Source organism: Rhinichthys klamathensis, unplaced genomic scaffold (assembly GCF_029890125.1).
Source record: "Rhinichthys klamathensis goyatoka isolate OS25496 unplaced genomic scaffold, OSU_Roscu_1.1 h1tg000280l_1, whole genome shotgun sequence".
Classification (NCBI taxonomy): Eukaryota; Metazoa; Chordata; class Actinopteri; order Cypriniformes; family Leuciscidae; genus Rhinichthys; species Rhinichthys klamathensis.
Window position 1 is genome coordinate 197,133 of NW_026606799.1, and position 203,281 is coordinate 400,413.

At 39.3% G+C, this 203,281-nt stretch overlaps 14 protein-coding genes across 20 annotated transcripts; 7 read left to right on the forward strand and 7 right to left on the reverse strand.

Moving 5' to 3' along the window:
- Nucleotides 1-6,149: 6,149 nt before the first annotated feature.
- On the reverse strand, nucleotides 6,150-26,802 carry lingo2b (leucine rich repeat and Ig domain containing 2b). 2 transcript variants are annotated; one of them, XM_056269037.1, is made up of 2 exons: nucleotides 26,609-26,802; nucleotides 6,150-8,679 (listed from the first exon to the last, which is right to left on the reverse strand). In XM_056269037.1, exon 2 carries the CDS (start codon nucleotides 8,671-8,673, stop codon nucleotides 6,850-6,852), a length of 1,824 nt encoding a protein of 607 aa, XP_056125012.1. In that variant the 5' UTR covers nucleotides 8,674-8,679; nucleotides 26,609-26,802; the 3' UTR covers nucleotides 6,150-6,849. The 2 variants fall into 2 exon arrangements, with proteins under 2 accessions (XP_056125012.1, XP_056125011.1); XM_056269036.1 differs by lacking the exon at nucleotides 26,609-26,802 and adding an exon at nucleotides 22,470-22,813.
- A 4,552-nt stretch (nucleotides 26,803-31,354) lies between these two features.
- eif4eb (eukaryotic translation initiation factor 4eb) lies at nucleotides 31,355-34,777 on the reverse strand. The gene is given in 8 exon segments (XM_056269040.1): nucleotides 31,355-31,546; nucleotides 31,798-31,853; nucleotides 31,855-31,938; nucleotides 32,050-32,163; nucleotides 33,152-33,215; nucleotides 33,337-33,432; nucleotides 33,635-33,738; nucleotides 34,530-34,777. Coding segments are annotated over 8 exon segments (651 nt in total). The 5' UTR covers nucleotides 34,548-34,777; the 3' UTR covers nucleotides 31,355-31,431.
- Nucleotides 34,778-35,604: 827 nt separating this feature from the next.
- Nucleotides 35,605-36,827, forward strand: fam241a (family with sequence similarity 241 member A). Its single transcript, XM_056269041.1, has 2 exons — nucleotides 35,605-35,880; nucleotides 36,400-36,827. The coding sequence occupies exons 1-2, from the start codon at nucleotides 35,644-35,646 to the stop codon at nucleotides 36,691-36,693; spliced, it is 531 nt and encodes a 176-aa protein (XP_056125016.1). The 5' UTR covers nucleotides 35,605-35,643; the 3' UTR covers nucleotides 36,694-36,827.
- A 2,243-nt stretch (nucleotides 36,828-39,070) lies between these two features.
- On the forward strand, nucleotides 39,071-46,008 carry LOC130102906 (alcohol dehydrogenase 1-like). The gene is made up of 9 exons (XM_056269039.1): nucleotides 39,071-39,175; nucleotides 40,018-40,119; nucleotides 40,209-40,350; nucleotides 42,346-42,433; nucleotides 42,513-42,732; nucleotides 44,834-45,094; nucleotides 45,213-45,345; nucleotides 45,440-45,578; nucleotides 45,680-46,008. The coding sequence occupies exons 1-9, from the start codon at nucleotides 39,158-39,160 to the stop codon at nucleotides 45,708-45,710; spliced, it is 1,134 nt and encodes a 377-aa protein (XP_056125014.1). The 5' UTR covers nucleotides 39,071-39,157; the 3' UTR covers nucleotides 45,711-46,008.
- Nucleotides 46,009-49,088: 3,080 nt separating this feature from the next.
- LOC130102918 (alcohol dehydrogenase 1-like) lies at nucleotides 49,089-67,670 on the forward strand. The gene is made up of 9 exons (XM_056269056.1): nucleotides 49,089-49,180; nucleotides 49,930-50,031; nucleotides 50,137-50,278; nucleotides 64,188-64,275; nucleotides 64,437-64,656; nucleotides 66,499-66,759; nucleotides 66,867-66,996; nucleotides 67,080-67,218; nucleotides 67,289-67,670. Exons 1-9 carry the CDS (start codon nucleotides 49,163-49,165, stop codon nucleotides 67,317-67,319), a joined length of 1,131 nt encoding a protein of 376 aa, XP_056125031.1. The 5' UTR covers nucleotides 49,089-49,162; the 3' UTR covers nucleotides 67,320-67,670.
- On the reverse strand, nucleotides 67,649-79,007 carry metap1 (methionyl aminopeptidase 1). 2 transcript variants are annotated; one of them, XM_056269054.1, is made up of 12 exons: nucleotides 78,852-79,007; nucleotides 76,999-77,050; nucleotides 76,756-76,865; nucleotides 76,547-76,607; nucleotides 73,473-73,496; nucleotides 72,247-72,338; nucleotides 71,091-71,174; nucleotides 70,321-70,459; nucleotides 69,760-69,891; nucleotides 69,414-69,557; nucleotides 69,217-69,282; nucleotides 67,649-68,705 (listed from the first exon to the last, which is right to left on the reverse strand). In XM_056269054.1, exons 1-12 carry the CDS (start codon nucleotides 78,963-78,965, stop codon nucleotides 68,539-68,541), a joined length of 1,185 nt encoding a protein of 394 aa, XP_056125029.1. In that variant the 5' UTR covers nucleotides 78,966-79,007; the 3' UTR covers nucleotides 67,649-68,538. The 2 variants fall into 2 exon arrangements, with proteins under 2 accessions (XP_056125029.1, XP_056125030.1); XM_056269055.1 differs by lacking the exon at nucleotides 73,473-73,496 and having other exon boundaries at nucleotides 78,852-79,005.
- Nucleotides 79,008-81,816: 2,809 nt separating this feature from the next.
- On the forward strand, nucleotides 81,817-89,460 carry lrit3b (leucine-rich repeat, immunoglobulin-like and transmembrane domains 3b). The gene is made up of 4 exons (XM_056269070.1): nucleotides 81,817-81,975; nucleotides 82,630-83,084; nucleotides 83,630-83,935; nucleotides 88,980-89,460. The coding sequence occupies exons 1-4, from the start codon at nucleotides 81,848-81,850 to the stop codon at nucleotides 89,426-89,428; spliced, it is 1,338 nt and encodes a 445-aa protein (XP_056125045.1). The 5' UTR covers nucleotides 81,817-81,847; the 3' UTR covers nucleotides 89,429-89,460.
- A 10,110-nt stretch (nucleotides 89,461-99,570) lies between these two features.
- On the forward strand, nucleotides 99,571-160,763 carry enpep (glutamyl aminopeptidase). 3 transcript variants are annotated; one of them, XM_056269045.1, is made up of 21 exons: nucleotides 99,571-100,525; nucleotides 102,982-103,123; nucleotides 104,356-104,487; nucleotides 104,617-104,737; nucleotides 105,640-105,794; nucleotides 106,770-106,883; nucleotides 107,004-107,138; nucleotides 107,224-107,289; nucleotides 107,373-107,438; nucleotides 107,624-107,784; nucleotides 109,069-109,142; nucleotides 109,241-109,377; nucleotides 110,105-110,160; nucleotides 110,390-110,540; nucleotides 110,739-110,812; nucleotides 112,186-112,290; nucleotides 112,385-112,558; nucleotides 113,619-113,759; nucleotides 113,853-113,934; nucleotides 114,056-114,213; nucleotides 160,753-160,763. In XM_056269045.1, exons 1-20 carry the CDS (start codon nucleotides 99,900-99,902, stop codon nucleotides 114,203-114,205), a joined length of 2,862 nt encoding a protein of 953 aa, XP_056125020.1. In that variant the 5' UTR covers nucleotides 99,571-99,899; the 3' UTR covers nucleotides 114,206-114,213; nucleotides 160,753-160,763. The 3 variants fall into 3 exon arrangements, with proteins under 3 accessions (XP_056125020.1, XP_056125021.1, XP_056125019.1); XM_056269046.1 differs by lacking the exon at nucleotides 160,753-160,763 and adding an exon at nucleotides 157,182-157,191; XM_056269044.1 differs by lacking the exon at nucleotides 160,753-160,763 and having other exon boundaries at nucleotides 114,056-114,536.
- Nucleotides 114,242-118,690, reverse strand: rrh (retinal pigment epithelium-derived rhodopsin homolog). Its single transcript, XM_056269057.1, has 7 exons — nucleotides 118,494-118,690; nucleotides 117,204-117,394; nucleotides 116,810-116,909; nucleotides 116,523-116,676; nucleotides 116,215-116,383; nucleotides 115,026-115,204; nucleotides 114,242-114,944 (listed from the first exon to the last, which is right to left on the reverse strand). The coding sequence occupies exons 1-7, from the start codon at nucleotides 118,618-118,620 to the stop codon at nucleotides 114,839-114,841; spliced, it is 1,026 nt and encodes a 341-aa protein (XP_056125032.1). The 5' UTR covers nucleotides 118,621-118,690; the 3' UTR covers nucleotides 114,242-114,838.
- lamtor3 (late endosomal/lysosomal adaptor, MAPK and MTOR activator 3) lies at nucleotides 121,994-123,510 on the forward strand. The gene is made up of 7 exons (XM_056269065.1): nucleotides 121,994-122,084; nucleotides 122,263-122,308; nucleotides 122,386-122,420; nucleotides 122,514-122,572; nucleotides 122,643-122,776; nucleotides 123,053-123,116; nucleotides 123,222-123,510. Exons 2-7 carry the CDS (start codon nucleotides 122,294-122,296, stop codon nucleotides 123,293-123,295), a joined length of 381 nt encoding a protein of 126 aa, XP_056125040.1. The 5' UTR covers nucleotides 121,994-122,084; nucleotides 122,263-122,293; the 3' UTR covers nucleotides 123,296-123,510.
- Nucleotides 124,495-131,757, reverse strand: dapp1 (dual adaptor of phosphotyrosine and 3-phosphoinositides). The gene is made up of 9 exons (XM_056269058.1): nucleotides 131,672-131,757; nucleotides 130,582-130,704; nucleotides 128,045-128,178; nucleotides 127,822-127,952; nucleotides 126,956-127,003; nucleotides 126,722-126,784; nucleotides 126,549-126,634; nucleotides 124,950-125,037; nucleotides 124,495-124,758 (listed from the first exon to the last, which is right to left on the reverse strand). The coding sequence occupies exons 1-9, from the start codon at nucleotides 131,728-131,730 to the stop codon at nucleotides 124,735-124,737; spliced, it is 756 nt and encodes a 251-aa protein (XP_056125033.1). The 5' UTR covers nucleotides 131,731-131,757; the 3' UTR covers nucleotides 124,495-124,734.
- Nucleotides 134,748-154,537, reverse strand: atp10d (ATPase phospholipid transporting 10D). Its single transcript, XM_056269042.1, is given in 22 exon segments — nucleotides 134,748-135,016; nucleotides 137,309-137,496; nucleotides 138,291-138,395; nucleotides 138,688-138,768; nucleotides 138,908-139,108; nucleotides 139,192-139,317; nucleotides 140,703-140,779; nucleotides 140,861-141,131; nucleotides 142,137-142,321; nucleotides 142,398-142,524; nucleotides 142,677-142,774; nucleotides 145,288-145,921; nucleotides 146,700-146,876; nucleotides 147,113-147,327; nucleotides 148,436-148,688; nucleotides 149,348-149,460; nucleotides 150,186-150,317; nucleotides 150,427-150,533; nucleotides 150,613-150,698; nucleotides 151,746-151,950; nucleotides 153,896-154,293; nucleotides 154,296-154,537. Coding segments are annotated over 22 exon segments (4,068 nt in total). The 5' UTR covers nucleotides 154,371-154,537; the 3' UTR covers nucleotides 134,748-134,802.
- Nucleotides 160,764-164,027: 3,264 nt separating the features above from the next.
- Nucleotides 164,028-181,071, forward strand: commd8 (COMM domain containing 8). The gene is made up of 6 exons (XM_056269062.1): nucleotides 164,028-164,168; nucleotides 164,500-164,655; nucleotides 164,797-164,949; nucleotides 165,062-165,217; nucleotides 166,029-166,107; nucleotides 181,061-181,071. The coding sequence occupies exons 1-5, from the start codon at nucleotides 164,124-164,126 to the stop codon at nucleotides 166,047-166,049; spliced, it is 531 nt and encodes a 176-aa protein (XP_056125037.1). The 5' UTR covers nucleotides 164,028-164,123; the 3' UTR covers nucleotides 166,050-166,107; nucleotides 181,061-181,071.
- On the reverse strand, nucleotides 168,447-192,833 carry gabrb1 (gamma-aminobutyric acid type A receptor subunit beta1). 3 transcript variants are annotated; one of them, XR_008809300.1, is made up of 10 exons: nucleotides 192,640-192,833; nucleotides 192,197-192,288; nucleotides 192,024-192,091; nucleotides 179,978-180,198; nucleotides 177,467-177,549; nucleotides 172,459-172,593; nucleotides 171,206-171,358; nucleotides 170,799-171,037; nucleotides 169,934-170,375; nucleotides 168,447-168,743 (listed from the first exon to the last, which is right to left on the reverse strand). XR_008809300.1 is itself a non-coding variant. In XM_056269049.1 (10 exons), the coding sequence occupies exons 1-10, from the start codon at nucleotides 192,729-192,731 to the stop codon at nucleotides 168,696-168,698; spliced, it is 1,365 nt and encodes a 454-aa protein (XP_056125024.1). In that variant the 5' UTR covers nucleotides 192,732-192,833; the 3' UTR covers nucleotides 168,447-168,695. The 3 variants fall into 3 exon arrangements, 2 of the variants coding, with proteins under 2 accessions (XP_056125024.1, XP_056125023.1); XM_056269049.1 differs by having other exon boundaries at nucleotides 170,142-170,375; XM_056269048.1 differs by lacking the exon at nucleotides 168,447-168,743 and having other exon boundaries at nucleotides 169,580-170,375.
- Between the last annotated feature and the right edge of the window lie 10,448 nt (nucleotides 192,834-203,281).

The following is a 203,281-nucleotide window of genomic DNA, read 5'->3' on the forward strand; positions in this document are numbered from 1 at the left end:
TTGGCTAAAAGCAACTTGCATTGACATATTTAAAATATGTCAATTGACATATTGACAAAACCCAATTGACATATTTAATATGTCATTGCCATTGTGTCAAGATTCACACCGGTAATGTTTTATTTTAAGGCACATTTATAAAAGTTACTTAAATGTCCAAATTAAACTAAGGCCTAGTCCTGGCTTAATCTAAGCCCTATGAAATCGGGCATATGAGTGGAAGAAAACTAAACTACATAAGCATTTTTTAAAGATATATCAAGTCACCTATCAAAGTTATATGATATAATTTACACTGGTAGGCTACTAGCACAGCAGGCTACGTTTTTAAAGGCATAGTTTGAGGCAAAATATTGCTAAAAACTAATATAGATATTATCCATTTATTTTTCATGGGTCAAATATAAGTTGATGTGAATGTTAGGTTGTAAAACAGTTATGCAGCTAAAAAATTGAATGGGAAAAAAATCATTTGTAGCCTAGCCCATATTTCAATTCTCAAAATTAGAGATGAAACATCCCTTGTGGTCACTCTACGCTGAATCACCCAAATCGCATACTGTGAGTAGGTACAATATTTGAATTTGAACTTACTTCACGACCGTTAAAAAAAAAAGTATGTTCTATAAAGTATGAATGAAATTCAATGGGTGCTTTCTCAATACTCAAATTGCTGTATCCTCACTTCTCCAGCATGTGACCCAGAGACTGATCGAATTCACCCATCTTGAAGGACATCTCAAATATCTAATTGCACCACGAGGAGTTAGGAAGCTTCCTGAGGAGTCATGAGCGAGGATACACAGTTGTATCCTTCCCTCGCATCCTAAGGGGTGGAGCTAAGACGTGAGGAAAAGAAACTAGGATGCAAATAAAAAAATTGAGAAGCACCCAATTCTGTGTCACATTTGTCAGCCGCATACGTCATCAAGGATGTCTTATTTCAGAAAAGTAACCATTATAAAATTGACCGTAAATTGTTGTAATTTCCTTCTGACTTTGGAATGATGGAATAATGGTTACTTAAATAAGGCAGCCTCTTATATGTATGCAGCCGACAAATGCGACCTCCACGCGACGCAAGGAGCTATGATACACATCTTCAGACGTACATCCGCCATGTACTGTCACCTGACCTACCAGCATCAGTTGCGTCGCTTCACTCCCATTCATAAATCCTCTCCAGTGGCCTCATAGGATAGTGAAGTGTCCAGCAAATGCGCACTTTAGAATCTCGCCGGAAGTATTAGGTCATCCGGACACTCTTCGCCTACTGTTTTTCGAATACTATGCATTCGGACGCACTCTGTTGACGTACTGTTTTTTGCATGCTATATAGTAGGGAAGTATTCGATTTCGGACACCGCTTTAGTCATCTGCAGTATTGTCCTTACTCTTAACCTTCTGATTGGCACCTCTTTCTTCTACCTCTTGGTATGTAATACACATTGACCACATCCAACCTTGCTGAACTGTTCCTCTGATCTCAATTTGGTGGTTAAATACACCACTTGACCCTCGCCACCTCAAAGCACGGTTGTTGGGTGATATATATTGTGCTCTCAGTTTTCCATTACAATGCCACAAACCTCATTGACTTATTGTGAGGGCAGAGAGAGAGAGAGAGAGGCATTTCAGGTTGCCATGGCAACAATAGTGCAAAGCAGCGTTAGCGACACTTTTAGGCGGCGCCTAGCAACCGTATCCATGCATCCAAAGGCCAGGTTACAAGACGGCATGGGAAGAAAATAATTTGTGCAGGCTTTTGTTAGAGCTGTTGCCTTCTGCTTGATTTGCTTGACTACAGAATGTGCTAGAAATATAGCAACAAATTATTTGCAGTTCAGTACGGATGCATGTGCGGCTTTGGTATTAGCATGATGAGAAACTGATTATGAGTGAGTCTTGATGAGTCTGTGTGTGTGTGTGTGTGTCTGTTTCTATATGAAACCTTAATGCTCACACGCTCTCTTCACTGATTAGGGCTCGCTGTGCTGATTAGCAGTTGTCATGTCTGCTCTTTACAGAGTCATTACATCTGCCAGAGTGATTTCCCTCCACCCCGTTCCTCCTCATCCCATCATTCTGTGGTGTGGAAGAGTGGAGATGCATGGCTCCTGCTCGCCCCAGCCCCTCGCGGACGGTAATGGGTTATTTTTTCTAGAACGGTCTTGCTAATGCCATGGGTATGAAAAAATCTCATATGCAACATATCGTGTCAGCATGCCAATGCTCAAATTGAGCATGCCTTCAGTGGCGGAAAAAATGTCAGAACGGAAACCTGGCAAACAAACACACAGGGATGGTTGTGTTGTGTGATGGTGCAACTGAAGCCACTTTAAAATATGAGCAAAGCTCAAAGATTTATGACTTGGGTTCAGCTGGTGACATGTTGTTCCCCTTTGTTTCTTATTTTGCTTATTTGGCAGGCAGATAGGCAGCACTGGCAAACCTTTAGTCTAATCTCATCCTCCTTCACCATCAGTCAGAGTGAAATATGTGGGGGAGATGAACCCCATCTTGGTAATCATTAGCCAACATCAATTTTCCACTGACGCGAATCCACAGGGTAAAGATTTGAAAGTGTTTTGGGCGGAGCTTTTTTCCCTCAAAATCAGGACCTTGTGGAAATATTGATTACCTGTCATTTAGCAGATGCTTTTTATCTGAAGTGATTTACTGTACACTAACAGCAGTGTACAGCCTCCCTGGAGCTTTGTCTAGGAACAGAGTGGGTAAAAGAAAATCTTTTTGAAATAACTGCTGATCTGGGACTGTTCACTCCACGGCAGGGGTTCCCAAACTTTTTCAAGCTAAGACCCACCTAGAGTGTTATAATTAATCTCAAGAACCACCAAAAAAGTTTTAGAATGAAATATGAGGGGGGAAACCCCATTTGTTCTTTCATTTTGTTGTATACTATTGAATTTGGAATTTGGAAATCTCATAAGGCGAATGGTAAACTATCAAAATGGGGATCGACAAAGACATGATTATGAGCTATACAGATAAAGAATATATTTTTTGCTTTTTTTGTGACACAGCATGCAAAAGCAGCCTAACAGCAAGTGATTCATTGAAAATTGTTGAGTAGGTGAGTCAATTGTTCATTCAGTAGCTGCTCTGACGGATTTGTTCATTCAATGAAGGATTTGTCAGACTAATTCAAACTTGTAACTCATGAGATTGTGAGTCATATGGAACGATTCATTAAAGTAAGAGTCATCCTTTTGTGAATTGGACTGTGTGGCACTGTGGCTGATTCCGAAATCACAGATATAACCTCAAATAGGGCACTATTTCAAGGGACAGCCATTTGTAGTGGTTTCCGAAACCATTGTGGATGTTATCGAGTGCACTCATTCTATCCCACATTGCACCGCAATAACGAGTGTACAACCGATGTACACTCAACGGCTGTCCGAATTCGCTCACTCGTTTACATTCACTCATTCAAGTGGACTGTATTAGTGGACTAACGTAGGGAATTAGTGATGGAGGGTTTAGGGGGCGATTTCGGATTCAGACTGTGTTTTTGTTATCCGCTTGTTAAGGCGTAGCCATATACACTTTTCATTCCACTGTTTGACTTCCATTCATTTGCATGCAAATGCGGGAGACAGGAAATGCAAGCTCATCCCAATTTTGCTGCTTTCCAAAGTTCAATTTTGGTGAACTCTGCCCTGCAAATTTGTGACCAACAGAGGAATGTCACATCACGTAGTGACCTCTTAGTTAAAATTAAAAGAACACAAACTTTAGATCTGAAGGATTGCAGTGTTGGAGTAAACTGGAGTAGATTGCATATTTTTACATTTTGGATGTACAGTATTAAATGTTGCATTTTTTTTTTTTAAAGACGTTGCCGTGTCCGTAGAAATTTGCATGCTTAAATTGCGACAAATGTGTCACAATTTCCTGGTCCAAACGCTCAAAAGTAGGACTACTTAATTCAAGAATAATTAGTGTTGGTAGTAATATTTGATTTCATAGGTAATTCTCCTCTTTACTGATGTCCTGAAGTCCTTCTAATATGATTGTCTATTGGGTCGCAGGCAGTACCCCATCTTAAAGCAAGACCTTTATACATCAGTTACTGATCCTTTAATGTGTCTCTAGGGAGACTCATTCACATTGAAAAGTGGTGCCCTGCTCATATTTTCACCTCAAACGCGTCCTGACAGAACACTGCAAGGTCAAGCACTCACCACAGAACACTAGTCATATGATGATGATGCACACGCTGAAACGCTCTTATAAAAATACACCTTTTGTTTCAATTGGTGAGTCATAGACGTGGACATGATTAGTTCAGGTATATTTAGATGCTTTTGATTGTGCAATAAAACAAGCTCACCTCATAAGGACAAGCATACCTTCAGGGTACTTTAAGGTACTGGTAGAGATTATTGGTTCACCCTGCAGTTTCTATACAGCTGGACCACTTTTGGCACCAAATACAAAAAGTAGTAACCTGAGGCACATTGCCTTGATGGAAAAACTCTGTGCACTTTTGTGTAATACAATCAATCTAAAGCAGTTTAAGTGGAGGAAAGACTTTAAAATAATAATCTGTTTGGATAGGCTAAATTTAATTCAGTGCAGTGCTTATATCAAATAAAATGTTTAGCCATCCGTCTTTCCTTTTTAAAATTGAGTTAAGATAGAGTCAGGAAGGAATATAGTTTAAATATAGCTTCAAGTTGCAATATACAAGGTCCAATGTGAACAGCAAGAAGTAGGTAATTAAATGCTTAGACGTAACAGAACTGACATCAAGATTTGGAATGAGAATGACACTACTAAAAACATTGTAGAACGTGGCACTGTAGAGAAAATCGAACAAATACAGCCTAGGAGTTTACGAATAAAAAAAACAAACACATAAAAACCCTTAGCAAGAAAAGAGAAAATGAGTCCTCAATATTCAGTATAACAAAAGAAAAATAATATTAATGCACTACAGAGAATTACAGACAGATGAGTGTCAGTTTCAACAACATTCCCATCAACCAATCAGATCTGAGGGACAAGTTTACAGTTTATGTCAAGTTTAGGCTTACAACCACCTTCTAATACATCAGTGTTATGCATCTATCATTTCCCTCTGATTTTAGGGATAACGTATGGGTAGAGTTAGGTTTAGGGGTAGAGATATGGTTAGGATTAAATTTTTGGACAGCAATGTTGTTCCAGGATGAACAAAATAGGTTGACCCAGGAACACGTCTAACTCAGCAAAAACAGGACGTGACGAAAATTCGAAATACTCCTGCCTGACCAATTTAGATTAACTCTATTAAGTAAAAATCAATAGAGCTTCAACAGGCTTTGCTGCTTGTATACTTGAATCAAAGCGGTCAATGACACCATTCAACAGAATTCCCATTCATTTCAATAGCAGTTGTTTGCCTGGAAATATTCAATTCGAAGACTGCCATCCTTACTCATGGGAGCAGTAGGAAAATGACATCACAACACTGATTGGTTGATCTCAGCACAAGTACATACATGCACAATCACAAACCCTTCACTTGTGACTATCCTGAGCTACGACGTTAAATGCAGCAGACAGGGGCAAATATAAGTCCATTTCATGCTTTTAAGAGCCCTAAAAAGGTCACTGCCAAGTTCCAACACATCTACCAAACTATAATTAGTAATGTTTACTTGAAGAATTGTTCACATTCTAAAGAGCATTCATACCAGATTTCACGAACATTGATTAAGCGGTTTATAAGAATTTTTTGTATGTTTAGAGAACACATACATTATAGAGACTAAATTTATGCTTCATGAGAAGCTGGATATGAATGTGAAATTTCAAGTTCATAGCTCATAGCTCAAATTGACCAACAGCATTGAGGTTTAATATTTTTATATAATACATTTTATATGCCTGTTGCTAAGCAACGACACTGTTAATCTATCCCATAATTCAGATGATTGGAAAATTTTGCAACAAAAATAGCCTGCATGCAAAATTGGGTGACTTTTCGCCAAAAAGGGGTGAAGTTAATGAAAAAGGGAATAAACACTAGAAGCACCAAAAGCAATAAGTCTAACAAGGTGTTTGATCATGTCTGTTTGGCAGGTTTTGTGCCATAGGGAACACTTGAGACAGAATAAGATCTGAAATGACAGTAACACTTATCAAGCTGTACGATTTATATTTATTTTCTTTGGAAAATATAACAAGATATTTAGAATGTAAAAACATTTCAGCAGCATTTGACAGAACATAAGAAAAGAAAAGAACATTTTCACACAGTTCCACAGACTTCCACTGAGTCACGAATACAGCCCCTGGAACCCACCATGTCAAGCGGCTTCTTGCATTTTAACATCTTTACAACAAAATGGCAGAAAACTCTCCGGTTCCCCCAGAGGTTCTGCTAAGAAGAGGATGTCCCAGGAGAACAGGAATTCTGAGCAAAACCAAACACTTCACAACACAGCACTGCCGAGGCTTTTTCCAGTAGATACTTTGCTTATTGGGGAAGACAACTTTGAGTTTTTGCAGCGTTTTGAAAGGTAATTTTAATGTATCTGTAAATAGATATATTCATATATAGAAATATACCATTCTTTCCCACAAATATGAAATATATACAACAACTTGAGCTTAATCACGTCTGCACTGTCCAAATAATGCTTTCCATATACAAAACATTGCAGAAGACGCGAATTATATGGTTTGGTGTTTTTCTTTTGCTTTCTTTTCATTGGGATACCACGTGTAAACTCTCATGATTTAATACATCCTTTGCAGCACATATACCCAAAGACTCACAAAGTCCAACAGATACGCACATATAACCATGCAACCCGTGAAGTTCTTGTAAAAAGTTCAGATCATCTTCATGTTGACTCGTCTGGGCCCGCTTGTTTCTGTAAGTTCTGAGTTTGCACCTTTCCTCTTTCGTGGGACATATTGAATGTCCACGCTTCCTCTGTGTTTCCCTTTGCCACGGCTCCATGCAAACAACAACAAGAAACAGAACAAAACGACGCCCAGGAAGCTGAGGCAGCCCATTGCTGTGGAGACCAGGATGGTGGTGATATCCAGCACTACTCTGATGGTGTACTCCTCTGTGCCATTAATCAAGGAGTTGTTGTAGTCGGGGTCAAAAAGAAAGCTTCGGTTGGCATAAAGGGCTCTGTCCCTGATTCCCGAGCTTTTAACTGCGTGCATTACAGACAGAGTAGCATTGCCCGCTGGGTTCGATGCCACACACACATACATGCCGCTATCCTGAGGCTCTGCCATGCGGAACTCTAGTGAGCCATTGGTGTGGACCACCACTCTTCCCGTACTCTTTGTGGTAATGTGCCGTCTATGCGGTGTCAGCCATGACACAGAGGGAGGTGGAGCCCCATCCGCACTGCAATATAGCCAAGCTCTCTGCCCTTCTTCTGCCTGTGACGGGTAGGTTGCCATGGAGATGACCCTGGGTTTGGTGCAGATAACATAGCGAGAGATTTGAGGTTCTATCAGGTCCCTAAGAGGCTTCCCAGCCAAGGGGGCAGGAGCACTGCATTCAGGTTGAACATCCCCGTACAGCAAAGGTGGAGTCTTCTCCAGGAGCCAGCGTAAACGACAGTCACACACTAATGGGTTCTGACCAATCAGAAGACTCTGCAGGGCTACGGAAGCAGGGAAAACGCTCCTCTCAAGTGTGGAGAGACGGTTGTAACAAAGGTCAAGAATACGCAGCGAGGAGGCTCCTTGAAAGGCTTGAGGTTCCACACTGAGCAGGTTAGCCTGTCGCACACGTACAACTTCCAGACGGTCCATTCCCCGCAACCACCCTGCTGGCAGGACCCGTATACGGCTGTAAGACAGGTTGAGATGTGTTAGATACAACAGATGCGTCACAACTGGCACAGACGTCAAGTTGGTGTGGGTAATGGACAGTGTGCTGAGGTTCAGCCCCTGCAAAGTGGAGGTTGGAAACCCCTCTAACAAAGGCCAGCGGTCCACTTCCAGGTGTTTTAGTCGCGGCAGACCCTTAAAGGCGTGTGCCTGAAGCTCTGCGATGCCCAAGTCCCGCAACCGCAGGGTGTTCAGGCCATGCAGATGTGCGAGAGCATGTGTGGGCACTGAGCTCAGGTTGCAGTGCTGCAGCGTCAGAGAGCGCAGGGACGCCAGGCCACTGAACGCCCGTGGGGCAATAAACACTAGCTCATTATCACTCAGCTCTAGTACCCGCAGCCTCCTCTGCTCTTCAAAGCCGTAGTCCAGCAGAATAACAAGACGGTTTTGACTGACATCCAGCAGAGTGAGCTCGCTGAGGCCAGCTAGCGCCCCGCGCGGCAGCAGGGTCAGCTGATTGCTGCGCAGCCGGAGAGAGCGTAGCCGCGGCTGAGTGCGAAAGCTGCCCGGTTCCACAGATGACAACAGGTTGTTGCTGAGATCCAGCTCCTCTAGCAGTAGCAGCGAGGAGAAGTTCTGTGGCGTCACAATGCGCAGCCGGTTTTTACTGAGGTCCAAGGACCTTGTTTCTATCGGGATGCCCTCAGGCACCTGCACTAACCGCCTGCGATGGCATGACACAGATCGCGTGGGCACAGAGCACTCACAGCGGGCAGGGCAGGCATGGACGGGGCACTGAAACAGGAGGAGTGGCAGGAGGGAGAGCCCCAGAGCACAAGAGAACGGAGAGAACAGCATGGCCACCTACAGAGAGAAAACAGAGATAGAAAAAATGATATCAATAAGAGATACGGCTGCATGATTAGTCACTACAGGTAATTTAAACATCCACAAATATATTCTCTGAGACTATGGGTCATTCTACGAATTGGGATATTCTACAAGAAAAATTTGAATTGTTTCACATTGTATGATGCAAATTACATTTTGGTATCTCAAGCTAAATTTCATATTTGTTGGAATATGTTGGGATATAAGGAATAGTTATGGGATAGTTTATTGCTTTAAAAAAGGATGGATAACAGCTGGCAGTGGTTCAGAACATTTTTGACATCCCCCAACTTGTAAAATAGGCTACTATGATATTACCTAAATTTCTGCATGATAAAGCTGATTGTTTTTACACTTTTTGTATTCCTGGTTGAAAACCTCTGACCTAGTGACACAGTCCTTTAATTATACATAAATGAAGAAGAAAAAAATGCATATTTAATAATATAGCAGGAAGAAAAACAAATAAACTACAAGTAACTAGATTTTTTGTTCATGTTTACCCAATTATGTCATAAGTTGGCATCAGCTATTTATTGTAACCTTTGTACATGCAGTATTTAAGAGGGACACAAATAAGCCTACATTTTGTAGAATGACTCTTATAATGCACATACATGCACGTCAGGTTCTTTGTTCCATCCCAATTTCCCAACACCTCTTCTGTGCAAGACCTCTCTTGATTCTAGCTGATAGGAGCCCATGGTGCATCGATCGCCTCTTTCTCTGTCTCATACGCACACACACAACCTGCTTTCAGAAAGACATCTCCAAACATGCCATAACCATGGAAACCCCATGCTCCCTTGGCACAAGACCTGCTTTGCCAATCGAAATCAATAATTGAGGAAAGGCAGGCATTCCACAGGTCTGTTAGATGTTGATCACAAATGTGTAATTTAAATCAGATACTAGACTGACTTTATCTGTTTAAAATGTTAAATTCACCAAATAATTAGGCCAGTTGATAGTAGAATAGCACTGTAAGACAAAGACCAATTCAGATAAAGGCAGACAAAAAAGGTATATTGTAATTGTATATTTTTATATAATTTAACCTGGGCATTTTTATACTAATCCATTGACTGACTTTCCTTACCAACACGAATTGGGTTGAATCGGTTCGCGTGGCTACGCAGACGCGTCAAAAAATTCCGTATTATACATTTTTAAGACCAGACAAGTAGTTTGTTGAGGGTTGATTTGTGAAGAAGGACTTCACGCCTGCACAGATATATATTCAAATGCGTATCCCTATGGACTGAACACGTGATGCGCATGTGCGCGCCGTCTGCGTTTTCGCGGGTTTGCGTTTTTGAGGTTTGCGCAAAGATAACGGATAATCGTTTACACCTTCGAACCTATTTCAGGGAGTGGGTTCTCGAGACACCAGGGCCAGGCACTGTTTTGTGCGGATGGGCGGCCGGAGCGCGTTAAGATTTTTCTGTTAGAACGGTGTGTTGTTAGCGGCCCTAAGTTAATAACTAATGATCTTTGCAATGGAAGTGAATCAATCAAAACTAACTTTAGCTGGACAATAACTTTATCCTAATGCTGTTGTAAAGACTAAACAATCTGTTACGGTAATTTCTATTATAATGATAAAGCTGCTTTGAAACAATCCATACTGTTTACAATCCATAGCGCTTTATAAATGGTGACTTGACTTGAAATACACCCCTTATTTCAAACAATATGAAAATCAAACAGACAGTTAAAACCTCTAGCATAAGGATCACCAGCAGGGGAACTTTTACATTTTATGAGCCATCTATCTTGCATGAGAACGCATCATTTAAACCTGCATTTAAACTGTAACCAATTAGTATTGTAATTAAAAGTTAATGTTGTCCATCGAAGATCTTACAACCTCCTTTGACCATTCCTGAAGCTCTGGTTATATATTTCAATATGCTTCTGGCTTTTAGGCTGTTTTTCAGTCTTTTAAATGTTCCCTCAGACATGATGCACACTGTTCCATAATACAAGATGATGATTCTCATTATGAGAGAGACATGAGAGTAGTAATGGCTTTGAAAATATAACTATCAAAGAGCATTGTTTGGGGGAAGGTTACGTGCACACACTCTCAATCAATTATTAATAGTAAAGTCATAAAGGAATCTGTTTCCCTTTATTGCTCTAAAATGGCCCTAAAGAGAAATGGTCATAATTTCGGGCAGAAAAATGGGGCAGACCATTTTCAGTGAATTGCAATCCACCGTGGAGCACTCTCATAACCGATATAGCTACAGATTGACCTGCATTCACTATATAAACCTGGTGCCTATTTCTCTCTAATGTATAATTTAGACATGTGGCTTCACTAAGTCAAATATAATCTGTTTTTACAGCATTTTTCTTTACTTGTTTGTACAAATCACATTTTAGAAATAAGCTATAGATAAATACAGGAATTCGTTGAAATCACCAAGACAGGGTTCAAGGTGCAAATTCTTTAAAAAATCTATTTCACCTCGCACTGGCCCAATTGACCCAAACGAGCACAGGTCGTCTCATTCGAGCACTCGTATGATTAGTACGAGCAAGGCTTTCCTTTCAAATCAATATCAATGCATGCCACGAAATCTGCTCCCACATTTCCGCTGCCTTAAAAGGCGTGTGACTGCAAATGCCCTTGCTTGCACAAGAGAAGCATTTCTCAACCTTGGCAGCGCTCAGTTTCATTCACAACTCCATCAGGTTTGTCGCGACACAACACGTCAAGCGTTCTCCTGCCAGCGTGAGTGTCAGAATGAAGACAGAGGACACGTCTGGGTGGAACATCAGGGGGCAGCGCTAAGCCTGTGGTTCGTAATGGGGAGCAGCTCACTGACAGGAGAAGTTTATTAAGTTTTAATGAGTTAATAATTCAATTCATCCCAGCAGATCTGGTGACAGTATCAGCAGCAGGGGAGAGCATGAGCGCGTTGATGTAATTCTTGCTAAAGGTGTCTGGATTAGATGCACATTTCCAAGGCGTTTATTACTCTAAAATGTATCCGTAAATCATTACAAAGTCCTCTTTTTGGGAATGGAGATAAGCCATTACACACAGCGGGAAGCTGCTTTTGGTTGAACAAATGTACTCTTCTCAGTCTTTTACAAAAAAAAATTCTCTCACAGCCACAATCTGTCGCGCTCTCTACCACACAGACACACGGCAGCACAGCTTTACCACTCAGAAATACACCGAATGATCATCTTTTGCACACAGGGCTTAAATCGAGATTTTAAAGATGGGGGAACCCTGGATTTTAAAACCACAAGATACGAAAAAAGAGCACCCTTTTGAACCATGCATTCAATAAAACAGAATCTTGAAGCAAGTTGGGAGTTTATAAAGAAAAGTAAAGAAGGAATAAATTAATAATAACCTATATAAATAAAATAATTAATTATTATATTGCTCAATAAAAATAAATAAATAAAATTACTGTTTCCTTCAGCTTTCTGAAAACTGGCTGGGCATTGTGATATTCACCACAGTTCTTTTATTGTATTGACAGCCATTCTCTTCAGGTTTATACATCTAACAGTACTCTAATGATGCATAGGAAAAAATATAATATTTTGTGCTAGAGAATATGTTTTGTCTGCCAGGGTCCACCAGGAATTAATAACTGTTAAAAGTTTGTTTTTGCTAGGAAACTTGCTCAATGCAATGCAGATGAAATATACCAGAACGTCCAATTTAACAGCTGCTTACCCTCCATACAGACAACAAACAGACATCACACTAGTAAAACTCCTTGATTTTTGCTGTGAGCATGCGAGTATCAAAAACCTTCTGTGTCCGCTTCTAGCGTATCAAAGTAAAGATCAGAGCGTTTCCTCAAACATTGCAGGTGAGCTGTGGAAAACAATCCGGCCGTGTCTCCACATTGCTACATAAGTGTCTCTCTTTCACAGACATAGATTGTGAAGCCTGCGGTTTCTCTTACTTTGAGGACATTCTGCAGATTAACTTGGTCTATTTTTAGTTTATCTAATTTTAGTCTCATCCATTTTTCATTGAGTGAAACCACCACAGCCACTGAGAGCGCAGTGTCCCATCTGCCACCGGGTGAATAGGCTGTGTCTGAGCTATTTGAGACTGAAGGGAAAAAGGCAAAGTTTGTTGGAGAGTTTGTGAAGCATTGGAAGCATGCATATTTAGATATATCAGCATGTATACGCGGTAGAGAACGTGTGCGTGCTGACCTTGATCCTTCAGGGTCTTTGGATCTCATGTTTAATTCAGCACTACAGCACGAGCTTGAACTACATGTGGTGATCATTTCATACAGAGGTGTCTAAATGTAGGTGCCACGGGCTGTGTGTGTTCCCTGCGTGTCGCTTTCAGGCAGTGTGCTGTAGTATCTCTATGATGCTCTGATCCAGCCCAGTGGAGCTCTATTGACTCCAGCTATTGATCTATGCGTTATTACACATTCGCTTCTTCACACGTCTCTCACATTGCACAAGACTGAAACCCCGTGTAGCTCTGCACCCATGGCAACCGAGCTGTCAATCAAGTCCTTATCTCTGAATGTTTCATATCCCTAGAGCTCAGGTGAGAATTCACTGAATACTTTAATAATACCCAAATGATTTTGCTGGAGTGCATAGCTTCACTCATTTGAGTTTCTGGATGACCGTTTCCCTACGAAATACTATTCGTGGGGGGAATATAGTATTTCCTGCATGTTTGCATGCTGTCAGCTATCCTCATTGGAATAAATGAGTATGTTTACGTGTATTTGTGTGCGTCTGAGGCTGTCTCACTGGCAGGGCTGATGCAATGTGTTTGTTTAACGGACATTCAGTGCACAATCAGTAGAGTGTCTGGGCTCAGCTGCTGATGCCTTAATTCAGGGGGCATTTGTCAAGCCTGTCAGCATTTGTTCTTCAAATGACAGGACTTTTAAGATGCTAAGAAGGTTAAATTACAAGCACACAAATCTTTAAACACATAAAACTCATTCATAGCTCAATATTTACTCTATTTGCAATTTTGAGATAAATGACCCTGGCCACATGGTCAATTAGCAGAAGTGTTAACTCCCCCTTATATATATGAAGACCTCAGATGCAAAAGCCTCTAAGTCCATCTAAAGTTTTAGTTTAATATTAACATTTTTATCAGGCTCCTATGTATAGGTTTCTGAGTACCGGCATTTCTGAATGGGCTGAGGCTGGGATTTAGTGAGTTTGAAGTGAAAGTATTTGATGAACGTATACTATGTGCGGAGAGCATTTCCTCAATATTATTATCTCATTTTTGACAGAGAGGCTTTTCCATTGGAGGTCGTCATATATATATATATATATATATATATATATATATATATATATACACACTCACCGGCCACTTTATTAGGTACCCCATGCTAGTAACGGGTTGGACCCCCTTTTGCCTTCAGAACTGCCTCAATTCTTCGTGGCATAGATTCAACAAGGTGCTGGAAGCATTCCTCAGGGAGTTTGGTCCATATTGACATGATGGCATCACACAGTTGCCGCAGATTTGTCGGCTGCACATCCATGATGCGAATCTCCCGTTCCACCACATCCCAAAGATGCTCTATTGGGTTGAGATCTGGTGACTGTGGAGGCCATTTTAGTACAGTGAACTCATTGTCATGTTCAAGAAACCAATTTGAAATGATTAGAGCTTTGTGACATGGTGGAAGTAGCCATCAGAGGATGGGTACATGGTGGCCATAAAGGGATGGACATGGTCAGAAACAATGCTCAGGTAGGCCGTGGCATTTAAACGATGCCCAATTGGCACTAAGGGGCCTAAAGTGTGCCAGGAAAACATCCCCCACACCATTACACCACCACCACCAGCCTGCACAGTGGTAACAAGGCATGATGGTTCCATGTTCTCATTCTGTTTACGCCAAATTCTGACTCTAACATCTGAATGTCTCAACAGAAATCGAGACTCATCAGACCAGGCAACATTTTTCCAGTCTTCAACTGTTCAATTTTGGTGAGCTCTTGCAAATTGTAGCCTCTTTTTCCTATTTGTAGTGGAGATGAGTGGTACCCGGTGGGGTCTTCTGCTGTTGTAGCCCATCCGCCTCAAGGTTGTGCGTGTTGTGGCTTCACAAATGCTTTGCTGCATACCTCGGTTGTAACGAGTGGTTATTTCAGTCACTGTTGCCCTTCTATCAGCTCGAACCAGTCTGGCCATTCTCCTCTGACCTCTGGCAAATACTCAGACCAGCCCTTCTGGCACCAACAATCATGCCACGTTCAAAGTCACTCAAATCAACTTTCTTCCCCATACTGATGCTCGGTTTGAACTGCAGGAGATTGTCTTGACCATGTCTACATGCCTAAATGCACTGAGTTGCCGCCATGTGATTGGCTGCTTAGAAATTAAGTGTTAACGAGCAGTTGGACAGGTGTACCTAATAAAGTGGCCGGTGAGTGTATATATGTGTGTGTGTGTGTGTGTGATAGCTCTCTATATCTCTCTATATATACTAAATGCCTCTACAGTGAAGCATTCACTGTAAAAAAATTGCTGTAGTTATGCAGCTGTTTGCCAGTAACTTACTGTAGATTTAAATTGATGTATATTTACTGGCATCAGTTTGTTCAAAGTTAAATGAACATTAAACATTAACAAGTCTTTGTCTTTACAGAATAAAACTATAAAATAACAATCTAATGCAAAGCATTCTGGGAACCAGAAATCTTCATCAACCTTTTTCTGTTTTTTTTCCTTCAGATTTTGGTTCCCATTAATGCTTTGCATGAGTCTGTTATTTTAGTTTTATTCTGTAAAGATAAAGACTTGTTAATGTTTAATGTTCATTTAACTTTGAACAAACTGTTGCCAAAAAATAACATCAATTTAAAACTACAGTAAGTTACTGGCAAGCAGCTGCCAGTAATACTGTAATTTCTACAGATTTTTTTTTACAGTGTTGAGTTTAAAGACCACTAAATGTTTTGCCTTTTTTTTTCAGGAGTGTGTGTATATATATATATATATATATATATATATATATATATATTAATATACACTATATAATAACAATTTAAAATTATATAATATAATTTAAATAATTATATGAAATTGTTACAACTAATTACATGATTAAAATATTTTTACAAGTATTACAATGAATATATTGTATTATTATATCCTGTATTAACGTATGCTCTCAAGATATTCATAAAACCCTGGTCAACAAATTCTTAAAAGTAAAAATAGCATGAAGTCTTGAAATTAATATCAAACAGAAATTAAAAATTATTTTTTAAAAGATGAACATCTTACATCATGTCAAACTCCCAAATACATCTGCATATACACATCATAAAGGCCTGTTCCCACCAAGACAAATCTTTTCACAAAAATTTTCAGATTTTCACATGCAATCATTTAACTGTTTGCAATCTCTAAACTATCAGAAAATAAAAATACAGTGTAAATCTTGAAGAGAGAATCTCAAAATCCCAAAAAGGGAACATGGATAATATGTAAGGGAAGATAAAATACTAGTTGAAGATACAATAGAAAAAAAAAAATCCAAAGATAAAAGAACAGGAGCTGGTGAAAAGATAAGAAGAGGTAGTTTGGAAAGAGGAACATGTTGCAACGCATAAGAGGAAAAACAACGAGACAAAGAAATCAGGCATACTGATTCATCTCTCCACCTGCGCGCCTGGGTAATAACATTAATGTGTGTGCAGTCACGTTTATTTGGCCAACAGGTTTCCTCCTCCCTTTGGCATTTGTCTGTGTGTGCGCGCTCATCACCGGCGTACTGTGTAGTAGGAGCATCATTTATGCTTTCTTGTTGATTTCTTCTCTGCATACACAATTTTCTGCATGTACACACACACACACACACGCAAAAGAAAGGGATGCGAGAGACGGAGAAAGGCGAGATTTGATGAGCCGACTGCCTCCAGACATTGCTTCTGCAATGCTAATTAACCCTGCAGGCAAAATCCACCACCAAGACTCTAACCCTTACCACCATTAACACACACCCTCCCACACACACACGACCTCAATGCTAATCGTGTATGAAAGTTTACTTAGCTGCTGCTGAGTTATTTCCTTTTGCATTTATTTTCTTTTAGAATTATTCTCTTTCATAATAAAGGTGAATCTAATCACTTAATAATGAAGCTTGATTAATTATTTTCAAACACAACAGAGAGCTAGAGTTTACATTTCATGCAGAAAATGTATTGTACTTGCCCATGCAAAAGTCACTACCATTATAGCAGGGTGTGTGTTTGCTTACTGCCCCTAGTCAAAAGAGCCCATCCCTAATGCCCGGACTATGTACAGATAGTACAATTTTGGGCTGTCCCCGACAAAAGATGACCAATCGTTGCGTATTCTGTGGCCGTGGCTCCTAAACGGTGGTCCTACGTCAGTGAGAGAGTTTCAAAGATAGCCTATGATAATTTTCTGACAGTGTCAAAAATTTAGCATGGTCATCTTACAGCGTGTTTGCTGCTACGACTTACGTCTACTGACTAGCCAATGAAAATGGGGACAAATTTCAAACAATGCTGTCAAGCCAAGTTTTGTATTGACATACTTTCCTTGTGTAAATCTTGAATAGAGAAACTCAAAACACCCTCAGAGGGAGCAAATAGTATGTAAGGGAGAGGAAAATAGCTAAAGAGAAAATTCTGTATTTCAAGAGTTGGTGAGAAGAATAAGAGGTCATTAGAAAGAGTGGTTATTCAAAATTGTGAATTTGAATTGATTTGGCCATGAAGATGAATTGGAATTTGAACTAGAAGTAGAAGTACAGAAAATTTACTGAATAACATTTCAGATAAATTCAAAGGTTTTTTTTACACCATGGTCCAAAAATTGGTCATGTGAATAAGTACATATAATTTAAGAAAATATTTATATAGGGGATTTTTTAAACTTTCAAACAATGCTGTTAAGTTTTGTCTTGACAAACTTTTTTTAATTACACTTATTGGGGGTATATTTTCTTTGTATTTCAGTTCTTTACAGTTCTACTTCCTTCAGTTCTAATGCAATGTTCTAATCCTATATGGGATTTCAATTTAAATCAGGAACTAAATGGCATTTTAAAAATCATTAGCAAATAATTTGCAGGAGTTGATAATATCTTTGGGTCATGGCAACCACAAAACATTTTCTTCATGAGGATTTTGGTGTTCACCCTCATCAGGAACCTTTCCTCTTGGTGGTGAGTCTATCCTTGCTTACCATTTCCAGGGAATTGAATTAGCTGCTCTAAGAAGCTCTTGAGAACAATCTGTTTCTGATTCCATAAACTGCATTACCATTATGAGTCCAAACCAGGCATGAAATCCTGGAACTCAGGTGGATAATGATACTGCAACAACCACTGCCACCAACAAAAATCTGATTTGCAGACTAGTGGATTAAACTGACACATCTTCCCCTAAAATATCATTACATCACCCTAGTCATTTTTCTAAATAATCATAGCATACCTAATAGTTGGCAGTGGTCAAGCATTTTAATTTAAAATAAGTGAAGTGAAACACTAAGTGAAATTACTTTGGCAATGGGAGCATAAGTTTCACAGCAACTTGATGGAAGTGCCAAAAGCACAAAATCTCACATACTCACATGACTGACACAGGCACACATCCATCCACATGCATATTTAGCTTGTTGCCTGATATATGCTAATTCATGCACATAATGCAGATTACTGAGATAGTTATCGGGCTTAAGCTCTATGAGAACTGTTTGTCCCCAAACAAGCTAACAAGTGAGCTGGAGCAACAAATATATGACTTCATTCTCCCGTTCAGCATTGCGCTAAGTAACAAAAGTCAGAGAAACAAATATATTAACAAAAACTGCAAGAACTACCCCAGTAATTGGTGGCACTGAGGGTGTGAACTGCATGCAGATGTAAGGTTGAACCACAGAGACCCTTGTTACAGTACATTCAGGCACAAATCCGATGGAACTGGCCACTCCTGAATATTAATAAAAAATCCTTTCCTTTAGAAATATTGAAGAATGGAGCTATTCAAAGAGTAGTTATTCAAAGATGACTCATAGCATTAACGGGGGGAATAAATTTAGTAATAAAAAAAAAAGTCTGCTAGTGTGCGGCCTCTCTAGAGGACGCTCAGGAAGCTCCTGGAGGCCATCAGGGCCAGTGGAGTTGAAGGAGAGCAATCGGCACTTTGAAAGGAAGACTAATTAAAAAGCAAAAACACTTGCTTAGTCAGACAGGACTTTTTTTCTTCATGTCATACTTCTGACTGTATAAAGAAACTGTTTAATTGTGAATATTAGTTGGCTTAGCACTTAAACATAAGGTTCTTTATTGGCATCGATGGTTCCTTTAACATACATGGAACCTTTCCATTCCACAAAAAGGTTCTTTATAGTGGATCAGGGTTCTTAAGATTTTAAGAATGTTCTTCACACTAAAGGGAAAAAAGTGTTCTTTTAAGAACTGTTTGGGAAAATGGTTCTTCTATGGCATTGATTCAAAACCTATATTTGTATATGCATGTGTGTATGTGAGCTGCGGTGGCTTCTGGAATATTTCATAAAACTATTGTCATAGGAAAAAAGGCATACAGTGATCATATCTCCTCATATCTTTAGGTCAGTGGGCCCTGTGCTGTAATATTTGACAGAAGAAACTTAAATCAGCCCAACATAAAATAAATCCTTTAGCTTAATATATAATCCCTTCCAGCTTCAAGAATTTTGTAATTTTTCCAATCCAAATACATTCCTGGTTTTTCACCATGTTCGAGAGAATCCCCAATAGTGGAAACCAGGGGGTATAAGGATGTACAATTAAATAAATATTATATTTTGGCCAAAGAAATCGGATAAACGAGAGAAACATTCACCACTTTTTGTTTTTCCATATTTGAAAATGTAGTCATGTTTTTCTTTTCATTTTCAAAATTGTATTTTTAATCATAGTTTTTCCAATGATATTTAACAACCTACAATGTTTTTTTTTTTTATGCTGACTGTTAATTGTATATGAACAACACTGTAAGTTATGAATTCTTGCTGACATGCAATTGCATTATGCTTGTACTGAACTGATCTTGGAGTGAGATAGAACACAGACTTTGTAGCTTAGAGGGGAAAAAAATGAATAAAAGTGCTCCAGGTAAAATCATATACTTCTCTGATCCCTTCTTCTTGTTCTAGGCATCTCCTGCATATGCCCCTAGTATACACTCCAGATTGTTAACACTAGCGTGTCTAATTTGTAACCCTGTTGGCATCCCTCAAAATTCCTTAATGAAGCCAGCTAAACTGTCAGACTTATTAGGCTTGGCTCTGGAGAAACAGACTTGTGATTTACAAATCCCCTGGGGAAGTATGGTTTACATCACTTGCCACTAGTTCTCAATTACTTCAGTATCATAGTACATTCCTGAGGCTGAGCTGTCTTTCACTACAGAGAGAAGTGCCCACCATTCTGCATCTAGAAACATCACTACTCTTAGTTGGCTGCTTGTTTTTACCATAGATGGCTATGTACTTATTTTAACCATTTCACAACAACATTCACAATCTTGTCCTGACTGAACCTGCCAAGACTACGGGGAAGTTAAGATTCAGTTAAAATGGTGAAAGACATATAAAACAAAACAGTAAATCGAGACCACGCCCCCTATTAGCCCATGCAAACATTAAGAAAAAAAGCAATGTAAAACAAGTCTAAGTATATATGTCCGTTTCATTGTAATAAATAACGAGCAAGGGAAAAGAAATACACTCATTATTTGCCACATCTACTAAGTAAATCTGGATCAAACTCTTTTCTTCAAACAGCACAATATTTTTAGTGGCACTTTCTTGTTACCACTTTCTAAATTGCCACTCTGTCTTTATTCCTGATTCATTCCTGCTGAAGAGTGGTTTTCACAATAGAATATTATGCACATTCCAATAAGTCACTTTGGCAGTAAGACAAGGTGTACAAAAAGTATACAAGAAAAATCTATTTATGTTAATGCCAATGCATTTCTGCATGCCTCTGAAAGCATTTTAAACAGTAGTTGAATGGTATGTCTTCAGTGTTTGCATTTACATTTAAAACAAGATGATTTAATTCACTGAGCAGTCATTTAAATACCATTCAGTTCTTGCAGCACTTGTGAAATTCTGTGAAAGTAGTCTGGAGGCTTTCCTGAAATATGGTAGGACTAATCTGGGTAAACCTTTTTGCTGTGCTAAAAAAAAAAAGACAAACAGTTTATTTTATGGTTCAGTTGGTACAAGGTGTCAGCAAAAAAAGCAGTACGCATATATTGTCAATACAGACCTGTTGGTGCAGCTTACAATGAGAGTAAAGCAGAGATTAAACCTATTAAACACTGTGAAATTTGTGCTGTGTTTGTTACATAATAATTACATGGTAATTACCATGTCAAATACCACATTACAGAGCATTCCCTTAGTGCCTAGTTATATACAGTATAGAGGTGGAAAAGAATTTCTGAATGTAAAGAATTGTAGGAAGGTGATACAGACGATGCTGTGATTTAATCAGGTCGAAGACAAAGGATTAAACATCAGAAGGTGTTAGGGAGTAGACAGCGACACTTTAGAAGGATTTTAGGGTTAATTACACTTGCCTTCCTGATATGAAATATATGAAGAAGTCTTGAGTCTTTAGGTTAAAGCCGTGTTACAAACTTTCTCTCGAAACACATCCATTCACACTCTCAAAACCAGTATGCACTCAGACATTCAGTCACACCTACACACTCATCTCATTTATAGATGACACCAAGTTCAAAAAGTCACATACACAAATGTTCATTTAAAAAGGAATCAGATTATCCGATGTCCTCTATATCTCTCCTAACAGAAGCTCACCTCGCAATACACCTAAATAGCCTTGTATCAACTTGCCAGGTCCATTTCCTCAATCTCTGTTTTTTCCTCCTTTTCAGCCCCTAATGGATGTGAAAACGCAACTGCATATCCTGGAGATATGCTGAGTTTATATTTTGTCTTAACGAGGTTTAAAGCAAATAATAGTGCTCTCGCCACATGTGACGACACACTTTGATAAAATGAAAATGCAAATGGGTGAATCACACCCTGACAAGTTACTTACTTATTCGGTCAGTCAAAGCTCTGCGTGTCTCTCTCGAAGGCAGGTCTTCTTTATTGTGTCTGACAGCCCCAAAACTGTCCTTCTCCACCCCCTAAAATCCACACTTTACCTAAAAACAGCATTCATCACTGTTCCAGAGTCCTTCTAGTCTATCAGCGCGTGAGATCGGAACCGTTGAAACCCATGGGAGGGAGAATCGCGGTGGCTGCCGTCTGCCAAAGGAGCTCCGCTAAGACCGTGCGCATTAAAGACACCTGACCGTCACAGACAAAGTGAACTAGTGACACACTTCCATGCACCGCGCTGATGAAATATCGCAGTGATGTCTCCCTCTCTCCCGTGTCTCTTTTTTTCCCACCTCTCTACTAAAGCGCAGCAGGAGCGGGCTGTGGAAATTCACACCAGCGCTTGCTGAAACCCCTGGCAGAATACATCACCACTTTCCCTTTATGAGTCACAATGCACACACACACACACACACACACCTCTGATCCGTTCCTACCTGCCACACGCAGAGTGTCTCAAACGAACACGCACTTTTAATCGGTTTCTTTTACCTTTACCTCCATGTACTGGCAGTTTAAATAGTCTTAACTCTATCACGAACACACACACCTCACGGCATAGGTACGGCTTACGTGCTCAACGCGTGCGGCTGGTTACCTGTGGCTGCTGTTCTTGATGCCATAAGGATCAATGTCCCTGTGATCAGCGTCTGAGTGATCAGCTAAGGGGAAGAGGGAACAGCCAGCACTCTGTCTCCACGACAACGCCCGGCAGATGCCACACCTCCAGTTCAGGCTCCTCAAGAACAATAAGCGTTTATCGCCATCCTCCCTCTCTCTCTTCTTCCTTTCCCATCCGCTGCTTCCCGCTGTAAAGCCGCGCTCAGTCAGAGAGAGTGACGCGCTTGTGTGTGACGTCTTTCCAAAAGCAAGGATTCTGTATGTGTGTCTGTTAGACTTGAGTTCCACAAGGGGATTAGGCACTTTTCATCTTCATGACGCACACTAGAAAGAGTGAAAGAGACCGGAGATGGAGAGACAGAGGATGGGGTCGTCATGGAGATATTCGCCCATGAAGGCAATGTAGGGTGAATGACATGAGATAGAAATAAAGCAGGGGCATTATTAAAGCCCTACGACACAACCGCATGGCACTTTTGATTCAGTTTCGCATAAGAGAAAAGAACTAACTAGCTGAAAAGGCACTGGTGCCGATTTGCATGCACATATTCTCGCTTTCTCCTCTTGAGCTTTACTCGTGTAACCAGCTAGCCCTCGGGGAGGCCCTTCTACCGCTCTATCGTGCGTCTGACTTAATGCTCCAGCCTTCAGATTAAAATAGCTGCAGCCAAATGCCTTAAACTCGCCGCCTTTTCTAAGATTACAAAGCACTCGCCTTGTCCAGCAACGTGAGCTTCAATACGAAACCCTGCCGAGTGGACAAAGTGAAGGCTGATTCCCTTATGGTACTTTAGGTAACACAAAAATGCCATGTCTAATTCCTATTAACATGGTGTAGATGGCAATCTGCCGTTGGGAGTATGACAGGCTCTTCATACATACTAAACAAAGGACGCTTCTGCCTGTAATTGTGCACAATGTAGTGGGTGTTATAATTAAGCCACTCCCCATCAGGTTTAAGCCTCGCTAACATGAAAATAATTGACTGAGAAGGGGTTGTCGGCCATACAGATGAAACCTTGATGTATATGATCTGATAGATCATATACATCTATCATGATGTATGTTATGAGTTAGTCAACGGTATCTGGGGCGTCAATGTATGCAGCATGTGCTCTGTCGAATGCCAAATGTGTTTTCAAAGGTGCAGCTGTAATTGTAGAGCTCTATCATCTGATTCTGTCATGCTGATCTGATATCAAAGAGATGAAAGGTTACTGTGATTGCACATTCCAGGAGCTGGAATCCCACAAATGCAAAGCCGGATACACCCGGAGACAATTACTGTGAAGATCGGGCAAGCTAGGCTTTTTACTAGTAATCGTAAGAGTCAAAGACAATTGTATTCTGTTTGGTGAGAGGAAAAGTAAGCTACGAACTATTACTTTTATGTGTCTGAAAGTATGTTCGCTTCCGACTTGTGTAATAATAAAGAAACGTTACATTCACACTGAAGATTAATACAGAGTCACTCCTCTTTTGACTGCTCAATCTTGTTCTGTACCCACTGAATTTGGTTATTTATAAGAGGGACAACTGCATTCTACACCTAAACTCACAGGTAATTACAGGTAGTTGTAACCAATTTTATATGAATCCTAAAAAGATGTGTACAGAACAGAACGAACTAGTTGTTAATGCAGTAATGCTTCTCTCTCTTTAGGAAACTGACAGCCTGTCGATGTGGGTCTTCTTTCACAGCGAGCAGTGCTGGCAAATTACAGAGACTGAGGTAGCCTACGTGTCTTGACTCATTCGCAAATTTTGACATCCACACCTGTCTCTCTTTGCCAGCTCTGTGGTCTGGGTGATCCATTACTGTCCAAAGAGAGCATGCTGTTTTTAAAAAAAGGAGCTGAATGAAATGAAAAACTTTTGAGATGATGAATTACCTCTGGTTGCTAATATTACTTTGGTCAAAAATAGCCAAACAGGCTAATCTGCTAGCATCCATGTTTATTGTTAACAGCCATGAGACAGTTCGGGATGTAGGGGATTTAGGCCTGTTCACACCAAGGAAGATAACTATAATGATAACTAAACAGTTTTAAACATTGTAATTCTATGAGAATAGGAACTCCAGACTACAACTACAACAGTAGCAACACGGATCAAAACTGTTTAAATCACTTGCAAAGCAGTTTTTCCAGCTGATGAACGATAAAAACACTGACAGCCAGTCGGATCCACACAACTTTAAATGGCTCAAGCATTTAAATCTGCAGACAACAACTGCAGCGCACGCTTATAATAAACAGAACATTAGCATATTGGTTAGATGCTAATATAGACTGTTAAGCTATTATTCTTGGTATGAACAGCCCTTTTCTCCTGAATTTTAACACTTGTAACTACTAAAAGTAAAACTTTTAAAAAAAATGCTCTTTTTCATTATGAAAAAGAAGAGCATTGGTGGGACTATCTGGTAGAGCATTTGCAGATTGTAAGGTAGTGTTAAGGAAACCTATTTGAAAACAATAACAACAGTTTTTACAATTCCAGTTTGTTTTAGTGGCATGCAGAAATGACATATAGGTTCTGATTCACCGTCACTTGCTAAAATAGACAACTGAATGACTGACTTTATGCACTGAACTGACAACATTTGAAGAGACAATTGCTTTACTACTTCTTTATGAATTAAAAATGAAAATTTCTAAAGTAAACAAATGTAAAAACAAGCTATTTAATTATGCAGGAGACGCTTTGATGTTTCTTTGCATGTTTGATCATTCCAGGGGTCTTTGTTTGAAAGCATCAATAGATACGCAGAGATGCGACGGCGCAATTTGACACGAAATAAAGGAGCCTGGAGTGAGATGCATTCATTACGTCTCTTCACGCGCCTGCCGTGCAAAAAAGAAGAACCTAGTGAGAATCGTGCAGCGCTGTGTGTCAGAGTTTAAGTGTGAACAGAAGAACACACTTCCTCAACTCTCTCACACACACACACACACACACACACACACACACACACACACACACACACACACACACCATATGTATAGCCGTTCACTGGCCAGTCGGTTGCTATGGGAAACCATCAGAGCACATCAGAACGAGCCCTCGAGGGACTACTGCCACGAGCAATCCTATCCATTGAAACACACTTAACAGCGTGTGTGACTGTGACAGAGTGCCGTTTCCAAGATGCGGACAATTCGGTTTCTCACCCGTTGCCTCATAAAAGAAATAGAACCTCATCTGTCAGAGGTCTAATAACAGCCAGGAAAACATTTAGGGGTCATGCTGCGCCCGGATATTGAGCGAGACATTTTAGAAAATGGAATAATTATTGGGCAGTACAAATATAAATCTAAAGAACAAGGCAAATAGATACAAATCTGTACATGAATCACCCTTCAGTAAGACCCCCGGACTGTGATGATTTATGTAGCATTTTGTAAATAGCGAGCATTCATACCTGAGCATGGCATAGTGAATTCAGGAATAGCCTACTGTTCAACATTCATTTTCCCCCAAGCAAATGTGCTATTATATTTCAACAGACATAGAACAGAAACATACGATTCCTCAAACAAACAGAAAAGTCATGTGAAGTTGAGAGCAGTGGCAGTGATGTACAGGCACAAGCTCTTCAGTCGGTGAGGGGGTGACTATAATTGGCAGTGACAAAGTGAAGGTTGAGTCTCCATCTTGTGGCCATTAATCATAATATTCACAGATCTGTATCCCACACTCTTCAAGTAGCTATATTACTTTCAAATTTAGGTTATTGGCAGATGAAAATACTGCACAGGAAAGTGCATATTGTGTAAGGGACAATTATCTAAGCATGTAAATGAGGATAGCCTACTAAAAACAAATGTTTTCTTTTCAGTATAACAGTCTGACTAAAAAAACGACTTGAATTTTAGAATTTCTCTAAACCTAGTGTGTGTGTGTGCTACAGTTAAACATTTTTTTTGAAGTCTCTTATGCTCATGCACCAAGGCTGCATGAATTTGGTCAAAAATACAGTAAACAGTAATATTTTTAAATATTACATTTTCTAATAACTGTTCACTATTTCAACATGTTTTAGAATGTTATTTATTGTGAAAATGTGTATGTGTATGTATATATATATATATAGACTAAAGAATTGGGACATACCTCTTAATTATTGAACATGAGTCACCAACGCTGTGCTGATTCCATGCTGAAAAGTTCCAAACTTCCACTGGCATTATATCGGCACAAAAACTGCGGCAGGATCTTCATGGAATGGGTTTCCATGGCCGAGCAGCTGCATACAAGCCTCACATCACTGAACTCTGGAGAAGTGGAAACATGTTCTGTGGAGTGACGAATCACTCTTCTCTGTTTGGCAGTCTGATGGGCGAGTCTGGGTTTGGCACAATGCAAGGTCCAAAAAAGATCTGGAACTGCGATTCCAAGCCAGACCTTCTCGTCCAACATCAGTGCCTGACCTCACAAATTCTCTACTGGATGAATGGGCCAAAATTCCCACAGAAACACTTCAAAATCTTGTGGAAAGCCTTCGCAGAAGAGTGGAAGCTATTATAGCTGCAAGGGGGGCGCACACACAGATTTCACAGGAAGTATACACTCACCGGCCACTTTATTAGGTACACCTGTCCAACTGCTCGTTAACACTTATTTCTAAGCAGCCAATCACATGGCGGCAACTCAGTGCATTTAGGCATGTAGACATGGTCAAGACAATCTCCTGCAGTTCAAACCGAGCATCAGTATGGGGAAGAAAGTTGATTTGAGTGACTTTGAACGTGGCATGATTGTTGGTGCCAGAAGGGCTGGTCTGAGTATTTCAGAAACTGCTAATCTACTGGGATTTTCACGCACAACCATCTCTAGGGTTTACAGAGAATGGTCCGAAAAAGAAAAAACATCCAGTGAGCGGCAGTTCTGTGGGCGGAAATGCCTTGTTGATGCCAGAGGTCAGAGGAGAATGGCCAGACTGGTTCGAGCTGATAGAAGGGCAACAGTGACTGAAATAACCACTCGTTACAACCGAGGTATGCAGCAAAGCATTTGTGAAGCCACAACACGCACAACCTTGAGGCGGATGGGCTACAACAGCAGAAGACTCCACCGGGTACCACTCATCTCCACTACAAATAGGAAAAAGAAGGCTACAATTTGCAAGAGCTCACCAAAATTGAACAGTTGAAGACTGGAAAAATGTTGCCTGGTCTGATGAGTCTCGATTTCTGTTGAGACATTCAGATGTTAGAGTCAGAATTTGGCGTAAACAGAATGAGAACATGGAACCATCATGCCTTGTTACCACTGTGCAGGCTGGTGGTGGTGGTGTAATGGTGTGGGGTATGTTTTCCTGGCACACTTTAGGCCCCTTAGTGCCAATTGGGCATCGTTTAAATGCCACGGCCTACCTGAGCATTGTTTCTGACCATGTCCATCCCTTTATGGCCACCATGTACCCATCCTCTGATGGCTACTTCCACCATGTCACAAAGCTCTAATCATTTCAAATTGGTTTCTTGAACATGACAATGAGTTCACTGTACTAAAATGGCCTCCACAGTCACCAGATCTCAACCCAATAGAGCATCTTTGGGATGTGGTGGAACGGGAGATTCGCATCATGGATGTGCAGCCGACAAATCTGCGGCAACTGTGTGATGCCATCATGTCAATATGGACCAAACTCCCTGAGGAATGCTTCCAGCACCTTGTTGAATCTATGCCACGAAGAATTGAGGCAGTTCTGAAGGCAAAAGGGGGTCCCACCCGTTACTAGCATGGGGTACCTAATAAAGTGGCCGGTGAGTGTATATATCAATCTAAAACTGTATTTTTAAAGGCCATTTTAAATGTACTAGTAAAGGCCACACCATATAATATGGCCTAATATTATATACTTTTTAACCAAAAATTTTGATGTTGAAAAAAAAAAAAAAAAAAAAGATTGATTATTATACATTGAAAATTAAATATTTAATGTTATATACATTTCTAAATAAAATCTCTCCCTACATACATATTGCATACTTACATCACAGCCATCCACTGTTAAAATACTGAAAATGTTTGGCAAAAACCCCAAGCCACATGCCAGAATTGCTGTAACAATGAAAATGCTTTCATGCTCTCTGATAGCTAGAGGCAAGAACAAACAAGTAATAAGACATAACTTGGCCTAAGAGCATCCTGCCTAGTGAATAACCATTTATACTATGGTATTCATAGGTTGGATATGGTTTAATGTCAAAGACATATGCCTGGTGGCTCTTTTCCTCTTTAGAGCGGTTGTATAATACTCTCACTGCGCATTTTAGTCTCATCGCAGTTCAGAGGTCTTACTGTTATTAGCTTTTCCTTCATACGAGTCCTCGATGCCCTCTACTCATCTCAGAGTATGTATCTATGCACACTTAAGTATTCAGACTACATGAAAAACAGACATCTAAATTAAGATTTCAACACTGCATAACTCCATCTGCTTGAGAGCGGTAATTGGTGAGCAAACTGCGTGCTCCTCATTAGAGTTTTGTGAGGGTCACTAAGACTGATTCAAGGGTCTCTCATTAGAGATGCTAGAGGTGTGAAGTGAGGAAGCTCAAACAGCACATCAGGATGTCATCTCATTATCCTGCTGGCCAGCACCACATAAACATCCAGAAGACATCAAAATGATACTAAAAACTATTGACATCTGCAGTTTTATTAGTGACCCTGGATCCCAGCCATTAAACCTTAATACTCTTTTAACGCTATCACAAAATGAGTTTTGTTGTTAAGTTTGATTTTGTCTGGGACCCCTCCCACGTTGTTTGTTCGACTATTAAAGCATCTCTCTATCTACTGATCAAAGTATGTTGAAACGGCATTACAATCATTATGTTACAGTTAAGTCACTAAACACAAAAAGATCACCCGCAACGCAACAGAACATGCCACCAAAGTAAATGGTAACACTATAAAATAAGGTTTCGTTTTCTCTAACCAAAACTACATACCATTTAAACGTTTGGGATCATTAAGATTAAAAAAATATATATATTTAAAAATAAAATAATAAATGCATTAACTTGATCAAAGACATGCATAGTATTACAAAAGATTTCGATTGCAAATAAATGCTGATCTTTTGTGTATCACGGTTTCCACAAAAATATTAAGCCGCACAACTGTTTTCAACTTTGATAAGAATGCTTCTTGAGTAGCAAATCAGCATATTAGACTGATTTCTGAAGAAGGATCATGGAGTAATGATGCTGAAAATGCAGTTTTGCCATCACATGAATAAATTACATTTTAAAATATATTAAAGTTAAAAAGTTATTTTAAATTGTAATAATACATGAATAAATGAACATAAGAGAATTCTTTCAAAAACATTCAAAAGATCTTAAGAAAAAAACAGAACCACAAAAATGCCTGTATTGATTAACTGTCCTTGAGATGAATAGAAAATCTCAGTTTGAACACCATTTTGATTCTGAACAAAGTCCTTGCTAACAAATAATTATTTATTCTCTTTCTATGTGCCTGCAGTAACCTTTTGTACTTGCTCTAGCAGCCAGTATCAGGTGACATACTGGTTCAATATCATTCAGCACTGTTCAAAGTCTACTGCATGATACCTTAAACTTATATATGAACTCTATGAATTCAGTTAAATAGACAGATACTAATTTTGGATTCAGAAAATATTGTGGCTGTGAGCACAATCAAGCTTTGCTCTGACACTAGACTGAGTGGTGATGGGTTGTGGAATACAGTGCACTGCAAACCTCCAGACAGAAAGACTGCAACCAATGTTTAGGTCTCGGGGGAAAAAAACCTCAATGGTGATTAGGTTATTGATTGTGAGATTTCAAATCTGAATGTTAAACATGTAGAGTTCACAAAAAAAGGAAATAAATGGCACTTAATGCTAAAGTGATCTACAAAAATCTGAGTTGTTAAATTGCATCACTGTGGTGATAAATACCAAGACGCCTGGAATAAATTGAATCGATATGAATCTATTTTATTTTCAGAGCCTATTTGATAATGCTGCTATCTTTTTGAAGAGTCAAATCAAGCCAATGACATCCAGACAAGCAAAATTCTATTACAGCATTGCAATAAAGTCCCACAGTTTACTGTTCTAATAAGGAATGTAAACTTATGATGCATTGAAAACTCACAATATAAAAAACACTTCTTGAATTGCAAACCCCCAAATTTAATCATGTTAATGCTTAAAGATGGCAGCTCTATGTAGATTAGCTTGATTACATGCACTCAATGGCCAAATACCCTCTCAATAAAATGTTGAGGATTAATCTGAATAAATTAAAAATGTTTATGTTCAAAAGGCACTGAAGCAGCAAGGCTGCTGGATAAAAGAAGACAGACATTTCCTTTCCTCTGCCATTAAATAAATTGACAATTTCTTACAAAAAAAAAAAAAAAACATTAAATACTTAAATAACTCTGAACAAGACTTGCCAGGGGTAAACAGTGAATGTGATTTTTGAATACTCATTTTTTTCTTAGGGAAACTGTGTAGTGATGTGTGAATGTTTGGTGGGAACATGTGTAGTGTAGCATGGTACATGGTAATACTTATAAAATGTGTTTGAATGTAATAAGCAACACTGTTATTTTCAAACTTTGTCTGTGCTGCAATCCTCATTTGTACAAGCAGAAGCCCAGGAGTGCGCTTGCGAAGGGCTTTTGCGGAAAAATGTTGCAGTTCAGAGTCCAGTCTGTTTTTTTTGCTTTGGTTTTAAGTGGCAGAGAGAGAGAGAGAGAGAGTGGCAGAGAGAGAGAGAGAGAGAGAGAGAGAGAGAGAGAGAGAGAGAGAGAGAGAGAGAGAGAGAGAGAGAGAGAGAGAGAGAGAGAGAGAGAGAGAGAGAGAGAGAGAGAGAGAGAGAGAGAGAGAGAGAGAGAGAGAGAGAGAGAGAGAGAGAGAGAGAGAGAATTCAGGCCCTTGAAGATATTCAGACCACAAACTTGTTCTTAGTAGTGGAGCCACTCTTAGTGGCCGTGTCAGCATGAGACTGGTAGCCAATGGTCATATTCATAGGGATGCCTAACCGTTCCTTGTACACCCTCCTGCCAAACAAACACAATTACACATTTTACCAGGTTGAGTATATTATCATTTATATCAGGGGTGCCCAATCCTGTTCCTGCAGATCTAACTTCCTGCAAAGTTCAGCACTAAACGTGATCAAACACAACTGAACCAGCTAAGTAAGATCTTCAGAAGAACTTGATCATTACAGACAGGCGTGTTGGATTTGAACTCTGCAGGCATTGGGCACCCCTGATTTATATGTAGCATGAATGCATTAGAGTCTCACCCTATGTGCGTTACAGCATCTCTGTTCTCGTAATCAGATGTCCAGACAGCGATTTTTATCGCCTTTCGTTCGGATATTGACTACAGCCCCGCACACTTCATCGCTGTAGTCGTCAAAGGTCTCACCGATGAGGCACAGCAGCTGTAGGAATGACACAGGTGAGTGTTTGAGAGTCAGGGCTGTAACAGAAGCACATGAATTACTTGCGTGCATGTTGAGGGAGGTGTTCAGTGACTAACTCAGAACTCTTACAGTTTCCAACCAAAAGCGGTCCAGGTCATACTTCCTCTGCTGCTTGTTGAGAGTGATGAGCCAGCGGCCTCCTTTTTTATTCCTCTCATCCTCCCACATGGGCTCAATACCATCCTGCAACCCAAGCACAAACCAAAGTCCACAGTTATCTGGAGTATCTCGTACACTACCGCTAGAAAGCAGCAAGCAACGCTAAAGCAAAAATCTACTTTCAAAAAAAGAATAAAAGTACAAAAACAATATTTTGCAAACGCTATGCTTTCGGCAACTGACCCTTAAACTCCACCCTCCACTGGAGATCTCCACAAATAGAACAACAATCTAAAAGTGCTCATAAAAAGGTCAAAGCTGACAGATTGTAATTATTTGTGACACTGCAAAGCATTTTATTTGTTTTTGTTTTCTTTAAAAAATTACAGAATAACAAATTATAAGAATCTATGTAAAGAAAAAAAGATAATTAAGTAACGTTAACTTGCACAGCATAAACTGCTCAACGTTTATTTTAAGATTTGGATTTCACTATATTTTTGGATTGCGTCTGTAAAGTCAATCCAAACACTTGACTTAATCAAGTCATTGACTTCAAGTTATAAAAGAACAGCTCATCAGATAATTTGACAGATGGCAACAGATACTCAGTACGATTGGTCAGTAATATTTTGCTGCGGCTTAGCAATGGGTCAATTAGTTCTTGAAGTCTTGATAATGTGTTTGTATATATTGGGTAACATTTCACAGAGCTTTAATTTAAAGCTGATGATAGGGACGTAAACGTAGGGACGCAACATGGGCTGCCAAATGATCGCATGGTGTCACCACCGTGCGACACACACCCGGGTCTGATCAACCCGTGGTGGGCGTCTTGTGATAAGTGGCCGAAACACCCAATTAGGTCGGGCACACAACTGAGGATGTGTCGCACTGGTGGCATCGTGAGTTCTGTGCCAAAGTTCACCCCACCCAAGATGACATCCCCATTCAATTGTTGTGCTGAAAGTTAGGGATATTTACCAACCAGTCCTAGTAAGAATCATTAATTTTTTTTTACTTTTGGGTGAATTATCCCATAAATTACATAGCAGTTATGAGGGAAGCCTACCTTGAAAAGAGAATAGTCACATCCTGACATCAAATAACTGGAGAGCTGAATGTGGTTATAAAGCCTATAAAGAAGAGATTCATAAAGTAAATTAAACTGGTCAAGTAATTGGGGGGGGGGGGGGGGGGGGGGGGGGACTGAAATGTAGGCTATGCTTATCTCTTGGTACAAAAACGAAGTCTTACGCCCAAAAATCCTCTACTGTGTCAAATTTGGAGATCAGTCTGAGATTGGCCTGCCATGTTTTGCTCTTGTCATTTTTGAAGAACCATAAAGACCATCTTTAGGGGAAAAACATAAATAACATCAACAACATTTTTACAGAATCTAGAAATCTAAACAATACTCTTAAAGTATAAAATTATACAGAGGAAATGTGTAATTTGTATATATTAAAAACTAAAAAATATACTTAGGAACTAGCGTTTTATTGGAAATAACATTATGTGTGTCCCTAAAAACAAGTGCATTCATTCACTCAACCTGTTCTGTAGAGGATGTTTGATGTAGCTCTCAGGGCTGACAATCTCCTGATTGGTCTCTTCGGAGTTCTCCTCTTCACTCTTGCAAGAATTTGAGTTTATTTCCTGGGCAGGAAAATTTTAAAGATTAGTTTTTTTTTTTACCTAATACATTCAAGTTCACATCAAAGCAGCCAGTGTGAACACACAACTGTTGGACTTACTGTAGACAACAATCATTTATTTTCCATTATTTAAATTAAATAAAGCATAGAGAACAAAATTGATTCAACACCTGAGACCAATGCAATACCTGGTACTTTAATGTAATTGTGTTGTATCTGCTGCAAGTCTGAGGACTGTAGTCACTGTTAGTTTTTCTTAAACTTAATTTAATCAAACCTGAGCTGTGTGAGAGAACTAGAAGTGTTCACAGTCATTCATTACTGTCATTCATTCAGATTTTAACAGCTGTGAATAAACTGTGGTTTGACACCGCTTTCATGGTTTGATCCAGCATGGTGTCGTTACAATACAATTCACTTCACTTCACTTTCCTCATTCGCTGTCTTAGTTTTTGACAGCTGTGCTGTGACGGGTTCGCTTTCTTCCAGAAAGAAAATTAAACAAGTTTCAAATTGTGGCTACATGCATAAAGGGTAGTAGTGACGAACAGACATCTGGAAAAGCAATTAAATCCCTTACGTGACTGGAACAAGCCTTGTCAACTTTCAGCCAAACTTTAAGCCATACATTCAAACAAGCCGAAAAACTTTTTAAAAGTTTACAGAGGATGAAATTTAAACGTCAGTTTAGCCTAAAACTAAGTAACTTATTGTTAAATGAAGGCCGTTTTGTAGTTTAGCGTGAAAAGATAGGAAAGTGTAAAATAATATTTGTGAAGTTTATTCACTTACCGGCTCCACCGTCGCCATTTTAAGTGAGTCGTTCACATCACAGGCCTCATAAGGGACGTTCACGCTTCACTTCAGTGCTTCGCTATGATTGGCTGTCACGGTACTAAGAGCGAATCACAGGCTGTGTCTCAAAAAAACGTAACGAGACGCCTACCAAAAACAATTCGAACACGATTTGGCTATGTGAATGAATCATTCTTTTGAATCGGTTCTTGAAAGTGAATTGATAGAGCCAGTTCACAAACGTTCACGAATCACAGTTCTCAAATAATCGCCTCATTTGTACGTATAAATAACATAAGACGTGCCTGAGATGTTGATTCCCCCCTCCCCCTCCATATTATATGAATAAATCACAGACTGTATCTGGAAAAGTATACGGTTTAACAGGAATAGTGTGTGTGTGTGTGTGTGTGTGTGTGTGTGTGTGTGTGTGTGTGTGTGTGTGTGTGTGTGTGTGTGTGTTTGTTTGTGTGTGTGTTTGTGTGTGTGTTTGTGCGTGTGTGTAAAATAAGCCAAGTGAAGGTAAAATGTAAATGCAAATTATATTTAGCTTTAGTTGACTTGTTTTTATGAGCTGAATCAGAGCTGCCATGAAGTAAACTGAAATTACAATAAACATAATTGTTCATAAAATTGAAACAGTACACAGACATATGAAACGATATATGAATTCACTGGAGAGGTTTGAGTGTGACAGACCAAAATGTGATTTTGATTTACGCGTGACGTAAAAGGGCAGCCGAATCGTTCTCAGTCGGTTTAAATGAGCTGTTCGAAAGAACCGACTGTCGGAAATGACGCCCCCAAATTTTGTCTACGTAGTTGGCTTGCTAGGTTTTGACCATGGTTTTGACACACAGCCTGCACTTCAATAACAGTATATATTTCTACTGCGGATTTATTAATGAATAATTATACTATGAAACAGGCTAGACCTTAAAAAAAAAAAAAAAAATGTAGGCTATTACACACATCTACATAATGGTCATTATGTCTAATCCATTGTTTTTGTCATTATAAAGGTTATAACAAACATAATACAACAATTCCCGCTATGTAGGATGATAAATCTTTTATTATGACTGCACCGTGATTGTCTAATGACGTCAGGATGTACTTTCTGTTGACAGCAAAGACCGGAAGTATCGCCAGCAGCCTTCTGGTTCTCAGCCCCTCGGCCCTATCTCAGGTCAGCATTAATCTTTCTGTTTTTAGGAATATGTCAAGTACTAATCGGATAGTAAATGATACGGAGGTACGTCATCGTGATGTCTTATGCGGGACGCGAGATCGAAGCGGGTGTCATTGCCAACGCGAGCGTGCTGTTAGACCCACACACAGCGAACAGGTACGTTAAGACTGTCAGATCTCTTACAGCTCTAACAATTTTGCATTTAAATATAATAATACATTTTTTAGACTTGCATGTGTGTATTTATCTTCCTTCCTTTCACTTTTTACTCGGAAATGGCGGAATATTCTGTTATCTGTAACTTAAGACATTGCCCTGCCTCTCCCTTTCTTTATCAGCAGCTTTCCCACATCATACCCCACAGCCTGCTCTATGAGTAGTTGGAATGTCACATTAATTAGGTATAACATAAGGCATTCAGTCTAATCTGTTAAGCATAAACTATATCTCTTTTTTAGCTTACTATAGCTAAATAATAAACCTAAGTAGACCAACTTGTTTTTTTGTTTTTTTGCCTGCCTATATATAGCTTGAGTACATACAAACATTTAAACACTCCACAGACACTCTCACGCATGGTTATGTGGTGTCATCTTACACAGTATTTTCCACTTTCTGCTTTGTGTTACTTAAAAAACATTGTATAATTTAGTCAAACTCTGTCTTTGCTCTCAGAATGACCTACGGGGAAGAGAAAGACCACGTGAAGCCTCTGCAGCAGAGCCACGGGCAGCAGAAGGACCTGCGCCAGAGGTTCCATTGGTGGACGACTGTGAAAAGATGGGCACTCTGTTCGGGGAGCTCAATAAGTGTCTGAGGGGTCTTGGTTTCACCCAGCTTTACTTTGGAGAGAAGATTGTGGAGCCTGTGGTCGTGCTGGTCTTTTGGTTGCTGCTCTGGTTTCTTGGTATCCAAGCCCTCGGCCTTGTGGGAACTCTATGCATCGTTATCATTTATATTCAGAAATAACAGATGTTAAGTGACTGACGGACGGACAGATGAAGGTGCATTTTCCACTCACAGCCTGTGCCAGTGAAAGAGAGGAGAGACTTCTTTCTACAAAAAATGAGCTTCGTGAATGTCATTTGAACGTATTACCCAAACCGTATACTTGGATCTGTGCCGTTTGCCTTCTTTTTATGTGGGTATGTTCAAGAGGGTAAGTTATTAAAGATAATCAGAGGATTTACTTAATCTACAGGAATGATTCCTCCAGTGTGAGCGCAGGTGTGAACTGTGTATTATCTATGATAGGTATTTGTGAAAAGCATGCTTCCCTTAAATATTTGCATAAACAAAATGGGTGCATATTGATATGCTGACTATCATTAGTTTTAAAGTAAAGTTCAGGAAAAAGAGCATAAATATAACCGGATTCTAATGACAGTTGTACATGCAAGTTATATGGTCATTAAAATGACCATGGTACTGTTGTGGAATGTATTACTCTTATTTGCCCAGGTGTCAGTCCTGCATTCTCTGCAATTGCACTAGAGGGCAACCTTCCTCATCTTCCCCTTAACATGTCTTGGGAAATATACCAGGGAATAATAATCCTTCTGTTAACTTGAATGTGTCATTACTACTGCATGTGAAATGTTCTGGGGCTGCTGGGACATTTTTGTGTTTCCTCTGACAGTATGATTTAAATCAAATGCTCCAAAAAGTCTTAGCAGAGGAAGACTCTGTATTAAAAGACCTACGTTATGCACTGTATAATCCTATTGGGTATTCTTATTAGTTGAATTTACTTTAATCTGCTCATGTTCATTAAAAAAAATCATGTTACAATATCTGTATCAATGAAATCAAAGGATAATTTCATAACTGTAAAATATTTAGTATGCAAGTTTTGCAACAATAGAATGTTTTGTATTACCCATATTCAGGAACAGAAGAATGACAATGCCAGTTTTTATTGCACTTATGTGTTTTCTTACATTTTAAGATTATTGAATGAACTCTAACTTTTTAAGCAAAGCTAAGCTGCTCTTTATGTAACTGTGAATATCTTTGCAAGATGACATCATTTCATATTCCTGAAAATCATGTTTGAATATGATTATTTTTGGTACTGATTAAAAAAAACTTTGGTTTGTATGTAATATTACAATTCATAATTGCTGATACAATGCCAACACTTTGCTTTTATGTATCTGATTCTTTTCAGTGTTAATCAGCATCTTCTGTGCCATAATTTAATTTCACCCACGTATCATTTACTGTATGCCACGATGCTGTATTTTTGGATGGTGGTGGGTTGTGATGAATACTTTGATTAATTAATTGGAAATAATTGGTTTTTATATTTCACATCTTTCTGCAATGTATGGGAGCTTTAAAACTGGGTTATCATAATAAAAATTATCACGGTTTAAAATAATTTGTTTTATTGCTTTTTCCCAATGCAATCTACAAAATCTATCTGGGCTGTGCATCCCAAAAGCACAAACAGTACATTGCTTTTGGGAAGACCTGAATTTGAAGCGAGAAGCTTAGAAATCTTTAGAACTTAAGCAAATATTAATTGAAAAGCATCAAAAACTTTTGAACAGGATGAAGATGTCCACATTTTTTTCATTTAGTACTGCCCTTTGGAAGCAACAGAGGTTTCCCGGATGACAAAATAAGTACAATTTACCATGATCTTCAAATTCACAAAGTTTTCACCCCCTGCTCTTAATGCATCGTGTTTCATACTGGAGCATCAGTAAATGTTTGAACTTTTTTTTAATAGTTGTGTTTGAGTCCCACAATTGTCCTCGGTGTGAAAAGATGGATCTCAAGATCATATTCACTACTGGAAAGGGTTCAAATATGCAAAAGATGCTGGAAAACTGAAGAATTTGCAGGACCTGAAGAATTGTATATTTCTGAAGGACATTGAGCAGTTTAACTTCTCAGGACAAACAAGGAACTCAAGAACAAAAACAGTTGTGGTGTGGATCATGCACGTAATGACACAGTTTTAAGAATCAAGGGTATTTAAACTTTTTAATGGGACTAAATGTAAACATCCTTTGTGTAAAATATCTCATTCAGGACAGTACTAAATAAAAAATAACATGCATTTTGAATATGATCCCTCTTATTTTGTTATTGATATTTCACTGGTTTTGGCCATACTTCTGTTAGACTGTTGTTAGTGTCCTGTACCCACTAGTAAAAAAATATCACAAATTATATCTGGTGTCTGAATAATTTTTGGTTTGACTGTATGTATATATAGTTAATAATATGTTAATTTTAGTTCAGTAAAAGAGAGAGAGAGAGAGAGAGAGAGAGAGAGAGAGAGAGAGAGAGAGAGAGAGAAAGAGGGAGAGCAAGGGAGAGAGAGAGAGAGAGAGAAATTGCTTCATCCAGAATATAAGAGCGAGGGCCAAAGATTCTCTGTCTCTCTTTGCATTCATCTCAGTAACGACTACATTGGGAAATGGCCACTGCAGGAAAGGTTCGTAAACATGTCTTTTAATTTCTTTTCATTTGTGCTGCAGAGAAGTTAATGCATTTTTTATATGACTTCAGTCCCTTTACCTTTACGCTCATTTCCATTGACCTATTGATGAGGAAAAATTTACAATGCAAATACATCTGCAAATAAGATTCTATTTGATCAATTTAATGCCAAAGTTTTGATAAGACTCTCATAAGACTGTTGTTGATGCTTTAAGCCAGGCTTAAGCCCAAAACTGGCTAAAATATGTAAGATCAATGCATACAATTCACATACAATATAAAACTTGTGTATATGATATGCTGCGATGCAATATTGATTTGCTGCATTGCTAATAATAATAATAATAATAATACTGAGTATATAAAGAATATATATATATATATATATAATATTATATATATATATATATATATATAAGAGATGTAGATGTCACATGTAAAAATAAGGTGACAAATGTACATATAACCAATGTACATATTTCCAAATACTTTTAAAAAAGAATGTTTTTTTTCTTCTTCTTCTGGATTTTATTGGTCCTTCTGCCAGTTTTCTGTCAAATGGAAACTATAGTAAACCATGATAAAACTACAAAATGTGCTCTGGCAATTTCATTGGGTTAATATTTATCTGCTATTGTGAAATCACAGATATTTGTGGCTCTAAAAACAGATGTTTCATGTTTCCATTGGCTTCAGCCAAACAGCTGGACAACCTCCAACTACGGTTAGAGAGTGTAGATCATGCAAGCGCTCAAGTTCAGCAGTTATATAAACATCAGTAGTCAACCATTAAATATCTATAAAACATGCTGAACCGATCTCTTCTTTCTGCCAAAGGTGATCAAATGTCGGGCTGCCGTTGCCTGGGAGCCCAATGCTCTCCTGATGATGGAGGAAATAGAAGTCGCCCCACCTCAAGAAGGAGAAATACGAATCAAGGTGGGAAATGCCCCATGCAAGTTGTAAAATCAGATAATACTGTGATATTGTTAACTTATTGATTAAAAAGTTTTTCTCCTGTCTTGAAGGTTGTAGCTACAGGTGTGTGTCACACTGACCTCTACCACCTGTTTGAAGGGAAGGACAAGCGAGGTTTTCCCACTGTCTTGGGACATGAGGGCGCTGGTGTGGTGGAGAGTGTTGGACCTGGAGTCACTGATTTCAAACCAGGTCATTAACTAAAACGACATTTTAACAATGCCTTTCCATGTATTTATTTCTCCTTTAAAGTCACCATGAAATCAAAATTGACAATGCTTATTTTTTTATAGAACGTTGCATTTATTATAAATGATTTATCCGTGCACACCATTATTATAATTTTTTTTAAATGCATAGGCCTATGCACTCTTCATGACGTCTGTCTCGGCGGAGGGTGGCACTAAATTATCCTCCACAACTGACTGCAAACATTCAGATCTGCCTTTATTTAGGTAGTAACATTTACTTCCTACAATCTAATCAGTTGGATCAGGACAAAATCCAGTCTCGCCCTATACATTTTTTCTCATTCCAGAAGCCGTTCACTTGGTTATAGGCTACGTCACATTAGGGAAGAAAAGACTATCGCAACTTCCGTTTTATGTTAGTGATAGTTTACTCAAAATGAAACATCTGTGCCATAATTTAATCACCCTCATTCTGATTTGAATCTTTTCAATGAATCGGTTCATCTGGTTCGCAAACCCATCGAGGGCCCTGTCCCAAATGGAACCCTAAGCACTCGCGGTCTTCCTCTGAGTCCGCAATTTCGCGACGTAACGCCGCTTTGAATGTCGGGAAGAAGTCTGCTGTGGAGTCCGCATCAGCGCGGGCTCGGCAAAAGTGCGCATCAAGGGCGCAAATCGACCGCAGAGGGGGCGCTCGCGAGCACCCTTCTGAGATCTAAAAATGACAAATGGGACACACTGCGGTCTCACGGACTTAACGGACACGCGCACACGGCAGCCATTGTAAGTCCACAAGACCGAAAGTGCACATGAAGTGTGCCATTTGGGATTGGGCCTAACTGATTTGTTCATGAATGAAATGGGTGCGTCTCAATCAGCTAGTGTAGTAGTCAGGGCACTGATCAGGGAATCGGACATTTTAAGGGCTGTCACAATCACAAAATCCTTCCAGTGCACTGAAACTCCCTAAAAAGTCCCACAATGCACCGTGAAAACCAGGGAGTATCGATGATCATTACCCTTGGCCCTGTCCCAAATGGCGCACTTCATGCGGACTTTCGGTCTCGTGGACTTAAATTGCGCGTGCTCGCCGAGTCTACGAGTCCGTAGGCCGTCCCATTTTGCATTTTAACGTTCTGAAGTGTGCTCAGCAGCGCCCCCTTTGTACCATTGAACCGCATAGATGCAGGCTCCACGCACTTTAACTACCCAGGAATCCTTGCGAAAGGCCAATCAGACAACGGATGGGAGGAGATTTCACTCACGGACAATTGTTAACATGGCTGAGAAGAAAATATTTAAGTGTAATTATCATTACGGTTTTTATGACAAGTTTATACAAACATTATGGTCATCGACCAGTGGTTGATGTCTCAAACATAGGGTAATAATAGCGAGCTGAATAATACGATCGCATTATGATTCATTAAATAAATAGAACAGAATGTCAGGGCTTTACTGAGTCATATGTAAACACAACAACAATAGGCAGCATATTACCCCGAACCTGTAGCTCCTGTCCATAACAACAATCAGACCGTCTTCCTGTTTCCGGCGTGACGATCGAGTCTGTCCCAAAAATACCTCTCAATGCGCCCTCGCGGACTCGCGCTAAGGGCCCTATAGGTCTGCACTACATGACGTCACCGAAGTGTGGACTCTGAGGAAGTCCACAAGTCCGGAGTGTGCCATTTGGGACAGGGCCCTTAAGTTCTGAAGCACGACACATAAATCACGTGAGCCAACTCAATACACCTAATGACGCGGTATGTCTTGAAAAAAAAAACCTTAGGCTTATTTAATTACATTTCAGCATAAACATACATAGGTCATTTGGGACAGACTCGATCGTCACGCCAGAAACAGGAAGACGGTCTGATTGTTGTTATGGACAGGAGCTACAGGTTCGGGGAAATACCTATAAGCTAGGGAGCTGATTGAGATGCATTCTTTATGCAAGTAAAATAAATTAATACATCTGTATTGTGTTGAACAGGTGATAAGGTCATTCCACTCTTCATCTCTCAGTGTGGAGAATGCAGATTCTGCAAGTGCCCAAAAACAAACCTGTGTGATCGCAGCTGGTGAGAAACAAACACAAAACAACGTTTTACATATACTCAATTTCTTGCTTTTTAGATTAGATTTTTTCTTCTCTGGCAGGACAAGTAATTATCATAACATCATGTCTGATCCCACAACACGTTTTACTTGCCGTGGTCAGCCCATCTTGCAGTTCATGGGCACCAGTACCTTCTCTGAGTACACCGTCATGAACCAGATAGCTGTGGCAAAGATTCATGATGATGCTCCACTCGACCGCGTGTGTCTGCTCGGCTGTGGCATCGCTACTGGTTATGGAGCTGCTGTCAACACAGCTGGGGTGAGTATAGATGTTGTGTGTATTCAAGAAGTGTTTGGATACTTAAGCCATATTTTACTGAATGTCTTTGCTTTACAAAATGTTGAATTCAAGGGTCATTCATTTTAAAGAAAAAGAGCACAAGCATACTTTAAGAAAAATGCTAAATGGACTGCATTTATATAGCGCTTTCACAGACCCAATGGCCACCAAAGCGCTTTACATTTTGCCTCACATTCACCCATTCATACACCGATGGCGGTGTCAGCCATGCAAGGCGCCATCCAGCTCGTCGGGAGCAGCTGGGGTTAGGTGTCTTGCGCATGGACACCTCGACACTTGGTCAGGTGGAACCGGGGAATGAACCACCAACCTTGCGGTTTGTAGACAACCTACATGAACCATTGAGCCACTGCCGCCCATAATTATAAAGACAAACATTAAAAGTTAATGTTAGCTGTGATGATAAGATCTTTATTTTATACAACTGCAGTTAATATTGAGTAATTTAGGACTGGTTTCACAGACAGGGATTAGATTAAGATTAGATTAATAAAAAAAAAAACATTACTGGTTTGCATCTTGAGAGAAAATAATGGCAGTGACATATTTTAAGATATGTCAGTGGAAGTTGCTTTCAGTTAAAACAGATCAAACATGCATTTTAGTCTGGGACTAGGCTGAACCATCATCTGTAAAACCAGGGGTTGTAGATTTTAAACACAAGATTAAAATATTTACTTTAGATTTTAAGTTAATATTTCAATAATTTAACAACATAAAGAGCAAGGTTCTCTGATGTCTGTTAATGATCACATGATATGCAGGTAAACCGATAAAATACTTAATTTTTTAGTGTTTTCAGTGAAGTGTTTTATTTTGAATGTTTTTATTTCAAAATTATTTATTGTAATTTTCATTTTAATTATTTAATAAATAATTAACAGTTCATTAACTCACAAACCCGCATGCGCTCGCTAATGTCAGTGTATTACAGAATGAATCAGTGTGTTGGTTAAGTGAATCATTCAATGGCTCATTCATAAATAGCTCATTGGATGCGCCCTCTTGTCGGCTGCATAAATGAACTCTTTATCTTCAACACTATAAATAAAATATAGGTAGATCTAAATCCAGATGATCACTTGAATCATCATATTGCCCAGCCCTAAAACTTTTTAAAGCAATAAGGCATTAAAGACATAACATTGTCTTTCTGTTAAGCTGCTTGGAAAAGATGAGTATTGTGAAGAGCTAATAAATTTGACTTGACGCTTGGTTTTACTTCAAGTCAAGTCAAGTCAAGTCATCTTCATTTATATAGCGCTTTTAACAATGAATTGTTTCAAAGCAGCTTTACAGAGATAAACATATAATTTAAGGTAACAGATTGTTTTGGCGTTATAGCGGTTCTTGAATAATGTTACTTCCAGCTAAAGTTAACTTTGATTGATTCACCTCCGTCGAAATGATCAGACTTTAAACGCGAACCTGTGATTAACGCTGACGGCGTTCACATGCTCATTCAGAATTCTATAGTTATGTGCTTTTTAAAATATGTGCGCAGGTTTGTAATTCATACAACCCAGCCTAAACAAACTACTTTTCTTGCCTATAAATTTTGATACAGAATTTTGTTTTATTTTATCACTTCGGGGTACGCGAGCCGGAATTCACAGCGCTTTATCTGTAGAGTGGGAAAGGGATCCTCCATAGGGAGAGGATATTGGATACTTCAGCACTGCATTGTCATCGGGTCCAGGCGAATATTCAAGAAGGGATAACACTGACGAGAGCATTCTGGTGTATATTCTGGTTGTTTCAATATATTTTGTAGAGACTTTTAAAGTCAGAGCTGTAAACTGAATCTATTTAATCTGTTAACTGAATTGATCTAAACTTGCTTTTCTTAAATTGTTAAATCCAAAAAGGATTTGGACATTTTCTGTATACATATTTGCACATAAAACAAGTTTGTTGATGCTAGTTTGTTTATCATCTAATGCAAATAAATTCATACATTTTAAGAGTGACTAAAGTGTCCAAATCAATTTTGTGGCTTGAATAGTAAGGTGAATGTTGAGGTGCATTACAATAGTGATTTGTTTGTGTTTGTGTGAAGGTTACACCAGGCTCTGTGTGTGCAGTGTTTGGACTGGGTGCAGTAGGTCTGGCTGCCGTCATGGGCTGTAAAAACGCCGGAGCCTCTCGCATCTTTGCTGTGGATATTAATGAACAGAAGTTTGAGAAGGCAAAGGTCTTTGGTGCCACCGATTTTCTGAATCCAAAAGCATATAATAAACCAATCTCTGAAGTACTGGCAGAAATGACCAATGGAGGAGTGGACTTCTCACTCGAGTGTGTGGGAAACACTGAAGTAATGGTAAGACCTCACTGACATGTACTCTACAATATGAAAAAAGCTGAATTTATTTACTTATTTAAAAGCTTTCAGAACTTGCAATCTTTCTGTGTGTGAATTAATGCGTCTTTGACCTCAGAGGAGCGCACTGGAGTCGTGTGTTAAAGGTTGGGGTGTGAGTGTTATGGTTGGATGGACTGATGTGAAGGACTTTTCTGCACGACCAATTCAGCTCATATCTGGAAAAACCTGGAAAGGATCTCTGTTTGGTGGTAAGCAGGCTGTCAATTAATGCTTTCTATGGCTTTCAGTGAAGGAAATTGACATGCCTGTGCATTCAGCACATTCATTTTTGTTTATGTAAAGGTTTTAAGAGCAAGGACTCTGTTCCAAAACTGGTTCAAGACTACATGTCCGGCAAAATAAAGCTTGACGAGTTTATAACAAACAAAATGAGTCTGGAGCAGGTCAACGATGCCATCAACCTCATGAAGACTGGAGAATGGTACATTATTTACTCTCATCTTTCTGTGTCTGAGCCTGAGGTTAATATTGGAAAAAACATTTGTATAAACATAGAACTAACATTTGTTTTCTATCTTACAGCATTCGGTCCATCTTGAATATATCCAAATGAGAAGCAAATTATCTTCACCCAATCATATTCTAGGCCATGGTTATATTCCCTTCATTCTCTTCTCACTCTTTGCAGTATTTGAGTAACAGCTGGGTAACCAGCTTCAAGAAAGAGCTTCAAGGATTCTCTTAAATAGCATTTTCCAGCCCTCAGCTTTATGAAGTGAGTCACAAGTGCATGTAAACGTTAATGTTTAGCATCATAAACTTCTATTCATCTGCAAGGCAAAATAGTTCTGAGAAGTTTTGCAAGAAAATGTTATCTGTGGCAAATAAACAAGAGAAAAGCATGTAAATCATTTCAAATGGTTTTGTATTACCAATTTATGATGCCGTCAAAATAGTTTATTTCTCTCCTCTAAGCCAGACTCTCCAGCATTTGTCTTGCTTACATAATAATCATGGGAATGTTGGGAAGCACCAAAACATTTGCAGCTGCACCCTGCAGCTTGAACTCATAACCTGCCAAACTGATCCAAACACTGATACACATGTTAAATACTTTACAACATGTCTTTCTCAAATGTTTTTTTCATATCTGTCTGTCTTGGGTGGTCAATTCAGTGTCAGCTTGTAGAAACCATTTTTCCAGACTCTTCTAAAAATGTTTAAGACAAATTGATGGAAATAGATTACTCAGATCTTATGCAGATATGCTCAATAATCATACTGAAACTATTTCTGAAAGGTTTAGATAAAACTAAAGGTATGAACCTAAAGTTAAATTATGTGAAAACCATCAGCAATAATTCAATACACGAACTGCTTGGACGACACTAGAAATGTTTTTCAGCTGCTTTTGACTATACTTAATCTGACATTTTATGACTTCAATCCTTTTTTATTTCTTTGTGATAATTGCCGGAGATTCACCCTTCATTTTAAATGGTTATATAAGTAAAATAAAGGAGAAAATATACTTTAATTCAGCTTGCAAACTGAAATGTATCTGCATCAAACCAGCAAGTTTGCAACTGCTTTTGAGGCTTTTACATTGCTTTGTAAGTGCCAATGATCAGAAAATAATTAAACCATTTGTACTCAGGCACATTCTCACTCAAAGATCAATTTAATTGAACCTTATGAACACTGGAAGAACTTCATGAAAAACATTTGTACAATGTTCAATAACGTTACAAGGCACTCTTTCAGCACTGAAGAGTTTTCATATATCAATCATAATTTGATAAGATTAAAGAATTAAAGAAAAAGAATTTGTACCAAACAAACACAGTATTGAGTCAGGCAGACAAACATACTGAAGCAAACTGAGACAGCAAACCTCACACAGCCGACACGTTTGATACTTTTAAGGTGATTCATTTGTGGACCCTCTGAGCAAATGCATCTGTTTTCACATACCGTATTAATAGACATTTAAAAATTCCACAAGAACTGTATCAAAGATACACAGCTGAAAGGTTTGTTCTCTATACTGTACAAACAGGAATTTGCATTTCCTCCATCCTGTGAATAATTTGATGTGTATTTACCAAAAATAGAACTAAACAATCAAACAAACAAATAAGGCCAGCCCAGGAGAGAAAAAAGTAGCGCATTGTAACAATGTTTCTAGTTACACAATAGGCTATTGTAACACATTGCTTTGAAAACTTTCCCCAACACTGCTTTTTCACCACATAAAGACGTTTGATAAAACAAGGACAGTGCAAGCATGATGAGTGTTTGCAATCTCTGCAGGTCTGATTACATCACATTGTGCAATGCTCGTATCATTCAGAATGTGTCTTTTTGACAGGATGTTACTCACAGTTTTTGAACGCATTGACCACAGTAGCTTCGTGCCACAGAGAAACCATTAGCCTGGGCAAGTTTCTGGATGATGTTCCCTAGGCTAATATACCAGATACCAGGCTTCGCTAGACACAAGACAGTCAGCAACAACAAACCACCTCAGATCACAACACAGACATCCCGCTGTGCAAGTCTGCCCTCTAAAGGTCATTAGTGTGTACATCACATCAGAATGTACTGTAGTATACTGTATTAGTGTACACCAGAAAGGTCTTCAACACTGCTGCTGGCTGGGGATCCAGGGTGTGACTCAATCAGCTCCCATAGCTTCCAAGGTTGTGAATCAGTTTATTAAAAAAGAAAATGCGGGCACTGGAAAGGTCATTAAAGACACTGGCTCACTACACATTGGGACATTGATGACTATTTCACTACTGCTATTTGTTATTTGTAAAGTACATTATGATAAATACTTTTACATATAGGCCTACATGAAACATTTCATCCGTAAATAAATTATAAATGTTAGTTATATTATGTTCATTACCTGTCCAGCGATGTATGTTTATGCTGAAGTATAATTAAAGAATGCTTTGTATTTTCTTTTTTAAAAACATCTATCGTGTGTCATTATGTTTATAGAGTTGGCTCACGTGATTTATGTTTCGTACTTCAGAACTTCCGTTAAGGGAACATAGCGAACATTGATACTTCCTGATTTTCACAGTGTTGTGGGACTTTTTAGGGAGCGAACATTTCAGTGCACTGGTAGAAATGTGTGATTGATTGTGATTTGTGACACACTTTTTATTTGTGTTTGTAGGTCTGAACCTAATCCTCCTCCAAAGCGCAATGGCCTGTGGGCAATATTAGCCTTTAAAGTGTACTCGGATCCACTTCGACAATCTACCAGAAATAGTAGACCATCCGGGGACTTTTGGCATACTCTTTTCAACATACTTTGCTTTGGCACATACTTATTCATACTATTTAGGATGGTATTATGCACATCATTGGTAGGGACACAAAAAAGGTTCAGTGGGTTTCAGCCTATAGAAGCCTAGGGTTCTTGACTCAATTTTAAAGAAGCCTTTAAAAAGTTTCTACAAGGAGAAATGTCTTAAATGATTGAACAATACATTCATGTTTAACGGATATTTAATTTTTTTTCTAGTAATAAAGTGTTTATGAGCTGTTATTAAATTGAAATGAATCTGTCCAGCATTCTCCGGACCCGCTGTGGAGGCACACCCCTCATTCTCCCCTTAAACATGTCTTGGGAAATATTCATGCTAAAAGCCAAAAAACTTTGATTTCATGGGGACTTTAAGCTGCTCATTATGAAACTGTGAATATCTCTTACAAAAAAAAACGAAAAAGAAACAGTTGAATTTCTCATAAGATTAAATTTACACTATAGCCTACACATCAGAAATCAACTATCTCAGGGAACGTCTATATATATATCTTTACTATAATCATAGCTTAATTTTAAATCGAGAGAGAGAGAGAGAGAGAGAGAGAGAGAGAGAGAGAGAGAGAGAGAGAGAGAGAGAGAGAGAGAGAGAGAGAGAGAGAGAGAGAGAGAGAGAGAGAGAGAGAGAGAGAGAGAGAGAGAGAGAGATTGCTTCATCCATTTAAAACCAGAGTATAAAAGCGAGTGCCAAAGATTCATCTCAGCAACGACTACATTGGGAAATGGCCACTGCAGGAAAGGTTCGTAAATTTGTCATTTGGTTTCTTTTCATTTGTGCTGCAGAGCAGTTAATGCATTTTTAATATGACTCCAGTCCCTTTATACCTTTACGCTCATTTCCATTGACCTATTGATCGCAGGGAAAAAAAGACATCTACAGTTAAGTTTAATTAGTATTCTCTCTGATCAATTTAATGCAATAATAATAATGAAGATGATATAAGACTCAGAAGACAGTTATGGATGCTTTGAGCTATCCAATATAACGCAAAGCTTATGTTTTTTGCTCTAACTAAACTAATAGCTTCTAGCTATGACAAAAAAAAAAATGTTAAAGTGATGAAAAAAGCAAGATGTGTTATTACAATGCACAAATGACTTGCTGCACTGCTTTACTAACTATAATGCAATATGAAGACTTACTGTTCATATTAAGACTAAATAATATCAAGGTTAAGCGTTTTAAATTCTACAAAAGTGCGAGGTGACAACATAATCATTCTAATTCTCTTAAAATATATATATATTTTTGCAATTCTCCCAGTTTTCAATCAAACGGATACTATTTAACCACACTAAAACTGTGTTCTTGCAGTTTCATTGAGTTAATATTTATCTTTAGTGATATGAGATAGTTGTTTTAATGCTTCCATTGGCTGGACAACCTCCAACCAGAGTTAGAGAGCAGAGATCATGCAACCGCTCAAGTTGTTAACTCAACTATTAAATACATAAAATATGATGAACCAATTCCATCTGTGTGCCAAAGGTGATCAAATGTCGGGCTGCCATTGCCTGGGAGCCCAATGCTCCCCTGGTAATAGAGGAAATAGAAGTCGCCCCACCTCAAGAAGGAGAAATACGAATCAAGGTGGGAAATGCCCCATGAAAGATGTCACAAAACCAAGCAACTAATTTTAAAACATGCAATACTGTTCATTTGTGTCAATAAACAAAGATTTTTCCCATCACGTAGATTGTAGCTTCAAGTCTGTGTCACACTGAGCTTTACCACCTGTTTGAGGCAAAGGACAAGCGAGGTTTTCCCACTGTCTTGGGACATGAGGGCGCTGGTGTGGTGGAGAGTGTTGGACCTGGAGTCACTGATTTCAAACCAGGTCACAAAATAAAACAATTTCTAGGCATAGCTCAACCATAAATGAAAGTTCGGTCATCATTTACTCACCCTCATGTCGTTCCAAACCTGTTTGACTTTCTTTAGTGGAGACAAAAGGAGAATTTTTTTATGTTCTACTTTTTCCATGCAATTACAGGGACTAAGGACCAAAAAAGTATAATAAAAGTAAAACACATGACTTCAAAGTATCTGAAGCCATTCAATAGCTTTGAGTTCTCTTACGAGAGTATCTCTCGTACTGCGTAATAGCTTACGCTAGGGGAAAAACTCTTTTCCGCGAGATATTGAAGCCAAAAATTATCCTTAATTTTTTATTAATGTAAAACGCTTTGCAGCAGCAAGCAGACATAGGCGAAACAGCTCGCGCGCCTATTGGTTGCTCTGCAGCAAATGCAGCAGCCTATCGAGAGAGACTCTGCGTGACGTAATGACCAATGGGGGCAGTTCGCGCCCATATCGTCACGTCCCGCCAGAAGGGGCGTGGTCTCACCCTATAAATATGCTCGTTAGGCTGATACAAGCTGATTTTTACCTCTTCAGCGAAGCACACGCATCGCTGGATCCGGAGTGAGAAGCCGCGCCGTCGTAGCAAGCCTTTCAGCGGGACGAGCTCTGGAGTCGCTGGCCTCGCCGCCTTCAACTGCCGTACCTGCTGCGCTTTCCGGCGTTCTATATCCTTTCATACTCTGTGTGTATTTACTCTGTTGAGAGTGTTTGCTCGCTTACTTGACGCGACTCACAATTCTCTCACAAAAAGAGCTGCGTCTTTTTAAAGATGCCTTCCTGTGGCTCGTGCCGCGCCCCGCTCAGCGATGGAGACCGGCACGTCATCTGTGTTTCCTGCCTGGGTGAGGATCACGCGGCTCTCGCGCTCGCTGACGGCGGATGCCCTCATTGCGAGCTTTTGCCCATGGTGACTCTGAGGACTCGCCTGGCATCATTCTCCGAGCCTTCACCGCAGCCCGCCGTGGTGCCGCGCCGCAAGAAGCGCCGCGCCCAGCGCGCTCCCGAGCTTTCTCCAGCCCGCCAAAGCTCGCCGGTTCGCCTGCCAGCTTCGCCGGCTTCGCTCGAGTCGCTCACTGACGGACAACGGCCGCCGCCTGCCGCCGCGTCCATCCACGAGTTTGACGAACCCACCGAGGCGTGTTCTCTTCTGGCATCCGATAGCGAGGATTGGGCGAGCTCCGTGAACCTCCCCTCCGCTAGCGTTTCCCGCCAGACCACTGGTAAGAGAGCCGGCATTGAGACTGAGCTGATGCGTCTGCTCTCTCAGGCCGTGGAAAGCATCGGCCTCGATTGGGAAGCGCCCGCGCAACCGCAGCGCAACAGGCGAGCTCTGTGGACCTCCGCCTTCTGTCCGCGAGTCGTCAAGGAAACGGGCCAGCATCAAGCACCTAAAACCGCGGCTAGCTTTCTTTACGTTATAAGAAATCTACCCCGCCCCCCATGGGCGTGCGTCACCGGCAAATGAGAAAAGAGTCTCATTTGAGAGGCCGGACTAATCTCCATTTCTTAAACATTTCTCGGCTCCTAGTTTGAGCGGCTGAGAATGTCATTATTGCAGCAATGAGCCTGTTGTATAACACGCACACCTGCATACAAACGCCGACACACACAAAACTGTGATGAAGCTCTCTTATCTGCTTGCGCTAGTGTAGTTCTCCCTGTGAACCAGTGGCGGAACCCGAAGCTTTCACGCGAGAGACCCATGTTTGATCCCGGCTCTCGCAGCAGATAAACATTTAGTCTCGCCGCGGCCAGACTTCCACCAAAAACTTTTGCTCGTTCAGTTCCAGAAAATGCGACTGTTCCAGTGTATTTTGCAGTAAACAAGCTGGTACCACGGCCCGCTTGCCTGCACATAAAGGCCGTTTCCACGGCGACCCAGAAAAATCATGTAATCATTGTATTTCTGGTTTTCCGGCCACAGCCGATGGTGTTATAAGTGTAATAAAATGCTCACAGCCCAGTGTTCATTTCTACACACAAACACAGCCCGCCACGGTACAGGGCTCGCACAAATGAAATCGACGCATGTCAATTGTGCATTAAATGTAGTAAATGTGCCCACAACCCAGTGCCCACAAACACTACCACGGTTTCTGTAAAACGAAACCAACACAAGTCTTCCTAGCCTCCTAGGAAATCGACGGTGTTTCAGTCTCGCCGTGGCCAGACTTCCACTGAAATTTTCGCTCGTTCAGTTCCAGAAAATGTGACTGTTCCAGTGTATTTTGCAGTAAGCAAGCCAGTACCATGCCCGCTTGCCTGCACACAAATGCTGTTCCCACGGCGACCCAGATAAATCACATAAATGGTGTATTTTCTGGTATTCCGGCCACAGCCGATGGTGTTATGAGTGTATTGAAAATGCCTACAACCCAGGGCTCATTTCTACACACACACACAGCCCGCAAAAATGCAGGGCTCGCACAAACAAAATCGCCTCATGTCGATTGTGCACTAAATGTAGTGAATGTGCCTACGTCTCAGTGCCCACAAACACTACACACCACATGTCCCACGGGTTCTGTGAAAACGAAACCAACACGCATTCAGTCAGCTCAGGCGCTGTCCTGCGCCCACATTCACTCACAGACATGTTAAGCCCCACGGGGCTCGCCCCGCTCTCTCTCCCTCAGCAAACTGCTATAAGGGTTTTGAGCGCGGCCAGGCTGCCCGCCGCGATCGGCGCGCCCCCCGCCTCACACACTGTAAACAAAGTGTCTGCGTTACAGCACGCCGGAGCTCTCTTGCCGTCACTATGTCTCGGCCAGAGCCCAGATCTCATTCTACCCCTAGCTATTCACGCGAAAGTGTGGGCACAGCTTCCTGGGGTATCAGAATGGGTGCTGAACACTATAAATAGAGGCTATTCGCTAAAGTTCGCTCGACGTCCCCGCCGTTATACGGCGCGCGTCGAGACGACGGTGGAAAACGAAGTATCTCATCTACTTCGAGCCGAGATAGCGAAACTACTGAGCAAAGGTGCTATAGAACCTTTATCTCAAGCTCAGAGCAAAGGGGGCCTACACAGCAGATATTTTCTGGTACCGAAAAAAGATGGAGGTCTCAGACCCATTTTAGATCTGCGACAGCTGAACAGAGCGCTTGTGAAGCGCCAGTTGAGAATGCTTACGACCAGGAAAATCCTCGCGCAAGTGCGCCACGGGGACTGGTTTATGCCAATAGATCTGAAAGACGCCTATTTCCAAATACAAATGGCGTCCCATCACAGGCGATTCTTGAGATTCGCTTTCGAGGGCCAGGCATATCAATACACAGTTCTGCCGTTCAGCCTGTCCCTAGCACCTCGTACATATACAAAGTGCATGGACGCGGCGCTCGCACCCCTGAGACTTCAGGGCATGCGAGTCCTGAACTACTTGGACGATTGGCTGATTCTAGCTCGATCACGATCGGAGCTCATAGAACACAGGGCCGCATTACTCGAGCACCTCGAGGAGCTGGGCCTCACAGTCAATTGGGCGAAGAGCTCACTGTCTCCCAGTCAGAAAATTTCCTTTCTGGGAACCGTGTTGGACTCGCTGTCCATGACAGCACGCCTGTCACCAGAGCGCGGGCTAAATATTCAGCGCGGCGCGAAATCCTTCCGCCACGGCGCGATAGTTCCGCTCAAAAGGTTTCAGAAAATGCTGGGGCTGATGGCCTCAGCGGCCTCTGTACTCCAGTTGGGCTTGCTGCGCATGCGCCCACTGCAGATGTGGCTGAAAGCGCGGGTTCCACCCAGGGCATGGACAGCGGGTCTGTTTCGCCTCAGGGTCGACCTTCAGTGTGTTTCAGCTCTGGAACCTTGGAAAATAACCGACTGGTATCAGTCAGGTGTGAGTCTGGGGACCGCTTCGAGTGTGAAGGTGGTGTCTACGGACGCCTCCACCTCGGGGTGGGGAGCGCTGCTCGAGGGCAGACCGCTAGCTGGCCTGTGGTCAGAACGGGAAAAGCTCCTTCACATAAACTGCTTGGAGATGATAGCAGTCGACAAAGCGCTACGGCGTTTTTGTCCCCAGGTAACAGGCCACCACGTCTTGGTCCGGTCGGACAACATGTCAGTGGTGGCATACATAAATCGCCAGGGCGGCGTCAGGTCACGAAACCTTCACAGGCTGACGGAACGCCTCCTGGTCTGGGCTCAGCACAACCTGCTCTCACTGAGAGCAGCGCACGTGCCTGGTCACCTGAATGTGGGACCAGACAGACTGTCCAGGAACAATGTTCCAGCAGGGGAATGGTTGCTGCACCCGCAGACTGTCCAGCTGCTGTGGAAAACGTTCGGCAGAGCACAGGTGGACCTATTCGCGTCCCACGAAAACGCTCATTGCCCGGAGTTTTTCTCGAAAAGCAAGGACGCGCTGGCTCATGTTTGGCCCCGCTGCCCCCTATATGCTTTTCCTCCTGTCTCGCTCCTGCCTCAGGAGTTGGAACGAATCAGGGAGAACGGATGCCCAGTGCTGCTTGTAGCTCCGCTCTGGACAAACCAGACGTGGTTCCCTGCCCTGATGCAGCTGACCAGCACTCCCCCATGGCCTGTACCATTGAGGAGAGATCTCCTCTCTCAGGCGGAGGGCTCGATTTGGCACTCTCGCCCGGAGTTGTGGTCCCTGCACGCCCCAGCTCCGTCTACCAGGCGGCTCTACTCCTCGAAATGGTCTGTTTTCTCTGCATGGTGTCAAGCCCAGAGCTTTTCACCTGTGGAATGCGGGGTTTCGGAAGTGCTTTCCTTCCTTCAAGAGCTACTGGATAAGGGCAGGACCCCATCCACGCTCAAAGTATATGTGGCGGCCATAGCAACGTTTGCAAAACCAGTGTCTGGCCAGTCGCTGGGGAAAAACGACTTAGTCGTGCGTTTCCTTAGGGGAGCTCGGAGGCTGAACCCTCCCAGGCCCCCTTCAGTCCCGACGTGGGACCTTTCCACGGTCCTGGAGGCCATGAAAGGCGCCCCGTTCGAGCCAATCCAGCTGGTGGACATGAAACACCTGTCGTTCAAAACAGTGTTTCTCATGGCTCTCGCTTCAGTGAAGCGCATAGGGGACTTACAGGCGCTTTCAGTAAGCGCGTCGTGTATGGAGTTTGGGCCTAATGACTCGAAGGTCATTCTCAAACCAAAGCACGGGTATGTCCCGAAATCCCTCAATACACTGTTCAGGGCCCAGGTAATTTCCCTGTCCGCCCTTCCGGTTCTCAGTGAGGAGGAGGATGCGAGTCTCCTTTGCCCCGTCAGGGCATTGAGAGCTTAAGTGTCACGCTCGTCTGTTTTCAGACAGACGGAGCAGCTTTTTGTTTTGTTTGGCGGGCGTTCCAAGGGACTCGCCGCCTCAAAACAGAGCCTATCCAGATGGATAGTGGATGCCATTGCGCTCGCTTACTCTGCGAAGGGCCTACAGTGCCCCTTGGGTGTCAGGGCGCACTCCACGAGAGGCGTGGCCTCTTTGTGGGCATGGTCGAGCGGGGTTTCCCTGCAAGATATCTGTACGGCCGCGGGCTGGGCCTCGCCGTCTACATTTATAAAATACTATAACCTGGAGGTACCCGCCTTACAAGCTAAGCTTTTGGCGGTCTAAAATTCAGTGCTATCTGCCCCGCTGTGCGGCCCAGATGCTGAGTTTACTGCAGCCCCATGAGTGTTGACACACGTATGGCCACCCAGATCAGGCTGAAAGCTTTCACCTTGGCTGCGCGTTTTATTGTCATATAATAGCCCCGCTGGGTGCTTTTTTATAGGGAATGACGCTTCCAGCCTCTCTTCCTCCACTCTATGTGAGTTTATGGTGATTATGCACTACATGAGCCCTGGGCTTCGGCCCCCGGGACTTTGGTGTTGGATCCCTGTACGCACGGCGTGTTGCATTGTGTTCCCCTAGCGTAAGCTATTACGCAGTACGAGAGATACTCTCGTAAGAGAACGTACTCGGTTACTAACGTAACCTCGGTTCTCTCTAGAGAGGGAACGAGTACTGCGTATCTTGCCGTGCTTGGAATATGCTCTGGTTCGCTTCAGTGATAAAAACCAGCTTGTATCAGCCTAACGAGCATATTTATAGGGTGAGACCACGCCCCTTCTGGCGGGACGTGACGATATGGGCGCGAACTGCCCCCATTGGTCATTACGTCACGCAGAGTCTCTCTCGATAGGCTGCTGCATTTGCTGCAGAGCAACCAATAGGCGCGCGAGCTGTTTCGCCTATGTCTGCTTGCTGCTGCAAAGCGTTTTACATTAATAAAAAATTAAGGATAATTTTTGGCTTCAATATCTCGCGGAAAAGAGTTTTTCCCCTAGCGTAAGCTATTACGCAGTACTCGTTCCCTCTCTAGAGAGAACCGAGGTTACGTTAGTAACCGAGTACGTTTTCACTGATTATTCACTATTCACTGATATTATATGCCTCCATGAGCCTGATCATTGAGTCAGTGAAAGTAACTCTGGACATCTTCCTTAGCTTTTCGCTGCTAGTTCATGAAAGAAAGTGGCTTAGTTTGTGAACAAATCCAAAAAAAATTCAAACGACTCAATCTGACCCAGCGCTTAAAGGCAGTTTGAGAAACTAGCAGAAAACTGCTGGATTTTGAAAGTATCCAACAGAGAAACTCCCACTCCCTCCCTTCTGGGCTCCTTCCAAAGCCATGCCCCCAAAACACATGAACGCGTGATGCCGCCCGCTCAGCTGGAGGACGCGTTTACCAGTGCCGAGCGGAGAGGAGCGCAGTGCATGGAGTGACATCACCTTTTTTTGCCTTGTTTGCCTGCGCTGACTGTAAATGCAGGTACAGGTGGCACTGGGAATTTTGACTGCTCTTTCTCTGCCTTAATTGTGAGACTTCCTAGCTTCCGGCCAGTACGTGCCTTTCCTCTTTCGAAATGAACGAGTCAACCGGGTGCGCGCATGTGGGCAGCTCCTGTAGCAGCAGGGGTGGTAGCCATGGTAGCGAGGGAGAGTGGCAGTCGCCCAGCCAATCATTGCATTCGTTCCGACTGGAAAGATAGCTGTGTTTATTGCAGCCCTGAGAGGACTACAGACACTCGATTTTTATTTTATCCTTTTTCAGAGTACTTACATTTTAGATATGTATTGGTATATAAAGACAGTTTAAACAAATTTGGGAAAAAGTGTTTTAGAAAAAACCCGCCTACCCTGCCTTTAAAGCCTTAACTTTCTGTCTTCTCTCACATAAAGCTTCAAATGATTAGAAATTGAATAGCCTTCATTTCTCAGCACAACAATAGACTGACAATAGACAATAGATAGAAAGTTCTGTTTCCATTTTGAGTCTGTAATCAAACCCATAACTCCTGTCCTGATGCAGCAGAGACATAATCTAAAGATGACCACTTTTATTTCTTCCTTAATCAGTGCAACAGTTTACAGTTTTTAAAAGTTTGCTTTTTCAGGCAGCCAAAAAGTTTTACGTTTTTAGTTGAAAACGGTGTCGTGTTACAAACAGCCCCTTAAACACAGAACTTCTGTGTAGATTTTTCTTTAAAAATCAGCTGTTCTCTTACGAGAGGTTCTCTCGTATTGCGTAAGCTAGCTTACGCTGCGGGAAAGATTCATCTTTGCTGAGAGTTTGAAGCCAAAAAATTATTTCATAATTTGTATCCATTGACAACGCAGTTCCTCTGCGGCAGACCTAGAGCAGGCTAGCTAGCAGCTCATTGGTTCGCTCAGAGAGAACTGCTTAAGCCTATGGGAGAGCGGGGCTGAACCCGCTTCCAATGAGAGGCGCCCGCGCGCTCATTGCATCATAGCCCGCCAGAATGGGCGTGGCTATGGTGTATATAACAGTCTCTCCCAGGCTTATATGTTGATTCATTTCATCTTCAGCAAGCTGCACGCTTCTGCTGTCCTGAGAAAATCCGTCGCCGTCGAGAAGGCATCACTCTAGCGAGCTCCCGGACCCTGAAGAAGCCGGCCGTCTTCGCCACCTTCAGCCGCCCTGCAAGCTAGCGCCATCCGACGACTGTATCCTTCTTCTTTTCTCTATATCTAAAAGAGCCGAGCGTCTTTTTAAAGATGTCTCGTTTTTCCTGCGGCTCTTGCCGCGCTCCTCTCGAGGACGGAGACCGCCATGTCATCTGCGCTCTCTGCCTGGGACTCGAGCACGCAGAACTCGCCCTCGCGGATGGAGGATGCGACTTCTGTGAGAGCCTGCCGTTGTCGTCCCTGCGGGCACGTCTTCTGGCAGCAAAATCCGCTCCCGCGCCGCCTCCCTCTTCGCCGCGTAAGAAGAAACGCCGCTCCCAGAGGCCGCCGGAGCCCCCTGCGGAACCATGCGGGCCGCCGCCGCCGCCGCCGCTTCCCGCTTCCCGCTCTCCCTCCCCGCCCCTGCCGGACATACAGTTGCCGCCGAGTGGCCGCTCTGTCGCTTCCGATGACGCCGCGGAGGAGAAGGATTCCTGTTCACTGCTCGCGTCAGACAGTGAGGAATGGTCATCTCTCGGATCCACGAGAGTCGGTGGGGATCCGCGCCGGGATAGAGGAGGAACTAATGCGCCTCCTCTCACAGGCCGTTGAACGCCTCGGTCTCGAGTGGTCTCCTCCACCCGAGCAGGCCCCGAACCGGATGGACGGCAGCTTTTTTCATCGGCGCTCGACCCCCGCGTGCAACCGGGCCGCCCCATTCCTGCCTGAACTTCACACAGAGCTGACGAAGTCCTGGAATGCCCCGCTCTCGGCTAGAAACCGCTCCGATATATCCGCCTCGCTGCGCTCGGTGGACGGAGGCGCCGAAAAAGGTCACTCAGCCATGCCGCCCGTTGAGGACTTGGTCGCCGCACACCTCTGCCCGCCCTCTGCTAGATGGCGCTCTTCCCCCACGCTTCCTTCGAAAGCTTGCAGAGCGACCTCGAGCTTTCATGCTCGCGCCTACGCCGCCGCCGGTCAGGCCGCCGCAGCGCTGCATTCTATGTCTGTCCTCCAAGTGCTACAGAGCGATATTCTCCGTGAGTGGGCCGAAAGCGGTAGAAACCCCTCCCCCGCTGTCACGGATCTGAGAAGTGCTACAGACCTCGCCCTTCGCGCCACTAAAGCCGCCGCACAAGCTCTGGGGAGATGCATGGCCAGCCTTTGTGTAGCCGAGAGACACTTATGGCTCGCGCTCGCCGACATGGGAGATTCTGAGCGCGCCGCGTTTCTTAACGCGCCCCTCTCCCCGACGGGCCTTTTTGGATCTGCTGTCACGGGAATCGTCGATCGCTTTTCCGAGGTCCAGAAAGCCACTCAGACCATGAATTTGTTTCTGCCCCGCCGCGCTAGCTCTTCCGCAGGCCGCTCTCGCGAGCCTCCTGCCAGAGCTCCACCATAGCGCCCCCCTCCGCAGACTCAAACAGCCCAGCGCAGACAGGGCGGCCGCCCTCGCTCTCGCTCTGACAGCCGCCGCAGACCACCGCCGCCCCCACGGGGCCCGCGACCCAAGATCACGCTGAAGCCTGATCATCAGAAGTCTGCCTAGCAAAGTTAAGAAAACGACGGTGCTCTCCCGCTGCGGCCGGACCGCCGTCAAAGCTTCGCCCTCTGCCAGTCCCCGTTGTTTCGCCGACTGCTGTAGTGTTGACCGCCACAAACAAGCCGGTGTCCCAGCCCGCTTGCGAGCAACAAAAAGCCGTTTTTACGGCTACCCAGAGAAATCTCAAAAAGAGAAAATTTGCCAGTTGTGTAGAAAATGTGCCCACAATCATGTGCTCACCCTTACACACAAGCATAATATATCCCGTGTCTCTCTCAGAGCCCCATCACATGAAACGGGCACAGCCCGCTCTAATATCAGAGAACATAAACACGCCCACGAGCTCGTGCGCGTGTCCCCTCTCTGCTCGCTCTGTTTCACGGCACATAGACTCCTCTCTTGAGTGCAAATCCCGTTGCCACACACATTCAAAGCGCGCCCACACACTGTGTCCAGCCCGCTATGTGCAGCAATCAGGGCGATATAGCCATTCGGCCACTAGCCGCATGCTCCAAAGCGTGGGAAGCCATTCCAGGCATTTCCCCGTGGGTGCTAAGCATTATAAAGAACGGCTATCTGCTACAGTTTCGCCGCCGCCCACCTCGTGCACGCGCGGCTTGAATCTACTGTCAGCCCGCTGGCCGCCGGCACGCTCCGCTCAGAAATTGCGACGCTGTTGCAAAAGGGCGCCATAGAGAGAGTCCCACCATCTATGACCGAGTCGGGGTTTTACGGCCGTTATTTTCTGGTTCCCAAGAAAGACGGCGACCTCAGACCGATTTTAGATCTCAGGTCTTTGAACAAAGTGCTCATGAAGAGACCGTTCAAGATGCTCACCACCAGGAAACTCCTCGCGCAGGTGCGCCAGGGGGACTGGTTCATCTCTCTAGACCTGAAAGACGCCTATTTTCAGATCCAGATAAATCCCCGTCACAGGCCATTCTTACGTTTCGCCTTCGAGGGTCATGTTTATCAATACGCCGTTCTCCCGTTCGGCTTATCCCTGGCGCCCCGTACATTCACGAAGTGCATGGATACGGCGCTCGCCCCCCTGCGGAGCCAGGGGCTGCGCATATTGAATTATCTGGACGACTGGCTGATTTTGGCCCAATCACAGACGGAGCTTCTGTCGCACCGCGCAGTTCTCCTCGACCATCTGAAAACGCTGGGCCTCTCTGTCAACTGGACAAAGAGCTCCCTTCAACCCAGTCAACCGATTTCCTTTCTAGGAATAGATTTGAACTCGGTCACGATGACGGCTCGCCTGTCTACACAGCGCGCGCGCAGTGTGCAGCGACTGGCCGCCTCGTTTCAGATGGGCACCCGCACACCTCTGAAAACCTTTCAGAGGATGCTGGGTTACATGGCCTCAGCCTCCGCTGTGCTTCAGCTGGGCCTTCTGCACATGCGCCCGCTTCAGCTTTGGTTAAACAGCCGTGTACCCCACCGTGCGTGGAACACGGGCCGCCAGCTGATCAGAGTTACGCAGACATGTCTCACGGTGCTGCAGCCATGAACAGTAGCAGAATGGTTTCGGCAGGGCGTCACGATGGGGACCTTTTCCCGCCGAAAAGTCATCACGACAGATGCATCCAACACGGGTTGGGGTGCAGTCTGCGAGGGCTCACCGGCCTTCGGCCATTGGTCGACACAGGAAAGCCCCTTACACATAAACTGTCTGGAAATGCTTGCGGTCGAGAACGCGCTCTCACGCTTCCTCCCGCTCATTCGGGGACACCACGTCCTGATCCGTTCGGACAACATGGCTGTGGTCTCCTATCTCAACCGTCAGGGCGGTGTCAGATCCAGGAATCTCTTCCTACTGACACACCGCATTTTAGTTTGGTCTCAGAGCCACCTGCTCTCGCTCAGAGCGACGCATGTGCCGGGCCATCTGAACGACGGTCCAGACATACTGTCCAGGAACCTCATCTCCTCAGGAGAATGGTCCCTGAACACACAAACGGTCCAAATACTGTGGCGGCTATTCGGCAGAGCAGAAGGGAGAACGCTCACTGCCCAATATTTTTCTCAAGGAGCGAGGACGCGCTAGCCCAGGAATGGCCTCGCCGCCCGCTCTATGCATTCCCTCCGATCGCTCTGCTACCACAGGTAATTCAGAGGATCAGGGACACACGCCACTCGGTGCTCCTCATAGCACATATTGGGAGAGTCAGAATTGGGTTCCGGAGCTCACTCAGCTGTCACAGACAGCCCCGTGGCCCATCCCAGTCAGAGCAGATCTCCTCTCTCAAGCTCGCGGCACGATCTGGCACCCCCATCCACGGCGCTGGGCGCTACATGCATGGGTGATCAACGACTATTCGTCGATTTGCCAGAGGGAGTAAGAAACACTATCATACAGGCTAGAGCACCTTCCACGAGAAGGCTCTATGCGTCTAAATGGTCTGTGTTCTCGAAATGGTGCACCGACAAACATCTGGACCCACGGTCATGCGAGGTGCCGTCTTTGCTTGTCTTCCTTCAAGAGATCCTGGACAAGGGCAGGTCCCCCTCCACTCTCAAGGTTTACGTGGCAGCCGTCGCGGCGTTCTCTGAACCCCGACGCGCTCAGTCCCTGGGCAAAGACGAGTTAGTCATCCGCTTCCTCAGGGGAGCTAAGAGGATGAACCCTCCGCGCCCCCCTTCGGTTCCTATCTGGGATCTTTCTATAGTTCTCGAAGCTATGAAAGCACCCCCGTTCGAACCGTTTGAGTCTGTGGACCTAAAATACCTCTCGCTCAAAACCGTTTTTCTGACGGCTCTGTCCTCTGTAAAACGCGTGGGGGATCTTCACGCGCTCTCATCCAGCGCCGCGTGTCTTGAGTTTGGACCGAATGATTCTGTTGTCATTCTCAAACCTAGACATGGCTATGTCCCGAAGGCGATTGGTACCCCGTTCAGGGCTCAGATTATTTCCCTATCGGCTCTGCCTTCATCCGATAGTGAGCGCGACGCCAATCTCCTCTGCCCGGTGCGGGCTCTGAGATTGTACACTACGCGCGCTGCCGCGTTCAGACGCGCTGAGCAGCTTTTCGTGTCGTTTGGGGGGCGCACCAAAGGTCTGGCCGCCTCTAAACAGACACTGTCTAGATGGATAGTAGACGCTATCGCCTCTGCTTACGCATCTAAATGCCTGCCCTGCCCTCTGGGCATCAGGGCGCACTCCACTAGAGGCATGGCCTCATCGTGGGCATGGTCCTGTGGAATTTCCATTCATGACATTTGTGTGGCCGCAGGATGGGCCTCCCCGTCCACTTTTGTCAGATTTTACAACTTGGAAGTTCCCGCCTTGCAGGCAAAATTACTAGCTGTCTAACGACCAGCTCCCTAAGAAGCTGCATTACTGGGAGTCCCTCACACAACCGGTTCGCCCCTTGTGCTCTCCTTAAATGCTTATGTATATACTTCATGTGCCCGCTCTGCCGGCCTCATACTACATTCACTCCACGTTAAAAATCCCCCGGTATCACCCTGGGATTCATGAGTGGATTCATAGCGCGCACGGCGTTGACCAGGTGTTCCCGCAGCGTAAGCTACCTTACGCAATACGAGAGAACCTCTCGTAAGAGAACGAATCGGTTACCTAACGTAACCTCGGTTCTCTCTAGAAGAGGGAACGAGTATTGCGTTCCCGGCCGTGCTTGCGCTACTAGCGTTTCGCTTCACGCTGAAATAAATCAACATATAAGCCTGGGAGAGACTGTTATATACACCATAGCCACGCCCATTCTGGCGGGCTATGATGCAATGAGCGCGCGGGCGCCTCTCATTGGAAGCGGGTTCAGCCCCGCTCTCCCATAGGCTTAAGCAGTTCTCTCTGAGCGAACCAATGAGCTGCTAGCTAGCCTGCTCTAGGTCTGCCGCAGAGGAACTGCGTTGTCAATGGATACAAATTATGAAATAATTTTTTGGCTTCAAACTCTCAGCAAAGATGAATCTTTCCCGCAGCGTAAGCTAGCTTACGCAATACTCGTTCCCTCTTCTAGAGAGAACCGAGGTTACGTTAGGTAACCGATTCGTTTCCATCTACAATTATCATTCACAATATTATCAATGTCTGAACTGTATTTGTGATTGATTAATTAGAAGTTTTTGTAATGGATCAATCTTTGTTTTTCTATGAAAAACAAGGAAAATTTTAAGTGATCCGAAACATTTGAACGGCAGTATATAGCCTATAGTCTACTTTTTTTAATTAAAAACTTTCTGAAATTAGAAATGTTTAAGTGCTAAAATTACTAAAACTGAAATAAATGAAAGATAAATACAAATAAATAAAAAATAAATTATATAATAGTATATAAATAATACTAAAATAACATTTTTAATCCTTTAACTTTTATGTAAATATGTATATGCTCATTATATGCTCAAGAATATGTATATTGCTGTAAACTAAAAATATATCTGTGTATTGTGTTGAACAGGTGATAAGGTCATTCCACTCTCGGTCTCTCAGTGTGGAGAATGCAGATTCTGCAAGTGTCCAAAAACAAACCAGTGCGACCGCAACTGGTGAGAAACAAACACAAAACAACGTTTCACATACTCAATTTCTTGCTTTTTAGAAAAATAAAATAAAAATTCTCTGGCAGGACAAGTAATTATCATGACAGCACAATTAACAAACTGTCACATTTCATCCTTTTTTTTTTTTTTTTTTTTTTTTTTGACAGGATAAATAAATATGTTGATTTTATGTCATATCCCACAACACGTTTTACTTGCCGTGGTCAGCCCATCTTGCAGTTCACAAGCACCGGTACTTTCTCTGAGTACACCGTCATGAACCAGATTTCTGTGGCAAAGATTCATGATGATGCTCCACTCGACCGTGTGTGTCTTCTCGGCTGTGGCGTAGCTACTGGCTACGGCGCTGCTGTCAACACAGCTGGGGTGAGTATAGAGACTCAAGAAGCATATATACACTTACCATTTTTGATCTGTCAAAGAAAACCATTCTAAACAAAGCAAAAGCAGAATCAACAGTTGTTAGTGTCTGAGAAACTCATTAATTAATCAATGTTTGAGTGAATCAGATATGTATGTGGATGATTCATGACTCATCCCCACCTCCGAATATGATTACTTCCCTAATATTATGCAAAAATCTGTAGGCTACATGAAATGAGTAGCATGTAATTTACAGTATTCATAAACAATAGGGGGAAAATACCTGCATGACCTAGACCTAGGCTACTACTTCCAACAGGATTCTAAAGTGCACATCCATTGTGATATTTCTTTACTGTAAAAAAAAGAAAAGAAAAAAGTTTAATAATCCTGAGAGAAAATTACCAGTAGCCTATATTTCCAGTTAAGTTTACGGACATTTCCTTCAACCCTAAAATACTACACACTGCAATGCGCAATTCAAAATATGAGTAAAATCTATGAAAAATCAATAGATCAACAGAAAATTCCTTTATATTAACTGGAACATATTTTTACAGACCTTTTTTAGAGTGTAGATTTCTAGTTGTATTAGAAGAATTTAAAATAATTAAAAGAAGAGAAATCAATAACTGCATGCATTTTGCGGGGGAAAAAACGTTGTGCTTCAGCTCTCTGGATGAATATGGTTCTTTCTCATAACTAAAAAAAAAAAAAGAGAGAGAGATTATCCTACTGCTCATAACACATTTACTATTAGGTTTAAGAGATATAACCAGTTAAGATGGAAAGGATCTCAGGCTGACTAGCAGAAGACGTTATTGTAGCTATAGCCTACCCATTAATAGACAAGGTATACTTCCTTGAAAATAAATTCCAGCACAGCGCAACAACCATAATGAAATGACCAATTCATAATAGATCATGCTTTACAATGAACTGTTAGATGTCAATTTATCGGTCCAATAAAATACCTTATCTGGTGAGTAATAAAAGCGCCATCTTCGCGTCGCTTTCACAACATTCCTAATTCCTCAGCTCACTTCATCTCCGAAAAGCCAAGCCAATGTTGATTCTCGTTTTGTTACGAGCTATGTCGCGTTCTTTTGCCAGCAGACTCTCCTCTGTTCAGCGTTTATTAAAACAGTAGATTCCCAGAGGATTGAGATTTAGCGTGCTCCATATTATAAAACGTCCTTGCTTGTTGCGACCATAAAAATGCCTCATTAGCAGCTGTTTCTATGGGCAGCTATACGTAAGCCATCCGCCATATTGGAACGGTCAAAGCCGGTCCATGAACATTCAAGAACAAGTTGACAGTATCTGCAACCGTAGTTAGACATGTATGAATGTATCAGCATAGTCTTCAGCAGATGATTTTGCTAAACTAACACAATACAAGACAAAGGTCTCAGCTAACACGACATTAAAAGGTTACCATAGTAAAAGTAAAAACATTAAAAAGCACCGTAGTAAAAACCTGTTAATAGATATAAAACAAACATTCTCACCTGTGAAAGGTTATTCCATTTCTTCAGGAATTTAAATCTCGGTGGTTTCACCATAGACATGTACACGTAGATTGCACATTCGACCACTCCAGACCATAGACTGTCGTGCATGTCGTCACTCATAGTTTCAATCAATGATGCCACAGCATTGCGCAGGTTCTGGTTGTGAAACCGCAGAGATTTAAATTCTTAAAGAAATGGGACAACCTTACATAGGTGAGAATGTGTTGGTTTGTCCTAATAGTTTTATTTATTATTATTATTTAGTTTTTTTGTGGCTTCTGTGGAGTGTTGAGGTGCATTACAATAGTGATTTGTTTGTGTTTGTGTGAAGGTTACACCAGGCTCTGTGTGTGCAGTGTTTGGACTGGGTGCAGTAGGTCTGGCTGCCGTCATGGGCTGTAAAAACGCCGGAGCCTCTCGCATCTTTGCTGTGGATATTAATGAACAGAAGTTTGAGAAGGCGAAGGTCTTTGGTGCCACTGATTTTCTGAATCCAAAAGCATATAGTAAACCAATCTCTGAAGTACTGGCAGAAATGACCAATGGAGGAGTGGACTTCTCACTCGAGTGTGTGGGAAACATGGAAGTAATGGTAAGACCTCACTGACACGTACTCTACACTACAGTATGTTAAAAGCTGTATTTATGTACTTATTTAAAAGCTTTCAGAACTTGCAATCTCTCTCTGTTTGACCTCAGAGGAACGCACTGGAGTCGTGTGTTAAAGGTTGGGGTGTGAGTGTTATGGTTGGCTATACTGATGCAGACTTTTCTGCAAAACCAATTCAGCTCATATCTGGGAAAACCTGGAAGGGAACTCTATTAGGAGGTAAACCATCTGTCAGTTAATGCTTTCTATGGCTTTCAAAGTATATGCATGTGCATGGATTCATTTCTAATTATGTGAATAAGGTTTTAAGGTCAAGGACTCTATTCCAAAACTGGTTCAAGACTACATGTCCGGCAAAATAAAGGTTGACGAGTTTATAACACACAAAATGGATCTGGAGGAGATCAATGATGCCATCAACCTCATGAAAACTGGACAATGGTATATTTCTCACCTTTTTTTGTTTCTCAAGTTAATCCTGTCGAAGTTAACAATTTTTTCTGTCTTACAGCATTCGATGCATACTGAAAATATCCAAATGAGAAGCAAATTATCTTCACCCAACTTCTACACCAGTTTAAGACAGATGGGAATGGATTGCACAGACTTAGCATACAACCTTAATACTACTTTAATATACTGTAACTATTTCTGAAAGATGTGGAACTAAAATGATGGATTGAATCTTGTACTCCAGTTCTGCATGGCAAGAAATTTAATTGTTTCACCAAAAGCAACAACAATTCAATACAGAGGAACTTCTTGAATTATCTTTTCACCTGCTTTCATAAGTCATTGTTGAAATTGCATTCTGTTGTGATTGCTTGAAGTTTGGCATTTGTTGTACATTAAAAAAACTAACAAGTCCAAATAAAGGAGAAAATATACTTTAATTCAGCTTGAATACTGAAACACTGTAATTGATTCCATGAGATGCATCAAACTGACAAAGAGGCCTGCAACTGTTTTTTTGACTTTCGCATTGCTCTTTAAGTGGCATTAAACAACCAAAGACAAACAAAAATCATCTCGTCATTGACTAAGGAGGACTGCAGTGAGAGGACATTCAGAAAGGCCATCCTCTCCCCATCACAAAACATAATTACACCATTGTACCTAACCTAATGTTTCCCTAGGTGACATTCTCACTCAAACTGGATTGATTTAACTGAACCTTATTAACGCTGGTAGAAGTTCATGAAAAACATTTGTACAATGTTCATTATCATTACGAGGCACTCTTTCAGCTGTAAAGAGTTTTCATATATCAATCTTGATTTGATAAGGTTTGGAGAGACTCCACAGGGTTTTATCACATACACTCGTTGCATCTCAAACCTCAACAATGGCTTACAAAACAGACCCGGTACACTGCAACGAGCCAAGGCATACAAACACACTGAAGCAGACTGAGACAGCAAACCTCACACAGCCGACACACTCTCATAAACACACAGGTGCGTACACGCAAAACCACTCACGCAGATACCTCTGCCTTGTAGACAGAGTATGGTGGCACTGAAACCAGGCTAAAGGCCAGTGCCTTTGAATTTTCTCAGATCCAAGCTGAATAATGTGACTGCCAGGTGACACATTCAAAAGTTACCAAATCTCCATCTCCTGCCCAAATCCACTGATATGGCCACTTGGCCAATCATCTCCTGCCCAACAGAGAACCACAATGTGATTGGCTGATTGGTGATATGGGGCAGAGCTGCTGTATCCTTCACTGCACAACAGGGCTGATATAACCCTACCATCCTACATTTGGGACAGGAAGTGGGCACGGCCATTATCCTCAAGGCGACGTGTGAGGATCTCACAGCCAGTCTCCGTCACGAGGAGCGTGTGCTCAAACTGGGCCGAGCGTTTGCCGTCACGAGTGACTGCAGTCCAACCATCTGGCCACGTCTCATCTTGCCAACCACCTGCACAGAGCAAAGACTCTTTACTAATCAATTGATTATAATATTTAGTCTACTTTTTTTTAATAGTTAACAGTATGTTGAAGGAAAGAAAACTTGTGCAGTTGATGGGTTCAGCAATTTGTTTGCATGATACACAAGAATATTGTAGGTATACAAAATGAAATAGTTAAGTTATACCCAACCATTCAAAAGTTTTTACTGACAAGATTTTTTTTTTTAAAAGTCCCTTATGCTCACCAAGGCCACATTTATTTGAACAAAATACATTAAAAACAGTAATATTGTGAAATATTATTATAATTTAAAATAACTATTTTCTATTTTTAATATATTTTATAATGAAATTCATTCCTGTGATGACAAAGCTGAATTATCAACAATATGTTCTGATTTGCTGCTCAAGAAACATTTCTTATTATTATCAATGTTGTAAATAGTTGTGCTGCTTATTATTTTTGTGAAAACCATGATGTTAACTTTGACAGCCTTACTTTTTAAACATTGTTCTTACCTTCGCAGATCATGGGCTCTATAGTAAACACATGTCCAGGCTTCATCACTCCAACTGCTTTATTCTCTGTAGAAATACATAAAACAAGGACAGTACAAGCTTTATGAGTGTTTGCAAACTCTGCAGATTTAATCACATCACAGTGTGCAATGTTTGTATCACTCAGACTGCGTCAAACTGGACGAGATGTTACTCACTGGCATAGTGCGGTACGTTTGGTGCCGTGTGGAATAGTTTGTGAATGCCGTGACCACAGTAGCTCCGTACCACAGAGAAACCATTGGCCTGGGCATGTTTCTGGATGATGTTCCCTAGCTCACGATACCGAATACCAGGCTTTACTAGACAAGACAGCAAAAAAACACCTCAGATCACAACAAAGACATCCCGCTGTGCAAGTCTGCCCTCTAAAGGTCATTAGTGTACATCCCATCAGACAAACACTGTACACTACATCACCTAGTCCAAATAAAATGTCGAATTCACATAGCATGGGGTCTGTTGAATTGTTTAGTGCTTGTTTGCAAGTAGTTTAATTCTCACCAGAGTCGATGGCTTGCATAAGACATTCATAAGTGGTCTGAACCAATCTCTTGGCTCCCTCATCTACTTCACCCACAAAAAAAGTTTCATTCAGATCTCCATGGTAACCATTGTGGTAAACCGTTATATCGACTGCAGGGGAAAAAATAACATATGATTGGTCAAGTGAGCATGTAATATGAAGTGCAATTCAACTTAAGTCTGAATGTTTTTCTGTTACACAGGACTGCAGAAAACTACACAGTGACGCATAACGATTTGATTATGCATTCAGCTAAGATCATGATCATAAACTGAGCAGGAGGAAAAAACATCAGTCTGGACACTGCCAATGCATTTACAGAAAAGTGAAAATGTGTTCACGCACAGATCTCTAATGCCTAGTAAATGTGTAGCTGACATCTGAACTAACTGAAATATGTCATATATTTTACATTTAGAGGGAGAGTGTGTATATTCTTTTAAAACGGCATTCTTGGAGGCAAAAATGAGATCTCCTGTGAAATCTTGCAAGTAAGATGCATGTATATACTATATGTGCACATGCATGCTGATACATACTGTTCAGTATGTCCCCGTCTTTAAGGAGACGGCGGTCAGGTATCCCATGACAGATGACTTCATTGACCGAGGTGCAGCAGGACTTGGGAAAGTTGTAGTAGTTCAGAGGAGAGGGGTAGCAGTTCCTCGCTGTACACGCCTTAACCAGTAAACATGGAGACACCACATTAGCATCAACACAACACAACACACAATATGGCCATATACAGGCAGCACTACTCAAACCATAACAAAAGTAGAGTTTACAAAAGCAATCTATGTATTCATTAAGAATATTTTCAAATAATTGTCAAAATTATGCTCTTTTTTTCTAGAAGGAAACTAGCAAAAAGTAGTACAGCACGAACCATGACATTTAGAGCAGTGGTTCTCAGTCAGGGGTCCGATGCCCACTAGGGGGCCTCAGCAAACTTCCAGGGGACCCCAAAATGTCTTTAAATGATTTAAATTTAGTTATATTAACACCAATTATAGTTATATTATACTAAAAGTTAATCGAAATGAATATGCTAAAAAAACAAATATGTGCAATAATAAACTGACATATTTTTTAGTTTATTCATTATTATTATAACAAAAGGACCAGGCGTACTTTTTTGAGTCAAAAAGGTAAAGAACCACTGGTTTAGAACAAATAAAAGAAAAATTTGAAATTTCCATATGACGGCATCAGCAATTTCACATTTCCCCTTAGCTAACCAGTATTTAAACTTAATGCATTGATCAGACTACTTTGTAATATTTAAAGAGAAAAGTTTGTGAAGTTTTACCAAATGCACCGCATGGTCGATCTCCTCTGTTGTCAATCCAGGTTTCACCATCATGGCAGCAATGTCAAGTACTTCTCGAGCCAGCTGAAGGAGGAAACTGGCATGTGTAAATTTCAGAACATCACCCCCATCTTGATTTCCTTGCAGTGGTTGCATTTTAACTTTGTTTTTTAAATCATTACATAATCTTGCACCAGTCTATCTTGCTGAGTTGTGCGTCCGCACAAATCATCGCAACCACTCAGATCGGGAAGTTTAAGAAGGTGATCAAGCATTTGCTATTGCTCATCCAACACTCAGGAACTTCTTTCAGTTTTTAAATCTATGCTAAAATCCTATTTATTTGAACAGATGATGTTAGTCTAAAATATAAGTTAAATAGGTCTATTATATTGCTTTGTAAATTTTTTATATTTAATTCATTTGTTTTTCTCTTATTCTATGTAAAGCACTTTGGTCAACCCATGGTTGTTTTTAAATGTGCTTAAGAAAGAAACAAAGAAAGAAAGAAAGAAAGAGTCTTTATAGTCAACAATTCAAATCTCTCCTGCTCATGATAGACATGATAGGCCGACACTAGCCAATTTTTCAGCTGATTTGCATAAAATGTGTGAATTTATCTTGTTTTTCTGAGGTTCTCCCACACATAAATGACTAATTAAATTTAAAAAAAAAACATTGAAGGCAGAACAAACAGCAGCAGAGCAATTAGAAGTTAAATAGAGGCAGAAAAATGTCTCACCCCATGCATCCTAATTAAATCTATTACATTTGTTTACACATCAGTAGTCCTGTTTTTATTTCGGTAACCTTTAAGCTGATTTGCTAAAACTGGTGCATTGCATTACATGACAGGCAATTGAAACATGAAAAAAAAATCATTTTTACGTTAGTTTATGGGACACCACTCAGAATAAAAATCCTAACATAGGACAATCTTTCTTGAATTGTATTCTGGATGTTACACACATTAACAACGTAATTCTATTCATTCAGGTACAACACAAAACTAAAGTTAGTTCATTAACTATACAGATTCCTGTTCTCTAATATTGTACTATCCCTGACTCTCACAACAACACCCAAAACTGTCACATTTCACAGTTATTATTCTGCATGCAAAGTTATTATTTGTGGAGTTATGATGTTGATTTACCTTGCAGACAACTCTCATGCCCTCAATCTCTTCAGCGTTGAGGATCTTAATCTGAGACGTCCCTTTCATGGTCTGCTCTGACTCTGACATTCCTGAAAGACGTGATGAATTTGTGAATTGGTGAGCAGTAAAATACACTGATACCCATCTACCCACAAAAGCATCTTACTATCACTCATATATATTGACTAGCTCTGCCTACTGACCTTCACCACAACAGAATCTCAACAGCACAGTCTCCAGTCAGCTAATGAAGATAACATAACCACTTCTTAGAGACAAACACACACACACACACACACACACACACATGGTCGCTGATCTAGTGAGGTCTAGGACATGACAGTTTGGCAATGATGTGATCACAGACAGTTCCTGCTGGGGCTGGGCGGTATGACTATATATTCTGTGGCGGTAGAGATAGAGATTTAGTATAGCGACAAAGACACTCTATAGGGCTTTTCACACTGCACTTAATCCCAGGTTATTATTGTTCTAAGCACTGTTTTTAACCCCGGGTAGAGAAACGTTTCACAAAACGTTTAGAAGAGGGGTTAGAGTTGCGTTTTACCCGGGCTTATGAAACCTTGCTCTAGAGCATTGCAGTGCCAAACGTGTACATAATGCTAGAATGTTACGGCTAGATGCTGCTTAGCAACAAACAGCCAATCGCATGCCTCATATTCACATGCTTTGGACAGTCACAGAAACACTAGCATATAGTATAAACAGTATGTTTCAGCGTTTGGGGGAAAAAATGTCAAATAGTGACAGAAAATGTGCCAACTAGATTGAAGAGAGCATTTCATTCTCACCTTTACAGTAGGTGAACACTTGATTTTATCGTCGGCAATATATTAGATGAGGATGCGAAATGCTAGAGCCTTTATGTAAACAGTAAAAAGCCCTAATGTAGTAGTAATGCAAAAAGAGAGCAGGATGTGTCTAAAAAACGTATTAACGCAAACAAGTTTAGATGTACCATATTTCATTGAATTCTCAGCTAAAGTAATACAAAGTTTGGTCATATCGCCCACCTCTAGTCCCAGCTGAGTGACGATATCAGCCATGCAGAAACAAACAGAGCCATGCTACTACACAGACACACTCTCGCTCACAAAAATACACTCACACGCCCACTGCGGAGCCAACCGCTCCCTGTAATACTATTAAAACAAGAGGACAGCACTGGCTAGACACACATGGGAAGCGGCGGGGCTTCGTACCTGCCAACAACCCAACCTCTGCAGCTGCAGAGAGCAAGAGAAGAGCTTCAGACACACACTGCAGCAGCCCACCCCCAAACACACACATACACGGAAATAAATGGTAACGTGTATAGAGTGACTTCAGGACCATCGCACACGCTCTCACAAAGAAGTGCAATTGAATGTACTGTTAAAAATGTGCACACATTCCTGACCTAACCAGGGGATGCTTTTGAAGACATTCAGGCTTTCAATACATCACTATTATGCTGTTTGAAAGCCGGGGGCAGGAGACTCAAGGATGAGCAAATAACAGAGGAATGAGAGGCTGTAACTATAGGAGCCTAAAACCAACTAATCACCAATATAATGGTTACTTACGGGAAGACTCTGCAGCATCCGTTAATGAGGGACAAATGAGCATTTATTCACAATACACAGAGATTCATGAGAGATTTGTGATTCGTTCTTAAAGACGTGTACCATCTATCATTGTTTGAAAAATTGTTTCATCATGAACATCATTTACAGGGACCCCAAAAAGTATTTGAACACTTAAGTCACACTTAAAGGTGCATTGTGTAATATTTAGGAGGATCTGTTGACAGAAATGCAATATCATGTACATAACTATGTTTTCAGTGGTGTACCTTACATAATGAACTGTTATTTTTTATTACCTTAGAATGATCCATTACTATGTACATACACCGCAGGTCCCCTTACATTGAAATAGCCATTTTGCGCTGATATGTTTCTACAGTTAACCTAAACGGACAAACTACTCAGTGTTTCCCCTAGGATTTTTTTTCAGAGGGGGGGGGGGGGGGGGGGGGGGGGTGTGAAACTGCTAGTGTTGCGGAGCGGGCGTGTTACGGATACGTGGTGTAAATTTTTTAGCAATCAAAAAGCATGTCCAATTAATTGAAATGTATTATGAATCATTAAACTTATACAACATTTAAAAAATATATATGAAAAAAAAATTCCTAATTTCACCCTAATTCTGTGTTGTGTTTTTTCTGGTAATAAAATGAAGACATAAAACACAATCATTTATCATTTATCATCAATTTAAATCATATGAAATTAAATAAACTTTTTGTCAAATAACGTGCTGCACAATGAGCTTTACTGTTAAAATTAAAACATGGATTATTCCTTAAACTGAATTTTGATGATAATTTATTTGGATCAGTGTTAGTATTATAACATTGGGACATATCTAAATTCTAATGTACAACAGTAATATATTTCTGTCAAGTTAAACCAAACTTTTATTTTGACGGGTTGCCGTGAAGACCTTTTGAGTTTCTGTGTTTATGTCATGATGATAGTTTTTCTCAAATGAAGCGGTGAAATGATCACGAAGTGACTTTCGGAGTGGATCTAGAGCCTGGAGAGGAAGTTCATGCATTTGTGTCTTCATATAGGCAAAAATTCAGCGCAAGCGTCACACGTGCTTCCGTGTGTGTGTGTGTTTGTGTGGTAAAATGAAACTGCGCGTCGGCGGCACCATTCATTCACACAGAACATGCAGGATTCGTATTTAAATAGTCTTTGTGTTTTAATATCCACACACACTAGTCTACATCGCGATTTGATTTCAAGTGTACTGAACTGCTTTCTATTTATTACTCAAATTTACAAATTCTGTGAAATTCCGCGTTATACAGTAAATTCCGTTTTTATGACTGGATTTCGTCAGCATGTTTGGGGGGGCGGGGTGTCGTTTTGGGGGGGCGGGCCGCCCCCCCAGAACAATGGTAGGGGAAACACTGCTATTACAGAGTGCATTTCGTCACTATGTTGTTCTTCGTGCAAAGAAACTAGCTAAAGTCAGCGAATAAAACACTGACACAATGATGAACAAGTAACAATAATATTCGCAATAACATATCATTTTACTGAACAATTAAGCAAACATAATTCCTTGATTGATCTTTGTAAAGAAACCTCATAGCGTAACTGGCTACTCTCTGCGACGACGGCATCTTTTCCTGTCGGCCACCGTAACTTCTGTTGGTTGCAATTCACAACCTCACCACTAGTTGGCGCTAAAAATGACACACTGCACCTTTAAACACGTCTACGTTTCATTGCATTACATAAAAATATCAGAGTGGCATATGCAAATAAATAAAACCACATCTTTTCAAAGAACTTCAAGTTTTCATGGTTCTCAGACACACTAGCATAGTAACTAGAAGGTTATAGATAATCTATGATTTTTAAGGACCCACTACCGTTTAAAAGTTTGGGGTCTGTAAGATTTTGCAAGAAAGAATTAAATTAATCAAAAGTAACAGCAATTTATAATGTTACAAAAGTTTTTTTTTTAATCTCAAATAAATGCTGTTCTTTTTAACTTTCTGTTCACCAAAGAATCCTGAAAAACATGGATCAGTATTCAACATTGATAATATGAACAAATGTTTTTTGAGCAACAAATCAGCATATTAGAATTATTTCTGAAGGATCACGTGACACCGAAGACTGGAGTAATGCTGAAAATTCAGCTTTGCATCACAGGAATAAATTACATGAAAATAGAAAACATTAAAATAGAAAAAAAGTTTATTTTTCACAATATAACTTTTTTTAACTATGCATTTGGCCTCATTTTCTCATTCCCTAATCGCAAACATAAGATTTCGAGTTCATTAAACTCCAAATCCTAATAATACAGATGATACACCAATGAAATACCAAACAAAAAACAGAGTTAGAGTTTTCAGTAAACAGAGGTTACTCTTGCACATCTACAGTAGATGTGTATATACAATAAACAGAGGTTTAATGTGGTCAGAAGAGGTGCACTATTGCAGCAAACATTTTAAAAATCAAACAGCACTTCTTCAAAGATGGAGAGTGAGACCATTATTTTAAAAGCTTGTATATCAGTGGCCCACTGCAAGGGTCAAAAGTTTAAACTTCATACAGGCGTATCAAACAGGGCAGCCGGTCGGAATAGTGCAATGACTCAAATGAAGGGCTTGGGGCAAGAAAGCTAGAGAAGTCAATTTGAGTGTTGTGGAGCATAATTTACAAAATGAGGTCAAATGTATGTGTGAAGGGTTTTGCAATCTTACCCAAAGGGTGATCTGCATAGTCTGGTCTCTGGATGTTGCTAGGAACAAGCCGCATGGGTGTCTGAAAACAACCCAAAAAAAAATGAAAACCCCAAAAGAGAGCCGTACCATGCAGTGGAAAAGCGCCATATGAGTACATGTGCTGCAATTTCGATGCAATTTTTATGATGTCTGTGCTCATGTCCATCTCTAGTCTGCTGCGTCCTTACCAGTGGATAGTGGGGTCGCAGTTTACCAGTGTATCTGTACCCAGGCCACGGGTCTGTGTTGATTTCTTTCTCCACACAGTTCTTTCCCTCATCGTTTACTTTGTCCTCCTCTACAAATAAAACGGCAGATATTAATGATGGCATTATGCAAGACATGATTTGTATGGACTATGGAGAATACAAAATGCAAATGCAGAATTAAACATCACTCATGAACAGCGAGAGTGAATAAAACACACATACTTGCTTTTTTGTGGAGCAGTTTGTGGGTGGCCCAGCTGCCTTTAAAACATTCCTGAAAACAGACAAGAACTTTATTAGAAGTTATTACTCAAACAATTTCACTTCTTAAAGGCCCTCAAAAATTAAGTTTCTATTAACGTTGATGTATTTGCTAGTGTCAAAATTACACTACCATTTTTAAGTAGTTTAGGTTCAGTAAGTTTGTTCTTTGAACAAATTTGTTTAATATATATATATATATATATATATATAGTTAAATTGATAAAAAGTGACAGTGATGACATTTACGTTGCAATTTTTTAAAAACTTTCCATTCATCAAAGAATCCTGAAAAAAAGTATCAAGCTTTTCACAAAAATATTAAGCAACAAAATGGTTTTCAACATCAATAATAAGAAATTTCTTGAGCACCAAATCAGTATAGATTTCTGAAGGATCATGTGACAATGAAGACTAGTATACATACTATACTAACGATAATATTAGAAAAGTTAATTTAAATTGTAATATTTTGCAACATTACTATATTTTTGATTAACTAAATGCAGGCTTGGTGAACATAAGAGACCTCTTTCAAAAAACAACAAAAAAGTTATCTTACAGACCCCAAACTTTTGAATGGTAGTATATATTATAGCATTTAAAATGTAACATTCTCTTCCAGTAAACAGGTCAAATATTATAATTATGAGTGATGATCTTGCAATGAATCACAATCCTCTTGTTTTAAAGTAAAGGCTTTTTATATGCCTAGCTTCCTGTTTGAATAGGAAGTACATAAACACAGTAAACAGTGTTTATCATGTAATTTCATGGGTCTTTAATCAAATCAAAAGAAAAAAACATAATAATGTTACTGAACTGTTACATTGCATACAGCTACTAACATACTAGTAGTTACAGGCGAGTTGAATCATGTACTTTAGAAAGAAAAGCTGATGAAAATATCCTATATGACAGAGCTCTGCACTTCTCCATATTAAAGTATTACAGTGAGAGCTCATTACACAAAATGAAAATTCTGTCATCACTAACTCGCCCTTATGTTGTTCCAAACCTGTATGACTTTCTTTCTTCAGTGTAACATAAAAGAGGATATTCTGAAGAACGTTTACATGAGGGTGAAATAACGTTATAGCGCTGCAAAGGTGAACGTTTGAATCAGATGGGATCGGTGGAAATGTCAAATCAGATATATTTGACTTGGCAACACCATGTCATTAAATCAGCCTCTCCAAAAGTGATAGTGAAAGAGTCCAAAGATTTGTCAAAATGTAATAAGCTGTGTACTTGTACAGCATTTTTTGAGCATAGGCTTTTTGCCTTAAAACCCAGTGAGCTGCCAATTTTTGTCCATCATGGCCATGTTGCCGCTCACTAGGATTTGAGACATAGGAGAGCCCAGCAAATCATACGAGGATGATGAGAGTCAGGGTTAAATCTACACTCCCTTATAGATTGCACAGATTTATGCATCATGTTGTCATTTACCTTTAGAGATTATAAATTCAGGGTTGGTATGATTTAGCAACTGAGCAGCAAGCGGGCCACGCTGAGCTGAAGTCATTTAAAGCACGTTGAGCAGAGAAACAGCTCGCTAATTTACATTTTCACTCCGTGTTAGGGTTTAACATCTCAGACTAATATGTCATCCTGAAAATCACCATGCACAAAACTTTAATGCAAACGTCAAAGCTCAAAGCAAGGGCTAAAGTGGCTGTTTGTGATGTACAGCAAGACAGCTAAGTTAGCTAGCTAATGCTGAGCTCAGTCCCGTAGGCCGGCAAGCGTGACATGCGCTACAAACCCCGAGAGCTTCGCTTGTTTCTTAAACCAAAGTGTCAGAGCTTCACCTGAGAGCAAAAGTATGAGCCTTGAATTCCGAGTTTGATGCAGGTGGGACACTGGAGCTTAGCTTCGCTGCAGCAGCCTTCCGTCTCGCACTCCCGTGTCTCCACCGTCGCCATGCTTCTGCTGCTGTCGGTCAGAGAGAGAGTGAGAGAGATAGAGCTGCTGCTGTCTCTACCGCTGCAGTCATCCGAGATCAGAGGGAGGGACTCCAACACCACCTTGTGCATCATTGCAAAATTGTGTGTTTATTTATTTCACCTTATTGCACGCAGCCACAATTATTAACCACACATCATTGTAAAGTTAGTTCGAATATTTCTTCTTCAACTACTAAAATAGTTTCACAAGAAGCAAAAGCATCACAGGCCTCACCAAGCAACGAACACCAGACTGGAGTTCAGTGTATGAGTGGAGCGGAGCAACAGAGACCTACCCAGCTCCGCTCAAAACGTTCTGTAATCATGCCTCCGTAGTTCCACTACAGGGTTATCTATTTCCCATTCCTCTCTTGAATAACAAGAGAAACACAGCTCTTAGCTGTTCTGTAAATAATTGTGTTCTTTTTTTTTAATGTGTAGAGCTTGTTTTGTGTTAGGCAAGGCTTTGGGGTATTTAGAAGCAATTAAAAACCCTTCTCCTTTAATACACTTGTCCATGTGTTCAACAAATCAACGCCTCCTATAGGTGAACCATTGGAATTTTTAAAGCAACACTAAGTAAGATTTTGTACCTTAAAATAATGTTTTCAAAATCGTTTCAGTGGTTCATCAAGTCGTGACATGGTGAAATGCACTTATGCCACCGCTTTGCGGTCCTTTATCTGATATATCCACGCTATGTAAGATTGCCAGATCGGGTCACGTTTCTGTAGTCTGAATGAAACATAAGAAAACTACAAATTTGACTTGCTGCAGAGACACGGCATTAACAGACTCTGCTCCTCCCAAATTGCAGACGTAACGTTACGTTAAAAATCCACTTTTTACGGCGTTGTTCTGTGAGCTTTTTACATTTCTCACCTTTCTGAATGACAATCTTTGATACTCTATAAAAACCCTTTCCCTTTTCTCGATTAGAACGATTGGAGCCGCCGTAAATACACAAAAAATTTATGCCAGATCCTCAGCTATTTCACTTCCTGCCCTCCATCTGAATTTTCGCGCTCTCGCGATGCAGCAGCGTGACGTCACGTGAAACCAACCTATTCCGCTTCCAACCTGTAGGGTGACCGCAGAGGAAAAGTTGCTTGGTGTTGCTTTAAATATGGCAATTTTCAATGACAACAAAGCCTTAGGTGTGTTCGACTTGAAGAGGCGCTGTGCAGACAGGCATCAAAGTACCGTGTGAGCGATTCGAAAGCATAGCCATCTGGGCTCTAATCGCTCTCGCTGTATTTTATGTCATACACTGATCGGTCTGCGCTTCAAGTAGAACACACCTCTTGTTTTCTAAAATCCTGTGACTAGCCGAGTTTGAAACAAGCTCCGAACCAATGATCCAAACAAATATTTTGCAAATGTTTTGAGGTTTTATGAACTATTATTTTTTAAAGGGGTCATGTAATGCCATTTTTGTACAAGCTAATATGATTCTTTAGGGTCTAAATTAAAAGTTTGTAACATACTTTAATTAAAAATTCTCATTAGTATTGTAAGAAAACACTTATTTTACCTGGTCAAAAACAGCTCTGTTTTCAGCACGCCGTTTCAGTGCATATGACTTTAAATGATAATGAGCTTTGCTCACCCCGCCTCTCTGTTCTGCGCATACACCGTTTGTAACACAATAACACAATACCATAACGCGTTGTTCATTATAAACGTGGGATTATGAATTATATTGAGAACGTTGTACATAGAAAACATGCTGTAATGTACCCTGAGTGTAAACCGAGTGTAAACCATCGTGAAGCGTGCAGCTGGCGATATAAATATTAATATAAAGATTAATAAAACGTTACACTCACTTTAGTACTTCTGAAGGTTCAGCAGGAAGACGAATAGCTGGTTCCGATCCTTTATTCAGGTGCAGCTTCTCAGCAAAACCAGCTTTACACTGATCCTCGTTTATAAACCAGTCCACTGAGAAATGATTCGGCAAACATGAAAGCATTGACGTTGCTCGTGGGGAATATTCCCTTCGAAAACAAACTCAGCCACTGCGTCTTCAGCGGTTCGGATTTAGGAACATTAAAATGACTGCTGTGTTCGTTATTGCACCCAAGAACAGAACACCACAATCGCTTAGACGCCATTCTGCTCATAGACAGTGCTCCAGCATATCAACAATGACCGCGCCGATCCGCGCGGACTATGATTGACAGGACGAGCGAGGGCGGGTCTGTGTTGAATCACTGCTGTCAATCAACAATCGTGGGAGGGGCGTCCGTTTTATTGATGTCACAAAAACGAACGGCTCAATTTGAGGCAGGGGAAAACATATAAGGAGATTAAAACAAAAACACTGGATGGATTTTTATCATTATATGATGGTTGTGCACAGGCACTGCCAACACACATTTCAGTACAATCAACTTGTAAAAGTGCATGTACCATTATATGACCCCTTTAAAAGTGGCCATCTCAGCTACAGGCCTAATTATACGATCCCATTCGCGAGAGAAAACACTATAACTCAAGATGGAACAGTAATTGCTTAGCAACACTATTTGGAATTTTGTGTAGGCTATATCCAATTTGCTAGCAAACATTATATCGGTCACCCTGCACTATAGATATCGGCATTATATTGTCCATTAGAAAACACATTATTTAAATTTAATTGAATGCATCTTCCATTTTATTTATTATTATTGTAAAGCATGTTTTTCTTTACTTCACTGACTATAGGTGTTGATCTGCTTCAGAGTAATCTGAACTAATCCTTTTAGACTTTGTCTTAATCCACGACAGCGTTTGGGAATGTCACACTCCTGCTCGGACTCCTGCCCTTTTCTGGGAAAGTAGTGTATGAGATCCTTTATGTGTCTCTTAGAGCAATGCATCCAGTTGTTCTATATGCAGACCTCACTCTGTGCTTGGCGTTGGTGGTCTGTGCACAGAGTCCATCATGCCCGTCTCTGTGCACCTGTGTGCTCCATGATCGCAGTAACTCCAAAGGACTCAGGTACAGTCAAATCGTTTTTTCTGTAATCTTTTTGCCTGGTAAAGTCTTTGATCCTGAATTCTTCCATCCACAAGCTCTCTCCTTCACTCTGTTGTTGTCTTGTTACAGGTTTCTTGCAATGTGCCACGTGCCAGTAATGTAATTTAGGGGAGACAGGTGTATTCATAATTTTAGAGGAAATACTGAATGTGTAGTAGGCTATACACTGTCAGAAAAAATACGTAGAAAAAACAGATAATGTCTTGACAGAAAATTACTAGTATTTCCTGTTAAGTTTTAAGAGATTTCCTTCAACACTAAAACAGAGCAAAATGCACAATACTATAAACACCCAAACATTTTTTACAGACTTATAAAGCCAATTTATCTTATCGTATCAATTTATCTTATTGCGGTATGATAAATCGGCCTGGCTAATGCTGTAACCATACTGTAGCATTATAAAATGCCAATTTTTAGTGTTGGGTTGCTGAGTATAAACAGGTTGTTGCTGCAGTCCACACAACAAAGGATATTCAGATTTTAATATTATAATTACGTGGGAAATATTTTGACCACACACACATAGACCTATATATACATATATTAACTTTAATGTATATTTATATTTATATTATTAATCTATTTATATATTATGTTTTGTGTTTTTCTTAGAACTGTGCTCTGTAAGAACCCAGCCTTGACTGCCATTCCAATTGATTTGCCATCTGATACTGTCAAATTTCGCCTAGAGCGCACCTCTGTTTCCAGGATCTTTAGAGGCGCTTTCTCTGCAATGCCAGAACTGCTTTATTTGTGGCTTACATACAACTCCATTACCGTTCTACATCCAAGGAGTTTTACAAACCTGTCTTCCCTTCATGAGTTACGATTGGACGGGAACCTTTTGTCCACCTTCCCCTGGGAGGGACTCAGAGATGTGCCCCGCCTCCGAACACTTGGACTTCACAATAACCGCCTGGCACGAATCCCACCCCTGGCTGCGCGTTACCTTGGCAATGTGACTTATCTGGACCTCTCGAGCAACAGGCTAAGCACCCTTCCCAATGATCTGATTGCTCTCTGGCCGCTCAGTGACGCCACTCAAAGCCAGCGCTCAGTGGTTCTAGGTGAAACATAAAGAGGAGACACCACACTATAGATCCTTTGTTAATCTGTAGGGTCATATCTTGAAGAATGCCATTGTACGTTACTAAAACTAAATCTACGTCAGTGATCTGCATATGGTACTAAGGACAATTTAGGGTACCAAGTTTCAAGTTTGTCTACTACTGTACCAGTATTCCAAAATAAATAGGATTTTTTTTAGCACATAATAATCCAGTAACACACCCTGATTGGCGCTCATACAACTACAAACTGTTCCACACACACATCGACACCGCCAAAGTCAGTGAAACCAAATTAAGTCATGAATGTCTTATGTTAATGAAATATTTACCCAACCTGAGTGGTGTAGCCTACACAGACACATATGTGATATCTAAGTGCGATCTGAGAGTTTGCAGCCTTTTGATGGCTCACGCTGTTCCTCCAGTGGAAACTAAAGCCCTTTCTGGAGAGAACAGTTTATGTAATCAGTGCATTCCTCTGAAGACTCAATGACAATGTGTCATCACGTCACCCTCTTTCATCCATTTCATTCCTCTCACAGGTCTTCAGGACAACCCCTGGGTGTGCGACTGTAGGCTTTCCACCTTGCTTGACATTAGTAAAGCCCCGGAATCCTCTCTGGTCCTGTTGGATCGGTTCCTGACCTGTAGTGGACCGCCAGATCTCGCTGGAGTTCCCTTTCAGAGTGTGGAGCTCACTCGCTGCCGCAGGCCCTACGCGGTGACCTCTGCCACAAAGATCACAGCTTTACTGGGTAGCAATGTTCTACTTCGCTGTGATGCAACAGGACACCCGACTCCAACAATTATGTGGATAAAATCTGCCAGACCCGACCTTTACAACCAAGGTATCTTCTTGTACACTCATGTGGCATATTTTCTATATACACAAGTGTTGTTATTGTTGAATTAATGTTTATTCAAATAAAGCTGAAATAAATTAAAATCTAAATATTAGATGAATGAACAAAAATGAGAAATGTTTCCATTGGCAACAACTGAAATAACATAAGATTAAGTTGAAGCTAATTAGAAATATTTTTAAAAAACTAATAAAAAGGACAAAAGCACATAAAATTACTAAAATTAAAATATAAAAAATAAAAGTTAATCTGAAATATAATAAGAACTATAGTATATAAATAATACTAAATAACAGTGGTGTCTCTTTCTCTAGTATACAGTATGTATCTTTCTTGTTTTATTTGTACTTTTCTGATTTAATTTTTTTAAGTTTTAGAATTAAACAATATAAAACAGAAAAGTTAGGACTTAAAATGAACAAATTTGTGAAAATAAAATTCAATACATTCTGAAATTTGGTAATTTTTCAGTTGAACTTTTCACTTAGATTGTTATGCTGATTAAATATGAATCTAATGGAAAATTTGGTAACACATTACAGTAAGTTTTGACTAGTCCACATGAAATAACAATACCTCGAGCCTACAGCATTTATTAATCTTAGTTAATCTCAGCATTTACTAATATTTCAGATCAAAAGTTGTATCTGTTAACATGAACCTTTTGAACTAAAATGAACTTTTAAGGTTAAAAGATGCTGTAAAATATATTGCTAGTTCATGTTAGTTAATGCATTACCTTATGTTAACAAATGAGACCTTATTGTGAAATTTAGAATGTTAAATTTGTGAATTACAGTAATTTAGTTGGTGATCTCAGAGTTTTAAACTATATTTTCCTTTATTTTAAGCTTGTTGTAAGCAGATGCAAAGCAGCATTGACTCCGAAAGATTGCCCAGAAAACTTTCTGGCTGTAAGTTATACCTTTAGAACTTTGTCACACTTAATGGTGCAGTAAGCGAATTCTGAGAAACGCTGTTGAAAGTGGATCAGACCGAGGGCCACAACACACTTGTCAATCACCAGTAGGGGGCGTGTCCACTCATGATGGGTACAGGAGAGAGAGTGAGCAAGAGGGAGATTTGAAGAAAGACCGTATAGGAGATGACTGAGAGACATTACAAAAGAGAAAAGGTCAGAGGAATATCACTGGAAAAGAAGGGTTATGATCAGGCAAGAGCTTTTGGACCCGCATTAATATTAGAAAAGCTTTGGTAACACTTTAGAATACGGTTCCTTCGTTAATGAATAACTACACAAGAACCAATGAGTAGGCTAACACAATATTAACAATCTAGCAACTATTATTAACTAACAAGAAACTCTGATTAACGAACCCGTAAGTAATAGCGCACAGATGAAAGTGGTACTTATTAACTAATCAATAACTACTATTTTTTTAATGCTTCCCAGAGAACTACTGAAAAAGTTTCATAATTCATGCAAAACTAATCAATAACCAATGCAGTTATACACTTTATTGGCTTTTCATTAGTAACTACTGTAAGAATCATGGTAACAAACTAGTAATGACTCAAGTGTTACTACATACTTCTATGGGAATTACTAATTATTTGGATCCGTATTCTAAAGTGAAGATCATGGTAACTAACTAGTAATGACTAAAGTGTTACATGATCTAGTCATGATTTGTGCAACCAAACACAAAAGTAATTTCAAGCGTTTGAGATTTTTGGTGAACTTTTAGAAAATTTCTTAGTAAAACTTTAGTCATTACTTTAGTCATTACTAGTTACCATGATCTTCACTTTAGAATATGGATCCAAATAATTAGTAATTCCCATAGAAGTATGTAGTAACACTTGAGTCATTACTAGTTTGTTACCATGATTCTTACAGTAGTTACTAATGAAAAGCCAAAAAAGTGTAGAATCTAATCACTCACAAGATATGCACACACACACACACACACACACACACACACACACACACACACACACACACACACACACACACACACACACACACACACACACACACACACACACACACACACACACACACACACACACTCACACACACATATATATATATATGAGCTAGGTGACATACATAAAAACTTTTTTTTTTTTGGGAGGTAGGTTAAATAATAAAATAACTGTAGGTATTTGGGTGGCTGATGACTCAATATGTTCCAGTACTCACCATGACTCTAGTGATTCAATGCCAGTCCAGAAGAATGCCGGAAAATTGGCCACAGGACAAGTAAGGTCCCGTCAACTGCATTTAAAAATCCATTTCTTTAAAATTATTCAGTTGATAAATAGACAGCATAGACCAATTATTAACAGCTTTCCCAAATCATAAGTCTGCTATGCTATTACATATTGATAATGTAAACAACCTTGTGTATTCGTTTACAGTAGCAGTTAAAATGTTAATGTAGTGCTAGTCATTTGTCCTGCATTGGTTATTGATTAGTTTTGCATGAATTATGAAAATTTTCAGTAGTTATCTGGAAGCTTAAAAAAAAAAAGTAGTTATTGATTAGTTAATAGTGAAGTACCGCTTTCATCTGTGCGCTATTACTTACTAATTCGTTAATCAGAGTTTCTTTTTAATTAATAGTAGTTACTAGATTGTTAATAAACTTTTTCAGTAGTTCTCTGGGAAGCATTAAAATAATTGTAGTTATTGATTAGTTAATAGTGAAGTACCACTTTCGTCTGTGCGCTATTACTTACTAGTTCATTAATCAGAGTTTCTTGTTAGTTAATAATAGTTTGTTAATATTAATACTCATTGGTTCTTGTGTAGTTATTTATTAACGAAGGAACCGTATTCTAAAGTGTTACCAAAGCTTTCTAGCGCCGGAGAGACCTAAGCGGGAAGGCCTGAAAATGGATGCCGAGGTTGCGTTGTTTCTGCTCCATACTTGAGTACCGGTAACTGGTTTTGCTATGTTTCTCAGAACCAAGATATGCTGTTGTTGTTATGTTATATCTATGGTAACAGAGATCTGTATCTGTATTTGTATTTGTTGAGGGGGGAAAAGTATTTGTATTTGTATTCGAGTAAAATTCAAAATAGGCCTAAAAATCTAGTTTGGAGTTGACTGGATTGTTGCGGGGTGACTAGCTTTCATAACGCACACACGGCAAGCTCTCTCGCTCTCTCCCTCTCTTCCGTGCGCGCGCTACACGGTTTGGAGCACAGTAGGCCTATGTTCTGTCTCGCATGCGCGTTAGATTCCGGGAGATTTGAACTAATTTCAGGGAGCCGCTATCAATAGAGACTTGGGATGTCTGCGTACCATATAACTCCCACAAGTGCATACAATTCGACACAACTACACAAGCATTTTTTAACCTTTTTAACCGAACGTTAACGTTACTCTGTCAACAGCCTATTGTCTAAATTACCGAGCTAACAGAGCTACGTAAACAGAGCGAACATGAGAGCACCCGACTGCAGACGTCAATAATGCAGCGTAATGGAATAATCTCCCGATCAAACTCCGCTTCCCGAAAGTTATAAACTGCCTCCGGAACCCAGTTAAAGGAACACTCCGAGTTTTTGGGTCTTTAGCCTATTCACCTTATCCCCCAGAGTTAGATAAGTCCATACATACCTTTTTCATCTCCGTGCGTGCTATAAGTCTGTTTGACGCACCCACCGCTAGCCTAGCTTAGCACAAAGACTGGATGTAAATGGTTCCAATAGCATACTAATCCAAATAAGTGACAAAATAACGCAAACATTTTCCTATTTACATGTTGTGATTTGTATAGTCACAGAGTGTACAAAAAACAAAGTCACATGAGACACAGACATATTTTAACCGTATAAATACTGGGAACTATATTCTCTGAAGGCGAAGCACTGCTACTTAGGCGGAGTGATAACCGCAGCACCTGAGACGAGCCGTGGTGAGGAGCAGAGAGCGCGTCTCAGGTGCTGCGGTTATCTTTCCGCCCAAGTAGCAGTGCTTCGCCTTCAGAGAATATAGTTCCCAGTATTTATACGGTTAAAATATGTCTGTGTCTCATGTGACTTTGTTTTTTGTACACTCTGTGACTATACAAATCACAACATGTAAATAGGAAAATGTTTGCGTTATTTTGTCACTTATTTGGATTAGTATGCTAGCTGCAACCATTTACATCCAGTCTTTGTGCTAAGCTAGGCTAGCGGTGGGTGCGTCAAACAGACTTATAGCACGCACTGAGATGAAAAAGGTATGTATGGACTTATCTAACTCTGGGGTATAAGGTGAATAGGCTAAAGTCCCAAAAACTCGGAGTGTTCCTTTAAGGTAAAAAAATCTATTCAACAAAAATAGTGATGCAGTTAAGTGTTTTTTCGCTCAGCCGAGCCCTATCTGTTGCTGTGTCTGTGGAGCAGCCTGTGTCAGTCACCTCTTCCTGAACGTCACTCACTCACTCACTCACTCACTCATCCGTGCATGCACTGCGGTCTCGTGAGGAAACGCAGCTTTTTGATATAAAGTTTTTCTTGTTCCCTAATACAAATATTTTTTTTAAGTATTTGTTCGAAATAACTATTCGTAAAAAACACGTTATTTGTATCTTTCCGAATACCGTATTCGGGTTCGGCTCCACCCCTAGCGACTAGCAACGAACTCTTGCTTGTATATACTTTTGTGTAGTATGTTCATTTTTTGTTCCTTGTCTTTTGTTTACCCTCTTCGCTTTATTTTGCTTCTCTTCTGCTATCATAAAGAGACAGACATCCACTTTTGCATTGCATGATAGTGCATTTTGGGGGCAGAGCAATGAAGGGAGGGCTGTGTTTGTTTGGGTTGATTTCAAATATCAACAGTGTGTCTCAGAAATCGCTTACTGGACCTTTAAAATTATTTACTGTTTAGCTGTGCACTTGGTTTTTAAACCTTTCTGTTTAAATATTTCCCTTCAAAGCACAATGGTGCAAATATTTAACAAATTTATCATCTAGTAAACTGTCATGTAAGTGAGTGTTATCTTAATTCACTTGATTTAATGTCTGATCACATGATCACTTCACTTTTATACCCATTGCCTGCAGATGTACATGAGTCTCCACGTGTGGGAATCCGTTGGTCGGCGGTCAGTCTTAATGGAATATCCTATAGAGATGCAGGGGAGTACCGATGCAGAGCACAAAACATGGCAGGGATATCCGAGGCCATTGTCAGTCTGAATGTGGTCGGGATAATGGGGGAATATGCAAACTCCAAAAACTCTGGTCGACAGCAAACAGTTGCGAAATCAGACTATTCACAGAAGAAACCCAAACAGAAATCCAAGGCGATACCTTCTTTGTTACCTCGAAACATGACTGGAAAGCCCTCCCTTCCAAAGAGAGTCATAAAAATCCCCAAAGCCAGCAGAGACAAAATGAAAAGGGACAGGACAGCTGTACAGAACCTGCCACAGAAACACTTTTTGATTCCTTCTGAAAATCCACTTCACAAAAAACAAACACCTCATGTCTCCATGTCAATTCTCACCTGACACATTTAAATGTGTACTTTCAGGAGGTTTCTGTTCTCTTTCATAGGTTCACTCAACGCTGCGGAAAGCGCAGTGGGATATCCTCTGGATGTGCCGATTGCCTGAAGCCCTATAGAATCACGCCAATTCATTGGCTGATGGCGCTCGCGCAAAGCTGGCTCCGCCCCGACGCTCTTACGTCGTAGCATGATGAACGCGCGCGCGCCATCTTCTCCTCAGATTTCTCTGCCTTCACGAAGCGGTCACATCTCGCCCTTCGTTCGGTTTTTCTGAGCCCGAATTCTTCAAATTCAACTTCAGCTTTCGTCTCGACACTTCAGCGACTGGTATAAGTGGAACTCTGTTCTCCTTACAGTGAAGTGTCATGGATTATCGACGCTGCTCTCCGCCATGCGTTCGTTTTATCTCGAACGACGACCCTCACAGTAAGTGTGTTAAATGTATGGGTTTTTCGCATGCGCGTGAGGCTGTATTGGGATTGTCGAAATGTAAATTTTGTGACAATCTCCTTCTCAAAACCCTCCGCTCTAGACTCGCGGTTTTTGAGAAGGAGTCATTCGTTCCCCCCCGTCGCGCTCCCGAGACTGCTGAGGCCTCTCGTGGATCCGCGGCCTGGGGCTCGGATGTTGAGCTCGAGGATATTGAGTATGAGCAGACGGGCCTCGCCCTTTCTCTCCCTCCCTCTCCCGAGCACGCACGCGGCGCGGTTGAATTCGCGCATGATTATTTATGTCCCAGCCCGGGAGCCCGCGAATCGGTTTCTTTCGGTCTGGATGACGTGATTTACACTGCAGCCTCCGACTCCGAGGATTTCGGGCCTGCTTTGGCTGATGACGTTATCCCGCCTAGCGGCCAGGACGCGCGGCATACTCCGGCCTACACTGAGCTTATTGACGTGCTGTCGCGCGCTACAGAGAAGCTCTCTATTGACTGGCCTGATGAGCCCCGCGAGTCTCAATCGTCCAAACTCGACGAGAGGTTCCTACGTGGCCCTAATTCTAGGCCAGAGCGAAGAAAGCTGCCCTTTTTCAGCGATCTGCATCACGAGATCTCCAGATCCTGGAAGCAGCCTTTCTCCGCACGCCTAACTAACGCGGCAGCCGCTGACTTCACCAACCTTGTGGGTTTTGTGGAGCAGGGTTATTCCGCTATTCCAGCGGTCGAGGACACGCTGGCTAACCACCTCGCCCCGTCGTCTGCACCGTCCTGGAAGGCGCGTCCCCTTCTTCCTTCCAAGGCTTGTAGGACTACTTCCTCCCTTATTGGGAAGTCTTACATGGCGGCTGGTCAAGCAGGCATGGCCCTGCATACCATGGCCATCCTTCAAGCCTACCATGCGGACGTCTTGAAGGACATGGATGAAGGAGAGGGACTGACGCCCGAAGCTGTCAAAGAGCTTCGCAAAGCCACAGATCTGGCCCTAAGAGCCACCAAACACACTGCTCGGGCTGTTGGTCGCTCTATGGCGGGCTCGGTTGCTGCAGAGCGCCACCTCTGGTTGAATTTCACGGAGATCCGAGACAAGGATAAGAGTTTCCTCCTGGATGCCCCTATCTCCCTCTCAGGTCTTTTCGGGGAGGCGGTCAACACGGTGGTTGAGAAGTTCCGTGCCGCTAAGTCTCAGTCGGCCGCGTTCAGGCAGTTTATGCCCAGGAGGGTCAGAGGGCCAAGATACTCCAACCCTTCCCCTTCTCAAACCCGAGAACGCTCTGCTCATAGGGCTGAATTCCCTACTAGCAGGAGTGACCCGGCTCACCACCCTCCAACTACGGTCTGGGGAGCCCGAGGTCGTCCATTTCCCCGCCAGCGCCCTCACAAGCGCCTTCAGCTGAAGCGGTCCAACAAATCGGCCGCTCCAGCCTCCTCGAGCCGTTCCTGACCCGCAGGTCAGAAGGAGGAGAGCCTCACCAGATCTACGAGGTTGGGACAGACCGCGCAAGCGTTTCTGCCCTACTCCACCCGGCTCTCCTCATCCAACCTTGTCACCTTCGCCACCCAGCGTGTTTCGAAGTGCAGGTCCTGTTTCACTCTCTTCACCCAGTCCGGCGTAGGAGGAAGGAGACGCGTCTTGCTTTCTCCCCTCGCTCCCGGTGCACGTTACACCCGCCAATCGCTTCCTCGGAGGCACAGTTCGTTTTCCTCTGGAGCAGGCGGACCCAGTTACTTCTATCCAGGTGGTGGTACCCCCCAGTACGTGTCAGGACGCCAAGCGCTCTCCTCCACGGTCATCCGCGCCTCCCCATGGGAACCAGCGCGACACCCTACCTCAGGTATGTCCCTTGCACTGCAACACTCCTCTCCCTCTATCACATTTTGTTCAAGAATGGGAGCGTTTACCAGGGGTATCGCCTTGGATCCTTCGCACAGTTCGGCTCGGCTACACGCTTCAGTTTTGTCGCAACCCCCCCTGCTTCAACGGGGTCTTTCCTACTGTAGTCGACAGCGCAGCTCAGGCTTCTGTACTACAGCAGGAGATTTCATCCCTTCTGCTGAAGGGGGCGATAGAAGAGATTCCTTCGGGGGAAGTCGAACAGGGCTTCTACAGCCGTTACTTCCTGGTCCCGAAGAAGGGGGCCGGCCTGCGGCCGATACTAGATCTTCGCCGGTTGAATTTCTCTCTTTACAAGGGAAAATTCAAAATGTTGACGCTGAAGGCCATCATATCTCATATCCGGCTGGGGGACTGGTTCGTGACGATAGACCTCAAGGATGCTTATTTCCACATCCAGGTCGTACGGCGACACAGGAAGTTCCTCAGGTTCGCCTTTGGAGAAAAAGCGTACCAGTACAGGGTCCTCCCCTTTGGCCTCGCTCTAGCGCCAAGGACGTTCACAAAGTGTATGGATGCTGCTCTGGCCCCGCTGCGGCTCCAGGGCATCCATATACTCAACTACCTGGACGATTGGCTCCTTTTAGCCCACTCCAGAGAGTTGGTGACTCACCACAGGGACATTGTCCTCCGTCATATTCAGTCTCTCGGTTTGAGGTTGAATACGGAGAAGAGCGTTCTTACTCCAGCTCAGAACACGGTTTTCTTGGGGGTACGCATGGACTCCGTTCTTATGCAGGCCCGTTTGGCTCCTGCACGGATTTCCAGTCTGGTGACATGTCTGTCCCGTTTTGCACTAGGCCAGCATGTTTCCGTGAGCACCTGCCGCAGACTTCTGGGCCTTATGGCCGCGGCCTCCCCTGTGCTACCTCTGGGGCTACTCCACATGAGACCTTTTCTGTGGTGGATGAAGCTCTCAGGGGCTCGGCCCACGGGGCCAGCCCTTCGCCTATTGAAGGTGTCGCGCAGTTGCTTTCGCGCCCTGTCAATCTGGCGGGACCCCCTCTTCCTTCAGAAAGGAGTCGGTATGGGTGCGGTATTCCGTCGCCAGATGGTTACGACGGATGCCTCTCTGACCGGATGGGGAGCGGTTTTCGAGGGCAGGCCAGCGTGTGGGGTTTGGACTGGCGAGACCCTCTCGTGGCACATAAACAGCTTGGAGCTGAGGGCTGTCTTCCTGGCTCTTTGCCACTTTCTCCCTTTCCTCGAAGGACACCATGTCATTGTCAGAACGGACAATATGGCAGTAGTGTCCCATGTAAACAGACAGGGGGGTTCACGATCGTGCACCCTAGACAGGCATGCGCGTCACCTTCTCCTGTGGTCCCAGGACAAGTTCCTCTCTCTGAGAGCAGTTCATGTCCCAGGGATTCTGAACCTCGCAGCAGATTTTCTGTCGAGGCAGAAGCTCAGGTCTGGGGAATGGATGTTGAACCGCCAGACGGTGGCCCTGATCTGGGAGGTGTTCGGAAAAGCGGAAGTGGACCTCTTTGCATCTCAGGAGTCGTCCCAATGCCCGCTTTGGTTCTCTCTGAGCCCTCCAGCTCCGTTGGGGATAGATGCGTTCGCCCACCCTTGGCCGATGCAGAAACTCTATGCCTTCCCGCCCATCAAGCTGATCCAGGCGGTTCTGTCCAGAGTGAGGGAGAGCGGAGTCCGCCTCCTTCTGGTAGCCCCATTCTGGCCGTCCCAGCCATGGTTTTCGGAGCTGATCCCTCTGTTGGAATCTTCCCCCTGGGAGATACCGGTCAGGGAGGACCTGCTTTCCCAGCTTCAGGGCAGGATATGGCATCCTCGCCCCGACATTTGGAAGCTGTACGTTTGGCCTATCAGAGGCCGTTACCTTTAAGCTTTGATCTCCCAACTGACGTTCAGGAGACCATTGCGAATGCTAGAGCCCCTTCGACGAGGAGGCTATATTCCTCCAAGTGGAGGGTGTTCGAGGCATGGTGCTTAGCACATGATAGGAACCCAGTTAACTGCCCAGTAGGCACAGTGCTGGAATTCCTGCAGGAAAAGTTTGCTTCCGGAGCGGCCGCTACCACTCTCAGAGTATATGTCGCAGCTATTGCCGCTCATAGAGAATCAGATGAGATTCCCTTGGGGAAACTGAGGTTAGTTTCGGCCTTCATGCGTGGGGTTAGGCGCCTAAAACCGGCTCGCCCCCCTAGTGTTCCCTCGTGGGACCTGTCAGTCGTCCTGGAGGGTTTGTCAGAGGCTCCCTTCGAGCCCTTGGAGTCAGCCCCTGAGCGGATTCTGACTCTTAAGGTTGCTCTTTTGTTAGCTTTATCTTCATTAAAGCGGATGGGGGATTTGCAGGCTCTCTCTATTAGTGAGTCATGCTTGGACTTCGCTCCTGGCCTGGTTAGGGTTACTTTGAGGCCGAGGTCGGGGTATGTACCCAAGGTTCTTTCCACGGCGTTCCGCTCTCAGGTTGTTAACCTTAACGCTTTCCAACCTCCTCCTTTTGCCTCTGAGGAAGAAAGGAAACTTAACTTGCTCTGCCCGGTCCGTTCTTTGAAGTTGTATGTAGATCGCTCAGGCGGTTGGAGGAAATCAAACCAGCTCTTTGTATGTTTTGGTGCTGGCCGCCGCGGGCTTGCAGCATCAAAGCAAAGGATTTCCCACTGGGTAACGGATGCTATTTCGCTGGCTTACGAGGTGCGTGGTTTGCCTTCACCTCTTAGCATCAGAGCACATTCCACCAGAAGTGTGGCTTCCTCTCAAGCTCTCTTTAGAGGGGCCCTCTTGGAAGACATTTGTGTGGCGGCAGGTTGGTCCTCTCCGCACACCTTTGTGAGGTTCTATAATTTAGATCTTGACATGACTCCAGGTTCCCAGGTTCTTTCTGCTTGAACCTGTCATGGTTGTTATTATTATTTGGTCTGGTACCAGTTATGGCAGCGCTTAGCTTGGCGAGTTTGGTATTTCGTTCCCACTGCGCTTTCCGCAGCGTTGAGTGAACCTATGAAAGAGAACGTCTCTGGTTACTTACGTAACCTATGTTCTCTGAATAGGGAACGAGACGCTGCGTTCGCTGCCAAGCTCCTCGCGCTGCCGACAGTTTTTCTTTTCGGCAGAGAAATCTGAGGAGAAGATGGCGCGCGCGCGTTCATCATGCTACGACGTAAGAGCGTCGGGGCGGAGCCAGCTTTGCGCGAGCGCCATCAGCCAATGAATTGGCGTGATTCTATAGGGCTTCAGGCAATCGGCACATCCAGAGGATATCCCACTGCGCTTTCCGCAGCGTCTCGTTCCCTATTCAGAGAACATAGGTTACGTAAGTAACCAGAGACGTTTTTTATATGAATGAGCATAACCTTGTATATTTCAATGGAAGGTTACTTTTTAAGTATTTCACAACCATGACCACCAGATGGCAGCTCTAAACTAAAGACACTTCACAACAAAAGCAGTTTGTTTATTTAAAGTAAATGTACACTTAAAAATGAATTGAAATTTTACTTTTAAAAAGCATGTTAATATGATGTTCCCTCACTTGAAACTCTAATCATATCAGTAGTCTAATAAAAGTCACATTCTAATTGAAGAATCTATCTGGTGAATAGTACTGTGTATTAGGCCTACATCAAGTATTGATACATACAATTAAGTACAGACAACGAAGGCTATATAAAATACCTCTTCTGTAATATATGGCTCGATAGATCTAAGCCCTTAACTTAAAAGTTGTTGATTAAAATTTTGAGCCAGTATCTGTGTCCAACAAAGGGTTCAGGTGAAAATTTTGCTGACCTAATTTCTTCTGAAATTACCTTTATATTGGGTCGAATAAAGATTGATGAAATTCTGTGAGATTATTCATCTTAATATCTGTAAAAGCTTCCTGTCTTTCTCAGATCATTGATACTCCCAGATAAAGATGTCACAGCACCATTGTTTCTAATCATGTTATATTATATCTCATAGACTGATAATAACAAATGATTTATGATTATATGATTATAATACGTTAATGAACAGTCTTTCATATCATTGCCCTCCTATAAATTATACAAGATCTGGTTTAATCAGATATACACCATAACAACCACTATATTTATGGTGAGAAAGATTGTTGTGTGCTTTATGATGTGTTCCTGTTTGCTTGCCTGTGTCTGCAGTTAATAATTGCTATAGGACAGTAAGAGCTGTGCGTGTTAACCCCCACTGAGGAGGTTATGGAGACGTTACATCAGTGACTGACGAATGGAGTTTCACTTAGAAAGCCTATCACCTTCGACGCATTCAACGCATACCTGATCCTATGGATAGAAGATCTGCTGGAGAGAATAGGAAAAGCCAAGTACATCACCACACTATATCTCTGCAAAGGATATTGGCAAGTACCCCTAGAGCCAACTTCCAGACACACCGCTTTCAGGACTCCGTTGGGTCTCTTCCATTTTACCGTCCTTCCTTTCGGACTGCATGGAGCTCCAACAACGTTTCAGAGATTAATGGACAGAGTCCTGCAAGGATGTGAGGAGGGGTCTGCAGCGTATCGGGATGACGTGGTCATACACAGCAACTCCTGGGAAAAGCACCTATAGCACATGAGACAGACCATGGAAAGGATAACAGAGGCAGGATTAACATTAAATGTGGCAAAATGTGAGTGGGCAAAGCAAAAGGCGAACTGGGTTTTATGGGCAATGGGCAACTACGTCCTCAAGTTGACAAGATGGAGGCCATCCATCAAAGTCCCAGACTAAAAACCAAGAAGGAAGTGAGATTGTTCCTAGGACTGGTGGGCTGGTACCAACGGTTCGTCCCAAACTTCGCCTCTGTAGCTGCACCCCTGACCAAAGGCATAGCAAACCATGTCCCTGACCAAAGACTGTGACAGCATTTCAAGCTCTGAAGGAGAAGATGTGCTCCAGTCCGGTCCAGCAAAGTCCTGACTTTACCCAAAGGTTCCTGGTCCAGGTAGATGCCTCCCCTACAGAACTTGGGGCAGTCCTGGTCCAGGGAACCCAGGGAAATGAGAGGCCAGTTGTATACCTCAGCCGTAAGCTTTTGCCAAGGGAGACTCGCTACTCAGCAGTTGAAAAGGAGTGCCTCGCTATTAAGTGGGCCCTGGAAAGCTTACGGTATTACCTCCTCGGAAGAGAGTTCGACCTGGAGACAGACCACCGAGCCCTGACCTGGATACCCTCTATGAAAGATAACAATGCCAGAGTCATGAGATGGTACCTTTCACTGCAGCCCTTTAACTTTAAGATCCGGCACAGATCTGGAAGGTAAAACGTTGTTGCCGACTACCTGTCCAGGTTTCCAGGCCAGTACTCGGCTTGAAGAGGAGGAAGGTAATGTGACAAATCTGTCTGACCGCCACCGCTGAGGGAGCAGCACTGGCACGCACACACAAACTCACTTGCATACATACCCCATTCACTCTTCATTCCCCATCCTCACCTGTTGTTTTCGCCATCTGCAACGCAGGTGCACACGCTTCCACATTTCCCTTCAGTCCAGTCGCATATATGATAAGTTCACACACATTGTCCGTGTCTTGTGTTTTTTTCGCGTGTCTTCGTTCGTTTGTTACTAATCAGAGATCAGGTAAAGCCTCAGACACTTGTTCAATGGTTCGCCGCTGGATTCAATGGTTCACAGAGATCATCACCCCCCAGCTGTAAGCCATTGAAATTTCAATAAGTTTCAAAACAGTTATGACGTGACAAAGCCTCGTTTACTGAAATCACCTGACTTTGGCAGTTTGATACACGTTCCAAACCACTGAATCGAAACAAAAGGTTTGTAAAGGTTTCAAAGCTTCATGAAGCAGTGTTTCGAAACCGCCCATTTCTATCAGCTGTGGTCTTTAGCTTCCTTGTTAGTGCACCCGCCTCCCACGCCGGAGACTCCGGTTCGAATCCCGCTCGGAGCGGGTCATGTAGGAACGGTTACATTTGGTGCCGTGACCCGGATTGGAGTGAGGTTTAGGGGGATAAGTGAACCAGACATAGGCCAGTAAGTGCTGTGTGTGTAAACCTCACTCCCCTGGCCTCAAGAGGCATGTTATAGGCTGCGGTCTTTAGCGTCCTTGTTAACGCGCCTGATACCACACTAAAGACCCCAGTTCGAATCCCGCTTTGAGCTGGTCGAGTAGGACTGGTTACACTTACCCTTGCTCTAGTGGTGTATTTTATCTTGTTTCTGGTTCTGGTGTATCCTTGTTGCTATTTTGTTTTTTCCCCCCTCTAGTCTTGTTCTAGTTAATAATCGCCCTTGTGATCCCAGTCTTGTTTTTTATCTTGTGATTTTTTTTTTCTATTCAAGTTTTTTATCTCCATCTTCCCTGCATTTATAAGTTTCAGTCATTTATTTCTAGTTTTCTTTTTTCTTTTGTTTCATAGCTGTTTTGCATCAGGTTTTATTTAGCCTCTTGTTACATTTATTATTTTGTCTTGTCTGTCTTTGTTATCTTGTTGTGTCTTGACTTGTTCATTGTGAGTCTTGTGTTCGTTCCTGCCCTGTATCCTGAGATTTCCTGGCCATTGACTCTCACTGTCTGGCAGCAAGACTGGTGCAGCTGTCTGGTTCTCAAGAGTCAAGCCTCTGGTTCTGTGAGCCTCTGTCTGTCAGCAAGACTGGTGCTACATCTGAGAGATCATCAAGCCTCTGGTTCCTTGTGTTCCTGCCTGGTCTTTCTCACCATCATCCCACCTGGTGCCGCCTCTTCCTCCGCAGTCCTCAAGCCCGCTGTCACCCAGGACTGGTCTCAGTGGTCATCCTCCCTGCCTGCCATCGTGTCATCTGTCTTACTCTAGTTGTCCCCGGTCTACAATCTTGTCAATAAAACCATCACTGCTCATTTTGCGTCTGGGTCCTCTCTCCATGCAGATCCATGACAGCAGATGCGTATTATGTGTTCAGTCTATAGGCACTTAGTTTTTCTTGATGACATCGCCAACTACTGATCTGGCATGCATAATACAGAATTTTTTTTTGTTTTTGTAGATCCGTGTGAACGGAGATCGTTTCGACAACAATGTCATCTATACGTGAAAAATTAAAATGAAAACCTTTCCGTTTTTAACATTGTTGTCATGTTAATGTACCCTTAGATGACAGTCACAGATTTTAGGTCAGATCATTCTAAGATCATTTTGCATTGAAATATAGAGAATATAAGTGAATTTGATTTTTTTTTATGTAAATTTTAATATATTGTTGGAAAACAAGTCTTATTTATTGGCCCTTCATTGTAAAAAGTTTGGGCTCAAGCACTTTCCTTGCTATATGTGTATAAATGTTCACCTGAGATTTTTATGTATATATAATCAATTGTGTTCAAATACCGGTATGAATAAATAAAACTACATTCAGGAAGAAAACATGCATGTGATCTAAACTTTATATATGGGGCTTTTGTGTACAGTCACTAACATTGTGATTGTGATTGTATTTAGATCCCCCATCTAAAGGTCTCTGATCACATTTGTCCCTTTTGATTTTATGATGGAGTGAATAAAGGACCACATCTATCTGCTGTAGACTTTAATGTCTGACAAATTTGTTCATAATTTACATTTTGAATCCTGTATATTATTTGTTCAGTCACTTAAAACCGTGTCAGCTTCGTAACATTCACCAGTTCTCTCCCTTAAGCCCCTTCCTCTCCTCATAATAACTCTTTCCATGTTACTTTGCTTTCCTATGCCTCCCTCCCCCAGTTTTCTCTCTCAGATGCTTGTTTGTGATCATTCCTTTTTGACTGCTGATTAACATATTTTGATTTATGTTTAACTGAAGGGCAGTACAAATTCAGCCCTTGTCCCCTATGTATTGCCATTATCAGCGTGAGATTTAGTGTGAGGACAATCACTTCCCTGTGTGAACGCATTGACAACCGCTTGGCTGTGACATTACAGGCATCAGAGCAATTTTTTGGAGGGCGGTGAAACTTAACTCCTGATTTAACCTCTGAGCCTCCCACAGGCTGCCCTGCATGATTGAGTGTTGGACTGCGTATGTCCACACATTTGGGAATCAGACACAGCTGCTTCCTCTCTTTGGAGGCAAAAGGAAGTGCAAGGATAGTGTGTGTGTTCACAGGGAGAGAGTGTTCTGACTTTGTGAACTTTGAGTGTTTGTACACATTCTGAGTCTTGTGTCCGTGTTTGACGGCTTGCCATGGAAAGTTTGGAGTTCGAAAAGAAGGAAAAACGGTACTTTATCCGTGGGAAGCATGCTGCTATCATCTGCGCCGCCGTCATTGTGACAGGTGTTGCCGTGGGGCTCGGAGTTGGTTTAAGCCAGAAGACCTCCTCATCTGAAGACGAAACCAAACCAACTCCAACACCATCACCCACAACACCGCCAGATAACCGTGGTCCCTGCAAACCATCCGACAACACAGATGGCGGATGGAACAATTTCCGCTTACCTGACTACATGGTACCGTCACATTACGATCTGCATCTGGAGCCCGACCTCAATACGGATACCTACACCGGAAGCGTGTCCATCCATCTGACCCTGACGCAGCCCAGTCAGCACCTGTGGCTCCACATCCGAGAGACTTTTGTCACCGCGGTGCCCACTTTACAGCGCAGTGGCCCGTCCGGCTTGACCTCTGTCAGGGTGAAGGAATGCTTTGAGTACACGCCGCAGGAGTACGTGGTGGTAGAGGTGGCCGAGCAGCTTAGTGTCACTGGTACAGGCGAGCACTACGTCCTCACTCTTCACTTCCAGGGCTGGCTCAATGGCTCTCTGGTTGGTTTCTACAGGACCACGTACCAGGAGAATGAAGTTACCAAGTAAGGATCAAAACATCTATTGTAGATTTTTTTTTTTTTTTTTTTTGGTGGTGTAATAAGTCATTATGCACAGGCCAGAGGTATTAAAAGTACTGAAAAATTATACTTGAAAGTATGTGTGCTGTTACAATTGAATGAATTATAAAATCAAACATTATTGAAAGTGAAAAAGTTTACACTTTTAATACGTTTACACTACTGTTCAAAAGTTTTTTTTTTTATTGTGTTTGAAATAAGCCTCTTATGCTCACCAAGGTTGCATTCAATAAAACAGTAATATTGTGAAATATTATTGGAATTTAAAACAAATCTTTCTATTTGAATGTAGTTTAAAATGTAATTTATTCATGTGATGGTAAAGCTGAATTTGAAGCATCATTAATCCAATCTATAGTGTCACATTATCCTTCATATATCATTCTAATATGCTAATATTTTGTAACAATATAAAGGTCTTTAAAGGGATGGTTCACCGAAAAATTTAAATTCTGTCATAATTTACAGCACTCTCAATTTGTTCCAAACCTGTATGATTTTTTTTTCTGCTGAACACAAAAAAAGATATTTTGAAGAATGTCAGTAACCAGACAGTTGATGTGCCCCATTGACTTTCGATAGTATTTTTTTCTCTCCATACTAATCTTAGTCAATAGGGCACATCAACTGTCTGGTTACTGACATTCTTCAAAATATCTTCTTTTGTGTTCAGCAGAAAAAAAATTCATACAGGTTTGAAACAACTTGATGGTGCGTACATTTTTGGGTGAAATCCCTTTAGCACTGTTAGTGAACATGGAGGAACATGGATAAAATTGATCAAAAGTGACAATTTATTTCCAAAAGAACACACACAAAAAAAAACGTTTGATAGTTATTTATAGACTGATCAGTGAGTCAAGTTCATCCACATTGCTTTAGGTATAATACTATGCTATAGTATAGAGATTTTTTCTTCTTGAGGCTGAATGACCAATGTTGTTTCCAAATACAGTTTACTGAAATGGATTTCATTAACTATATCAGTAAGCTCAGTGAAATGGACAAAATGAGGACAGATTTATGTTGTGAGGACCTGCAAAAATGTACTTCGCATTTTGGAGGTCTAAATGAAATTATAAAGAGTAAAAAGTATATATTCTTTTTCAATATAGTACAATTTAGTAGTACTCGAGTAAGGTACAAATTCCACAAAACAATACTTGCGTATAGTAAAATACATATACACTTTACAACTCTGCATAGAGTTTAACGTGATGAAATTTAACTATGGATCATTTTTTTTATATTGCTGTAATAGTTACTATAGTAACCAGGCGCTTCGATAAGGATGTTACAGTTCCTCAGCTTTCAATCATGACCATGTCAGGACCATCAGGCAACACCAAATAGTAAACTTTTTTCTAATCAGCACTGTTGTCACTCTTGTCCTACAAAACTTTATTACCCTAAACTTTAGATGACCTGGCTTGGTTAGTGGACCCTAGGTTATCTCTCTGAACTCTAAGTGACCTATTATTGTTGCACTATTTCAGATGTTAACCAGGTTATTTTAATGTATCAGTGAAAAAACATTCTGAGATTTACTGCAATTGCCTCCAACAGTGAGATACCAATCATGCAAATGACCTTTTACCATATTACAACATGTCCCAGAAATGACATGCAAACTTATTTATCTCAATTTCTCTCACAATTACTGTACATCTCAGCTTCTCTTTGTAAACAGGGAACAGATAACACTAGACAGGACTGAATGTCTGAATTTAGCCCACAGTTTGGATAAGAAGGTCTGAGACCTCTGCTTCAAAGATAATTGAATTATAGTCGCTAAGTGAGATATCAAAAATAATGGAAAATCCCAAAGAGATGCTACACGTGCATGAGTATTGCCAAGCTGTAAGTCACATTTTATCTGATTTGGGAATGGTGTGAAATTTGAACTGAACTGATCTGGACCCTCATTTCTTGGAACAAAAGCAGAAAGGTGCCAAGAATGAGATATCTACATCTGCTAAAGCTTATTTGATCATTAAGTAATATAGCTTTTAGCACTATTACTGCACTGTTCTGTTCAGTTTCAGATCTGAGAAATACTGTTAAAAAAGCTTAAAATAGGAATGCCATTCCTAATATATGTTATGAAATAGCAACTCATGCTATATGTATCATGGGTGATCACATGATCATCTATCATATCATAATCAACAAACAAGTCTTTATTATCTATGATGTTGAAGAACTAAAAATCACACTATACAGGAATTGAGTATGTGTCTCAATGTAAATTTTAATATTATTTTATAGCATTTGCATGGGCAAAACTCCAGAGGCCACCAAAAACTATTCAAACTTGATTAGATGTTAATGAAAATGTGGTTGGACTTTCCCCACGTGGTTAATGTGGTAAACGTAAACCCCTATTTGATTTTTATGAACCCCGCTCTGATCTTTTATAGGAAAATCGCTGCAACAGACCATGAACCCACAGATGCTCGTAAATCTTTTCCATGTTTTGATGAGCCCAACAAAAAGGCCACCTACACAATCTCCATCACCCATGACAGTGGATATGAAGCGCTGTCCAACATGCCTGTGGAGGTATATTCCCCTGATGCTTGAGTCTTAAAAACAGTTTGTAGAACTTGAACTTTTAAACCTAGAATTGTACCATCAGTCTCCTAGTGTGTTATGTGTGGTTGTCTTAATGGTTTTGGTAAATGAAGATCTGATCAGATGATTGTGGTCAGAATTATTAGCACCCATGGTAAATATGATCAAAGATGGTTGTAAAAATAAATCTGCATTGTTTATCCTTTTGATATTTCATTAATTTTTTAGCAAACATCTAACCTTTCATTGAAGTAAAAGAATTGAAACGGGGGTAAATCACATTATGAAATAAATACTTTTCTCCAATAATTATTGGCACCCTTTTATTAAATACTTTTTGCAACCTTCTTTTGCCAAAACAACAGCTCTGAGTTTTCTCCTATAATGCCTGATGAGTTTGGAGAACAACTGACAAGAGATCAGAGACCACTCCTCCATACAGAATCTCTCCAGATTCCCAGCTCCATGTTGGTGCTTCTCCTCTTCAGTTCACCCCACTCATTTTCTATGGTCATGGCAGAAGCCATGACCATTTTGTGCTCAGTGACACATTTTTGTGTTGATTTTGATATTTGTTTTGGATCGTTGTCCTGATGGAAGATCCAACCATGGCCCATTATAAGCCCATTAGGACGATATAGACACACATCCTCTTCCTGGCAGATTCGTAACATCTTCAGTTGATTGGAACTTCTTAATTATTGCCCTGATGGTCAAAATGGGGATTTTCAATTCTTTAGCTATTTTCTTACAGACACTTTCTATTTTGTGAAGCTCAACAATCTTTTGATGCACATCAGAACTATTCTTTGGTTTTACTCATTGTGATGGATGATTAAGGGAATTTGGCCTTTGTGTTTCCTCATATTTATATTCATGTGAAACAAGAAGTCATAGCTAGACAATTTCATATTCCTAGTCATCCTGCTGTGCTTACATATATATCTTTTTTTTATATTAATGGGAATACACTTCTGAGATAATTCTAGGGGTGCCAATAATTGTGGCCAATGTGTTTTGGAGAAAAACATTTATTTCACACACCCACACACTTTCATTTATTTTACTTTTTTTAATTAAAGATCAAAAGGATAAACAATGCAGATCTATTTCTACAGCCCTCTTTGGTCATATTTACCAGGGGTGCCAATAATTCTGACCACAACTGTATATTAGATGTTCATATTCCTTTAAACACCTCTTTTGGCTCTCTTTCACAGAACACAGAGAAAATGTCAGATGAAAAAACAAAAACCTCCTTTAAAAAATCTGTAAAGATGAGCACCTATCTGGTATGTTTTGCGGTGCACCAGTTCAGATATGTGGAGCGAACATCAAAAAGAGGAATACCAGTAAGAAATTTTCTTTCGCTGTTTGTTCTTCTAAACCAGTAACTGAATATTACTGAATATTTCCTAACAGTCGGAACACTGAAACCTCTGTGGATTTTCATTATTCATCTCTTTCTCTCCTCCTGACAGTTGAGGATCTATGCTCAGCCTTTGCAGATCTCAACCACTGAATATGCTGCAAATGTCACTAAGATCATATTTGATTACTTTGAGGAGTATTTTGACATGGACTATTCAATAGAGAAACTTGGTAAATCAGCAGATACATTTTCACAATTTTTAACTGTTTATCATATTAGAGGTATCATCATCATTATTAATTATTACTTATAATTTTTATTTTATGGGGCAATGATTCTGCTTTCTGGATCTATTAATTTATTTAAAAAATACATAAAACCAATTCATATAATAAATTGAATACAACTCTTTCATGATTAGCCCTATCTGAATTTAAATTTATTTTCATATTAATTTTAAACTGTCCCAATATCACAATGAAGGGGAAAAAAATGAAATTCTCAAAAGAAACCCTTGTTAAGTAATTGGTTGTTAAGTGGACATTATTTTTTTATGATTTTTTGTCTAAACAGAAATATTTTAACAGATTTATTACTTTACGACTTTTTTCAGGTTGTAAAATGTCATGTGGTGCAACTCCCCCAAAATGTTACATTTATGATATTTATAAATTAATCATTAATGATATTTGTTTGAAAAAAGTTTTTAACATTACATTTATAAATATTTTAAAATATTTCTGAAAGTATTAATAAGTGTATAAGTGTATCTTCTTACTTGCCAGGTGTAAGGAAAATATTATTACTTTTCATTGAATTTAAGCTTTTCTTGAAAAGGGAATAATTATTTTTTTCAAAATCATATGTAACCAAAATTAATACATATAGTACATTTTTAAATATATATATATATATATATATATATATATACATTTCTTATTTTTATTTTTATACTTTTTAAAATTAACATTTTATAAAAAAAAATATATTTGAACACTTTTTTATCATTTAACCTTATACGATTTAACAGCTCTACAAACTTATCTTATCAAAAGGCATTGATTCATGATCTATAGTATTTTATGCTATATTCGGACAAAGGAATATAGGATGTATTCTGTTTCTGCTCCAGATAAGATTGCAATCCCAGACTTTGGGACAGGAGCGATGGAGAACTGGGGGTTGATTACTTACAGAGAAACCAACCTGCTGTTCGATGAGAAGGAGTCCTCTTCAATCAACAAACAGCGAGTGGCCAGTGTCATTGCGCATGAGCTTGTTCACCAGGTTACTAACCCTATCTATCACATATGGTCTAATGGTAATCACTGAAAGATTACGAGTTGTGAAGCTAGTTAACCAGGCATCATGTATCATGTACAGACTGCAGCTTTAATATCAAAGCAAGCAGTGCTTTAAAGCACACTACAGGTGCTCTGTCCAGGACACTGAGCAGAGCGAGGACAATAGCATACATCATCAGTCACACTTCAGAACAGGCCTTGGCAGAACACCCTGTTCTGAGCCTGCATCTCATTTTACTGCTTCCTGTAACTGCTTTTTCCATCAAAGAGGCTGAATTTTATCAGGCCGATTTACAGTAACAAGACTGACAGAGAAAAATATGATTACCATAAAGATTACTATCACACAGTTACATATTACACCCTCTCAGAAACATCCAACGTAGTGATGTTTTTTAGGATCATGACTGCAGGCACATTGTACACTGATAAGATTATCTTTTTATGGCCAGGTCCAAGGTTGTTGGAAGCAGAAGTTACACAGGGCTAAAAATGTATTATAATAGAACTGCAGAAACCTTTTATAGATGGTCTAAAATCATGATGCAATTTAGATAATTTGTAACTTATTTCCTAGTAAAGACATTCACAAGTCTTTTTGTTGAGCTTTTATTATGCTGCTGCTGACTTTGGTTGCATTTGAGTATTGAATCCTTGAAATATGTTCAATTTCTTTTTAACTTTGAATAAACACATTTTATAAAAGGCATGGTTACAGGAACAATATAAGGCTGAATAGGCATGAGGTATTTAGGGTCTACAATTTAAGGAACTGTGGCCATAAACTTAGCCACTATGTTAATACTGTGTCTTAAGAGCAGTTAGACAAGAGGCAATCAGTCTTCATTTTCCAATTCAACTAATTAAAAAAAATAGGACCAGAAAAATAGATGAAAAACTGTTTAGACTAGTCTAAGCAGTTTTTACAACTGACCCTTGTTCTGTCTTTAATCTGCAGTGGTTTGGAAATATTGTGACTATGGACTGGTGGGACGACTTGTGGCTGAACGAGGGCTTTGCCAGCTTTTTTGAGTATGTGGGAGTGGAACAAGCCGAGACTGACTGGGGAATGGTGAGCACATGCCTGAATCATTCAAATGTATTCCTAAATAGGCAACATCTCTCTGAAACCATCCAATCACATTGAGGCTAGATACCATGTTTATGCCAAATTCATCCTCTGTGTTCCCAGCGCGACATCATGCTTATCAATGATGTATTTCCTGTCATGGTCGATGATGCTCTTCTCTCTTCCCATCCTATTATTGTGGATGTGTCCAGCCCTGCTGAGATCACATCTGTGTTCGATGCCATCTCATATAACAAGGTAAATTCAGTGATGCCTAACCTAGGGATGTTGCTCTATTAACTTTTTGCTATAAATTGGTCGCTCTAATCTCATTCTGCTTTAGGGAGCTTCTATTTTACGTATGCTGGAGGACTTGCTTGGCCGTGACAAATTTAGGGATGGATGTCGAGTAAGGCGCCTCACTTTTTACATTAATTTTCCAATGACTCCACACTTTTATCTTAAATAAACCCTCTTTCTTTTTTACCACAGCAATATCTGAAAAACTTCCTCTTCCAGAATGCTAAGACTGCAGACTTTTGGAAAGCCATGGAAGATGTAAATAGCTTTTACTGGTCATACCTTGTCGTTTTAATGCTTATATATAACTATAAGTAACTTTGCAACTACATGTCTACTAACTCTCATTAATTTGTTTTAATAAATTAATGTTTTTTAATACATTTTTGTCTGCACACTATTTAGATATATGCCTATTATATATATCTTGGGTCATACTTTAGGAGAGTGGCTTACCTGTGGCAGACATTATGGACACATGGACCAAGCAGATGGGTTATCCTGTTCTGAATCTGACCATCACAGACACTGAAGCGAAACTCATCCAGAACAGGTTCCTCCTGGACCCCAATGCTGACCCCAGCCAACCCACCACTCCCCTGGGGTGAGCCTGATGATATTCCCACATCCCTCTACACCAAAATATTTTCTGTGGAATAAAACTCTGTAAATCAATAATATTACCAAGAACCACATAGGCCCAACAATTTGCAAAAGTAACATGGCATGTGCAGATTAGGAAAATGCATACACTATAAAATATTGTGTTCACCATACTGCCAAGTGACAGATGAATCTGCACCAAAATACTGTTAAACAAATGCACAGCCTTTGACGTCAACAACAAAAAACGTGGAAAGCGTTTTTGTCCTACCTTTTAAAGGCTAATAAGGCCATGTATTTTGCCTTTCGAATTCTTAATGATATGATTGGTTTATTCTTACTGTCCACAATCAGAACAGACTTACAACTCATTTTACAGTCACTCACAACCATAGACTGTAAAAAAAATATGGATGTAGTATCCGTGACGTCACCCGTAGGTTTCTGAAGAGCGTTTTTGTAATAACATTCATCACATTCATCTAATTTTTCGTAACGATCCGCTAGCTGCCCGCCCCATAAGGAGGCTGTCAAAAAAACGCATCTCTGTAGGCAGCCTAGGCTCTGAGATCTGCACACAAAAACATTGGAGTACAATGTCGGTGATCGGTTGGAACACTGTTTATTTTGGTTTTGAGTGGTGGTTGTACCCCAATGTTTTTGTGTGCAGATCTCAGAGCCTAGGCTGCCTACAGAGATGCGGTTTTTTGACAGCCTGCTTATGGGGCGGGCAACTAGCGGATCGTTAGGAAAAATTAGATGAATGTGATCATTTATGTTTGGGCCTGAAATCGCTGATACAACCTTTAATATAATTTAAAGTTGTAAAAAAAATTCACCCCCCTCACAGTCGTCATGAAGGGCAAAATTAGCTATATAGGCCAAAACAACTATTTGCCACCAGGCTGTAAACATATTTTTTTTTTCTGCTGTGAAGTTGGGCATTTTAACATGGGGGAGATACAGATTTGACTCACTTTTGCTGTCAGCCTCAGTCGATGAATTGCAGTTTAATTCACTTCCGTGTTGGTTTCAAGAGAGAGACGGGGAGGTTGCCGCTTGCTCACAACCTGCTCACAACCCATGAATTGAAAAGCACTGCTCTATTCTTTATACGTCCTTATCTCATCTGTCAGCCAATAAACTACAACATGTTTACAAATAATAATTATCATTATTCTTCACAGGAACACAGATAATGAACTGAACTCACCTCTGATTCTTCTTCTCTCATTTGGCACCATGAAAAGTTCATTAGTTCACAATGATCTCTCTTGTCCCACAGATACAAATGGACCATTCCTGTGAAATGGAGCACACTCAACTCCAAAAACAACTCTTTCTTATTTGACAAAACAGGTTAACAAGATGTTTAGACTGTTTTTGACACTGAGAAATAAGTTATTTTAATTGAGGTATCCTGCTGTGTAATTAATTTCTGGCCTGTGTTTATTTAGAGGACGTCATTGCTGGATACTCCCCTGCAACCGATGGTCTTATCAAAGTCAACAAAGACCACATGGGCTTTTATCGAGTAAATCACCACGACAGTGTGTGGAGCACTATTGCTGAGCAACTTTTCACAGATTATAAGGTAGCCTATAATCATTCATATTTCGTTCTCATTAATATACACTTTTCACGTTTCCGAATTTCTCAGAAGCAGAAGTCGTGAGTAGCAAAAATATACCTTAAATAGCTAAAGAAAAACTCCACAGTTGTGTTTTCACAACTTTCAAAAAAAATTCAAAAATCGTTAACGGCAGTCAGAAGAGAGAAAGATGTTTATTTTCACTTCCAAACACCCTTACAGCAGCGTTAACTATCCTGTTTTTAATTTGATGAAAAGGTAATATAATACAAAGTATCTAGTGTTATGAATGTATAGGCCTACATTAAAAAAAAACAACGTCATCACAGTCTGTGAAAAGGGTCAATTTAGCTTACGCTAAGGAAAAAAAGAAGTCCCCTATAACGTACAAAACAATAAGCCTAGCAACAAGACAGACAATGTAACAATGTTACAGTAAAATAAATTCTGTACCTGAGGTAATTTATACTTACAGACAATACTTGAGACGCTAGATGGCGCCAATTGCGTTTGAATCTGAATGAGATTGTCCGCAGACCTCGGTGTGACCTTTAACTTTTTACTGTCTATGGGTGTGACTCGTGTGAGAGACCACGCCAGATGACAGCGTTACCACGGATGACGGAGTGATATTGCGATTGGCCAATCAGAGCAATGATGTTCTGCAGAGAGTCGTGTGATAAAATATATAAACTCACATGATGTTTATCTTTTCTTTTCTTTTTTTCAGGTGTATGATGCAACTGACCGAAGCAGCTACATTGATGATGTATTTGCATTTGGACGGTGAGTTCGTAAAAAAAAACACAGATATAATGACATGTCATTAGATCAGTGAAAAAAAAAACATTTTCCAACTGCAGAACTCTTGCTTTCAATCTCGACTTGCTGACAGTAAAAAAAACTGAATTTGAGATGATGTTACATAGCACAGCATTTTATGGTTATAGTGGAGGTCAGAAAGTAAGGATGATGAAGTCATGCTTGGGTGCTGCCTTTTGTCTTTCATTAACAGGGCAGATATTGTCAATTATGGAAATGCCTTCAACTTAACAAGATATCTGGCCAATGAAACTGAGTACATTGTGTGGGATCGAGTATCTACTTCTATCTCCTACGTCAGAGACATGCTGGCTGATGACCCAGTGCTTTACCCCAAATTCCAGGTTGGATCCCAAAGTCTTCACTACCTTCCAGAGCATGACAACAGTCCTTATGTAAAAAACAAAAACATGTAAAATGTTAAAATCTGGTCTTATTCCAAGCGGGAGATTTATAGCTGATATTCTTTATATAAATGTTTGCAAGAGGTTACTATTTTAAATCTTCTGTTTTTCATATGCTCTGTTTGAAATCGTGTTTAGAAACTCTTCCGTGACCATGTCCAGAAGATATCCAGAGAGCTTGGGTGGAATGATGAGGGGACTCAAACAGAGCGGTGAGAATTCTTTTTGGCAGAACTAAAAAAGCTCTCCTATAGCACAGGCCAAGCCAGGGACACATTCTTGGATTTATCAGTCTTGTAAACCTCAGAGTTAAATGCTGCATATATGCATGCATACTATTTAGCACGTGTGTGTGTGTGTGTGTGTACATGCGCTGAATAGTATGCATTTGTGTGTATGCACTGAATAGTATGCATGTGTGTTTATTATTGTACGCATGCACATATACATTGGAAATTCTTCTATTTTGCATTCTTTTCTAATTTAATACATTTTTCATAACAATTTGATGAAAAAGTTTAAAAAAATGTATTGCCTTAGACTTAAGTGTTTGTTTCATCCTCCTTTTGCTTTAATGACAGCAACATTGCTCCACAAGTTGTGTTCTAAAGAACATCTGATGATCTATACAAAAAGTTACATGACCAAATTTTCTATTTTGATTACTGAAATTCAGAATCTTAAAGTCACCCTGAATTCAAAATGGACATTTCTTATTTTCTTCATGGAATATTGCAGTATTCATTATACAAGATTTATCACAGTTGCAGATCATAATTTTAAATTCATGTGCCCTCATAATCATTAATCAAATTACTTCCCCTCCCTCTTGCAGCAACATCTTCTGATGATGTGTTTACTGGCATGAGGGTGGGACAACCTGTCACTCAAATAAGATAATAGGAATAGCAAACGATAACGAATCAATTCCTGATTGACAAAATTAAGTCCCGTCCTACATTTTGTCTTGTTAAAGGATCCGTTTTACTCAGAAATGTCACAATAGGGAAGAAAAGACTATCGCAACTTGTTTCATGCTGACTTTAAATATTTTTTATTCATTTAACCTTTTTGTTTTAATATTATTATAATCTTAAAATGGTTTATTTTAAGGTTTAAATATTAAAAAATTAAAAAATAAATTAAAATAAATTAAAATCTCAACAAACCTTGTGTACATTTACATGACAACGATGTACTAAAAGCATAAACGTTTTTCCTTCGCATTTGTGAAAACTTTTGCGGACGACAACGTTCTTAAAACGGTCCCTGTTCCCACAAATCCGCAACTAAAATGCTGTATTATGCATGCCAGGCCAGGAGTTGGCGATGTCACTTTGTTGTTTTGGTTGTCAAGTACTTGCGCATGCCTATTTAGACTGAACACAAAATAGACACAAATGTGTGTTTTTGTAGTTTACACAACACTTTGAAACCCATTTTCAAAGGTTTGCATTTTCGGGCCCCCGAAACACTGTTGTCTTGTAAATGAACGGCCAAAACACATAAAAAGTTTTCCATTTTTAGTTGAAAACGGTGTCGTGTAAACGCCCCCCTGAATTTCTTTTTTCCGTTTCCTGTACAGGCTGCTGAGGGAGACAATTTTAGGCCTTGCATGTCAGATGAGTGACCAGGAAGCTCTCAACCAAGCCTCTGAAATTTTCAATAAATGGATTGATGGAACAATTAGGTAATCACATTCATACATAAATACCTCACAGGATGTATAGTGGTCCACTCAGAGTCAGTGTATCAAAGAGGCTCTTTCTCTGATTGGGGAGCAGCAGTGTGGCTGTCAACTTACGGTTGTTGGTGTACCGATACGGAATGAGGAACTCAAAATCAGAACGGAGCTGGGAAATCATGTTCCAGAAGTATCTCTCTGCCTCTCTCGCCCAGGAGAAAGACAAGCTGCTCTACGGCCTGGCTTCAGTTGAAAATGTCACTCTCCTTCATAGGTAATCTCCCTCTTCCCAGTGCAGAATTAAAGTCGGCATTAAATGCATGATATAGATTTTACTGTGAGTGATTCTTACACATATTTATTTTTTGAAAATTGTTTTGGGTAACACTTTATTTTAAGGTGACGTGGTTACACTTTACTACAGGTATTTACTATAGTAATAACAGTAAATTATACATAATTACAAGTAATTACCCCTAAACCAAATCCTAACCTTAACCGTAACTCATCCTGTGAAAATGAAACACTTCTCTCTGGTGACGTATGATGAATTTTTCCAATCACTCACATTTATTTTTGAGTGCAACGCCCACATCTCAGAATCCAATCAATAACGACGCATAGAACCAAGTCCCTGCCCTGCATTTTTTACTTTTTTGATAATCCATTGTTCTCTGAAAAAATACTGATACTGCTTCAGATTCTTTCACCTACAGTTGACTAACTCATAGCCTAATTGCAAAAAAAAAAAAAATCTGTTTACACCTGGTTTTAAGATGCGTTTTGGTCAATCGGATCACAAGTGCACGACGCTAAATACAGGTGTAAACGGGGTCTAACATTTTGAGCTTGTCCACTTTCAGAGGTAGTCAAAAAAGCATTTGACCAGATTGCTTTCGTTGTGTAGAGGCTTATGTGGTCGAATGTGTTTGAACAACCACAAAAGACATTACTCTCCGCCTACTGAGCAAAAGTGTAAACAACATGGGTAGCGCGCTAGTCAGAAGGCTTTTAAACTTTGTATCCTGAAGACCCAAGTTTGGTTTGATGAAAAAACATACCAAGCACAACTCTCACCATTCACAGCGTTCGGCTTGGTCTTGTGGCTATCAGATCGAATGATCTGAAAAAGCCCATACATTTACCCACCCATAGACCCTCCACTTGAAAAAATCAGAACAGAAGTGGTTGAAATTGGACAAAAGAGACTGGAATAAACGGGAATGTCTACTTGTGATCAAAACACATCTTAATACCAGGTGTAAACAGGGCCTTTGTAATAGTAAACTAGCACTCAATAAATCATTTGTTCAAATGTCTTTCTTTTGTAACAGGTTGCTTGAAGCCGCTAAAAATGAAAGCATTGTGAGAAGTCAAGATGTTTTTAGTCTAGTGCAATACGTGTCACGCAACACATATGGCAAAACTATGGCCTGGGAATGGATGACGCTCAACTGGGATTACCTAGTGAACAGGTTAGTTCATCTAACAGTTGAAAGGAACAGGGAAAATCAGTTTTCTTCTTATTGAAAATAACAATGTTCTATATGATCTCATGTCTGTTTTAGATATTCTATCAATGACAGGAACTTGGGCCGTCTGCCCTCCAGAATTACTAGTGCATACAACACCGAGCTGCTGCTATGGAAGGTGAGACACAAAGGCTGTGTTTGGAATGGAATACTAGCTTACTACTTAGTAGATTTTGGATTTTAATGCACTTTTGTGCAAAATATCTCAGTTTGACTGTCACAAATTGGTTTCCTTTTAGATGGAGCACTTTTTTGCCCTGAACCCAAATGCAGGAGCAGGTGAGATGCCCAGGAAGCAGGCATTAGAGACCGTGAAGAACAATATTGAATGGATGCGACGGAATCAGGAGGAGATCCGGGTCTGGCTGGAGAACAATGTGTCTGACTAATGCTGGAAGGGTCCGGCGTCAGAACAGTTTTTCCCACCCCCCACTAAATGTGTCAGTGAATTGCTCAGGGCAGCTTTAAAATGAATCTTTAGCTAAGAGCCACTCTTCTGACAAAATAGTCTTGGATTCTGTTGCCATGACAGTTTTAAAAAAGTATTTTCTTAGGCATTACAAATCCTTAGGCACTGTACATTTTTTCTTTATTTAATGTGTTGCAGTATACACATCAAATTCATTATCTGTAAAATGTGAAATAAATGTCATAAAGGATGCTTCAATTTGACACATTTTATAAAGAAAATAGAAAAATTATAGAAATCTTTCAAACAAATCATTGTGTAATTGTTTTTATTCAAATGAAAACATTTTGAGCACATGCAGTATCAAGAACAGCAATTTCACAAGATTTGCAGCAGACATAATGTAACAAGCATCAGATTAGATACTGAATAATAGCAAGGTTAAAAGAAGGCAATGCCAGTTGCAGGAACCATATTCATGGTAAAAGAACACGTTACATTCGTCTGAGACTGCAAAGTAATCGTGCCCTAGTGGTGTTAAAACAGTGGAGTAGACAGAAAGCGTCCAGCGCTGATGTTTTATGAATGTTTAAATATCAGATTTTCTCTTCATTTAAGGGTTGAGTGGCACAGAAGACACTGTCATTGGAAGCTGGTTGGTAATGTTCATTCGCTGTCGTGTCTGACATCGTAACATTCCAATGATGGCTCTCCTGAACCTGCAGTCAACAAATGCAACTTATTAGTAAGGAAAGAAAAGGAAAGAAAGTGACAACAAAGATGGGACGAGGAGGCCTTACTTTTTGTTGGTGATGACATAGATGCAAGGATTGTAAAAGGTGGAGGACTTGGCGAAGAGTGGGGCAATTATGGCCATTGCAGCTGGAATCTTTTTAGGGTCACCAAATGATGCCCACAAACACACAATCGAATATGGAGACCAGGCAGCCAGGAACATCACTATCATTATAACGGACATCTATAAAAAATAATTAAGCATTCAAGTTAACGAAAACCAGAGGGCACTCAAAACCAGTCAAGCAGTATTTACTATTAGCCTATTGTATATATTTATATTTTGATTAGGGGGCCGTTTACACAACACCATTTTCAACTAAAAATGGAAAATAATTGTATGTGTTTTGGGGTCCTGAAAACGCAAACTTTCGAAAACGGGTTTCAAAGTGCAAGTTTTTGAAACTCGTACCTTTATCATCTCTGTAAACTAAAAAAAACACGAATTTGTGAAAACGGTGACGTCATGTTCATTTACGCCTTCACTCTTTAGGCGCGTAGTTTTTCTTTACAAATTGACATCACCAACTACTGGTCTGGCAGCATAATATAGCGTTTCTAGTCATTTTTGCGAATTGTGTAAATGGGGATCATTTTGACAACGTTGATGGTTTTCTTTTAGTTTTTTTTTTACATTTTTAGGGAATGTTACACGACAATGATGTACTGCATGCCAGGCCAGTAGTTGGTGATGTCACTGCATGCACATGACGTCACAGCTTTCACAAATTAACATTTTTGTAGTTTACACAGAGACGATAACGGTATCGTTTTCAAAAACTTGCCTTTTATTACTAATTTTCAAAGGTTTGCCGTTTTTAGGCCCCCAAAATGCCGTTTTGTAAACGAACAGCCAAAACGCATAAAAAGTTTTTCATTTTTTGTTGAAAATAATCTGTAAACATCCCCTCAGTTTTCATTTTGATTTCAGTTTGCATTTAGTAATTTTGTTGTTTTTATAAAATATTTCTATTTAACTTTAACTTATAATTATTTCCGTTTTAGTCATTTTAGTACTTAAACCATTTTTATTTTAAGGTGCTAAGACAAAATTTCACTTTTTGTATTTAATATCATTCATTTTATTTTATTTCAGCTTTATTTCAATTACTTAAACTGATTTTTGATAGTTTTAGTTAATGGTTCCATTTACCCTCAGTTTATGGCAAAAATAAATAAAATACTTTTGCTTGCCTTGGTCACGTCCATCTGGTCAGACCAATCCATGTCAATGCTGTCTAGGCAGTTACTAACTTTGAACCTCTTCACAGTAACCGAGACGTTGTAGTAGCAGTAGAACATGACCGACAGTGGAATGATGAAATTGACAATGATCACAGTCATTGTGTAGGACACAAAAGATCTAAAAGCAAACAGGATTAGTCCCACTTGTAATCCCCTCTCCACTTTAAAGCTTTACAGAGTGGTAAAACTGATAAAAGATTAGTAAAGGAATAAAATGGGTATCTATGGCCTGGCCTGTAATATCAATCTTCACTCACGCGTCATTGTTTCTCCAGTTGATGGTGCAGGTGGCTCCAGTGGGGTCAGGGGCATATCCTGCCCAACCAACGATGGGCATGGCTGACCAAAACACAGCATTCAGCCAAGCAGCCACAATTAGAAGTGTGTATGACAATGTTGACAGCTTCTGTCCTGTAACAAACCCACATTAATAGATATCCTGACCAACAGCATTTGGCACGAGTGACATTGACCCTCCACTGAGTCAATGACGGTCCTTAGTGGTTCATATTTCATTCAGGCAGTTGTATGGACAGATTCATACCTACATCAGATCGACATATGGTAAGGTATCGGTCAATGGCAACCACAGTGAGCAGCCCGATACTGGCCATTCCGAAGAATATATTCAGGGCAGCATAGATCTGTAACAGAGGCAACAAGTTCTGTTATTGTTATGGCAAGAAAGTATATTCTAGTGGAATTAAGCCAAAAAGAATGAGATTTTATGTTTTAATGAAAATGTGTGTCCCAAATATTCTAAATAAAATGCAAGGTTAGTTCAGGTTGCAAAACTACCAAGAACATGCATGCTTTATAGGACACTCTTACTCATCATTGTCCCCTAACAATGCTACTTAGCTATGACTATATTCACAATTTTGCTTAATTATACAATCAAAATGACTGTGTTTGTTGAAAAAGTAGGAGGTGCACACCTGGCAGCCCATGTAGCCAAATTTCCAGCTCCCGTGCAAGTCTGAGGCTGCTGACATGGGGTAACCAATCCCGGCTACACCAATGTCAGTGAAAGCCAGATTAATGATGATAGCATTTGTGGCAGTACGCAACTCTCTGAACTTCACAAACATCAGCAGCACCACAATGTTACTAGTCAGACTGACCACTCCTGATAGAGATAGAAAAAGACACAAAAATGGAGAGCAGGAGGTTAAAAGGATAGTTTACCCAAAAATGTAAATGTTGTCATCATTTACTCATCCCTCGTGTTGTTCCGAACCTGTATGAGTTTCTTTCTTCTGTTGAACACAAAGAATGTTGGTAATCAACAGTTGACGGTAGCCATTGACTTCCACAAAAAAAAAATACTATGGAAGTCAATGGCTATATACCGTCAACTGTTGATTTACCATCATTCTTCCAAATATCTTTTTACAGGTTTGGAACAGACTCATACAGGTTTGAAACAACTTGAAGGTGAGTAAATGATGACAAAATTGTTCATCCCTTTAGGACATCTGTGGACACAAAGACATTGTCTCACACACATATTTCATGTCCATTCTAAACATTTCCCAGTTTCAGTTTCCCATTTTATACACACCCCTGCTGGTTACACTGGATGGCTGAATCTGTAAATGTCAGTTTCAAGGAATGCTTAAAAACATTGTCCTGAATTTAAGCAATCAGACGAATGTTCTATTTTCGTTATAGGCTACTAGAATAATGGTTTTTTTTTCATGACTTTGAGAGAACCTTTTCAGAACATTAGACAATTTTGTCCATCTAAAACGTAAAATACGTTCCGTAATCAACGTAAAGTAACGTTTTTGTGCTATCCTTTTGAGAACATTAAAGACCAGATAACTTTAAACAAAAGATCTATTAACGTTAACGTTTGTTCATAATTTTGAGAGAACCGTCAAACTAAAATGTTAAAAAAGAAAAAAGTTCCATGATTGGTCTAGGCCAAATTAACATTTTTATGCTAACATTTTGAGAACATTATAAAAAACCAGATAACAAACTTGGAACAAATGTTCTATTCAATTATTTGTTCATATGTTTAGGAGAACCAAGAGATTCTTGGCATTTTGTCTAACTAAACTCTTACTTAATGAGAAGATATGCCAATTCAAAAAATTAGGCTATTCAATTGTGAACTTGATAAATATTAAATTAGTTATTTAAAAGTTTCAGTTAATTTATAGCTAATTGCTAACATCAAATACAAAAGGTGTAGGCTACACACAACCACTGCTATTTACCTGCTGTGATGAGGTATGTAGCGACAATATTGTGTTCTGTTTGTGAGAAAGCGCTCTTTTCACCATAAACGTTCTCAGCTGAAGCGTTCAGAAATCCAGATGCCATCTCTTCGTCACACATAATCATATAGGTTATATACACCAGGTTTCAGATCTGTCTAACATTCACATCTGTTTAAACAAAACCATGCAGTTTAAAAAAAAAATTGAAGTCCAGACTCCCCCGTACTACCTAGAAAGAGATCATAAAACTGTGTGTGCTTATGAGATGTAGAAGGTTATGGGGTGATTGAGGGAATGAAGGGCTGGAAAAGCATTGGCCTGGATTATGTTCTCTAATTATGTTTTCTGCTTGGTTTGTGAGGACTGAAGAAACCGTTGTTTCAGTACTAATCCGCACACGAAAGCTTTTCATTCTATGCAATAGAAAAGCTTCATTGGAATGTGGAGTACAAGTCATTGGCATAATTCACCATTAACACAACAAAAGTGCAGTAGCAGCATATTGTTATTTCAAGAATTAAACAGCTTGTTTAAGATGAAGTGGACCTTGTTATAACAGATTTATATACACTCACCGGCCACTTTATTAGGTACCCCATGCTAGTAACGGGTTGGACCCCCTTTTGCCTTCAGAACTGCCTCAATTCTTCGTGGCATAGATTCAACAAGGTGCTGGAAGCATTCCTCAGGGAGTTTGGTCCATATTGACATGATGGCATCACACAGTTGCCGCAGATTTGTCGGCTGCACATCCATGATGCGAATCTCCCGTTCCACCACATCCCAAAGATGCTCTATTGGGTTGAGATCTGGTGACTGTGGAGGCCATTTTAGTACAGTGAACTCATTGTCATGTTCAAGAAACCAATTTGAAATGATTAGAGCTTTGTGACATGGTGGAAGTAGCCATCAGAGGATGGGTACATGGTGGCCATAAAGGGATGGACATGGTCAGAAACAATGCTCAGGTAGGCCGTGGCATTTAAACGATGCCCAATTGGCACTAAGGGGCCTAAAGTGTGCCAGGAAAACATCCCCCACACCATTACACCACCACCACCAGCCTGCACAGTGGTAACAAGGCATGATGGTTCCATGTTCTCATTCTGTTTACGCCAAATTCTGACTCTAACATCTGAATGTCTCAACAGAAATCGAGACTCATCAGACCAGGCAACATTTTTCCAGTCTTCAACTGTTCAATTTTGGTGAGCTCTTGCAAATTGTAGCCTCTTTTTCCTATTTGTAGTGGAGATGAGTGGTACCCGGTGGAGTCTTCTGCTGTTGTAGCCCATCCGCCTCAAGGTTGTGCGTGTTGTGGCTTCACAAATGCTTTGCTGCATACCTCGGTTGTAACGAGTGGTTATTTCAGTCACTGTTGCCCTTCTATCAGCTCGAACCAGTCTGGCCATTCTCCTCTGACCTCTGGCATCAACAAGGCATTTCCGCCCACAGAACTGCCGCTCACTGGATGTTTTTTCTTTTTCGGACCATTCTCTGTAAACCCTAGAGATGGTTGTGCGTGAAAATCCCAGTAGATTAGCAGTTTCTGAAATACTCAGACCAGCCCTTCTGGCACCAACAATCATGCCACGTTCAAAGTCACTCAAATCACCTTTCTTCCCCATACTGATGCTCGGTTTGAACTGCAGGAGATTGTCTTGACCATGTCTACATGCCTAAATGCACTGAGTTGCCGCCATGTGATTGGCTGCTTAGAAATTAAGTGTTAACGAGCAGTTGGACAGGTGTACCTAATAAAGTGGCCGGTGAGTGTATATCTGTGTATGTGTGTGTGTAGAAATACGATGACAGACGTGACATACAACACTCTAAATAATAAAGGTTTCAAAAGGTCCCCCCCCCCCCCCCCCCCCACAGCAATGCCGTAACCTTATGGGTTCCCTAATAGTCCAGGCAAAGCGTTTTACGACAGACTCATTGTAAAATAATTTTTTACAGCTTAGATCATTTCTACGAGGTGTCCAGAACAACATACTAAAAGTCCTAAGAAATCCTAGTTGAGAAAATATGTTAATTCTCATCAATCCGAGATTGTCAATAAGGCCAGGCAACAATACACCCCAATGGGGCTGTTTTTTTCCTTTACACCAATCAAAATGAAACTTTACACAATGAAAGTACCCATGAAAAGTAAAAAAAATTGTATTGCAAGTTTCTTTGAAAATGAATTTTAATTTGCAAATAAGCTATACACTAATCGAATATGCCCAAAATACACCCAAATAGGCGTATTTTTTTCCTTTACTCCTACCACAATGACATGAATGTGTTAGTTATTCTTGGCCATAAGTCAATTAGGCCTGTGTTGAGCTCATTTGCATATTTTAAATAGATCATGTAACCAAGAAACTAACTACATACATTTTTGTTTTTACAAGATACTAACTTGTAAAACAAAAATGTTACTTTTCATGTATACTTTCACTGTGTGAGGTTTGATTGAAATAGGACTGAAGGAAAAATAAGCCCATTTGGGCATATTCCATTATTGTTCATTTGCATATTCAAATTAATTTTCAAAGAAACTTCTAATACAAAATGTTTTACTTTTCATGTATACTTTTACTATGTCAAGTTCTATTGTGGTAGGGTAAAGAAAAAAATTAAGCCTATTTGGGTTTATTTTGGGCATATTCGATTAGTGTATAGCTGCCTCATTTGCATATTAAAATTCATTTTCAAAGAAACTTGTAATACAAAATGTTTTACTTTTCATGGATACTTTCATTGTATAACGTTTTATTTTGATTGGAGTAAAGGGGAAAAAATATCCCCATTGGGGTGTATTGTTGTCCTTACTGGCACACATCTTGGATTGATGAGAATTAATTTCCTCAACTAGGATTTTTAGGACTTTTAGTATGTTCTTCTGGGCACCTCATAGGTGTATAGGTCTATGCTGAAAAAAAAAAAAATTAAAAATGTACAATTAGTTCTATTTTTGGCTCCAAAATGAGTTATGTTGCCTGGACTATAAAGAATCTTTTAATGAAAAGGTCTTGAAAGAACCATTTTTCTTAGTGTGCAGAACATTTTAATTAGCCTATCTAAACAACCCTGTTTTTTGTTTTGTTTTGTTTTTTAGTTCGTGGGGTTATTCGAAAGGTTATTCGTGGGGCCATTGATGCCATTAAAGAATCTTTATTTTTAAGAAAAGTATTTCTCAGCAAACATTCCACAAAGACCTGTGGGCCTAAGTCACACCATAATGAAAGTTTTTTTTCTTTTTTACATTCATATTCATAATAGAATAGAATTTGATTAATTTTGAAATAAAATCCAAGGCCAAACGATTTTGGGGGGGGGGGGGACTTATACACTTTCACTTAGGCTCCTTTAATTTGAACTAATCATTTGACAGTATACATAAAGGGATGAAGACAAACACTCTACTAACATCAAAACCAACAGCCACCACTAGATGGCCTCGTGGTGCACACGCACTCTCCGTATACGTGACGTTTTAACGGATATTACGTACACGGAAAACCTTGTGTTTTCTGTCATGTGATGATCGCACATAAACAAGTGACGAACTTTTTATAAAACTGGCTTGAATTGAAGGTAATACTATTACATTTTGCGTCTTATGCCTTTAATATATCTTTCCTCCATTTATAATTACTGTATATATATAAATGTTTGTGTTTAGTTAGAAATTGCTGACGACAATGAAATGCCCACAAGATACTGTCAAAATTTCGTGTAACTTCCACGTCGTCCTTTAATCTTTTTGCTACAGAGTGCAGCAGGGGCGTTACATAGTCAATCTAATGAATATGGCAGATGTGAGTATGTTTGTAATGCATTTGCTGAAGCAACTTTTCTTAGAAATGTCATAATGCGTTTGATTTAATTGTTACAGAATCTGAGGAGTTATTTGTATAAACAACTGCCAAGGTAAACGGATTAATCTTGTATTTTAGACAAGTTTTGTACTTCATTATGCATTCTGAGTTGTAATGAATGATTACTTTTCTCTGCCATCATCAGTGTTGAAGGACTCCATGCAATAGTGGTGACAGATAGAGATGGAGTCCCTGTAATCAAAGGTAACAGCTCAGCTCTGAGTTTCATGTCTGCTTAAGCTCCATCTGAGATTTTACTTGTTTTCTCCTTTAGTTGCCAATGACAATGCCCCTGACTATGCACTGCGGCCAGCGTTCCTGTCCACCTTTGCCTTGGCAACTGACCAGGGCAGCAAGCTCGGCTTGTCCAAAAATAAGAGCATCATTTGTTACTATAACACATACCAGGTACTTTATTTATATTTAAACACACATATGACTTGCTCCTTATGGACATTTTCAGACAGTAATGACATGTTTTCACAGTTATCATCATTGCACATCTAGAAACCTTTTTCATATTAAAATGGGAAATATGGGGAAAATATTATATTGTTAGAAGTTGCTCTCGTTAGAAGTTGTATCAACTATAACTATTTCCACTTATGAGAACCTTGGTAATGTGAAAAGTGTCCATTAAACATTTCTTGTTGTAATATATGCGGTTATTTATTTCCTTGGCAGATTGTACAGTTCAACCGATTACCCTTAGTGATAAGTTTCATCGCAAGTAGTAATGCCAACACAGGTGAGTCTCTCCAATAGGACAAAAGCCACAGAGCCTCTTCGGTTGGATGCTCATGACAATAACAGTTCAATGATTCATTTCCCTGATTTTTTCTTTCATATTTAGGTTTGATCTTCAGTCTTGAGAAGGAGCTAGTCCCTCTGATTGAAGAACTAAGACAGGTGGTGGAAGTAGCTTAGTTGCTATTCATCTCAGTACCTACAGGAATCAGACATTTGGACAAGAGAGTCAAGATCGCCCATCGAGTCTGATGTCTTGATGTTCTAGCTCATACACACACACACACACATATGTACATAATATAATGTTGCCTGGTCTTGATGCTGTATGTCTTTTATGAATGTAACCTGCTCCTTTTTGTCTCCTCCTAATTAATAAATTTGTCTAAAGCTTTGGTTTACAAAAATAAATTTTATTTATTGACATTTTTACAGAAGGGGCTTCTCCGTAGGAAAATTGGTACAAGTACGAGTTCATTGTCAGTTCACACATCACATTAGAAGTAGCATTGCTATTAGGAGAAATTATAATTTTATACCTTTTATTTTGGTCTAGAGTGCTGTATGGATAATGCATTTTTGTAGACCAAATACCTGAGTTCTGTGATTAACACAAGTGTAAGATATTTATGTTTTATTCATTGACACAAAATATATCAGTAATACCCTCTTTTGATTTTTAAAAAAAGCTTTTACTAGTCTTGAAAAAAGCAGTTGCTAACAAATGGTTGAGTGGGACTACAGATTGTTGAGGACATTAAACATCATGAATTCAGAGTAGTATATGCGCACATCCAAACATCACTTCAGCAGGTGCTCAATCAAAAGAAAACTGAGCTGAAATGCAAAAGAACTGGCGCACTATTTCTGTCCCAAAGAAGTTTAATAAATTGCAACGTTTCGACCACAAACGATGGTCTCGCACTGAATAGGAAAACTCATATTTACTAGTTTGCTTTCATAGCCTTGTTGCATTTTAAATCGTCAACTATTCTAACTCAAACTTAGTGATGGTGATGTTGAATTTGTAGTTAAGATATAGCCTGCTTTTAGCAATAAACCAAAAGTCAATGTAAAATCCTATTGGGGTTTTGTGGAGGGAATAAGGGTGACGCTAACATCCAGGTTAGCCTACAACATACATCACTGGAGCTCTCGATTCTGGAAATAAAGTATCTTACATCCAAAGGTCTTTCAATGCACAAACTTCATTACATTTTACATGTTTACTTCTTCATAGTCACAGCCATGCATATAAGGGGGTATTGTACATGTCTGGGAGCAGACACACCGTTTTAAGGAACATTCAGCAAGTATAGCTTGGCTTGGAGAAGAATAAGAAAACCTGAAAGTTCCACACAGAACACAATATAAAAAATAAAAAAACATTGGTAATGCACCACCTCCAGACTCTTTTTAAAACATGATAGCATTGTCCCTTGGGACTTCGCTTGATCTAGATGGAAAATCTTGCATGTGTGATTCAGTGGCCAGATTATATCTTCATGCGATATCTACCATAATGCCAAATCAGATGAAGCTAATGAATCCTGTGTAATTACTAACATAAAACTGGACACAGCTCACATCGCTCCAGTGCTACTTCTCCATGTTGAACATCATCGACCTTTCTTTACCTGTGACTAGAAATGCAGGGTAGTCATCATTAGAGATAAGGACAACAAAAAGACAAATACATCTATGATTAGACTGGTCTGGTTAATTTCCACTGGAACAAAGAAATAATTGACTATTTATACTGTTAAACCATTACGTACAATTGATTATTCATAGTGACTGTTCTTTCATGGTTAATATTTTAGCTTCTGCTTACCAGTTTCCATCGTAGTAACTTAATCCATTCGTCTGCTTCAGCACCGGATTTTGCACACAAATAAAACGTCCTCTCGGGGAACACCAGACTATAGGAAAGAGAGAGAAAAATGAAAGTAGAAGAATATTAATAAAGAGTTGCATAGTGAAGTAAAAGACTGAAATTGAGCATACATCGGAAAATATGTGGGCAGGAGGAAGTCCATGTATAGGAGTGTCTGACTGCACTTCCTCATTACTGAGCTTCACTTACATGAAGGAAAATATTATATGCAATAGATATTGAACGCACAATTTTTGGATTTTGATATGAAATTGTAATTACCTTTTAACCTATCGTTATATCTTAGTCTGTACACAGACAGTGTGAGTTTTGTCATGCAGATTCTCTCTAATGCTGATTTAGTGAGCGCAGGAACTGTAATACTGCAGATATACTAGCTCATTTTCAGTTGTCAAAAATAGCCAGAAATGTTATGGTTGGCCAATTGCAGAAGTTTCAGATGTAAAAACAAACAGGACATCTAGTCTAGCACAGTAGAAAAAGCCTTATTTTTTCTTCAGAAACTTTGCTTTTGTAAGAAAATGAACAGTCTACCATTAGCATCAACATTTTGGGCATCTCTCTTTATTTCCCTGAAGCCTTTATGGTTAAACTAACACTTTTTTTTTATCAAGTCATATTTTTTCACCTTTATTTTTTTTATAGCGCTTTATACAAGATTGTTTCATTTAATTTATTATACAGGAAAGGTTAAAAGTAACATTAAGGTACGATTTAAACGGGCCTGACTCAGTTTAAAAACTGGTTTCCAGCAGGTTCCTGTTCTGCAGACCATAAAACACAATTTACGACACAATTTACAGGACATTATCATGGGCTTGACAGATAAAAATGACTAAAAACAACAATACAAACAGTGCAAACAGGACTCAGACAATAAATAAACAATCAGTGAGTACAAGTGTAACTATTTAGAAGAAACAGTTTGTATGCCTTTTTGAAATATGTGATGGATGGTATTTTTCTGATGTGATGGGGAATATCAGCTGGTGGTTTCAAAGCAGTTTCACAATAATAAACAGGAAAGTAACAGAATTATGATGCATACTTTATCAAATAAGTGATTCAAATTCTGCTGTAAAGCAGATGTAACAAGGTAATAATGACATTATTCAGCTCAGTTCAGTTCAATAACTGTGTAAAGATCATTCATTAATTGTAGCCGCCCTTGTCACATAAACTCATGGCTGTGCACCATTCAGACTTGAACCGAGAAAGCCTTTTAAATTACAAATCCTTAATTTGAATGAATGTAGAATGTAGCAGGATGTAGAACTGTAATTCATTTTTTCTGTAAGTGAATTCAAACTTCAAGAAAACATATGTGCATATCCCTTTTTATAAATGTTTATAAATGAGTTTTGGATTCTATTAACTTTTTTTTTTTTTCAGAATATGTCACCAAATGGTATCAAATGATATATTCTCTACTAAACAAAAGGGAAGCCAATATTTTCTGAATTTTGCCTATCCCTGACACCCAAGAGAGAAAAAAAAAGGAAATCAGATAGTGCAGTCATATCATAAATTTCTCACCAGAAGCAGTTGACCCTCTCCTGACTGTAATCAAACTGTACAGCCGAGCACTCCGTCAGATTCAGGGTTCGTATCGGCTCTACAAACTGAGGGGACAGTTTTATGAGAGATAAATAATCAACTTTAATGGTTATCTAATTCTAAATCTTATTGAACAAAATACATGAACCTACCATTTTGTCCTTGAAATATTTGAGTTCATATCTATTCAGTGTGAACCATCTCTGTTTCCAGTTCTGCCCAGAAAATAAATAAAGAAGAATCCCATCAGCCAAAAGAACTAGGTCTAGGTTTTCTCTAGAACCAGTTTAACCCATTCACAATTGACCCGATTAGTTTTACTGTAAACATTGGTTTAAGTTTTTAACATGAAGTGTGTGTGTATATAGTAAATTGTGTAACCATACCTTGATAAGCGATCCTTGTTTAACCAGATAACCCTCTTTTGTGCCAAGCTGTTAACAACATGAAAAGACTTTCAATGATTCAGAAGCACAGACAATACAATTAAGACACAGATAAATTCCACTCACTGCATGTATGTATGGATTTTTAATTCTAAATGCTAACAGCCATTTAACTCTTTTAAAGTGCCCCTATTATGCTGTTTTAAATGATCCTAATTTTGTTTTGGATGTCTCCTACAATAGGCTGACATGCATCCAAGGTCAAAATCACCTTTAATTTCCTGATAATATACATTGCAGTATCACCTCTTTCTCACAGTGCCTGAAACGGTTCCATAAAGGATTCGGTCTCTCTAAACCCCGCCTTTCTAACAGCCTACTCTGCTCTGATTGGTCCAGTTGTCCATTCTGTTGAGAAACACCATTACCATATCTGAATTTCATCTCCGGTGGCTTCCCTTAGCACTTTTAAACACAGTGATATAAACAGTAACTGGAGGGGTTACGTTGGTGCTGTGACCCAGATGGGAGTGAGGTTTAGGAGGCTGAGTGTAAAGGAGGCCAGCTAGTGAGAGCTGTGCAGGTAAACTTCACTCCCTTGATCTCAAGAGGCGTACTAGAGACTGAGGTGTTTAGCATCCTTGTTAACGTCGCCACCTACCATGCCGGAGATGCTGGTTCGAGTCCAGCTCGGAGTGGGGTGAGAAGGACCAGAGGGATTACACATGCAAAGTGGATTTGCTTTCGCAGTGCAGAAAACATCATCTTCTCATCATGTCGCCAACACGAACCAAACAGCATAATAGGGGCACTTTAGATGCAATACATGTGTGCATGTGTGTCTGTATAATGTCATTTTGACTTACTGCTGGAGCATTAGGCACCAGGTCATTTTCATGCCGGCCTGTCTGCATGGCCGTATGCACACACACCGTCTCATAAATAGATGGCTCTTCCACCTGCCGTGGGTACGGGAACCGTAGCACTATCAGGTTTCCTTGGTTACAAGAGTGAAACAGGAAACAGGGTGACTGTGCCACAGAAGTGCTGAAAAGTTTGTGAACTGTAAATTAAAGGCAAACAGCTAACCTGTCTCGCTGCCTAGCAGAGGCTGATTGGCAAAGTGACTGCAAAAATCCTGAAGGGAAGGGAATTCATTGAAGCCAAAGGAATATCTGCCAAACTGCCGCCGGACATGAAAGTGTTTCACTGAATCCTTTGCTCTAAAGAAGTGTTGATGGAAAAGAGAGTGAGTAAATGCTGCCATACTGTCATTGAATTCTCAATATTACTTGATTTTAACTTGTTTATGGGGTATAAAAGCAATTTCACACCTAGTCACACTGAAATAGGCTGAGTATTATTTCTACAAAGTCACACACTATAAACGAAGAGTCAGTTAACCTCAGAATTAAACGCATTTATACATATCAGTCTGTCACAGTGATGTGAGCAGGGTACTGCCTCGTGGCTTGTGTGAATACGTTTTTTATTTATATTATTCAAATGAGAGTAAGCACCTTTATTTTGCAAGACACAAGACTACGGTGGTTCACAACTGACACTTTGAAAAAAAGAAAAAGGAACTGAAAAACTTTAAGTAAACTGAATACCCACAGAAAATAAGAGAAATGGAAAAATAAGGGGACTAGCAAAAAGTCATGTTGGGTCATCATTTGACTTTTTAAATTGTTTGAGTAATAAAAGGGCAGAGGATTGCAACTCATTTTAGAAAAGGTGAGTGTCTACTGCTGCACAGAACGAAGGTCAGATACGTTTATTTGAGATTATATTATACCTTATTATTTAAAAGTGTAGTGTCAGTAAGATTCTTAAAGCTCCAGTCCCAGGGTTCTACGCTATGGTTTTTCCCAAGGAGCACATGTGCTAAAAAGTAGGAGCACACAAAGAAATTTGAGCGCAGTGAAAATTTTTCAAGTAACAGAGTTTAACAAACTATTTATTAAATACACTACGTGTGTGCTCCTTCTCTTTGTGTTCAACTATGGTGTGAAACCGTCGATTTGATGCAGAAGTATAAATCACACTTTACAATCACTTTATAAAACAGAACAAGGGGGCCGTGTTGCTCTCAGGAGGAGGCTGGAGCACATTGGCACACCTGTGCACTGGACATCTGCATCTTTCCACTGCAGAGGCTCTTTCCACAACATGGAGGAGAAACTAGTTTAAATGAGTGTATTAGTATTTACTAGTATTAGTATCTACTGTAGATTTAGTCGACTAAAATCTTATTGTATTTCGTCGACTAAAACTAAAACAATTCAGATGACTAAAATATAATGGGTTTAGTTCAATTGTAATGCATTAATTTAGAATTTATCTAAAATGTCCAAACCCATAATTATACTTCCGGAGAAAACATCTATTAACCAGTTAATATGAATGATTTTAAAGTTTGAACATGCAATACAGATACAGATTTAACTACTGTGACTTAAAAATAACTTAAAATGAAATAAAACCACTTTTCCTAAAGTAGAATAGTCTTCTTTTCAATGAATGATATATGCATTCTTTACAACTTGCATACATCATTCTTTATTCTTTCAAGCAGCAGACATATTTATTTGTATGAATTAAATATAATGAATCCTTATTAAAGCTATTAACGAGCAGTGAATGCTATTTTCTTTTTCTTTTGTTTCTTGATGATACAGACCACATTAGGTTTATTACCCACTGTCACTTTAAGACATCGGATCATGTCCAATGACATGCGGATCCAATTGCACTGATGCACATCCGATACACTCAAAACTGTTTAAGACATAACCAACATAGTTTACCTGAATACTCTCCAAAACGGACATTTCGACATCATTTTGTGTATTTGTCCATTCAGACTCGAAAGAGCGCTTAATTAAGTCCTCGCACGCTTTATATGTGTCTATCTGTCGGGTTGGGTGTGCACGCACAGAAAACCGAATAGAGCTCTTTTTTTTGCGTCGTCACTCTTATTCAGATCTATATGTCTGCTCTACTAATTCTCCCAGACGTTTACATTTGTTAACGTTTTATGAGATGCAGCGCATGCCAACCCGTGTGCCGCTGGGTAGATCAGCACGTTACAGTACAAATGTGCGCATCTACCACAAACGCAGGACATCAGTATTCTGACTGGATCACTTCCCAAATCGTCAGTATCTAAGATTTATCTAGTTTTTATTCGTTGACGAAAATGTCGCACAGCCGCACATTCTCCTCAAAACACTGGAATCATCCGCGCTGTGCCGAGGCACAACCCACATAAAGTTGAGAATTTCACAAATAACTGCAATTGCAGATTTTGAACAGAGATGGCGACAAACAGAAAAAACTACGGACTGCAGCTTTAAAGAAATTAGTACTTTTATTCAGCAAGGTGGTTCTATTTCTATTTTAAATAAATGCTGTTTCAATTGCTTTCAATTGATCAAAGAATCCTCAAAAAAACATCAAAATTATTAAGCAGCACTTACACACAATCGAGGTTCATTTTAGGTAGCTTTTAGATTTCCCTATAAATTGGAGTTAGCACACAAGGAAAATATCCAACTTGCATAATCTGCAGTATGTCGACTGCAAGTACCTCAGAATTTTTGTCCCAAATGGATATTTCTTACCGGACAGACAAAGCAAAGCAGTCAGGACCCTTGTTGCTGTTTCGGAGTAAAAAATTCCCATCTACCCCATTCGAAAGGAGAAGGGCTTCAGCTGCATGCCGGGACAAATCATAATGATACCAGCTACAGAGAGAAACAAATTGGGGCACTTAAACACAAAGCCATGTTGTATGGTGATGTCGAATATCAACTGTGAACATCCACTGACATATTTGCTATTGTTCCAGATGTGCTGGTTCTGAAACTTTTGCATAAAAATATAAAAATGTAGGGACGGGTTGATTTGAATCTAATGAGCCATTAGATTAAATTACAATTAGCAATTTAATGATAGTTAATTAAATGACTTGACTAAAATTGTAATTAGAATTGGTGGTGAATGTGTTTCTTGTCATAAAAATAATGTCCCAAAGCAAATATTAATAATAATGAATAAAAAAATAAATAAACTTAATGGTCCTAAAATAGGGGTTAAATATAAAAATGACATGTTGGCCTTTGTGGGATTTGAAAAAAGCCTTTGATTAATCATGTGAAATTAAAATGTACACTGAATAAAATTTACATTTGTTTTGCTATATTGTCGTTAACAAGAAAAAAACTTCATAAAAATAGGTCAAATTATATAACAGACAGTCAATGAGGTAATAGGTTTCTGCTACCTTTTCATACACTAAAGAAGTAAAATTAGAGAAGTATTTCCTCGTTCATTCGCTAACGCAGCTTAACTTACCTCGACAACAAACAGTTGTACAAATCAAATAAACAACGTACAATAGTTTGCTGGTTTACGTTATATACTTGTTTTTATTGCTCTTCCCTTTTTTATTTTTTATTCTCACATTTGAGCATAACCCGAAAAACTGTGAAACTTTCACAGAAACAAGTTTAGCTGAAGGATCTGAGGATCAAATACGTACAACCGTCATTAAGGGGAGTTAAAATAACGAAGTGCATGTTACTGCGCATAACTGATCTCAATCGTGTACTGCTACACTGCTTACTATCATAGAGTTATTTCATGAGTGGTGTATTCGTTTAGAAAAGTCCACGTAACGTTAGATCATAAAACAGAGTAGTTTGAGCTCACCTAACTGACTCCAGCTCGTCGAGTTCTTCCCCGCTGCTCCGTGTTGAACTGACACTCATGGTCTGATGATGATCTGCTGTGAGTGTGACTGAAGCAGATTTTCAGTGTGGTCGCTGTCAGTCAGTCAGTCATTGAGACTCAGTCATTTACTAAATAATCTCAGTTCAACTCGAAGTAACAGTTTCTCACGTAGAGCTGCTCTTGCGCTAGAATCGAAAGCCACAGACGCAGGGAAGTCGTCGCCGAGTAGATCCGCCCACCAATTAAATCAATGCCAAAATGTAGAACCATGTGCTAGTGTGCACTTGTTCTCATATTCGACTGGCCACATTTCTACCATGTAGACGCGAGCGACGAGGCAAAACTTATAGCGACAAAACTCCCTCGACAATTAATATAATTAAATTAGGTAGGGTGAATGCAGGTAAAGTGGGCCGTTTATAGTAGGCTACTGTGATCAATGGGTTTACACATCCAGAGCACGACACTGGTCTCTAATAGAGACACTATTTCATTAAATTATGAAATAGTTTATGCAATATGACATTTTATCGTACCATTTATACGCCAAAAATTGTTTTTGCGTGCCTATGATACGCACATTATGGCGTGTAATACACACGCACTCCACACCCCTAATCCTACCCAAGGGGTTTACAGTGAGTATCATTTATAAATGGTAGGCTACGAGAAATTAAATTCGTGCTGTAGAATATAGATACGCACTTTCATGAAATCGTGTTGGCCCAGCCCACACCTCAAAGGAGGACACATTGATGGTTAAAGGTAGAAAACCCTCTGACATAAGATTTTATTTTCGAAATGATGGTCGCACTTGCTCACTAATTGTAAACAAATATTATTGTGACAGTTCCTGTTTCGTTTGTTACTACAGTTAACAGGAAATGAAATGCAGGAGAATAAAGTGTTTACATTTTTTTTTTTTCTTGTAAGGTGTTTAAATATTGGTGGCCTACTTTGGCTAAATGTGTTAGATAAAGTGGGATTCAGGATTCATTCACCTTTAACCTTTAGTAATTATATTCAAATTCATTGAATAAATTGACATTTATTGATTACTTTATAGTTGAAATGTATAATCTACTTTTTTTAAACAGATGCTCTATTTTTTTTTACTCTTTTACAATTCTTAATTCATAATATTATGAATAATATGTAAGGATTATTCAATTCAATTTGATGGAAATCTTGGAAAAAAGTGCAGGAGAACAAAAAAATCTTAAACAAACAAACAAAAAAAAACAGTACTTCACACTATTTCTGCTATCTGATTTCATCTTTAAAGATATGTTTTGTCTTGTCATGAGGTGTCTGTCCTATTCAATAAGAAACCTTTCACTTTATGTGGCCATTACTGTGGCATTCAGTCATTGGTGTGGAAATCAGTCACGTCATCACTTGTGAAAGACTGTTATTCATGAGTGAATCAAAGCAATGAGCCCACAAAAATGGCTGGCTGTCTTGAGTTTGGAAAACATTCAAAATATATAAAAATGCACTTATAGCAGTAATAAATTCTTTTATATTTTTTTCAAATATATTTATGTATTTGCAGTGTAAAGGTGCAAATTAGATGCAATAAAGAAGACCAGTCACAATTAAGACTGCAAATCAATTTTAGAAAGAAGACCAAATGCAATTCTGTCTAACACTACAATGCTGTAATTCCAGCAGTTATAGGTTATATTTTGAAGACATTGTAACACTGTAAGTTGTTTTGGATGTTTTGAATCATACAATTATGTTTCAGTGATTAAACTGAGGTCACAAAAACAGTAGGCTATGTTTGGTCTGAAGTAAAAAAGAGTGAAAAATTACAGAGCAAAGACTCCAATCACTTTAACAATCACAATACATTTATTGTAATGCAGGGTTTTTGTGTGTATTTTTTTTCACTCCGAGCTAAATTTAAAAGTTGGCATCCCTGATTTTAAAGCCAATTCTTATCTCTCAAAACAAGTGCTTTACAATAACACATAGGCTATCGGTTGTGAGTATGTTCATATTCATGCACTAGTCGAGTTTTTAGGTTTTGAATGTTTTATTGCAAGTTTTACAAATATTACATAGGGCTTACAAGATGACTTTCAATAATGTTTTCAAGTCAATGACTCAAAATCATCTAAGCTGATCATTCTGGATTATCGATTCACATTCTAAGCATTCACTTTTTGCAATAAAAATAAAATTGCATTTAAGTACAAAAAGCAATCTAGCCTTTATCATGAAATACTGGACATGTATTTTTTGTAATTTGTAATGCATGCAGTAGGCGTGTTCGATATCAGAATAAAAACACAAATGAACATCAAGGACCTTGGGTCAAAAATACATTAGCTCATGTTTAATTTCACCTCATTTTATTCCTGAGCAGGGAAAATTCAATGAATGTCTTTAATGTAACATCCTCATGGTATCAAACTTCTCCATGATCTGATATCTAAAAAGTGTAATGTTTTTCCCAATTACTGAAAAAAACAAAACATCTTTATTCAATCATTCCTAGTTTCAACCAGAGGAAGATGGTCATTTTACATTTTGCTAGAATATAAAATCTGAAAAAACGACTGTGTGGGAAATTGTGAGTTTATGTGTAGTATATGTTAATGTTTAGTGTGCAAGCTCATGAATATTTTAGCCTCAATAACCAAAAATGGAGTATTGCATTAAAGTAGGAGCAAAGTAGCCACTGTTTCTTGCCATACACTAGCCACATCCTGACCCACAATTCATCCTCACAACTCTTGAGGTTCTTGTGTGAGGCTGGAGTGCATGTGTGAATAAAAACGTCACAGGTCCAGCCGTGTGAAACGTAAACAGTCATCTGCATATCTTTAGCCTACAAAAGCCAGACTCCAAGTCCACTCTGCGGTCACTGGACAGGAATGAGTTTGCGATGCAGTTCATCTGTAAGCTCCACCGGCAGAGGGTGTGAGAGCCAAGGCACATCACAGTAAAAACACTCTCATTGGCCAAAGAAAAGCCAGCTCTGAATTCTGACTGGTTAGAGTATCTACCGATCACTAAAGTGCAGTAAAGTACCGATCACATACGGTCACTATTTGAGCTAATGACCATGTTTATATGACCAAAAGGGTCTTTGTTATTGGTCATGAGAGAACAGCGCCTGGTTCAGCGATACAATCTGTTAAATGGGGCATGTCAGCATTCACACTGAGGTTTTGAGGGACGTGTTTTTGAGCGGATTTGTTCTCCCTCCACTTCTGTAAAGAGGAATAGTCTTGTGCCGAGAGTCTCTCCATTTTCTGTGCTCTCACCAGGTCAGATGGAAAGATAGTGTTACAAAAGGCACGAAACAGGATCCTGAGACACAGAAAGAGATGAAAAGACAACAGTGAAATATACTGTACCATCATGAGCTGCCTTTAAAGGGTTAGTTCACCCAAAAATGAAAATTATGTCATTAATGACTCGCCCTCATGTCGTTCCAAGCCCGTAAGACCCCCGTTCATCTTCGGAACACAGTTTAAGATATTTTAGATTTAGTCCGAGAGTTTTCTGTCCCTCCATTGAAAATGTATACACGGTATACTGTCCTTGTCCAGAAAGGTTAGAAAAACATCATCAAAGTAGTCCATGCGACATCAGTGGGTTAGTTAGAATGTTTTGAAGCATCGAAAATACATTTTGGTCCAAAAATAACAAAAACTACGACTTTATTCAGCATTGTATTCTCTTCCGGTTCTGTTGTGAAGCCGCGCTCAGTGACGCTGCTGACGTAAGACGCTGCTGACGTGTTATCACAGCTTCGTTTACAGTCTGAGGGAGACGCACGCTGTAAACAAAACAATCTTCGCAAACATGTCTAAGGATTTCGACACGGAGGAAGACTTGCATTTTTTTGTCCAGCCATATTTATTTGAACACAAATACACAGATGCACCAGAACACGTCAGCAGCGTCTTACGTCATCAGCGTAACTCGTGACACTGCGGACTCGTGAACGCGGATTGACAACAGAACCGGAAGACAATACAATGCTGAATAAAGTCGTAGTTTTTGTTATTTTTGGACCAAAATGTATTTTCGATGCTTCAAAACATTCTAACTAACCCACTGATGTCACATGGACTACTTTGATGATGTCTTTATTTCCTTTCTGAACAAGGACAGTATACCATGTATACATTTTCAATGGGGGGACAAAAAGCTCTCGGACTAAATCTAAAATATCTTAAACTGTGTTCCGAAGATGAACGGGGGTCTTACGGGCTTGGAACGACATGAGGGCGAGTCATTAATGACATAATTTTCATTTTTGGGTGAACTAACCCTTTAAGACAAGATGAAAACATAAGTGACTGATTCCAATAAAGTTTGTCCAAAGTCTTAAGGAAAGACAATTCAACGGGCAACTATTTTCTATGCAGTTAAGAGTCATACAAGTACAGATATTATCAAGTTGAATGGGGAAAGACTGAAAACTTGTATGTCAAGATTACATTTAAATAACATTTCTCAAATAATGGTGTCATTAATACTGCTTTTTCAGCTCTCATCACACTATACAATTTTAAGCGTGCATGTTTAGGCCTTCTCTGTGAAAAAGAAATAGATTTCTTTCCCACATAAATAGGAAAAAACTAGGCATCGCAGAATTATTCTTTTTGTTAGAAGTGTATAAATACTCTACTTGACTTTTGCCCCGAATTGCTAGTTTCGATGCTAGTTGCCGAAAGTCAGAGACAGTCAGCAGATTTTGGGAGCGTTCAGATTTGACAGATTTAGCTGAAAAATCTCAGTGTATAAAGGGCACAGACTCCGATTTGTAGCTTCAGACTTTGATTCTATCCAGTCGGAGGAGATCAAACCTGTTTGATATTTTGAGCCGATTTTAGAACACATTGCTTTCATTTGTCATGCGGCTCCTAGAACGAGGCGCATGTTTCTGCGTGATTTAGTGTTAATGGGTCTTTTATTTTCAACACATTTGCATGTTCATGGTTCTCTGATGTTGGTTAATGGTAAATGGATAAATTTTGTTAAAAAAATGTACTTTGAACCTGGACTTTAAAGTGGACTCAAACCTCTTTTTTAGTATTTATATTTGTGATTCACATTACAATTATACTAGTGTTTAAGGAACCCAAGCAAATTAAATAAAATAATAATTAATTATTATTAGTTTTAACTAATTAAGACAGAATTTACTATTGTAAAATCATCACCATTATCCTTTGAAATAAAAAAAATTAACATTTCATAATAATAATTAATTTATTTTATACCACAAGTTACAATACTAATATTTGTGTCTTAAATTATTCACTTTTAACAATTCAAGTCCTTAACCTGTTATTTTGGTGGAATACTGCTGAAATGCTGTAAACTTCTGCCCACAAAATTATGCGAATGTGTAAATAAAGAACCCCATTTGGGAAACCCTGTATAATGCCAAGTTTTTCTGTAACCATTTAAAAAGCCTGCAAGTGTGTGATGCCTAGTGTTTTAATGTTTTAAGTCATGTAGTGTATTTAAGCCTTTAACATAAAATCTTGGTAGTCAGGTAACTGGGGTTTTAAACAGTATTAGGCCTACAGTTTGTTATTGAGACTGGTATGTGAATGAGCTAATTCAGGTATGTGTGTGTAATACCTGGGTAGCAGGGCCAGGACTGTTGTTAGTCCACATACTAAATAGTAGAGCGGCTCAGACATCATTTTTGTCTCAATGCCGTAGGGGTTTGTAGGAGAATTGCATGTCACACACGTAATGCTGAACAACAGGGTAAAGGCATAATAGAACAGGACACTGAAGAGCAGCAATGCAGCGTGTATCCACGTCTGCACAAAAAAAGAAAAAACACACAAGACCAGCATTAGCAAAAGATACAGAGCCAGTCTTCCATAAATAAAGACATTAATGATAGTGCTATGGTATGCAAATTTTGTTACAAGAATAACTCAGTGCTGCGTTGTTACTGTGGTGCTTTATGCAACATGCAATTTCTCTGTGCATGCTGAATGAGAAGGTGCTGAATGATTTGAGATAATGCTTAAAGAGATATTTGATCATTACTGTACAATTATGTGGAGCTGTATTTTGGACCAATAACATTTCACGTGGGGGGTGGGACAAATACTTCAGATTTACACTACCGGTCAAAAGTTTGAAGTTTTTAACTGGTTTTGAAAGAAGTCTTTTATGCTCACCCAGGCTGCATTTATTTAATCGAAAATAAAGTTTAAAAAAAACAATATACAATAACCGTTTTCTATTTATACCTGTGATGGCAAAGCTGAATTTTCAGCATCATTACTCCAGTCCTCAGTGTCACATGATCCTTCAGAAATCATTCTAATATGCTGATTTGCTGCTCAAGAAACATTTCTTATTATTATCAATGTTAAAAACTGTTGTGCTGCTTAATAAATTAATCCTTTGGGAAAGACACTTCTTTCAAAAACATTAAAAAAGTCTTAATTATTCCAAACCTTTGACTGGTAGTGTAGATTTTGTAATGCTTGGTGAGGACACAGTGTGGCATGGAATGCAATAACTATTCTAAAGATTTACTTTTTAAATTGCACTGCATTATAGATGATAAATTTGCATTGAACAGCTGTGATTGGCTTACCACTGTGCGACTCTCTATGACTTGATGCAGGAGGATAATGAGGAGAGCGGAGCCATTGATTGGAGAGCCAAAGGAAAATACCCCAATATCAGACCCTGCATACGCCTTCATAGCATACAAAAACAATATGAATTATTATATGTGAGCACTGCTCTGAAAAGTATATTTGAATTGTATTGAATCTTTTAGACATCTAAATGATTAATTATATTTTAAACATTCAATTTGTAACATTGGGTTATATGGGGTTCTATTTAAATGTGCATTTAAGAAACGTTCCACACTTTTTGTTTTTGGGCACAGCCAAGATCTCAAGTGTCATTTGGGAACAATGCAAAAAAACACGGTTCAAATGAAGAATACTCAGTAAAGTGAAGTATCTGAATGAATGACTTACAGAGTAAGGTATGAAGAAACACACTATGCTTTGGTAAAACGCATCGAGAATGGTCAGCCAGAACGTGGATGGAAGATAGGCCTGAAAACACACATCACATAACCACAAATAAGCCATCATTATATTCATACCATGTAAAACACAATGCAAAACAGCTCATGAGCTGAACACAACAGAAAGGCAGAGTACAACAGAACGACGTGTGAGACAGGATGACCACCTGCGACTTTTGTCCAGACTCATAGAGATCAGGCAGTTCTAGGAGTGTCTCGGCAGACACATCTTTGTCCAGCACTCCATATATGAGTGGAGGTATGGAGGTGAAGAGAAGGTTGAAGAAGATTAAAACCCACGAGTTGGTCATCGTGCTGCCTGAAAAGCCACAGACAAACTGGTACCAGAACAACAGGTTCACATACATCTACATGAAAAAAGAAGAAAGAAGAGGAACAAGTCAGGAACGCATTGATTCATAAGATAAGAGGAACTGTGTACATTACTCACCACATTCTTGTAGAAGAAATAGAGGATCATGTTAGCCAACCGTGTGTAGCACCAATGACCGTGAACCAAAATTAGCTTTCTTAGGAACTTAAATCTCGAGATGGCAAAGTCACTGGACATCACCGCCTACATGAAGGGAGAATACATTATAAACATTGCAAGAGTGGGAAAGATCTGTTCTGTTAAATGAACTACAAGGTTTTAACTATAATATTAAATCAAATGTTTTTCCCCTATACATAATATTTCACAATATTAATGTTTTCACTGTATTTTTGGTAAATAAATGCAGACTTGTTGAGCATAAGTGAGTATTTGAAAAATCTTAAAGGGCAACGTGCAGGTTGAATTTATAACTGAATTAATACTTGATATTGTCTGAAGAGGTCTTTTAAAAACACATATGTAGAAATTACTAATGAAATCTCATTTGATGTAGAAATTTTGATGAAAATGTGCTAGGCTCTGGAATACGCCGTTCCCGCTAGCAACGCGTCATATGACGTAGGCCGAGGCAAATAAGAGCTCGCGTTCAGCTGTAGTTAGAGCGGTAGTGAGAGACAGAGAAAGTTTTAGATCGAGTTTTAGAGATGCCATAATGGTAAATTATTGTGTTTGTGCTGGTTGCACGAATTCCAGCCTGTCAGGACATCGTGCCCATCATTTTCCGTCTAGGAAAAACAAGGCTTTTCGTTCTTGGGTGCGTTTTGTGCAGGTGAAGAGAGCAGACTTCACTGCCGCGTCTGTCACCACACACTCGGTCGTTTGTTGTAGCGCACATTTCACTCCGGAGAATTATAGACCTGGAGATTTTTTGCATCACAGACAGATGGTTTAATTAATACAGCTTTGCAAACATTGCATTTTGCTGTCTTGCTCTGCGGTGTTTCCAGTGTATTTACACACAGCGAACATGTTGGCAGCTCAATGCTATCCTGCTTGCTGGCTGCAAACTGCGGAATGGATTTCCTGAGGCAGCTAGCAGACTAGCCGGCGGGTATCACTTTTGGAGTCATTTCAGCAGGATATCGGATATCTCCGCAGGTTGGATCGGGGAAATCCGATACATGAATTACGCTGGTATCGGTCCCGATCCCGATACTTGATCGGATCGGCCCCATCCCTACCTGTGGGCCATAGGCATGCTCGTCTACATCGGAGAACTCGGTTTCTTCATTCACATCCATTGTAACCTGAGCTTGAACTTGACCAGACTCCCTCGCCCATCGTCACTTCCGGTTAGTGCTTTATAGACGCGTAAGTTATTTTATCACAATTTATCTCAAAATATCGTTAATGGCTAAATATATATTACTCCAGTTCAGAAAATCTAGTTGTTTTATCATCAACATACACTATGCTATATAGGGGTGTCCAACCTGCACGTTACTCTTTAACAATCCCAAAGTATTGAACAATTGTGTAATTAGTCAAAATTCGACATAATTAGTCAAAACGAATAATACAATTACATGGGAGTACCCAAACCCAACCCTGGTTTCTGCTTGTACCTGCATGCCCTCCTGGCCTGAGATGCCAATGCCAACATCTGCCATCTGAATCATACTGACATCATTGGCTCCATCACCTGAATATGAGCGTCACATTTTAGTTCAAACAACATTCTACCTGGACATTCAACCATATACCTTTCAATGTACTTTCTCACCTATAGCCAGGGTCATGACCTTCAGCTTGTCTCTGACGAGCCGTACCACTAGGCTCTTCTGCAGGGGGGTGGATCTGCAGCATATGACTGAGCGACAGCAGCATGTGAGTTCCAGGAAGGGCTCCTGTAGCTCCTTCTGCAGAGCATAGTCCAGCGTACGGCCATCAATAACCAACACACAGTCAGAACTACAATCATCTTTAGACGCGCCTCCATTTGTGACTTGTTTGATCTCAAGTTGTAACTCATGAAGTTGAGCCTCACAAGCCTCCTGAGGGACAAAGCACACGCATTCAAAAAATGTAATTCAGATTTCAGTTTTATATACAGTGCAACAAAGGATTGAACATACTGGCATCTACCTTTGTATTTTGTTGACATTTTCACCCTAGGTTTTGCATTTTTTTCTAACATAATATAATACAATATAATATAAAACCAGGGCTGTTTTATTTTAATTAATTACATGTACAAATTAATGGGAATTACCAAAACCAATATAGGCTAAAAAGCTAAGTCAATTAGTTCATGCACTTCCTGAGAATCAAACCTACGACTTTGGCATTGTCAGCATGAAGCTCTACAGTTTGCCTAGATGTTTGGAAAAGTCTAACATAAATATACTATATAAATATATTTTGGAATTTACTTACAAGTGTGCTTTAACTTATTGCATATTATACAAAACAAATATTAAATTGACAATAGTGGACACTCAGTGCTATATATGTCATGTCATTTCACCAAAGTTGCTTGGTGGCGGTTGGCTGTATGGATGAGAAAGTAATGACCAGAGTCTTCTGTCTCGTATGGCGTTAAACAAGCCAGCTCCTGACAGACCAGTCCATGTCGTGATATTATCCGGCAAGTCTTCCACGAATTCTGAAACCTTCCACTAAACCTGTCACGATGCTGACTTTAATGGTATCGACTGATTGTCGCATTATCATGACCAAAATAGCGTAACTTGTGGGATTTAATGTGATTCAGCAATTCGCTTTTTGTTCTAGACAATATCTATACCTGCTCAATTGTCATCAGTTTTGTCCATGGAATTTGTAACAACTTTCTAATGCACTTGTTTTCAAAAGCCTAGATGGGCCTTTCTTCCTCTTTCTTCAATGTCCACACTTCACAACAGTATGTTGCAACTGGCCAAACCAGGATTTACTGATTTGTTCTTCCATATTTTCGTAAGCTTTAGCATCACCAGCTATTTATACCAGGGTGTAAATAGTCACTTTGTTAAAATTCAAAGTTCACCACCTCTACTTACCTTGCTGTCACAATTGGCCATCAGTAAGTGGTCTGTGGGTCTAATGAGTTTGCAAGCAAAAGCAATATTAATTGCCGTCTCTTGTTTGTCCCCTGTGAGGACCCATACTTTAATCCCAGCTTCCTGCAGAGCCTCAATGGTCTCAGGCACCTCCTCTTGAAGGCGGTCTACTATACCCGTTGCCCCTGGAAACCAAGAAAGAATTAGGCTAGGACAACCAACACACAATATAATTTCAGGGAGATTTCATTTTTGTCTCACCCAATAATGTGAGATTAGTTTCCAGTCTCTCAGCAGATTCAAGCAGAAGCTCTTCTCTGTTTTCAATGCTGGTTTCTGCATACTCATGTCTCTTCAACCAGGCTTTGTATTCCTGCTCTTCCATCACCTGTCAATCATATGCCAACAATTTTCTTCAAGTCTCAACCTCCATGCACAGGCATCTTAATGCAATCTATTGTCAGGTTACATTTGATGTGCTGTATGCAAATAGAAGATAATGAATGTTGCAAATAAGGGAAATGAGAGTGAAAGACGTACTTTTTTAGCAACACAGAGAGTGCGCAGTCCCTCTCTTGCATACTGGTCCAGGTGTTTCTGCGTCCGTTCTATTACTTCCCTTGAGAAACCATCTTCAGCTGCACCCACATGCACACAGAGTCAAAACAAATACTTGAGTATACACTCAACACTGTTGTGACAATATCGCATCCAAATTTCTGAAAAGTAGGACTACACAAAATGACGATATGGACTAGTCTAGTGCATTTTTAATCCTCAACAGTCAGTGATTACAATAAATACTCAGTGTGCAAACTGAAAGGGCAACACTCTGTTCAGTCTGTAATCTACTAAACATACTCCAAACACTTAAGGGATCATGACTTTTAAGACATTTTTTAAAGGTCTTAATTAACTGATGTTTGCTTGAGAGCCACGTCTTAAGAACATGCGCGAGACACTGCAAAAGTCGAGAGATGTGAGCTTAACGATCGAAAACATCCATCTAGAGAATGTTTACATAGAAAAACAATGGAAAAGCAGTGAAGAGGAATGCAATAATGCCTGTGTGAATGGACCCTTAGAGAGGTTTGATCTTTTGTACACTTTTGGGCCAACAGAAATTAGCCTTTTAAGCCTTGATACAGTATGTAAGCAGAAGCAATATGAGATGTTAAAGATTATCATATTGTTGATACTGCTAGGTGAAAACTTTACAGGTATGTTAAAAAGGGGGTCCTTCACAAAGCGATCATCATATGAGGTGGATACTGGCATCAAAAAGCTTGAAACACCTGGATTAGTCCACCATCAACCAGAGGTCACGTTATAATTTCTCATTGTCCCTCATTTTGACGGACAGGGTCGTACAAATTCTGTCATAATCTGTTATTACCAGTCATTTTAATTTTCATATTTTAATGATAATAATGCTTTTAACAGCTTTTGTTTTCATCCACATTTCCATTTTTAACCCTCTGGGCTTCTTCGGTCAAAAATGACCGAAACAGTATACGTTTTGAAATGTTTAATTTTTTTGCTTCATCGGAGGGGGATGAAACTTGGTGACTTTTGTTGTATTACCTATGTGAACACACAAAAAAATCAAGGAGATGATTCGGATATGTTAAAGGGTCTTAAAAAAAATAGTCACACTTAGCTTCCTTTCGGTCAAAAATGACCGACATAGGAAATGAATGGGAAATACGAAAAATTAGGAAAACTCAGAGAAACTTTTGGTGGTACAAACTACAGATCAGCCACTGTGCAGAAAAAAAGTGTACAGCAATGAAGGGGTGACACTCTAAAACATCAAGAGTGCAAATAAGACACCTCCCCCCCCCCCCCCACACACACACACCCACGCACACAAACACACACACACACAGAGAAATGAACAGGAAAGACTGTAACAGCAAATGTTGAGAAAATGCTAAATAAAATCAAAATTTAAAATAAAGTACAAAAGATAGGCTACTCTTTCTTGCTCAAATGCACACACACACACACCTCATCATGTCTAAAACAACAATATGAATCAAAAAGCCTTTCTATGTATTTATATAGGAAGCCTACAGGCGGTTACGGACATTACACACATTTATACATTTGTACTTATCTAAACAAAAAATAAATAAATAAAAAAAGTAGTCTTTTAGCATATCTAAATATATATCTAAATAAAAAAAAACGAATAAGAAAGAGAAATCATGTCTAAAACAGCAATAGGAATCAAAAAGCATTTCTATCTATTTACATAGGAAGCTATGGGCAGCCACCAGGCGGTTACGGACATTACACACTTTAAAACATTTTTAAAGCCACTGGATGGTGGTATTCTCACTTGAATTTTTTTTTGCCTGCTGCCAGCATTATATTTTAATGTGCCACGTTGAGTTTTTTGAATTTTTTTTTTTTTTATTATAATAATAAAAAAAATAAAAAAATTCTAATGGAAAAAATAGCTCGTAAAAATTAAATAAATAATGCAAAGTATCATAAAAATCTTTAAAAATTCTTAATAATAAGAAGAAAATATTATTGAACAAAAATATATTTGAATGGTTTTCCTGGGGGGAAAAAAAGTTACATTTTAAGGATTCGGTCTTTTTTGACCGAAAGGAAGCCAAGTGTAACCACTAAACAAAGAAGCCCAGAGGGTTAATCATGAAATTACAGGACGAGCATAAGGGCAAGATTATGCATTTATTTATTTAGGAACAAAACAGATGAACAGAGACTTTTTCCATAGTGACAGCAGAGGCCACTAAAACACAAGCTTTTGGGCCTGAACAGGCATATATGACCAACGCAGTATATTAAAAAAAATACATTATCTAAAAATAATTATTTAGATTATGATATGAACAAAACATGATAAATTAACTGAACTCAACTACATTGATGCTTTGTATCTGCCTGAACACAAATCTTTCTCCTGGTCAACTGGACGGGGGTGGAAATTACAGTTACAAGTTACGGTACAATATATCACCCTCAGTGTAATCTGTCAAAATGACGGCCTTCAGATTTTTCCATCACTGCTAAAAAAAATCAGTCAAATGATGGAAATGACCTTTGGAGTGAACTAACCTTAATAAAACATACATGAGCAGCTTTGGTAAAGCAAAGACGCCACCTCACATACCTTCTTCAGCCAGCTCCATAATGACGTTATCAGCTCCTTTAGTGTAAACCACCACGTCTCCAGTGAGGGGATGGCGCACCACCACAGACATCCTCTTGCGGGCAGAATGAAATGGCAGTATGTGTAGCAGAGTGATAGACAGTGGCCCTGTGCCTGGAACAGCCACGAGGACTTGCTCTGGGGACCGGCCCAGCAGAGTACACCCATAAGCCTTTGCTGCTTGCACCAATGCCGCCTCATCCGGGCTCTCTGCCTCGTACAGCAACTCTTCTGCCTCATCCTCATCATCACTCTCAGTCTCATCAGCAGAGTTATCTTTGGCTTTCTGTATGTTGTCCACGTCCTCGCCCCACGCCCCACTGGGCAACAGCGCAGGAGTGACAGGGATGGATGGAGTGCTTGAAGGGGTGCCAGAAGGTGTGATGGGGGACTGTAGCGTTTTGATGGGTGTTTGAGGGTTGCTGTTAGGGAAGTAGGAAGCCGAACGACCCCGGGCGAAGAGTTTCTTGGTTAGGCTGGGAGGAGTGTCTGTGTTTTGACTAGGTGAATAGGGAAAGCGGGGTAGACTTAGCTTCTGAAACATGGCCTTCATCTCCTCTAGAGAGCGCAGGGGTGTGCGAACCACAGGCATCTGAACCTGATATTACATTAACAGATTCAAAAACATGCAAGAAATGCACATATAAGACGTATAATTATTTGCAATATCAATTTATGTAATATTTTGGCTAATTTGATTATGATTTCAGCAATGAAAAATTAGTGTATTATTTATTGCACAGTTTAAACCATGTTTGAGGTTAATTTAGTTTTGACAGTGGCTTACAAATTGACTGGCTTACTGGGAAAAGCCCCGGGCCTAAATCCATCGCTAAGGCCAGTCTGTTCCTGCAGCCATTAAAAACGGGCACAGATTAAGATCAGTCTTAGAAAATCATTGTTTACCCTGCTCTAATGGTTACAACATACTTCATATGAATTAAATTTTTATTACAAAAAATTTCTACCTAGCGGATTGAGATGCCAAACTACATATTATCAAAATTGACTAATTGTTTAAAAAAAAAACCCAAAAAACTGTATAATTAGATGGGTTTTCGGGTATACCTGACACCTTCGGACGAATTTCTTAGTGGTTGTTCACATAAAAAAACAGCTTCAAAACCAGCTGGACACAGTTTTAAAGTTCGGTCACATTTACAGCTGTTTAGTGACTTTTCAAAGGCGAAATCCTGCCATTTCAATAGGAATCCATGTGATTGGAATTTTGTGTGTCCAGAAACTAGATTTTGGGTTCAAGTTGGTCATGCAGAAAGCAGCACTGCGAATCTGCATGACCAACTTGAACCCAAAATCTAGTTAGGGAAAGGTTTCAGACTATCAGTTTAGTTAATTAGTAAAGACTTGGATCATACCACGTGTCTTGGCTGAGTGGGTGAGGAAACTACTACGGTGTTGCAGACAGTGAGGGCGAGAAAGAAGTCTAGGATGTGAGAGATTTCGGCAGCTTCTTGTTGGAGAGGGGAACGTATGGGGGATGACAGTGTGCTCAGCTTCACATGAAGCTGAGGGTCTGGAACAACAGCACACTCCTAGAGAAAAAATGATTTATGATTTATTTACTTATGACAATAAATACTTGAAGTGCGTGTTACAGTGAAATTAATAGACGACTAATACAGGGAGTAAAGAAATAAAGTAATCAAGACAAGGAAAAATACACATGCAGATTGTAAAACACTGTAAAACAAATTGCCCCTTGGGGATAATAAAGTTGACCTAACCTAACCTAGAGTAAATGCCAAAGATAAGTCTTTTCTTTTCTCACCATGGTGCTGCTGAAGGCTCCGGGTGTGTGTCTGCGGAGCGTGTCGTGGACTGAGTGCGTGTCAGACTCTGCAGTGAGGGTATTGAGGGACACTGAACTCCGGTTGCAGCTGAGCGATTTACAGCTCAGAGACTTCCTGCTAGTGCGTGACCTCAGGGTTAGAGAGTGATCTGCATCGCCACAGCCCTGCGCCTCATACTGTTCCAGAGAAATCGCTGAGGAGAAACACACAAACATGATCAAGACCATGACGATAGCTACATATTTTCACGCATAAACACCCATTTATACTTTTGATAAAATGTGTGTGTGTGTGTATGTATATATATATATATACACACACACATATAGACAAAATAAAATAGATTATTATTCACAAAAAGTTTGATATTTTAAAGACTACTATATATATATATATATATATATATATATATGTAGTTGTCTTAAAAATCTAATTAGTTGTTGTGATCATTTTTTTCCCATTTAATTATTAATATACATAATGTACAATATAATATAATTTAACAATAAATCACATTTAATTTAATAAATCACAACTTCTCATGATTTATTATCAGTTTTTAAAGAGTAGAATGAAAAATTAAACTGTAATATGGTAAATTTGGTAAATGTGTTAAAAATGGGTATATTTTTATTATAAAAATAAATATCTTAATATTAATCAATTTATGAATATCTTAAGTTAGCATGTTAAAGGGATAGTTCACTTTGAAATACATTTTTGGTATGTTTTAGCTTACCTCAAGGGCATCCAAGATGTAGGTGTCTTGATGGCCTAAGACACGAAACGAGCGGTTTGTGTGAGAAAACGAACAGTATTTCCCTCAGATCACTTGGACGTGGCTGTGTTTACAAGAGGTAAAAACGATATAAATACTGTTCGTTTTCTCACACAAACGGCTTGTTTCGTGTCTTAGGCCATCAATGTGTACTTACATTTACGAGTCATTAAATCATGTTTAATTTGGACTTCTCTGTGTATGCTCTTTGAGGAAGTGACCATAGACCTGCATTATATGACTGACAGACAAGAACGGTTTGACCTAAAAATATCAAAATTCAAACTACTGCGGAAACAAAGACACCTACATCTTGGATGCCCTTGAGGTAAGCTAAAACATACCAAAAAATTTATTTCAAAGTGAACTATCCCTTTAAGTTTGACAGCCTTAAAAAACATTCAGTAAAATCTTCAGATAAAAAATAAGCAAGTCAACTTTAATTGAAATTTTTTATCCTTATAAACAGCATACCCAAAGAATCAATCAGCCGTATTTAAAGGCTGTTTTGAAGTAAACTGACCGTTCTCACGGTGAGGGTACTCGGTTCCTGCCACAGTGCAGCGGCGGAACAGCATGCGGTTCTCTGTGAGGGTTCCCGTTTTGTCAGAGAACAGGTACTGGATCTGTCCAAGATCTTCTGTGATGTTCAACGCTCTGCACTGCACTCCTGTGTCCAGTACTGGGTTATACAGATTTAAATCATTCTGAATAAAATATATCTGTCCCAGCTTCACAATCTCTATCGACACATAGAGGGAGATGGGAATCAGCACCTACAACACACAAAAAAGAAAGAAGAGGAGGACAGCAATGTAAGATACATAGACAAGTAAGATTGGTTATATGCTTACTGAAGTATTTAACTAAAAACCTGATTCATGAACTGTAAAGGATAGGCCTGATATACTACAAAATCTTGAATATCATTGTACATGTACCATAACATTTTTTAACTTTTAAAAGGTCAAAAACTTTTTATAAAGAAATGACAAAAAATAGGGCAACAGAATACAGAATTTATGCAAACCAGATTTAAAGGTCCCGTTCTTCGCGATTCCATTTTTCAAACTTTAGTTAGTGTGTAATGTTGCTGTTAGAGCATAAATAATACCTGTAAAATTATCAAGGAGGGACTTCATAGAACAAGGAAGTCATCGGGCCGTTTTTTGGACAGTGAAAACAGCGGTATACAGATAAGTAAATTGTGTGAAAAATACTGTTTTTTTACACGCGAAACATGAACACATGTTATATTGCACACTGTAAACACAATCAAAGCTTCAAAAAACATGAAGAACGGGACCTTTAAACCTGCATCAAACTATCATAAAATGTTACATACTCAAATTTACTGACGATTTAGCTAAAGCATTACCATTAGATAATAATTGGATTAGACATGACATGCATGTGTCCGCTCACTGTCACTCACCTGCAGAACAATGATCATAGTCCAAAACAAGTAAAAGGCAGCGAGTGCAGGGTGTGTCTCATCAGGAATCATGAAAATAGCATTCTGTAGTCCACTCAACCAAACACCATGACCTATATATCACAATCATATTTTTACTAAACCCACAAAAATAACACTAAGCGTGTACTGGAGCTGCACGATTAAAGTGACTGTAATTTTCATTTTGTTACAGACTGTAATTTTTTATTTGTCATTGAATCATTCATTCAAGAGATTAATAGAAACGCTCATTCATTCAGTCATGAAACAAGTGAAGTCTTTATGAATGAGTCATTGAATCATTAATTCAAACTTAATTAACAAAAATCTATTCAAATTAATTAAATATTTTTTTAATAGACTGCTGTAATTAACATTTTGCTGAATCTCTAATAAATTACATTAAAATGTAATATTGTTTAGCTGCCTAATCAGAATCGTAGGTGAATCATGATCTTTATTTTAAACAAAACTATCAAGGAGACATTTTAGACAACCTCGAGCGAGTACAAATGTGTTCTGCTGACTGCCATTAGAATTTTAAATGTTGAGAAGATATGAATATGAGTAGGGGTGGATATGTATGCATGTACATATGGGAATGTTATTGTTTTTATTTTATTTTTATGTATATTGTTATGTTGTGTTGGTGTACTTGTGTGTGGTGTATAGTGAAGCCAAAGACAAATTTCCACTTGAGGACAATAAAGGAACTAAACTAAATCATAATTTTCAATTTATCTAGAATCGTGCAGCTCCACCTAGTACTTAATAGTTTAAATGCTAACACAAGTACATCAGTGACCATTATACTAACCTACAGCAGAGATAAGGCACATAAGTAGCAGTAGAGCGACACTCCAGAGGACGTCCATGTTGAGTCTGCGCTCCAGTTTACTTCGTTTGTAGCGCGGCCCACTGTTATTCTGCATCGCTTTTGTCTCGTGACCTGCATACAATTACACACAAGCTCTTTATCTTTCTGCAATCTCATATCTTTTAATGTGAAGCTCTTTATCTTTCTACAATCTCATCATATCTTTTGATGTGAAAGTGACCTGCATAGACTACAATGCCAATCACAGTCTCCGTGTTCCTCACAGTGCAGCTCCTCAGGAGCAGGTTTTCACTATGGAGTCCAACCCGTCCTTTACCAGGATGCTCCCTGTGTAAATACAACAATTTTAATAATTCTTTAAAATGCCTTGTTTATCATTTACAGAAGCAGTTTAATGCTTACTCACATGAAGCCTCTGAACCGTCTCAGGTCATTGTTGGGATTTTCACACTCAATGCGACTGCTGTAGTTTTCTGGAATAAATTCAGATCCCTAAAGGAAAATCACATTCACAATTTTTTTAAACACACTGCTCAGAGAGGTTTTTATTTTCACAATGTTTTTATGCCAAACAATTTAATAAAGTTTTCTTTTAAGGATTTCAGCATTTCAGAGACTTTTTTCTTTGTAATGACGGTTACACCCTACTTTATGCCCCACAAAAAAAGTATTTTAATTTAGAAATTCAGAGAACATTAGATGATGTGATTTAAAATAATTGTCAACAGTAGAGGCAAAAAGTGATGTCCAGAGGGTATATTTGTATTTAGAAACCCTAAAAGTTCTATTAAACCATCAAAATTTGAGAAAAATATTTTAAATATATATTTTTAAATTAATTTCATTGGTTCTCTCTTGTTTTTCCATGTGTTCATAATTTCTTTGTATGACAGCCTGGCCAAAAATTATGTTCGCACAACTTGGCATGTTTCATTGCGTTATCAGAAATAAAACAATTGACTCCAAGCACGACTATGCAACATGCTTATAAAATTATATGATTTTAATAATATTTGGACAAAGGGTGAAGATTTTCCAAGGCCGGACATCACTTTAGGCCACTTTTGTATATATGAAATGCATTTTATTTCTTTTAAAAAGCTTTATAGATTTCAATACAAAAAACAATTACCTTTATACAACTTTTTTGCAATGTGGAATTAATCTATTTTCTGTGAATTGCGAGATTTACGATTTATTAGCCGCTATAGGTAAATAACAAGTAGAATAACAAAGTGCAGTAAACAGTAAAATAATTTGTGCTACAAACCAATGTTTATAATTATGACAATACGTTAAAATAATATGGAAAGAAATACCAGTTTGCAATATCAAGCAGCATAACAAGGTGTTTTGTACAGCTAAAAATTACTGGAAGCGGATTGCACGGGAAGACACACACATTCAATTTACAAATGGCCGAGTCGGCACTCACGTTAAAAATAAAAATACAGCAAAACATATTTTACCTCATATATTTATGGAGAACAAACAGAAACAATGGTGATGAAGATGCCAATGAAATGCATAGGTACAAACCTGTTGTGACAGGTCACGGACCACCTGCCTCTGTTTGAGGTTGGTTTCTCCATCCAGGTTGGCAGTCTCGATGTGACACACTCCATTAGAGTCAGATGAGTGCAGCAGCACCATGTCAGCAGGAATGATCTCATTACAGCTGAGACGGACCAGATCACCAACACACACCTCCGCCCAGCGGCGCTCAATATACCGCAGATGCTTCCTTCAATACACAAACACACTTTAAATGCTTTATTTGGATTCACTATTAATATTGGATAAACACAACAGACACAATGAAGAAAGGCACTTTTCTAGAATAATTGAAACCGAGCTGTAATTCACTAATTGTTTTGCTTTTCTCAAAACTCTTTTTCAAACATGCAGTTCAAACAACAGTTTTGGTGAAATAATATCATACTCTGGCTGATGCTTTTAATACAGAATTAAAGACACAATCGTGACTACATGTTAAATCTTATACATTTTGTTAAACATTTGGACTTGATTGGTATCAAAATATAATATGTGGAATATTGATTGCTTTGTGCATGGCTGTACAAAAAAATGTTTTTATATAATATAATGTATATATATATATATATATATATATATATATATATATATATATATATATATATATATATATATACACATATAATATATCACGTACTCTGCTTATTTAAAAAAAAAAATCATTATACAAAATAAGCAAAAAAAGACAATAAACTATTACAGTTACGTAGGAAATTGGCTTCCAGAAATAACAAATGCATATATACAGTTTCGTGCTTATTAATAAGACTGCAGAATCACTGCAGAATACAGTATTCCAGAAAGACGTGTAAAATGTGTTTATTATTAGTCAAAACAGCCCTCTCAGTATTGATGGCCCTGAAAACCAGTCTTGCTGGTGGTATTATTGACTATCTGCAGAACCATTGTGAAACAAACCAACAACAAAAAAGTATTTAATATATACCTGCAGCATGACAAAAACATCCATGCTGTATATGCATTTCCAATGATGCCTTGTTTCTGTGCACTGATGTGCCATATGATTTTAGCACAAAGCATATTCAACATTGCTGTTTTATTCCTACTAAAATAAACACACCAGCCTCAATCTCATAGTAATCAAGTAAGCCCAGCGCTTCATTGTCACCCACAGCAACAGCTCCAGAACAGAAAAACAAATATGACCCCTAGGGCAAGGCGATCACATGGGAGCCTTTTTAAACTGAGCAGCATTACAGCTTAGCTAGAACCAAATGTCAGATAACACAACGCTTTGGTACAATATTTATCAGGACATTAGTGCAAGAAGGCAAAATATAAACACTAAAGTCAGCTGTCTGTGAATGGCAACTGTGTACAGGATCAACATGACTACACAGTATACTATAGTATATTATATATATAGTATTAACCCTTAATTAGAATACATTCTGAAATCAAAGGTATTTCTAAGCTTTTGCCTGTTGCATTAATAAACTCTTTTCATGGAAAGTGCAGAATATCAAAGCTTAAATAAAGGTTTAAAATAAACCTTTAATCAAGAGATATTCATTTAAATTTATAAAAGAAAACAGAGATCAATAATAACTATACTTCAAGCTAACCATTAACTAAGAGCTGCACTAATAAAAAAAATGACGTACGTGGGTTATAGCACAGGACACAGGTTGGAAATAAACATGTAATGTAGCCTGAGCACAGCAACTGCAATTTGCAGCAGATTAGAAGACACATTGAAGCTGTGACACTTTAACATGCAAATCCAAATGGCTGTATTTGGAGAAACCAAAGTTTGTTGCATTTGACAGTGACATCCATTGAAGGTATTAAGCCACACCTCCGAACTGTTTGAAGAACAAGCCAGAGTTAGGATCAAGAAACTGTCAAAAGTAAAATATCTGGGTCAAGTCACCTCACAGCTACATTAAATAATACCATACTACATGGTAAACATGCTGTTGAAGAACAAAAAAGCATATATATATATATCTATATATATATATATATACTGCATACATATTATGCGCTATGCCATGATCCACTGATAGCAGATATCAGCCGCCTAACCTAATAGGTTAAAGTACAAACTGACTTGTGTGTATTACGGGTATATTTTCAATTCTGACGTTCAGAATGTTTCATGCTTTTACCTGTCATACACATCACATAAGCAGTTATTGACCTTTTGGTCAGACTTCCTCCGCCGTTGGTCCTCCCAAAGGTCTTTAACAGCAGTTATGGACATCACGCAGACAATAGGAATGATGGAGATCTCTGGCTGGAACGCATTTACAATAGGCACAAAGTTCAATGCACCCAAGAAGACAAAGTATACATTGGCAAAACGATGAAGTTGCTCGAAAAGATTCTTGAGGATGAAGGACAGGAAGGTGTACTTAGTTGTTCGGACCTTATTCCTGCAGTACGATTGCTGTAATTCCTTTACCTCTTCATCTTCAGTCCAACTTGGCATGACAAGCCTTCTGTTTTTGGTCAGATCTTTTGCCATGACACCTTGATCTAGGTCTAACGACTGAATCATGGTAGCATTGACTCCTCTTGCTCCGGGAAGACGGTCTGTAAGAATGGTCCAGCCAATTCAGGCAGTTTCTCTATCCCCAGCATGTCCAACAGGTCTCACCATCACTAGTTAAATTCATTTTTATGATTCCGTCCAAGTAAAGATCATCATGTGCAAGATCTGACACCTAAGAAGTAAGAAGTGCCCTTCAAAACCTTTGTCTCAACAGTAATGTGTGGTTCAGAAACCGGTAATGATCTATAACATATAGACCGGGCCGCTCCTTATCCAGGAAACACTCCCAGGCATCATAAACAAACTAGACGTAGAGCTTTTTATGACTCAGAGGCAGTTTTTAGACCGAAAAACTGAGGGCTGGTAAATAAGCAACAAGTTTGCAGTGTGGCGTTTATCTCGGACATTTAGTATGTTATAGTGGCCATAATCAAACATAGAGAGAAGGACAGCACAGGGTGTCCTGTGTCAGATGTTGTGTTATAAGAAATGAGCACTTGCTCACTGGGAGGGGCATAACTGTGACATCACAGACTTTCACAACTACATTTGAAGTTTTACATCAAGACACTAGAGATCAATATCTCTTCAAGGAAATACTGAAGCATTGTTATAGAAAACCCTTTATCAGCTAATTTCTTTACATAGACGACTGAGGAAGGACAGGGAACAAAGGAGAAAAATTACTTCTAACGGGTAAAGTCCTTGAGAGCCTAGACGGAAGTTGTGGCTCTCAATAGCCCCTTTCACACAGCGCGTTAATCCCGGGAAATTGCCAGAACGCAGAAATTGCTCATAAGCAAACTATACACGCTGCTGAGACATTAACTTACATGTCACATCGATGTCACATGTCTTTACGGGATTTTTACGGGTTGTGTGTGAACGCACTCTCTGATTCCAGAAAATCACTGGCAGTGTGAATGAACCAAAATCAAACGAACCCGGGTCAAATCCCGGGTCGCTTTATCCGTGTATTTTCCGGAATCTCTGTGTGAAAGGGGCTCAAGTGTTCTGCACAATATGGGAATTATGCAATGTCATTTCTTGAAAATTAGCTCCTCATCTCAGAGGCACAGTGTTTGAATGTCGATATGCGCACTGGCGCGAGCTCCGCAGCAGACTCCTTCCCGACAGTCAAAGCGGCGCTACGTCAAGAAAGTGCGGACTCGTAGGAAGACCGCGAGTGCTTAGCGTGCCATTTGGGACAGGGCCACAGAAGTATATTCTCAATGTATATTCACAGTCCTAGCTCTTCCAGTTTCCCTTTTTGAATGCTGAATACAGACTACTGCCACCTGCTGGTATGGAGAGCTATTCCTCTCAGGCAGGTGCAGAACGTACATGCTAGTTGGCTGCTGGCTGTAGTCTTTGTGGTGTGTTTTGGCCCAGAGACAGTCTGTGAGCACTGAGCAGACACCACAATTGGTTTCCGTCACCGCAGTTTTTTTTCTTTGCTTATAATTCTTTGGTGTGTCTGGGCTTTAAGCAGTAAAGCTAAACTTAGTTATAGTTTAATTGATTTCGAACATTGGGATCCTTCTGAAGGATATGCAGAGAGACCGATGCTACACCGGGGCCGTAACAGTTCTGAAGGTTTTCTACACTTTTTTACTCTTGCTAGCTTCCTGATTTGTCTTGTATTACCAGACCGTTACTTGGGTTAGGTTTCTAAAAACTGGATAGACTGCACTGATGTGTACATATGGGTAGTCAAATGTTATTAGTTTCTCTTATCAAAAAAAGAAGAAGAAAGATTTCCGAACGAGCCATTTTTTACAGCTCGGCTTCAGTCTTTAATGCTGGTGAAGAACATTTGAGCTGAAAGTTAAGTGTTTTCACAGTGCAATGAATTCCTTTATCTGAAAAGATGAAGGAAAAATGTGTTCCTCATGATATGATCCCTTTAATACGCCACTGTCACAAGATGCAGAACAAGGCAAAGGCCATCACATTTTATCCATAGGCCCAAGGAGCAGGCCCAGATTAACGACTGGATCAAACAGGCTGTTATTCATGAGCCTCTAACTCAAAGTTGCCTTGAGCTCTAAGACATTATATATATCTATTATGGATATTATCATATATATATTTTTTTTTCTCACATTGAAGCTCATTACCAACATGGTTATTCTTAACTAAAACTGCAATTAAATGCATTTTATCATGCATTTTATCTAAAAATACATTTACATCTTACATTTAGCAATCGTATTAACTAATCTTACAGTCGTGTTAACTAAGAGCTTGTAATGGATTAATGGACATTAAATGTAAAATGTAAGAGCCAGGGCCTGATGTATAAACAAACGCCATTTTCCACGCACATTTCGAGAATTATAGAAACTAAACTAGGCATAAATATGTACGCATCGTACGGACACAGACTGGAGTGAGCCAAGTAATTAAGTAAACAGAATGATTTAAAAACTCATTTTGATAAACACATTTAGAATAAATACTCTCATTTATGGGGTTAAGCACTGAAATGATTATCCAGAAGTTACAATAAATAGTAATATTTGTAGTGGATGCGGTGCTTTTGAACACATTTCCTGTGGCATGCTGTTTTAATGTTTTAACTAACAAGGTTAGCTTTTTGATAATTCTGCTTTAAATTGTGTTCTAAATAGCAAACCTCGTGTTTTGAGAAAATATTTTTGCGCAAATAATGATCAATGATGCACACTTACTCTTAATATTAAAGTTGATACTTAAAATACTCTTTTAATATTAAAAGTATATTAGCATCATGCTTTTACCTAACTTTTAACACATTTTTAAATAATTGTACGTGCGTATATTTTCAAGATATGTTTTAGAAAAATATACTTGAAGAGAAAATTCTGTTTATTTTTTAAAAGTGTATTTATTTGCACTTTACTTAAAGCTGCAGTCCGCAGTTTTTCCTCTTTGTCGCCATTTCTGTTCGAATTCTGCAATTGCAGTCATTCGCGGAATTATTAACTTTACGTGAGTTGTGCCTCGGCACGGCACAGCGCGGATGAATCCAATGTTTTAAGGAGAATGTGCAGCTGTCAGTTGCCGAGCTGGTGTGGAGACTGTCATTCACAATAACAGATTCTACTTTTTGGAAGTATGACCAACATAAGAATTTTCGCCCTAAAATGTCATCTGAACAAGTAACATCCACTTTTGTTCTGACCAACTAAGGGAAAAAAGCATTGCGGTAAATCACACTGATTAAATCTAACGATCGCTTATCATATCACGTCAAACCGAGCAAATTATACTTTGTTCTCAAATTGTTAATGTTAACAACATCAGCATTGCGTGACTACATTCAAAGCCCTTCAGATATTTATCCTTGTCTTTGCATGGGCCCGGTTGCAGTCTCTTTTTCCAAACTCTCAGTCCAAAGTCTTTTGCATTTTACAACAGGTGAATCTCCAGTTGTCACTGGTGATTGTCGTTTGAACCTGGATCCGCCATCAAATTAATAAGTTTAATTATATCAAGTGCTGTGAGAAAAGGCTATAAATCTCCACCTCCAACATCATCACACGCAACATAGCCTACTAGCCGAGACTCCTTCTTTATGTGTACAGATGTGACGTAATGACGCAAAGACATGCTCAAATTTCCCGTGGAAATCCACCAGTACCACTGGAATTAAAAACATTATTACAAGCTTTTTGAAGCAGTTTTGAATCGAGCTAAGGCAAGCAGATAGTTTTGAACACTGGCTGGTTATTTACTTGCTCAAACATTTATTTTGGATAATTTTTAACCCAAATAAGTTACGGACTGGAGCTTTAAAAATATATTTTAGGTATATTTTTAACTGTGTGCTGAAAATTATCATTGTAACAATGCATTGAAAGTATACTTTCAAAATACATTATAGTATACAATAGTATAGTGTACAAAGTATAGCTAAGTAATATATTTGTTTATTAATGTGCATTTGTTATTGAAGACAAAGTGTGCAATTTGTAGTATTTGGAATAAGCCAAAGGTATTACTTAGCATATACTTTTCACTCAAATATAATACACTTGGTATATTGCTTATATGTTTCGAAGACACTTGATATTAATAATCAAGCATGTAATTAGTCCCTACACACACACAGGCATAGTTAAAGTATACTAAGTATATTTGAAGTTGTTCCAATTTAGCACACAAAAGTACACTAAATACACTTAGTTATGCTTTACAACAATTTAATACCAAAACTAAAATATACTTAGTACAAAATTAGTTGTTCCAAAATAGCACACTTCAAGTTAACTAATCATTAACACACTTAAAGAACACTGAATTAGTCTGGCTGCAAGTATACTTAGCTTTTTTTTTTTCACCAGGGAAAACTCAAAAAAAAAAACACAACTGAACAGACACACTGTCAACACCATATAAACAGGCTCGAACACATACTGACCTGCTGTAGACATGCGTCAATGTGTTGTTAATTTTCTTGTCGTATCGGTAACGTCTGTAATCCTCCATGGCATCTTTGAAGGCAATCACGGTGAGCACCACGGCTAGGGGAATCATGGTAATCTCCTTCTGAAATGCTTCCACCACTGGGACCCAATTCAGCAACACCAGGAACAGGAAGTACAGATTTGCCGATCTATTGCAAGAACACAAATGTGTCAGTAACACACAAAAACCTCTAAATACAAACACACCATTAAATCATTTAGACATAATATATTCAGCTCACCTGTGAAACTGCTGGAACAGATTCATGGGTATGAAACTGATGAGTGTATACTTGGTTGTCCGGATGCTGTTGTCTTGAAAGCCCTCGGAGAAGCTGTGGTACTCCGCATGTTGTGGACCACATTGTGATACCACCACTCTTCTCTTTCCACTGAGCCGCTGAACCAGAGGGTCTTGAGCGTCCAGGCTGCTCTTAGGTGGAAGTGATGAAGGAGGAGAGTACCAGCCCCTCCTCCTGTCTGTGGATATCAGCTGCAGACATCTGTGTCGAACCCAGTGGAGCCGCTCCATGAGGACGACAGCCAGACAAAATGGTGAGGTCCCTGTCTGCACTACACACAGCCCTCGTCCTGAACACACATATAAAATTACTATAAATCCAGAGTATACTCCTTGCAATCTGCCATTTCTTCTTTTTTTGAAAGCATGAAACCTGTTTAACAGGCTTAAGTTGGCTGAAAGGCAGAAGTCAATGCCATTTTCAAGTTAACCACATACTTCCCTACAAAATGGAAAGAGGAAAGAGTGTTTGATTCGTTTCAAATGAAGCAGCTTATATTTCACACAGGCCAAGATACAAGAGGCTTCACTTTTCTGAAGGTCTTTGGTGGACATGTTGCAAGAATAACATGACCCAAAATGAGGAAGCAGAAAAATGACACACTAAAACGACTATATAAACACACACAGTGTGCAGATAATAGGTGGCCATAGATATGTTTCGTTTAACTAGGCTAGTTATGTGAAATGTTGGAAGCAAACAAATGTAAACAAGCATTAGATGAGGACTTTATCTATAGCTTAAAGACCCACTCCGATGAAAATAATGTTTTTCTAGGTGTTAACATGTTCTTGTGGCATTTTTCTGATGTTAGAGGACATATCTTGAGAAAAATAAGCTCAAAGTTGTATTTCTGAGTATTTCTACATTCAAATGGCTGTGAATCAGTAGCAGACGCTAAAATGCCGGCTAAAATAGACTGGAGTTGTGACGTAGTAACTCCAATGGGCGTCTCCACATGCGACGTCTTGGAGTGAAATAATGATCGGTGATCGGTGATAACTTTGATTAACTTCGGATAATAATAATTAACGTGTATATAATACTGTTGCCCCACCGGTATTGGGGATGTAAGCTAGCGGGAGAGACAGAGCTCTCAGCAACGGGCAGGGGGAGGGTCGTCTCCGTGCCAACGGCTCCGCCCACAACGCAGAGGCGAATTGCTAATGAGCTACTGCCGCTCTGCTGAAGCGAAGTGCCAGAAAACGGCACAGGTTTTGTGATTTTGGCTAAAAATGGCATAATCATAATTTAAAGACCACTGGGAATGTTTAAAAATAGCTCAAAATATGATCGGAGTGGGACTATTCTATCCTCTACCCAACATTCAACATGCTTTGACTAGGCTAACCACATCATTCTATACCAATTCCGAAATAGTATCTTCTAGGCAAGGCAAGTTTATTTATATAGCACATTCATACACTAGTATGGTAATTCAAAGTGCTTAACACAGAAAGGAATTAAAATAATCACAAAATAAAAGCAAGGAAAATTAAAAGAGTTATAAAAGCAATTGAAAGAGATAAAAAGATTATAGAGTTATAAAAGGAATTAAAAGAGTAAAAAGATGATACATAGATAAACTTCGCATCTGGCAAGTATCATATTTCTCACAGCTGCTTGTATTGCTATGAGATTTTCCCATGTTGATTGTACTGTGTCTGTGGTGTTCTTTCGGCACGCCTAAGAAATCTATCGCTCGTCTCCAATAGACCCGATTTTTCCCTAAAACCAGATAGGAGCTCTAGGAAAGGAATCGATCCAATCCGCACCCCAAAGATTTGTTTGGAGGCTCTAGGACTGACTCCAGTCCGCACACCACAGAACCGATTTGGTCCCCGACCTCGAGTTTCACATTAAACTCACTACTCTGGCGTTCTAATGTCATTTACTGATATTACTGACAAGTTCAAAATACCTAAAAAACATTATTATAAATATTGGCAAATTAGGAATTTTATACGTACTGCCCGGGGGCAAGGACTTGCTGAGCCAGAGCTAACTAATCTGGAGAAATGTGTATCTAAACCAAGCCTTGGTGGAGGACACATATCTTGTTTATACAACATGTTATTGTTAGGTTCTCAGGAGTCATCTACATCCAGACTTGCCATGTGGGAACAGGACCTTGGATTGAAGATAGATAAGGAAAAATGGGAGCAAACATGTCCAAAAGCCCAAATACAGACAATTAACAGCAGACTAAAACTGTTACAGTACAATTGGCTTATGCGTACCTATATAACTCCGGTGAAACTAAACAAAATTTATAGCAACATACCAGATACCTGTTTTAAATGTAACAGTGCAAAAGGCACATTAATTCATTGTATGTGGGAATGTGATAAAATAAAAGCTTTTTGGAAAGAAATTAATAATATGATATGGCATATAGTCTCAGTTAGATTGCCACTGGATCCGGGGCTTTTCATTATTGGTATTCCTCCTGATAACTGGAAAATTAATAAGGACACTCAAGTATTGATTGACATGTGTATTCTACATGCCAAACGGCTCATCGCCATTTATTGGAAAAAGATAGAAAGGCCTACTATAACTCGATGGTTAAGAGAAATATCTTCATGCATTGCAGTGGAAAAGATAACATATATTCTTAAGGGTAAAGAAGACCAATTTAAGAGGATTTGGAGTCCCTTTTTATTATTTATTGAGCATGGGGATATGAACAATATAATAGAGGAGGAACAAAATGGTTGATTAGGTATTATATCCATTTTAAAATATATTTTAATTTGCACTAACCCTATTTTATTTTATTTCTCTTATCTGTGACTATTATTGATTGCAGTGTATTGTTAACTCTGACTTCCAAAGTACACACTTCATTATCCAATGTTGGTTTGTGCTTTTGCACTTTTCATGTAATACGAGCCCCGGTGTTTTTTTTTTTTTTTTTACATTATATGTGATGTTACAGACATGTGATGTACATTGTTGTGTAAGTGTTTAAGAAAAGGCAATAAAAAAAGTATTACCAAAAAAAAAAAACTCACTACTCTACCACAGACACAGATATATGAGAATGAATGCAGAAGCTATGACAGAAACTTTAATAAACTTTTTTTTTTTGCTCTGTGTAGCCAAATCAAAATGATAATACATAGATTTTATTTGTCAAATCTCGAAACCGTAATAATCAGAATAACCTTTTTTTTTTAAATGGAACATAAATGGCTTCCATATTTGTTTTATGTTTTGTATCATATTCGATACATCATGCTTTTATGTCTCATATAGTATGATATAATTAGAATATGGAGCTTATACTTGAGGAGAAAAAAAACACCTCAGTTTTATTCAAGGGCTCAAACTTTGCAAAAATATGCAATTTGGTGCAGTTGCTGTTATTTATATGGCCTAAAAATTAGATTAGATTCGAATAGCTTGTAATGTAAATTAGTGAGGTTTTATTACACATAAAATGAATAAAAAATAAATACATAAATAAATGATGTATGGATAAACCAAAGTTGTTTCAGTCAAGTTAATGTTCATCTCGCAATAACTATTGAAAATTATTATTACATTTACTTAATAAAAATCTAAAAGATTCCATTGCAAAAGACACGTGTACATGTCATTTTCAACATGTAGATAATTTAGAGGATGTATGTATCAAATGTAATACTGAATGCTTTATGGATAAACAAAATTTCTCAAATAAACTGAGAAACACGTTAGGAAGCTCATGCAGGCCTCTGAGAAAATTCACATACTAGTTACACATTTATTACTCAAGTATTTCTCAGGCTAGGTTCACATTTGACTCAGTTTCTGCATAGACACATACCCTAAGTCTTGACTACAAAAAACTATCGAACATTTTCAACATTACTGCCGAGGGAAAAAATATATGTCATTGAAAACTAAACGGGCATGTTGTCAAATGATATGGGAAGTTGTCACAATCGAACTTGGCATTAAACAGCCTATTACAAGCTTTTCTGTAAACAATTGTTTAAACAAAACATTCAATTGTTTTGAGTTTTGACCAGCAAATGTTTTAAATAACTTACACAACCTGAACCACGTGCTACTTTTAAGACGCGAAAAGATTGTGATGAAAACATGGTGATGCTTCAAATTATGCTTCGTTTTACACATCCGGAAACACATCCGCAGACACCTATAAATCAGGTACAATAAATGTGTATGTGACCTCGAGTAAGTACAGGTCAAAAGAAATGTAAAATCATAAAATGCTTATGTCGGCGGCATCATGGCCCGAGATGTACTTTCTTAAAGGACCACATTTTCCAGATAACAAAGCCTTAAACTTACCGTCGAGTCACGGACTGCCCACATTTCAGAGTAAGTATAATCCTGTACAAAATAAATCATGCATCAGCGCTTCCGTTATTGTGTTTAACGGTCCACCAGTTACATTAAATATAGAGCTACCGAACCTACATCGGAGAACTTGCGCGCGAGCACCAGTGTGCTGCTCAATGGATTGGTCACCCACACTACTACAACACCCACAACTATCTCTCCTGTGTGTGCCAGTATTATCATGCTTCGGCAATCTAAACAAATAAAACATTTTATTTGAACGTAAAGCATATATAATCCTTGATTACCAGCATCTCAAAAGGGATTTTGAGTAAAATATACATATTTTTTATTACATCTTACGTTTAGTTTTTCTTTCTCTTTTAAGACATGGGAAAAGTTTGTCTGTACAAAACCTGTTATTTTGCTTGGAGAAAAATAGTCCGAATAAGTTAGAATTAATTTAAATAAATGTTAATCGAATTTAAAATCTAGATAACGTTAACTTATATACAGTACATGATTTTGAACTTTTAATTTGAAATTTTGTGAGCGAATAGTTCCGGGTTCGTTCGACTTGACAATAATGTATAAATGTGACAACAGTGAAATAGTTTGTTGGACTTTAACACGTAAATTTAAGTATGTCAAATGTTTCATTAATAAATCCCAGAGTACAAACAACATCCTGAACATCCTGAAGGCACTGACGCGACAGCCGACAGAAGATGAAGTCATGTGACATTTCGGTCAGCTGACATCATTGACGCTGAGGAAGACGACAGACAGCAAAATGATCAAATTGCTCGACAAATTGCCATCTGAAGAATGTCCTAAAGTAAGTATATAATGCTATTTATGAAATGACATAAATGCACAAATAGTTGTTTTGATTCTGTTTCGACACCAGTAGCACACATAGACAGCACACCTTCTGCCATTAGCTTGAGATCAGCCGGGTCTCTTGGTATAGTTTTTGGCTTGTGGATTGTTTTGTTCGTTTACTTTTTTAAAAAACAGTTGGGATCACTTTTTTTTTTAACAAAAATTATTATGTTATCTGTTGTTTAAAAATGCGTAATTCTAGATGAAACTTAAAAACAGTAATCTTTGTTTATTAGCTTAACTTTGAACCCTGAAAACTTCCAATTCCTTGTTTCTTTTGTAAGCTCATGCACAGGGTGGTGGATGGGGTGTGCGGGCGGAGTGGTCCGAGGCAAACAGATTACAGTGATCGGTGGAGTCTGACAGAATGGGTGGAGTTAATGAACACTCTCTCTTCTCTCATCCGCTTTGCTGTAGGAAGGGGCTGCTCAGATCAAGAGGTTAGCAGAGGAGAATCTGAACAGACATATAAACGTGTCTAACTGTGTACAGAGTCATATAAATGTTCAAATAGATAGATTTATTGGTTGACTAAACATCTGATTCATTTGTGAGATGGATTATTTTGTGCACGTCTGAAGATCCAGGAACTGCTGAGTGATTTGGCCACAGCACGGGCTGAGGCTGTTGTCCAGTGTGTGCGGTCCAGGTTTGATGAGATCAGACATGCTCTGGTGGAGAGAACTAATACCATCTCTAGCACACAGCTACAGGACTTTAACTGGCAGTTAAAGGTGCACCAAGCACACACATACACGTATGCATTAATCATAGCGATAAGAAAATCTATTGATTTTTCCATTTGCTAATATTGCTTTCTTACGTCCTCCCCCCTCTCCTTCCTAGCTGGCATTATCCAGTGATAAGCTGTCAGCTTTAAACACCCCTCTGCTAAATCTCAGTCTGGACCTGAAAGAGAATGGACTTCAGAGATCTGTGAATATAGAAATGAATAAAGAGGAGCTGCAAACTCTCATCAGTTCACTAGAGGCTGCTAATAAGGTAATGCTTAAGGTTAAGGTAATGGACTATTTAAGTGCCCTTATTAGTTTCTAATTTTGTTTTGGAGTCTCCTAAAATAGGTTTACACATATCCAAGGTAAAAAAAACAACTTATATTTTCTTTAAAAAAACAAAAACAAAACATTGCAGCATCACCTCTTTTGTCAGTGTCTGAAACGGTTAGAAAGGATTTGGTCTCTTCAAACCCCTCCTTTCCGAGTGCCTACTCTGCTCTGATTGGTCAGATGGTACAGGCTGTTGTGATTGGTCTATCCCTTACAGCACATGTTATAATACAAAACGCCCTTTACTATATCTGCATTTCAGGAGGCTTCCTCAGCACTTGTATACAGTGATACGAACGGTTATCATAGTGTTGGTTTTACATCTTTCGGAAGTGCATACAAAGTGGATTTAAATTCGCAATGCAGAAAAGAGCGTCTTCTCGAAATGTCGACAACATGAACCAAACTCTTCCAGGCCTCAGCTAAAACTAGTGTTTAAGGGCGAGTCAAAGTAGACGGTGTTCAGGGGGAGCCAAAAAACCTGCAAACCTAGAGGTTCGCTCAGCAAGGCTGGAATTACAGACTGATGACTCGTTTCAGGCAGTTCAGAATCGGTTCTTTCTTTTGGGAGACAATAACTACATTTATCGTTCACTTTGATCTTTGAAACTTTGCATAACTTCTACATTCAAAACAGCTAAATAACACTACATGAAAGGCAACGTCCAAAAAATCATAAAAGGGGCACTTTATTATACAATAGTGGCACCAACGCTTACCTCTGCTGACATTGTGTCTTATTTTAGGTGGTGCTGCAGTTGAAATGAAGATACCAACCTGTACATTTCCTTATAAAGATGATTCTGTGCCATCTGCTGTCAAAGATTTTCAACATTACTTTCATTACTGGATACAAAGGATTTCTGATGTCTATATTATGAGACAATGACTGCATGCGGGCAAACAGGAACCTTATGGAAAGAACCGGGAATCTCTCAGTCTCTCTACCTATGAAGTGTTCATAAAGAGCTCAACAGGCTGAATATTATTGTTCAAGCTACAGTACATCATTATGGACTAGAGTTGACTTGAAGTTGCGTGATTAATGGTGCTAGGATAGTTTTGAAGCTGAGGATTTTACACGATGAAAAGCTAAACGGATGCCAGAGATTTTGTTCAGCTCTCCATGAAATGCAAACTAATTTTGGTTTCACACCCCAAAAGGATGCCTTTCTAAATAAAGCAACTAAAAATATTAATGCCAACACATGAGTCGAGAGTTGTTCCTTTTTTGTCTATGCGAGTCAACATAATAATAGGCAGATCAAATGATAAAAGGCAGAAACCCCCCAGACATGGTTTGTCAGAACAATTAACCCTTTTTTTTAATCCAATCCACAGTTAATTCAGTGTCCATCATGATTCATAGACCTCCCGGTTCACAAAAGAACACCTATGTCCTGTGTTAATGCAACGACAATGCAATAATCAGCTCTTCACATTTTGCTTAGTGGGATATTTTATTTGAATTCATTCAAAATGTCTACGATTTAAAATAAAGTATCCTTAAGTACAACTGTGGTTGCTAGGCTTAAATACAAACATACACTCAAATACAATCATCTTATCAGTCTCAATCAGTGACAATGCATTCTCCTTCAACACACTCCGCATCTGCACAAGATTGCACCGGCCATTAGCATGAGTGCAATTACAGAAATCATACAGGGATATAGGATACTGTTTAATTTTTTTTTTTTTTTTGGCATTTGCCGTTGTATGAGTGATATATGGCCTATCAGACCCCTATATTAAATATGTTTTCACTTCTATGTGTTTTACGTGTTTGTGTCTTCATGCTGATTCTGGCTGGACCGTGTGTGAGCTTCGTTTTTGTTCTGCCACTCTTGAGATCTCTTTAATTAGCTTTAAATGAGAATCTTTAATGGAGTTAGGTCACTCCTGGACAATTACTGAGCTGTTTATGTCCCAGTCAGATTGACACTAAAAAGAGTGTTGCAATGCAAGCAATTTATTTACATGCCATATATATATTCATATATTTATAATATTACATATATAAATGCAGGGCATTGGAAAAGCCCTTGAAAGTACCTTTCATTTTGATTATGTGTGGTACCCTTGAGTAATCTTTGTTCTATAGAAAAGTGGAAATCCATTCAGAAAATTTAAACTAAGCTAGTGAATGGTAAACCCTGTAAAATGTGTTTTTTGTTTTGTTTTTTTGTTTTTGTTTTTTAAAGGCACAAGTTCAGCCATAAAGAGGAAAAATCTAATTTGTTAAGTCCTATCTGACATTTTGGTGAGCTTGGATAATATATAACTCGCAGTGAATATGTTTAAAGCTAAATACAAATTTGAAAGGTAACTACAGTGAAGTCACTTACTATATAAATAGTTAGAACTACATCCCTAAAACAATGGCTATATTTAAAGTCATAGCTACATTTCGATTGCAATAGCGTTAGGAGTACTGAGTCAATTATTGAGCAATAGGAACTAACATAATTAAGCTATATATAACCTCTTGCTAATGAATCAAGTCTGGATTTTATTGGGCTTTACAGTATTAAACTGTCACTTTTTATATTAGGTGTCTTTAACTACTATGTACCTACATCTATATCTATCTATTAGGTACAATGCACTTATTGTGTTCATGTTGAGAGATAAGTGTTAGTTGCATGTAATTACTATAGTAATTACATGTAACGTGTAACAAGAACACAGTAAAATAAAGTGATACCCAACACACTTTTGCTGCTATTGAGCATGGTGGTTTGGTGGTATGGGTAGGTTTATAGGGCAGCATGGGTAAGTTTATTTAGGTTTAATGGAGCATTTGTGGCCTAATGGTTAGAGAGTCTGACTTGTAACCCCAAGGTTGCGGGTTCAATTCTCAATACCGGCAGGAAAATGTAGATGGGGGGACTGAAAGAAGAGCATTCTCTTCCACCCTCAATACCCACAATTGCTCCCCGGGCACCACAGCAAACCACTGCCCAGTGTTCACTACTCACTACCTCTAATGTGTGTGCACTAACTTGGATGGGTTAAATCAATACAGAGGACAAATAGACAAAGAGGGTTACCATACTTGGTCACTTCACTTCACTTAAGATGTAAGAGAAGGGTCAACAACAGAGTAATTAGAGAAATGAATTACAGCTGTAATTTCATGAGGGTATTTTTAAATATACGTATAGTGTAAGTGCATTGTATGAAATTATTAATATAAATGTTAGTACACACTATACAGTAGTTAGACACTTAATATAAAGTGGGGTGAAAATTCAACTACTGCTTTGAATAAAATATGCAGGATTAATTGGCTTATAAGAAAAAGTATAGAAAAACTTGATGACATCATAGATCTTCCGATACCTGATATGTTTTAATGTACAAATTTACATACTGTCCAGACTTTGAACTCCTGAACATCCTGCTTGTCATCATGTGTTGTCATATTGATGCAAGGACATCCATTCTTGGCAGATTAACTACATTTGATTATAGAGAACAAAAAGTGTGTTAGGCCACATATAGACACACCAGAGCTGCAGACAATATTTTTTTTTTTTGAGTTTTAGTCTTAACCAAGCAATATAAATACTGTAACCCAAATGATGAGGCCATTTCTTGGTAGTGAAGTCTTAATAAGAAGAACAGGTTTAATCTACAGTATGTGATGCGTCTTAGGCTTTCATCAACAAACTTGAACAATATAGTCTTGTTTTAAAGAAATGTTCCAGGTTTTAATTCAAGTTAAGCTCCTTCGGCCAACTATAAAATGTCATTTTTTGAAGGAACTACTTTTTTAGGTGAATTAACTTATAATAAGTAAATTATAGTGCACATTAATTCCGTTTGGCCCATGTAAGCAGTGCTCAACCATTACATTATGGGAACTGGTGTAAAGTTCCATAGCGTTTCATGTTATGTGGTTATTTCAATTGCCTGGCCTGTATACTTCTATTGTAAGTATCTTACTGTAACCACAAACTAATACCACAGATATTGAACAGAATTAGGTCGACACTTAGGTTGACACAACTTTTACTATTCCTCTTAATCTTTAGCTTGGGTCATATTGACCTCAGACACAAATAACTGAATAACAATTGGTTTTCTTAAATAAATAAGTCAACTTTTTTGTAAAACAAAGGGGTCAGCTTTAATAATATCTACAAATAAAAGTAATTTGAAATTAAGAGCTTTATTTGAAAATTATTTATTCCAATTATTTATAAGAAAACTGAGGGACAGGTCAAAATAAATTTCTGTTGTAATGAAATTTATGCTACAAATGTCAGAGCTTGTAAAAAACCCAGAACATCCTTTTAAGAGCTTCATAATATGAAAGATAAATGATGAAAACAACTTTCAAATGCTGTTTTACAAACTCAAGCCTGTCTGACCTACAGTAGATGTGCACTACAGTCGTCAGCTAAGAAAAGCCTATTTTCTCCCCATTGCGTAGTTGCACTTTCTGCAAGTCAGTGAAATTGATCCCACAGAAGCAAAGTGCAAAAATACAGCGACAATTTTAACTAATATTTATGATAATCTACATTAAGCAGCAAAAGTTGAGTAGTCATTTTGACTTATTTTCTTATTGAAAAATTATAATACAGATTTATATTATATATAGTTTAATAATTTACAGAGAAGGGCTAACTACAGAATGCACCTCTTCCTCCTGTCTGACTGGCAGTCAAAACCACAAGGAGGGTAAGAGAGCCTGACCTGATGTGTGTATGGCTGGGTTGAGTCAGTGCTGCTCCTTAGTGGACATAATACAGCCAGTATACTAAGTTAAAGAAGGTGTAGGTGATTGGAAAAATGACACGTGACCACTTGTCAATGGAGTTTACATCTGTCAGGTCTGGAATCTTCACCTTCAGCTGAGCGGCTCGCCTCCTAAGATGACTCTTTTTTCGTGCCATTGGCCTCTCGATAGAGGCAGTGGGCCGTCCATAGAGGTCCCGACTTGTAAGGGGCTTACGGTATTGGATGCTGGCACTATCATAAGAGAACATGGTGTTCCTCGGGTCCCCAAGAGCACCTAACATCTCTGCCCCACTAAGGCGCAGATCAAGGTTTGTCAGGGGAATGTGTCCATGGACATCAACCTTTATTAATATAAAAGAAGGAATAAATAAAACTGAATTTTAGTAAATAAAAGTGATTTAGAATTTAGAGATGTATCAATATTAAAATTCTGGCCAATGCTGCCAAGACAATTAATATTTTCAAGTTTTGGCCAATGTTATGATGCCGAAATTGAATTTAAACTAAAACACTAAAAACTAAAATCCAAATGCTAAAAGTACATTAAGGCATGACCACATTATAATGTACGAAAAAATATCAGATTTTCTAAAGATTACATTTAACAGTGTTATTAAATTAGTGTTTTTAAAAATTAACTTGTTAATGTTTGATGAAGGTAATCTACATATAATAATAGGAGACAGTATGAAGTCCAACACCTCTACTGTATTAATCAAAAAAAAATTACTTAGTGTAAACATAAGAGCTGGTCAAAAACCCACCTGAACTTTGTTACTCTTCTCATTGTTGCTTTTTGCAGCTTTTTCTGCCACTTTCTTCCGTAAATGTGGACCACGGCCGAAGAATATGTAGTTGACGAAAGCATACTCGAGCAAGGCCAGGAACACAAAGACAAAGCAGCCCATCAGATAGATATCTATGGCCTTCACATAAGGGATCTTAGGTAAAGTCTCCCTAAGATGAGTGTTGATTGTAGTCATAGTCAGAACGGTGGTGATTCCTAAAACGAGTCAATTTTACAATGTTTAAAAAAGCTTGTTTAGAAACTGGTTGACATGTATTGTAAATTTAAGAAATGGGAAAAGGTGGGTGTAGAAAAAGTGCAATAAATGTATGTCTTTAGTTGGTGTGAAGTACTAGGTGTACACACACACACACACACACACACCTAGTGCAACTCTTGCAGCTGAAGCATCATAGTTGATCCAGAAGGAGACCCAGGACAGGATGGTGATCAGTGTTGAAGGCATGTAGGTCTGCAGGATGAAATATCCAATGTTTCTCTTCAGTTTAAAACTGAGAGACAGACGAGGATACGACCCTGAAAGTGAGAAATTAAAGTGTTTTGTGTCAGTGAGGTACACGGCCACTTAAACACTGCAGCTAGATTTGGTTGTCATTTCACCTTTTAGTGCTTAATCCTGTTCTGGACACACACAGTTCAGTCATTTAATCACACAGTAATAATTCATTCAAAAGTTTGGGGTTGGTAAGATTTTTTTAAATGTTTTTGAAAGAAGCCTCATATGCACAATAAGGCTGCATTTATGTGACCAAAAATTCAGTAAAAACAATAATATTGTGACATTAGACACGGACACGTTTACTATCTATATGGGACAGTGCTTTCACACTTCCTTCTCATATTAAAGATGCACAAAATCTAAGCATTTTTAAATCCAACCTAAAACCTAAAAGGTTAGCATTTTCTTGATGGTTTTAATTATTTTGTGTTCTTTGTACGCTTTGTATTTGTGTATTTTTTCCCCCTCTCTCTTTGTATTTTTATTGTGTAAAGTGCCTTGAGAAGCTGCTTTAAAGGCGTTATATAAAATAAAGTTGATTATTATTACAATTTAAAATAACTTTTTTCTATTTTAATAGATTTTAAAATGTAATGTATTAATGTGATGGCAAAGCTGAGTTTTCAGCAGCCATTACTCATTACAGCCAATACTTACTTCAGTGTCAATAAAAGTATTAATTTCTTTCAAAAGTATTTTTTTTTTACTGAACCCAAACTTTTGAATAGTCGTGTATATGCATGCATTTGTTAACAAACTGAGGAGACTGTTACACCATATTTCGAATGAGCTTTTTCTGCACCGGTCTATTAATATGGTATCATGTTTCAGATTTACTAAAACAAACTGTGGTTGGTCTTTTAATATGTCAGTCAGATAGATTCCCATCTAAGTGGGCGGGTCTTGACGAAAATAAGCTGCAAACTGGACCAGACATTATGTAGCAGCGAACTGCATAATTTTGTACACAAACAACACGCATACCACTTTCAAATTTCTGTGCTTACAAATATACAACTATTTTAATGAATAATTTTTTAACTGAAGTGAACTGAAAGAATCTTGGCATATAGTACTGAGGGGGGCTGACTCATCTCATGCAGGGAGCGCACTGTACCTGTGGCAAACACAGCTTTCTTAGACAGTGTTTTATAATCAATAATAGAGAATTGCGGCAGCTCAATGTTGTCCACCCCCGTCACTGAACTTCCTCCTTGCCAGTAGAACTCAATGTCATCTGTAGTGTAGCCATCTGAGAAACAAAAGAGGGACAGAAACATTCAGAAATACACATATATCCACAAAACAGCATGCTGGCTCAAGGGAAAGCTGCCTCTCTCACATTCCCAAAGTCTATATTGTCAGTGGGGTAAATCAGCATGTGAATGCAGTGAGAACACTTCTGTGAGAGGTCCGGGTCCAGGTCTAGCTGTTAAAGATTGTCCCTGCAGACTCTGTGCGCTTATCTCCAGGAGAGCACAGTACTGTAGAACATTAAAAGCTTCATTAAAAGATAAAGTATTACGATAGTCAATTCTTCCTGTTCTTCATTAAGTCCAATCAAAAGAAACATCAGCCTATACTCCTGAGTGACTGAAGCACAGCGATAATCCTCATGAAGGTCTACTCTTCCCGGTCCCCTTCTCTTTAATGTCCGAGTCTTTAACGTTGGATTAATTGGTGCTGCTTTCTACAAAAAGTGTACACTCTGGTGTCCCATGACTGTTCCAAAATGTTTTTGGCCTGTAACCTGTTCCTCTTCCACTGTATTGACAGTACCAATTAAAAAAAAAATCTCCTAAATTGAGATTAAATTATTGTGGTTCATATCTTTTAAATATTGAGTCAATAAAAAATATTTAGCTGTCCCATTTTGTATTAAACCCTGTTATGTGATTTTCGGAAAAAAAGAGTCAATGAAAGGTCAAAGCATCCGAGTTTATTAAAAGCAAACTGTGTGACATAAAATTTTGGTTTGTAAAAAAATGGCCAAATTCATATAAAATGAATAGCATCCAAATGAAAGGCTCCATAACAAATTGAATGCAAATGTTTACTGACCTTTTGACAAAAAAGAATAAACGAGACTTTATTCCATGACATGTGCGTAAAGGGATGGTTCATATGAAATATGAATGAAATATATTCCAAAACTAGATATTTTGAGTGTTTTTTTTCTTTCTTTTTTTTCCCTTGGCCATTATGGAAGTCAATGGTCTCCAAAATTGTTTGGCTACCAACAATCTTCAAAATTCAAAAGAACATACAGGTTTGAGGGTGAGTGATGACACAATTTTCATTTTTGGGTGAACTATTAACTACTATTAACTTATTTGTGGAAAGTCTTTTTGTCTCTTATTACAGTAAGTGATCTTGTCTGCCGTGTGAAAGCGACATGGTTTATTATGTCTGCTGTGATGTTGGTGTTGAGGTTTCTCCTTCCTGCTGTGATATGCATCTCAGAGCTCTGACATGACAGCAGCCTCAGAGGAATACAGCTGTCTGCCCAACAAAGCAGACACCCAATTACAAACAATGTCTGTCACACCGAGAGAGGCAAAGTGCAAAAGAGATGAGGGGAGGAGATGAAAGAGAGCAAAAGGAAAGAGTGACAGAGAGTAAGAGACTGCAGAGACTGAGAAAGATGAAACAGAGAGATTGGTCAGCACAGCCAGATTCTCTGCAGGTATTTTTCTTGATAAATGAATAATGATGCATGAATGCATGCATTAGGATTATGCAACAGATTGTGCCAGTTTTTGCTGCATTGCTGCAAGAAATTCATGCATCTTTATTTAAAGCTTTCATTGAAAATGTGGACTTTTTGCATTTACCTTCGCTCTATGTATTTTTAGAGCTGTCAATGTTTTATATTAATTTAATGGTATTAATTAAACAGAATGGTGTGAAAAGAAAATTAACAAAATTAATCATGCCCCCTGACCCATTTTCCTACCTGAGGAGAAATACAACTTGGAATTACTACCTTCCTTTACCTCCTCACATGTGAAGCCATTCACAAAGGACGTGATCTTGAGTTAAAAAACAGTGAGATGAAACACATGTAACAGAATGTTGGAGACATGCTCAATGCTCAAGACGTGTCTTGACTAGATGTCTTAATATTGTGACAATCATGGTACAAGATGCTGAAGAGTACGTGATGGAAAAGCCACTCTGCATATGTACATAATAAATAAAAAAAACAGACAGAATACAAGAACGTGTCCAGTGTGAACTGTCTACCATGGGGTGCGTTTCAGTACAACAGCGTAAATCGCTGCTTAAAGGAACACTTCGACTTTTTGGGACTTTAGCTTATTCTACGTATCCCCCAGAGTTAGATAAGTCCATACATACCTTTTTCATCTCTGTGCGTGCTGTAAGTCTGTTTGACGCACCCACCGCTAGCCTAGCTTAGCACAAAGACTGGATGTAAATGGATACAACTAGCATACTAATCCCAATAAGTGACAAAATAACGCCAACATTTTCCTATTTACATGTTGTGATTTGTATAGTCACAGTGTGTACAAATAACAAGGTAATATGAGACACAGCCACTTTTTAAACGTTTAAATACTGGGAACTATTTTCTCAGAAGGCTGCTACTGTAGCACTGCTACTTGGGTGGAGTGATAACCGCAGCACCTGAGACGCGCAGTGCTGAGGAGCAGAGAGTTCGCTCAGAGTTGGACTAATAGAGTCAGCAATTACTAATAAATGCAAAGTTTACAATCATGGGTGTTCACTGTATTGTGAAGAGCTGCGACAATAAACAGGGGAGACCAGGTAATACCATGATGTTTCATAGAATTCCAATCAAAAACGCTGATCTGATGAATCATTGGCTACTTGCTCTGTCGATCCAAACACACCTGTAGACATCATCAAGGACTATTTCGTTTGCTCAGAACATTTCACTGAGGACGACTATTTTGAAAAAATGCAATTTGCCACACGGACCATGAAACGTGTGCTAAAGGATACGGCCATCCCATCGATAGTAAATTCAGGACAAAGTGGATCACCTGCGGCCGCGGTAAGTGTTCCGTTATGTTTTTAGATGACTAGCCTACTGTTACAGTGCCATTAGCTAGATGTAATGTAATCTTAGTGACACTATTACATGAATAGGGTGCACACTACTATTACAGTTGTTACCGGGCTCCATGTAACCCCACTAATGTTAGTATTGTGTTGTCACAAACACGCTCTATCGCCCCAGTAACAAATAAGCAGCGCTAAAGGTAACTTTCAGGACTGTAGCCTTCTACTTGCTAATGAATTGGAGGGGGGGATGGGCAGTGTTCATTTTTGAGAAACAGTGACCTTGTTTGTGAAATAGTAGGCTACTGTCTGTAGGTTCACGTTCGCTACTAGCTAGTTAGTCACGTTGGTTTTGTTGACAGAACGGCGCTTCTCGGGTGCTGCGGTAATCACTCCGCCCAAGTAGCAGGGGTTCGCCTTCTAAGAAAATAGTTCCCAGTATTTAAACGTTTAAAAAGTGGCTGTGTCTCATATTACATTGTTATTTGTACACACAGTGACTATACAAATCACAACATGTAAATAGGAAAATGTTGGCGTTATTTTGTCACTTATTGGGATTAGTATGCTAGCTGTATCCATTTACATCCAGTCTTTGTGCTAAGCTAGGCTAGTGGTGGGTGCGTCAAACAGACTTACAGCACAGCACGCACAGAGATGAAAAAGGTATGTATGGACTTATCTAATTCTGGGGGATACGTTGAATAAGCTAAAGTTCCAAAAAGTCGAAGTGTTCCTTTAACTACCATAGTAGAATTTGGTGTTGTAGAACTTAACTACAGTAGCCAGTCACAACTTTTTCCTGAAACCATAGTAACTTTGTTGCAGCACAGCACGTCTCTTAGTTCAAACCACATTTGTTCAACAACATAGAACTCTCATTAATTGCTGTAAATACTGAACATGGCATCAGAGGACTACTTCGCTATTTTTGTTCTTTGTTGCTTTGCTTTAATTCCAGATGTTTGATTCAATCGCAGGTTCCCTCTTACGTCATACTCCAGACTTCCTATTTAACGGATCTTCTATCGCCCTATAATCCATCGCGCTCTTTAAGATCACTAAATTCGAGGCTTCTGGTCATTCCTAGGATATCCAGATCCACCAAAGGAGGGAGAGCATTTTCACATTTAGCTCCAAAGCTCTGGAATAGCCTTCCTGATATTGTTCGTTGCTCAGACTCGTTCTCCCAGTTTAAAACCAGACTAAAGACGCCTCTATTAAGCCAGGCATTCATATAAATGTTTTATCTTACAGTTACTGGCAGTTATTATTTGTAAATAAATAAATACAACTTTGGCTTGCTCAGTTGGGGATATTCAAATTAAATGACCCATCATACCACTGATCAGCTCTACCAAACTTGGATGTCTTTTTCCAGTAATAAACAAACACTGTTAAGTTGTTTTGATTGATACTGTGAAGCAGCTTTGATACAATCTGTATTGTGAAAAGCGCTATATAAATATATTTGACTTGACTTGACTTCCCTGGGGTTCTAGACCACATTCGCCCAATTCACTCTTCAAAAATAGCGCTTTCATTCTTCTGACAAACTAAAATACATAGAGTGAAATTTGCATATATGAGATGATTGTGATTAAGAGCATGATCTATTTAAGTCCACATGTCATACTAAATTGAAACTATGATTCCACAGGTCAAGAACTGTAGTTCCAACCACACGACTTTGCGATGCTGTTTGTAAATGATCGTTGGAACTATGGTTTGGGGAAATGTTAAATTGTTGAACTATATTGGTAATGACTGAACTTGAGAAAACTTTGCTTATGGTAAACGCACCCCTGGACACTAGTTTAACAAACTCGACTGTAAAATGAATGGCTGTGAACTATAGGCCAGTGATAGTCTTGTGTTTAATGATAAGAAAACTAAAATAAACAAAATATTGATTCAAAACCACTTTTGGTCCATTTAATGATACTATAATGACTTTAGGGTTTTCTTTTCTCAGCTAATACTCATATACATGCTTAATTGTGGATATGCAATTAACCTATCTATTCAGCGTGCTAGTCATGAATGCTAACGGTTAAACCGTGAACAGCACTTACAACTTTCAATCTCCAGCGTGCAGTTCTGCTCATCCAGCGGGTATCTGCGCAAATCCATCATACAAGCAGCTGTGGTAGTTATCCTACAGATATGAGGTGAAAAACAACAACACGATACTATCACAATTGACCAGTTGTTTAGTATGTCTACAGTAATAGCAAGTTTGCTTTTGAGTTTGACTGATCATGATCAAACATACTTATATTAATTTAGAAAAATTGTCCAGTGTCAGAAGAAGTAAGTGAAACATTTAAGAGCAGATGTTGTTACAGCCACCTACTTCCACCTGTAATGAGATGTATATATATCGGAAAGCTTTAATTCATGCTGAACTAATAATAATTTGACAAGCACACGTGTACTACTTCATATCACAAAACAAAAGTAATCATCTCCCTATCAACCGCCATTAAGTGAAATGTAGCAAGTAATTGGAAGGTAATACACATTAATATAAGCTCATTCACGTGTCATTTTAAAGGTTCTCCCACAAGCTGCTGGTAAAACAACACTGCAGGCACACTGCGTTCCTTATATCACTCTCGTGTTTCATCCCTCTTTATTCCTCTCCTGTGTAATTGCCTTAACGCTGTCTCAGTCATGTCTGCAGCGTGGAGCCCCTCTCTGAAATGCCTCTGGCTGGATCTTAATTAAGTTGAGCTTGAATTAACACGGAAACACACACGTGATGGCCTTTCAGTGCGTGACTGCTGCACTTTTTGACAACTTATGGAATTGCTTCTTCGTTCTGCAGCCCTGAAAGAGTATAAAGCACTTTTTCCTGACAAATGAAACACAAACACACTGTATACACGAACAGGTACATCCACCCCCACAAAAACACCTTATTACTCCGTATTGTTTTTCTGGCAGAGAGATAGTTATCTAATCAGTGATCACATATATTTATAGACACACACTAATAGGTGCACACCGATGTAGAGCAGCACATGTTCATACCTCTCAGGCATAGTACATTAGATATGAATTATACAGTATTGAGCAAGATGGAGAGAGAGGGAATATCGGCCAGACAAAGCTGCAAATCAAACTCTACACTATGTAGGGAAAGAAGTGTAGGACTGCAGCTTTTCCTCTGCAGAAAGACATTAATCTTGACTTTTATTAATCATCATTTTCCTTTTAAGTTTTGGTAGATTTAAAGAGATAGTTCACCCAAAAAATGAAAATTCTGTCATTGTTTACTCACCCTCAAGTTATTCCAAACTTGTAAGAATGTATGTCTTCTGCTGAACACAAAAGAAGATATTTCGTAGAATATGGGTAACCAAATCTGTTTCGTTACCAACTTTCTTCAAAATATCTTCTTTTGTGTTCAGCAGAAGACAGAAATGCATACATGTTTGGAACAACTCGATTGTGAGCAAATTAATTTATTTTTCATTTTTGGGTGAACTATCCCTTTAACAATGACTACTGAACGTTATTTCTCTTCTAGTGAGTCATGCCAGAATTTTCCTAAAACACTTTTTTTGTTTTGTTTTTGTTTACAGTGACAATAATATAAGCTAATCTTAATAGGATACTAAGGATTGTTTATTTTCGTTATATAGTTTGTTGTCTTATTTTTAGCATAAATCTAACCAAATGTATTTTGTGTTTAAAACATAAAAAAGATTTTTAAAAAGTTTAATGTCAATTACATTTATTTTTTGGAAGGAAATTAAAACTTTTATTCACCATAGATGCATTAAATTGATTAAAAGTGACAGTTAAGTCATTTATAATGTACTGCACTCTCTATTCATCAAAGAATCCTGAAAAAAATATTTTTCCACAAAAATATTAAGCAGTTAAACTGCTTTTAACATTGATAATAATAAGAAATGTCCTGAGCAGCAGGTCCGACTATTCTGAAGGATCATGTGACACTGAAGACTGGAGTAATGATGCTGAAAATTCAGCTTTGTCATCACAGATATAAATTATATTTTTAAAATATATTCAAATAGATAAATTATTTTAAATTGTAATATGTCATAATATTACTGAAATGTTGATTTTACTGTATATTTCTAAATTTTTTAAAACATTAAAACCCCCAAAGATTTGAAGGGGAGTGTACATAATGTACTCATGACTTACATTTTTTTGTTCTCTTTACATGTTATAATAATAATGTCTGGATGAAACCATTCCGGGGTCCAGATATGGATTGTGCTCTTGCTAATTAGTGAATGCTAACAAGTACCGGTAACCTGGTTCAACCAGGACAGGGACAGCCTCATCTTTCTTTGATTAACAGAACCTATATTCCCTGACTGAGACAGGAGACGCATCTCTCACTGGGCTTTAAATTCTAAAAAAAAGCAACATCAGGACAGCCAGGGGAATAGGGTCAGCCAAAAATACAGCATACACATGCAGACAGAGATAAATGTATAGATGCACGCACACAAAAGAATCAAACATTAATCTAATGCATGAGAGAGAGAAAAAGTAAAACAAAAAAATACTTTAAAAAACTGCACACACACAAACTCTCTGACCTGAGGCCGTAGAGCACAGTCCCATCAGGATGTAGACGAATCATGCGGTTCTTCACAGTGACCCCATGAACAAAAGATTTCTTGTCATTTATGAAGTAAGTATCAGGCACCCAGAGTTGATCAGCCACTCGGTTATCCAAAGTAAGATTTAGAGGGATCCCAGTGTAGGACAGACGCTTATCGCGCCAGGACTGCTGGAAATACATGGTGATGGTATAGTCCTGAAAAACACACAAAAATAAATTATAAATTTACAGTTCAAAATGAAGACCAAAAATATATGGACTCTTTCTGATTGTCAAATGCCTTCAAGTGCCCCCGGAAAACTCGTCCCTCCAAATCGGGCATTCATTATTACAAAAAAAGTCAGAAACATAATGGAGAAATAGCATTGCTTAGCAATGATTTCACTATAAATTCACTATAGCCTTGCTTTCTGCTAAGTGCTCACTGATCTCTATATAAAATATATATTTAAGATAACTATAAATAGATACAATATAAATAATATATTATATATAATATATAATATATTATAGATATATTATACAATGTTATTTACTGTATATTATGCTCCATCCAACGTCTCAACACTCTGCAACTCATGTATCATAGAGATTTCTGAGTTTTCCAATCATAAATATGACTTAGCTCAGTCATTAATGTGCTCTGAATTTGTAATTACAATATTTCTGACTCCACTTGAAAGGCACATCATCATGTCCATAGTTATTTATGTGATAAACTTCACCTATTGTTACTTTGCCATGACACCTTTGTGATCTTGAGGAGAACTGACTTCACATCCACTACAAATCAACCTGAGACCAGTTGGGGGTATGATGAGGGTATAAAACAAAATCCCATTATAAATAAACAGCTAATATTCCTTATGAATCATTAAGAATATAGACAAACCATATTTTACTGTAATTGTCTAGATTGGCAATATGTGGGTAAAATATTTTTTAATATATATATAAAAATATATATTTTTTAACTCAGTAAAATTAACTTTTAAAAAGATATACATTTCTCATTTTTATCCATGGAAATACATGGAAAATGTGTCATGGTTTAGTGGAGGATTTCTGTCACCTGCTGGAAAACAAAAAAAACTTTTAAAATGACATGAAATTACCAATATAATCAGTAGATGGCTGCAGAGGACCAGTCATGAGCTCATTTGCCATTTTCACTTCCTTTTATAGTTCCTCTCATGTTTTTTTTTGTTTTTTGTTTTTGCTTTTGGTTTGGATTTATTATAAAACCAATTTTATTGGACTGAAGTATCAAGTATAGAGTAGGAAAAGTCACAAAGTCTCATGCCATCTAGATGAAAGGAATACATGAAATTCATTTTTATTAAATTTTAAGTGCAACTTTAGTCTCAAAACGTGCAAATGTATAATATACATAAAAAAACAACAATGCACACTACATTAAAATAGTGTTCTCAGTGGTTTCAACGGCGAAAACATGCATGCCTTTTAGCATATGCAAACGCCCCACTAACACTCAAAGAAAATATGTCACAGACACATACTACATATATATCCCACTGCTATTTATCTCATTTCCTTTTCTGTCTACATCTGTAATCTCAGGACCTACATCTTCATCCCTCTCTGACATAACAAAGAGTATGTCAACCACCTCGAGGCTGAGCTTGCCTTCTAAGCAAAGTCCTTTTCTCAGCTGAAGGTCAGATAGCCTCCAGATGTGTAAAAACACAAAGAATCATCTAAGATGACAAGCTCTCCTTTGCAGACAAAACAACAAAATTATAACAAATGTGTGCTTCATTCTCCACAATATAAGGAAAATAAAGTTGCTTTGAGGTCGAGTTAATCAAGTCAGTGAAATCACTAACTTAAAATGGAACCAAATGAGATCCCGTTCCAACAGTACATCCATATTTCAAACACTAGTCTGCTCTCAGTAATTGCCACTTACATGACTGTGCACTTCATTTAGGTTGCTGTGAAAATGAAAAGGTCTCTTAAGAACCCAAATGTGTTGGGACTAACTGTAAATTCAAAGGTTAGACTGTAAAACGCAGTCACATTTTCAATGAGGCTTCTGCTTTAACTCCATCCCCACGTCACCACGTTTCTCAGTTGAATAAGAGATGTAACAAATTAAGTTGAGATCCCATTAAATCAACATGATAAGTGAGAGTGAATGTTAAACAGACAGAGTGGAATCACTCTGCTTCTCAGAGACACTTACAAACCCCTATAAAACAATCACAGCATCTGTTATTCTGGCAGAAAACCTTGGCTTTAAAAACCAGCTGTAAAAACCAACACTGAGATGCTGTAAAAAAGCCCAATAATTTAACTAGCTTCATTCACCGGAATGAATACTTCTCAGTAAATCTCTGACAGAGCATATCATATCTAATAATCAGACCTATCATATTATATCACATCAAATAATCGTACAGTGGAGATTTAGAAACAATTGTGAAATTCACTTTTTACCTTGTACCTGTCCAATTTGTCATTACTGCTGTGACCAAAACACAGCGTCACCCAGGTTAGTTGAAAACCATGAAATCAGTGCTGAATGCCACGTGCAATTAAAAGTAAAGTCCAACAGTTTTCAGATACAAACTGTGTAAACATATAACACAAACTGATAAAATTCTGTCAATACATTCTTTTTTTAATTAAAGCAATTTCTTCAATTTTCTTTTTTTGTAAGCATTTGAATAGTGCAATAGAACAGGATATATGTTCTTGTGTTAGGATAGTAACAGTCATGTTTCTATTCTTAGCAAGTTCAAGTTGTTTGCTGCAATGCAGTAAAATTTGATCCTGTCAATATTAACCAATGGAATATGCAAATCTTTTCAGTAAACACAAAGAAAAAGCAGTGAGGAATCAAAATGAAGATAATTTGGATCAATTAGTATTCTGAGATGATCCATATGTGTGATGTTATAAAAACACTTAAGATGTTTCAGCTGCCCTACTAAGGGGTGCAGGTAGGTCCTTCTCCAGACTCATCTGTACTGCAAAGATTTGGTTAAAATTATTCTCATATTATTTATTATATTGTGACTTAAGCATCTCTATGCAATCACTTCTTAACATGCCTTTGAGGGGAAAACATTTTGAGATGATGTAGCCTACTGCATGCATGCATGACCTTAAAGTGAAAACTGTAAATGCTACTAGTTTACTGTGATTTTGTTAACAATTACAGGTGCTCTTTTCTAACTTCAGGATCCTTCAGGACAGACAGATGATACATGCAAGTTTACCCATTTTTTACACCTATTGTTAGTTCTTCTGTTGGGATTAAAGGGGTACTTGCTGGCAAAATGGGCTTTCAATAAAATTTGGTTGCCTATACAGTAGAATGTAAAAATATTTGTTTAAACCGTTGTCACCTGACTAGAGAAAACAGAGAAAAAAGGCTGGTCTCTTTCCTTTCGTTAAAAATTTAGGAAAACTTCAACACCCATAATGCACTTGACAAGTTGCCAAGGCCACGCCCGCGAGTCTGTTATGGATACGCTTATCTGAGTCAAATACCACTTTTCTTTAGTAGGAAATACTTCTTGGCAAACTCTGAATCATAATGGTGTCGACTTGTATTGTTCCTGGATGCAAGTATATTCAAAGAGAAAATGTTAAGCTGGTATGAGTTACTTTTGGTTTCCAGTGAAGGATCCAGCGCATGACCACAAACACATTAGGCCAAACAGAGGGGAAAAACTGAGAGAAACTGCCGGTCAGTCAGTTCCGCCCAAACCCCGAAGCAAACGGCATTGTGTACAGGCAAAGTCCCTTTGAAGCAATAATCATTTCACTCAGCGGCCATCTTTGAAATGCCTCTCGGGCAGCTATCTACAGCTTACTGACCCCAAACTTTTGAACGGTTATATATACAGTATATATTTATGTCCACTGACACATGATTCAGACTCCAGACATTACAGTGGCCTAGAAAAAGCTGTTTTATTCTACATGAAGTAGGTTGTCCCACATATGGAGGCCACAATGTGGACTTCATGTGACCAGCTGTGTACTACTACTTAACTAACAATAATAATAATTATTATTAATTTGTTTTACATTTTAATTTATGAATTTATTATTAATAACAATTATTATTATTATTATTCAAACATAAAATGTACAAATATTTTTTTTAAGTATATGATATATTAAATAATAATTATAAATAATAATAATTATAATAATGTGGTCTTTTTTTTTAATTGAGGATGGTTCTGAGTTCTGAAACATAATATCATGTATTTATGATTTACACAGTATTTTCATAGTACCATGAATTATTTTATTTCAAAAGATCAAGGACATTTTATTCTCATACTATCACCTTTTTTATATAAATAAAATACATAACTACTCTTCAGATGTGAAGTGTGCAGTCCCATGAAGATGACAACATTTGACTGAGTTTATGTGAGTGCGGCAGAATAGCAGAGAAGGCGAAGACCGAGTCAGAAAGCGAGAGACAGTATGAAAGATAGACAGGATGGGTGTGCCTCAGGTTCGCTTAGGACAAATGCCTACTTCAGCTTCTATTATTAGAAGCCGCTGTTGCCCCTGACAACCGCTTAAAATCATCAGTCCAGCACCTCAACTTCTTCACAGAGCACCCTGACACACAAACGAAATCATATACACAAATGCTTAAACAAACACAACATCACACACATATACACACAAATCGAGGCCATAACTAATCACAGTCACACCCTATCTCACAGTGCGGTCTAAAATGAACTAATTTCTCTGAGCCCAATCCATCACACTGAAGACATCACAGTGGAACAGAAGAACAGAGGCTGAGAGAGACACTCACTTCAGAGGGACACAACAGGATTAAAAGTAGCGAATACAAGAACAAAGATCAAGAAAAATCACTAGAAAACAATCCGCTTTGGCTTGATTCAGCTTGATGCAGCATTAAAGTCAATGTGAATTTAGACTTTGTTTATTTAGACAAAAAGTTTTTTTCATTAATTAATTGAACCTTAAGAAATTATATGAATCAACACAGGGCCTGAAATATAAACGCAGTATTATGAGAAAAATAATATGCATATTGATATATGATAACATAGGCACAGCCCGAACCTTTTTTCTAGTTTTATTATTTGTAGTTTGTATGGTTAATATTATTGTAGACTAATTGTCAGATCACTAAGATCACTTAATGCCTACGTATTTTGGTTGAAATGATCCGTTAGCTTGCATGGCCTAAGTGACGTCAGCAGAAAAGGAAAGTAATTTCAGAGGAAGATATATTTGTTATTATGAACACCTTTTTTTTTTTTTTAAGCTGCAGTCCGTCACTTTTTTGGGTTAAAAATTATCCAAAATAAAAATGTTGCAAGTACATAACCAGCCAGTGTTCAAAACTATCTGCTTGCCTTAGCTCAATTCAAAACTGTAAGCTTGTAATAATGTTTTTAATTCCAGTGGTACTGGTGGATTTCCGCGGGAGATTCGAGCATGTCTTTGCGTCATTACGTCACATCTGTACACATGAAGAAGGAGTCTCGGCTAGTAGGCTATGTTGCGTGTGAGGATGTTGGAGGTGGAGATTTATAGCCTTTTCTAACAGCACTTGATATAATTAAACGTATTAATTTGATGGCGGTTTAAGAAAGGTTGAAACGACAATCACCAGTGACAACTAGAGATTCACCCATTGTAAAATGCAAAAGACTTCGGAGTGGCTAGAAAAAAGGAGACTGCAATCAGGCCCACGCATTGCTGACATTGTTAACATTAACAACATTAACATTTTTTCCCTTAGTTGGTCAGAACAAAAGTAGATGTTACTTGTTCAGATTATATTTTCCGGTGAAAATTCTTATGTTGGTCATATTTCCTATAATCTGGGATTCCGAATGCCAGTATCCACACCACGCGGTGACTGACAGCCGCACATTCTCCTCAAAACTTTGGATTCATCCACGCTGTGCCGTGCCGAGGCACAACCCACGTAAAGTTGAGAATTCTGCGAATAACTGCAATTGCAGATTTCGAACAGAGATGGCGACAAAGAGGAAAAATTACGGACTGCAGCTTTAAAATAACCTGATTAATCTTATGAACACCCAGTTTTTTTACATAACCATTTACATAATCATTTAGCAGACACTTTTATCCAAAGCGACTTACAAATGAGGAGAACAATAGAAGCAATCAAACCAACAATAGGGCAACAATATGCAAGTTTTTCTTTGGAATAAACTGATTAATCGTTTACAACAAGACTGAGAAAGTTAATAAAGTCTATGTTGCTTTAGTCCACACAAGTCATTAGTAAAAACACCAGCATTATGCTGCGGCAAAGAGTCTGCTTTTTTACTGCAAACTTAACATGCATCCTCACACTGCAGTCACGACGAGGTGAGCGAGGGCAACTGAGGTAACCAGCAGTGTACATTAACAATCAATGCAGAAGCTTATAAGAGCTGGCTATGAAGCTGTGTCAGCATTGAGAACAGCTGACCTTCTGCAATATTCTTAGGGGAGCTGAGGTAGATTATCTTTTAGTTTAACGCCGTTTCTAAATTGGTTATTTAAATTCGGGTTTTCTCACTCCTCCGCCAAATCACCTTTTTCAGTTTTCTATGAACCTGGGATTTTCTGTGCTATAAAAAGCAAATAAACAGAAAACACATCTGTAGATCTCTGCAGCTTCAATCCTGAAGTGTTATGAAAATCATGTCAGAGTGTATGTGTGTTTTTATTTCAGACAAACTAATTTTTGAGAGTTTGGACAAAAGGAGTTCAATATCTGATTTCCTAAAAGCACTTGCACTGATATTAAAATTCTGTCCGATAGCAAGTTGATAATTACTTTCATTGAATGGTCCATAACCAATAAATCACCGTTATTAAAATGATATGCTTATAGTAATAATAAAAAAAAAAATTAAAACAAGCTAGAAAAAAATTAAGAGTTTTAAAAAAGTGTTTCTGCAGATTAAGTGTGCATTACATGCAAGGTAATCTAGATGTAAAAATTAAGGAAAGGAGTATGGGTGCTCCGATCAGGATTTTTGGAGCACATCAACGATCATTGATTACAGGAAGCAGTATCTGCCGTGCGATCACCGATACCGATCTATTTGAATCTCTTTTTCAGAAAAAAATATAATTATCTCAACTAAATGTTTGATCATGCAGTGCATTTTTGTTCTTACAATTGGGCAAATATTGCACAATAGAGTACACACAGCACAAGCCTGATTTCAAACTCTGAATTAAATTTAACACAAAAAAGACAAGCAAACAGTCAGAAATAAAATAAGAACAAATAAACAATTTACAAGCAGTAGCACAAATAATGAAAATAGAATAAAGAAAATAATAAATACTAAAGAAATTTAATAAGGAATCAAATGTAAAATAACACTAAATGGCCTTCCCAAAATAAATTAAATACAGATTAATCCTTACAATTAAGGTTACAAAAGTTATTCATTCAAGAGCAGTGAGTGTCATTAATGTTAATCAAACAACAAAAGACATGGTCAATAAATTATTTAAAAGTTTTGACAGTCTCCCATTCATAATCTAGAAAAATCTTTAGTCGAGGGCAGCCCTATTATGCTTCCTTACATTTCAGCAATCTTGTTAGTGTCACACTGCATTTCGCCCATTTCCCTGGGTATCCCTGTTTGCCTGTGTCTTGTGGTCCGTTCAAGTCCTCCATGGAAGTTCGTATTTACGAGGTGGAAAGCCGTGTTTATGACGGTAAAATGGCGGTGTACTTAAAGCTGCTGTAGGTAACTTTTGTAAAAAATATTTTTTACATATTTGTTAAAACTGTCATTATGTCCTGACAGTAGAATATGAGACAGATACTCTGTAAAAAAAATCAAGCTCTTCTGGCTCCTCCCAGTGGTCCTATTGCCATTTGCAAGAAATACACGCTCCCGGTCAGAAACAACCAATCAGAGCCAGGAGGAATGTCTTAGCAGTGTCAATCACGCTCGTGTACGCGCTGATCACACGACTCTCTTGCACAGCGCGAGCCGTCGTTCAAACTCAAGATTGCCGGCGTGCTGCAGCTGTGTTTATGACGGAGAAACAACCTAAACTGCCAATTCTCGAGTGACACCTGCTCATAAAACAAAGAGGTAAAAGGAAAAAGACCGGTGACGATAAACAAGCGAAAAAGAAAGAATTACACAGAGCCCATTGATTCGGTGTCAATTAACTCTAGCCGCATAACATGTAGATAAAATGTCACGCACTCTGCTAAGCAACAATTGAAACCTGCTAATTCACTGGCTTGTCATGTTGCTGAAATAAATGTACTAGCACACATTATATATCGCTAGAATAATTACTTACATACTGTAATGTTAGTTACCGTTATATTAACGTTATCTTACTAGCTATTTATAACTTATAGAAAGAGTGCAACGTTATAAAGTTACATGTATTGTAGAATACATAATGATTTGAGGACCAAGTTTGTAGTCAAAGTATTGGCAGGCCATAGTCAATGTAAAGCATATTGTTGACGTTTAGTCCCTATTAGTGAATGTGCCATATAACTTTTATCCGCTGTTTTCGGTGGCCCTGTTTACTAGCCTGCGCGTACACGACAGGCTCCGCTGTGGAGGACGAGCTGTGGAGGGAGGAGCTGTAGCGCAGCAGAGAGCAAGGGGGTGGGACTTGTAAGTTGTGCTTGTTCAAATTTTCAGGCTAAGTCAACGTTTTCTCAAAACTCCCTACTGCAGCTTTAATTAATTACACAAAAATAGAGCAAGGTTCTTAAACTCTACTTCTAGAAAATTAAGAACAAGGAATGTGCATCAGGTGTGTTTTGCTTTTTTATGTTTTGAATTAATTTATGAAGCCACTATAAACTTTATCGTTACATATATTATATTGTTATATTATAATAATGCTATCATATTTTGTGCAGGCAATTAGCTTACTTCACTGTAAATAGAAAAGCCTGACAATATCACTGCTAAATACCTTTAAATATTGTGGTATTCCAGCACATTTCCAACTCGTAAAGATTGGGTCTTAAAGAAAATCCCAAGCTTCCCACTCGTATTTACAACATTATGGTGGCGTTCATGTACACCATTGGATTCTGTTATTGTTTGTTTTGTTTTGCCTTGGTTTTGACCCTCTGCCCAACAGTATAAAAAGAATTAATGAGAAGCTGATTAGATAAAGAACTTCAAAACAGAGAATAAGAATACTCCATGTTATGCCAGAACCTTTCTTCCTGTCAAGCTAAAATGTACACCGTACTCCAGAGTCAACTCTACCTTATAACTTCAAACTCCACAATAACTTTTGGGTTAGTTTCTTACCCTGACTTTGCCACAAGAGAGGAAGCTGACATAAACTGGTCCAGGTGGTATTCCTGCATATATTTAATCTGGTCATGTACATGTTGAATTTATTTTATTTTTTCATTTTAAAAGTATATTATTTCTAGAAACAGCGAGTCCTGAGGGACACTGCAAATGCTAACTATCTCTCTGCTGCACCTCACTAACTCCCTCCACCATGTGTCCTCCCTGAAAGGCCTCCCACCTGCTAAAATAATTAATGTATGACAAATCACCACAGAAATGGCTTTTGTTCAGGCCCACTATCCATAATTCACGAAAAAAGCTCTTTCCAGCATGAGAAATGTGACATCTTGTCATAACAAAAGTTACAACCTCAACCTTAGACCTGAGTATCCTAGAAATCCCACAGAGTGCATTAGTCTTCAGACTTCAGAGTGGAAATGCACATGGCTACACCTGAAGTTTATTTCAGAACACATTTTACTATTATTCTTACAACTATTTTATCATTTTAAAAAGAAAATGATCGTTGCTAATCTCCAGGCCAGTGCCATCATCAGCGGGACAAGAGGAGCTCACTAATGTCCTCTATAGCAGTAGTTCTTAAAGATGAAGTATGTAAAATTTGTATGTTAAAATACATTATCTTAATCCAGATTATTGTTCATTGACAACCATTAGTATGCCATTCATGGGTTTATCTCAAACATTATGCCTTCCGGGAACCATCAAAACACTGAAAGCTGGCCTGCTCAACCTATAGAGGGTACAGTATGCGCGTAACGTTATCGTCGGCTGGAGAGACTGCGGTTAGGCCCACTAAGTGGCAAAAAGACTAAGCGGCAGCATTTGTTTTCAGCGTGAATGCCACAAAAAAACACAAAACACATCTAAAACGGGAAAGAGCTTTGCGATTTACTGTACAACTAGATTTAACAAGAAATCTGAGGTATATTTTTACAGACTGCCGAAAAATACAGAAAAGAGAAGCAAATGGATCGCTGCAATTCATAGAAACAATAGACTTCAGGCAGTGAAATGTGGATTTGCAGTTATCATTTTGTGTCAAACTCAATATGCTGAATTTAGAGGTAAAAGCATACCCTATATTGTATTGCTATATATTGTATTGACAAATAATCAACTAAATATTTACCATCGAATCACAAGTAATCACATGGATTTACACATTTCACCAAAAGCCCATTAAAAAACCCATTGACTTCAGGACGATGCAATCAGAAGTGCTAAAATGCTGACATGTTTCTGGGTTTTGGCCAACAAAAATTGTCATTCCTGCACTAACTCTATTAGACCATGGCTGATACGTTACATGGGAAAAGACATTCAGCTTCGGTTACAGAAGTGCAAGCCAAAATATGCTGCATTTAGACATTCATTAAACAGGTCAAAGGTAATTCTGCTAGGTGCCACTAGTGTTGCAGAAACTACATACTTCACCTTTAACCAGGGGGCCACAGGATGACTTAATGATTGAATTATATATTTTTTTAAACTTCACGGCCCGGTTTCACAGACAGGTCTTAGATTATCAGGATTAGGCCTTAGTGCAATTCTGACATTTAAGTAGCTTTTATAAACATGGCATAGAAAAAAATCTTGCATCTTGTGACAAAACAATAACACTGACATATTTTAAGATACATCAGTGCAAGTTGCTTTCAGTTAAAACAGCTCAAACATTAATTTTAGTCTGGGACTAAGCGTATGCCTTGTCTATAAAACTGGGGGCACAAGTTACAAATCAAGATGTAAATTGAAATCATATTTCTTTTTTTCCTCAAAAGCTTTGAAGAACATACTGAATTAGAATATTTAATCTTTTTTGAATTACAAAATTAACTGTGGTTAATTATTTTTAAAAGATATTAACACTCCCAGTTTCTGTTAATAAAAAAAACTTTGAAAACATAATTATTAGCAGAAATATCTTTGAATATCCTTCAAATATTGTGCAGGACAATGGGAGGCCTTCGGGTCAAAAAGGTTGAGAACCACTGCTCCTCACTGGACCCGGGCTAAAAAATATAATCTATAATTACATCTTCAGCAATCCATTGGCCATCATGATCATGATCATCTTCATCAATATAATAATTTCTTCTAATTCAGTGTGACATTAAAATCACTGTTGTGTTTTAACATCCATTTTGTAACAGTGTAACCATGTATGTAGCTTATCCTAATGTCCTTTTTATGTATATACTGTATGTCTATATGTGTGTATATATATGTATATTTGTATGTGTGCATGTTTGTATGTGTCCCCTTTTCCTTTCTTTTTTCTTATGTTCACATACTTTTCTTGTTAACTCGTATTCAAACAAAAAAATCCATTACTTCAACCTTCACCATCCTGTGGGTGTGGGTATATGGGGTCTTGTGTGTATGTTGTTCCTCACAAAAATGCTTATTTTGGCCTTCTTTGCTGAGTCAGAGTAAAATAATATGTCAGTTCAGCTCCAATGCCAAAACAATCATAATGCAAAATGAACACAATGTATCTCTAATCTTACAGTCAGCTGCGCTTGTGAAAGAAATAGGAACAGCTTGTAACTCTTTCCTGAGTGGACTACAACAGCAAACTGAAATCTATTCTACCAATTTACTAACTGCCTTAACAGGTTGTGTTGACAGATTTATGCTTGATTAATAGCCCACCATCTATTAAACAATCTGAGCAGCCTGTGGACTCACCATGTTCACTTCTGACACCATGTCGATACTAGAGATGTCAATACTCATACCAACATCAACCGGAGGACCTGCAAAGCAAACAGACACCACAATCTCTCTAACAAGGTCAATGATCCATCCATCAAATTGGTCACATTCAAAAAAAGTGTTTTAAATTAATATAAGGTCTTTACCTCCGAAGTCAGGCCTGAGACGGATGTCGTAGCCTTTGAGAAGTTTATCCACGGTGACTTTGACGTATGACATGTTGCTCTGTTCATTCACACTGGGGAAGAGTAGTTTAAGAAACTGTGACTCAACTGTGCGGAAAGAAACCAGCTTAAGCCTAAAATCTGGTCTTGTAGCATAGCAAAGCTGGTTTTAACTGCCTAGCCTGGGCGACCTGGTCTTAGCTGGTCTACCAGTCTGGCCCAGCTGCTCTAGATAGTCCCTCAGGCTTTCCAAGCAAGTGAAACTGGTTTTCATCCTCCTGGCCATCTGAAAGTGCCCAAAACCACGCTAAAACCAGCCAACAGGCAGAGAGACCAGCAAACCATCTTAGGCTGGTTTAACATGGCTCTGCAGGGAATGCAGTCAGACTGATCATACAGATATACACAAGCACGTTATGTCTTACCTGTTCGCTGGCGGGCTACGGCCAAGCGTCAAAGCCACGAGCATGAAGAGACACAAGATCCCCGCGCGCCAGTGATCCCGAGCGATCAGCATCTCTCTAATCGACCGATTTGCAATATCCCAAACTTAGTCTGAAGAAGCGCTCCAGCGATTTCAACTACACAGCAACGCATGCGCTACGATGAGACCAACATTAAAATAGATACCACAAACGCAAAGAAATGAACAACTCTAACGAAATCCAAAGTGGCGCTTGGTGTTCTTGCGGCTGTCGCGCTCCCCGGTGCTGACGCTGCTGTCGGAGCGTATCAGTATGCCGGTCAGATCCCATCGCCAGCGGGTCACTGGACACGACAGCTCATGGCACAGAAGCTTGAACGTACAGTCGCGTTTAGATTATGCGCCTATCCCTTCCGTGCATCTAAAATTATTCATTCAATCCGAGGAGCAGCCAGAGCTGACGTGTGCAGTAGTGTGCACCTGAACGCGCGCGCCGGCTCAAGAGCTCTTTCGCGCCATCTTTCAATTTGCTGTGCATCACGCGCCCGAGACAGAGTGAATTATTTGTTGGAAACTCGGAAAACGCATTAAAACAGCGGGCACCGCGAAAAATGCATTAATATCTGGAGACTGTGGAATAATTAATGTGTCGGCCGGGAAGGACTGGCGTTACCGCTGGCGCTGATGTGAGGAGAACAGTCGACGTGTGTTTAAAGTAGGCTATAGCGATTCTGTTCAAACAGCCAAGTCAAACTAACTAATAATTTAGACGGTATTTTCTATAAGCTATAGTCGTTATCTGTTATAAACGGAGAGAAGGAACCTAAATTGCTAAGTTATTAAATAATAAAGGTAGATATGCCTACAGCATAGAAAGAAAAAAAAAGGAATAGGCGAGACAGTGTTGTCAGTAACAATGTCACAGTAACTGCCTTCTAGCCTGGGCGACCTGGTCTTAGCTGGTCTACCAGTGTGGCCCAGCTGCTCTAGATAGTCCCTCAGGCTTGCCAAGCAAGTGAAACTGGTTTTCATCCTCCTGACCATCTGAAAGTGCCCAAAACCGCGCTAAAACCAGCCAACAGGCAGGGAGACAACCAGTCTAGACCCTTCACAGTTGTAACCTCAAATCTCAAATTTGCCGGAAGTTCGTCTGTTTTTTCCCCAAGCTAGGTAAATTCAATTTACAAGCAAACTTGTTTTCTCTAGCAATGGAATGTTGTTTACATAGTTTTCAAACACTAGTTTAAAACTAAATAAGTGGTTTGGTTATTTTAGGTAGCCTAGTTTCATTTTCTATTCTTTAAAAATATAGGCCTAGGCTATATGTGAAATCGTCTAGGCCTACTGTGGTGGATTCCAATTGAAGTGTTTGCAATGCAGTGCTACATTGGGACCAATAACTTAAGCTTTTTGTTTCGTATTAAGCTTTGTTTGTTATTTCACATCTTTAAACAGACTAACAATAACATAGAATAAGAAAAACTAAAGAAATATTAAACTCACTCTCATGGTGATTTCTATTTTACTGTAGCCTATTTAAATTGTGTGGATTCTATCTCATTCATACATTTTCATATGATCTGCTTGTGTCCCACTGAGGGTTAAGTTTAGGTTTGGACCTTCATGCTTTTAAATCAAAACCGAAATCGCCAATTTGTAAAATAGTCTATTATACAGTATATTTTCTATGATACAACAGGGAGAGTTTACCTCTAGCAGATAAATTTTCAGTCGAAAGTGTCTGCTAAACTACTATATAAATAACTACTGCTATCAAGTCGTCTTTGCCTGACAGGAACTAAACTGCATGTCAGGGCCGGTGGGAAGAAGATTTATTGTTTAATAGAGCAAAGTGAGTTTTAGACACGATGGCAGGCTGCTTTCTTCCCCTCTGGACGTTAAGTGTTATGCCTGGATGCTCAGCCATATGTATAGGCTTTGTAAAGAGCCCTCAAAATAATAATAATAATACGTTTTGAGCTGACCTGAGATATCATGAAGAAGAGGGTTGGTAGGAAAGTAGGTTTTGGTGATTTTTAAATCCTCAAGTGCACAAAGTCCAAGCCTGGTGGGAAATTAGGTCTTGGAACAGCAGAAGGATCTGTGTAAGGGCACTGGAGTGAACAGTGCAGATAAGGAGCTCAGTTGAGCAGCTAGAACAAAATATTCAATATTTCAAAGCAATGCAGACTTAAAAGTAAAAAGACGTGGAATGATTAAGAGAAATGCTGACAGAATGTGATGCCAGAATTCGTTGTGGCTTTGAAACTTTAGTTTCCCATTCAGTTATATTAATAATTTTTTATATTCTTTGCAATTCATTACACTTCTTTCAGTGATTTTAAAGACATTTAATTAGAGTATTTTGTAGGATTGCTCTTGGATGTCAAAATTTGATCTTGAAGCAAAACCGGTTGATAACCAGAGTAACCTGAGGTTAAAGTCGACATGAAATGGAAAATTACCTGTCTATTTTCTAAATGCATTTTATTGATCTTACTGTGAACGATTCATCCATATGTTTTTTTTATTGATATATTTCTTTTTTTGAGTTCATAATTTTTAATCAAAATATCATAACTTGATCTTCTTCTGACTTCTCTTTGGTAACTGAACAGCCACACCAATTTGATAACATGCTCACACGTACTGTGTAGACTAGACATTGCATCAACCCAAACTAGAGCAAAGAATCAATACTGAATCACATTCACCTTCTATTCCTCACAGCGTGTGTCCATCAAGCCTTATTGAGAAGTGGCTCTCTGGGAAAACCACAGACCACAAATATAACGGCACCCAGTAAGTGAGTAAGTGAAAAATACCATCCTCATCATTTACCTGCTGCTTCTCCTCACTGACTTTCAGTTGGCTGTTGTGTTACAGATTCAGGGACACCAGTCATGGGCTCACTGGAGGATTCACTCTATAAAAAGCTAAAGGTTCAAACCAAGGTCAGTGTCAGTATTCATCTATTTTGATGGCACAATCATTGGAAGGTTTTTAATCAAAAATTCACTGCTTGTGGATTAAATGGCAGTTTTGGGACATTTTCAGGATGATAAACCTAACAGGTCTGGCATTTCTCACATAACAAATCATAAAGTCTTCATATTTGAAAAAAAATGATGCACTATACAATATTTTGTCAATCAATACAAAAAAAATGAGAGAGCAAAATATGCCCCAGAAGGTGGTATTAATGCTGAAGGCTTGAACCTTAGGAGACACAGCTTGCAGTACTGTAATGGAGCAGTGGTGGCACTAGGGGGCGCTATCAACTAAGTAATGTCTTGGAAACATAAATAAAATAGATTCAGACTGACTGAGGAAGAGAGAATATGGAAAACGGTGTAGAGAGAGTTGCACTTAATCGAAGGTATAAGATTTAGAAGCAAAATCATTATTTTCACATTCACAGTTTTTTTCATTTAGTTAACCATCTGGGACTAGTTTCTTAAAGGGATAGTTTACCCCCAAAAATTGTCATCAATAACTCACCCTCATGTCATTCCGAACCTGTATGAGTTTCTGTCTTCTGTATAAAAAAAATATATAAAAAAAATAAATATATATATATACAGTATATATTTTAAAGAATGTTGGTAACAGTTGATGGGCACCATTGACTTCCATAGTAGGAAAAAAATACTAAAGTTAATGGGGCCCATCAACTGTTTGGTTACCAACATTATTTAAAATAAAAAATTTTGTGTTCAACAGAAGACAGAAACTCAGACAATAACTAGAAAAAATGTTAATTAAATAAAATTATGATTAAAGTTTCATGCTGCTTTATACTTAAAAGTTGTTTTGGTCCACTGTACACATGCACATACACGGACACCAGAACAACACATCCAAAATCATGAGCATTAAATACTGTTTGGTTCCTTTGGTTTCTTAGCAGTTTCCACTCTTCCGGGAAGATGTTGTAACATGGTTGTGTGTATTTGTTCCCATTCAGACACAAGCGTCAGTAAATTCAAGTAGTGGGGTCTTGTTTCCAGTCAACATTCAAATTTGTCCCAAAGATGGTCAGTAGGGTTTAGGTCTGGGCTTTGTGCAGGCCATCTTTCTTTGGCATCCTATAGTGCGCTTTTTAATACACCAAATTATACTGAAAAAAATGTCAAAGAAGATTGTATGGCAGTAGGCTATGTGTGAATTTATGCACCAGTAATAAGGAAGATTTCAGATTTCATTAAAAAAAAAATCATGTTTCGAAGATGAACGAAAGTCTTACAGGTTTGGAAGGACGTGAGGATGAGTAATTAATGACAGAATTTTCATTTTTGGGTGAACTATACCTTTAAAAAAATTAACAAAATGGGTAAAAAATATTGTTTGTCTACTATTAAGATTTTGAGAGCATTGTGGCAGTGTAGAATAGCCAAACCAGGTGTCAGAAGGGGGTGTCCACACTTATGGCCATGTAGTGTACATACTGTACACATAGGCAGAATGTTGAGCTTAGGAAGATATTAGTAGTTGTGTACTCAGCTGTGTTTAATGCTTCAGCAAAACATGCCACAGATGGGAAATTGAGATGATTACAGGATAGTGCTAATTTTAAAATCTGAAAATGCGTCATTTTAAACCAGTATTATATTACAATGAAATGTCTGCTTCAAGTCGTTCCAAACCTGTCTTTTTTCTGTGAAACATTAAATATTTCAAATGAAATTCGAAATATTTCATTGTATGGACAAAAATAAAAACCTTTTCAAAATATATTCCTTTGTGTTCCACAAAATAAAGCAAGTCATATGGGTTTGAAGCGCAATCAGGTAAATTATGACAGTTGTCAATTTAAATTCTGTCTCACAGTTCATTTATAAATTATTTTTTTGCGTTGTTTATTAATTATGGTGGATGTAAATATAGGTAAATATGTTTGCTATTTATGTATTTCTCGGTGTGTGGAGATAAATAGATTAAGATGATCGGCCACCGGAGGATTATTGACAAGTAGTGAGAAGGGGTGATTAAATAAGTTCATGCTTCTTCCTACTCCTTTTTGGACATGTATAAGTTATTGTTTTCTTTTTTCTTTTTTCTTTTTTTTAACATAGTTTGTTTTTGTTTTTGCTTTCTGTTTTGATTAGTATTTGTTTGTTATTAGGTTTTTGTCATTTAGTTTTTATTGTTATTATTGTTTCTTTTACATGTTCGAAATAAATAACAAAAAAAATTTAAAAAAAGGATACAATGCAATGAACAGTAAGAAAAGAATAGGAAATCAGATATATGCATTTAAAACTCAACAAAGCTGTCAACTTGACTTGTTATTTTGTGGTTTGTTCTCATATGCAATATATATGCATCTCATATGGCTCTTCGAGCATTCACTCCATATATAAAGGCCCAGTAGGTGGGGTCTGGATAGTAGGCCTCTGGCTGTTCTTTGCATGTTCCGCCTCTGAAGCCTGTGTTGCTTGAAAAGATGGCTACACAGACCCCCTGTGACCGGCTTTGTAGGGCCTGAGTTGATGTTAGGATGTGTTGCCCATCATTCTAGACCTCCCCTGTTGAGTTTAAAGGACAAGTGTTGTGTTTGTGTCTTATGAGAGACATCAGATTATGTGTTGGCAACAGTTCAGGGGGATGGCAGGACTGACTGTTGCTATGGTGACAGTGCCGTCTGTTTAGGGGTTGTCTGACCCTTTCAGATAAACCTTTATCACATGCATAAAGATACACACATGCACATTCATAAAACATGTATGATGCTGCTGTGATCCAGCATCAAAATGTTTTTGGATAATAGATGTGATATGATTAAATTGTGCCCTGGCTGTAACAAATGGAAATCAACCTAATTTGGTATGGCAAATGAGTGCGTGGAAGCTTTCCCCAAAGCTTCAGATTGATCAGATTGTTTTTTTTACCCTCAGTCAAACATCTCCATCTTCTAATAAAGGATCCAATCGCATGCTTCATCATTCCTAATAGTGGATTGTAAGTAAATGAGACTCTTAGTCGAGATGAATTACTCGCCTTGTAATATGAAATCACTCATGCAACACACTGCCATGTTCTCACCGTTCTAAATACACCAGCATAATTACTAAACTGTCTTGGTCAGAACAAATGGACGAGAATTGCAATATATAGACCTGGATCCCAGAGTTGAGACTGTTGGGACGGCTGCCATATTGCCTTGTTGGGTTACATCCCCCCCAAAAAACAAAAAAAAACAGAGGACATACATACAGAGGGCAATGGAACTACACATCTGAGCAGCAAATAAATTATGATTGAGATTATGAGTAGAAAGAACTTTATAGTTTTATGCAAAAATGAGCTTTTGTGAGTCACTTCTATCATCATTTACTCTCACTGCTCCTAATGTGTGTGCACTAACTTGGATGGGTTAAATGCAGAGGACAAATTCCGAATATGGGTTGTCATACTTGGCTTTCACGTCATTTTACTTCACTTCAATGGTATTAAATTATTTGTAGATTACATTTAATATACTGCACTTTCATGAAAACATTTGCAAGGTGTCATTATATGTTTGAGCTTTCATTACATTTACAACGTTTTGATTTAGCGCTCCGCCAGCCAAAACAGTAAATCCTTTTCTGAAGCAAATGGTTCAAATGATTAAAAGTTTTGAAAAGCTTCAGAAGCCATATTGAACACATGTTGTATGGACCACGTTTTTTAATGGACTTTGACTTAGAATGACTCCTAGTGGCGTAGATGCAACATTACACATATGGAAAGCTTTTGTTTTGACTGGATTCTTCATCTCAAGTGAGTAAACACTTTTTTTTAAGTACTCTTTTTTTTCTTCACGTGTAAAACTTTTTAATGAGGGAAAAATTATTGAGTACATCTTGAAAGCAAGCTTTGTGTTTAAAGCACACCAGTACTTGCTTCTAGGCTTGTCCATGTTTTAGAAAGGTCTCATGTCTAGTTTATTTAATAGTTTAAGCCTGAGGAGAGACATTATTTTTGATCCATGTTATTGGATTGACAGGTGAGACGTGTCCTCACTGAGACTCAGACACACACTTTTATGTCTCTTTTATGTGTGTTTTGCACAGGCCATTTTGATAATCACCGTGAATGGGCATGCGTGTGTACGCAAAAAGGTTCCCAGTGATGTTTAGATGAATCTCTGTAGACCATTTGTGCTGTTAAGGTGTCCACAGTGCAAAGTACTGTGTACTTAAAGGTCTTTACTACTTCTATTTCAATCTGAGTGATGGGGAAAAAAGGGTGGCGAGAGTGACAGAGAAAAAGTGGAACACTAAACAATTCCAAATGCCACAAGTGCAGTACATTTACTGACCCATGACTCCCAGCATCCACCACACACTCTCTGCAGTTCAACATCCGGCTGTATCCCAATATTCCTGTCTGTGTGGATATTTTTAGTCATTTTATTGTGTTTGGTTTTGTGTCCTTTTACAAAGTTTAAAGCCCATGTAGAAATATAGAAGTGGAACTGGACAGCAGATGAAAACTTCTGAAAAGAAGTACTTCAGCTGACAACCCCGAGGCTCCAGATGCAAGATGTTCAGACAAAGTTGTTCAAGCTACTCATGGTTTGTTTTTTGGGGTGGAAAAATCGCCTTGTGAGATTAAAAAGTGATGTCACACACACAAAGTAGAGGCTGTTACAAGACACTTAGCCTAAGTCAAGCATCATTCAAGAACCAAATGTACATGAATAAGACATGACAGCATCTGGGACTGTGTCACGAGCTGGACCCACACATCTACATGAACACACAAGTCAAACCACTTCCATTTTAAACCCACTTACATCTGAGAGTTTTTCTGTTTTTATAAGTGTGTGTGCGATGTCACTGTGCATATCCCCATGGTGGAGCATTTTGACTCATTATGCATAAATCTGGAATTTCCAAATCTCATGTTTTGTGAAAACAAATAGAAATCGAAAAGTATTTGTACAGTGTCTCTGAGTTCACTGAATCCTGTGGTACATTTCTCTTATTTGACTTGTCTTATGACAAAAGTGAGTGAAATAGCAACATTTTGAATGTTCTGCACAGATGTGACATTTACATTTTCAGTTCATCTTTATTTATTTGTCAAAATTATTGCAATACATTTTTAATAATAATTACTACCCCTCAAATCACATATCCTGACTAGGGTGACCACCATCAAACAAACCAAATGTGGGACGATTACCAATTTTGTGTGGGACAATGTGGGACATGTTACCAACCCTAAAACATAACCTGAAACGGTTATATAATGTATATATAATATATGGTATATAATGTATCTAACTTAATAAAAACATTTGTATTCTGCCTTTCTGCTGATAAAAATACTTTGTTCTTTAGTCCCTTCCAGAAAACACCATTACATCACAATATAGCATAACATGTCTTTATTGTACGTGCCATTTAAATTCAACATCACTGAGCCCAAAGGCAGCAGGCATCATGCAGATAACTATTTTTGAAACAGTTCTGACCAAGTCCAACTAAAATCCAACAAAATAAATTATGAACAGACAAAATATAAAACAACATGAAATTAGTTAATTGACAGTCTTCTATATTAACAATATATTAAACCAAAAACGTTCATAGTTTTAGAAAGGATGTGAATTAAAACAACCACAGCAGGCAACAAGATGTAAAATTCTGTTAAATTAAAATTTTAATTTACCGAATTATCCATTTGTTTTCTGGCAGGGAAGGGAACACATGGAACGAATCACAGCTCCATATTTTGATTGACTGCCTTCACAACCTACTAGTGACCGTGTTTACTCCTTTCTTTTCAACCAATATAGGATTTAAAAAACGGCTGTTTGTACTTCTGACGAAGCGCTGTTAAACTACTAAACTTTGCTGGTGAAAAACTACACCGCAAAAAGAATAAATAAAATTCTTTCTTAAAAAGCCAAAAGAATGCATGTATATTTAACGCATATATTTTTAATATGATAATTAAAAACCAACAGACTGACGAAAATGCTGGACTTTTTCTCAATATGCGACGTGCGGGACAAGTGGTGAAAATGCTGTGCGGTACAATGCAAAGCGGGACTGGTGGTCACTCTAATCCTGACCGTAACTCAATACTTCATGGCCTGGGGTCTTAAAGGGCAACTATTATGCCCCTTTTTACAAGATAAAATAAGTCTCTGATGTCCCCAGAGTATGTATGTGAAGTATTAAGTGAATATACCCCACAGCTAATTTTTTACAGCATGTTAAAATTGCCACTTTTTGGGGGTGAGGAAAAACACGCTGTTTTTGTGTGTCCCTTTAAATGCAAATGAGCTGCTGCTCCCTGCACAGAGGGCGGAGCTTCAAGAGCTCGTTCTTCAGTGTCAGGAAAATCTCATCTCACGGAAAGAAAATATCACAACAGAAACTGTACTAGCGGTGTTCAGTTCGAACCAGAGTCGGACAATGATGCCTACACAGCCAGAGAATATATGCTGCATGGAAATAGAGCAGGTACAGTTTAGTTTAATTACGATTATAACTTATTTGTCATCTTGCTTTTATCCACTCTTAGTACAAGCCTGTTGTAGCGGACCCCATCCTAATGATGGCCAAAAAGTTGAGAAAACTGATGAGTTTTATTAAGTTTATTGTACTTCATAATGAAGCATTTGTTTTAGTCCAGAAAATCAACGTAAGAGCTGAGTAAAACAGTACAAAAAGTGCATATTCATAAACTCTCTCTCTCCGTTTCATTCTCATCAACAAACACTGCGAATTACACAAAACACTCATTACAACTAACAGTAAACAAATATATACAGACCTTTTCAGGGGGTGCTTAATAAACTGGTAAAATTTATATAACCGTAAAACAACTCTGATGAACTGTAATAAAGTGCGTGCTCTAACTTACCTTTCATTACTGCCGTGACCAGTATCACTCCGGAGACGGTATAAGCTAACAGTATAAGTTAACAGTTTTTACAGATCCATCCTCGAGTAACAACTTTTTAGCAAGCCTGCTTTGTACAGACCTTGGTTCACAAAGCAGTCTGGTGTAAAATGATTCGAGTGAACGTATTTAGGTATTAAGGGTCGCATTCCCTTCAAAAACAAAAGTAATCCACTGCATCTTCAGCCGCACAGATGTCGGGAGTAAATGACGACTGCTCTGTTCATTCTTACATGCAACAACAAAACACCTTAGAAGACATTCTACAGCTGCTCCGGCGTCGAAACAATGGCGGACTGTGTTTAGCCAGAGCCCGTCTACGGAGAGCCTTGGCACTTCCTATTAGCCCCATTGTATCATCTTGGTTACAGTTCCATTAGAATTCCACTGGAGGTGATTGCGGGCGAGTGCAGACTGAATGGGAGTCTATGGAGCTAGACGGCTAAATGTATCTCTTTCTCCTGCTTGTCGTTGAATCAACGTAGATTTTATTGTTGATTCCGGAAGTTCAATAGATTATAGGCCAAAAGTCGAATGAATTAGTACTTATGTCCTTTCGATTTCTTACAGGTTGGGCCGTTGTTGGCCGGAACACGCTAGCATTCTGCTAGACGGATTTGCGACTGATTACGACCAGAGACCCCGTTTGATGGCACCTGAAACTAAAGCAGAATCAGAAACATTATCTTAAGGAGGACTTTCTGTCGAAGTTAATTTTTGTGTACTGTATTTATATT

Coding starts and splice junctions, on each gene's coding strand:
- lrit3b (XM_056269070.1), top strand. CDS start 81,848: ATGCATCCAGTTGTTCTATATGCAGACCTCACTCTGTGCTTGGCGTTG. Junction 81,976..82,629: donor AGTAACTCCAAAGGACTCAG/GTACAGTCAAAT, acceptor TGTTTTTCTTAG/AACTGTGCTCTGTAAGAACC. Junction 83,085..83,629: donor CCAGCGCTCAGTGGTTCTAG/GTGAAACATAAA, acceptor TTCCTCTCACAG/GTCTTCAGGACAACCCCTGG.
- dapp1 (XM_056269058.1), bottom strand. CDS start 131,730: ATGAGTGTCAGTTCAACACGGAGCAGCGGGGAAGAACTCGACGAGCTG. Junction 128,179..130,581: donor TGCTTTGCTTTGTCTGTCCG/GTAAGAAATATC, acceptor ACACTTCTTTAG/AGCAAAGGATTCAGTGAAAC. Junction 125,038..126,548: donor GAGAGGGTCAACTGCTTCTG/GTGAGAAATTTA, acceptor TCTTTCCTATAG/TCTGGTGTTCCCCGAGAGGA.
- rrh (XM_056269057.1), bottom strand. CDS start 118,620: ATGATTATGTGTGACGAAGAGATGGCATCTGGATTTCTGAACGCTTCA. Junction 116,910..117,203: donor TTGGCTACATGGGCTGCCAG/GTGTGCACCTCC, acceptor CCTCTGTTACAG/ATCTATGCTGCCCTGAATAT. Junction 114,945..115,025: donor TATGTCATCACCAACAAAAA/GTAAGGCCTCCT, acceptor TGTTGACTGCAG/GTTCAGGAGAGCCATCATTG.
- fam241a (XM_056269041.1), top strand. CDS start 35,644: ATGTACTTTCTGTTGACAGCAAAGACCGGAAGTATCGCCAGCAGCCTT. Junction 35,881..36,399: donor GACCCACACACAGCGAACAG/GTACGTTAAGAC, acceptor CTTTGCTCTCAG/AATGACCTACGGGGAAGAGA.
- LOC130102918 (XM_056269056.1), top strand. Junction 50,279..64,187: donor AGTCACTGATTTCAAACCAG/GTCACAAAATAA, acceptor TGTGTTGAACAG/GTGATAAGGTCATTCCACTC. Junction 67,219..67,288: donor CTCATGAAAACTGGACAATG/GTATATTTCTCA, acceptor TCTGTCTTACAG/CATTCGATGCATACTGAAAA.
- enpep (XM_056269045.1), top strand. CDS start 99,900: ATGGAAAGTTTGGAGTTCGAAAAGAAGGAAAAACGGTACTTTATCCGT. Junction 107,290..107,372: donor AATTTAGGGATGGATGTCGA/GTAAGGCGCCTC, acceptor TTTTTACCACAG/CAATATCTGAAAAACTTCCT. Junction 107,439..107,623: donor TTTGGAAAGCCATGGAAGAT/GTAAATAGCTTT, acceptor GTCATACTTTAG/GAGAGTGGCTTACCTGTGGC.
- metap1 (XM_056269054.1), bottom strand. CDS start 78,965: ATGGCGACGGTGGAGACACGGGAGTGCGAGACGGAAGGCTGCTGCAGC. Junction 70,460..71,090: donor TCGACCATGCGGTGCATTTG/GTAAAACTTCAC, acceptor TTACTGGTTAAG/GCGTGTACAGCGAGGAACTG. Junction 69,283..69,413: donor AAACGTACCGCACTATGCCA/GTGAGTAACATC, acceptor GTATTTCTACAG/AGAATAAAGCAGTTGGAGTG.
- lamtor3 (XM_056269065.1), top strand. Junction 122,573..122,642: donor TGGAGTCCCTGTAATCAAAG/GTAACAGCTCAG, acceptor TTTCTCCTTTAG/TTGCCAATGACAATGCCCCT. Junction 123,117..123,221: donor AAGTAGTAATGCCAACACAG/GTGAGTCTCTCC, acceptor TTTCATATTTAG/GTTTGATCTTCAGTCTTGAG.
- gabrb1 (XM_056269048.1), bottom strand. CDS start 192,731: ATGCTGATCGCTCGGGATCACTGGCGCGCGGGGATCTTGTGTCTCTTC. Junction 192,289..192,639: donor CGTAGCCCGCCAGCGAACAG/GTAAGACATAAC, acceptor ACTCTTCCCCAG/TGTGAATGAACAGAGCAACA. Junction 172,594..177,466: donor CACGCTGGAGATTGAAAGTT/GTAAGTGCTGTT, acceptor TTTGTTTCTCAG/ATGGCTACACTACAGATGAC.
- lingo2b (XM_056269037.1), bottom strand. CDS start 8,673: ATGCTGTTCTCTCCGTTCTCTTGTGCTCTGGGGCTCTCCCTCCTGCCA.
- LOC130102906 (XM_056269039.1), top strand. Junction 40,120..40,208: donor AAGGAGAAATACGAATCAAG/GTGGGAAATGCC, acceptor CCTGTCTTGAAG/GTTGTAGCTACAGGTGTGTG. Junction 45,346..45,439: donor GAAAGGATCTCTGTTTGGTG/GTAAGCAGGCTG, acceptor GTTTATGTAAAG/GTTTTAAGAGCAAGGACTCT.
- commd8 (XM_056269062.1), top strand. CDS start 164,124: ATGATCAAATTGCTCGACAAATTGCCATCTGAAGAATGTCCTAAA. Junction 164,169..164,499: donor CATCTGAAGAATGTCCTAAA/GTAAGTATATAA, acceptor TTCTTTTGTAAG/CTCATGCACAGGGTGGTGGA. Junction 164,656..164,796: donor GGGGCTGCTCAGATCAAGAG/GTTAGCAGAGGA, acceptor GCACGTCTGAAG/ATCCAGGAACTGCTGAGTGA.